Below are 288,358 nucleotides of genomic sequence, written 5' to 3' on the forward strand. Positions count from 1 at the left end.
CATATATCTTCCAATAAATTAAAGGGTTGCATTTTCTTATTTATTTTAAACTTTATTGTTATCTGTTGTAGTATAAATTAATGAAAGTTGGTATTATTAGAAGTAGTATTATAAAAATATGATTGTTAGTTAATAATTTGTTAAATAATAGTAAAATAAATTTTTAACAATGAACTATCAATTTTTTTTTCTTTTTTTATCATAAAAGGTTTATTGTCTATCCAGTTATTCTTTTATTTAGTTTATGCTTCTTCTTCTTCTTCTTCTTTGATCCCTAGCTGGCGACTGGAGGTGGTGGCTGGTCACACAACCAATACGCTGCTGTGGGTGCTGCAGGATTCCGAACTTTGCTTATAATGTTTTTCCATGCTTTATGATCTATATCCTGGTTTGGTTAATGTCAATTCGCTGATTCCTCAGGTCATCTGCAACTTGTTTTATCCAAGTTTTCTTTGGGACAGATCTTTGAAACTTCCACTGAGTAGGAAGTTGCCTACAGAGGAGTCAGGAGTCTGTTTGCAAAGCGATCTGGGTCAATCTGGCACACATGACCAAACCTCTCAGCCTCCGCATTTGGCTCTGCTCTTCAACTGCTGATTGTTGCCTGCATCTGGATCTTCATTTTGGATATGGTCATTAAGTGAGACCCATGTGATCTGGCACAGGCACCATTTGGAAAACCTCTAGCCACTTCAAGTCTGTTTGGAGGAGTATCCAAGTTCATGATCCTCAGAGGAGAATGGGATGATAAGTGTACGGAAGATACAAATTTTTGTCTGGATGGTAATGTTTGCCTGCTTCTATGGCACCATTTTAGTGAAGTGAAAGCTGTAGCTGTCTGCCCAATCCTGGCGTGGATTTCAGCTGTAGATGCCACTTTCTTTTCCTGGACCAGTGATCAGAGATATTTTAATTCTTGGACTTGTATGATCTTAGCTCCTCTGAGGTAAACAATGGATTATGAACCGTCAGTTGTTAGTATCTTTGTTTTGTCAACATTGGTCCTCTGTCTGAAAGACTCTGCTATACTAGAGATCCCATACAAAATATCTGTGTCCTCAGCATCACTGTTGGCAAATATTCTGTAAACATCAGATCAGTTAGGTAGTGATCCTTATCATATTATACTCCATGCCTTCCTGCAAATGCCCTCCTTATTATAGCATTAATTACAATGTTGACAGCAGTGGAGAGATGACATTCCCCTGGTGAACTCCTGTTTGAATGGAAAATGCATTGGATAATTCATTTTGAATTCACACACTGCTAGCTGACCCATTGTATGATGGCTGTAAAAGGCAAATGGTTTTCTGGGGTACATGTTCGGTTTTCACTGTATTCCACAGTGCAGGCCAGTGGATGTAGTTGAATGCTGACAAGTTGATGAATACAATAACTATTCATATTCCGCACTTGATTCTTTCTTCCATCAGCTGGCAGAGGGTGAAGATCTGATCACAGCAGCCATGATGTGATTGAAATCCAACTTGCTCTTCATGGCTTGTCTGTTCACAATGTTGTTGCAGTTGAATTATTCATTCAACTGCTCACTTTCATGAGCACTTTGCCAGTGATTGAAAGAAGGCTGATGCCGTGGTAGTTTTTGCAGTCTTGGTTGTTCCCCTTTTTATGGATTGGTATGTTGATGGCTTTCTTCCAGGTGCAGGTAAATACTCTGTGAGCCAGATCAACTGAAATAGTGTGTGGAGTCGGTGAAGCAGAATGTCTCCTCCAGCTGTGACCTCATTCACTCTAGGTGTTTTGCCGTTCTTCAATGACCTTATTGCTGCTTTAACTTCTTCAATCATTGATTGATCATGGTTTAATGGCATTGCTGGTGTATTAATTTGTGTCAGGGCTGCAGGAGATCCTTGTGGAGGATTGTGGTTGTAGAGTTCCTGAAAAAACTCCTTCCAGCACTGTAGTCATCCATTTGGTGATCACACAAAGGATCCACCCATCTTTTGGATTTTGTCTTCCCACTTAACTTTCTGAGTGTGTGGTACAGAGTATAGTATTCCTGCTTGGATGTAGCTTCTTCAAGGTCAGTTGCTATCTCATTCCAATATGTCTCCCTGTCTTCTTTCATTTTCCATTGGACATCTTTTTTTAATTGCCAATAGTGTTCACAGTTGGTCAGTTTTGCTTATTTCCATTTTTTCACCATGTCCAGGCACTGATCTGAAATCCATGGCTGCATTCTATGGCGGATGGCAGGGCACAGTCTGGCGCAACCCATGATGGCTTTAGATACCTGGTTCTCCTCATCTTCAACATCATCTGTGCTGCTAGTTGTTCAAATCAATTCAAAAGTGAAATCTGGAATTCCTGCCTCTGTATGGGATTAGCAGGTGTGACCAGTTCAGTCTGGTGGTTGGTGGTGACATTGTGCAACGAAGATGCAGATGTATTTTGGCCCGAACAAGGTAGTGATCAGATCCACAATCTAATCCTCGTGTGGCACACATATCCTGGAGTGATGACCAGAATCGGGAACTGATCAGAACATCCAGTCCAGTACTGACTGATCAGATCAATCCAATATTCCAGAGTCAATACCAGATGGATTTGGCCAAGTGAAGTGATGCTTGACTGGGTATTGGAAGATGCTGTTTCCCACAACCAGATTATTTGATGCAAAGGACAATAAGTGCAGGCCATTGTTGTTGATGACTCCATGCCCAAAGTTACCCATTGTTAGCTCCTATTCACACCAATGGGAGCATTGAAATCACCGGCCAGGATGATTATCTCCATTGTTCAGATTGAATCCGGTATGTGTTGGAGTTGGATATAGAATTCATCCTTGGCTGAATCGGAGCTTATTTCAGCTGGAGCATACTGACAGGACAGGATGTGGGTTCTGAAGATGCCGTCAATGCTCAGGACTGCTATCCAGCTTGATATTGACTAGAAGGTGATTATGCTTTTAGCGCTGTCCACCATGAATCCAACACCTGCTTCTTGTTTATTACCACCGGAGTTGAATAATTTCGTTGGCAACTGGAGATTATACTGTCATTGAACCAGATCCAGTGAACCGTAGTTCAGACAAAGCTGCAGTTTATATTTTGCATTTGGCTAGTTCCTGGGCTATGATCTCCTTTTGGCCAATATGATGTCCAGTTTGCACATTCCATGTGGCTAGTTGAATTTCTTCTTTCGGACTGATAACTAATTTCTTTTTTCTTTCTTTGTTTGGCCAATAGTCCATTTCTCACCAACACGGTTCCCAGTGCTGGTATATCAACTGCCCTGTATTTGGTAGCATTAGTGATTGAGTTTGATTAAATTTCCTTATGGTTTCTTGCCTAGTTTTCCCCCCATTTCCTGCGTTCTGGTCACTTCAGCGGAATCCTTTTGTAGCTTTAGACTGCCCTTGGCAGACTTATTCTTTTATTTAGTTCATTAAGATATTTATAATGCTACGTTATGGTCTAGTTGGTACTTTGTTGTCAGTTGATCTGGTTTCTGCTGAATATTAAAAGTAAAACATATTGTGCAACTATTTTCAAAAATTTGTTTTGGTATTTATAATTTCAGCTAAGTAAAAAGTGAATGTTGCTCTGGGCACTCGGTTTAGACAAGATTTCCCATTTATCAGCTAATATAGAAAACTGTTGCAAGTAAATCAAAATGTCACTGCGTTTTCATTGTTCTAAAAGATATTTTTGAATGACTTAAGACATGATGAATATGAATACAGTGAAGATATTTGTATTACCAGAAAAAAGATATGTTAAGATTGAATAAACATGTTCTCAATCTCTCAATGGTAGCTTTTGAGACAGTTTCATGTATGTCCTTATGACTTTTTTGAATGTAGTTCTCAAAGAATGGATCCAGAAGTGCAATGTAATGGGCATCTACGTGGGAGCTGATAAAGTTATCATTCTGTTTTCTGAAAATCAAGTAGAAGATGAAGATAATGTTGAATATATGATTCATAATTGATTCAAGAATTCAGCAAATGGAAACTGGATATCAAAAACTGTATATGTGTATATACAGTAATTGAAGCCAATGAACAAACAAAAGAATGATGAAATTGGTAGATAAAGTAATATTAAGGAATAAATTATGTAATCTTGACTTTTGATGGACCAGATGAATTTGATATTTTAAATAAAGCTAAGAAAGAAAAGGCATTTACCAAAATGTTGCACTTGACTCTGGAATAAAGATGTGTTTTTGAAAATGAAGGTTCTCTTGTTTGAAATATTGATAGAGCTACTGTCACATATACATAGTGATTCAAAGAAACGGGAAATTTTGAAAGTTGTGTTGGTAGCCGTGGGCGATTGGTACCACTTAATAAGTGGCGCCAGCCTCTCTAACCTAACCTGCCATTTAGTTGTCATGGATCCTTGGAGTGGTGCGCAACGTGCATTTGCTATCAAAGCGTTTTACAAAAACAATGACAGTGTGGAGGGAGTGCGTAGAGAATTTCGCCGTCATTTTAATCTGGGACGGCACGACCGTGTTCCATCAGCACATGCAATTAAAACATGGATATTTAATTTTGAGGAAACTGGTTTGGCAATGAAAAAGAAACCTCCAGGCCGTGAGCGAACCGTCCGTACACCACAGAATGTTCAAGCTTTACAAGATGCTGTCACACGAAGTCCACATCGGTCAATCCGTCGTCTCAGAATCTTTACAATTGCATAGTTCAAGTGTTCGAAGAATGTTAGTGAAGGACTTGCAATTCCATCCATACAAGTTGCAAATCATCCAGGAACTGAAACCGAACGATGCAGTTGTGCGAGCACAATTCTGTAATGTAATGCTTCAGAAGATAAATGATAACGAAGAGTTTGTTCACGAACTATGGATGTCAGACGAAGCGCATTTCCACCTCAGTGGATTTGTTAACAAGCAAAATTTCAGATACTGGGCACAAGAAAATCCTACGCAGCTACACCAGCGTCCGTTGCACAGCCAGAAAGTGACCGTGTGGTGTGCTATGTCATCTTACGGTGTTATAGGCCCTTATTTTTTTGAGGATGACAACGGTCTTGCGATTACAGTGACGTCGGCTCGTTACGTAGCCGTGCTTGAAACCTTTGTTGTGGAATAACAAAAGAGATTTCCACCAATTCTTCCACCAAAACACAGCCTGGTTTCAACAAGACGGAGCAACGTCACATACTGCACGAATATCGATGGCAGCTGTACGCCGATTGTTTGGACAAGTGTCATTTCACGAAATGGTGACATTAGATGGCCTCCCAGATCGCCTGATCTCTCAGCTTGCGATTACTTTTTGTGGGGTCACCTTAAAAGCAAAGTGTTCCACAGTAGACCTGCTACAATGGAAGAACTGAAGGCAAAGATCAGAGAAGCAATTGCGGAAATTCCAGTTGAGATGTTACGTCAAACCATGAAAACAATTTAACGAAGAGACTTCGTGAGTGTTTACGTAGAAGAGGAGGTCATCTGGAAGATGTCATCTTTAAAAAATGAACTATAATGTATGTATCCTAAAATGGCAACATTTGTACAATTACATGAAATAAAATTCATTTTCTAAAAAAAATTTTTCATTGACGTTATTTAATTTTTAAAATTTCTCGTTTCTTTGAATCACTCTGTAGTTTAAAAGTATGGGCTTTATTGCTTAAAAATGAAACTAAGGGTTGAGCCTGTGGATATTGCTTATTGGAGGTAAATAGAAGGGCCATTTGGAAAGTTCTCAGCCTGACAAAGTAAACACAGGATTTTTCGAAAAACATTTTTTGTCACCTTGTAATTTGATACATTTAGAATAATGACTTTTTAATACCCTCAATATAACTAATTTGTCTAACTTTCTAAATTGTTGTCTCAGCTTTGACCTCACTATTTGAAGGGAATCTTCCTTCATCCAGCAAGCCATTTCTTCAGGTTTGGGAAGAGGAAGTAATTGCTGGGAGCCAAATATGGTGCAAGTGGAAGCATTTCAAAGCATACGTCATGGAAGTTTGTAGTAACAACCTGAGACCTATTTGCTGATGCATTATGATGTGAAAGAGCACCTTCTTTTTGTCCAGATTTGGACATTAGTCTAAATAGCATCCTTCGGTTGTTACTGTAATGAAGCATAATACTCCTTGGAGATGGTCCTGCCTTTTCCCTGTTAGTTCATGATCACCACACTACAAGAATCCTAAAAAAACCTTAACCATAGCTTTTCCTGCAGATGGAATTGTTTTTGATTACTTTGCCACACTTTCACCTGCACCTTCTTACTATTTGATCTTTGGCGTTAATGATGAATGCATGTTTCATCTACTGCTATAAAACTGAGAAGAAACTTGAGGAACTGCATTTAAATAAGCCTAAACAACCTTGAGAAATATTCAGTCAAATGTGTTTTTGGTCAACTGTTGACAAATGTTTTACCCATCATGCAGGAAGCTTTTTCATACCCAAAACATGTTGTAAAACGTAGTGGATATGGTTTATCAAGATGTTTGCAACGTTAGTAAACTCGCATACCTTCAGTTGGAAATCATTTAATTCACCATGATGAATTTTTTTTGATGATTACATCTGTTGTAGTAGGTTGGGGTCCCAAGCATTCATCATCTTTAATGGATGTATCCATGCTTAAATTTAGCAACCCATTTTTTTTGTAATAAAAAACGATGGGATAAAAGAATCCTTTAAAATTGGATTTAACTCTTTTTGTATGTCAAATTAAATCTTTTAAAACAAAGTACTTTATAATAGCTTGAACTTTTATTTTTATCCATTTTTCCGAAAATTTCAAAACTTACTTTCTTTACTCAATCACCACAAACAAGCAACTAAATGCGCACATCTGAAACTTCAGCATGCCATCTAGAGGATCATACTTGACAAATTCCATGGTCATTTGGTCATACCTACACTATTCCTGTGTCAAGTTGAAAACTTTATCAGTGCCCGAGTATGTTATTTTAAATCATGGATCTCATCTGAAATTAGATCGTTCACAGTAGAATCATTACTGAAGTTAGCATTGCATAGAATTCAAGAGTGGCGATTAACATATTTTAGCAGGTACATGTTTGATGATAGAATTTCACTGAAGCCGTAAGCTAAGCTTGGATGACAGGCTTTTTATCTGAAGAGATTAACATTTTATTATATGGCACTATGTGCACAATTAAATGCACTGCTTGAAGGACTTTTAATTTGTGTCATATCACAATTCTTTTAGTCCAGACTGTTTGCCAGACTAGAAATAACACATTGTTAAACATGTCTACAAGTATCATGAACAAAAGTCTAATCTTACCAAATATTCAGGCAGTGAATATATCTAGTGTTTTTATACTTTGAGGTTGTTTTTTGAGACTAAAAAACAAATATTGTTTGTCACTATTATTATTTAAATAGTTAAATATGTAAATAATCAGTTATATATATTATATTCAGTATGTATATATTAAAGAGCCAGAAAAACCGATTAAAAACTCAGTTGCTCAGTTAATAGGCATCATTACAAGAGATGAATTTCCCAATCAGAGTTGGCCAGAATTGTTGCAGTGCTTCCAGGCGTGAACAAACAGTGAGAATACTAACAATAAGGAGGTCTGCCAATATTATGTGGTAGTAAATTTTATTGTTTATTTTATGTGTATATTGTTAAACTGGCATTTAATGATTTTAATCTAAGCAGTTTTTTTTATTAATTGTAATAATTTTCAAACCATTTTCAGTAAATTCTCATTATTATTAAACACAATATAATGCACTGAATTATATAAGTTACTTCTTAATGGTTTGATTAATCATTAACCTGACCAGTTTGTTGTAGGAAACTAGAATGTATTGGTATAAAAGTGTGTATAAACACTTAAAACCCAATTAAGCAATTTTGTAGTTATTATATCTGTTTATAGCAAACAAGAATGTGTGTGTGTATATATATATATTCATACTTTGTAAAACTGCCCGTTTAATAATTTTTTACCATATTACCAAATACGCCCAGTATTTTTTTTTTTTTTAATTTTCTCTTTATGAGTAATTTAAGTACAATGTACTTCATTCACATTCATATTTGAACTACTAAGTTAAGAGAAAGGTGACTTGTTTTACATCAACATACCTTTACTTCAACCCCCTTATGTGGACCAAAAAAAGTCTGATGAACATAAATACTTATGGGCAGAATATCTCATACCATTTACCTTAGGCATGAATTTCAATTTTACTGTGATACAGTCTGATCCATAAAAAGAAAATTACTATTTATTAAAAGAGTTTTCAAATGAAATTTCTGTGAAATAATAAATGGTTTAGTTATACCTGCACTTGGAAAATCCCAGTATCACAGATCAGATAAAAAAATATAATGTTAGTCGGTAATAAAAAAAAGTGTTCATATTTGTTTCTCTGACATTGGTGTTTGAGGTATTTTTCCAATAGTTGTGTATCTTGAAATTTGTACTTAGGTATACTTAGAAGATAATGTCTGGTCTTTCAATAATTTTTGTTCTTCATGGCTAGTTTAATTACAAAAAGTAATTAAATTAATTTTTATAAACTATAAAATTTATTAATTAACTTTTGTTTTGTAACATTTGTCATAAGAAAAACTTAGTAATCAGTTTTTTGGAGAGAGTTCACACCTGTTCTGTAAGAAGAGTGAATATGGTTCACCAGTTTCTCAGTTGAACACAATACAGATTTATTAAAAAAAAAAAAAAAAACTGTTTTTATTCAGAAATATAATAGTTTCATTAACTGAAGACTGTTTTGAAACGTTATAGATTAAAATGTTAGAATAAGCCATTTATTAGGTATTAATTAAACATAAAATTAAAATAGTAACAGAGTTTAATTTTAAAAATAAATTATGGGTGAATTATTTATTAATTGACAGAAGCACTAAAAATACAATAGTATTTTTTAATTTGTTATATACATCTAGGTGAACTGTTTCTTAAATTCAATTTATAAAAGTCGCATTTTGCAATGTTGATCAACGAATTTATATTATTAAAATTGATAATTTTATAATTTAATGGCTTTAATGATATCAGATAATCAATTTATCCTTAACAGAATAATTAGTTTTTAAGTATTTATCCAATTCTAGATGTAATTGAATACATATACGCTTCGGTCTAGTGGATTGAATATTACTTTGTGGAACCTTGAAAACAGCTGATATATAAAATAGATATAAATTATTCGTTTCAAATTCCGTTTTATATTTATTTTGTAGATGTTATAGAATGATTGTGTTTTTTGTAGATATTTCTTTTGTTATTAATTTCATTAGTAGATTATTTATTAATGTGTTAAATGATTACAGTTAAATGATTATTTTGGGAATTCTCTTTTGTGTGATGCAGCATTTATAGTTAATTCAGTGTAAAAACGTAGTATATTATTTAACAAAAAGTATACTTTAACCTCTTATCATTTATATATTTAAAAGGTATGATTTATAATCCGTAATATAGTTATTTTTAACCCATGTAATGACTGTTTATTATAATTTAGTTATTAACCTTGGTTTTTTGTTTGCTGATAACGTTTATCATTTTTTTTTTAATTATAAGAAATGTGACAGATCACTTTATTTACTATAAATTGTAATCTGTTGCTTCCTTTACTACATTTATTTAAATTAAATATGTTTATTTTGTTGAAATAACACTGTTCATTCTTAATTTACTATATACAAAAAGTATTCATTGTCTTTAAGTTTTTTAGTTTTAATTTTTAGCTGTATTTATCTCTTCAACAAATATTAGAATTCCAACAATTTGAGTAAAAATTCAGACATGACAGGTGGGATCATTGTGTGTTAGTTGATTTAATAGCAATTAAATAAATATGTATTTTTGCCTATGTATTACTTCTTAAAACTTATTAACTTACAAACTATTAACAACACACTTTTAAAATTACAGGGAAATTGCACAAAAATCTTTTTGGAAGTAATTATTAAACTCATTAATTTCATCAATTTTGCAGAAATCCACTTTCTATTATACTATTGTTTATTTGTCATTAAAAATTCAATTAAGTTTACAGCATGTTAGTTTACATCAGATGTTGAAATAAGGTAACATTTTAAATTGCTGATAACATTTGCGTTGAAATTGAAACTTCTTATTTTAAACATTTTATTATTATGCAATAAGAAATAGATTTCGGATAAAAGCAAAACACATTTAATTAAAGTAAATAATCTTTTTGTAGTAAAATGTAAAGCAGAATAAATTTTAAATCCTTCTTCTCCCTCTTTCTCATACACTCTCTCTCTCTCTCTCTCTCTCTCTTTCCCCATATATATATATATATATATATACTACTTTAAAAAATTTATTGTAATAAAAAAGTTTGTAAATGATCCATGTTGTACATCTTAAATATAAAGTATTATCATTGGAAATTTGCAAACAGCTAAGGTATAAAATAAGTGTTTTTGTTGGATATTATTTTTTTTTTTTAGTACTGTTGTGTTGTTAGTAATGCAATTAATTAAATAACAAAAATTTTATGGCTGATACAGAATAGGAGTTAAATATATTTCTACTGATTACTCACTTTATGTATGTTATATTGGTATTAGTTCGACACTATTCCAAAATGTTTTCCATTGAAATTCAAATTGGCTAGCTAGGCAATGAAAGGTAATTTGACAGTTTTACTTAGTTTATTTTTTATGGCCAGAAAGCTTTACACATAAACCCTGCATTAATTTCTTAATTCTTTTATGAAGATAAAATTTTTGCTTTTTTATAGCATGATTAAAAGAGGAAACATAATTGAACTTAATATCACAACCAGATATGATTTTGTTCTCTTGCCTGGAACTGCTAAATAACTTTATAGCCGGTTTATATTATAACGGTTTAACAAAAAACTGCTAAACCAGTGAAATTTTATTAAAATTGTTAATCACATTTGTTATGTCTGATGACTTGTTTTTGGTTTTTAAGAAAACATAATTAATATACTTATTAATATACATGCTTGAAAATTAAAAAAAAAGGGAAGTTTCTATAGAGAAAGGTAAAATTCTTTATAGAGAAAGGTAAAAAGAAAAGAGAAAGAGAGACCCTGGTACTGTACAAGTCACCAGCCAACGGTCCCATGTGCTTAAATGCAGATGCAGCTAATCATGTTGTAAGTGATGATCAGAAGTACTGTACTATAATTTATTAGAATATCCCATGTAACCATATCCTACTCACTTAAACATCATATTCACTACTCAGCCGTGGCATCTCTCTGTTTATCAGTTGTGACGGCATGCATAAAAATCGGAAATTAATAAATAAAAAGTTGTGGCATTATATGAATTGCCTCAGCAGTTAGACAAAAGTGTCAGATTGTTAGTGGTGTTGGAATAAAGAATGTTGGACTATTGAGGCCCGACTGTATATACCATTATCTTTTAATTTCATTAATCCATACAGTCAATTTTAATAATTTTTCAGTATTTATTTTAAAATCTTTAATCCTATTATTTTTGTTAATCTCCTTTGCTGTCGTCCCACCTTCCTTAGCATCCTACTCAAATAAACGAATCTGTTAACCTCTTCAATTCATTGTCCATCTGCTTGTACTGCTGTCTGAAGTTAATTATTGATTATCATTATGTTTGTCTTGTTGGAATTTATTTCTAGATGCATTTTATAAATCCGTTTTATTAAATCCATTATTATTTTTATCATTTTATCTTGAAATTTATATATATCATATGTAGAATTGTATCATGTGCAAACTTCATGGTAATTGTGCATTCTCCACTTTTATTTTTAAAACATTCTTCCCAACTGCACTTTTTGAGAGCTGATGCACAAACTAAATAATTTATTTGAGGGAACATCTTTAAGTACTTTCTCATTTGAAAAAACAAAATTACTTTGTTGCCCACTATTATTATATGTTTTATTTATAAAATACTAATTTTTTTCTTTATTTTTGTATTTGCCAAGTTACTTGCTTTATTTATATAACCGCTTCTCATATTTACCCTCTTCTCCCTTTTTTTTTTCAGATATTGCTATTCCATATTTGTTTCTTCAACTCGCCTTTAATATTCCTCTTCTTGCTCTCTTCTCATCATCCGTTGTGCTACTGTGAATAATGCAGTAGATAGGGTCTTTACATTCATTTCTTCTTGCCTCACTTTGCTTTTATCTCTACTATGTCCTTCCTTTAGATTCTAAATCATTATTAAATGTCTTTTGCATATTTTCTGTCATTGCTTCTAGTGAATCTAGCTATTCAATTTTTCTAGACTGTTGTTTAATTTTTGTTCTATTTTATACAATTTGAGTTAAATTATTAGTAAACAATAATTAAACTAACAATAGAATATTGTTATCATCTTTATTCAAAATAAATATTGTGGTTGATTTATCAACAAGAAACATAAGTATTATCAATAATATTTAATCAAAAGAAATCAATTGATCTCCTACTGATTAACTGGCTACTATTTTGGATTGGAGAATATAGCTTACTGTTAACCACATGAACCTTTTATAAATAAATAAAAGCCTTTACTTACAGAGCTACTTTGCCATGTACAAGATGATGATCAGAGCCGATATCTGATCCTCTAAATACTTTAACATCATGAAATAACTTTGACAGTCTTTCATTAGCCAAGAAATAATCAATAAGTGACTTGTATCCTCTACTAGTCCAAGTATATTTGTTAATTTCTTTGTATTTAAAACATGTGTTTTCAATACATAATCTGTTAAAACTGGCAAAATCTCGCAACCTCTTTCCATTTCTATTTAAGCAGGTTTCACCATGTGGACCTACAGTATCACTAATAGGCTGGTTCCCTACTCTTGCATTTAGATCACCTTCTATCAATAATTATCATTCTTATTCAGTGTATCTATTACTTGCTGAAATTCCCTATAGAACTCTTTTGAAACATCTCCTATCCTTCCTCTGGAACATAAACCATTACCACTGGTAGATATCCCCTATCAATCTTGAACCTACAACTCATGATTCTTTCATTGTGCCAAGCATACGACTTAAGTCTCCTGCTCCAGTGATCATTTACTAAAACTGCCACTCCCGCTATGGCTCTTCTCTCTTTCGGAACTCTACTATAAATAAGACTGTACTATGTTCATGCTCCCACAAAGCTTCTTGTTTGTCTCTGCTCTGATATCATCACTATATCAATCTTAGCCCTACCATTAAGGTTGATGGTAGGGCTTCTACCTTTCTGTCTTCAAGCTTACAGGATTATTTTTTGGGGTTTACTCCCCTAGGTTTTTTTGCCCGTATTACCGTTGGGAAATTCTTCTCTTCCGCCAATCAGGCCATTAACTAGTTTTCACCTTTATCCCTAGGCAGGAACCCTATTACTGGGTACTTCCATCTGAACCAGATAATCCCAAGTTTTTTAACAAGGCTAATACTCCTCTCATCCAGATTTCCCCATCCTCTTGTGAGATGGCACCAGCTTAGAGCAGTGTTGTATATATATATATATTATTTTTTTAAAAAGTGTATTCTATTAAAATGTTAATTTTATGTAAAATATGGGTAGGCCTTCAAAAAATGCTACCTGAATGAAAAAAATAGCTGTTTGTAAGAATTGTTTAAAAAACAAGAAGTCAGTGCTTGATAAAATAAGAAAGGCATTGTAGAGAAATGATATAAAAAAACTGTTACTTAGTGGAAGCTAAGAGTTAAGGGTGTATGGAATGTGGGTGCTATTGTTTATATTTAACTCTAGAAAGTTTCATTTATTTAAATTATAATGAATTTTTCAAAACTGATTTTCAAATCAATTTTAAGTTTCTTTTCTTACATTTAATTTTACTTTATTTTTGTACTAATTTTCTTGAATTTTTTTGTAAAAATAATTTGAATATTAGATTAACTTAGGTATATATCATTATGTTATATTTGTCATTAGTGTAGTAATTATTGATGAAAAAAAATTAAAAAAAAAAAAACAACCTTCTGATATGTAAATAAATATATGTAAGCTATGCTAATATTTGTTAAAATAATATTGCATAGTTATGGAGAATATAAATGCTTAAATTATATGTAAGAAATTTACTATGGGAACATTAAAGAACTTTAACTACAAAATAAAAGAAAGGTATATAAAAAAAAATCATGTATTTTTAAAAAATATGGTTTGAATACTTATAAATTTATATTTGGGTTGAATTGAGAATCCATTTTAGAAGTTGAACTGATTAAATTAGAGTTGAACTATTCTGATTAATCTTTACTACAATTTAATTATTAATTTTTTATAAAATTAATGCTGCTGTTACTTATGAAAATTTAAAAGGTTATCTTATCTAATTAATCCATTATGTTTTTATTTTCAGTTAACCAAGGATTTTAATTGTGATGTTGAGCAGATGTGATAGTACAGTTTTATTTACTTTTATTTTATCGATAATTGTATTTGTTATCACAAGCTGGGGTGCTGATGTTGATAGTCCCCAGTGTGTATTTTTTAGTGTTGAACAATGTCCAAATATTACTACTACTAATGTATGCAGATGCCATGTTGTTGGTGTGCAGTCGGTCATTTGTTGCCATATAAGAAGTGATTTTGAATTAAATGAAGGTCTTGCTTGTGCAGGTATTATATATGTTTTTATTTATTTGTTTATTTTCTGGTGTATTGTATTTTGTTAACATTATAGACTTATTTTATATACTTTAATTATTTATTATTTTTGTTATTTTTTTATTTAAGATAGCAATGTTTCTATGTATTTAAAAAAATACATTTTCCCTTTAGTAATGCATCAGTCTGTTATTTGGGAAGCAGCAAATTCAAATCTCAAATCACTTAGCAGTACCCTGCATTAGGTATTTGTAATTATATCTTATTAAGACAATGCAAGAACTTTTTCGTTTGATGCACTTGGTCATTCTTTTATATTTACTGTTAACAAAATGTAGTTTCATTTTATTTTATGTTTTCAAAACATTTATATTCAGTTATGATCAGACAGTTGTTGAATGCCTAGATCCGTTATCTAATCTCAACGATGAGCCGGCTCCCTTTCATTTATTTCTAATGAATTTAAACTATTATTATAGTTTCTATTAAATCATTTTTCATTTAAGTTGATGTTTTCCATTATCTAATAATTATACGAAATGTCTGAGTGCTATAAATGCTGAATAAAAATTACAAGCACAGATGCTTCAAAATGCAATGAATGTAAAAAATTATTTCTCGTGATTTGTTCAAGGTTGGGAACATATGAAAAGTTCAAGAAAAAAATACACAAACTCAAGCAGCATGGAAATATGACAACTGTGTGGGTTTTTCTGATTCTGATGGGAGTCATTTTGAAGACAAATTCATTAAATTAATGCAGATGCTGTGCAGGATGTGAGATGATCTTTCCTCTGTTATTGATGCAAAAATTAATGAACTAACTACTCAAATATAAGTGTTAAATAAAATTACCAAAGAAACTAATACTGTCTGGAACAATTATCAGTAGAAAACACCTATTATTGTCAAGAAATGTAATGAATTAAAAAAATAAATAAAAAAAATAAGAATTTAGAAATGCGATCTCTGTGGTAAAGTGGTAACGTCTCAGCCTTTCATCCAGAGGTCCCAGGTTCAAATCCCAGTCAGGCATAGCATTTTTTCATATGCTACAAAATTCCACTTCCATAAACCACCTGAAATCTTCAAGCTTCTTTGGAAAAAAACAATTAAATCAACTACAAAATGAGGTATATCTACTATAACAACAATTGAGAATGGAGAACATCAAAATAATCAGAATCTCTCAAAAATGGTGAAATAAAAAAAAGGGTTTGCACTACATTTTGGAGTTTGATAGCTTGCATTCTTCATGCAAATTTCAAACTGAATGACATTTTGGCATTACACAGGATTCTAAATGCCGGCCTCTGTGGCACAAGAGGTAGCATCTCGGCCTTTCACCCGGAGGTCCTGGGTTTGAATCCCGGTCAGGTATGGCATTTTTCACACACGCAACAAAACATTCATCTCATCCTCTGTGGAAAGAATTGTTTGACTGTGGACCCGTAGGTTAAACAAAACAAGCAAAAAAAAAGGATTCTAAATACCATAAATTCGACCTCAATTATAACCAAATTTACATCAAGGAAACCAAGATGATGTGGGTGACTGTGGCAAGAAAGAAACAAGGTCTGAATTCGACAGAAATCAACAGAATGTGAAAGAAACCACTGTATGTATAAATGAACACTTATCACCGTTTTATAGAAATACTTTTGGTTGGCTAGAAGTTTGAAAAAGGAGGGTAAACTGGCTTTTGCTTGGGTGAGGGATGGCAAGGTACTTATGTGTGTTACTGTGACATCTCCTGTGGAGGATCTTCAGCAAAGAAGATCTACAAAAATTGTCAGTAAGAACCCATAATTTTTTGTCGTGTGATAGAACTACAGATGAATATAATTAATTAATTAGAGAATTTGTAAAGGTTTTTGTTGCACATTTTCTTAAGTTTTCATTCATATTCACTCTTCATTATAAGTAATTAAATAAATAACGTCACTTTGTTTTGAATTCATTTGGTTCCGTTAATGGGAATTTATTTCTTATCGATAATGTTAGTACTAAATTATCAATGTTTAACTTGACTAAGCAGTTTTTTAATTTATTTACTTATAAATTAACTATTCTTTTGTGTATTCTGTTAATGAGAAGTAAAATTCATTCTCTTTATTAATTTAAATAGGTAATTAAAATTAAATGATGATAAATGTGGAGATAGCACGTAATACAGTTTTTTTTATACTTATAGATTTTATTTTACTTATATTTCTCTTTTCTCATTAATTGTTTTTCTTATTTGTCATTATTATGGTAAATAATTTTGTGGAAGAAATTTCTATGGAATGCTGTAGTATCATTTGAGGTGAACAATATTTTCGATTACATATGAATATATAAGTGTAAAAAGGAACTTTGATGAATGTACATGTACTATTCAAAATAGGAAATGGCAATTTCATCTTATAATATTAACGGACTTGGATAATAGATGAACAAACATTTAATTATAATTTAACTGATTTCAATGTATACAATGACCCTATCAAATTGAATAAGTGTGTTTGTTAGGGAAGATTGGAAGATTGATTGGTTAAATTATACCATGACTGATTGTGCTACAATAATTTTAAATGCACAAGTTCCAATTACAAATTAAAATATTCCTTTCATTTTTGTATATCAATCTCCTTCATCATCTGTTGATGTTTTCCATAGCAGCCTTAATGAATGCTTAAAAAATTCCAAAAATACTGAAAATATCACTGTAATTGGTGACATAAATATCAGTTTGAATCAAAATATCAATATCACAAATGAAAATCTTAATATAATGTTACCTCATGGTTTCTTTTCTTATATTAATAAACCTACTTATATTTATAATAACTCAAAAATGTGTATCAACCATACATTTATGAAAAGGTATATTTTATACTGAAATATAAATGGAACAATTGTAAACAGCCTTCACCTCCAGGATATATGGGTACATAATGAAACCCTCTCCTCACTCACCACTATATGGAAAAAATAAATTTTCAAAAATTAACATCTTTTCTTAAAAATTAAAATTGGGAGGACATAATTAATAATTCCAGTATTGATAACTTAGTACATTCTTTTATAAATAAACTTAAAGACGACATAAAAAATTTAACTGACAATAAAATGGTACCCACAAACTCTGACCCTTGAAAAATAGTGAACACCAATATTTATCCCACTTTATAAATCTGGTGTTCATAAAAGTCCTGTAAACTATAGACTGATAAGCTTACTTTTCCAAAATTACGACAACTAACACAATATCTTAAAAAGCACAGTATAATACAGAAAAATCAATTAGGATCCAAAGACAATAAAAATATACAAGATGCAATAACATATCTTGTCAGTATTATAGCTAAAAATGTCAGTAACAATTAAAAAACTAGCTATTTTTATAGATCTCACTAAAGCTTTTGATACAGTTTTGCATTCAAGATTTCTGGAAAAATTAGACAAACCAGAAATCTGTGGAACTCCTCTAAATCTATTGTTTTCAAATTATTTAAAAATAGATCACAACCTCTTAAACAGTAAGATTAGTGTAAAATCTTTAATTCTGGTTTGCTCCAAGGAACAGTGTTACCTTTTATTTTATTTTTAATGTACATAAATGACCTAAAAATAAACTTGTTAGGTGGGAAAATCCTTTACACCTGATACAATTTTAATTTTTATAGAATCCATTTGGTAATCGGTAGTCATTTCTGCTATTCGAGAACTTACTAATATCAAATCTTGGCTGAATGAACATTTATTAACTTTAAACTACAGAAAAAGTTAATACATGACTTTTTCACTGAACACCAGAAGTCAACTGGTGAAATTAATTCCTTTGCAAATTCATTTGCTTAGTTACAATTAAACGACTGCAATTTGCCAGTGGATTCTGGATAGAGTAAAAGAAGCAAGATGCAAGTCTCTGGATGTTTTGATTGACTCCCATTTGTGATGGGATCGTCACATTAAATAATATGTGTCAGAAAATAATACATTTAATTTTTAAATCGTACAAAATAAGTTAATTAAAAAACATAGAAATTGCTAGACTAGTATATTTTATGTGCTCACAATCTTTTCTCCAGTACGGGATAATTTTATGGAGTGGTGCACTCAACAATTTATAATCCAAAAACATATAAATAAGGGCAGCTTTGGGTAAACATAGGTTTTATCCCAGCAATGATGTTTTTAGTGAATTTAATTTATTAACAATAAAACAATTAATATACATTAATAGAAACAAAAACATTTTTGTTTGCTTGAACATCATCCTATAAAATTCATCAACCCAGCTTTGAAACTTAGCATGCAAATATAACAATATGCAGGAGATAATTCATATATATTTCCAGTAAATTAATAAATTTATTCCAAATGAATTTATTTATACTCCATTCACAACTAAGCTAAGAAATAAAGTAGATTAATGGATTATATTGAATAATTGTTAATTATGTAATTAACAATTGAGATTTGTAATTTCCCTACCCTCAAATTCCTGTAACAATTTAATTATAAATTTTGATTAACCTATACACTTTATTGTAGGGTCTCTACTTTAGTGATGGTCAGAGACTTATTACATTTTTGATTCTCAACTGTAATTTTCCCTTTTCAAATTACATTTATACATCTGGTTGGATAAACATAACTAGTACATATATAACTCTAGTACTCATAGATTATTCACTCACAGATTATTGCCATTGCCTTTAATGTTGTTTATAGAACTAAATTCACACTCCTGGTTGTGGAAGCTTAGTCCCTGAATGTCTGATGGATTTTTTCTTGCTATCATAGAGGTAGTGATGCTATTCTGATTATCTGATTTGTAAACTTCTTTATTCTTCAAAAATAAAATTATAAGTATTAAGAAAGATTGCTGCTATGAATGTTCAGTTGATTCTAAGGCAAAAGTATTGCAATCATGGTTACATAATGATTAATTCCTTTTATATTAAAATATGTGTTGAAGAAATTTGTATACATACACTGTTCCTCAGAATAAGGTGTCTGCTGAACACCTTGATTCTGAGAAGTGACATACTTAAGGGAAAATTACTTTTTTCTTCATCTTTTATGATTGCATTAAGTCACTTCAGTTCATTATCTAAGTCTCTTTGAAGGAACTGTTTGGGCCTTATGGTCCTCCCAGTACATTTCCATATGTTTCGATCTCCGTGCCCTTTTATTTTTCTGATCCATTTCTCTGCATCCTGTCTTGGTATTGTTTGAGTCAAGATAGTACTGTACCAGCTGTTTCAGAAGTCTCGAATCTTGTATCCTCATGATGGGCCCAAAGAATCCTGATTTCCTCTTTCACATGGTATCAGTGATGGGTTCTAAATCTTTGTATATTTTTTTGTTGGGCAAGATCCACTACTGCTCATCTTTCTGGTACTTTTTGTTGATACAGCAAGTTCTTCCAATTCTTCATTCAGTTTTCTAGAGTCTGTTTGTGTTTGATTGTTATTCAGGTGGAAGAGTGTTTCTGCTGCATATGTGACTTCTGGTTTTATAACTGTGTTGTAGTGTCTTATTTTTGCGTTTATGAATAGAAATTTTTTACTGCAAGCGTACAGGTTAATTTTTGTGCTTTAGCTAGTTTGTTTGCTCTTGTTTGGATTGAGGTTTTTTCGTTTAGTTTGTTTGTTATTATTGAGGATCAGTTTCATCATGTTTATTAATTTGGTATGTAGTCCAAGGTGTCAAAGAATTTTTAGTAGGGATTCTCTGTGTATGCAATTGCATGCTTTCTTGAAGACTACAAATGTTATCACAATGTCTCTGCTTCTTTTTCTGTTGTAATCAATTATTAGTTTTAGACTCATGATCTTGTCTGGACAACTCCTCCAGGGTCCGAAATCCTCCTGGTATTCCCCTAGTTCTTTCTCAAGCTGTAAATTAATCCTGTTGAGGTTGATTTTTGAAAAGATTTTGTATGTTTTGTATAGGAGTGAGATTTCCCTGTAGTTATTATGGTCTCTTTTGTTCGCTTTTTTGTATAGCAGGGGGATGAGGGCTGTCATCAAGTGTTGTGGTAGCTCTTCTTTAATCCAGACGTTGACAAGCTGTTGTTGATGGGTGATTTTCTTATGTTGGTCTTCCTGCATGTTTCCAGATCTCTACAAAGGTGTGATCTTCTCCAGCCACTTTTTTTTTCCTGTAGGAGGAGGAAAAAGCTCTAGCAGCCACCATCAGGCCCACTGATGGAAATGCTGAGCACTCGCCCACTAAAAAACCTCTCCCTCTATTCACATAGAGGCTGAACCTAATCCATATGGTATGTGGTGCATAGCTCCTACGAGATCACCCGGGCATTCTTATGACCAAATTAGGATAGCCCAAGCAGCGTCCCCAAGGACCATTAACAGACAACGACTCCGAAGAGTCCCCGCTGCCTGCCTCTAGAGGCTGGCTACCTGTCATCGGTTCCTCTGCCTCAGGTATGCTACCTTCTCCCAGCTTGCCCATTTCTTTCAACTGCCTTAGCTTTTATTATGGGAGTCGCCACTGCCATTATTCTTGTCCAAGTTTCCCTGTCTTTTTACATCATACCTATCACATTGTCTGCATTTACTGGACCATGATCCATCATATCAGACCTCAAGTCCCTCCACCTTCGGTACGAAAATACTGTATGATCAGCAGTATCCTGCTCCCCACAGTAGTAGCAGGCTCTAGCAATACTTCTATTCATCCCATACAGATAGTCCTGGAAGCACCCATGCCCAGAGAGGAACTGGGTGAGTTTATAGGTTATGTCACTTTGCCTCCTCTATACCCAGCTCCTTACGTCCCTAATGAGTTTATGGGTCCACCTCTTTGTCGTTGCCATATTCCATCTTTCACTCCAGGCACTGTACATTTCTTCAACAGCTGCTTCCTTTTCATCCCCCGTTGCTATTGAGCGTCTCATTTTTGTCTGTAAGTCAGAGGTATTCCTGTTATTACCGATGCCGCCTGTGCTCCTATGGTCCTGTACCCAGAAATCACTCTCACATTGAGCCTCCACTGTTGGCTTATCAGCTCTCTTCTTGCCACGGGCCTTGTACAATGCGCTCACCCAGACTGATGTCCCATAGAGCACTACTGACAAGTATACACTAGTTAGTAGCCTCCTCTTAGACATCCTGAGTCTGCCCCTGTTGTTCATCAGTCTTGCCAGCACTTGGACCACTCTGTCTCCCTTTCTTCCTGCTTCTTCTACATGAATGGAGAAGGATCTATATCTGTCCATCCAAATCCCCAAATTTTTCACTGCCGGGCTGGGATAGACAAACATTTTGCCCACCCGGAACCTAAGTGGCTTCAACCTCCAACGCCCAGTCATGACTGCCACTTTTACTTTTTCTTCTGCAAGCCTCAACTTGTTTGCAGTAAGCCACCTCCTTACCAGATTTACTGCCTTCTCTCCTGTAGATATCAGCTCCTCTTCCTGGCCACTAACACCAAAGCTAGATCATCCGTGAAGGCCACTGGTGTGGCCCCTCTGGATAATCCTGTCTCAGTATACTATCAAATGCAACATTCCACATTGTCAGCCCTAGAACTGATCCCTGAGGAACATCTCTTTCTACCGGAAACATGACCATCTTCCAGTGTCCCTATCACATATCTTTTATTAAAATATTCTTGGATTGTTCTTCTTATACATGCTGGAATTTTACTGTTTCAGAGCTCATTAAAGATTATTTCCCACGGTATTTCATTAAAAGCATTACAGATGTCAAGGAACATCATGGTACTTATCCTGCTCGTTCTCCACATTCCCTCTACCACTGACTTCACTATGCCCTTCTCGCACTCTATGGCATCAATTGCTGAACGTCTGAAACCATACTGATAGGGCTGGTTGTAACCTGTCAGATTTCTTCCCAGGTATACTTTTGTAGAATCTATATCCTTGAGATTCCATGGCGTCTTGGTCGATGTTTCTTATTTCCTGCAGTCCCATGATGAGAATTTTGTATTGGTCCATTAGGTCGGTTATTATTTTTAATTTACCAGTCTGCATGAGTGAGTTTACATTGGGTGTGGAAATTTAGGTGATTTTCTTCGGTTTGATTTTGGATTTTGTATTGTTTTTGTTCATGTGTGTGGTGTTAAGGCATTCCTGTACTTCCGATCGCATGTTGTCTTTTAAGTGGCAGCCCACCATATTCCATTTGTCACACTTTCACATTCCATATGTCACATTATTATATATGTCACACTTTCATGGTTGACTGTCAAGGGATCATCTGTGAATTTTGTTTAGATTCAGTTCACTGGACAAATTTCTCTTATTTGTTCCAAATATATTCAGGCGCACCTCATGGAGGCTCGATCTGACTTTTGTTAAAGTTATTATTTTGGAGAAAAGTAAAAGTCCAATCCTAAATATTATGTTTGAAAATTACATGTATAAATTTTTCTTGTTTTTATTGAAAGCCAAGGAATAGATTTATGCAAGTTAACAGATTGACTTAGGATTAAGAATTTAGCAGTCCTGCTCATCCTGATTGTTTTAGTATCAACTGATATAATTTGTTTGATTAGCAACAGGTGTAGGTGGCCTGGTTTTACTCAGTCAGCATTATCTCAGCTATTAGTTTGGCTTTTTCTGACACACTGAAGCTTGTTAATTCCTTATGTCTTCCATCCCAACCTTTGTTGTATTCTGAAAAAGAAGTGGTGTGTAGTATTCCATTTCTTGGCTACAAGTCAATGGCAATTTGTTTTTTGAAAATACTGCCATAGAAACCTCTATTAAGAGATTTTAATTCAGTTTAGATGTTTATGAGAGGGGGTTTTTGGTCCTAACAAGGTGGAACCACGTCATAATACTAAAGCGACAATGGAACTCAAAAGTTTTTTTTTAGTTTCCTTGAGAAAGGTAACTTAAAAACTTAAGTACCTAGCAAGTACTGATTTTTCTTTGGGAATGGATTTTTTCATAGAGACTGTGATGAGATTCAAAAGTATCCTTAACAATAGTCAGAAAATAAAAGAAAACATAATTTAATGATAGCAGGAATATGAAGAGGCATGGTTTAAAGGTTTTCTAAAAATATGAAAAAAGTAGTGAGCTTGTATTGTTGAAAGGTGTAAATACTTACTCTTTTGTAATTAACTGCGATAAACAAGTATAAGTAATTATATTTCCTGAAATTTTTTATCTAAATTAAATTACATGAAAAAAAAAACACTGGCAATACATAGAAATTTGTTCTTTATATCATACAAAGTCATTTATTATTGTGTCGATAAGAACCCAGTAATTTAAGTGACATTAATTTAAGAACTAATAGACTTAAATAACACCATAACATAAAAATAGAGTCTTTTTAATTGTGAATCAGCACAAAACAATAATATTTGTGTAATCAATATACAAGAAGTTTGACATTTCACTTCCAGTGCTTTAGAAGTGATGGTGGATGTAACATCATTTTTGTAAATCTTTCTATAAAATATGAAGTGAAAATAGGTTCTAAATTCTGAACCTAAAAGTATGGAGTTCTAACCTACAAGTAATGTGGTATTGATCATTATTTTATATTTTTATTTTTTTTTTTAATTTCAGCTGTTGGTCAACCTAATGTGACAGCACTTCATTTACGAAATGTTACGTTAGATAAATTTGATGCGAATAGTGATAGGTGGCGCCATCTTGTCTCATTATCAGTAACTGATAGTCATGTACCAAGACTTGTGAATGTATTTGGAAGTCGTTTTGAACTGACTTGCCTTAATTTATCAAATAATGGTTTGAATGAAGTTGATCCAAGAATTCTTACTTTGTTACCAAAGTTATCAAGACTTGATTTATCTCATAATAATTTGACAAGTTTGCCTGAATTACCTGAAGTTAGTGTTCATATAAGTCATTTTTTCATAGATATTTCAGGTAATCTACTTTTATAATTGTTTATTTTGTTGTGAAGTAGTATTTCTGTAAATACTAATATTTTAGTAATAACTGTATTTTTTTTACTGTTTCTTGTTATCAGAGTGACTGAACAAGAAGGTATATTTTTTGTAAGGATTGTATGCCAAGATAAAAATTAATCTAAATAATTACATTTTCTCTATGAACGTCAAATTATTTATATTATGTTACAAGTTATACAAACTCTTTCAAAGATCAAATTAATAGTACAGTTAAGAGATAAAGCAAAGTGAAAAACTTCAGTTTTCAGAAACTGATAATCAGTGGGCACTGATAAGAGTGGAGTGCTGATTATTTGGGTTGACTTGGATTATTTGGCATGCTTGAATTCAGATAATCAGAAACCAGATAATTGAAAATTTAAAAAAAGATTTATCATAACTTATTGGATATATGTTTAATGAGTATCAACCATATAGTGAAAAGATAGAAATTAAAAAAATAATTGTATTTTATTAAAAATAAAAAGATACTCAGAACATATGTTCAGTGTAATAAAACACAGATGTAGTAATATGTTACAAAAATCACAATGAGTTGAAATTTGCTAGTAAAAGAACCAGAATTTAGAAAACTTTACCGAATAAAATCAAAAATTTACTACCTTAATGTTTTATAAAATGTCATTTAAATAACTTAAAAATACAAAAAACATATTGAAGAGAAATTGAATTAAGTTATTGACTGTGCTGTAAAAAAATATAATTTCTTAGAAGTTACAAAAAATTAAAAAAATTACAGTATGTTTAATAGAATATAACTTGGTGATATTCAATAATCAAAACATAACTTTAAAAACACTCTTTCTTTAAAAAAATCCAATCTGTACTAGCTTTAATGTTCATCTTCATTTAATATCTATAGAATCATATTATTTTTGTTGCTCCAACCAGTCCATAACCATAGACAAACACTGATGAGCTTTTTTGTGTAATGGCCATGAATGCAACTTCTTCTTTAGCTTTTAGTTGATCATCTTCTCATATGGCCTCTATGATCTTGTTGTTGCTCAATATTTTTAATTTTTTTATCCTGGATCATTGGTGTCGCTGATGATCCATCTTATCTACGAACTTCCTTATATTTCTTACATCATCATGATGCGTTTCATTAATCCCACTGGGCATTGTTTTATTTAAAATATTTTCCATGTTCTTGTCAATGTCATGATTTTGAGAAAACTTCATTCATCAGTTCCATATAACAGCAGTCTTTCAAATTAATGTCTTTAATCATCTTAATCATGTCTTGCATCTCATTATTAGCCAAAAGAACTTTTTTCAGTAATTCTCTGCAGTAAAGGCATTTCAGAATAACTATAATCGCTTGATCTATTGGCTGTAAGATGGATGTAACATTTGGATGTAGAAACAGAATTTTGAATTTTCCATCCTTTCTTTCCAAGCAGCTAGCTGAAGGATGAGTAGATGCATTATATATTATCAAAGTAACTTTTCCACTTTTACCTATAATCTGCTTATATTTTTTATCTTTGGTATAAAATAATTATTGAACCAATATGAACCAAAATGTTGCAAGTCATCCATGCTTTTATTTGGTTTTTGTAAATAACTGAAAGATTTTAGTCACCTTTAAAAAAAGCATGTAGTCTTTTTGATTTTTCAATCAGCATAAGATTCAATTGGTGATCTCCAGTTCTGTTATCACCAAGCAACAATGTCATATGTTATTGAGACATTTTGTACCCTGGAGCTGATTATTCTTTTTGGAAAACTAAAGTTTTCGTAGGAAGAGCTTTCCATTCAAGGCCAGTTTCATTGATGTTATACACAAAGTGTTCATTATAAGCTTTAAAAAAAAATCATCAAATTCTTAAATAAATTCCCTTATTCCCAGCATAAATTTTACAAGCTGATAATTTTTCTCCCGAATTTAAAGTTGCTGAACTGTATAAGACTGTTTAAAATCTCAAAGCCACCATGTACTTGCTTAAAAATTTTCATCTCCATTTATTTCTCATTAAAAATAATTGCTTTCTCTACTAGAGTTGGTCCAGAAATTGGCTCAATAAGGGATCACTTTAGAACAAACTACCAGAAAAGAGCCTGATCCACCTCTTCATTTGATGCTTCTTCATTGTCTTCCAGGAAAACTTTGTTCTTGTTTTTTGAGTTGTGACATAATGGTGTCTGTTCTTAATGTATAAAATAGTTTATGTTCCTTTTCTGTATTCATCTGCTAATGGTTTACTCAATATGTAATATTTCAATTTCTAAAGATTTCTACGTATCTTGGTTTTTGTTTTGTTGCAGACAAGATATTAATGTACCCTAACAATATCAACACGTTTGTTAAACATCACTAGACTTTCTAATTTTTGATTAGGGCTTTTGAGATCAGTGAATTTATAGAAGTTTAATGATATAGCTTAAAATATCTCAGTGAGTAATTGCTGTGTGATTTCATCATGACATAATGAAAATTATGCAGCCTACCCTGCATAAAATTATGAACCAGATAAGGCAAAGAATAGTGATGCCATTTGTTTTGATCTACTGTGTATGCACAGTAGAATAAAATCAAACATAATCATAATCATCCTTGACCAATTAATTAAAAAAAAAAATTAAACAGTAGGCAAATAACTCAATATAACCTACAATATTAAGAACCACGAACCCACACAAAAAAATAAACAATAAAAGTAACCACCTTAAAAAAAACTCCATCAATATTTTCAGTAGTTAATTTTATAGTTTAACACAGGCTCAAATTTATGTATGTTTTGTACTACATGAATTGCAAAAAAACCAGTTGAAAACCTACTAAAAACAAAGACTGATAAAATACATTTCCTGTTAAAGCAAAGCTTTACTTGAATAGTGATTTAGATATTTTAAATGATGTATTAATGTAAGTAATGCGGATGTAAGCAGTCTGGATAATTGGAGATCTAGAAAGTAGTATTCAGATAATCAGCATCCCACTCTACTTTGTATTTCATCAACAGAATTTTCAAGAGAATATGAAACCATGGTTTATGCGAGTGGTTCCCAAACTCTTTTTCCCAGCGTACCACCTAACACTTTCAAGCTCCTTTGGCATACTACTGAATAATTAAAATAACAAAATTAGGGGTTTTGATTAAATAAAACACACATATTTAAAATATACCTTTGTAAAAACTTCTGATTAATAACAGCAGCTTATTAGAGTCCAAAATAAAGATAATCCGGAATCATAATAATAAGTGACAAATGTAACTAAATCTTTTGAAATAAAAAAAAAAATTAATGCTGAAACAAATGCTTAAAAATTTCAACTACGAACAGCTTATGTCAGTGACATTTTTCTTAAAATGTAATTAAAAGTTAAAGATTAACATAAAATACATGAGTTTTTAGACTTGAAAAGGCTAATAATAATAAAATAAAGAAAAGTAATTTAAATTGTGCAAAAATTTAAAGTAAAGGAAAAACCACACAGATAAATATTTGTTGTGCAAAGTTCTTGGAAATCATGAAAAACAGTCATAATTATAATGAAGTATAAAAAAGAGGATATGTTTTTATTTTCAATAAGATATTTTAATGTAAACAATTTCTAAAAACATGTTTACTATTCTACATCTTCAGATGTATTTTCAGTTAGTATGTTCTGATATTAATCATGCGAGACATATTGTTGCTTCTGATGAATAAGTAAGTCTAAGTCAGGTTGTTTGATACCAATTTTCATTTTTACATCATTTTCAGTATTGATTCTACTTCTGTATTATTTTTAATATAAATCAGTTCAGAGAATCCACTCACACAAATAGTAACAAAGGGAATCAAAAATTGCATTACTATGTTTAAAAGGGCAGGATATTCTTTCTTTGTTGCCATCTAAAAAGAACTTAAACTTTTTTCTTTGAAAGCATCTTTCATAGAGCTGTTGCTGGTCATGTCAGTAAAAGATTCTTTTACCTTCTTCATTTTCTGGAACTGAAATTCCTTTTGAAATTGACTATTCTAATCCAATTATATGGACTGTAGTCTTAAGAAAACTATTTGTGAAAGTTTTCGTTTAATCCTTTCAAGTGTTGTACAATTTCTGTAGTCAAAAGTTTCATAGGAATCAGTTTATCTTCTAGGAATGACTTGAGAGCTGTTAATGCCGAAATATTATTTTTCTGTATTTGAGAGATAAAAAGATTAAATTTTTTTTTTTAAGGTATTTATTTTATCATTAACAACAACACCAATGTGGTCATTCTTGGAGGCCCATGTGTAAACTGTTAAGCCTTTCAAAAATGTATTCCAAGTAGGCCACTTTTCATCATAGCAAATTTTTCAAGGTTTCATCTTTTTCAGTTAAAAATGAAAACACTTATGTCTTAGTTCAAACAGCCTATGTAAAATTTTTCCACAGGACAGCCATCTCATCTCAGTATGAAGAAGCACGTCTGGTATTTGCTTCCCATTTCTTTCCATAGCAGTGTGAACAGATGTGAATTAAGGGCTTTAATCAAATTTATAACCTTGACCACATCTTTTAAACCTGATGCTAGTTCTTTAGGCATGTTCTTTGAAGCCAGGGCTTCTCGATATATTATGCAGTGGATGCTCTTACAGTCTGGCACAACTTTACAGATTCTTGGTGCTTCCTTTAAACTTTCTGTACGTCAATTGGGCCCTCACACAGTACAAATGTAAACACATTTTGCCCATGATAAACTAATTTTTGATAGGTAAGTGTTGACCAAGTTAAAAATGTTTTCACCTGTGGCGTTTTTTAGCGGGTTACAAAATAAAAATTCCTCAATTATGTCTTCATTACAATCAGATCTTATGAAAATAAGTAACTGAGCTAAATCTTTTATGTTTATGCTTTCATCTTTTTGAAGAGAGAAATAAGTACATTTCTGCAATTGTGGGGTCAGAGTTTTTTTTATGTTAATGACATGTCATCAGTTCTCCTTTTTACAGTTTTATTGGATATAGGTATTTTTTTTTTTATTACTTTAGCAGCTTTCTCACCCAAAAATTATTGGCCATATCTTTGATGACAGCTGATTTTTTTTTATGTATAAGTGTTTCACCAACTTTGTGCATTTTCTCTTCTTTATCGATTCTAAGACTGGTCAGATAGGAGGCTTTTAATAGATTTCTGTCAGTTTATGTAAAAATAGTCTATGCATTTTTTAAAAAGAGTCAGAATGCATTGACTATTTTAGTGTATTTTAGACTATTATAGACTATGTGGTTAAACATTTGTATAGGTTTATTTTCTTGCTCAGGGTATTTGGTTTGCTGATGATATTTAATAATAATGATGGTTTCATACTTTGTTTTGAGGGTGTTTCTTTACATACAACACATTGAGGAATTGGACTTTCAATACTTTGGGTACCAGCTTTTACCATGAAATCAAATTTCAAATAATTTTGATCATACTTATGTATGATAATGTAGCCCAGCCTACGTTAGGCTGGGTTTTTGTTTTTTCCCAATGCTACTGGATGTAGATAGAGCATCATCAGTTACTAAAAATTTTCTCATCATCCATTTTCAACTAATTCACCACTCAAAAGTTAATCTAATTGGTGCACAAAATAGTTTATATATTACACAAAAATATTTACACTTAAAAAATACTTTCGCTGTGTGACATAAAAATAATACTGAACCATCTACATTATGTTAAAAAATTAAATCACTTTTTAAATAAAAAAAAATACATTAAAAATTAACACCCACTTAAAATATTCCTTTATACAATTAATTATACATGTAATTTGAATAAATATATATGGGAATTATTCAGATGACAACGTATAATTTTTATTTATAAAATAACCGTTGTAACATTCTTATTATAACTTACAACCCAAAAATTTATAACTTTTATCTGTTTTTGTGCATAGTCTACAACTGATTTGCAGCAATTTTTATAGCATTTCACTAGCTTTTGCATTTAATTTTTGTAAAAATTCTTCTATTTGTAATTTGATTAGCTCTTCCCCAGAGGATTGCAACTTGTGTTGTCAAAGTGCTGGTTGTTATTCCTCATGTTTATTTGTCATCCTCACAACTTTGGGCTGCAGGAGGATGATCAAACACTTCCTGTTTGAATTTTTGCAGCAAAGTACAAGTGCACTCAGCAGTATGCAGGTCATTGTCCTGCAAAAAAAATATGCTGGAGCTCAGCATTTCACAATGTTCATGAAATTAATCAAGAAGCCTTCTCTTCTATTCCAAAGGATAGTTTTCATGAATTTCCTTATAGAATAATTTTTCCAACACTTTTTTTTAGTAATGTTGCTGAGTGAGTAATGGTCCCACTCCATTGACTGATTTGTTGTAGCATGTTTACGTTATGAAACCCAAGGTTCTTGTTACCTTCACAGTCTTATCTAAAAATAAAAAAAAACATCACTTTCATTTTTGTAAGGTTTCTGACATCATCTAATGTGTCTTCTGTTTTGAAAGAGTTTTAGGAATCCACTGGGCACAAAATTTATGATACTGTATCATTAACCATGATAAGTGAAAGATCTGAGGAAACAAACTGGAATGCTCTGAAAAAGTGAATTGCCTGTTATCTTTAACAATATTTTCAATTTTCTTTACCAGTTACTGATTTACAGCAGTTGGCTTTCCACTTCTTCATTATGGTCATTATTCTGTTCATTTTTAAACATATCACGCTATTGTCTCATTTCACCATTACTTATTAAATTCTCTCCAAAAACGTTTTAGAGCTGATTGATTTCAACTGCTTTACAATTTCTAGCTAATAACATTATTACTGTTATTATAATTTCAGTAATAACATTATTTCTGAGAGAGTGACAAAATATTATTATTTTGCAGTGGAATTCTTAATTGTAGCATATGTTTTAAAAATTTATTAAATGAATAACATTAGCACAGATATTTATCTGACACTGCTTTATATGTTTATTGAGCATCACTATACTGCTAATATACTCCCATTGCTTATTCTCTTAAGTTATTAAGGTTAGGTTAGGTTAGGTTAGGTTAGGCTATGAAATAGCGGGCTACCGGAGAGCATTACAAAAAGCTAGAAGAAAAAACAAAGGCTTAGAGTTAGAGGTGGTCAGAAATATGACATGGCAGTCCACTCATATGTTCAAACGAGAAGATTGGTAAACAGGTCCATCAAAAAGTCGAAGAGGGATCATTGGATGAGATTGTTTGAGGACTTGAACAAGGATCCCTGGGGCCAAGCCTACAAAATAGTAATGAAGAAATTTGGCAGGCGTCTACCAACACTCAGTAAACGTCAACCAGAGGTTCAGTTTAAAGAACTTTTTCCATGTGAAGAAGAAATTGGAGTTATTTTACCAGAGTTTGAACCTAGACAATTTACGCCTGCCGAGTTGGCTTATGCAATTGGACAGCTAGGTAATAAGAAGAGCCCTGGCATCGATGGCATACCAGCAGCTATACTGAAAGGCTTAATAAAGAAGTTGCCTTGGGAAATGACGGACTTGGCCAGTTATGGACTTGAAAGGGATTCTTTTCCCAGATGTTGGAGGGAGGCCAGAGTGGTCTTCCTCCCAAAAAGTAATGATGAACAAGGTCAAGTGAAGTATAGACCACTTAGTCTATTGAACAATCTGGGAAAGGCGGTTGAAAAAATGTTGGCAGCCAGAATTACTAGAGAAGTTGAAGAAGGTGAGAGGATTAGCCCAAAACAATTTGGTTTTTGGAGGGGACACTCCACCGTATTAGCTGCCAACAAGGTAATAAATTGGACCCTTGAGGTAAAAAGTGGTACATGGAGAACTAGAAGAATTCCGCTTCTTGTCTCCTTAGATGTTAGAAATGCTTTCGGCACAGTAAAGTGGAGTCAGATTCATAGGGCATTACAGGCAAAATACATCAGCCCATACTTGAGGAGACAGGTGGCGAAATACCTTTCAGAAAGGACTTGTACAGTGAATTCACAAGAAGGAGAATTGATATTCAATATATACGGTGGAGTTCTCCAAGGTTCGGTTTTGGGTCTCCTCTTTTGTGGGTCCTCACCTTTGATGATGTTCTACAATTGGACTATCCGCCTGGTGTGGAAACAATAGCCTATGCGGATGATTTGGCAGTCCTTGTACACGGCAAGACGGGATTGGAGGTGCAGGAGAAGGCCAATATGGCGCTTGCAAAGATACAAGAATGGTTGCAAGAAAAGGGACTTATGTTATCAATTAATAAATAAATGTAAGTTCATCACGTTTACTGGTAGAAGAGTTATAGAACGTCTGAACATTGTTGTGAATGGACAGGAAATAATGGAGACAAGCTGCCTGAAATATCTGGGAATTCTCTTTCAGAGAAATTGTGACTTTTCTGAACATATTAAAAGTATATGCAATAAAGCGGACAACATGATAAAAGGGTTAAATATGATCATGTCAACAAAGAAGGCTCCTAGAGCGTCCAAAAGAAAGGTGACAGCATCGGCAGTTGTATCATCTTTATTGTATGCAGTGCCTGTATGGTGGACTTCATTACGAATCAAGAAAAACAAAAATAGACTTGTGAGAACGCATAGGAGGCTGTTGCTGGGAGTGGTTTCCGCTGACAGAACAGTCTCCTATGAGGCACTTTGCGTTTTGGCAGCAGTACCTCCAATCGACTTAATGGCCCATTACAGGGTAGAGATATCGCAAGGACTGGAAACTCAGGAGGCGAAGCATAGGCTGATAACTAGGTGGAAAGAAAGGTGGAGAGAGGTAGGACCTGCTAGCAGGACAAAACAGCTAATCTCTGACCTTGAGAGTTGGATCAATAGGAAACACGGGGAGGAGGACTTCTTTTTGTCCCAGTACTTTACGGGCCACGGTAATTTTAATTATTACCTTCACAGAGTTGGGAGAAGACAAACGCCGGCCTGTATGAACTGTATGTAGGCATTGAGGACGATGCAGACCATACCTTCAAGGAATGCATCAGATGGATACAAAATAGACGGGACACAAATTTATCAATGATGAGACCTGAGGAGATTACGAGTAACATGCTACATAGTGAGGACAATTGGAAAAGAATTGAAGGAACTGTCAGGAATATCTTAACAGTAAAAAACGAAGACGAGAGGAAACTGGGCTTCTGAGTGAATAGATTAGGGTAGGGTGGATAGCCCCAGTGGTGAGGGCTGGCATGCTTAGGTGTGTCAGTTCCAAGGATCCACTGGGGACTCCGAAGGAGAATAGGTCTATACAAGTGTAAAAGACCCATCGAAGCGTCACGACTTTCCAAGGTATGGCGTAGCGATACAGAAGGGCAAATGAGACTCAAAAGACCTGACTGGTGGGCCGACCTGCCTTGCCGGACATACAGCCGGTAGGTGGGGAGGCCCATTAGAGTATAACAGGCACTCCCCTGGGTGGCGTAATACCAACCAGTCGCCGACCGGCCCAGGGGAGCAGAGTCAAAAAAAAAGGTTAGGTAGCCTCCTCTATGAATCATGAGACCTTGCCGTTGGTCAGGGGGCTTGAGTGCTCAGGGATACAGAGTAGCTGGACCGAAGGTGCAACCATATCGGAGAGATATCTGTTGAGAGCCAGACTAAGGAATGATTCCTGAAAGAGGGCAGCAGCTCTTTCAGTAGTTGTTAGGAGCGTGAGTCAGAATGACTTAAACGGCCATATCAACATCACTCAGTCCTGTGAGTACTGCGCAGCTGAAAGCAATGGAAAACTACAGCTGCTTTTTTTCCAAGAAAATGTGGCTCTCTGCATTTTTATATAGCAATGATGGAGGCGCCTTCCTTGGTAAAATATTCCGGAGGTAAACTAGTCCCCCGTTCGGATCTCCGGGTGGGGACTACTAAGGAAGGGGTCACCAGAAAATTAAAAAATAACATTCTACGAGTCGGAGCGTGGAATGTTAGAAGTTTAAAAAAGTTGGTAGGCTAGAAAATTTAAAAAGGGAAATGGATAGGATAAATGTGGATGTAGTAGGAATTAGTGAGGTTCGGTGCGAAGAGGAAGGCGACTTTTGGTCAGGTGATTTTAGAATAATTAACTCAGCTTCAAATAATGGGCAGGCGGGAGTAGGTTTCATAATGAACAAGAAGATAGGGAAGAGAGTAGAGTATTTCAAAACGCATAGCGATAGAATCATTGTAATAAGGATAAAATCAAAACCTAAACCGACAATGATTGTTAACATCTATATGCCTACAAGCGCCCATGATGTTGATGAGGTAGAGTGTGTATACAAAGAGATTGATGAAGCAATTAAACACGTAAAAGGAGATGAAAATTTAATAATAGTTGGAGATTGGAACACCCAATTTAAAAATCATAATAGAAGAATATACACTTGGAAAAAGCCAGGCGATACTGCAAGGTATCAGATAGATTATATCATGGTTAAGCAAAGATTTAGAAATCAACTCGTTGACTGCAAAAATTACCCTGGAGGAGACATTGATAGCGACCATAATTTGGTGATAATGAAATGTAGATTGGGGTTTAAAAACCTGAAGAAAAGGTGTCAGATGAATCTGTGGAATTTAGAGAAGCTTGAGGAAGAGGAGGTAAAGAAGATTTTTGAGGAGGACATCGCAAGAGGTCTGAGTAAAAAAGATAAGGTAGAAAATGTAGAAGAAGAATGGGAGAATGTTAAAAAGGAAATTCTTAAATCAGCAGAAGCAAACTTAGGTGGAATAAAGAGAACTAGTAGAAAACCTTGGGTTTCAGACGACATATTGCAGCTGATGGATGAACGTAGAAAATATAAGAATGCTAGTGATGAAGAAAGTAAAAGGAACTATCGGCAATTAAGAAATGCTATAAACAGGAAGTGCAAACTGGTGAAAGAAGAGTGGATTAAAGAAAAGTGTTCAGAAGTGGAAAGATAAATGAACATTGGTAAAATAGACGGAGCATACACGAAAGTTAAGGAAAATTTTGGGGTACATAAATTAAAATCTAATAATGTGTTAAACAAAGATGGTACACCAATATATAATACGAAAGGTAAAGTCGATAGATGGGTGGAATATATTGAAGAGTTATACGGAGGAAATGAATTAGAAAATAGTGTTATAGAGGAAGAAGAGGAAGTTGAGGAGGATGAAATGGGAGAAACAATACTGAGATCTGAATTTAAGAGAGCATTAAAAGATTTAAATGGCAGAAAGGCTCCTGGAATAGACGCAATACCTGTAGAATTACTGCGCAGTGCAGGTGAGGAAGCGATTGATAGATTATACAAACTGGTGTGTAATATTTATGAAAAAGGGGAATTTCCGTCAGACTTCAAAAAAAGTGTTATAGTCATGATACCAAAGAAAGCAGGGGCAGATAATTGTGAAGAATACAGAACAATTAGTTTAACTAGTCATGCATCAAAAATCTTAAATAGAATTCTATACAGAAGAATTGAGAGGAGAGTGGAAGAAGTGTTAGGAGAAGACCAATTTGGTTTCAGGAAAAGTATAGGGACAAGGGAAGCAATTTTAGGCCTAAGATTAATAGTAGAAGGAAGATTAAAGAAAAACAAACCAACATACTTGGCGTTTATAGACCTAGAAAAGGCTTTCGATAACGTAGACTGGAATAAAATGTTCAGCATTTTAAAAAAATTAGGGTTCAAATACAGAGATAGAAGAACAATTGCTAGCATGTACAGGAACCAAACAGCAACAGTAATAATTGAAGAACATAAGAAAGAAGCCGTAACAAGAAAGGGAGTCTGACAAGGATGTTCCCTATCTCTGTTAATCTTTACATGGAACTAGCAGTTAATGATGTTAAAGAACAATTTAGATTCGGAGTAACAGTACAAGGTGAAAAGATAAAGATGCTACGATTTGCTGATGATATAGTAATTCTAGCCGAGAGTAAAAAGGATTTAGAAGAAACAATGAACGGCATAGATGAAGTCCTACGCAAGAACTATTGCATGAAAATAAACAAGAACAAAACAAAAGTAATGAAATGTAGTAGAAATAAAAAAGGTGGACTACTGAATGTGAAAATAGGAGGAGAAAAGATTATGGAGGTAGAATTTTGTTATTTGGGAAGTAGAATTACTAAAGATGGACGAAGTAGGAGCGATATAAAATGCCGAATAGCACAAGCGAAACAAGCCTTCAGTCAGAAATATAATTTGTTTACATCAAAAATTAATTTAAATGTCAGGAAAAGATTTTTGAAAGTATGTGTTTAGAGTGTCGCTTTATATGGAAGTGAAACTTGGACAATCGGAGTATCTGAGAAGAAAAGATTAGAAGCTTTTGAAATGTGGTGCTATCGGAGAATGTTAAAAATCAGGTGGGTGGATAAAGTGACAAATGAAGAGGTAAAGTCAAGTTATTTTTTAAGAAAAACACCATACACAGTTGTATAAACAGTTAATAAACTTTCAAGAGTTAACTTTCACGATTATCCCACATCGTCAGTTGGTGATTAATATTATAATTATATGAAAAACGATTAAATAAATAGATAAAAATTTTAAGTGAAGAAGCATAATGTCAGCGGGAATTATGTGAATGATGTCATGTAATTATGTTGTTGTGAGTGTTGTTACCAACTGATGTAACTTACTGTATCTTTAAGTAAATCATCATTTTCAAAAATTATTTGTTGTTTGGTCCCACGAAACCTCACATCACATCAGAAGCAATGTCATGCACAGTTGAGTGCGGAGAACTTGGAGTTGTGTGAAAGAAATCTTACAGATTTTTTCAGCAGGTTGGTGACTGGTAATGAAACATGGGTTCATTATTGGGATCTTGAGACCAAACAAGAGTCCATGTAGTAGAAACACAAGGATCCCAACACCCAAAAAATTCAAGACCCAGCCATCAGCTGAGAAGATCATGGCCACAATTTTTTAGGATAATGAGGGAATTTTGTTGATTGAATATATAGAAAACAAGGAGACTATCACTGGTAATATCTACGCTGAGTGTCTTCAGAAGGTACAGGCGGCAGTAAAGCAAAAACGGCAAGGGAAGTTAACCAAAGGTGTCTTGCTTTTGCATGACAATGCTCCAGTCCACTCATCACATCTTGTAAAGAAAACTTTGAAGGAGTGTGGATTTCAAGAACTTACTACCCTCCCTACAATCTGAACTTGGCCCCCATTGATTTTTCCCGTTCAGAAACCTCAAGAAAAACCTTTGGTGTAGACCTTTTCATGACGATGATGAATTGAAAGCAGCTATTTCAGGGTATTTTGAGGAGCAAGATAAACATTTTTTTACTCTGGCATAACCTCTGTGCAGGCTAAATGGAGCAAGTGTGTGGAAGTGCATAGGACCTATATTGAAAAATAAAAATGACGCTATCTCCCCACCACCACTCTTTCTAAGATAGATAGGTACATAACTTTTTGAGTGTCCCTCGTATATTATTACATACATTCATTACATTTAATTTTATATATTCTACTTAGATTTTTTCCATAATTTTTGTTTTTATTATTTCTTAAATATTTTAAAATGTAGTTAGGTTTGAAGACTTTTATATTTATTTTTATGGTAAACATCAGTAATTTTTTTTATTATTTTATTTGTATATGTGTATTGTATGAAATAATTGTGAGTAGGTTTTTTGTTGTCGTGTAATGTTGTAAAATTATTATGATATTTATTGGAGTTAGATATATTCATTATGGAGTTATTTAACAAATATATATATATATATATATATATATATATATATATAAATAAAATAATATATAACTATTATGTATATTATTGTATATATATATATATTGTTATTATTATTAAAAATAATAAGTTCTGTGTTGTTTTTTTTTTTTTTTTTTACTGTGTCATATTAAGACCAGTTAACACAGTGGTAACTGATAATAATGAAATATTTGAATTTTCAGAAAATATATATATATAAAGCAGAATGTCCATTTCTTCTTGTTTATATATATGTATTTATATTTATTGAAAAACCTAAAAAAATCTGGTAGAACCTGAATGACCCTTTTTCACTGTTTATACTACACTTAGTGAAAGTTGTAGACACAAATTTCTGAGGTAACTTCATAGTTGGAATGTAATTTTTCATGTCATGTGGTATTTTTTATTTTATTTTATGGTAGATTTTTATTTTACTTTGTTTCTTTTTATTTTAAAAATTGAGTTATTTCTTCTAGATATATTAGTGTAATATTATAATTTTTAATTTTTTTACATTTGTTTTAGGTTAGTGGGTGATATAATTTTTGTGATATTTTATTTAAATATTAAATGAAAAAGCTCCTGCTGAAATGTTTATCATTAGCTCCACTTCTAACATAGCTAGAAAATGGAAATTTAGAAAAGTTATTCTGTAGGGGTTCTTTAAGAAAAGTATGGAAAAATTAATTTGATAAGTATTCTCTAATGGGTATTATTAAATAGGGTTTAAAAAGTTTAATTAGACTAGAAGGTCTTTCTTTATTTTTCCTGTTTAACCTCAGGTAATTACCATTCAGATAATACTTCAGATGATGAATGTGGATATGTATGAGTGTAAATGAAGTGTAGTCTTGTACAGTCTCAGTTCGATCATTCCTGAGATGTGTGGTTAATTGAAACCCAACCACCAATGAACACCGGTATCCATAATCTAGTATTCAAATCTGTGTAAAAACAACTGACTTTACTAAGACTTGAATGCTGGAACTCTCGACTTCCAAATCAGCTGATTTGGGAAGACGCGTTCACCACTAGACCAACCCAGTGGGTTAGACTAGAAGGTCTAGAAATTTATAATGTGACAAGTATGTTTTCCGTAGTTTGTAAACTTCTGCTACAAAGAGATTTTTTTTCACTCATCTGATGAGTTGAAAATGGGTGTCAATTTTCAAAACTATTATCAGTCAATTTTAAAAACCACTGAATCTCACCCCAGTTACCTGCTTTACGCAGGTTTTTCAACCTTTCAGTATTTGCGACCCAATTTTCAGTCATAATTTTCATCGCATCCCCCTCTCATACAATAACAATGTATGCAATAATAATGTATTTTGACACTAAAGCTACACTACAACCTTAATTACAAACCTTAAAAAAGACAAGAATAAGTAAGTTTATTGAAATTTGGCAACACCAATCTGCTGCATTGACAAAACCAGAATCAACGCCTCTGTATTGCTCTCTGTCTTACGTCCACCATATCAGACATTCTCACAGCTTTGCAAGAAGTTCTGATTTGTCTCAAATATTCTGGAACATATATATTTATGGAATTTCCGGAATATTTATTTACTGCACCTTGTTCAATTCCAGCCAGTGTCAGTCAAGTCAATCGCTACGTCAATCGTCTATCGCTATCAAATCTATTGTAAATTTGTATGTAGTAATTTTCATGTTAATTACAATTCATGGTATTAAATATTCATGGCAGTAGATTTATACAGAATCATGGATAAATTTTTTAGTTATCGATCATCGATCGATAGTGAAGCATCAACAAGTGCACAGAAGAGTGTGGTTCTGAAAATAAAATCAAGAAACTATTCTTAAGAATACTTAAATTTTTGGTTTGCCAGTACTAAAGTAAATGAAGAAGAAAAGGCCCCTGTGTGCCATTTGCTTAAAAATTTTGGCAGCAGATAACATGAAATGTAGTAATAAACTTAAACGGCATTTGGAAACGCTTCATAGTGAGTATGTTAACAAACCCCGAGAATTGTTCAAATTAAAATTATATGAAAAGCAAACATAATTTTTAAAAATCACTTTGTCTGTGATTGAAAAAGCTTTACTGCCTCTTACAAAGTTTCATATAAATAACCAGATGTAAAAAACTTCATTGGTGAAGAGCTTATTTTGCCAGCATCAATTGAGATCGTAAACTATGTTTGGAGATAATTTTGCCAAACAGTTGCAGTCCATTCCTCTCAAATGATACTGTTGCCTGTCGAATTAGTGGTATAGCTGAAGATGTACAGCATCAGATTTTCAGCAAGTTGTGTGACAAATTGTTTTCAATTCAGCTTGATGAGGCTACAGATAGCAATAAAGATGCTCATTTCATTGCCTATGTTTGATTTTGTGATGGTATGTCAGCAGTAGAAGAACTACTTTTTTGCAAACCAATAGAACTGAAAGCAATAACAATCGCATTATTTGCTATCTTAAATGATTTTATAAACGAGGCAAACATAGAGGGGAAAAATTGTGTCAGAATATGCACCAATGGTGGTGTGGTGCTTATTCAATGTCTGGAAGATTCCACTGTATACAAGCACTTGTGAAACAAAAATCTCCACAGTGTGTCCGGACACATTGCATGATCTACAGAGAAGGCTTCCAAAGAAATGAGTCCTGGTCTGAATATTGTGCTAACGATTATAACCATAGTAAATTATATAAAAATGAGACCCTTATAATCAAGAATCTTTTCTGTACTTTGCAAAGACATGGGTACAGTACATTCAGTGTTAGTATTTTTATTGCAAGGCAAGTTGGTTACCACATGGGAAATTTTTGCGATGTATTTGTGTAGAGATAAAATCGGCATTTTTCTAGAAGAGGAACACCAACCGGAAGCTGAAAAGTTTCGAGATGGTTTATTTATGTGATGGAATTCAGCTACTTGGTCAACATATTCGAGAAATTAAATCTTTAAGGAGTAAATACACATATGTTGGATACAGGGGATAAAGTTAATGCTTTTTGTAGAAAATTGGAATTGTGTGGCAGAGATTTAAAGGAAGAAATCTAAAAATGTTTGCAAATGTGGATGAATGTGTTAAAACTTACAAGGCTGAAGAACAACTTGTGTAAGTTGCTTTTGTAGCCTTTGAAAATCATTTAGCCATGCTGGCAAAGAATTTTAAAAAGTATTTTCTTGCTGATGACAACTTGGTAGCAAGTTACAAGTGGGTTAGGGATCCATTTCAAAATACTCCCAAAGGGCTCTCAACTGCTGAAGAAGAAATCTACTTAGACATGTAGAAAAGTGGTGAAATCAGACAATTTAGTAATAAATCACTCTTTGAATTTTGGGCAGGGGCAGTTTTCTGCACTGAAAACTAGAGCATTTCATATGCTGTTACCATTTTCAACATCCTACCTTTGCGAAACTGGATTTTCTGTGGTGGCTGCTTTGAAGACAAAATTTAGATCTCAGCTAAATATAGAAAAAGAGCTCAGTGTCTATTTCTAATATTAAACCTTCGTTCAAAAAACTTTGCTTTGCAAGACAGGTCCAAGGGTATCACTAATAATTATTAAACTTGTTTTTAATTTAGCATTGATAAGTTAATTATTATTAAATACATTGTGCAGTACTGATACAATCCTATTTATAAGTGTAAATGTGTAGTTTGTTATTTATTATGCCAGAATGTATTTTGTTTTGCTTTCCTGTCAGTTAATTAATAAATCTCTTTAAAAATATTTTCTTTTTGATATGCTCGCATCTGCCATTTAGGGTTATCATGTTCTCCCAAGGGAGGGGAGGGGTTTACCCCACAGGTTGAGAAACACTCGCTTAACCCATTTATACTAAGTGTAATATTTACTCAACGTTTATGTTTTCCCTTAAAATAAAGGTGGAATGAGATTATAGTTGTGTTTCCTAAACTGTATGTATCTTCTGTGTCTATAGTGGTAGAAGATTGAAATTCAGTTGAAGTAATGATCTTATAGTATTCTATGAAACACATCTCTGGTTTAACCCATTTTCTTTTTAAACCATTCATAAAAGGATGAAGCTGGATTAAGAATCGATTTCATAATTCTCACACATTTTTTAGTTAAATTATAAAATAAAAATCTAGAATTTGTCTCTAAAATGAGTATGCGCAGTATCTGGAAAAAAATGTTAGTAACTCTTTTAACCATTCTTCAATGGGTTATTTGTTAATTCATGTTCAGAAAATTGTCGTAATATGTAGATGAATATTGTAGTAATCAGTGTATTTATTAATTTTGATTTCAAAAATGTGCTTAATTTATTATAGGGCGAGATCCTAAAAAAAATGTTAGTTATATAAGAATCCAGATTAAAGTGAGAATGCAACAGATCTGTATGAGTTGTAGGATATGCAGAAGATAGTTGAGTATCTTCTGACGACTTGAAATGGAATTTAAAAAAAAAAACAAACTCTAAAGCATTTAGAGACAAACTGTACAGTTTGATTTTCAATCACAGAAATTGTTTGTCCTAGCAAGTGAAGTTGCAAGAAGTCCTATGCAAGAACTACTGCATGAAAATAAACAAGAACAAAACGAAAATAATAAAAAAGTATTTATTTTACGAAAGTAAAATAAAGTAGACAAACCACTGAATATAAAACTAGAATGAAAAGAGGTTACAGAGGTAGAAGAATTTTGTTATTTGAGAAGTAGAATTACTAAAAATGGATGAAGCAAGAGCAATATAAAATGCCATATAACGAAACGAGCTTTCAGTCAGAAATATAATTTGCTTATAACAAAAATTAATATAAACATCAGGAAAACATTTTTAAAAGTATATGTTTGGAGCGTAGCTTTATATGGAAGTGAAACTTGGGAGTACCCGAGAAGAAAAGATGAGAAGCTTTTGAAATGTGGTGCTGAAGGACAATATTAAAAAATCAGGTGGGTGGATAAAGTGACAAATGAAGAGGTTTTGCGCAAATTGATGAAGAAACAAGCATTTCTAAAAATATAGCTAAAAGAAGAGACAGACTTATAGTCCACATCTTAAGGCATCCTGGAATAGTAGATTTGATACTGGAGGGACAGGTAGATGGGAAAAATTGTGCAGGCAGACAACATTTGGAATATGTAAAACAAATTGTTAGGAATGTAGGATGTAGGGGTACACCGAAATGAAATGACTGACACTAGATATAAAATCTTGGAGAGCTGCATCAAACCAGTCAAATGACTGAAGACAAAAAAAGTTTTCTAACCTACCAACCTTTTTTAAACTTTTAAAATTCTGTGCTCCTACTCATAGAATGTTATTTTTTAATTTTCTGGTGACCCTTTCCTTAGCAGTCCCTGGAGATCCGAACAGGGTATGGAATATTTAGTTTACCTCTGGAATATTTTACCAAGGAAGGCGCCTCCTTCTTTGTTACATGAAAATGCAGAGGAGAACTATACATTTTCTTGGAAAAAAAAAGCTGTGGTTTTCAATTGCTTTCAGCTTCACAGTACTCAGAAGATTGAGTGATATTGATATGGCCGTTTAGGACTTCCTGACCTACACCCTTAACAGCACTTGAAAGAGCTGCTGCCTTCTTTCAGGAATCACTTCTTAGTCTGGCTCTCAACAGATACCACTCCGACATGGTTGCAACTTCAGTCCAGCTACTCTGTTTCACTGAGCACTCAAGCCCCCTCACCATCGGCAAGATCTCATGATTCATAGAGGGGGAGAAAATAACAACGTTATAATGAAAAATAGGACTTTTTTTTTATGAAAGTGACTTATAGTATAAATTAACCAAAACTCATCACTTTTTTAAAAATTGTTTTTGTCTAAAAATAAGTACTTTAAATATTGATGGAAATTAAGTTATAAAATTAAGAAGATAAAAATTTATCTTAAAAAAGTACAAGTAGGCTAACTTGTTTTAAAAAAAATCATTAAAAAGTGTATTCAAATCCTAGAAAAGTTTATTTAAATACTCCCCAGAGAAAGGTAAAATGCACTGATCAACATTCTTAATTTATTCTATTTCTTTAAATAAAAATATGGTCACAAAATTTTAATTTAAACAAACATCTAAAATATTTATTTCAAATGTCACTACTTGCATGTAGTTGTAGTTTCTATGTACATATCTCAAAAAGGTTTTACTGCTTGGAAGTAATAAGATTCATACATGCAGTGTGTAGGACTATTTAGATCTTGTGCTTACTTAAAACATTGAGAATCAATATTTGGCATATGTTTTGGAAAAATATATTAATATAAACTACATAAGTAGTACATTTATAAACTTTAAACATAACAAGGACAACTGGATGCATTTACATCCAGTTAAGTACATCCCAGGATCCAGAATCACAGTTAGTATGTTAAATAATTGCAAGAAAATAGAATTAAAGAAGATACATTTTGAATATGTATGTGAAATTTTAATTGAGAGAGTTCTTTCCATGTAGATAAGAAATTTACCTGGAGGAATACAAGATGCTATTTATTTATGAATATGTGTAAATAAAAAAAATTATACTTTTTATGTTTTAAAATATCTTTTATATAAATCCATTTTCAGATAATCCATTGTTGTCTTGCCGAAGTCTTAGTGACATGCTTTCTAAATATCACGATTCTAAATCAGAAAATAGTGTTCATTTTCTTAATCAGAAGTCAACATTTTGTGTACATCCATCCTCATTTCACTGGTTTGATTCTATAGAACGGGTATCATTTGAAAAAATTACAGAAAAGGCTAAGGTAAGTTATTACTTTTTAAACTGCAATAGTGCATACAGTTATAAAGTAACAAGTATGTACAGTGCAGTAGCATTGAACCAAATTGTAAAATAAAAAAAAAACTTGATTAAAAATTTTTCAGTCATTTTTACAACCGTACTGGTTGACTGGTGCTGCTGTTTTGACAATGGCATCAGCTAATGTCAGTGCTGGAAGTTTTTTTTTAATTAGGCAGACATGTATTAAAAATGCATGTGTGAATTAAATTTTGTTTGTCATGTAGTATCACATTTGTATTTTTTATTTTTATGTTAATTTATTTTGTGATTTCAATTATGATCCTATTTAGTGTGAGATTTCAAGGTGTGGTCCTATTTTGTTTGTGTGTGTGCACGTGTAGAATATTTATTCATTGTCATTTATTTATTCATTGGTGAATTTTTAATTTGTATTTATGAAGTATTTAGTAAATGTGGATCTGTGTTATTGTGGAGGGTTAAGTGTTCGTTATATCTTTGTTTTAAACTACTTACCATTTGACAAATATAGAAAATATATGTTTATAAACAAGCACACACTAGAGCTGAAATAAGGATATTAAGAAAAATACTAGGACTCAGGAAAACTACAATGGTTGGAACTTAAGAAAGAATGAAGAACTTTACTGGGAGTTAGATAGAATCATGGAAGCAATAGTAAGCAAAAACTGGTGGCATTCTATGAAAATCTGACAAGAATAGATTCAACAGACTTTTTGACAAGTGTAATGGTGACAAGATGAACATTAAATGGCTCAAGCAAGTTAACGAGGACCTAAAAGTAGCAAACCTAAACATGATGGATTTAAAAGACAGAAAGGTGCTTAGGAATAAATCTTAGAATTTGAAGGGATCCAGAAGGAAAAGAAAGAATGTGCTAACCTAAAGTGGCCAGAAGAATGAAGGAAGTGGTGTAGTGAAAGAATAAAGGAGTATTGGAGAGCAAAAAACTAGCCAGAAATGAACTTTTCTATGTGGTCCTACAGTGACCAGTGTCGAAAAAAAAACAGTTATATATATATATCATATTTATAAATGTGATTTATTTTTTTTCTATGTTTTTGCCTGTAACAGTTGGTGATGATATTAATTTGAAATTTAATTTTTTTTAACAATAATGCATTAAATTGTATGATAAAACATTTGTTTATTGTTTTGATTTTTATTTATTTTGTACAGAGTGTGTCAATGAGAGTACTATGTCCATTTGAGTGTATTGTATTTCATAGTATTTAGTTCCATTTGGTTTCCAAGTGGACATGGGTTGATCATACTTCTAAAAGTAGGTAATTTATGTTGAAGTTGAGTGATTTTAAGATGTTCTGATTGAAAGTGTCTATTTTTATTGGTTTTTAGTGTATTTTGAAAGTATGATTTTTACTAGTTGCTTTTTGTAACTCTGACATCATGAAAATGTATATGTTTATTGTGCTTAGATTCAGCCTGAAAGTTTAATTTGTTGTGTTTGTTTAATTTAGTTCATGTGTGTGCCTTGTATTGCCTTAGTAGAATAAGGTATAATAACATTATACCTTGTACCTTGTAACATTATTATGTTGTACAGGGTAATAATGTTATCAACATATCAATGCCAGTATATTTTTTGAGTATGTTTGTTACTGGAGAGTTTGTGTGTTTGTTCTACGTATTATAGAAAGTTTTTAGCTAGGGTGCTGGAAATAGGGGAAAATAAATAATTTGAAAATTGTTATAAATAAATATTGATTATTGTATGATATTCTTCATAGACATAGTTAGAAAGTACAGCAATATCAGTAACCCACTAACTGATACCCATTATTCTAACAAAAAACAATATTTATCTATCATGATGGTATTTGTGGTCCAGCACAGAGACTAGAACAGCTGTTACATGAGTCCACATGATCTGACATCATAGTATACAAATGTAAGTCCCTAAGATACTTGTTTAGAATTTTGTACAGTGTTCAGATAAATACAAAATCTTTCAATTTGCTGGCACTGAAATTCTAGTATAAGGAATCTAAAAAATGGTTTAAACAACACTTTACCAGAAAGCGAATGTATCTAATGTATTTATTAAGTTACACTACTGATAATTGTTAAGAAAAAGTTATGAATGGGCATCATATCTCGGAGATGCACACCTGTTATGGAAACAGACTTACTTTTACAAGTTTTTTTTGTGTTTAAATGTAAGGTAGAAAATTGTGTATTTTTCCTGATCTCTGAACTTGAATAAAAGTTAGAAAAGCTTAAAATGGTGGTATATGGGTATGTAAAGATAAATTGTACATTAATGAATGAGTTTGTGTTGTGACATGCCACTTAGCAAGGAAAAATCTTACAGCAATACTTTTTGTATTGTGTAAAACTTATAATAAATTTGTTAGCATATTTCTAAAATTAAGTTATTATTGTTAAAGTTAGTAATTTTTAATTTGTTGTATTTTTTATTCTAACTAGGTTGATAAAGTATGCCCACGAGGTGATGGATACAATTGTTCATGTGACCCTTATCGGTTAGAAGGTAGTGCTGGTGGTGTCTACACAATTACAATTGCTGTTGATTGTTCTAGCAGAAATTTAACTGCTTTGCCAAAATCTTTACCGCCATTCACTGTGCATCTTAATGTTTCTTATAATAGTGTAAGTTGGTTTCAGATTTTTATTGTATATTTGTTGTTGTGATTTTTCAGAATCAGGAAGTGTGCCGGAGAAGCAAAGAATGATATAATCTAGAGAGGTAAAAGTAAAAAAAAAGTAGGAGGAAGGAGACATAACTGTTCGCTGATTGTGTGTTTTTTTAAGGTTAACTACCAGTTAAGACTGTAGTTACTTGAAAAAAACATGGGCAATACCAGGTGTGTAAATAGAAACTGGAATTTTTGTATAGAAAATACTCATTTATAGTATGAAACTGATAATAAATATTTTATTTGAAATGTTATCCATCGCTAGCTATAAATTTTTCCCATCTCTCTGATAATTTTTAAATGCCATGCCAAAAAAACTGTTGCTTTTTTGAGGCAAACCAGTCATCAAGCCATTTTTATACATTTTCATAAGAAGTAAAGCGCTGCTCAGCAAGTGTCCCATCAATGCAAATAAATAGTAGTCGAATAAATATAGTCTCAAGCCTGTTGAGTAAGTTGCGTGTGAAAGTATTTCCTAACTGAACGCCTCAATCATTTACTTGACCGGTTCTACTGTGTGTGATGGTGCATTATCATGAAGCAAAATCACTTTGTGTTGCCTTTATTGATATTCTGGTCATTTTTCACACAATGCTTGATTCAAATCGATCATTTGTTGTCGGTAGCATTCAGTATTAATAGTTACACCAGGTTTTAGAAACTCATTATAGATCACACCCTTCTGATCCCACCAAACACAGAGCATTGTCTTCTTTCCATAGTGATTTGGCCTTGAAATCAATGTCGATGGTTCACCTGGAGTTACCCTTGATCTTTGATGCTTAGGATTCTTCAAATATATCTACTTTTCATCACCTGTCACAATTCGATGGAGAAATGACTTTCTTTTGTACTTGGTGAGCAGCATTTTGCAAGTGGTTTTTCAGTTTTCTTGCTGTCTTTCATTCAGTTCATGTGGAACCCATTTTCCCAGCTTCTGGATCTTTCTCATGGCTTTCAAACATATGAAGACGGCTTCTTGTGTTACATTTAGTTGATCCGTGAGTTGTTGCATTTGAGTGTCATCCTCATCCAATAATGCTTGCAATTTGCTGTCTTCAAACTTTTTCAGTGGTCTTCCACGTTCTTCATTTCTCACGTCAAAATTGCCACTTTTGAATATTTTTTTAAACCATTCAAAGCACTGTGATTTACCAAGAGCATACTCACCATAAGCTTTGATAAGCATTCGATGCAATTCTACAGCAGTATTCTTTAAATGGTAGCAGAAAATCAATGCTGCTAGCAAATTGTAGTTTGTAGGTACAAAACTCGACATGTTCAACGCTAATTTAAACTATGCTGTTGCATGAAACTTGTATTATTGTGAGTTGAAAATCTTTGTCAGCTGTCAATGGTGCCAATGATGTGGTTTGACGGTAACTACATTGACAGCTAGGGCCATTTACGGGCAAATTCCAGTTTCATATTTATACACCTGGTAGATTACACACTTTTTTAAGTTATGAAAAACTATAAAAAAAATTTTGAGGAAAACCACAAGGACAAGCCAAACAAAATAAACTTTCAAAATGTGGTAAACAGATAGTATAATTTTAATCATATAAATAATAATGAATTAGATACAATTAAGAAACTTCACACTTGTAATACATAAACAACAAAATAAACAAATAACGTAAGACTTGTAAAGGGAACTACGTTGACCAAAAAAATTGAAAGTCAAATGAACGTGAAATCCTTCTCTCAGAAAGAAATTAATATGGTAGTACAGTTGTAAAAAATTAAGTAATAAAAATAAATAAATAATATTTTTTATGAACCACACTTAATTAGGCAAGTGAAATCGCTCTTTAAACTCTTGCATTTTAATGGATGTTGTTCATTTTTATTAATATTAATTAGGATAAATTTATCCTATTTTGTTGTTAAAGTAGTTATGATATTTCTTTTAAATCTATATTATATAAGTGATAATTACAGTTGTATTAATACGGCTGAAGTCTGTATGCCTTTGGTATAATGTAAGTCGGACAAAATAAAGAATATTATTATGATTATATTTGTAGTTATTTGTTTGTGGAATTTATGTTATATCTGTATTAAAAAGTTTTCTTTTAGAATTTAATCTAAGATTTTGTAAAATTTAGGTCATAGTATTTCAGATATATATTTTTTCATGACATGTTTTTAAATATTTCTGGTTTAATATCAGTAAATTTGATTGTTATGAATTTATATCTGTTTATCTAAGTGAATGAAATTCATTCAGTTTTCTTTAATAATTACTTTCTGTTTGCAGATAACACAGTTAGATGAAATTAGTATTGATGAAAGTTATGCAGATATACGGTACTTATATGCAGAATACAACCAGATTAAAACGCTAACAGTTTTAGAAGGTTCTCGATTCATGGATAAATTTACACATCTCGGTCTTAAACACAATAATATAAAAACTGTAAGAGATGAATTATTTACAATATTAATCTTAATTGTTGGCATTTGAGGGTTCAAGTCTCTATCTAAGAATGGTTTTTTGTTGATAGGAAATTTTAGTACAAAGAAATGTTTTAAATGGATGTATTTAAAACATAAAGTCTGGAAGATTATTACTTGTTGGAAAATATGTGAATTTAAATAGAAAAAAGTATTCCATTTTACAAACTCTGATGACATGGCATGGCGTAAAATGTGGATATTAAGTTATGAGTTAACAAAATTTTTTTAATTCGTGTGTCAGAAGTAGTATTTTAGATTGCAAATATATATATATATATATATATATATGATTATTACAAAAAAAATCAATAGGTTGTAGTGAACAAATTTTTATTACTGATATTCTGATGTTATGATTTGGTCAGATGTGTTTTGGTTTTGTTACTGTTCAGTTTTAAATATACTAAAGGATATATTTTGAGGGTCATTGAATAATTAAAGAGACAAATATTAACAGTGGAAAAATTATTTAATAGAATAAACTGAAACTGTCTGAGTTGAAGTTGGCACCCCAATGATGTAGAAAATATCATTTGGTTGAAAAGAATCTTATCTTCATTATTACTACCTCTATGTTTTTTTTTCAAAATGTCAGTTCTACTTAAACTCGCACTTATCACTATCATACTATGATAATATTTTTATTTTCTGAAGAAGTAAAATTGGCCGAAATTCACTCACGAATAATAAAACAGTAACATAAAAAGTTTGTTAATTATACTAATTTTTGTACAATTTATAACTGAACAAGTGTCATCATAGTAAAAGATATGAGGAAATTTCCAATGATGCTTTGCAAAATTGCATTGATGATGTCATTTGCAATGACAGATGCATAAATATTTGGGAAATTGCTGATATTTATATTGTTTCAGAATTGTCTAATCCATTGTCCATGATAACCTGAATTACCACAAAATTGGTTTCAGTTGGGTTCTGAAACTGTTCACTCAAAATCACAAAGACCACTTGAATATACATTTGAACAGACTTAAACAATGTTTTTTAATGGTTTTTTTAGATTGCTTAATAAATTTTGATGAAAGTCAGATTCATCATTAAGGAACAAGTTAATGGGATTATATAACATTATTTTGTTGAATAATCACTCTCACCAAACTAATATGACTACTTCTATATATAAGTATAGTACTTTTTCTATTCTTTCAATGTTAGTGTAATTCAGCTTGTAGAAGAAGTGCTAAAACTTACAACATCTATCAGCAACTTAATAAACCTTAATTTAGGTTTTCTAAAGTTGAAATTGAAAAAGCATTAATTTTGTTAATGCAAATAATTGAAATATTTTTTTAAATATTATTTTGTATATTTATTGCATTTCAAATACAAATTGGTTTAAAAGAATACTGTGTACATAAAAAAAGTCTACAAAGATGTGCAAAGGTGGGAAATTTGCGTCTTAATAACTGCAAGAAAATTAATGAAAAGAATGAAGTAAAACTAATGAAGAGAACATTAACCAGAAAATTACTTAAAATTAATGAAGATAATGGTGAGGGACTGAGCATGAGCTAAGGCAGTATGAAATGTGGGAAATTATATTATTCTTTACTATAATTTTTCAATTAATTTTTTTCACCTAAAAATACTTAAGTATCAGAATGACAGTCCAATGCATATACGAGGGCTGTTTTTTTTTCAACCTCTGATGGGCTATAAAAAGACACATTGACATAAAATGATTTTATTACTAAAAGTTGATTAGATTTAACTTATTTTTCTACATAATCGCCAAAACGATTGAAGCATTTGTCGTACCGTGACACCAGCTTTCCGATGCCCTCTTCAAAAAAGTTTGCCGCCAGTGAGGTAAGGTATGCCTTGACAGCCTCCTGAAATTCTACATTGGTAGTGAACTGTTGTCCACCCAACCATGTCTTCAGTTCTTGAAAGAGGTGAAAATCGCTAGGTGCTAGGTCTGTACTATACAGTGGATGGTCGAAAACTTCCCACTTGAATTGTATGAGAAGGTCTTGCATCATGTTGGCAGAGTGCGGTTGTGCGTGTTATGGATCAAAACCACGCCAGACGAGAGCATGCCTCTTCATTTGTTCTGGATCACTCTGCAGAGGCGATGTTAAGATTCACAATACACTTCCTTTGTTATTATTATCCTCTGTTCTATAAAGGCAACCAACAAGGTATAAAGGCATCCTTGTTTGGTTGTTCCCAAAAAAACTGTAACCATTGCTTTCCTGTTGCTGAGTGTCTGAACTTTTTGAGAAGTGTGCATCTACTGCTTAGGCTGTTCTTTGGTTTCTGGATTGATATACTAGATCCAAGTCTCATTGTCAGTAATGATAGACTTCAAAAACTATTTCCCCTGATTATTGTTACGCATGAGAAACATTAAGGCTGAGGCCATTCGCTGTGTTTTGTGATCATCACTCAACATTTTTGGGACTCAACATGCACACAGTCTCTAATGTCCTAGATCTTTAGTCACAATTGTGCACAGAGAAGACCTTGAAATTTCTGGGATTTCTGCAAAAAGTTCACTTTGTAAACCTTCTTTTGTCATGGACAAAATTGTCAAAACGCTCAACCAGGTGTACAGTAGCGACAGACTTGTGTCCTTGCCCACCTTCATCATGGACATCCATTCGTTCTTCTTTAAATTTTCTACACTATTCCTATACACTACCACCACTCATAAAGTTTTCACCATACACTAGGCTCATTCTGCGATGGGTTTCATCAGTGCTACATTATTGTGCTTGCAGAAAACACATCACACTTCGCAACTCACACTTGACAGGAGCATTGATTGTAGCAGCCATGTTCAATTGCTTGTAGCTTGGCTCAGACTGATGCAATGGAGCTGGCAGTGGCAGAGGTTGTGGGGGGGTGATGCAATCACATGACATACAGACTTGGCTTCCACCTATTTCTTGTTTACTTAGATGCATGATCAGAGGTTGAAAAAAAAGCAACCCTCTTATTATTCGTTACTTATAAAAATAATTTTTTTATTTACTTACCAATTACTTTTTCTGTAAGTTTAGTGCTTTTGTAGAGATCTCTGCTTTGTCAGGATGCATGAAAGTTAATGAGTAGTTTATTAAATGATATTTATTCATCTATTTCATATTTTATTTTATATCGGTAATTGAGATGATAAAAATTTCTTCTCCATATTAAAAAAAAATTGTTTGAATATGTTTTAATAATGTATTACCATGTGTATGTTCATACATTTGGATGAAACAGAGATCTTTGCAAAAGTGCTAAACATGTACAAGAAGAAAAAAGTAATAAAAAGCAATAAGTAAATGAAAAAAAAATATTTTTATAAGTAAACTTATTCTGTTTTAGGATTAAAACAGTGTTATAGTATTATACTTTCATAATGTTGCAAGTAGTAAACAATGGTGATAACAGTAAAATTGGAAAATATATCTTTATCTTTGGAGTGTAATTTTTCCTATTTAAAATCTCCTCAGTTCTCAAAAAAACGTTTACAATTACAGACTGTCACTAAACTACTCCTGTAATAAAAATAATAATAAAATGAAATGCTTGTAAGAAGTAAGGCTTTAACAGACATAAAAAGTTAACAGATTGAATCTAGAACTTCTTTTTTTTGAATCTATTTAAGATGATTAGTAAACATAGATTACTATACCGAGAGGTGTGATATAGAATTGTCAAGTTTATTATACAGATAACCTCCCCAAAACAGAATCGACCAAGTAAGAAAACTGTTTTGAAGAGGTTTCCGTTTTGCAGAGTTTCGTTAAAGATCAAGCTAATTTATAGCGAGGTCCTGTGGAATGAATATAAACTGAAGTTAGACAAAGATATGTGTTGGGAATATTCCAGAAACTTTTGTACTGTGTACAGACTTCATTATTTGCTAGTTTTTCATAATTGTAAAACTGAAATAGTTTATTTTTAGAGAATATATATTATAGTGTTTACTGCATAAAATTTGACTTACCAGAGATATTTCACAATTATAAAATGGTTATTTCTATGTTCATGTTAGTTACCTTTACCTTTAGTTCTTCTTAATGTACCTTTAAAAAAAAAGAATCACCCTTAGCTTAAACACAAGAGCTAACACTGATTCTAAAATAAAATAATTTTATAAATTATTTTAGTTAAGTACTGTTTTCTGCTTTAATAAATTAAACTTACTCTTGGAACTTTTATTTTCAATAATATTTTTAGCAGTTAATATATTCTGTTGCAAATCATCGCTCTGTACAAATCGTGAATTCTTCCAGCCATCTGAGCATAATTAATGCTTCTCCAAAACTCTTAATTCTATTTTCTGTATCTTCTTCTGCAATTTCATTAGTCTTGCTAGTTTCAAACAAAATAATTTCATCAATAGACTGAAATCCTTCGGTTACTAAATCATTTTCAGTAGCCACGTCTTCTTCAACATGGACGATGTTTACTTACCACTTTCTTGCCATAAAATTTTAACTTTGCGTAATACTACTGTACAACTATCAGAAACATTATCACAGTTTCTGTACAGAAACCAGCTCCTTTTAATGCTTTTTTACACAACTACTTGTAATTTGTATGAAGAAGAAAGCCACCTTAGTGCATCCAGAACAGTAATTTTATGTGTTAATTCTTGAATGGATACACACGAATCCATATTAGCAACTAGCGACTGCAAGGTGGTTTCTGATAATGAATTTTTTAGTTTTTAATAACTCCCTGATCCATTGGTTGAGTTACACTAGTTGTGTTTGACATGATACATTGTCTAAAAACAGTAGAATATTTCTATTTTCACTAACCATTTTTACTATTTAAATTAGATAGTCATTTTTCCATTAAGTTAGACATCATCCAAGCCTTCTTGTTTACGTGCCATTCCAGAGGTAAATGAACAACAGTTTGGAAATGGCGAGGCTTCTAAGATTTACCTATTACTAAAAATTTAAGTAATGTATCATCTGCAAAATCGCCAAACATAACAGGTCAGTCATTCTTTGTATTGTTTGTCTCTAATACGGTTTTAATTTTTGAAACAGATTGTTTTGCTAAGTAAAGGTAAAAAAGATAAACCAGTTTCATCACAACTGCCAATATCCTTCAGTCTGTAACTCACTTTTATTCCTTAATTTTATTTTTCCAGTTGCTGACTTGAACATATTATTTATTTTATTATAAGAAATAATGTTTTTTTTTATGTTTCATAAGAAATTTCTGTAGTCATCCAAAGCGCTGAATGTAGTAACTTTTTTATTTTATTTTTACATTGGAAGAGGGGAAATCTTTAGCCCATACTACTGGGTCTGTGGGGTTTCTTGCTGAAACAGGGACCCACTAAAAACCCTTTCCCTCTAACGATGCGGTGACAGAAAGAACCCTAAGGTATGGCATTGCCTCTGCAAGTACCATTAGGTACTTCTTGTGCTGCCCTTCCATGAGGATTTCCAGTGTCCCCCGGGGGCACCCAGCAATGGCAATCCTCTTACTCCCACCATTCACCCCCCCATCATGAAAGCTGGCCTTCCACTCAAACTTCCAGACCAAGCACCACCCTATGCTCTAGCTTATTCTTGAGCACCTGGTAATACCATCTCAAACATTTTCTCCAACCCTCTGCTGAGCTGATCATGACTCTTCTAACCTCTTCAGGTGAGCTATATCGATCAAACGGCCTTTCTGCTTCTCATCTTGGACAGCTCATGAAGGTGTGTACAACATCATCCACACCTTTGCAGTATTGACATCTAGCTGTTGTGCAGAGTCCTCTAGAGTGGAGGTAAACCCCAAATGAACCATGGTCTGTAAGCCACTGGACCATCCAGTGGTCTACCTCCCATTGCCAATCCAGGTCTTAATGCAAGGAACAAGACGGTACATCCATCTGCCGGTCTCCACATTATCCCACCTCTCTTGTCATTTACCTAGCCGGTCACTTCTGGCCTCTGTGGGGTCACTACCTCCATATCTAACAAAGCACTCTGCGGCTAGTAGATCAACTCATGGCATTCTGGCAATCACCAGTGCCGTTTCCAGGGAAACAGTCCTGTAAGCCTGCGACATACTAAGCACCAGTTGCCTGTAGATGCTATGCATCTTCTACCAGTTGCATTTTACACTAAGAACACCGTGCCATATTGGGGCCACATACATTAATATAGAGGTGACCATGGTAGCTATTATCTTCCTCTTCAAGTATCTAGGGCCCCCAATGTTTGCCATTAACTTGGTAACCGCTGAGGTGACCCTCACCACAAACTTCAGCCACATGCATCACGAACCCTCTTGACCCGTCGAGCCAGATGAAAACTTATCTGGCCCTCCTAGAGGGGACAATTTCTGCTCTATCTAGCACTACCATAAATCTAGGGATGCATCTCCGCCCCGCTATCAAGATCATCTTCGTCTTGTGGGGAGACCTCTAGCTGCCAACCAGAGAGCTAAAAGTCTCCTCAGCAACCTGCTTCACCTCCTGGGCACTATGAGCCCTAACCATAACCACAAGCTCATTGGCAAAAGCTGTCAATTCCACACCCAGTGGTACTTTTATTCTTAACAGGTTGTCAGAAGCCACATTCCAAAGCAGGTGGCCCAGTATTGATCCATGGAGTACCCTCCTCCATGGCCACAACAACCTCATCACCCTCTTTCGACACTGCCAGCATCTCCCTACCTGTAAGGTACTCTTGCACAATCTTGACAAGGTAAGAAGGAACCTTCCTATTAATCAGAGGGTCTAGAATCGCATTCCAAGAAACACTATTAAATGCGTTCTGGATATCTACCATTATTACAAGAGGTATTCCTCTTGTGTGTCGCCACATTCACCACCGCCATAACTCTGGATGTAGCATCTACAGTGGATCTTCGTTTTCGAAACCAAATTGGTTATCAGATAATCCTCTGTGCTTGTCTATTTCTATCTCCAGTTGTCTCATTATTAAAGCTTCAAAAAGCTTGCCCAGAGTATTGATTGGAGCCAAGGATTTAAATCCCTTATTTTCCTTTTGGATAAGGACCAATCTGGCCCTTTTCCAAGTTACAGGTATCAAAGCTCATCCATCGTGAACTGGGAGATCTCCCCACCCATGATTTCCCTCCACATCCAGTGCTGATCTTTAGGGAAGAGTTCCCTCACAACCTCCCTCAGCTGTGCGTTAGGCAACCTAAGTAGTGATTTGCCAAATTTCCTCGTAACCACTTGGTAAGCATTTCCAAAAGGGTCCTCATCCAGGCCATTACATATTATTTCCTTGCACTTAACTTCCTTAGATTTAACCGTCACTCTCTTGAGCTCCCAATGAGCTTGCCTCAGTAGGGTCAATATAAGTTTGTTGGCAGTTAGGTCATCCCTCCTTCCTCTAGTGAGTCTTCTCCTATGTTTAATACAGTCTCTTCTAGTGGCCTCTACCTCGGGGCACCACAGAGACTAATTTGTGGCTTCTTCTGGTGCTTCTTTCACTTAATGTTTCTCTGCGTACATCAACCATCATGCTATTCAGCTCTTCCAGCTCCACAGATCTGTGGTCAATCATTATCTGCACAAACGCATCTCAGATCCTGGAAGCCTGGGTTGATCTCATTCTTCAAGATTCCAATACACCAATTTTATGAGCTCATGGCCTCCCAGTGACCATCTTTATATAGCAATGGTCGCTGAGAGTCGTCTTCCATCATGCATCAACGCACATCTCTTGCTCCAGACTCCTCCACAAACAGAAGGTCTAGAGTGAAACCCATTTCCCATCTGTGTAATGTGTGTGCGCCAAAGATGTTTACACACACCATATTTACAGACCCATCATCTCGGCCAGTATACTGCCTCTTAGATTTGATGTTTCACTGCCCAATTCAGGGGACTTTGCATTGAAGTCCCCGCATACGAAGGGCAGGACATTCCGCCTCCGCAAATCTGCAGTTAAACTCTCTATCCTGTTAGTAAATTCCGCTATTGATATGTTAGGTGAGACATTAGCAACTATAGAAAATCCTGTCACCAACCTCAACCCAGACGAATCCCAGTCCTTTTCCACTACCACGGGCACCCTGTTTGGGAACTGTTGCAATGATGTAAGTACATTCATCATTTGCATACCATCCTGCCGTTTTCACTACATCAAGGTTTGGTTCAGCAACCAACAGTAACTCCGCTCCATGGTCCTTGGCCTTTTTTATTATAGAGGTGGAGGAACCCCATTTACAGGAGCCAAAGCAGTGATGGACTTGCTAAAAGGTTCCGCAAGATGTTATTAAGTGTGTATGTGTTCCTGTGCTCTACCGACTAAACCTTAACCCCTGGGTTTCCACCTCTCCTGGGAACAGCTTTTGTAACATTACTTCAGAAAGGGGGAAATACCCGCACACACAATCGGTCGCTGCAATCACAACTGAGACATCAAAACACACACTCATGCAATACCAAGGATAACACCTACACAAGGAATAACAAATCACTTGCACATCACAAGGGAAAAAACATGTAACGCAGAATTTTTTTTTCATACTGTGAACACTCATGGTAGCACACACTCACACATCATAACTCACGCAACCACAATAACCAACACCAAGAGTAAAAAATCACTACACATCATGGAAACTGACTCACAACAGAACTTAACCAGCCCAGAACTTACCAAATGGCAACTGTCTTTCTTAGTAACGAGAATGTCATCGGGAACCAGGAACAGAGTGCCCACAGCTTCTCCGGGAAAATGTATCACCCCAAATCTGGGGTCGGAATTAGGGGAGGGTAAAAAGTTGGGTGGTGCCAAGATCCAGCAAGAAACAGGAGGATTTCGGTTAATAAGGAAGGGATAGAGAGATTGGATGTAAGGACTTAATATTACAACTCAGAATGACAAAATATATTCTAAGTCCTTGTTTATTACAGTTAACAGTGACAATCACGTGTAAACAAGTCAAAGGGCTTAGAAAAATTTCTGTAGTTTTTGAGGTTAGAATAACTAATATACTATTATACTATTAACTATAATAGTAAAAAACCGAAAAATCAAAATAAAATTGCAATCGATTGTCCAAAACTCACCAAATTCACAAACACATTCAGTAAATATTCACCTACAAAATCAGTCCAACAAACTGAAAAAATATCACCAAAAACCAATCCAAAACTAAGAAAAACGACATACAACACGTGTTTCCACAGTGAAATCTCCAACTCAATTGAATGTAGTAACTTAGCTGAAATTTCTGTCTCCTGTTGTTGCAGGAAATTGAAAGATATTTTGATCTTGCATGCATGAACCATTTAAATAAAATTGAATTTATTTTTTCATTTTTGCTTATAGTTTGCTATCAACAATTAACTTTAACTTTTTGACTAAATACAGCATATAGATTGTTTATGTAAGCTGTTACCTACTACTTACTTTAAACGGCTGTTGGCTTACAGCTCAAAAATTGGAGCTATGACTGCATATCTTGTGCTAAACAACAATTTGTCAACTACTGAATTTATTATTTTACAGATTATTGTTTGTGTACGATCTGTTTTTTTAATCATTTTATTACAGGCTATTCTGCTTTTTTATTTTCTTTCTAACTTATGGGATAAATTTAATATGTGAAATTGAAAGTAAAATCCATGTTCCTTATAGAGATTAACTTCTATTAAAGTAAATCGGGATTTAGGAAACTGTACATCTTGAGGATGTTTCTGTTTTGTGGAGGTTTCACTGTATATACTTATCTGAAGAAATACATGTGTATCAAATAGTGTTTTATGAAAGTTAAGAACACTGTTTTTTTGAGTCACTGATGATCCTCTTTTGCGTTAATCAGTAATGATTCTCATATAATATTCCCAGTGAAATTTCACTAACCAAGAGGAATTTGTAAATAATTTCTTTTAAGATTAATTTTTAAATTTCAAATTTTTTTCCTGACTGCAATAAATGCTGTATTCTTCTTTCAGTAATTTTGGCAGGTAAAATACTGTGTAATATATATCATTTCTTTTTTTTTTTTTTGTTAAAAAGTAGTAGAGGATTTGGCAGTATAAAGACATTATAAGTATAAAGACACGCAGTTAAACAGGAAAAACTTTTTTTTTTATAAGATTTTAACTTGCATGATTTTTTTACATTTTGCATTTCTAAGAAATAAATTTAAATACTCAAAACTTGCTTTGTATTTAATGCAGTATTTAAAGTGATATTCACTACTTCATCTGATAATACTAGCGAAAACAAAATTGTCCACTATTATTTGTCTGAAACTATAGTGACTCCAAAAAGTAAGCTGTTATTGTGAAACTGTTCATATTAATTCTTTTTTGTTAAACACTGTTAAGTCTAGAGGTAGGATGGACTGCGTTGATCGTCAATTGAAATGAAATGAAATCATATTCTTCTAGGACAGTTCAATTTATTTTGTACAATATTAAATAACACTAGTCACATTAGACCAAGAAATACATGACCGCGCCAGACGGGATTCTTCACTTGAATTAATGTATAAAACTGACTTGTAGGCCAGCGCTAATAGAAACTACAGTGCAGCACTAGCTGGCTCAAACTAGGAACAGAACAAACACATTAATTTTTTTATGATTGTTCATGGTAAGTAGGAACAGGAAACTGTTCAGATTATTAACATGTTATTGCAGCAGTATGCTTGGAAATGCTTCTTGTTTGACTTGCTGTTAGCAAAAATAATGACAATCCAAATTACTGTATAGTTTAGGTTTTAATTTTTTTTAATGTTAATAAGTTTTGAGCATTTTTTATTTTTAAATTTATTTAATAACAACTTAGCATTTTCTTTGAGACAGTAACTTTAATAACTTTTTTTCAGTTACCGGTGTATATTCTATCTCATGCTGTTGATAGGATGAGTCAGTATGGTGATAATTCTATTATCTCCATTACTCTTGGCAAAAATCGTTTGCATTGTGACTGTACTACTTCACAAGTTGTTAAGGTATGCTGTAATTTATATCTTGTAATTTAATAAAAAAATTTTAGTCTTATTTGATTTACACCTTTTTAATTCATCAGTCATTTGATTGGTTCATTGCTGTTCTCAATAACTCAAATTAATTTTCAAGTTGCTAGAAGATAAGTTTTCCGTTCAAGTGTAAACAGTTTTTTTTTACCAATAATTATTGTTTAAAAATGCCTTATTCCTTAACTCGCATCATTCATTTTCCAGAGAGGATGTAAATATTTTCAAATACTATACCATTTGCTGGTACTGTATTAATGTTGCATTGAGATAAGACATGTATTATCTTAAGTTTACCATGAAAATACTTTCATGGGATCCTACATCCTCAGTTATGATTGAAAAATTTAATTTAATTTTACTGCATATTAAAAATTAAAAATAGTAAAATAATGAGAATTGTGTAATTAATTTATAATTTGCAATTATCTTATGCAGTGCTGTTACCTGTTGCAGTTTTTATAAGACTGTCTCCCTCAAATACTGATGCTTTATCAAATGACTGATGGTTTATCAAATTGAAGTTTTGTTTGTATTATGTATGTAATATTTTTCTTATATATTTAATTTTATGTCATCTTAATTTCTAATATGTCTAAATTTGTGTTTATATCAATTTTATATGTAATATCAATGTGAATCTTTAAAAGAATAATTTCAGTAAAATAATATATACATTCAATTCATAAATTTGAATAATTACTCATGTGCGTATGCTATATCAAGTTTTTAAATGTAATTTATATAATATGTATAATTTATTCATTAAAAAAGTTTTTTTTCTCTTATTAGAGCAAAATCCTATTTTAATCCCATGTTATGACACTGTTTTATTTGTGATATAGTTCAAACCAAATACATTTTCTAATTTTTATGAAATATTTGCAACATTTCGATTAGGTGAAACAATCTATTAGGTGCATAATAGAATTTAATTAAATTTTCAATTTTAAAATGGTGGTCAGTTCAGCAGTTTGGAAGAACAGTCTTAACTTAATTAGAAATACATATTTTTCTAATATCACATAGAAACTTATGTAGAATTTGGTTGAAAAAGTATTATTAAAAATTCAGAGGTCAAACTATTAGGAAGATCACTGTGTTATATTTTTATCAGAATCTTTTATAAAATTGTCAAAAACACTTTTTCTCCATATGTATTTTTTGGATTTATTTTGAAATTTGCATTAAAACCAATTTTTGGAAAATAAATGAATTTTTTTAAAGATGTAGAAGAAGTTTCTTGTTAGGTTAAATAAAGTTACAGATTTTGATTTTGTTGTGAAAGTATTAGGAAAGTTAAGGAAAAAGATTTATATATATATAAAATATTATATCAAAAAATGATAAAATGTTACTTATCTCTAGATTGGATTGACTGTTCCATAAAAGAAAAATGATGTACTATAATTTACTATTCCACAGAAAGATAAATTATTAACTATGGCAAAAAATGTTATCCATTGTATCAACAAAAAATGTCCAGTTTGTTAAAATTTTTAAAGTTATTTAAATCAATTAATGTTCATTATACATATAACATGTACATTTGTCAACGTGTAAATAACATTTTTATTTTGTTTCAGTATTGGCTTATAAGTAATCAAAAGGTTGTTACAGATTTTGATGAAGTAATGTGTGAAAATCTTGATGAAAAGGTAATTATTATAAGACATTTGTGTTAGAAATGATTTTTAAGGTAGGATGATTAAAAAAAAATGACTGTTATTGAAAAGCCTATATAGCTGTTGATTTTTAGATTGTATAAACACATTTACAGAAAGATTAGATTGCCAACTAATGTTGCCAAACTAAATAATAAATTGCCAACTAATGATTAGATTGCCAATTACTGTTTACATTATAGGGAGGACAGAATATCTCACATCCTTCCATATGCACTTATAATAATGTATATCTTCCCTATACATAAACCAGTAGTCAGGCAGTTAGTATTATTATTGTTTAATATTTCTTTCTTACTTAATCCAATTCTAATTATATTAATGGTGCTCAGTAAGAATAAATTGTTTATATTAATAGAGTTGAACTATGTAATGTGGAAAAGTTTGGTGCTCTCTGTATCTCTTATCATTCACTATTCATTAGTAGTGGGTTTAGATACTCTACAGTTATTTTCATGAGTATTTTATAAACTGGTCAGTACAGTCAGTGAATTAACTTTTGCATCAGTAACATCTCTAAGGGTCAGCGATTTGGAACCTAACCTATGACAATAAAGTTCCCAGATTCATTTTACTGTGAGTGCGTTGGAAACACTGAGAGATTGGCAGCAGTGGCACAGTGATTGTTAATATTTTATACAGTCGTGCAATTGTTTTTGATTTGAGCTTTTCTCAACTGCTTTAACCATGAGGAGACAAATGTTTTTCCCATATTGTCACTGGCGATGAAATGATTTTGTACATCAATGCTGAGACAAAACAATCCATTAAATGGTGTTATTCCAGTTCACCTAAACAAAAAAATTCTAACAAGCCCAGTCTTGAAGGAAAATCATGCTGACTACTCAAAGGGTGTGCTGTTGATTGATTTCATGGAACATGGAACCTCCAACACATCACAAGTATATTGTGAAATACTTTCTAAATTGTGTTATGGCATTCAAAACCGATGGCGGGGAATGCTGAGATTAGGAATTGTCCTTAGTGCGTTACACGATAATACACATCCACACATAGCTGCATGTACAACAGAAACAATTAAAAAATTCAGATGGGATGTTTTTGATCATCCCCTTACAGTTTTGATCTTGCATTCAGCGACTACCACCTCTTCCTACACATCAAAAACTGCCTTGTGTCTCAGCTAATTGAGGAAAGTGAAAATTTAAAAGTTGCAAAAGTGGAATAAACTGCATTAAACCCACTGCATTTAAACCCACTGAACATTAGTGGGTTTGAAGAAGCTTGTTTCACGATATCAGAAGTGTTTGGAACGAAATGGTGATTATTTTTAAAAAATTAAATAAATATGTAAGTATTTTAAACTAGTAATAAAGTTTTCATTTTTTCAACAGCTCTCATGTTATTACCAATTGGCCCACTTTTGAACTGTGCCTCATAATTGTAATAACATTTTCAAAACATCAACATATCTATAAAAACAAAGATATATTAATATTAGTTTGTTCAAGTGAGAGGAGAAAATAAAGAATATGCCATTGCATGTACTGATGTTCATCAGAACATCTAGACATAAAAAATAAACGATTGTTGACTTTTCAGTTGTACTAAAAAATTGAGGGATGTGCTGCTTTTAGGGTTAATTTTCAGAAATTCTACACCCTGAAACATTCCAGGTGTTGTGAAATATAGGAATATAGGTACTCTCTTATCCATGATCAATTAACTTTTACTGTCATATCAAAGAATTAAATTATCATGTCTCCCATGACTGTATTTTTTCTATATTACTTTTTTTACTGCATAGTTCTCATATAGTACCAAGTATGTAATTTTAAAGTTACCATTTCTATTGGCTTTTTTTTTATACAAGTTACTAAATTGCTTATCATTGTAGTTTGCATGCTTATTATTGATAAAGCTTCTGAATATTATTGCTATGGAGTTTGATGAATATGAAAAAAAAAATAATAAACTATATTTTATTTTAATAATTCTTTTCAGGTCATTGAACTGGATCAGAATAAGGTATGTATGGTACAAAAAGATTGGTCATATTATATAAATTATATTATTGCTCTTGAAATTATTCTTTTTATTCTTTTAATCAGTAAAGTCTCATATGATTATTGGGTTTTTAAATCTGCTGGTTATTTACCTTGGCCTGCCTCAAAAATGCCTAAATTGCCTTGTGACTGGGTATTTGAATAGTGCCTTAATATCAAATATTAAAAATCAAAATTGCTTATTTTTATGTTTGTTTACAACATATGCTATCTATTTTATTTATTAGGTCAAATAGTGTAAAAATTTACAGGCATTTAAAAAAGATATATATTTATATAAATTATTTTATTTATTGTATGGCATTAATATGATGAGGATCTTTGTAGTTATCGTTACAGTAGATTAAAGTAAAATATTATCACTTATAAAAATACGTCAATTTTACTGATTAATTTTAAAAAGCACCAATTTTTGATAATTATATGACATTTTATACATTACTTATTTTCTGTGATTATATATATATATATATATATATATATATATATATATATATATATATACTTTAGAAGTTGAATATACCTTTTCTGAATATTTAGTATTATTTGAAAGATTTTATTATTAATTATTTTTATATTTTATTACTCAGTAGCTTATCTTATTCCTACAGTAAATCATGTATATGTACAATTTTTACTTCAACTTATTTTCTTTACTCTATTTGGTAATTTTAATCAACTATATAAACTTAACGCTTAAAAAACAATTGTATTTAATTTTATATGCATTTTTATACTTCTTAGTCATATTTTGTACACAAAAATCATAATATTTTTGCAAGTTCTTTTTGGGTGTAATTACAGTTGGAGTCCATTGTAAAATGAGTGTTGAACATTTAATCATAAAATGTAATTACAAAATTCTTCTTACTATTTATAATGTGAAGAAATATTCATAACGTCATTATGAGTGCATTTATGTTGATTAATATAATATATGCAGTTTATTTTGTTATTGCAAAAAAAAAAAAAATTGGATCCAGTTAAATTAAGTTGCATTTATGCAATTTAATTTATGAAGCACACCTTTTTCATTTCTCACAACATGGGTGTGAGAAATGAAATATTGATATATTCAGCATTCCTTTCATCTTGAACTTAAAAATCAGCGTATGATGTTTTCCACGATCAAAAATAGTTACTACTTAAAGGTTAATGGTAATTCATAATTTTTAACTGAACATTTGTTATTTTCAATATAAAACCCTAAAGTTGTTTACTATAAACAGATTTTTTTATTTTTACAAGGGAAGGGTGAAATATAATGCACAGTTGCTCATTGTAATGCACAAATAAAAAGAAATAGTCAAATGAAATAAATATGACATAAAAGTACATTTTATGTATTAAAAACTTAAGTTTATTTTTCCATATAGTAACCATTTATGGCTACACTTTTTTTCCAATGGTGAATCAGTTTTCTGATTCCATCAATGAGGATGATCTTTCCTTTATCCATGATCTCACTATGTTCTTCAGGTCATCATCCTTGATGAAATAAATACCCTTAATATACCTCTTTAATTGTGGAGATAATTGAAAATAATGCTCCAAATTTACTGAATATGGAGATAAAATAGATTCAAATTTGAACTTCATAAGAGCCTTGGCAGTTGTTTGCAATGTATTTGGCCAAGCATTATCATTTTGCAAAATTATTGATTTTGTGGATTGTCAAATATGACATAGATGGCTCCTAAGGTGTTTTAATGACTGTGTATAGTTCAGAATTTACAGTCTATCCAACTTCCAAGTAGTCAGTCACTTATACGTTTGGACTCCCAGAACACTGTCAAGAGAATTTTGTTGCTCACTTACTCATATTCAATCATTCATTCGTAGTGTTCTACCATTAGGGCAGGTCCTGTTACAGCTGCTGCTCTCCACCTTGTTCTGTCCTTTACTAACCTCTTTGTTTCAGCATATTTTCCCTTTTCCTTAATCCTATCCATTATTTGAAATCTCTTCCATTCACCAAGCCTACCACATCCACAAATAAACACTTTCTTTTCATACAGTGTCCTAGCCAGTTTAAAAAAAATTTCATGCTGAACTAAACCCAAAAAAAGGAGTTTACTCATATGTAATTTCTTACAGAAATCACAATAGCTGTACCCTAACTAAAGGCCTAGATCTTGTGAAGTCTTTTGATCTTTTGAATTTTTTGTTTTTTAGTAATGTGCAAAGAAATTATATTTATTTCACATAATGTTGTAAAAATCTTTGTCTGATTGTAAAAATAGATAGCATTGGCAGAATAATAATTTTTCAAGAGAATATGATTTACTGTAACTTCTCACTGTGAAACACTGTTTTTAGTTTATATATTTCAGTCACTCCTCATAGCAGCATTTTCATTTGTTTTTTGATTTTGACATTTCTTACAAGCTCCTGGTAAACAGAAATGCTAGTGTCACTGTGGGAGATGACACTAGTGTTGCTGTTTTTATGAAAAAAACCTATTGCATGTTTGTACTGTCCGATTTGTGTGATGATAGAAGCATGATTAATATGCCATTATAATTTTTATCAAATTTGAAATAAATGAAAATTGATGGTATTCATTGATGGAATTGGTAATTATTATGATTAATCCTAGAACTGGCTGATTCTTAATTAGTACCCTGAACTCTTAAAGCTTTAGATTTAATTTTGTGTTTTACTATAATTTAAATTCTTTTATTATGTTATTGATCATTAATTTTTATTTTGTGCAGTCTTCTACCACCATTCTTGAGCGACTGATTGAACATTAACAACCAAATTTTTCTAATAATCCTAGCACTTAAATCTAGCTAAAATTAACTGCATTATTAAATAGTTGATTTTGATTACTTTTCTGTTAGTTAATGATATCCATGTATGTGCTGGATTTAAAAATATTGCTGTGAATTATTACTATTGAGAGAGAACTCTAGTATTGTCAGTTGTAGGGTTAAATCTGTCTAAATGTTTATAACACTTATAAACAAAGTGTTATATTAATATAAAATTTTGTATATTTAAAGTTTTATAGTAATTTTTATTTAAATTAGATTAAATATTCAGATAAGAGTACCTATTAATTTCTAAAGTAATATTTTCTATATGAATGATGATTTTTCTTTTAAATTAAATATGCTAGTCATGCTGTACTGATTGTTTTAATTTATTAAGGTTTTTGGCACTATGTTATGTTATTGGTGCCTTGACAATTATTATATAAATAGTTTTTAAAGAATGCATTTAAAAGATAAGGTTGTTTTTTTATTAGTGTACATAGTTAGGGATTCTGTTTATCTAGCTAATTAGCTGTTATTCATTGTTACTTTTCTTAAGATAGAACTTTTTTTTTTTTTTAAGTAAGTTTAAAGAGACTTAAAACTGATGAAATTGAAATATGTATTATTTCTTTTATTAAAAAAAGCCACTTGATGGTAACCACTACACATGTCGAAAGAACTAATAAATTTGGCACCATGAAAACCAGCTAAAATATCATCTATTGGAATTGGGGCTAAATCATTCTTTATAATCAGATTGTTCACCGATCTACAGTCTATACACAACCTAATCTCATCCGGCGAACCTGGCTTAGAAACGGCTACTAAAGGACTCGCATATTCAGAATCACCTAACTCAATTATATTATTTTTCATCAATTTATTCACTTCATTTCTTGCTGCCTCTATTTTTGCAAATAGGATAACATTTCCTAATAAATTTTTTGCTTTGATCGATTTTAAATTTACATTGATAGTCTTTTATTTTACCTGGTACATCAGAAAAAATAGTTTTATACTCATAAAAAATATCAATAAATTCCTCTAATTCAATTTCACTCACTATATGCGACAATTTTTCTTTGACATCACTTATTTGTTTATACCACAAATAATCACAATCATTGTTATCAACTTTTATATTACACACTAATTTATTTGTATTACTAGGCTTTACGAAAGGAATTTAAGGAATTTATAAAGAACGTTTAAATTTTGTAGTACAACCAAATCAATATCTTTTTCAAATAAACCAAAATTTACTTTAAGAGTTACCTGTTTATTTGTAATTTGTTTTTTGGTACTTGTCGCTGTTATTATATTTAATTTTTCAATATTTATTTTATGATATTTTACATTATTAGATCTTTCTAATAACTCTAAAAAACTCTTGTCAATAAAACACAATTGAGATCCAGAATCAACAAGACACTGAAAATTTTGAACTCCTACTATTACATTAATTTCAATTAAATCACACTCGGTTTCATTAGAAATTTTGTCCTCTTTGGTTTCCTTCAGAAGTACTTCAGGCATGTCAGAAAATATAGTGTTTAAAGTTTTAAAACCTGTTTCTTCACTCTTTACATCAGATTTTGCGGGCGGATCCTCATCTCTTGGCGAACTCTCTAATGGTTTTCCTGATGTATGTCTATTCTAATTGTATCAGGGTCATCATTTTTATTAGGATGGTTCGATTCTATTATCTTGTTTTCGTTATACTGTTGACAAGATTTTTTCTTAGCCATGCATATGTTTAAAGTTTTATTTTGACTATCAGTACCTTTTTTATCATCATGGTTTCGTTTACAGTTTGAGTAGTTAGTGTAATGTTTCCTACGAGAGTACTTGTCCCCTCTATTATTATCATAACCTTTATTTCTGTTTCTAAAATGTACATCATCATCTCTTCTATAAACATTAGACCTCTCAAAATTATATCTATCTATATACTCCCTATCTCTTGTATGTCCCTCACTATACTTAGGTTTATAGTCATTTTTACCCTTTATTCTCTTATGTTCATTGCAATAAGGATACGAATGTGGATTGTCATCCGACTTTCTTGAATTATAATATTCATGCTGATTAGTTTAAATACTGTAATTCTGGTTGTAAGCTGTCTAATAATTTGGTAAACTCTAGAGCGGTTTTTACTTGTTGTGCTATTCTAACTCTGTTTATGATCGGATCAAAATGATTTGAAATAAGAACAACCAACTCCTCCTCTCCTACAGATGGTTCCAAAAATTTTCCCATGTTATAATTTAAATGAAAATACTGACTCAAATTCATATGATTTCGTGATTTAAATTTTCCGAAGTGTAACTTACTCCTGACCTCATTCTCTTTAACTACCGACCAATATTTCTCTTTAAAACTGTCACAAAAATCCTGATAACTCCCTATTTGAGACTCTATGAACGAAAACCACAATCTTGTTTCTGAATTTGTTGAAAAGATGCTAGACAATATTGAACATATGTGACTCCACTCTTTAATATTTCTAGCCTTTAATTCATTTGAAAACTTATTTAAAAATTCAATTGGGTTCCTCAAGTCTAAGTGTGTCTTAATAGGTTCTGAAAAATTAGGTACTATTATATTTGAAATACTATCTTGTCTAGTATTAGTTTCTTCTATTTTTCCGCCAGTTTATTTTTTACATCAGTGATTTCACTGGAAAATCGTTCATTAGCTTTTATTTATTTGTTCTCTAATTGCTTTAACTTTGTTTCATTCAATTCTACCTTTTCCTGCGTCTCAACCAACTGGTCTTTCATATTATTTTGTTCTTCACTTAAATTCCCAACACATCCCACAATTTTATTATCTAAGTGACCCATTTCGGCCTGACAAATTGCTTTGTTTAAATCTAATCTCTCAGTCACCTTTTCCTCAAAGTTTGAATTTGTTTTGTTATTTCATCCCTAATCTCACCCTTGGCATTATTTATCACTTCTAAATTTTCCTTCCTAATCATTTCAATTTCCTTGGCTACATGTGCTTTAAACTCCTTTCCCATAAGTAATATTTTATTTTCCAACCTATTTATGTTTTGAACATTCTCTGTTCCCTGATCATCTAATTTATTATTCAATTCTTTTAATTCTTTTGCATTTTGATCAAATTTATTGTTCAGTTCTAGGGCATGCCTCTTATTTGTTTCTTCTATCTTGCTCCCTAACTCGTTCACTACTTTCTTATTTTCCCTCATCATTTCCGCAAACATAATTCTCAATCCCGAATAGTTATCCGGATCCTTACTACCTCCTTCTTCTAATTGTACGCTAATCTGATTTTCTGTTTCTACTAAAACAGTTTTCTCTGAATTATCACTCTCATTTTCATCATTTACTCCCTCTAAAAGAACTGTATTGGCAGAGTACACGCTTTCTCCTACATTACTCTCTTCTACATCCCTACCATTCTTCAAATCCCCCTGTTCTAAATTTTCAAAATTCTCCCCTATCTCTGTTTCCTCACTACTACCCTCACCTATCTGTCTGTTTTCACTGTCCATACTACCCCTACTCTTTTTGGCTTTAATTCTAGTTTCCATAATAATACAAAAAAAAATTTATCTTAACAACAGTACAAACACAAAAACAAAATTGTCTTACAACTATCTTATTATCTATATATTTTTTTTTTTAGTTTTATTCTAACATTCAAATTCCTTCCAGTAACCATAGAATCCTGGCAGGGTCGCCACTTTGCGCCGTTCTCGGCCGACCACGCTTCGCCCTGCATCGATGATGTGCCAAGAATGACACAAAAAAAAAAGAAAAATGAAAATGTTTTATAAAATTATTACTAAAATTCTGATTTTGTTTGGTTTTTTGAAGGATCTTTTTAAATGAACTGAAATAATGCTAAGAAATTTGAATGTTTGAATAAAGTTAAATTTTATTGACATAATTTATCTTAGAATTAATAATTTTTATGTTGGGATTCACCCTTTGATGCCGGCCGGACGCTCGCCACATCATGAAAGGTACACACATCTTCATACGCATTCGACTCTTCACTACGTTGTTCACCTTCCGCCGTTCACAGCATACCCGGTCGCCGATCTTAATGTCTTGATCTTGCTTCTTCCAAGTCCAGAGTGAGAGAGCCAGTGCCCTTTCCACACACTTACCAGCCGGCCAGAGAAAAAATATAATCACCTTCCCTTTCCAACAAAGTTTCTTACGTTACTGCTCGCATATGCGAGAACCTCAACATCTTAACACTAATACACATCTACTTAATACTAGTAAAAAACATGTTACTCATATTAAATCTAATACAATGTCACATAATTACATACAAATTACAATGTCAACTTTATTTTTTTATCCATGAGGTTTGACACCCCCATGCTTTAGTAAAAAAAGGATACACACATACACACACACACACACACACACACACACACACACACACTGTCTAATATTATTATTTAATTTAAAGTAGAGTTTATTTATTCCTAGCAACAGTTTATATTTTCCATTAATTTAAAGTAGGGTTATATCTGTATAGCATATCATTGTATATATTTTGCACAGATATATTATTTTTTGGATGGTGTTTGTAAGAGGTTATTAGGAAAATGATTATGGATACTCAATTGCATGTAAGAGCAAAGTGAATTGCAATTTACAGCTATGAAATATTATGAAGTACATGGCTTTTAATTGTCTGCACAGCTAACCAAATATTATGAATTAGATTTAAAATCTACCACCAACTACTGAATTTTAGATAAAGTATACTTCTTCTTCCTTGCTTTATTAATATACATAATGACTAATATTACATATATAATTCCTGTTGTGAGACAAAAGTCTCCAGGGTAAGCAGTAAAACTGTAAAATTTCAATTCAATTTGGTCTCATTGAACGGAGTGTCATTCTGGAGTTCATTCTATCGTCCCTCTCTTGCTGGGTCAACCCATGTTTCAATCGTCGATATTCCAACTGCCTACACCAACTGTTCTTTGGTCTTCCTAGTTTTTTGACTGGCGGGATATCAAGAGCCATTATCCTTTTTGTAACACTTGAAGGGTGCTGAGAATCAATCTTTTCGAACCAATCGTTTCGCTCTCGAGAGATTTTCTCCGCCACTGACTCTTTTATTTGAAGGATTCATTCGCTTCTGATGTGGTCCAACTTAGTCACACCAAGAGACATTCGACACATTTTCATCTCTGCGGTCGTGAGATCTCGATCAAACTGCTCGTATCGTGTCCAACACTTTGCTCCATTTGTAAGTGCGGGTCTAACCACTGTAGTATACATTCGGCCCTTAAGTTTTGTATTTTTTAGATAAAGTATAAATAAAAATAAAAATGAATTATTTATTAAATGTTTAAAAAAAAAAGGTTGAAAATGACCACCTTTGTATAGACTATTTGTTATATCAGATAATAATCTAGAAATATGAACTCATTCTGACAGTAATATTAATCTAATGAGGAAAATTACAAATTATAATGTATCACTTTTAAAACTCATCTTTTTCTGAATGAGGGCAAATTTAATGACAGTTGACTTGAAAATATCTCTTATATATGTGTTATTTTTCCCCTTTAACTTTACTACATGCAATTTCTTCTGACTCTTCTGGATTGATATTTAATTCTTTTAGTTTCTTAAACATTCTGTCAAGATAGAAATCAATCTGCTGCACCTCTGCTCCTCTCATAACAGCTCTTTCATATAAATCTACAACCAATTGCAGATCACCCATGTTTCTTCAAGTTGAGCCATACACTCCCAACACTATTTGTTTAACAAAAAAAAGTTTTATTATATAATTACATTTTTTTTCACTCATAATTTTATTCATTTTAGCACATTTTATAGTTTGACATAAAATTTTTGTGGTTTGAAACATGTACATTATCAGAATTGTTATTTCTAATTATATTATCTAGTTTTATTGTTTTAATGTTTTTTGCCTCGTGATATTCCTGAAAATGCGTTAGTTGTAATCTGTAACAAACGACTGTACTTTGAAGAAGTGAAATCATTGTTTTATTTATATTCCTTTTTTATTCTATCATCTTTCTTTGTTTTACCATACCTGTTGATTCTTTTAAAAGTCCATTTTTAAAATAAATTATTAACTTTAATAAATGCATAACTTTTAATTGTATAGTTATGTAAAAATTTGTTCAGTAGAATCCAGTTATTCTGTAATATTAATTTGGATATTCAAAATATCCTGATCTTTATTTGAAAAACAGAATTCACTCTGTAAAATAACTGCTTATTATTTTTTAGATAGCTAGTGATAATAAGAGAAATATATGATGATTGTCATCTTTTTATAAAGTAAAGGAGATGTAGTTATTTCAGATGGTTTTGGCTTGTAACAAGACAGTGTACTAGTATATGATTCCAAATACATCTAGTGTGCATGGATGTAATCATTTCTTAATTTTTATTTTATTTGAGTTTAAATAAATATTGATCAGTTAGCATACTAAATTTTCAGCTTACCCAGATTTCAGAAAATTTGGATAATCTAGAACAAAAATAATTCAGATCAGATAATCTTATTAAGAGTAGATTAATAAAATTCTAATATTTATTTTTACAATGTATCACTTTTAATATGTACTCTATCCAACACAGTTTGAACTTAGAAAATAGAATCCCTAAACATTATCTACTAATTAAGCAACAAAGTGCCTTAGTAGATTACAAATTAAACCAATTTTTTTAGTTACTAAAGCAGCAGAACTTAAAATAATGTAATTAAATAAATACTTTTTCTTAAAAAGACAGTGTAATTATATTAAAAAAAAATAAAATAATGGATATAAATTATATTACTGGTATTAATATAATGAAATGTAATAAAAACTCTATTAACAACTTATGATGCTGCCAATGGGGTGTTTTATTTTTCTTTTAATTCAAATTGAAGCTTTTTAAACATTAGGTTTGATTTTTATATATAATAAATTTTTTAAATGTTCACAAAATATAAAACGTTGTGCACATTCATAGAGGTACACTTAGTTGTATATCCTCTAGCATAACTCGCATCTACCGTACTTATATCGTGTATCATATTATCTTATTTAAAATATACTTCTACAGATATAAAAAAGGATGTTCTGTTTTGTGAATGTACAGATTTATACATTTTGGTGTAGTTTTGTATGCAGGTATATATAAAACTATTATATAGTTTAGAGTTTATATATATTAAAAGTTTAAAGTCCTGAAAATTAAAATTACAAAAAAAAAATGAAAAAATATAATTAATGGTAGCATCTTAAAGTTGTAGATTTGCATTGTGTTTAATATAAAATGCTGCAGGATTAAATTCTCAACTTTATTAAATCTTATAATTATAGGAATATCCATTTTATTTTTGTGTTATCATTGGAATATTGTATAGTTTTATTATTATCAAAATAATCCTCGCTTGTGTACTTAATTAATTTAATAATTTTAAATATAATTTGTTTTAGGTTAATAGGTTATATTAATTTATATTTTATTTTATATTTTCTGGTTTAATCTTGTGACATACACAGTGTAATCTCACAAACTTTGCAAAAGAAAATCTTAGGGGGAGCTTCCAAAAATGTCAGATTATGTGGACACTTCTTCCACATTTAATATACACTAACATTGTGGTAAATACTAGCTTTTAGCAGTAAACCACTAAATTGAGTTTATAAATCTTTAAAAGTATATAATATATTCTACTGATGTATGTCCAACAGATAACTTTTCCCCTGCTAGGTTAAAAGTGTTATATGCAATGGATTGTTTATCTACAGGCAACTACAGGAACTATCATTTTATTTTTGTAAAGTAATTTGCCATTTCTAAAATATTTTTGTTTTGCAAATTGGCATTAAAAAAAAGATCACTTTAAAAATTTAAATTTGTAATATAATTTAAACTTAAAGCTTCTTAAGATGTCTGCAGCTCATTCATGACTTAATACAACATTATCCTAACAAATTTACTTTTATATTTTAAAATAACAACAGAATTTTTAATAAATCCCCAATGTTTAATTTACCACGACAAAAATGAAAAATTACTTAAGTATATAAATGGATGTTAATAAGAATGCCTCGCATATTATATGAATGGGATGAGTAAATATTCTTTACATAGCAAAATTGCATTCAGATTGAAAGCAATGTTTTCATATAAACATGAAGAGTTTTGTTAGTAAAAACACTATATAGTATTTAGAATCAAAAGAAAGAATAGATTTTTAAGTAAATGCTATTAAAGAGATCAGAAAGATATCTGTGAATTAAAGCATCACTAGCTTGTGATGTCAAGTTATATGTTGAGTTAGTGGTGGGATTACATTGTATATGTGTAACTTTATGTATAGTTTAGTGTATAATTAACTATAAAAAAAGGTTGTGTACGATAATTGTTGTATTATAGTGTAAAATAATGAAAAATTTGTCCCACTTTTTATTCTTATATTAAATAATTAATTATAATTCTTTATTGTTATACATTTAGCATACTGTAATTTGATTTAGCTAATTGATAACTGTTTAAAGTCTAAACTTCAGCTTTAATTTAAAAGTAAGAATTTTTTTCTATGTTTAATATTTATATTATTGTCAATTATGCCTGAAATTAATCAGATACTTCTATAATTAAGGATATCATATTTTTATTGTCCATTACATTATATTTTTTCTTTATTTTTGCCTATTCTTGATATTGAAGTGTATTAACCCAATTACAAAAAGTTATAGTCTGGATTTGTGAATTTATTATTAATGAGCTATAAGTTTTCTTAAAATTATAATAAAAGTACAAAATGTTTTTTATTAAACATATCAAATTTGAAATTTTTATATAAATTATACTAATTAATTTATTTAAATTAATTTTTTTTTTTTGTAGTCCATATTTTCTTTGTACGTACAATCTTGCTAATTACAAAATATAAACTAACAAGTACAGTTGTACTTGTGGAGTAATAAGTTTATATTTTTTAATTAGCTAGATATACTTAATTCAAAAAGTTTTTAATTCTAGAATAAAATTATCTATAAAAGTTTTACTGTATAAAGTTGTGCTGTCTAAAGTCAGTTTTATATTAATATATTATAATATTTGTTCCTGTCAACTTTGTAGTTTTTCTATAAGATACAAATAGTTGACTTCCCATCTTCTCATTTTTTTAAAAGTGTGTAATACTTTTACTGTATTACATTGTATTAATACCAACAAATCAAATTAACCCAGTTTTAATATGAGGGCAATCCAGAAAGTAATTTACGTTTGTGTCTAGCATAGAGATGGATGGAATAGGGCTACCATCTTTGCATCGAAACGTTTCTACACTCAGTATGCATCAAGATGTCATTGCGTGTGGACTGTGATTTTTCTACTTTGTTCGTTGTGAAGTATTGAAATCTGCGCTTCAATAGAAAATTCTGCAAGTTGTGAGGTGCGTTCAGTGATTAGGTTTTTATTGGCAAAAAACCTCAAACCACTTGAAATTCATCAGCAACTTTGTGATGTATATGGAGGAATAAAAGGTGGAGTGAGGCAGTGGTGCTTTCAGTTTAAAAATGGCCACACCAATATTCATGTTGAGGATTGCAGCGGTTGATCTAGCCTTGTGACTGATGAACTGACAAAAATCAACGATAAAATTTGTGAAAATTGCTGCATTATGATTACAGAACTCTTGCTTCATTTCCCCCAAATTTCACAAAGTTTACTGCTTAAAATTGTATCAAGGAAGCTTAGTTATCACAAGTTTTGTGCAAGATGGGTGCCAAAAATCTAAGGCAGCAGATTTCTACAGAGAAGAAATAGAAAAGCTTGTGCATTGTTATGATAAGTGTCTCAGTTTAAATGGGGACTACATAAAAAAATAGTTTAAGATTGTCCCTTTCAAATGTACATAATAAAATTTCTTTTTTTTATTTGGTTGGTTTTTTTATTTCAAAATATAAGTAAGTTACTCTCTGGACAGCCCTCATAATTAACCCAGTATTAATTTGTTGAAACCTTTATTGTTGAAAATGTTCCCCAATATTTAGAATTTTTTTGTTTGGGAGAGGAAATAATTTGCATGTAAAATTAAAGATTAAGAATGTACAATACTTTTTTAAACTAAAAATTGATTAATCAAGGATTATAAAGACAATTAAATGTTAATTTTTTTAACTTATTAGTTATAAATAGATTTAGGCAATTAGTAATTGCTTATTTTAGTTTTAAAAAACTTTACTTTCTCAATCAGTTTTACTTTTATCTTTGGATATGTAGTTACTATCAGTATAGCCATTTTACAGCTTCTTTGTAAAAAATTCACTTTATAAACATTTTAAAAAAATGCCTAATTTTTTCTGGTGACAACTGTCTCCATATTGTTTTTTTGAGCAGGTGGTTATTACAAAACTATTGATTACGTTTACATTTTTTTCAATATGATCTATTAATGGTTTGTTTTCTTGGACATGAAGAAACCTGCAAAGGCTGGTTGTGTTCCCAGGAATTACTAATGAGTCACAATTTTAATTTTTCAGTCAACTCGGCATTGTCTGACAGACAGGGCACAAAATATGCCTATTACCAGCATACTGTTTCATGGTCTAAGTTCACCAGGTATTCATTTCCTTTTATTGTCAATTGTTTCTCACTAGTATCATTGTGATCGTATACTTTTATTTTAAATATACTCTAATATTCTACATAAGTAAAAATGTGGCTAGCTTTAAATATTCCATATTGACCTCAACTTAGGGTAAGTAATGCTTATGTATGTGTGAATGCTCACGTATCAGATCATGTAAAGATTCTTTAAACATCATTAAATATTTGATAAAACTCTAGTTCATCCAAATATAATGAGGTATTTGATATTACCTATGGAAAGGACAAATGATCAACACTGTTGTTAGCCACATTGTTCAATTATTTATAATTTGCTGAAAAAGAGACAACTTTTTATTTATTTCATGGTTAAAACCTTTCAAAAAGATTTATTTTTTGAAAGTTTTTTAAAAGTTAAAAATTTTTTGTTAATTTTATTGATAACATTGTAATGTATGGTTGATGTTTAGGTTTGTTCTTTCTCTAATACTGTTGAGATAAATATCTTAAAAGTGAAATTAACTGTTTTATAATTTTTAGTCCCCTAATTCTTAACCCCTATATAGGGGTTTATAAGATTTTATCCTTGCTGCAGTTATTTTATTAGTGCTGAATTTATACACTATAAGATTTAATATAAAAATAACAATAACATTATATCGGCAGCAGATCTAACAATATTATTGTTAATCCTGCGTGAATTGTGCATGATGGGTCTTTGTTTATTTTGAATGAATAATCTTTGCCATGTTTTAATGCTTGTTCATTTATTGAGAAGCACCAAGAAGTTTGTAACCAAATTTTGCACAATCAACAGTCTCTGGTAAAAGGTTGTGCATATTAAGCACTGTTTCTTTCACTATAAATTAACAATATTACTTAAAAAAGATAGATCATTTGATCTTCAACATAAATCCCTTAAATTCTGCACAACAGATTGGACCATTTGTGTTGGTGCTAAGCTTTTATATAATTACCCAAGTTTAATACAATGCCCATCATGCTCATACAATTCCATACATGCTGTGTTTTTTTTATGTATAAGGTATCACAGCTTACACTTTGCATGAAGAAAGAGGCCATTGAATTAACTGTAGTAATAACTACATGTAGAGGAGTATTAATTCATTCTGTCAATTGTTATGAGGTTTTAATGTAATAGTTACAAAGTTCTGAATTTCCCTGAAGCATAGTTCCTCCCATATATCTACTAGTCATACAGTTTTGTAATTATTTTTGTCAATGGTATTGGGAAGGGATTAAAAACAGTAGTCTGTTGTAGCACAAATATTTATTGAGTTTTGATGATTTTATTAATATATTAGACATTTTAATCATTGAAAGCGTAAAAATATAAATTTATTAAACATTATAAAAAATAAACTGAGGTGATATGTGGTGCCTTGAAGATTAGATCTAGCATTTTTGTTTTCCATGACTTTTAGTCTTTATTCTGTTTAACGTAGCTTAAACTAATTTTATATTTTACTGCCTCAAAAATAACACTACTATTTCTATAAGAAATGTTTGCTACTAGTGTATTATAACAAAAGGTATGTATTTATAATCTATGTCTTTATAATAATTTTAACTCATATTTATTGTAATATTATAAACAAGCGTAAGAAGTAAAAATAATATAAAATATGGAAAAATTATTGTAACATAGAAAAAGTAGTTTTTAAATAAGGTTTTATTAAATGAAGTGCATTATTAGTTTTTAATACTATTTTATTAATTAATTTGGATTTATAGTTTTTTCCTCTCTTAAATTTATTTTCCAAATAACATAACAGCAACCCGACTCTGTTCTTGTTGATGTTCAGAAAGCAGCTCTTAAGTGGGAGTGTTAGATATACTATTTAGATATACTATTTAGATATTACAGTACTGTCTGGTACCATTGAGTAGAATTTGCAAGTATTATTTGAATGAAAACAGGTTTTAGGGTATTTTTATGTTCTCAAAGAAAAACATTTATTCTAATAGAATGAATTTGAGATATTTTAAGCATAATAGTGGTAATAATTTTGCATTCAATAATGTATGGATACAAGCATCTGCTAGTATCTTTTTCATTGGTTGCTGTTATTAGTTTGGGTACATATAACCTATTAATAAGTTTTTAATTTGCCAATGATTTGGTATATAATACACTGATAGCTTTTAACAAAAAAAAAAAAAAGAATCAATTATTTAAAATGGTTTCGTAGGTTTGACTGATGCTGTTTTATTTAAGAGTTAATTAATATTGAAGTAAGTAATCATGATGTAACTATATTATATTGATAATGGAGGATTTAATTATCATATAACCAAATCTTATAAAATATTAAATAGCATAACCCAGCCTCAATTAGCAGTTAATGGGACTGTTACTTTTTTGTGCATTATCATCGGTGCATTTACCAAACATCAATTAAGGAAGGAAGGATATAGACAAACTTCTGTTTTCTTTACTTCCTTTTCCATTGTTTCAAAATGTTAACATTGTGTTATGTCTGTATTCATCTAATTTTTGTAGATTCTTTAAAACCCTTTTTTCTAATACAGTATAAATTAAGTTACTGATAGTTTATTTATAAAAAAGTGTATTTTCTTAGTGATTTTTTAATCATAATCAGTGCTGAAATGAGCAGTTATAATACCTTGGGCTACTTCCTATTTGGCAATTTCTACAAAAAAAAGTATTTAGAATCTATGAGCTTTCTTATAATCGGCATTTTAGAATCATCTGTTAGAAACGACCTTAGCAGACAATGTATTTGATATTCTTTTTTGTGTTATGTATGCTTATGGGTGTTATGTCTCTAAAAAAATATTGTTCATTATATATTTTATATTATAGTTGTTTAATGTGTCTTAATTAATGTGCCTTTATTATAAATTAGCTTATCATTTTATTTGTAAAATTATTCTACTACCATAAAAACTATTTGAATTTCTCTCTCATTTATGCTTTAAACTGATTATTTATAATTATCAGATATTTGTCTTAATTAGTTGAGAAACATTTAAAAAAATATTCATTTTATAAATACACAAACATTTGTAAAGATTCATCACTTATTAACTATATATGAGTATTTAGATACTCTGTAGGATATTTGTTAAAATGATCACCCATCTTCTGTTGCTTTTGTGCAAGTCACAAACATTGACAATTCGTTATAGCAGATGTTATGAGAAAAAGTATTCATAAGGTGCGAGGTAGATAAGGGACATAAGGAAGTGCCAAGAGGAAGGTGTTATATAAGAGTTTAGGGAACGGATACATTTGTGTAACTATCCCTCTACTATATATTTTGGAAGATCTTTGAATTATAGTATATGGAAAGTGAGCTTATGATAAAGTGATTAGTTGATATGATAAAGTGAAATACATTTAATTATTGACTATTTGCTGTAACTGTTGTGCTTTATTAAACTGCATTGTAAATTGTTAGCCGGTACTTCTTATGGAATATTTTGCCAGAAGAATTTTTTAAGTTGAAAAATAAGTTAGCTTAAACAGTGTACGATTTACTTTTTATTTTGTTTATTGTGTTCTTTGTGCCATAATGATATAATTAATGATTACTGGAATTATTGTGCTTAATTCATTTGTGCCAATTATTTTAAATTAGCATATTTTCTCATTGCTATGTATTGATATGAATGTTAAAATAACATTTTCTGTAGATGAAATAGGTCACGTTGTTCTAAATTTTCTAAATGTATAGAATATTAAAAAATATATAATCAAATATCGTTTATTTTATTAATAACTTTTGAATTAATTTTTATAGTTTTTATCTATTTTGATTTGTGCATACTGAAAATCCTTGTGTTTAAGTTTAGCTTTATTTTGAAAGAAGTTTTTGAGATTACATTGTGTATTGATAAATTTATTTAAGACTGTGGCAACAGTGAACTCAATACAATAGCACAAACACTTAAATATTCACTACAGAATGTATTTAAATCATTAACATCCTGCTTGTAGACTGATATTAAATATAAATACATTTATTCATCTGCCAACCTCTTATGACAGATGGTTGCTCTTAATCCTTTATCCAAAAGATCCCATGTTTGGTCATGCATGCCATTTTTCATATGAAAAAATTTCAATTTTATATTCGTATGTAAAGCTTTTAAGTTTATGTAGTGACTTACTCATAAAAAAGAGAGAAATAAAAATTTTTTATATACCATTTTACTTTTATATAGCTAATATGAGTGTATGTGATTTTTTTTAATGATGTGTAAAGTAAATTAATTACTATTATTCATGTAAACTATTAATTTAGATTTTGAAAAAAGGATGTAAATAGTGGTGAAGCAAGATTGTAATAGAATGTTATTTATTTAAAAACATAGACAAGATTAGAAAAATATTCAATTCTTAAAATCCTCATAAGATCAGTGAAAGTTTGTTGGTTTAATTAAATTACAGAATGATAATGAAAAATGTGTACATGTTATATACTAATAAACTAATTAAATGTTTAATTCATGTATTTTTCATTTTTATAAATGAAATTTATAAATTTTATATATGTATTCACACATAACGTTTATTATAATAAAGTAACTTAGGAAAATTTAAGGTGTTTAAATTACTGTGTGAATTATATTTAGGGTTTTTTAATTATGATTTATACATGGGGTTTTGGAGTATAAATGCACATTTGCTTTAATTATAAGTCCATATTAATTTTTGTTATTGTTTAAAATAAGTCGCTGAAAGTTACTGAAAAAAAATCTGTCAAAATTATAAAAAATTAAAGTTATCAAAAGATTATATTAGTATAATAAGATTGCTTTTAAATGACATTTGTCAATGAAAAGATTAATTAACATGAATAGATTATAATCAAATGTAATTGATAGTACATTCAGTATAAAAGTGTGTTCTTTATCAAATTTGTAACTGATAGAAACGCATGAAATCAGTTCTCTATGGTATATATTATTAATTTGGTTTTAGCATTATGGCATTATTGTACCAATTGTATGTTTCAAATTTCTAATTTTTTATTCAAAATAATTGTGCCCCTATCATAGTGTCTTGTCTGCTTGTGATGGCGGTAGTTGAAGTTTATAAAATGTACACCTTAAGTTAGGTTAGAGGTAAAATTATTTTTAATACAGATATAAAACCTGGATTTCAATTTACATTGTAACGAATGCTTATTTAATATAAAGAAATTATTTATTTCTTAAAATAAATGACAAATTAATCATTTTGCTCAAAGTTTAAGCTGATGTATTCTTTCATAAACAAACTGTGTGATTTTTTTTAACTCGGTTCTAAATCTCTAAAAATACTTGTGTGTTGATTTATCAAATTAGATCCTGCACCTAGAAGAAATGTTACAACAGAAATTAGTTTATTTTTATTTTGAAGTGTTTCATGCTGTAGAAAACCAAATATTGTTTCATTGAACTCTAGGCATGATCAGAATTAAGGATTCCTAAAAATTTCATTATTACATATATACTTAGAAAACTAATACCTTTCTAAGACTTTGCTTATGCAGTCCAAGATAATGTTACTAAAAGATTTTTAATAAGTTATTCTATAAGAATCCTGTTAATCTTTGTGAAATATTGAATTTTGTAATATTCCTTTGGTTCTTCAGACATCCATTGTTAAATGGGTTGATTTATGGTAATTCAGTGGGATTCATGGCCAACAATTTTTTTCTGGGAATGGTTTACTTAGCACTCTTTGTTGGCCAGAAAATACTTATTTTTTAATTATTTTCTATTTCTGAGAGGCATTACAGCTGGCCTCAAACTCCTGGTCAGAAAGTCAAGTATCAGAGTTAAACTTATGCTTAACTCTGATACTTGAGCAGAAGTTCAGTGCGTATGCTCTAAAATTTATAAGCTTAACTTATTTTAACAAAAAGAAGCATTTGTGTTGGGCATATTGATTTAATAGTAAATTAATTTTCATAGAATTGCTGCTGAAAACAATTTTTTTAATGCTATTTATTGACTACTATGATTATGAGTATCAACCAGTGACCTAATGTTAATCCCATGTATTAATTTATCCAAAGAAAAACAAAACTTCATTCACTTATACTTATATAAATAATTTGGGGAAAACTGGTAAATTAAACTTTACTTTAGCTTTGATGAATTATTTTCATTTCATTTTCCATCCCACCACGTTTTGAGATGTTGCATAATGAGACCAGTTTGTGAAATTGTAGTTTTCACAGAACCCGTTTTATCTTTTTTATATAATTTTATGTATATTTTTTGGGGTACTTAATTCAAGAATGAAATGGGATATTTCAAAGATTTTTTCTAATATTTGCTCGTTATAGCTTTGTATTGTATAATAAATACAGTGCTGTTTATACCTATGCTAGAAATTCATACTATATACATTTTTATGATATACAATCCATATTTAGTTATTACTTTAAATATTTTGGTTCAGTTGTAATTAAATATCATTTAATTTAAGCACATATGATGGAATACTTATAAAATTGACAATACTAATTGTTAGAACTGGGTTTTTTTAATTAAAATAACAAATTTCTTAACTGAGTGTAGACTTATTTTAAAATGAATCTCATTCCGTGTTGTTTGCACCTCTTAAATCTGTATTTCAGGTTCCATTATTATTAATTTAAGAAATTTTTATAACTGTTGACAAAATTTTCACTAACGTGTTAGGTATAAAACTTTAAACTGTTAATGTTTCTTTCATGATGTTCTTTATTAATCACTGTGAATCACAGCCTTCATTTTAATTATATGTAGAAAAATACATGTTTTAATTTTTTTATTAGTTTAATGTATTCTTATATAAGTAAATTTTTTATTTTTTGTATGTAAACTGCTCACGATCCTGTTTTTTAATTATATTATTGTGTAAACATTTTGTTTCATGTAGTACAATTTACTGTATGTTAATTGTAAATTTTCCCCAAGTACAACTTATATTTAAAAAAAGACATGTCTCTGCATTTATTTGTAAAATTTGTTGGTTAAATTTTTTTGTTAAATATTATTATTATTTTTAAATTGTTTAATGTTTATTGAGTTTGTGTTCTTATTTAAATATATGGATGGTTAATATTATGAGGTATTATTATTATTACTTTATACTTTACAATTACATTTCATTTAAGCTTTAAGTAGGGTGTGTGTGTGCATATATATATATATATATATACACACAGTAAATTACGGATAATCGGACCACTTCGGGACCGGGGCTAAATGGCCCTGCTCTATTAAACGGCTGGCCTTATTAAGCGATATTAACGAAAAATGAGGAGCTATGCACAAATACGGTATATGGGTGTATTCTAATTATTAAACTCGAATTGGCGATTTACTATTTTTAAATATTATAAAATTACAACATATACTCACCCGTAAACTACAATACTCTACCGTACAATACCTTTCTAATAAAATACCATACATTATTTACTGTCCGTTTACATTACGTAGTTACATACGAGGCTCGGCTGTTAAATTTTGTACATGTAGCATGGGAATGAAAAGAGATATTGGAATGAAATAAAAAATGATTGAAAGTACAATACCTTAGTTACAAAATGCAGTATTCATTTTTCAGTATAATCCTCGTTTAAACTGATACACTTTTCCCAACGTGTGTCAAGTTTTTGCATTCAGTCAGTGAAAACTTCTGGCGGTCTTTCTAGGATCCAAGTAGCCACGGCTTCCTTCACCTTATTGTCCGTCGGTGGTGTAATGGTTATCTTTGAGACCCCTCTTGAGATGAAGGATGAAGTAGCAATCTCACGGAGCCAAATCCGAAGCGAGTATTGCGGATGCGGAATAGGCTTAAACTTCAGCTTGCGGAGAGCCATCGGAGAGTGTGTACGGAGATTTTACGGTAACCCAATTGTTTGATAATATGGCCTACTCGTTCTTTAGATATGCAACTAAAAATACTAAATCGATGCGTAGCTGGCTGATACGCCGGTCACTTTGAAGCAAATCGCCCACCTCCTTTCGATATTTCTTGTCAGTCACAGAAACTGGTCGTCCGCTGCGAGGTGCGTCCTCACTTGTCGCTTTACCAGCTTCACATTCGCGAAATTTCAACGCCCATTTATTCACAGTACTTCTGTCAACAGTTTCACTACCGTAAACCGTTTTTAAACGATGAAAAATATTCGTAGAATTCACATTTTCTGCTGTTAGAATTTCGATCACTGCGCGCTGTTTTAACCATGTTGACATATTGGCTGTATTCGACTCCATTTTAACTGCTACTGAAAACAAACCGGTAAACTGATTTCAACGCATTATCGCAGGTTAGTAGAAGGGAATTTTAGCTATCATGTGCTGCTACACTCAACTCGATAGTACCTTTTTTCTCCGTGTAGCCTGCTAGTGTGCAAAATTTATCAGCCGATCCTCGTATAAATACAGACCTATTACATTTAAAAAGAACGACTGTTCTGGTAAAATGCATTAACGAGTAGTTTTTGTAATCTTAGATAATTAAAAAAATAAATGAAACAAAACGACTGATAAACAAAATAAAGGTACAAAGTGCAGTAATGATTGCTATTTATGAACAGTACAATAAAAAAATACTTTAATGTCTTACTTTAAAATTTTTGAAAAAATTATTTTATTTTGTCGTCTTCCTTTTAATACTTGGCGTTCTACAAATTTCGCACAGACTTGTAGTTTTTCTGGCAGGCTTCCTTCACGGCCTTCTTGTATAAAATACTGCTGAAGTCCGTCAATGAATTTTTTTGCATCTTGTGTAGATGCGCGTTTGACATCGGGTTCGTCTTCATCTTTTTCAATCTCGTCCAGTTGTTGATTACCAGTAATGTTTTTAATCATAGCGTTGTATTTTTTCGTCTATATTTGAAAACTTCAAAATTTTGAACCTGGGGCTGCAAAAAAATGTAAACATTGTTATCAGCATCGATTGTTTCAGTATTATCGTCGGCAGTGACTTTTAAACCACTTTTGACAAAGCAATTTCTGATAGTGCTACTTTTCAATTCATCCCAACTATCGGCCTGCAACATATTTACATGCACTAACATCTTTAGCTCTAGCCGAGGAAGTCAACGTATTGCTTTCAATTTCTTCTAAAATGTAACTTATTAGTTTACTTCGGTAAATAAATTAAACATTTTTTATTATTTCCACGTTAAGCGGTTGAATTAAACTCGTATTCGGTGGCAGAAACTCAATTTGAATGTTTCGTAAATGTACATTAGAATGAGCAGCACAGTTATCAATAAACAAGCAAATCTTTCTAGATTTTTTCTGTAACTCGTCCCAAGCACTCAGCCAGTCACGAAAAATTAGACTTGTCATCCTGGCTTTTTTATTAAAATAGTAATGCACAGGTAAACTCTCCATTCTAATCCACGTGAAACATCGTGGTTTACCTGCTTTATCAATAACAAGAAGTTTTAATTTGTCACTGCCAGACGTTCGTCCAACAAAGCACAATAAATCGATCCATTGGGTTTTTTGAGCCAGATAACGCGATGTGTTTGTATCAGAGACCCATGATTAAAAATGATTACGGAAAAATGAAAACAGCAGCATCATACACAATGACCAATGGGTTCGCAATGAAGAAAATAAATAAAAATATTTGCTTCGTCATAACTGCATGGTGTCATCTGTATCGCCACGCACCAGTGCGTACTGTGCAAACCAGTGATAGAAGGAAGTTACCTCCCTTAACACAACATTCAAAAACAGTCAAACGATTTAAATCACTAATAAAATTGTGATATTTTAGAAGTAAAAGAAGGAAACGAACGAGCTAGTGGGCCATATAAGTGGCATTTTGGACAGTTAAACCGGCATAATTTTACATGAATTATATCAATATGTTTCTGTTTTAACAAAAATGCCCCAATTAAACGGCTCCCCCGAATAACCGGTGGTCCTATTAACCGGAATTCAATTTTATAATTCTAAAATGTGTATTTAAGATAGACACAATTTAAATGGACCAATATTTATATGCTCAATATATTCATTCAGGTGGTCCATTTAAATTGTGTCTTTATCTCAAAAACTACACATTTTAGAAAAATGTTTTATTAGTTTTTCCATTTAAAGGGGGAAATACGTTCACAACCTACGTTGTCCTTGATAAGGTCAAATAAGGTAATTTAAAGATTAACTTAATTTTTAAAAAATAGGAACCTATATTTTTTATTGCAGAATCGAATTCTTTGCAAAAAAATAAAATAAATTTTTTTTCTAAAACTGATAGTTTAAAGTTATTCGTCTTCAAAAATGATGTAGGTCTATATTGGTGTTTTTAATTTCATAAGGTCTGACCCAGCTGACGAGTTACATCCAGCTGATGTTAAATTTTAAATAAAAAACAAGCAAAGGATTAACATAAAGTACATTTTTTAATCAAAATTAATGAATTTTTTTAACGATATTATTTGATTTTATTTTAAAAATATTTAATCAAATATTTTTTTAAATCAGTTTTTTAATCAAATAGTACGTACCGGTATTACTAAGCCTACGTGTGTAGCACGCTTTGGTCACTTAAGTTACGTCGACTCTATGAAAATATTTGATTTAATGAATTATTGATATTTTAATTTTTTTTAATGCTCTTTATTAAAAATAATTACAAACACTTACTCCACATAAATTACAGCTACAAATGTTCGAAGTGGTGTTCTACTACCATGCATTTTTCGATACGTTTTAAGAACGAGACTTTAACATTTAATAGAGTTTCTCTCTTAATATCTCTACAGACGTTTGTTATACGCTCTTTCATGTTTTCAGGGGTAGTTGGTACTTCTAGGTCTTTAAAGTAACCCCATAAAAAAAACGTCTACTGGAGTAATGTCGGGGGATCGAACAGGCCAATGAATTGGACCAGCTCGACCAATCCAACGATTATTATATTTCACCATCATGATGAAACCACGCCGTTTTTCTCTTCTCCAAGGGTAGTTCATCAAGCAGTAAAGGCAACTGATTTTCTAGAAAATTGTATATTTCTCTCCATTAAAATTTCCATCGAAAAAATACGGTCCGATTAATGTACAGCCTGTGATTGCGCACCAAACTTTGACAGTCCACGGACGTTGATGTTCTACTTCCCTTAGCTACTGTGGAGTTTGCACTGTCCAATAATGAATATTATGTCTGTTTACTGCTACATGATTAGTAAAACCTGATTCGTCGGAAAATAAAACATTAAGAAAAAATAATTTGATCTACCTGTACTTTTTCCAGCGCCCATCGACAAAATGCTACTCTCAATTTAAACTCGTTGCCATGCAGTGAAATATGGTGGGGATAGATGGAATGTCTGACGTTTTAATATTCTCAGAACACTGGTTTTTTTTATATCTCGGAGTCACGCGAAATCCTTGAACTACATTAGGATCTATAGTGATCGCCGCAGCCACTGTTATTTCATTGTTTTCTGCTGTCACATTATTTTGACGGTTCTTATTTTTGGTCCCCCCACACTTCCAGCATCACTAAACTGTTTCACAATTCTTTACTTAGAAAATGTCTGATCAACATTTCCGTGGCATTTTCCCGTAAAGCAAAATTACCTCAGTTTTTTCTCTAGTTGTAAATCGTTCCATAATTTCCAATAAATAAAAAGTAATTAATTTAATATTTATTAATAGTTGGCGAGTAACAAAGTAGTAAAAAAATTAATTGAAGACGCCGATAATATGTTCACTTTTTTTCTTGCTTGGGTTCTGCTAGATGTATAGATATAATTAAAGGCCTATGTGTTCCCGCACCCTACCGACTAAAACTCCTTTCTCAGCTTTACTTCACTACCGGGGCCTGACCCGCAGTCAAGCATCACTAGGTCCCGAGAGGTGTCTTTGAGTCCCCGTGCATCATCCCGTCTATGCAGCACAGACGGACGGCAACTACACAGAGGGCTGTCCCTCTCCCCCTCGCTCTCCGGTCAGTTTCTTCACCTCAATCTTAGAGGTCTTTTGACAAGCAAACAGTCATCATGACTCATATTATTCCATATTAGTCTGCACCCCACTCTCGGAGCTCGGCTTCCTTCTTTTTGATAATACAGTAGGCAAGCTGCTCAACCGCTGCCCAGACTTCTTTTCCCTGCAGCATGATGTTAATAGTATTATCCGATGTAATTCCTGTAAGCTTCAATTGTTGATTTATGCTCAACCACCGTGGGCACACATAGAATGTGTGTTTGCATGTATCCAAGTCACCACAATACACGCATAGGAGTAAATCCCTCCTAAATATATGGAAATATGAATTAAATTCTCCGTGACCCGATAACATCTGGGTCAGGAAGAACCCAATCTCACCGTGGTTCCTAGTATACCATGGCTGCAACCGTGGAATGAGTCGTCTTGTCCATAGTTCTTTGTTTGAATTTTACCAACTCGCTTGCCATTCACTAATCGTCAATGCAGTAGCCTCTTCTTTTCGCATTCCCCTATAAGTTATTTTTTGCAGAACTGCTCTGAGGTACACCGGAGGAACTCCTGCAATGACCTCAACTGCTGGGCCGGAGATTGTTTTATATGCAGACGCAATCTTGATAGCTCCTCTTCTGTGCTGCGAGGCCTCCTTTTTTTGGTTTCTCTTGACATACAGGGCATCAGCCCAGACCGGCACTGCATTTTAAAGCACCGAAGTAGTAGCCGTAAGGATAAGCTTTCTTTTACTGGGACTGGGTCCCCGTCTATTGCTCATAAGCTTTCCAAGAGTAAGTATAACCTTCTCAGCCTTTTTTGAAGCCTCCATTATGTATTTATTATGCATTGCCTAATTTATGTATGTATTGTAAAACTGCATGCCTTGACAATGTAAACTCCAAGGTATTTTACATACTTAGAGGTGTTCACCCTGAGTCCGTCAACAAATATGCTGATCTCTGATTTTGCTACGATACACCATCGCCAGGGCTGAAGTTTTGTGTGGGGCCAATTTCATGCCTCTTGCTTGTAACCAATTACTGATAATCCTTAATACTCCATTTGCAGAAACCGCAACCCCTGACTCGGTATGGCCAGCAGTGAGAAGAGCAAGATCATCCGCATAAGCAATCAAAGTATTGTCCCCCGGGAGCTCCTTTTGCAAAATATAATCAAATGCCAAGTTCCAGAGGATGGGGCCCAACACCGATTTCTGCGGGACCCCTCCACGATTCGAAACCCTACATCGCCCATAGCCACGCTAATGATCCTTCGAACAGATAGTTATTGATGGTAGCAAAATATTCACTAATGCCTCTCTTCCTGATTTTCTCCAAAACAAGCCACTATAGAAGACTTTCAGATGCATTTTGAACATCTAATAGGACGACCAGCGGGATTTGTCTGGTTCCTCCTACCTTCTGCCTTATTCTTAGCTGATTTAATCACTGCTTATTGGAGCAAGGGTGAATTTACCACGTATAAATCCAAATTGCTGTGAAGAAAGTCCCCCCGAGTCCTGTATCTCTTCTTTCAATCTTTCTGCTAGCATACTCTCGTAGACCTTACCCATGACATTGAGGAGGCAAATCGGTCTAAATGTGGACTCCTGACCCCTTTTATTTTTGGGAATTAGGACCAACCTAGCCTCTTTCCAGGCTCTAGGAAATGTACATTTTGTCAATGCTTTGTTAATCGCCTCAAGAATTTGCCATGGGTAGTTCTCTGCCAGTTTTTATAATAAAGATACCCAAGACATCGTCAGGCCCCAGGGCTTTCTTAATATTTATTCTCATGATTACCCACTTAAACTCATTTATGGAAAATCGTCTTTCTTGGGTACAGAAGATTTCAGTATATTCTGGGTCATCAGTCACTAACAGCTTCGATACAGTCCCTAAAGTTTGTAAAGTCCCTAGAGCAATAGCCTTGTGGTCACTATAAAATTCCTCAGCTACCACGTGTTAGTTAACTATTTTATGGGCACAACGTGTAGAGACAGCAGTAATGTCTAAAACTGAACCCTGTTCTCTACTGGTAAAAGTTGGGACAAAGGTGGTGTTCACAGTCACCAAGTTCAAAATTCCTAGCATTGTTGTTAACATATATCTTCCAGCCGTAGAACGAAGACCTTCAAGTTCTATGCACTCCGCGTTCATATCCCCAACCAGGATAACCAGCTTCGAAATGCCAATACTGATCTCAAGATCAGTAAGGAATTCCTGGAATCTGTCCATATCAGAGTTAGTGAGATACCATTCCCTGGCGTACGGACTGTGCAATCCGTAGATACAGACCGAGTGGTTTCACGAATGGCAATGAGAAAGGCACCGGGGATTGATCAACTTGACCCGGATATTTTCTATCATCTGCTGCCTGTCATAAGAGAGCCGCGTGGCAGGCTGTTCTCAGGGTGCCTAAGCTGGGGTTGCTTTCCGACTTGTTGGAAGGTGACTTTGGTGAGGGTGCTCTTAAAATCGGGAAAGGAACCGATTGAGGTCTGCAGTTATCGACCTATCAGCCTCTTGTCGGTAATCGGCAAGTTGCTTGAAAGGCTGGTAGTGGAACGGCTCTGGGAAAGCATCGATATGAACTCACTTGATAAGGTAAAATCGAGGACAGTATGGCTTCATGAAAGGGGTTGGCACCGAGGATTGCATCTTAAATGCTCTTGCTGAGGTGGAAAGCGCCGACTGTAAATATGTTTTAGCAATTTTTATTGGCAAGAGGCAGCATTTCCTTCCTTGTGTTAGAGTTCTGTCTTCTATGTGTTGGAACGCCGCAATGTTCCCGTAGCCCTACAGGCCTTAGTACGTGACTACTTGTCTGATCGCACGGTTCTGTTTAAGGATGCGTATGTAGTTGTGGAAAAGTCCATCACCAGGGGAAGCTTGCTGGGTTCCGTTCACGGTCCCTTGCTGTGGAACATAATATCCGACGGATTTTTGAGACTGACATTCCCGAAAGGGGTCACGGCCCAGACTTTCAGCGATGACTGTCTCCTGTTAGTTCATGGTAACTCACGACCACAGCTAGAAGACCGAGCGCAGGCGCTTTATCAGTCGCAGAGAGCTGGATGGAGATTCAAAATTTAAAGATTTCTGTGCCCAAGACTAAGTTTATGCTTCTCAAGGGTGCAGACAGTCGTATAATACAGTATATATAACAGTCGTATAATACAGGGTATAATACAGTCGTAACCCCCGTATTAAGTATAAAGGCTGTGTAAACAGTGGAGTTCGAGTTCATAAATACCTAGGTGTTTTGTTTGATGAGAAGTTGCTGCTTTGCAACCTTATTAGGCAAGTAGCGGCGGACGCTGTCTCAGTGATGCATAAGTTTAGGAGGATTGCTCGAAAGGATTACAAGCTGTCATTTGTACATGGTGTACCGAGGTGTCTTTGGAAGTATGACGTCTTACACGTCGTCCGTTTGGGCACATAGTTTGGAAAGAAATCGAGCACTTAATGCTCTATGCTGGGAGTGCCCAGCGCAGGGCCTTAATTGTATGCAGTGGTGTTTTTAAAACAACCTCCTACGAGGCTACCACTGTATTGGGAAAGACTCACCTAATCGATTTAGTGGTGAAAGTTCGAGCGGCCATATGGAGAGACAGGGAGGCCGAGGTATTTGGGATGCGATTTTGAGCCGGGCCTGTACCGGAGCGGAATGGTGATCTCAATGCACCGGTTTTAAATTTCTAACAGTGGCCCATCTCCCGCCTGCGGAGGAGGCTTTACAGCCTCACGATGGAAGGGTGGCAGCAAGAATGACACACCACGACTAAGGGAAGGTCCTTGTATAGATTTATACAGGTTCTGGGGTGATAGTATGCCTCTCCTTCGTTTTTAAGGGCAACGGGAGCCCGAGTCCTCTCCAACCCTGTAAATTAAAACTAATATTTTTTTCGGTTCTACCTGGCAGCTGATGAGCTGTGCGTCTGCGGGGAGGTCCAGTCGAATTTCATGTGTTCGTTCTTAAATTCATCAATAGAGATTATAAATCTTTACATGGAACTAGCAGTTAATGATGTTAAAGAACAATTTAGATTTGGAGTAATAGTACAAGGTGAAAAGATAAAGATGCTACGATTTGCTGATAATGTAATAATTCTAGCTGAGAGTAAAAAGGATTTAGAAGAAACAATGAATGGCATGGATGAAGTCCTACGCAAGAACTACCGCATGAAAATAAACAAGAACAAAACGAAAGTAATGAAATGTAGTAGAAAAAACGATGATGGACCACTGAATATGAAAATAGGAGGAGAAAAGATTATGGAGGTAGAAGAATTTGGTTATTTGGGAAGTAGAATTACTAAAGATGGATGAAGCAGGAGCGATATAAAATGCCGAATAGCACAGGTGAAACAAGCCTTCAGTCAGAAATATAATTTGTTTACATCAAAAATTAATTTAAATGTCAGGAAAAGATTTTTGAAAGTATATGTTTGGAGTGTCGCTTTATATGGAAGTGAAATTTAGACGATTGGAGTATCTGAGAAGAAAAGATTAGAAGCTTTTGAAATGTGGTGCTATAGGAGAATGTTAAAAATCAGATGGGTGGATAAAGTGACAAATGAAGTGGTGTTGCGGCAGATAGATGAAGAAAGAAGCATTTGGAAAAATATAGTTAAAAGAAGAGACAGACTTACAGGGCACATATTAAGGCATCCTGGAATAGTCGCTTTAATATTGGAGGGACAGGTAGAAGGAAAAAACTGTGTAGGCAGGCAACGTTTTGAATATGTAAAACAAATTGTTAGGGATGTAGGATGTAGGGGGTATACCGAAATGAAACAACTAGCACTAGATAGGGATTCTTGGAGGGCTGCATCAAACCAATCAAATGACTGAAGACAAAAAAAATCTCTGTACCTCTATGGTGGAGTGATAGCATATTTGGTTTGAATCCTTGTCAGCATGACATCATTTTATGCATTACTAATTTCTATAGTTTATTCCCTCTAGCAGGTTGGAAAAAGGGTGACAAAATAAAACCATTTATTTACAGAATCACAAACATTTAATAAATTTACAAAAAAAAGTAAAATTCTTTAAGTTTACATTAAAAAAGTAATAGTAGAAACATTATAGTATAAATAGTAACAGTGCAAGTATAAAAAGATAAAAATGGAAATGATTAATAATTACATTTTTAAATTATAGAAATAAAGTACAAAACATTAATAAATATAATTTGCTGCATATAAAAAATTAATCTCGCTTTTCAATTTTCAACCAGATTGGTTTTGGTGAAGGAACTCCAGTAATTCCTTTAACAAATTCAGCTGGTTCCTGTAAATAATAAAACATAAATGCTTTGAAAATACTGTCAATATTATTATTTTTCATGCAGGTTTGGTAAATTTAGCCATCAAATGTATTGTCAATTTATTTTTAAAAAGTAAGTGAAATAAATTTAATAGATAAATCCTTTATACTGAAGTGTGAAAAAATATTTGTTTCTCTGTGATAAATAATTCCATTTTTCCAGTTTGTTTTACATTTCCTCAGTTTTATTGATATAAAAAGATTAAATTGTACAGTTAGCAAAATTTAACATTAAATAAACATGTGGTTAACTTTCATGCTATCATCTTGCCATATCCATATCATACATTTTATATTACATAATGCATATTAACCAATAACTTTAGAGAAGTGTAATTTACCTGTTGAAGAGTTATTCACTTCACTGAAGATTATTATGTATAAATCATTGTTTTTCATGCTCTTTTATTATTATTATTATTATTATTGTTTTTTAAGTGACATCAATTTCAATGATTTAGTCATATATAAATGCCAGTAGTAAGCAGAAAACTGTTTTAAATTTGCTGGTAATCTAAGTGATCTGATTTGTTAAATGTATTTTGCAATTGAAATTGCATTTTTACACATTAATTTCCAGGATACTACTTCCTGAAATGTTCCAGGTGTTGTGGAACTATAAAATTATAAGAGGATGCAGTTTATTATCTTATGCTTTTTTCCTCTTTTCATAAAATTTCACTTCATTTTTTTTTCACTTGCTTACATACAGTAATTGGTGAATTTTACTTCAGAAAATTCAAATTTATTTATTAAAAGCAGTTCAAGAAATAATAACTTTAATAAAACATGAAAATTCACTTAATAGCTTAATAGCTTAAAATATCTCAGCCAATATGTTACAGACATAAGAAAATGGAAGCAATCATCCGTCATAATTACACAATTTTTTTTAAAAATTAGTTCTAGTCTTTTTGGGGCAAATTATGATTACTTTAATGATATTTATTTTTCCTTTGTTCCCAGTATTATCTCATTCTAAGAGCATTTACTTTCTTTTCTTCTTCACTCCATTATATATTTGGATTTGATGTTTTCTTTTCAACCTGATGAAGATTTTATTATATCTCTACAGTTATGCCTATTTTCTACATCTTTAATTTTGATACTTTCCTTTTTCAAATCCTCCTTAACTCATTTAAACCAGTTTGATATTTTGTGTTTTTCGAAATAATTAACTTCCTTCTTCGCTAATCCATCTTTATTCATTCTTTTAATGTTACTGTAGTACATTAACCTTCTTTTCTTAAATGTTATTAATATCTTTCATTTTTCTATAGATCTTTATTGCTTCTTAAATTATATTCTCCGTTTAGTCTAATTAGTCTTAAAATCTTCCTCAAAATTTTTCCTTCTTTCAGTCACCTCCATTGCAAACTTCTTTCTTGGTGATAAAAATTCTATAGTATTTAATGGTTCTGGTTTATCACAGTTTCAGAAAAATACCTTTCAATAAAATACATTTTTATTAGTAATGATATATAGTGCTTTCTTATTGTATGTATTTTCATCTTTTTACTTTACAATATTTCTTCTTAGGTTACAGGTTACTTTTTCATAATATGGTAACGTACATTAATATACTTCGTAATAGATACATTGGTTGTATTTTGAATATTGAATCTTTAATCACAATAATTTACTATATTCTTCTTCCTGGTCCTATTTATTTTACTTTTCTCAAATAAACCATGACATATTATAGGCAGTTTGTATTTTCAGGCCCTTATTTTCTTTATTGTCTGTAATTACTGTATTTTTATTACATTGCATAGGAGTTAATGTGTTACATTTATTATCATCCCAAGTGTTCCTTACACAACACTCATAAATTATTATACAACACTTAAGAACTAAGAGTTGTGTAATAATTAAATTGTGTTGTAGGGTGTAATTAGATAAATTACCTGTTTTATGAAAGGAAATAACTTTTAAAAAATACACATTCTTTGCATAGGTATGTGTGTTGATTGTGAGTTCATGCTTTTCTTCTATTGGTGCATGGGAGCGGCATGTGTTGGATGTACTGACGTGATCTATCAAGAATGGTTATTGAACTTTGTTAACACTGATGATTTCTACTTTATATAGTTTTATATTATATAATCTGTTTACTGATGTCATCTACATCCAGTATAAACTAAATGAGTAGTAGTAGTAGTAGTAGTAGTAGTAGTAGTAGAAGTAGTATACTTGAGTATAATTTGTAGTTATCAATTAAACTCAATGAATTTTAGAACAAATAAAATGAAAATCATAATTCAAAATATTTACCTTTGTTTCCTCAGTCTTTATAAATTTTAATGCATTAATGAGAGTTACAATTGCCAATTTTGTAAATAATACACCAAGCTCCACTCCAATATTAGTTGATGTAGCTCCTACTTGACCAAATGGAAGATATGTGTATAAATTACGTTTTTCAGAATTTTCAGCGGAGAATCTGTAATTAAGTTGTAATTTTTAAGTAAATAAATTATATTTCACAGTTAATTTTGCACAAAATATTATTATTACTAATATTTTCATTATTATTATTATTAATATTTCTTTTAATAATATACAAATATTATTAAAAGAAATATTACAATTACACAACTTCGTAAAGATCCATGAATGCAATCTGATAAAAATTGAGAATCTTTAATCTTTTGAAAGATTATTGAATATCTCTATGAGGAGGTGAACTCAAGGAAGTTGAACAACAAGTTAAACCTGGGTGGCAGGCATTTGGGAGACAACATTGTTTTCAAGAACAAACTCCTGTTTTGCCTTAAAAAGAAAGTTTTCGATAAATGTATTCTACCAGTCTTTACCTGTGGAAGTAAAACTTGGACATTAACTGTTTAATCACTACAGAAGCTGCAGATAGCATGAAGAAATATGAAACGATGTGTACTTGGATTTACCAGACGGGATAGAAAGACCTATAAATGGATCAGAGAACAGACAAAAGTTCACAATATCATCATGAAAGTTAAAGAATTAAAATGGTGGTGGGCAGGCCTTGTAGCAAAAAGAACTGGTGGCAGATGGACTAAGTTAGTACTTGAATGGATATCACTAGATATTAAACACCATGAAAAAGACCGAAGGGTTGTTGGATTGATGATATTATCAAGTACATTGGATTGAATTGGCAGAAGACCACACAAGACTGTATTAGTTGGAAATGTGCAAGAGGCCTTCATCCTGCAGTGGATTGATAACGGCTGAAATGATATATATATATATAATATATGTTGTTGAATTAGATTTAAACAAAAGACAGACAAACGACAAAATACAACGAAGAGGGTGTTTACGGATGAAGAAAAGAAAGCAAGATCTGAACGGATGAAGAAATACTGGGCAGCTCGGAAGAGTAAAATAACACGCTTTTCTCAGAAAAGATCCAACTAAAATTGACTTAAGTGGTCCCATGTTGGCCGTAAAAGCATAATAATAATAATAATAATATGTTGTTGAAATTATCCCAAGACATTGGTGTACAAATCTTTTATTATTTAATAAAGGAATTAAAAAGATTCTAATTCTTAAATGCATTATAATAAAATAATACTATCAGTAAATTTACAATAAAGATTATATATAAAAACTTGGAAGATTGCAGTTAAAAATGATGAACATCTGAGAAGCCTTTGTAGAATCTAGTAAGGAACAAATCAATATTGTTAAATAAAGCTGTTAAGAAACCACACCAGTCTGTAAACCTGAACAACCCGTATATCATTAAGAGTTGGCCGTCTACATTAAGAAGACTGTTTGTCTCACTTGTGAGACCACTGTATCAAACATGTTCATAAAGTTGTAAGATTTGACTGGTTTGTTCAGACAAACAGCATTACTTATTATTAAAAGAAAATTATAATTTTAAAAGTAAAGCAAATAATTTAATTACAAATTAATTATCTAACCACATATGCAAGTATCTACAATGATCTAAATCTAACTTATCTAAACTAACTGAATAATTTATAACAATCAGCACCTTTCAGGCTTAAATTTCTCAGGGTCAGAATAAAATTCAGCAGATTTATGGACTCCAAACAATGGTACTGAAACTAACACACCAGGAGTAATTTTTGTTTCGCCCCAAACCACTTCTTCAATACATTTACGTTCCAACCTGAAATCAACACAAAAAAAAACTATTTTATTTTGCTAATATGTATGTTGCAGTCTGTTGAACTAATGTACAATAAGCAACCCCTCCTATGGCCCAATGAGATGAGGATGTTGTAACAAGTGTTAATGAGATGTAGTCTTATACATTCAGGCTGACCATTCCTGAGACATGTGGTTAATTGAACCCCAACCACCAAAATACACCAGTATCCTCTGTCTAGTATTCAAATCCATATAAAAGCAACTAACTTTTACTAGGATTTGAACTTCACAAACTTTGTCATGGAAAGTCAGCTGTTAAACAACTGCTTTGTAATGGTGAGTTAACCGCTAGACCAGCCCTGTAGGCTTAAAAAAAATCTTATTATTTACATAAATAATTAATGGCTATCATGACTTATTACATTGTATAGGACATAATGTTATAAAAAATATCTAATTTATTAGACTTATAAACGTGTAAGAAAGTTAAAATAATGCAAAACTAATCATCTCTGGACATTAGGTAAAGAAAAAGGCTCAAACATTTGTCTTAAAGTAAAAACTGTAGTGCCACTATTTAAACTCACCCTGTTGCATTTCTAAGATTAGAATGTTTCTGATATCTGATCATCACCAGAAAATCTTTGATTTTAAGATCACTTTATCCTAATGCAATCTTATTTAAAATAAATGAACATTCATTATCAGTCAATAGAAAACATGTAAAACGTTTATATTTAATTTCATATAGATGTATATCAGCATACTGTAGCTTTTATGTTATTCAATATATTTGAATTGTTTAAATACAATTAAACTAATTATATTAGTAAACTATTTAATTTATATTCAATATTTGATTCACTACCATTTCAGTGTATTTTAGTTAGTTTTATTTAAGTTTCTGCATTACATTTTGTTCTTATTTTCTTTATTGCTTTTCTAATGAAAACATTGCTTGTCTGAAATTTAATTTTTACATAGTTTTTTGTAAAATATATGATAGTTTATAAAACCTATTATATGTAGTTACATAAGATAATTGTCATTTGCAGATAACTGTTTCAGAATAACGTCAAATTTATTTTCATAATTTTAGTATTTATAATTATGTAAACAATATAAATTGATATAAATAATAATTACACTGATATTCAAAAAAAAATTTCTAATGTTTCTCTAAGTGTGATGATACAATTTCTTGAATTACTTTTATCCATACATTACAGATCTGTAAATACAATTTTTCTGTCACCCTTAGTTTTAAATAAATTACGCTTAAAAAAAATTAAAGGAAAATATAGTTAAATTCTGTAAAATTTATAATTTTGCATGGCCATACCTGTGTTAGAATGAATTTGCTGATGATTTTCTTTTATAAATAGCCTCAGGCATATCTCGAAGTAATGTTCAACAGTAATTGGCTAGCTGTTAGTATTCCATTTTCCTTTATAACAGCTTTCCATCACCAAAATATCTTGGTGAAAACGTTCTCCATGTTCATCATTTACATCTACGAGGTTGTCCGGAAAAAAATCCAAAAATCCAGATGTGAATGGAGGAAATGTATTTTCAAAGACATATTACATCCTATAGCTTAGTATGAAGTAAGAAGTTGATTAACAACAACGTGGTATTGTTGAATTTTTTTGCCGAGAAAACTTTTGCAAACGTCTTTAAATGAAGCCCAAGCTGCACTTTCTACATTATTAACATTGATTTAAATACATCATCTTTGCCCAACTGTCTTATCTGAGGACCAACAAATATTCCTTCTTTAATTTTTCCATCACTTACATTCGGAAATTTTTCCCTGATGTAAAAAAATTTGGGACTATCCTTCTTCATTGCTTTTATAAAATTTTTCATTAGTCCTAGCTTGATAATATGGAGAGGAGGTAAAAATAAATTTTTGGGTTCGACTAAGGGCTCATCAATAATATTTTTCCATTTGGAATTAAGTTGTCTCGTTTCTTCCACTCTTTGGTAACATAATGTTTATCCCTAGCTCAGGGCTATCCCATTCGCAAAGAAAACACATGTACTTAATATAGCCTAACTGCATGCCTAACAAAATAGCTATAACTTTCAAATCACCACATATGTTCCAGCTATGTTTTTTATAATTTATTTTTTCAAGAACGTCTTTCATCACTTCGTATGTCTCTTTCAAATTAATACCATAAACGATTGAATCCAGTGCTTAATACAAACAACACTGCTGTGTTTTCAACTACATGTTTTCACCTGCACAGACATGATTAATCTTGCCCATGAAGGCTCACTCTTCAGTATTAAATATGATGTCATAATATGTGACTATGATATGATTTAATTCTTTGTCTAGTATTATTTATTTATAGCTTAAAAATTACGTTAATAAAGTTAAACAATAAAAAATGAGCTAACAACATACAATATAGGAGCTTAAAATGCTAACTATACGTTGAAAAATGAAAAAAATCCTTTAATTAAAATTAAAAATTTTTCCAAAAATGGTGGGTGATAGAAAGATTCTGAGTTTATATTCGTTTTCAGAATCAAAAAACAGATTAAAATCATGTATCACATGTTAGGAAATAACAATTATGTTTATCAGTATTATTATATAGTAAATAACACATTTATCTAACACTTAATCTGTAGGACTAAATAAAATTAGTTATAACATTTAAAGTAATAATAATAATTATTAATATTAAAGCTATAATCTGTTAAGAAAAATTGAATTTGCCCCACTATTAAACATTTCCAATATTTTATGCAAATTAATCAATGGATATTACTTTAAAATTTTTGTAATGGGATGGGGGTAGAATAGATTACAAGAGGTTATGCTTGAAGGATGGTGAGCTTTTAAATTTTGTGAATTAAATTCCAGTAATTATTATGGTTACTATTTGGCTTTAGGTGAATCCATTTATTTTGAACTGTTCTATCATATTCCAGTTTTTTTCTTTTATGTCTGATCCTTAATTTATGCTAGTGTTTTTTCCATCGTTAAATTAGTGATAATCCACTAACTGTTTGGGCATGTTTGTATGGTTTGTTGTCTATACGATCATCAAAACAATTCTACTCAAAATATCTTTATATAATATAAAACACAAACAAATTCAATCCAATAACAATTTATAATATAAAATCATTTTTATTGTCATTGTGTTATGATTAATATCCAATTCAGTGAAAAGAGTTGATGAGTAGAGTCTTTCACAGTACATTTAAATGTTTGAAAAATTAATAAAATTGCATTGTAATGAAGTCAATTAAAAATTTAATTTTTAAATAAATTAATTTTATTATAAATAGTTTATTTAAATAATAATTGTGAAATTAATATGAGAGATCTTTTTAAGTTCTATAAAATATATAATTTCTTTTTAAAGTTCAGCTTTGAAGATGTCATGATATATTGTAAAATAATAATTTATTATGATTACCAAACAACAGTGTGTACTACACAATGTAATTCATTACCACTAACATTGAGTAATCAATAATAATTAGTACATACCTTGAATTATCATTTTATAATTCAGAGTAAATATTTTATTACTAATGAAATGTTACCTATATTCTACAGGAAAAATTCGCAGAATTTCACCAAGGAACATATCCAGATAATCAAATTCTTGAATGAATTCATAGGATATTTCTTCCTGGAAAAAAAATTAAAATGAAATTAAAAAATAAAATTATGTATTTAACTGTTCTACAAAACAAGAAGACCAGATGATAGAAATAAGAAATTTAATAGATAAAATTTAAAATAAAATAAATACAATACTACATTGAAATGAAGAATGAATACTCACCAATTTGGAAAAGTGAATTTTTAGAAATATTGAAAAAGATTAAGAGTTTTTGTGATGATTATAAGTGATATTTTTTAAAATAAATTAATTAAGTAATAGTTATAAAATAAAGTCAATAAAAAGCCTGAATATTGAGGAAGAGTTAGAGAGAAAAATATAGGAAGTACTTATTAGAGAAAAATATATCATTAAATAATTTGAGCAGAAGACTGAAAAATAAATCACATTTTATTAATATAAATCTGAAAAAAAATGAACTGCAGAAACTAAAGATTTATTTTTATACTATACACTACACAACTTTGGGAAAAATTAGCAAAAAAGAATTCAACAGTGTACTTGACCTTACCATAAACTATATACCTACACCAAAAAAAAAAACTGTCTGTCAATCTTATATATGTGATCCAGGACAGTGCTAGTATTCCCCATCATACAGGTCCACTTATTCACATAATCTAGCAAAATCTTTTTAAGAAAATGAGTAAATAGTTGAGCTTCGTAGCTCAATCTTTTCAGATACTGGCTGATATACTGATTTTTCATAAATGATGAAATTTATTTAAAATAATAAGTTATCAAAATAAAATTATGAATTTATTTTTTAATAAATATTATTAATTTTATGGGTGTAATCTGGAGTTAAACCATGCAGCAAAGAGTAATGGGATTAAATTAAACTGTAGTTGAAAAGTACACACAAAGGGTTATTAAATGAGTGAAACAAAGTCTTATTTTAACTTGACTTTTGATATTTCATGTTTGTTTATATATTTATGCAGTATACATATATATTTGCAGTTAAGGCCAAACGCAATATCTGATTTTTACAAAATTTTTTAGTAAGGTCACTTGCTATAAAGTAGAGTGATATGTGTTAAACAATTTTTCATACTGTTCTGTTTCAAAATTGCTGCTGACAACGTTTTTGGATGATGGTTGAAGAGGTACTGTGGAGGGAAAGTTTCATTCACCAAGGCCATCACTTCTGATAGACTGAACATGTAACTCCTTCCTTTCATTCACGATTTTATGGACCATTTTTAGTTTTATCTCTTAGAAAATAGATGCTAGATACTTCAGAATTTTATATTCTACTCCATCATCCGAACATCTCTCTCTCTGAGATCATTCTCTCATAATTGTACAACATTATGCTTATTGTTTCCTCATTTCCTCTCTGATACTATATTAAAAAAAAGGAGTAGGGATATAGTGGAAGCATCTTTTCAATAACCATAAATCAGTAAAGTCTGGTGTCCTAACAAATTGTTGGTATTGCAAATAAAATATAATTAATTTTGGCATTGGCCAAATCTTCAACAATCAATTATTTCAATTTATATTCCAGGCTATTAAATACTAAATGACTATGATTTACTGCTCAAAGAACTGCTAATAGATTATTATAATTACTACTAACAATTAATTAAAATATATGTGTAAGAAATACAATAAGAATTAGTGTTTCATGAGCAATAAGTTTTAAAAAAACATTAATAGCTATAAATAATTATAGCATAGGTTAGTTGTACAAATGGTGCTGCTTACAAATTTTAATAATTGTTTTGTTATTTCCTTGTATAAATTCTCTTGAATGTCAGGATTAGAAGCTAGTGTGTGAATAGAAAGAGCTAATGATGATTTTGCCGCTCTTCCAACTGTAAGAATTACTTCCATGCACTAAAAAAAAAGAAAAAGATTTTTAACATCCAATGGAATTGCAATAAATAAAAATAAAAAAATTTAAGAAGTTTATCTTCTTCAAAGAAGGAAAACAAAGAAAATCTCTACAGATGTTAACATGCTTTCACAATTTTCATTGCCTTCATGGCTGCTGGAAGCTACATTGCGATCAAATACATGTTAATTCATCATTTTATATCTTCTTGTTAATGGTTTTTACCTATAATTTTTAATAAAATTTTCTACATCTGTTTTTTTCATTTGCAAATGAATTGTCTATATAATTGTGCAATGTTGCCTAAAAAATTATATTTTTAAAAATTATAATGAGTTGAATAGCATTTATATTTTATAATTACTAAAATATTGTGAAATATTTGTAAATGTGGTTATAGGTGATTATTGATCTTGTATTTAAAATATTTTGTTATAGTGTTTATTTAAGAAAAGTTATTTTTATTAAATAATTAGTTAATATGAAGACCAAAAATCAACAGATCACAGTCTGATGTTTAACATCAACAATTATGATTAAATAATACTCTGTAATTTTATCATGATTTGTTATCAATGATCTGAATTAGCATTTTATTTTACAGTGAAGTATGATAGTACAACTCCATTTTTCATGTTTACATAACAAGAATACCAAAAAAAAACATGTAAAATAATTAAATATTTTATTTGAGGTATATAATAATGTATTATATGCAAGCAATATATAAATATAATGAAATAATTATTTTTTTAAATATAGTATATAATTATAATGTATAAAATAATAGATTATAATTGTTCTTTTCCAGAGGTAGATTTGCTGTTCCATGGTTAATTAAAGGAACTGCTACATATTTCATGGAAATCTATGGGAAAGCCTTCATCACACCATCACAAAGGGCAGAGTTATAAATATTAAAAAAGTGGTACATTTAAATACATAAAAATAATAAATATATGAGATAATAATGATGAAAATATCTGATAATAATAAATAAATAAAATTAGTTCCCAGTAATAATTAATATATAACAAATTAATCCACTATTCGATGACCTGATACGGCACACCACACTCCCATTTTCTGACAGTGTAAGGGGTTTTCATGTAACACATGTGGATTTTCAGTTGACCAAATTCTAGTGTTTTGACTGTTCATGTGGCCACTGAGGTGAAACCTTACTTCATCAGTGAAGAAAACATGGTCAAGCTCTACAATTCCATAGTTTTCAACAAATGAAATGAATAGTAAGCTAGTGTTAAAGTATAATGATGAATCTGGTTGGAGGTTGAATTATATCTTGGGATATAATAATTATTATTTTTGTAAATAATTATTTTAATTTAATTTTAAATAAATTAGTCAAGTCATATTAATATTAGCATAATAAGGTTCTTCTCATTGATTGAAAAAGTATGTTACGTAACACATAATACAATAGTATTTTTATTTTTTTGTCTGGTTTGATGGAAGTGGATGTTTTTATTTTTAAGTAATTATTCTTTTCTTCATTAACAGTAAACATGCATTTCAAAATATAAATGCGTGGAAAAGTTAAAATTTTTATCCTGAAAACTTATTCTGACTTTGATAGTTATTCTGACTAGATATAGTACTATATTTTAGATTAATGTACAAGGGCGGTCCAGAAAGTAACTTACGTTTGTGCCTGGCGTGAAGATGGGTGGAGATAGAGCCGCCATGTTGGTATCAAAATGTTTCTACACTCAGTACGCATCAAGCTGTCATAGTGTGTGGATGCTAAGATTTTTCTCCTTTGTTTGTTGTGAATTATTAAAATGTGCACTTTAATAGAAAATCCTGCAAGCTGTGAGGTGCGTTCAGTGATTAGGTTTTTACTGGCAAAAAACCTTAAACCAATTGAAGTTCATCGGCAACTTTGTGAGGTATACAGAGATGGAATAATGAGTGAAGGTGGAGTAAGGCAGTGGTGCATTTAGTTTAAAAATGGCCACACCAGTGTTCATGATGAGGACTGTAGTGGTCGGCCTAGCCTTGTGACTGATGAACTGATGATGAAAATCAACGATAAAATTTATGAAAATCGCCACATTATGATTACGGAACTCTCGCTTCATTTCCCCCAAATTTCATGAAGTTTACTGCATGAACTTGTATTGGGAAAGCTTGGTTATCACAAGTTTTGTGCAAGATTGGTGCCAAAAATCTAAGGTGGCAGATTTATACAGAGAAGGAATTGAAAAGCTTGAGCATCGTTATGGTAAGTGCCTCAATTTATATGGCATCTATGTAGAAAAATAGTTTAAGACTGTCCCTTTCAAATATATATAATAACATTTCCTTTTTTTATTTGGTTGGTTTTTTATTTCAAAACATAAGTTAATTTCTGGACAGCTCTTGAATTAATCTAATATATTTAACAAATATATATTATTTTAAGAAGATAGATTAAGATTTCAACCTGTTACCATAGGAGAATACTATAATATATAATTTTGTTGCTATATAAAAAGGATAATAATTCTAACTTTAAAAATTAATTTTTTTAGTTTTCTTAATGTGTACATTGCAATCTGTTCAACAAGTGAACTATAAGCAATCCCCCATGGTTGAATGAGATTAGGATCATATGTATGACATGTAAATGAGGTGTAGTCTTGCACAGATTCTGGCTGACCATTCCTGAGACAGGTGGTTGATTGAATCCCAACACCACCCAAACTACACTGGTATCCGCTGTCTAGTATTCAAATCCACATAAAAGCAATTAAGTTTTACTAGGATTTGAACTTCAGAACGTTTGACTTCAAAAATCAGCTGTTAAACAACTGATTCGCATGAGTCTGGTGGGCTAAAAATTAAATGTTTATTTTTTTTCTTCAGTCATCTGACTGGTTATATGTAACTTTCCAAGATTCCCACTCTAGTGCCAGTCGTTTAATTTTGGTATACCCCTACATCCTACATCCTTAACAATTTGTTTTAGTTATTCCAAATGTTGCCTGCCTGCACAATTTTACCCATCTACCTGTCCTTCCAATATTAAAGCGACTATTCCAGGATGCATTAATATGTGGCCTATAAGTCTGTCTCTTCTTTTAGCTATACTTTTCCAAATGTTTCTTTCTTCATCAGTTTGCAGCAACACCTCTCCATTTGTCACTTTATCTACCCATCTGACTTTTAACATTCTCCTATAGCACCACATTTCAAAAGCTTCTAATCTTTTCTTCTCAGGTACTCTGATTGTCCAAGTTTCACTTCTATATAAAGCTATGCTTCAAACATATACTTTCAAAAATCTTTTCATGACATTTAAATTAATTTTTGATGTAAACAAATTATATTTCTGACTGAAGGCTTGTTTCACTTTTTATATCGCTTCTGCTTCATCCATCTTTAGTAATTCTACTTCCTAAACAACAAAATTCTTCCACCATCGTAATCTTTTCCTATTTTTATATTCAGTGTCCATCTACATTATTTCTACTACATTTCATCACTTTCATTTTATTCTTGTTTATTTTCATGCGGTACTTGTTGTGTAGGACTTCATCCATGCCGTTTATTGTTTCTTCTAAATCTATTTTACTCTCAGCTAGAATTACTATATATCATCAGCAAATTGTAGCATCTTTATCTTTTCACCTTGCACTGTTACTCCAGATCTAAATTGTTCTTTAACATCATTAACTGCTAGTTCTGTGTAAAGATTAAAAATTAACAGGGATAAGGAACATCCTTGTCAGATTCCCTTTTTTATTACTGCTTCTTTCTTATGTTCTTCAATTATTACTGTTGCTGCTTGGTTCCTGTAAATGTCAACAATTGTTTTTTTATATTTTCTAAAATTATCCATCGACTGTAATATATCCTCTGATATCCAAGGTTTTCTACCACTTCTATTTGTTCTGCCTAAGTTTGCTTCTGCTGATTTAAGAATTTCCTTTTTAATATTCTCCCATTCTTCTTCTATATTTTCTACCTTATCATTTTTACTCAGACCTCTTACGATGTCCTCATCAAAACCTTCTTTACCTCCTTTTTCTCAAGCTTCTCTAAACTCCACTGATTCATCTGACACTTTTTCTTCAGGTTTTTAAACCCCAATCTACATTTCATTATCACTAAATTATGGTCGCTATCAATGTCTGCTCAAGGGTAAGGTTTGCAGTCGAGTTGATTTCTAAATTTTTGCTTAACCATGATATAATCTATTTGATTCCTTGCAGTATCACTTATCTTTTTTCATGTGTATATTCTTCTATTATGATTTTTAAACTGTGTGTTGCACTTACTACATTATACTTCGTGGAAAACTCTTTAAGTCAGTCTCCTCTTTCATTCCTTTTGCCCAGCCTATATTCACCCACAATATTTCCTTCCTGGCCTTTTTCAATGCTTACATTCCAATCTCCAACTATTATTAAATTTTCATCCCCTTTTATGTGTTTAATTGCTTTGTCAATTTCTTCATATACACACTCTACCTCATCATCATCATGGCCACTTGTAAGCATATAGATGTTAACAATCGTTGTCAACATAGATTTTGATTTCATCCTTATTTCAATGATTCTATTGCTATGCATTTTGAAATACTATACTCTCTTTCGTATCTTCTTGTTTATTTGAAGCTGAGTTAATTATTCTAAAATCACCTGACCAAAAGTTGTTTTTCTCTTCCCACCAAACCTTGCTAATTCCTACTACATCTACATTTAACCTATCCATTTCCCTCTTTAAGTTTTCTAACCTACCAACCTTTTTTAGACTTTTAACATTCCACGCTTCGACTCGTAGAATGTATTAATATTATATATATATATAAACTCATATACCAATGTAATTAGTTGATCTTTGGTCAAAAGTGTTTGCAAATTTTCTTCTTGAACTCCTTTTTCTTTAGCAGCTAATTGTTTTTCTTCTTCAGCAGCTGCTAATAATAAATCAACAAAGTCGACAGCTCTTCCCTAGAAAAATAAAAAAGTAATTAAACTTATATTTGTACATTATTTAAAAATGCTTTTAGATCATGACTTTACAAATCTTGCTTTTAGCAATCATGACTTGACTAGAATAGCTGGTGAAGTCAAAATAAGACTAAACATCAAAATTCCCAATTTCTGAGTAATAATATTTTTGATTTTAGGGGCTTGATTAGGCTGCTTGTCCACTGGAAGAGACTAAGCGACTACTAGACCGTCTATAGCCGATTTTGGTGAGTACAATTATGAAAAACTGAGGTCGTCCATTTTATTGGCTAGATCATGCCGCTGTACTAACTTTTGTACTGACACGCCTTTGTACTAATGCCACTTGGCGTTAGTACAAAGATTAAAAACAGGCGAACGATTAAAAACAAGTTGAACGATTGAACTGTAGTGTACTAGCAATTACGAGTAGAGAGGCAAATCTTAATCCAAGGGGATCTGTTGCATGTTGTCTGTTGCAGCCAGTAAATCACATGTAGTCGGCCGCTCAAGGTTGCTTGCAATAAAGCAGTTCTGTTGCACTCTTTACAGTGGGTGTTACTGTGAATGTACTTGCATGATCTTGTAGTCACTCATAATAGTCTCTTTCAATGCACCTTATTCTGTGGGGAAAATTTATGAAAAATTTATTTGTAAAGAAGTGATCCCTAACAAAAAAATTAAAAAAAAATATTAAAATAGAATTGTTTAAAAATATTGAAAAAATTAAGTATAACTTTTGAAAGTAATGAAAAAAATTTCTTCTCATTTTGGGTTCTGAATATAATATAGGGTCCAAAGTAATTTTAGTAGACCTTTAAGAGATGAAGAAAAATAAAATTTTTTTTTAGTAGTAATTAAAAGAGTTAGGACCAAAAAACAGTTTCAGGGTCTATAATCTTTTTTTTTCTAACCTCTGGGACCACTGTTAGGTATTGGTTCAGAGGATGAGCTGAATGATTTTGTAGCATGTTTGAAAATGCCATGCCTGACCAGGATTCGAATCCAGGACCTCCAGATGAAAGGCTGAGATGCTACCACTCACACCATGGAGGCTGGCAGGGTCTATAATCTAAAAAATTGTAGCAATTCTTTATAACTCCATGTATAAAGTATAAACCTTCAAAACATTCTGACAACTATTTAGACCAAATGGAGATAGAGGAAATTTGAAGAAATCAGTTTGGTCAATCTTGAGATATAAGGCCAAAAGTAGCGCGACACACATATATATGCACATGCAGAATGGCACACAATAAGTTGACACATCTGAATTTTGGGTATTTATTTTTTAATTTAATATTATGATTACAACTTTAATACCAAATAAAGTTTAAATAAACTTTAAATACCAAATTTTGTGGAAAGTTCTTTTACTGCATGACAAGTTCAATATGGCCCCCGTTATGCTTAACAACCTCTTTAGGCGAGTGTGAATGTTTCTGATGACTCTGTGACAGAAGTCCTGTTTAACCTCTTTACACAACTGAACTATCCACACACGCATTTACATAAGATTTGCAGGTCTTAATTTGAAAAGTTTCTCTTTTAAATATCCCCATAAAAAAGTCTAAGGATTTAAATCCAGGCTCAAAGGTGTCCAAAAGAAACCTCCATTGTGGCAGCCTGGATAACGATTTGAAATTATGCGATTACCAAAATCTGAATTTAAAAAATCCAACACAACATTAGCGGTGTGAGGGGTTGCATCATCTTGCATACACCTCTATAGTCAACTCAGTCGCAAACAATTTGGATAGAAAATCATTCCTTAACACTGGCCCTATCTATCCATGGCTGCTTAAAGCTGCCCAAACAGTTACTTTAGGCCTGTGTTATTGTTTTTCATGCATGATTTGTGATGCTGCTATCACCCATAAGTGGACATTTTGTTTGTTAATGTTCCATCAATGTGAAAATAAGCCTCTTCTGAAAAACAGTTGAACAGAACATAATCTTTCCCCTTCTGACCACTGTTCAAATTTCAACCTTCTTTGCTTGTTAGGTTGTGTTAACTTATGCAGGACAGTCAGTCTGAGATCATTTTGTAACAATCTTTGTAATATATGATGATATATTACCATTTCTCGTGAAGCTCACCGTGTAGACTTTTCTGGGCTACATTGCATGGCAACTCAGAGTGCTTTGACATTTACCAGAGAACGAACGGGAGCTGCTTTAGGTCGTTTCGTTTCTTTTATGCTACCTTCTTCCTCAAATTTATGGTATAAACAGAGAATGTTATTTCTTGGTGGAGTCCATTGAGTGTTAAAATGAGCTCAAAATTGTCACAGAGTCATTATAACACTTTTTGATTCAGTATAAAGAAGCACAAGTTTAGTGGCTATGAATTAGAGAAATGTTCTTGATCAACCATAGCTCAACAGTAACTGATGTGTTGCAGAATCAGAAGTGACTACAAAGACTAGGCAACATCTACCGATATTTCCAAGAAATGGGGATTACACACACACAACATGAAACACCAGGTAAAAAACATTTATTTATAATTGATTTCATAAATGTGTCAACTTATTGTGCACCACTCTGTATATACATATTTTTTTGGTCTAGATGAACAAATTGGAGCCTAAAATTTAACAATTAGTAAAAAATCCTATACTTATTTTGAATATGATCATTGTACTTTCCCCTTTAATATAGCTATTTCAGCTGTATTCGCCTGAAGAGTAAAATCCTTGAAGATTAACTATTCTTCATGGTTTCATGTTTATAGTATGAAAATCTTAAAACTGATATTTTATGAATCATTCATAGCCTATGTTATGTCTATGAATATTCATAAATCTTAGAAACGTCTATCTAATAAATGTTAGTTAAATATTTTCCTCTGCAAATACTATACTTACAGTACATTATATTAGTTTTACAGACATGTGTACAATGAAGATAATAAAGTTGAATTTAATGAACTCATTATTAAAACAAAAGAGTTAATGAATTCTGTTTAATTTACTAACTCATTTATTATATGTTTCATACTTACTGACTGATTAGGATAAAATCTAAACCGTATTACAACACAGTAGTGTAAAATACAGAAATACGCTATGTATTTACAAATAAAAAATTATGTTACACAGCATAAAAACATATGGAAAAAAAGATTTATTAATTGTGAATAAAAGATAGGAAATAAAGTTTAGTTCTACTATTAAAAAATAATCGTGTTGGAGAGCAAGATTGATTTTTTTTTGTTTTTTTGGCTTGGAAATCATCCTTTATTGTTATTGAATAACCATATGCACAAAATTTAAACTAAAACAATATTTACATTTCTAATCTGCCTTTATTTTATTTTTAATATTTTGATAGGATTATATTATTTTATTTTCATACCTTAAATAAGGAGAAAAAAAACATAATATACCTCAGGTTTAACATCTGATGTCGTCTTTTTTTCTTCAATTACTAAATCACTTAATCCAGTAAGATATTTGGCTGCAGCGGGCCTTAATACAAAATTATCAAGCGAGCCAAGTGATTCAAATATAACTGAAATAAAATAATATTTTATTTTTAATATATTAGTATTAATTCATAATATAATGCATTTGAAAGTATAATGACATTTAAGTATATAATGGAAATCAGTGAGACAATGACTTTATCTACATAACAGGTAATTTACCTTCTCAATAAACTGGTATTAATTTTTTTTTCTATTTAGGTAGAGTAATTCTAAAAACAAAAGTTACGGACATTTTAGTTCATTTTGTGTTAAAGGATAATTTCCTTTTAGCATTCGATGTAAGTGTTAGTATTAATATTTCATTTCTCCAAATTTGATTTTCTTCTTGAACTGCTTTTTGTTTAGCAAGTACCTGTTTTACTTTTTCAGCAGCTGTTAATAATAAAGAAACAAAACTGACCATGTTTCCCAGAAAATGTAATAGTAATTAAATCATTTGTCTAAATATTTAAATCGAGCTGTTTTTATACCATTCCTGTTGGAGATATGCATTGAGAAAAAATCATGTTGTAAATTTGTTGTGTTTTGATATTTTTTCATGGTTTTTCATTTGATTTATATGTGTTTGTAATGGTAATAACTATGAGGAAGGTTGTTCTGTTAACTATGTTGATCGAGGACAATAAATTATGAACATCTAATCTGGCCAATTATTGAGAGATATTTATTCATAAAGATGATCCCATTCAAGTAAACGTTTTGTAGTAAGTGTTATTTTTTGTATACATTGACCAGATTTCATTTGTAATATGGTACTCATATTTGTCTAGAAGTTTCTAATAATAACATTATTTTTGTTACAGTTATATGTTATATGCCTATATAGATGAAAATTACATCTTTACACTTATTATTTAGCAACTTAGAAATGTGGTAATGAATTTTGAAAAAACACTTTTTTTTTTCTTGAGAAAAGTATCACATTCAAACTAAGATTCCTTCATCATATGCTGGAGTAACAACAGTTTTAGTGTATTTACAGCTGCTTTTATGCAGTTGAATAGTTTGTTTTTCACAACATATGTAATGATGTCAACAATAAAATAAAACAAACAGATAATATCACATACAATCTATCATAAAATACTACCTAAAACCTAGTGGTGTTTCTAAACATATCAAAACTGCTACCAATTATAAATAAAATGATATAATAAAGATTTAGTTATGGGGTGATCCACCCCATAACTAAATGAGATATATAGTACTAAAATAATTTTTTGAAGTTAAACAGATATTAAATAGTAAAATTATAATAATATTTATTTTATTAATAAATATTATAAAATTAATAAATATATTTATTTATGCTTAGTTATTACAAAATAAATAAACCATATTTTAAATCATAATTTTGAAATTTTTCAAATTGACAAAACAATTTATGATTGATTACTTACATGGAGTGACTGACAACAGTGAATCTGGATTATCAACAACAAAAACATTGTTAACAGCTTTATAAAATCTTTGGTGTACTGTCTCATCAGCATTAAGATCCAAACCAAATATTGAAAATGCTATAGTATCATTTATGTAATTTGAAACATACCTAGAATCAGAAAAAAATTGTGAAGTACTGTACTAAAATAATTTTAGGTTAAATTTTGAATTAAAAACCATTTAGATTTAGCATAACAGCAGAAGATATACTTGTGACCTAGCAAAAATATATTCAAACTATATTAACTATATATTTAAATTAGAAGCCTGTTAATATGAAAAATGTAAATCTAGATTTTTATACGATGCAGAGCAAACTTAAAAATAAATTTTAACTGGTAAGGGCTGTTAGATTTACATAATAATTTGAAAATCTACAGGATTTATTTAATTGTGATCCATAGGTATTGGGGGTGAGTAAGTAAAGTAATGAGTGACATGTTAGGGGCAGGACTTATTGAAAATTAGAACTCAACAATTATGGTTGCAAAAAGCTAAAAACCAAGGTGCAGTAAACATTTTTCTTTTTAAGATGGGTAAATTACCTAATCAGAGATAGCTGCTGTGTGAGCTGTTCATACCTCTTTACCCTTTCTTATCCTTTGTTCTTTTTTCCTTCGACAAAAAATTTAATTAACCTCTTTTTCATCTAGTTTGATTTTATATTTAGATATCTGTACATGTAATTTCCTGTTTAGCTACTAGATATCATGGTTGCGTAATGCAGATTCTTCCTTAGATTATTTCCTTTGATTTAATTTTGAGATGAAAAATTCTGATATAACCCATTTAATAATTGCCATTACAAATTAATTATTGTGAAATCTTAAATTCATAGTACATAATAATAAAGTTCATGTTTAAGAACTACTAAATAAAAACTCATCTTCAAAGCAATTTGTGAAATTTATCATATTTTACTACCATTCTTGGTTAAAACAGTAATGAAGAGATCAGTGTATTATATTCTTAGTGGAATTGGAGTTTTTTTTTTCTTTCATTTGTGGTAATTTTTTTTGTGTTGAATATGGTAACCCAAAAGTTTGCCTTTTGTGTATGTAGTTTATGATGTTAAATTTTTGCAACAGTTTACAAATACACATACTGGATAATATGAATGGATTTTTAAATATTTAAGTATACTTTTTATAGAACGGTTTATCTTTCTAATTTAAATTTAATCCCACAGGCCAAAAAGCTGTAATGATCTAAACAAGTACAATCCCATCAAGTCCAGTCTAAAATAATTCTGTTGCAGATCGGTGTTATGTTTATGATTATAAAAACATGATACTTGATAAACAGCTAGTAGTAAACAGTATTTCTCTGCATTCATTAGAGAATGACAAACTGGTTAAGTTATGTTGTTGGATACTTGTCGATTTTTAAAAAATGTTTTTTAATATCATCATAGAATTTTTTTCTGTTATGTTGTTTTATCAAAAATAAAATCATCCACTATCTCTGACTGGAAAGTATTACACAAGGGTTATTTTTTTCAAGGTCAAATCACCCACTACAGCCCGGACTTGGCTCCATCCGATTTTCACCTCTTTGATCACATGAAATGCTGGCTAGGAGGACAACATTTTGGCACAGACATCGAGCTGTAGACCAGCGTAGAAACATGGCTGAAAACACAGGCGGCTCCGTTCTATGACAAGGGTATTGGAAGGTTGGTACTACGCTACGACAAATGTCTAAATCAGAGTGGTGACTATGTAGAAAAATAGTGTAACTATGTAAGTGTTTTTACAAATAAAAATTTTGTTATTTTCACTGTGGTTTTAATTTTGTGACCGATAGGACCTTGAAAAAAAAATACCCTCGTAATAACTTTTTATGCTGGATTTCATTAAATAAGCTCATCTGGTAAAGCAACTGACTAATATATCTAGATCATGGATTTGATTCTGATAATTGTAAGAGAATTTTTCATAATAAAAGCACTACTGCGTTCAACATAAAAAACATAAATGACGCAATTTTAAGTATAAAATAAATCTTTCTACATAACATTGAAAGTACTTACTGTGATATATTTATAGAACTCTCTTGACCTACTGATTTTACAAGATGCTGAGTTAAAGTTGCTGAAGTTTGAGAAATCCTTGGAAATAGCTATAATAAAAGGAGAATACATATTTTCATTAAGAAATTCCTTAGTAATCAATGTTTCAGAAAAAATCTTATTTTTAATCATAATAAAAATGGATTATTCTGAGCAAAAAAAAATTATTTTATAAAATGAATTGTTGAACATAGTTTTATTTTATATTTGTCAATGCATTGGAATTGTGAAATCTGCAGGCTAAATGATATTACTCAATTCTTGACCATGTACTCCATTTTGTAATTTTTATTTTACTACATTTTAAAAAATATCCTACTAAGATTTTAATTTCTTGAAGTATGAAGTACTTCATGTGATTAAAATATTCTCAGTTCTTAATGATAATATTTTCAATATTATCTTTTTTTGACTCACCTTTTTTATTTTGCCACCAGAAAATGCAATGTTCAGTACTTTCCTTAATTCTTTACTTTCTTTTCCTTCAATATGAAGAAGACTGTTATGAAGAACAGACTGCTTGACTCTTGAAGCCTAAAATACAGATAAAAAAATCTAATTAATCCTTAAGAAAAAAATACATTATGTGTGAAATTTTATTTTTATTAATAAAAATTAATATTATAATAGTAAATTAATATTATAATCAATAGGAGCAGAAGATCCTGATGATGCTTGAGAACACATTTTTGTTAACGATTTATATGTTACTTCTGTTTTACAGGATTATTTTCTTACAAAGTTACATTCTTTTTTTCAGCTACAAATCAATATATTACCTAATCTCCATTTTTTATCTCTTCTATTTTGAATAATATAGAAAAGTGACCTTTCTCAATTGAAATAGTTCAATGGATGAATTTGTCTGGTAGGCACCAGTGTGATTATGTTGATGGTTCGTTATGTTCTTGGATGAATATTAATTAGAGGTATACCTCACTCAGTTTTATTTATATTAAGAATGCATCATGTGTACTTAAATGTAGATTACTTTCAAGAGGATAGCTACATCAATGTTTTGGATTTTTCAATGTCAAAGATAAATGATGATCTATGCTGCCCGGAAGCCTTTTAATCTGGAATTTTCAGCATAACTTCATTTTATTTTTTGTAGCAGATATCAGACAAAAGATTTTTCTAGCGATTACTTGAAAACAAAGCACTTCTGAACATTCGTTTATGGGAATTTTTAAATTTATATTAATATTCCCAAATCAGCTTGTGAACTGTTGCCATGCAATTTTGAATCACTGTGTTTAAATAACAATAATTAATAATATAGTACAGGTTACAGATCATATATCATTGTACATCTTCTCAAATGGATTTAAATGTTAATTTCATTTGATGGGAAGAATGTAATCAACATAGGGGAATTTAGATAATAATAGAAGATAAGAGAACCACTTTTAAATTTATAGTCAGTTTACCATTTTTTTATCTATGCTAAATTTTGATATAGAAATTACAGATTATTAACTAACTACATTATTATTAAAAAATTAGGGGTGGGGCCTATTTCATATAACTGAAATAATATTAAAAAATCAGGGTTCTACTTCATTATTGTTTACATTTTTTACAAAATATACAAATTTTAACTTAAATTAGTAATAACATTTCAGACAACATTGATTAAAGAATTACACCCATGTATACCATATGTACACTCAAATATACACCTACAACAAAAATAAAATGTATTATTAAATGAACAAGAAAATTAAGTTGACAATGCTACCAATTTAGGAAACAGATACTAATTAATACTACGCTTTTTAGAAAGTTTGTGTGTGTATATATATAACTGTGTGTAACAACTTGAACTTACTACTCCTACTGTTTGAAGTATAAATTTTGTTGTCTGAAGTATATGTGCCATCATAGTTATCACAATAATTTGAACTCTTATTTACACCATTCAAAATTCCTATCGAAGCAAATGTCAAATTATATGCCAAGATTTATAGTATTTATATTATGTAATTAAATGTTTCATTATACATTCTGTATGGTAGAATAGCAGCATCTTTGCCTTTCATCCAGAAAGTTATTAGTTCAAATTCCAATTAAGCTTGGCACCTTTTTATACACTACAAAATTAATTCACATATTTATAAAAAAAAAATACCATAACAAAGGAAACAACTGTAATTGGATAATTAATATATAGTTCTTAAGAAACAGAATTACTGTTTCTACTATTAATACATTAATTTATAAATTTACTATTAATACATCACATGAAATTTAGATGCTAATTAATCCCTAAAATACAGTTGAACATTATTGTTGAATAAATTAACGTACACTTGAAATAAATACGGTTGAAAATATAGTATAAATAGAATAAAATACAAGTGAAAAAATTAACATTCTTGCTAATGATCTGATTAAATCTTTCTGCGTTTCAGGCTGTTGCTACTTCTTAAACAACCTTCTTACACCCAGTCGGCTATAAAATAATGTTATGATGGAGGTATAAGTGTTTGTAAAATTTAATTTAAAAAATTTAAAAACATTTATATTATTACTAAATAAATAAAATGTAAATGTTTTTATTAAAAATGTTTATTAATAATAATTTTTATTTCTCAAAATTGTTAAATGAAACATTCTATAAGTTAAGCTAGAAAGGATGATAAAGTGCAATAGCAGTGGATGTGTTTAAATGTTGCTTTTTACAGTCAGACGTTTTATTTTAAGAGCGCAAAGACATTTCCAAAGCTTGAAACTAGCATCTGGAATTCCCAACACTTCTCTTCTAAAAATACCGTATTAACTAACAGAATATCTAATTTAAGCATGATGCTTTGTATAAATCATCGCTATACAATAGCATTTTAAAAGTTTAAATGAAATTATAACTTGATAAAAAAGTAAGTTGAAAAAATTATTCAGAGAAAATTAAATTTATAATAAGTTCATTATAGGATTTTTTTATTTTTATTTAAAATATATTAGTAGCAATAATTTATAATGAAAACAACTTTGTTTCTCAAAAAAATATATTTATTACACTCATAAAAAATTACCACTGTTAATTAAAATAAAATAAAAAATACATATTCATATAAAGTGTAAAAATAATTCTCAAGGATAATTTTGATAATTTCTAAAATTACAAGTTAATTTTAATGAAACAGTTTCTGAAGTGTAAAGCTGGATGCATTTGGTTGGTTCTCAAGAGGTGGTTACAATAGCAGATCAATTATTCTAAAGTAGATCATAAAATATTGTAATTTTTACTAATGTATTGTATTTGATTAAATAATGAATTTTGACAGTTTACAATTATCTGTGTCTCCTAAAAGGTTGGGTTTTAGAAGAAATATGTAAGAATTAAAGATTGATTTCATTATGTGTTTTAAATGATGAAAATTCCATAGAAGTCAGAATAACTTTTTTAAAATATAAACTTCTCCACTGTATTTGAGATTTAGAAGTAATTTCAGACATCTAAGTAGTATATATCTAATAACCTTATAAATGCAAGGAAAGTTCACTGTTTAAGTTTTTGTTGCTATTAAAATTACATAATTGGCACTGGTGGCACAGTTAAAACAATGTTTATTACTTAAATATAGAAATATTTAATTAAATACAATTATAGCATAAACTTTAAAAATATAATTAAACATCAGATAACAAAACAAGTTAAATCTTACCCTGTAACTTTGAAATTTATCTGCATCATCTTCTAAAAGTTTCTTTATTAATGATGGATCAGCAACAATTAAATTTGGTGTACGACCATCAAATGTTCTACAAAACGAAAAAAAAATTATTTTTGTATTTCATAATATATAAAATGAAACAAAATGTCTCATTTTCTAAATAGACATTCAGCCAAGTTAAATTCTGGTAATTCTATAAGGGATATATTTATAGGCTATTTCATTATTTTATAATAAATTTTCAGTTGTCTCTTGTACAAAAAATACATTTTCACATCTTCTTCAATTGTAATTTTTAAAATTTAAAAATGATTTAGCTGTTATCAGTGAGGTAAAACATGTACTTTCAGATGGTGGAATTGGTTTTACTAAAACTAATTTTTCAGTGAGTTTTATTAGCAAAATTTAAAATAATCTCTAAAAAAATGAAAATATAGGTATGATTAAATTGTTACGAAAAAGTAATGAAAATAAATTTTCATTTAAAATTTGTTAAAGTTATAGAATTCGTAGATAATAGCCTTAAGAATAGATTACAATAGTGATTATTTAGTTTTTCAAAATTTGTTTATAAGTAGTGGGTTTAAACCAACAAACTGGAAAACTTCACACTTAAAACAAAACCGGGATTTCAAACATTCGAAATCTTTCAAAATGTGAATAATTAATTGTCTTGACTATTATTTGTAAGTTTGAATTTCTCAAATATTTATAATGGATCAAAAGTTAAAGGCATTTGTTTTTGGAGTGCGTGACTCGTAACTACATATTGTTGCAGCAGTTGCGCGTCTACTTAGTGAGCAGTTTTTTTGTTTATTAAATACTTTCTTTTCATGTTTAGCCTCCGGTAACTACCGTTTAGATAATTCTTCAGAGGATGAATGAGGATGATATGTATGAGTGTAAATGAAGTGTAGTCTTGCATATTCTCAGTTCGACCGTTCCTGAGATGTGTGGTTAATTGAAACCCAGCCACCAAAGAACACCGGTATCCACGATCTAGTATTCAAATCGGTGTAAAAATAAATGGCTTTACTAGGACTTGAACGCTGGAACTCTCGACTTCCAAATCAGCTGATTTGGGAAGACGCGTTCACCAATAGACCAACCCGGTGGGTTGTTTATTAAATACTGCCGGTTCTAATGGTCATAGAAAATGTGCTCTTGGCAAAATTGTGTAGAATTTTCTTAGCTTACCGATGGTGCCAACGACGTTTTGTTATTTTAATAACTGTTATATTAGACAAACCAAAAGAAAACTGAAAAAAAAGATTTTTTTTACAATAAATAAAAAAAAATCAGCAACAAGATATTTTATAGTTTCATACGCTAATCCGTACACCTTCAGAAACCTTTTCCATTTGGTTTCGCGCTTGGAAAAATGTTTTCTACTATTTTATCCATTCAGATATAATATGCCTAGTCTATGATTAATTGCAGGTATTTTAATGTTCAACCACATTCAGCAAAGTTAAATTATGGGTATATAACCAAATAATCATCTTTTACCAACTAATCTTCGTGAAGAAATCAAACAAAACCTTTCAATGCATAACACTAGAATGTTAAATGACAAAAAATATATACATTTTTTAAAATAAATATTTAGAAAATAAATTTTTATTCGTTGGAAAAATTTCATAATTATTTAGTCTTGAGATAGAACAAGATGTTCATATTAATAATATTTATTTATCGTATTTTTTGAACGTTAACGTGTGATTTTTCTTTTCATGAATAAATGCTCTGAATATACAATAAAGTTTAAAAAAATGAAAAAGTATTCTTACCCGTAAACTTTTCCATGTTTCTGGATGTTTTCAAGATCATCCTCACCCAAATCCTAAAATGAAATATTGAAGTATTAACTCTAAAATTTACACTAGTAATGTAAACATAAATGACTTTTATTGTAATAAAGTGTTTTTTTGAAAGGAAAAATAAATCTTTATGTAAAATAATGATATTTTGTGAAAAATTTATTTACATACACGCATAATATATATATATATATATATATATATATCCATCACATCACTTTTCCTTCCACATACCAAATTCTCATCTACAGCACCAGCATCACCACAAACATTTTTATATGAAACTTTTTGTATAAATCAGAATTTATCTGACCAACCCCCAGATGCTTTAAACTCATCATAACCAAGTTCTTTACAATTTCTAGGGCTTTCTCGCATATCAAATCCCAGGGACCATAATGTTATTAGCACAAGCCCTGCAAAACCAGTCATAAGTCAAATGTCAACCACTAGGCCTGGTGTTTTAGGAAATGCACATTTTGTCATTTTCAGTCCCTGACTTTAGGATATCAAGTTTGCTTTTTAAGATATTGCTTATCTGAGTGTTCCCATTTTGCCATATCATGCACATTGAATTTTTCTTTTTCATAGATATTTATAAGTACACTTTTTCTTATAATGTCAAGTGTTTACAATTTTGAGATATTTGAAGAAACAATGATTGTAAAGATTTATATAAAATACACAAGCCTAAACATACAGGAAACGTATGTATAGAAAATTTACTACAAGAAAAAATACAGAATATTTTTGTACTGTAACAAAAATATTACACATGTTCAATGTACATTATAAACTTGCATAGCAACTGATAATCAATCACAGTGGTTGATGAATTGATTGAGATCATAACATCAACTCTAGGCATGAAGTGATGCGATTCACAACAGATAAACAAATTAGTCACACTGAGTATAAAATAAAACAAGGAAAATTACAATTTTTATTCCTGCTGTCTCTTTTTCAGAACTGATTGAACAGTAAATTCATTGTCCATTTCCAGTATTTAGAAGGTCCATTACTCAGAAGTAATGGAAGTAAAATCCATTAATATCACTCTAAAACTGCTGGGGAATCTGAAAGTGTCTGGTATTAAGAGGAGTCCTGTTATTTGGAAGTGTTCGTTAAGGGAAGTTTCACTGTTTGTATATATATATATATGTGTGTGTCTCAAGAGTTCTAAGTATAGGATAGGAGTTAGGGAGTAAAGAGTAAAAGAATGAGAGAGAGAAGTGAAAGAAGAAGTCTAAAGGTGCATATCCCTTGGATCCATTTTTAAACCACAGTTTATATTTGGTGTTACTAATTGATTACCACTTTAAATGAATACTATCCCTTACTTCAGCTAGTTATTCTTGGGCCTAGATTGTTGTTAAAACATTTTGCTCTTTTTGTAGTAATGTATTTCTATGTTCTGTTTTTTCTATATCATAATTTCTTTCTTTAGCATAAATCTAATTTTATTCTCTTTCTATTTTTCATTAATTTGGAAGTAAAAACATAATTATATATATTTTTTTTATGAAGTACTTGAAAGACTACCCTTATTTAGTGGAATTATATGATATAACTGAAGGATATACATAATACCAGACTGTATACAAGATTCCATTACCTTGAAGAAAATTAATTATAATAACCTAACTATTCTTGTATTTACAATACAGTATTTTAAATTAGAATTACTTTTATTATATAAAATTATTTCATACTAGATTAAGATTTAAGAATTGGGGTTTGTCCTATGAGTATTGTCATTAAACTTTTTGAAATTAACCTTTCAGTGTTTCTAGCCAGTTTTACCTTAAGAGGACTCAAAATCTGGCTTACCACATTAGAAGGTTTTTCTGGCAAACAGAATACTTCTTTTGGGCATCTCACATCCTTGGGAGTTAATTCTCCCATTCGTATTTGATCCTTAATATAATTTATATTTTGGTTGCACCGAAAAATGCACCACAGTTTTTAAATCATTCCTGAACATAATGTTTCTGGTTAGGAAACTAACCAGAAACATTACGATTATCATAGTCAAAGAGAATAGGAGAGGTCATTAAAGAGAGCTTATCAGTCATCGAATAAAATAAATTAGATATACGGAATACTTTAATATTCCTGTACCCACCGCCACTCCGCACTAAATCACCGCCAACTGGTCACTTGTTCAGATCTTCCTCGAAAGAGGAAAGATTCAGCCTCGCTCCTCGTAGTCGAGCACGCTCAATAATTATATTCCACTTCGTATATCACCTTCTTTAGACACTCTTCATGTAATATTACTCTTGTTAAACAAAATCTTTTCTATATATTTTGATAAGAAAATGGAGAAATTTTTTTTTGTGTTTGTACAAGTATGAAGCACATAATGCGATAAATTTCAGCATGATTGAAATTGCAGAGACATCTGACTGGTTGTTGAAAATAAAGTGGTTGTAACAGCAAATGGCACATGCACAATTGCAACTAGACCAATCTGTATTTTTGTTAAATGCTCATCTGCCATCAATTTTATTCAGTACTAGTAAAGTAGAGGTTGATGTGGTTGATGAAAGTTATTGTATGTAATTTTCATTTCCAACAACTGTGAATTGTGTGGTACAATAAATTTTATATAAAATAATTCAAAGGACACAGCACTGCCAAGATCTATCAATAAATGCACCTCATTTATAATAATAATATTATGAGTGACATCACTGTGAGAGATTGATGGAGAAAATGCAGAGCCAAAAAAATTTCAAATAGATATTATCAAATTAAAAAATGATGGTTACAGTGTTTAGAAATTTAACATGCATTGCTGATATAATTCATTACCTGGATCGCAATAACATCAGAAATTCTGAAGAAGATTCTAAGGTCAATTGAAAATAAAGTATATATAAATTATGTTGCTCTTCTGTATGGTAATGTGTACTGCCATTCTACAGGTTGCAAAAGGTTTTTTTATTTGATTAGTTTTTGTAAGAAATTTTCACTCATGCCCAATTATACTTAGGATTGAGTAACAACAATTGCTTCATAAACATGAAGTCTGGCTGGTTATTCTGCAGTTTAAAACTAATAACATCCAATACAGATTGGTAATTGGATGGGGTACCTAGCAGTGCAGTTGTTTGATGAGGATGGCAAAAGCTGGGTCTTGATACTTTCATATATGACGTGTGGAGAACTGATGTAAACATGCAGGTAGTTAATGTACGTATATTAATGTATATAATAAAATATGTTTTTTTTTATAACTAACCAATTGGCAATTAATTTTAGAATGGCCCTGGCTTTTGTTCATGTTTATTATAAAAAAATTAATTTTGAAAAAATTGAGAATTTTATCTTATTATCAAACTTTTATTGCAAAAATTGAGGGTATCTTATTATCTGAAACTTATCTGGTAAATTTTATTGTTTTTATAAAAACTGAGCATTTAAAGAATTATTTTACTAAAAAATTAATAAAAATTTGCCTATTTGTTTGATATGACTCATGTCAACAAAAATTTTATTTGTCAATGATGTTAATAACACCATAATTAAAAATATGTACTATATTTTTACAATCAAAATTTTTGAAAAATATCATTTCAGTTTTCTGCATAGTCTTTTGTTATAAAAGTATCGATTGAAGGACTTTATCTTGTGCAATGCAGAATTTTTATTTCAAGAATCCATTAAAAAAAAAGGAAGTATCAAATGTAACCTAAAGAAATTGTTGCATAAGGATATATAGACTTGAAATATCTGTGATATTTGTAAATGTAGAATTGGAAAGAACTACATAAAATTTTAAATTTCAGAGTTTTACATTTAGACATGAATTTTCTGATTTAGAATTAGAGAAGTCTTTGTTGTGACCTAACATAGAGTATTCAAGTTTAGGCTCTACCAGTTTGTCAGAAAATTTTGTGTAACATGTTACAATAAAATAAAAAAGTCACTGATCCAATTATGTTTTAAACATTTTCTCAGGGGTAGATTAATAAGACAGTTTGTATGAAATAAGTGTTACATTCAATGGTTTTGTTGTGCATATTCCGGCAGTTCTATTTAATTTAGTTTATTATGGTTGACAATTTAAGATCTTTGTGTAGTGTTCACTTAATGACATAAAAGGGTGCACTTCTGATACCTCTAAGCACAATGAACTGGTGTCTTTATTGAATAGTCAGAAAATCACTGGCTGCAGATGTTAATATTGAACTTAGGATTGAATCTTGTGGAACCTCTGCTGTAATTGGATAATATTCTGATTGAGAGAGACCCTGTTAAATGTAGAGAATTCTATCCTGTAAAAACGGTTTTATTTTTAAATAATATGTAAATGGTAAAAGACACAATTTTGAAAAGAAATCACCATACCAAACAGATGTAGTCAAATGTCTTGGACGAATCTAGAAAAATCAGAGTACTATTTTTTTATTTTCAAGAGCTGGTACGATAATGTCTACTAATCTGTGAACTTGATAAATGATGGAATGTGAAGCTCTAAAGCCCAATTGGTATTCAGGAACAATGTCTCTTAATGTTATTCATTAATTCTTTTAATAATAATTTTTCTCAAAAATTTTAACAGACTGGTAAAAGGCTGATCGATCTAAAAGATGTGATTTGATTGAATTGTTTAATTGTGATTTTAGAATCTTATGATTTTTTAAAGCTTCCATTGTATGAGAATAGTTGTTTTTAAAACTGGAATGAAAATCTTTGTTAAGAATGTTTACAAGGAAGTTCTTTTAAGGATTTCAGAGGTAATCGAGTCATACCTCTGAGATTTTTTTATTTTGTAAAAAAGTAATTATCTTTTGGGCTTCATGTGGATGAAAGAGATTTATAAGTAAACTGGCTAGAAGGAGAGAATTTATTATTTCTTCTTTAAACTTCTTGTGAACTAAGTCGGGTATATTGTTTAGTTTAAATCTAAAAGAAAGATAAGTTCAAACAAATTGTAAGTCTGATATCAGATTACAAGCTCGAAAATGAAAAAGTCTTTTCTTTGAAAAACATCAGGGATACACTTAGGATGAATAAGATAGCTGTCAACTCATCAACTGATTCCATAATAGATTAAAAACAGCAAGACTTCATAATAAAGTCAAGTAAGTTTGCTGTTTTGCATAGACCTCAAACGAATATATAAAGAATGGTGGCGAGTTGAACTGTAAATTTTCCCCATTAATTGAGTTAAGGACTCTGCACCTTTTTGAAATAGTAATTCTAGAACACTATACAGAAAGTTTTCTAATTAAAATCCTTACTGCTTATAAATTGAGAATTCAAAAATGATGAAGAAATATATTAATGTTTAAGTTTCTACAGCATGACGACATGGTGGACAGTAAACAAAAGAAACAGAAAAACCTCAGTCATACAGTTTTATAAAGAATTGGATTTACTCTGTAGTAAAATTTGAGATCGGATGAGAATTCCTCTACTGGATGAACTGTGCTATTGGGATGATCTGTTCCATAAAATTTACAGCCTTGAATTTGATGGAATTTGAGTTGGAATTAATTGAGTTTCAGACAGGGGAACAACATCTGTTTTTTTAGAATGTAATTTTATTAAATAAAACTTTTCTTTTCCAAAATTCATTAGAATTAAATAAAAGAACATTAAGAGATTGAGATTTTGGGGAATTAAGGGCTATACTGGTTGTTAAATTAGCATGTAAGTAATGTGATGTGAGCTTTTGCATTTCTGTAACAAAAGTGTTGAGTTGTGATGAAGCATACAAATAATTTGAGGATTTTAGTTTTGCTAGTATGTGTAATCATCTAAATTTTGGTTGAATATATATTCTGTATAAAGTAATGATTTAGTTTGTGTGTTTGTGAAATTGTTTGAATTATGAAAAGACAGAAGACTATTGCTGCACTGTGCACTATCATTGTTATTGTTATCTGATAATGTTTGTTTCAGCATGTGCATCAGATTGCTTATATTGTTGAATGCTTCTATATTTCCAAATCCTATTGGATTTGAATACGAAGAATCTGTTTCTGCACTTTGAAGACAGAGAATGTCATTTGGCTCAAACTGGAATTTTGGAATTTTAGAAAAAGTAATTTTTGAATTTGATAATTCTCATTTGTTGATAAATTTGAAGGTATTTGGTGATATTAAAGTCTATGTTGACTGTGAGATGGAATTTTTTCAAATGTACATTTCTGAATGGTTTCCTTAATATAGTACACATGTTGGTGAAGTTGAAGTGAGTGTCTTTGGTACCTTGGTGAGTAACAACAGTAGATCTTCGAATTATTAAAATTCAGGCATTTGGTATTCTATACCATAATATGTTTTTTCCTTGGTTCTTCTATTTGTACAGTACAATTTAATAATTTTATTGTAGTACATACTTCTCTGTTATTTGCAGATGGATCAAGATTAGTAAAAAACAGTGGAAGTGGAATATGTGGAAGAATGAAAGTTGTTTAGTTTTTCTTGGCAATATGCATACTGATCTTATAGAATTTTTTTTGTTACCTGCTTCTATAATTAATTCTAATGGGGTAGTTGGAAGTAGGCCTGAATAACAATTTTATTAGCTTTATGCTTGTAATTAATATGAATAAAATTCCCAATTTGAATTTTTGACATCTAATCAGTGCACAGTGTTTTTCAGATCTAGTACACATCAATTTTGTACCAGCAAGATTTGCAGGAAATGAGTAATTATCTGAGCCAATAGAGTTTACATTTTTAGTAATATTTACATAATTTAGGTCTGACGTAGAAATAGGAAGAATTTTTTCTTAAGTTTTTTCTGAGTTTAGCTATGCATTATGCTCATCCATTGTTTGCAATATTGAAATGTATTTACTTAATGGAGTTATTTTAATGATTAGATAGTAAACATCACTATTATTACATTTATTTATTATTTGCTCTGTTTATTACTGTTATCGCTGGTTATTTTTACTAATCAGTACTGTGAGTGCTTGAAGCATGTTATGACATTTCATCACTTACAAGTTTGTATTTTCTGCCATCTATATAAGATTCATTTATATCACTACCTGAAATTTTCTTAAAACAATTAAGTTAGCAAGTAGTTAATCTACTTGCTAACAAAAGTTAAAAACTCAGAAATAAATTTATGCTTATTACCCAAAACCAAAGGCCATACATGTGCGAAAATAGAAATAAGTTAGCACAGTTTTAAATTTACAAACTTTAGTAATAATAAGGAATGAATTTAAAAAAATAATTGTAGTTGAAAATAACTTCACTGTGTATAAAAACAGCATAGAATGCATTCTATTAAAAATTTCAAAATTTATTTCAACTTGCTCAATTTTGAATCATGTTGTGACTGATTCAATCAGTTAGTTCATTATCCTGCCAATCATGTCATTTTCTTTTTGTTATTTATTGTCGGATAAATGTGTGTACAGTTTTTTAATTAAACAAAATTCAAATAATAAAAAGTTATTTGTAATTAAAGAAAAAAATAATAAATGTCTATACATATTATATGTAACTAAAAGTAATTAATATTAAATATTGAGTCTATTTATTATTCAAGTAAACATGTAAATGAAGTAACAAACTTGAATAGTTCAAGGTTGTTTACCTTATAAGAGAGTATTTATTCTTTTAAAATATTCATGCAGTAGTTTACTAGCAGCTACTAATAATATATCCTAAAAACAATCTGCAGAATTTTTTCTCATAAAACAACAATAGAATAAATAAAATAACGTATTTTAACTTTAACGTCTTTAGAATGGATTCATAAATAAATGTATATTTTGATTTTTTTTACAAAAATTAATTATTTTGATATAATTTCTTATGAACATAACATACCTTTAGTCAATTATTACTGGTGGCAGCTGGTTTTTTCAAAATTTTCAAGATAACCATTTGTGTGATAGCATTAATTGAACATCTTGGCCAAAGTATACTTTTAATATGTTAGGTAGTAGTGCTCATTTTTCATACATTTTCATTTTTCAAACTATTTAAAGATAAAACTGCAGTAAATACTGTATGCTGTTTTTAACCATCATTTCACTTTGTGGGATTTGATTTGTGAACTACAGATAGGGTGAGATAAGAATGGCAATAATAAAGAAATAGACAGGATATTATAATTTTTAATATGGTACTAAAACAGAAGTGTCATGCTAAAATAACTATTTGAACTAAGTAATATATCAAATAGTGCATGGTTTTTATTTGCATACTAAGGCTTTATGTATCTATTTACAGTATATCTGAATAAGTATTTTTGTATTGAAAAAGCCAAGTTCTGAAATTTGTTAACTTTTAAAAATTACTTTATGCTGCTTAGGGATGTTATTTTGGAGTTCTGCTAACATAAGTTTATCTCTGATAGATAACTAAATTTCTATATAATAGTTCAAAAAAATAAAAAAAATAGAAAGAAATGTATATGGAATATATTATGAAGAAAAGAAAAAAAAAGAAAATGTGACAAGAGAGAGCTATGGTAATTAGAAATTGAGTTTAAAACAAGGATAAAATCATCAGCAAGACACAAGGAAAACAAGTACATGCCATATTAGTGTTAATTTTTCATATTATGATGAAATAAGGGGAAAAAATCTCCCAGGAATTTTGAATCAGCTGCAATATGTAAAAGATAAGAATGTTAGATCAGAACAAAAGTTACCATCTCAAGCTGTTTGCCTCTAGTTGAGAAAATTTTGATTTATATTCTTCTTAAAATTAGAATGCTATTGAACTCTGTTAAAAAGGAAGTATTTAATAAACCACGTAATATCATCTAATGTTAAAACCTAATAATCATTACATATCAGAAATTAATACCATTAACTTAATAAATTAATTCTAAGAAATCTATGGTGAGAAGCAGCTTTTTGTTTTTACTGAACATTTTTCTAAAGGACAAAACAAATGTTTAACTAGATAAATGATTACTAATATTAACAGAACTAAGTAAACAATAATAAAAAAAATCCTAAAAATAATCATAAAGTTTTAATGAAAACAGAAATATTACAAATTATTATTAAAATATTACAATAAATATTTTAAACAATTACAACTTTAGAATAAACATCCCACATTTATGTTTTCTTATGATAATGTAATCATCTTGGTACCATGTTTGTTATTATGAACGCAATATACGTTTAAAGATTATTACAAGTTTTTAGGAAGGCGTAGAAGATATATGATTAGTTATTCCACAATTGCAATATCATTCTAATTTTGATTCTATTGCAGTTTTTCAACTTAAATCTGCTACTTCATAAATATCTCATAAAAAATTGTTTGACTAATGCAAAATTTTATTTTCTATTACCTTTTTCCATGCTCCATTCCAAGTTCCAAAAGGAAAAGATGGTTTTGGTCCATTGATTCCTTGTTTAGCAAAATAATTGAATTTTGCAGTAATGAAACTGAAAATAAAAAAAATCCAAAATACAGTTATTGATTTGTTTATTCATTATTTTGTAAGATCACTTCAAAGTTCAAATGATATGCTAATATTCACATTACCATTTGATATTTTTTAATAAAATAACTAAAAATAATTAATCTATTATTTATATAGTCCATTATGTAGTAAATAATAAATACTAAAAGAACTTATTATAGTTATTATTTAATATTTATTCATCTGTTTAAGTATTTTCATTATTTTACTACAATAAATAATCTTACTACAATAAACAAATACTGGTAAAAAAATTCTAAAAAAAATATTAAATTAGTTATAATGTGCTGCTAAATTAAAATCATTTATTTTAATGATTAGGAGATAGTGAATTATGAATTTTAATGTTCATGGAATGAAAAATTGATTTTGAATTAATCTATGAAGAGAACTGAAATCTAGAACCACTGGGTATGGAATCACCAATATCATTAAAGGCAGTCAGTAGTACCTCATTCTTCTTTGGACTTTCCAAGTCAGTCTAATGAGGGATTGCAACTCCTTTGATAAAATGGAAAAGTTTGTTACTGAGGATCATAAATATAGGGATTGTTTTTGTTACAGGTGGGAATGTGATTGAGAGTGCCTTTTGAATTCATAGTTGTTAGGAGGTGACTTTTATTGATTTTTAAGCTTAGAACATACTGACAAACAGTTTTTCTCAAGTGATCTAATTTAACATAGATACATAACTGTGTATATGAAGATTTTGTCTGTTGTTTTTGATGCCAGAACAAATTAAGTTATGTCTATTGTCTATGTGATTAATAACAAATATTGGTGCTTGGATTTGTAATTTTTTTTTTTACTTATAATATTTTCAACAAAAAATTTACATAAAAAAATTATTTAAAACTATTAAAGCTTTTCATGAAATTAAATTCTCTTTGTTTGTGTTTGAACCATTATTATTCCTGAACAGCATATCTATTTTTGATGAAACTCATAAAATGCATTATGTTACGGATATTTCAATTAAAAAAATAATTTGGGTTGAGGAAAAAGTTTCTTCGTATTCTCCCAGTAGTTTATTCATGAATGCATAATTCTGGTAATTTCAATCATACTTTGTAACACTTGTGTGCTTTTGAAAGGTGACATACCACTGAGTATCTTTAGAAAGATTATGATTATATTAGTTTATTTATTTCAAAGTTTTGTAAGAATAAAAAAAATTTCTATATATTTTAAAATTTTATTATAAAAAAAGGGAAGAATGCGACTCAGGCTGCTAAAAACATTTGTAATACTTATAGACATGATATGGTATCAGTACTTGTGGAACAAAGTTGGTTCAAGCTGGAAATTATGTCAATATTCCTTGTTCTTGACTGAAAAAGCCAATGAAATCATGGAAAAAATTTAGGAAGACCGGCACATTAGCAGTTGTGATATCAGTAATGAACTAAATATTGACCACAAAACAGTTTTAAACTGTTTTGTGGTTGATAACTCAAAAAACTCAACATTTTTGTGTCATAAGATATAACAATGACATTTCTAACAGATCGAATTTCCATCTGCGAATTGTTAATAAAACAGAGCAAATCAAACCATGTTTGAAACTGATTGCTACGAGCAATGAAAAATGTATCAGGTACAATAGTAGTGTACTGAAAAGATTGTAGTTGGAACAAAGTAGAGCTCCGCAAACAGTAGCAAAGCCAGGATTAACATCAAGAAAAATGTTGCTGGATGTGTATATATGTGTGTGTGTGTGTGTGTGTGTGGGGGGGGAGGTATTGGAAATGAATTGTTCATTATGTGCTGCTGCTGCTGTTGCCGCCCACTCAAATGATTCATTCTAACCTCTAATTTCAAGAGAAGGAAAGATTAACTGAAATATATTATCTTCTATGTTAACACCAGACCCCCATACATCTTCAATACCCACCGCAAATTGAGAGAGCTTGGCCAGAAAATTTTGATGTATCAACCGTATAGTCCTGTCCTTGCGCCGTCAGACTACTATTTATTTTGATCACTACTTAATGCTATACGCTCTCTTAATGGTATAAAGTCAGCTTCAAAAGAGGCCATTGAAAATTACTTAACATAATTTTTCATCCAGAAAACATAAGTTCCACAGTATTGGGTAATGATTTCACCTAAAATATGGCAAAAGGCAGTCATCAAAACGGTACATTTTTTAAATATAAAAAAGACCTTGTTTTGCATTAAAATATGAATAAACTTTTTCCCCAAACCATATTAGTCTTTGTCTCATCACTTTAGTTGCTTTGCTTAAAATAACTGTCATTAAATGTTTTAACTAATGTAACTGTAAATCAGAAAAAGTACTGTGATTTATGATCTGCATCAATTTGATGTAATCTTACATTAAATTATTTCTATTGATGATATCTGCTGTAATATATAGTAAACTAAAAATGATAAAAAATTTATAGAAGTTATTATTTTGTTTACAAATTTACATTTGAATTTAAAATCATTTTACAATAAAAAAATAATTGGATTGTTTTGTATAAATCATGGTTTTGTAGAATTACTCTGTAATTCTAATAGTTATATAATGCCATTAAATATATCCTAAACATAAGTTAAATTAATTCATTTTATATTTATTACTTAATACAATAATCAATATTTTAATATTTATCAGAATTTATGACATAACCTGGAAAAGGATTAAAACTCTGGATAATTCCAACAGAAGTGTTAAATTTATTAACTAAGAGAAATATTTCTTTCTGTGTAACTAAATTAACAATGACAATGAGATGAGGAAGGGAATTAGGATGAGGAAGGGATGTGTAGACTATGTGTAGTCTACACATAGAATGCATGTTCATGAACTATTTTTGTCCTTCCTGTGTGCATACTTTCTTAGTTATTTTACTAAAATAAAATATCTACAAAATAAACATGAACAAAATAATTTTTTTTTTACAAACCAATTTTCAGAACATATTAACTTATACATCAGCAAACATTTTTAACAAAATATATGTGCTAAGTATTGAATAAGAATGTAAAAGTAAGATTTACAGTTGTAGTCAAATAAAATTTTATTATCATGATTTTGAATAAACAAAGATAATAAATTGATTATATTTAAACCGTGTTTCACTCTTTTCATTTTTTTATAACTAATTATCATTGTTTAAAAAATGTAATTGCTCTTAATCAATTTTCAGATTAATTAATCTCAAAATTGAATATTTAAGTGATAATTTCACTAAATAAAATTTTCATGATAATAAAATCAGTGTAATGATAACTAATAATTAAGATAAGCTCTATTGCAGGCAGAATACCTGTGGGATTTTTAAGTATATACATTAAAGATAAAACTATTCAATAAAAGTTATACTTTTCTTCTCTTTTTATTATTAGAATCCACATTAATATCAGTAAAGCAATTACTGAGATGTTCCCTACAATAAACTAAGAAAAACTTCAACCCACTGCTAGTTAATAGTTAAAGTGATAGTCAGAGTGTGCAAAGGGATATTACTTTCCTGCATAGAAGGTCAACAGTTAGAGAATCAAGTCACATATTTATGATTTAAAGCTGATAGAGCAAGGAGTGCCTCAAAGATCAGAAATAAAGAATAAAGTATCTTAAAATTTATTTATTATTTTTTAAGTGAAATTTATCTGTTTAGCCTAAAAAAAAGGCAAAAGAATGCAGTAAAATTGCATCCAACTTGACTTTATAGTTAAAATATAGTTTATCAGCTATATTTTACACATACTTTAATTCCTAGGATGCAATACCAAGAAACATTCTAGGTATTTTAATTCCTTTATAAACTGAAGTATCATCTTGAAAACAGATGCAATTTAGTGTCATTCCCAGGGCCCAAGTTCTATTAATTAATGTTTAAGTCATTTTAATTTATCACATCTATTAGATAGATTTCATAAGAAAGCTACCTATTGTAATGGGTACCATGATGATTTGACTTCTGGAAAATTTTGGCATATCTTCGCGTTTCACATCCCCCAGACCCCAAAGCCACTGTCAGTTCAAACATTTATATATATATATATTTCACTTTCCTGTGGAGATAATAACTGCCGTAATTTTGTGCCAATCACTTTCAAATTGACACATAAAATATAACGACCCAAAATCTCAGTCAAGTTTGTTAATGGGCAACCCCCATTAACACCCAGTCCACCCAGTTTCTATAATAATTTTTTCATAAATTATCAATAAAATAATATAGGAATCAAGAGCATCTTTACTGCCTCAGACATGTCCTGTGGATAAACTTTAAGATCTTGGATTTTCCATCAGGTTCAGTTATGGAAGAATTAAATTTGGGCAGAATGAAATTTCTTCTCCAAGACCTAATAAGAAGATTTATGATTTTGGATAAGTCAGTATTTAATAAAGAGTAAATTATATCTTTTTAAGGATATGACAGAATATGCAACTGTTCCATTACAATAAAAAAAATAATAATAACAGAAAGCATCATATTTTATGTCCTTTGAAGTATTGAAGCAAAGAGTAAAAAATAAATGAATGACATATAATAAAATGACCTTAATAGAATGAGACAGTGATAACAATATTTTTAAAAAGAGAAAAGATTAATTTTTTTACGAAAGAAGAAGAAAAATATATAAGAGAATTGTCTACAAGACAAAAAAAAATAGCAAGAGAGAATGACTAAGAGAATAAAAAAAAATTGTTGTCTACATTCTATACTTGGTTGTAAGGTGTGAATCAAGGCAACATTCATTCTCAGATTACTGTGGGTGTGGTGATACAATATACCTTACAGAGCCTCCTTTTCCTTTTTTATCTGTAGGTGCATTGTGGGCTATAAAAGAATTTCAAATGACAGTCGTGCAATTATTGTAATTATACTTATAATTTATGTGTCCTAAATCAATTAAATCAATTTACATAATAATGCACAACAAGTAAATTACTCTTATTTCCAGAAATATTTCAGTTTATTTTTATAATAATCTGGCATAAGTTATCTTGGTAATCTATTATTATTTGTTTCATATTACTGATCTTAATTCTACTGTAATTTTCCTAATATATTTATAAAAATGTAAACTATGTCTAGTTTTTATTAATGATTTTACGGTAGTGTAATGTAGACAATAAACTCAATTATTGGAATAAAATTTAATCTTAATGCTGATTTTTTAAATAGTGAATTTATCACAAAGCTACACATTTTTTCTTTAATATTAACTAAATTACTTGGCATTTCTTAATGTACCAGTTATAATTTATTAACTGAAAGGATATCATAAGTCAAAATTCAAAAAAAAATATCTTACACAAAAATAGTTTCAATTTTTATTTTTATTTCAACTGTTGCCCTCCTGAAATTTTTCACAGAAATGAAATGCCAGTGAGTAAATGACAAAAACATTTATACCAGAGGTAGATAATTTAAAAAAAATATATACCTCTCTTGAAAGTTGTTTAAAATTATATTTATTTTAATTTTAAAAAACTTGAAATTTTTTTAATATCTAATAAACACAAAACTGAACTGCATGGTGGAGCAATACATCTATATTTTCATCTTGAATATTCTGGTTATGTATAAATATATATATATATATTTATTTATTTATTCTTAAAGGGGACTTCCAGAAGAAGAAAAGATAAGAAGCCTTTGTTTAAAAAAAAATTATAGGAATGAAATTTAAAAATTTAATTAACAGACTTAAAGAAACAAGATCTCAACTGGAATCATGTATCTATGTTTTCACATAATGCATTTCTTCACAAAATGAACTGATTTTAATATTCTTTTTTTGTTTTGTAGAGGAAATTCTTCTAATAGTCTTGTTGAAGTTTTTCTCCTCTCTCTCTCTCTCTCTCTCTCTCTCTTTCTCTCTCTTTCTCTCTCTTGCAAGTTTTTATTTTCCCTACACTTTTAACACCTGTAATTCAGAATGTCTAAAATATAATGGAAGATAATTCCAAACTATTAAAAAAATATATTCATAAAAATAAATGTATAAAAAATAAGAGCAATTACAAAATGTTACTTCATAATGAATGATTCATTTCACTAACAAAACCTTAATTTATGCAGAGCACATGTTAGTAATGTCAACAACTGTAAATATACAGCAGTTAATTATGTTCTTTGTTCATGATATATTAGGTGTACAGTGTATGTTAATATCACATGTTAAGTACACAAATTGTTTGAAATTACAGTACTGTATCCTTTTTTCTTCATTTTGAAATTTCACAATCATTTTTAATTGACTGATAAAAGGAGTAAATGCTCATATGTATTTTTTTATCATCAAGTCTTGCTCTTAACAAAAAGGCGTAACATATATGATAATGTTTTAGTTGGTTGAGGAAGTTCATCCGGTCATTCCATATTAAGTTGTTTTTTCCAATTTTTAAAATAATAAATTTCATTTTTTTTTTTTAAATAAACAATGTAATTTAAATTTTTTATTAAAATTTTTTTTTTGCCATCACCATTTTTTAGTATTGGATTGCTGTAGTATAAAGATACAAAGCCTATAGTATTCTGATATGAAAGTACTTTCGCTGAAAAATTCAAGAAATTAGATAAAAAACTTATAACAAAAATATACATTCCTGCATTTCAAACAGATTGCATTAATCTGTAGACATCTTATGTTTTTTTCCATTTTCTTTTCTTTATTTTTATAAAAATGGTGTAAACAAATTTATGCATACCTACCCATTCCAGAGAGCCTTAGTCATGTTTTTGCTAGAAGTTTTTCTAAAAAGATAGAATTAAATAAAAAATTAGATAAAATTAAAAAACTAATAAAGCCAATCTCTTCGATATTGTAGCTAAAAAGTTAAAAATAATACTTTAGGTTTTTAAAAATAGTTCTTTAGATATGTCCTTTCTGTAGTAGGTGCCTAATTAAGTACATTTAAGTAAATAAATAGATAGTTGTCTGATTTTAATCTGGAAATGACTTCGCAAAGTCAACATTTAAAGAAGAATTGAAAAAATATAAATGTTTTTTAGACTTTAGAGCATTTTTGAAGTTAAATATTTTATATATATATATATATTTTGTTGATAAATTCATTACTTCACCACAGAAGTTTGAAGCTTATGCATGGGAATATGGGAATGGAATTTTGTAGTGTATGAAAAAAGGCCTGACCAAGATTTGAACCCAGGACCCCTGGATTTTGCCATAGAGATTGGCAAATATTTTTAAAGTATATAATATATTATACTTTAAGTTAAAATAATTATGTACTTTAAAGTAAGTGTAAAATAATGCACAATGTAGAGTAAATGAATAATATTTCAATAAAATCCTAATATGCTGTAATCGAGTAAGGAGTCAATGCTTTGGAGGATAAATCTGTAAATTTTCAGTGAAAATTTAAATAAAATGAAACTTAAAAAAAAATTATAATCTATTGGCTGGTAGACTTCTTTGGTTCTGTGCAGAGGGAGTGTATATATTGCAGTTTCTTAAAAATAGGGAAACACTGTTAGTAATTTATTATTTTACACTACTGGTCCAAGTTTTTCTAATGTGATATAGGTAAAACATTTTAAGTAAAAGTGACATTCAACTAAGTTATCTGAATTGCAAGTGGAATTTGATAAATTACTTTCTTTGAGGGTAATTATACTCATTATACAGCCAATCATTGTACAATGACTCAAACTGTTTACTTATAGGGTTAACATTCTGGGTATGTAATATTATATTTGATTCTACAAAGGCAATGGGAAAAAAGTCATTTTTCATATGCCATTAACCTGGCATGGTATGCTTCTTATGATGCCATGGTGTTAGTTACGCCAGTTTTTGTGAACGACTGCTACCCAACAGCTATTGGGTTATTGTGCCTAATAAATAAACAGGCCTATCCAAATATTGTTTGAAATTATATTATTTGAGTGTTACAGAACAATACAAATAACAGTTGTCTAGTACATACACGTCAATAAACAATGCAATATTAATCTCACAGATTTTTTACATAAATGGTAAATGATTTGCAGAGTTCTTTTCAATTTTTTTATATAATGTAATTATCAGATAAAATAATAATTTTTAATATTAGCTTGCAATGTAGAGGTAAATCAACACTGTACTTACAATTAATTCGTTAAAGCGTAATTAAATCAGAACAATATAATAAAAGAATGTTATCTATATTACATTGTTTATTATAAGTGCCTATGTAAATATGTATCATCATTGTTCATTCTATGTTATGGAAATATTCAAATAAAGTAAATTAATTTGTTGTAATTTACAAAGAGACAAATTTCTTTTAAAATATTTTTAAATGAATAATCATGAATAAAAATAAAAAATTATAGTGTATTAAAACAAATATTTTGTGTATGAATTCAGTAATCATTTTATTAATATCAAAATACTTCAGAATACCTAAATAATGCATTTGGATATATAAACATTGGCAAAAAAAAAGAATTATTCTGTTAGGTCATAAACTATCATCCGATGAAATTTATATCTAATATAAAAAATATTAATACGCAAATTACTAGTTCAGATATTTATACCATTTTTTTAAAAGTGAAAAAACTATGTAACGAAAGAATTATTTTATTAAAAAGTAACAGTATTAAAATTATTAATGTAGATAGAAGTGGTAACAATTAATTAGTAAGTTGAATAAAAAAGACTAGTAGTTAAAAAGCATCTTTTAATAGTGTAGTTTTAAAAACACCCACACTAAGTACAGTTACGTATTATATTTCCACTTTCATTTACACATTACATCTTTACTAATTGTGATATATCTTTGACAGTAATTTGAAGCTAAATAACTCATCTAAATATAACAATATCACGTTAGTCTGGATAAGATCCACGTGGGTCCAGATAACAAGAAAATAAAATATATGGTCATTGATGGTGAGAAGGAGTAGATTAGAACAGAGGAAGGAGTGATAAATATGGTTGAAGAACATAAGTATCACAATTTTTAAAAATGATGGGAGACCAGATAATGATATCTTGGGAAAGGTTGGTAAAGATAAATTGATTACAGAAATTTTGCATCCAGTTTTGTGGCACGATCAAACATCAAAAAATATCAAGAAGAGAATATTCAATTCCTATGTTGAAAGTACTCCACTAACATATCACAATTTAGACCCTTCAGTCGAGCCTGAAAAGCAGAGTGACAACAGTTGAGTTTTTGTCAGTTGATTATTCAGGATTGAATTTGAAGTGATACCTTGAAACAGATTAACAAGACAGTTTTGTTAGCGGATAAAATTAAAGAACAACAACTCATCTGGTACGGTCATACGAGACGAATAGAGGAAAGTAGAATACCTTGAAAAGTCTGGTCATGGATTCCAGCTAGGTGAAAGAAGAGGAGGCGTCTCAGACGAGAATAGATAATGAAATTTTGGAGGCTAGGGATAGGTGTTTGACAGAGGAAAATGGTGTTTTCATGTTACGGTAAATGGCCTTGTGCTGTAAACGAAAGCCGTTAAATAATAATAAATATAACAACTCAAAAGAAGGTCTTAATTTTCCTACCTTTTTCCGATTAATCTATCCAATTTCACTTCATAACATAAATTTTGCTTCAAAAAACCGAAAAAAGTATTCTTTTATTAATATTTTATTATTTTAATCTTACTCGAATTTTACGTCCATGTAAAAATTTGGAATAGAAAACCGTAAAAAATATCCTTTTAAACATTTTTTGAGCATAAAATTTGAGCTTCTTTGGATAAATGTTTTTCCATAAATTTTTTGGTTATTTTCTAATTAATACAGAATGTTTCACAAGAAACGGAAAGAATTTCAAGACATGTTCCACAGGTAAAAATAAAGAACAACGTTTATACTCGTATTATAGACATGCATATGGAAACACTTTATTTAGAGTAATAGTTGCCAAAATTTCTACCCGTTTTTGTGCCAAGAGTAAAATAAATCATATTAAAATTAATTGAGGTTTTATACTATCAAGTAATTTTAAATCGAGCAGAATATCGTGTAAACAGTGAAGAAATTGTTAAGCAATTATTGTAATGTTAAGTTTTAAATATGCTTTTATTTATTACGAGGGTTATTTTTTTTCAAGGTCCAATCGGTCGCGAAATAAAAACCCGCGCAAAAATCGGATGAACCTTTGCACATATGTGTTGCGCAGCGTCTCTAGTATGGCCTTCAATCACGCCGCGTCACTTAGAATCTCCCGCCAAGTGTGAAGTGCGTGCGGTATTCGATTTCTTCAGGCTGAGGGGTGTAATGCAGCTGAAATTCATCGACTAATAAGTAATTTGTACGGTGAAACTTCAATGAGTCACAGCAAAGTGCGACAGTGATGCAGGAACTTTAAAGCAGGACGTGCAGATGTTCATGATGCAGGCGGTCAGGGAAGGAAGCGAGTGTCAACAGATCTCGTTGAGCGAGTAGATGAGGCAATTCGAGAAAATCGTCGGTTCACAATTTCTGTATTGAGTGATTCGTTTCCTGAAATTTCAAGGTCAGCTCTCTACACAATTGTGAGTGAAAGACTTCAGTACCGCAAACTGTGTGCGAGATGGGTTCCCAAGATGCTGTCCGACCATGACAAAACAATGAGAATTGACGCCTCCCTAACGTTTCTCCAGCGCTACCATAATGAAGGAGAAGATTTTTTGAACAAAATTGTCATAGGGGACGAGACATGAAACTGAAGAAACAAAAGAACAATCCAAACAGCGGATGCATTCTCATTCTCCCAGTAAACCAAAGAAGTTCAAGCGAACCTTCTTCAACAGAAAGTGTATGGCTACTGTGTTCTGGGACCGGAATGAAGTTCTCTTGGTGGAATTCATGGAACGTGGCACGACCATCACTGCAGCCTCATACTGCGTGACTCTTCAACGTCTACGAAGGGCAATTCAGAATAAGCGGAGAGGAATGTTGTCATCAGGCATTGTCTTTCTCCATGACAATGCTCGGCCGCACACTGCAGCTGTAACAAAGAAGCTCCTGCAGCGTTTTCGTTGGGAAGTGTTTCATCATCCACCATACAGCGCGGACTTGGCTCCATCCGATTTTCACCTCTTTGCTCACATGAAACGCTGGCTAGGAGGACAACATTTTGGCACAGACATCGAGCTGCAGACCATCGTAGAAACATGGCTGAAAACACAGGTGGTTCCGTTCTATGATGAGGGTATTGGAAAGTTGGTACCACGTTACGGCAGATGTCTAAATCGAAGTGGCGACTATGTAGAGAAATAGCGTAACTATGTAAGTACTTGTTATAAATAAACATTTTTTTTTATTTTCACTGTGGTTTTAATTTCGTGACTGATCGGACCTTGAAAAAAAATAACCCTCGTATTATATATAATGACTTTGTTTCTAGATTTTTCCAGTACTGAAATAATCCCTGTTTTTATTTGAGATTAAAACACAGTATTTTTCTACATATTTTAGTCTGTTTTGATTTTAATAAAAATCAAATTCCTTAAATTATTCTTCATGTTTAGTTGATGTTACTTGCATAAATGTTCTTAGAAATAAAGTATTTTCAAATTTTTCGTTGTAAAACCTTTTCGTTTACTGGCAATTCAACAAGTTATTAAACCAACGTTTTTGTTTTACAATAACTTTCTAAATAATTATTGGATACTAGGTATACAATTAATTACTAAGCCGGTTTTATTCAATTTTTCAGGCCACAAATCTTGAGACCATCAAATTTACATCTTAATTTTAATTCCAAAAATCTCAGTATGGCTTCGTTTTACTCTTTTGCATCTAGTTTACAAAAAAATTCAGGGCGAATTTTTTTGCAAACTATGACGAGAACGAACGAAGTGTTTCCGGCCTCATGAATATATGAACTTTTAATTTCCTGGGTTTAACTCAATTTGATTGAAATCGTATAGCTATAAAGGGTATGTATACCAATCGTTCAAAATTTTAGGTATCAGTGTTTTTGAAATATTGACTTTTCATGAAATCGAAAGACACAAAAACGTTATAGAAATTTCCCAAAGTTGTATGAAAGTACGTGCTATGTTGCTCTGAATATTAATTAATATCCCAGGACTGGCTAAATATAAATTATTATCAGAGAATGATTCAAAAAATATCTATATACAGAAAATTGATAGAATTTAAATTTGGACAAAATTAAAAAAGAGGAATTGATAGTTTTAGCTATTTTGAATTTTTTACTTTTCTATAGAGGTCGAAGAAAATTGAATTTTAGGATGAAATTACTTATTAAGCTATTTAAAATTTCAAAGATTTAAGTCATTTAGATTTATGGTCGGGGATATTTAACGTAAACAGATTTTTCCTCATTGCTTGAAAACCCGTGGACCAAAAAAACTGAAATTTGACACAAATTTGTCTGTATGTATTCTATTTTTGGCCTGATTTTCGACCCATCGAACAAGGGTCATTACGATACCCATTGATTCCCTTTTTTAACTATAATTTTTTTAGCGTTGTTGAATAACGTTGCACCAAACTGGGGTAAGTTATGGAATTATCCACCAGGTTGGTCTAGTTGTAAACGCGTCTCTGCAAATCAGCTGATTTCGAAGTCGAGCAATTCCTAGTAAAGGCAATTACTTTTATACGAATTTGAATACTAGATTGCGGATATCGGTATTCTTTGGGGTTGAGTTTCAATTAACCTCACATCTCAGAAACGGCTGACCTGAGACTGTATATGACTACACTTTATTTACATTCATACATATCATCCACTGAAGTAATACCTGATGGTGATTCCCGGAGGCTAAACAGGAAAAAAACGTAATGGAACTAAATAATTACTTGATAAATGAATTTTTAATCCCAAAAACAAGATGAGGGCTGAATGGGACCCTCACTTAATTAAAATATCAGTTCTTTTATTTTAAACTTTAATTTTCAAGATTTAAAATTCAATTATATCTAATATTAATGTATATCACATGGGGACTTTAAAGAAGAGGGTCCTACGGGATCCACTTTAAGAATGTAATAAGTTTTAAAAATGTTATATTTCTGATATTTTATTTGTTTTTCAAGTTGTGGCTGTTAATAAAAATGTTTTATAAGAAATAGCTGTGAAACAAGGGATCAACAGAACCAAAAATTTATTTTACTACAAGATTTTTATTATTTTAGCAATTACAGTTTAAATTCATAGTATAATTTTGAGGATAAAAAGTAATTTGGTGAAGGGGGATCAACTGAGTAAAAATTGTTTAGGAAGAATTTTAATTTTTTTTCTGAAAAATTTTTAAGGAAAAGTCTTTTGATCTAGGAGCAAATCGAAACCAATTTTTTTTCACTGAACATTTTGATATTTTCATAATTAAGATTTAAATATTGCATATTTAAGTCATTAATAATTAAAAGAAAAGCCTTATAGCGTATATGAAATAAAAACCTGTCAAGAGCGAAGCCGGAAAGTTATGCAAACTTCTGCCTAATACCGAGTTAAACAAACCCAGGCCTTATATCTCAGGATCGGATCAAACCGTTTATCTTCTAGGTTGGCTCAAATATTTTTATGTATTGGGCATTGATCATACTATTTTTTTTTTCAAAATTCGTTAAGGGGGTGGGAGCTTATCGCAAAAAATCCAACCTCGACTTTCTTTAAAGGCATTTTAGAGAAAACTGTATTATAACAAATTAATTACCTACAATGTATATACATAGCGTTCGGAAAGTCGCTGTTCAGAATGCTTTAGAATTATGTGGTGCATTCTGTTCTTTCGGCGTTAGGTTGGTTGCTCTGTGGGTCCGTTCGACATTGCATAATAATAAACCAAGACGTCAGTTGTTGAGTTGTGATTGAACATGCTTCGTTTCGTTTATCGGAGTCAATCGTTGCGAGAAACGTAACGGTTCTTTCAGTAGAGGAATGCATGTTTCTCGTTGAACACGTCTTTCGTGAAAGTGACAAGTAGACTTAGTGAAGCACAAATTTTCTGAAAAGTTTCAAAATATTCCTGTTCTTCACCGCAATACAGTTCGAACCCTTATCGAAAAATTTCGGGTAACAGGCTCAGTTGAAGACGCTGGTCGAAGTGGAAGATCACCTAAACTAAACCAACAAAAACTGTTTGATATTTCGAATGCAACGGCCGAAAGTTCATCAAATTCAGTGCGTAAGTTAGGATAGAAGTAACATATCGGACTTGCTACCGCACATAAAGCTGTAAGAAAAGAACTGAAACTTTTCCCCTATAAACTAATATGTATTCAAGAATGTGCACATATGAAACCTACAGATCGAGCCAAAAGATTAAATTATTGCCAATGGTTTAACGTTTTATTGACCAGAATTCCGTAGGCATCCACGACATTACATTTTTTACAGATGAAGCGTATTTCATCTGGAAGATTATATTATTTCACAAAATACACGACTGTGGTCGACAACTAACCCCGATGAATTACACGACCAATTTTAACACGAAACGAAAATTAGAGTCTGGATCGGTGTGAGTAGAACGCAAATTGTGGGTCAAATCTTTTTTGAAAGTACCCTTAATAGCGATCGTTATTGTGCTGTTTTAACAAACTTCGTTAGTCAGTTAACAGAAGTGGAAATCAATCACGGTTGGTTTCAACAAAACGATGCCACACCGCACACATCTAATTAATCAATGACTTTTTTACGAAATGTCTTTGTTGATAGGATCATTTCGAGGGTTTTCTCCCGGATTACTTTCTATGGGGGCAGCGACAAGCAGTGTATCACAACAAACCACGAATATTAACGAACTAAAAACCGAAATAACGGCATACGTATGAGGTATTCCATTATTTCGGCTGGTTAAAGTGTTTGAAAACAAATTGAAAAGTGTGCAGTAATGTATTGATGTTGGAAGAGGTTATTTTCAACACCTTTTGTGAACTATTCCAGTTGTTGTAATATTAATTTCTATAAGATAATTAAATAAAAATACAAAGTAATAATTAAGAAAGTTTCATCATTACAATAACATAATTGCAGTGAACAGCACCTTTTCGAACGCTCTGAATAAATAATCCAAAAACATTTCTTTTAAAAAATCATTCCCCATCTCTTAAAATTATGCAGTCTTTTGCCAACTTTTTTTTATAATACACCTCCGGTAATAACTTGATGATTTACACCAAGTTCTAAACTCTGATTATGAAATAATTCCAGCTTGATAATATAATTTTTAAAATACCTATAAAATATTGTAATGATAGAAGGTTTATAATTTGTCAAACTAAAGATGTAATTAAAATTTATTTCGAATAAATAAACATGGATATGTATTATAATCATTATGTTGTTTTCTCAAATTAAAATCAACATAATATAATAAAAGTATAATAAAAGTTTGTTTTATTTTTAAAAAGCTTAAAAAGTAAATATCAACAGATTATATTTTATTTTGATAAATATAAAAAAAAAATTGTGATGTTTTAAATTTCATCCAGGAACTTATATCGACCATCTAAAACCTTTATATAAAACAATCAGATATGTCATTTTTAAAATATAAACGATATATATAGAAATAATCTATTAGATTATCACTCGATCAAAGTAAAAAATGAATACGTCATAAACATCCGTTTTAATTCTGACAAATAAAGTGATCTGGAATATTTTATATTGGTTTGTTGGACCTTCGAAAATTAATTTTTTAATAGTTTCCGCCAGATGTATAATTTTAATAATACCTACGATAAAGTAACGATAATTTACTACTTTTTTCAGTTTATTTAAATATCACATTGAATCTGCTACGATTTTAATAAAGAAGCTTTATTTTTTATTAATTTACATTAGTTTCTCGAACTTAAATTAACCAGTGAACAAAACATTTTTTACTTTCCCCGCAATTTATATAGAATATATACTAGCTATAGACTATATCATATAATATTAATTATAGTCTAGCTATATATAGTCTAGCTATATATAATATAGCTAGACTAATTATGTAAAAGGAGAAAGTAATGTAATCATCATATCAAAAATGGGGGTGGGTTTTTTGCAAATCTTTACATTATAGGATCCAGCTAGTTCATCGAGATAAAAAAACATACCGATGCTTTTGGCCTTATATCTCAGGATTGATCAAACCGAATTTCTTCAAATTTGACTCAAATATTTCTTTGTATGGGACATATATATATATATATATATATACATATATATTGGTGTTTTTGCTCCCATCAGCTTAAATATTTTTCCAAATTTTTTTAAAAGTTTATTCTTCGTATACAAAGCTATCAAGAAATGTCTACAATTTTTTTTTTAATTATAGTCCCCGGACGTAAAATGTAGAAACGTTTTTCAAAAATTTTATTTTAGCTTCTATTGAAGGTTGTGTTAAATTGAGAGATAAGTTTACTTAAGCAAATTTGTTAAGTTTAACTTCTACATGAATATTTTGTATAAATTTCTATACTATTTTGTATGAATATTTTAGAAAAAATTGTCTTAAAATTTATTCCCGACCCCTAAATAATATATATATATATATTTTTTTTTTTTTGGCTTTTAACTATTTTACTTTTTATTGTAATCGTTTGGAAAGTCATGTAATATTTTTCCAGCATTTTTGATAATTGGTTTCACTGAATGCGGAGTAGTAATAATATCCATATTGGAATAATGATTTATGCGGTTCTTATTAATCTTAAAAAATCATATCCAAAACCATATGGATAAATAAAGCAATATAATCCTTAGAAATTATTTTCCTGAACTGTGGTTTGGCATCCGAAACAAATCTTTTTCAAAAATCGTTTTTCCAATGTGTGAATAATGAAACTCAGATAATTAATTTGTCTTTTAGTAAAATTTAGAATGTATATACTTTGACCAATGAATATCAAAAATGCTATAATGATAATGGATGTATAGAATTCTTTAAAAAAAAGTGGAATTAATTTTTTGTTTTAAGGTACCAGGAAGGCATTATAAACACATTAATATTGTTTTACATTAACAAGATGAAAACGAATGTGAATGAAAGTATTATCATGAAAGTATATCATTTTTACTATGATTTCGTAATAATCTTATAAATTAGTACATTTCATGGAAATTTTGATAATAAATATGAATGTCAGCAGATAAAACTTCATCTATGTGTAACGTTTACTTAATGTAAATCGTAGCGTGTGGACAGTAAAACGGAGGTTTTACCAGAACTGAATTAAGTTGCCCCGTTCGGCTACAAAATTGATCGACTGCAGTATAATTTTCTTTAAAACTTCAATTAAATAGGACCGTATTAACAAAATTCCGCTTTGTCTTGCGTGTTCTGTCTTGATCTGTCATATTTCAAGTAGTGTGAGCAGTGTGAATTTTTTGTACTGTTAGGTCGTTTCTTTTTTCTTTTGTTTTTAATTTTATATTATGTATATACTTTAGCATTCTACATTTTATTTTTTCCCACTGTATGATTTAAAAGAGTGGTCATTAAATTTTTTAGTAAATTTATAGATTTACGCTGTCGTTATTATTGTCTATGAAAAATAAATTCAAAAGATTAGTGGTCGAAAAAAAAAACCCGCGGTTGTACATAACCAAGCTTGTACATTTTTAGCTGAGACCACGAAGAGATGGATTCTAATGTCACAAAGACATTATAGCTAAAAAATATTCCAACTCTTTTCATTCTGTGAACAGCAAAGAGCTTTTAAAATCAGTTCTGGTGCCGGTGCAAATGACGTGGTGTAGGGTTCATGATGTAACTCCGTAAAGCAAATTACTATGAGAGAACATGATCTTTTGTTAGTAACTACCATCTTCTTCACCTTATACGACTAATTTTTTTTCTTTAACGGGACAATAAAAAAATCCTTTCAACCAATGAGGTAAAACGTAGGATTAAACGTTACGTATAAATATTCTAACGAGCTTCGATATTCATTTTGTAGAAAGTTGGGTCGTTGATGTGTGAGAAGAGAAGGTTCTTTTTCCTTAGGAAGCTCCTAATACTGGCTTCTTAGCTATACATTTAATCAATTCGGAGACCGCGAAGCGATTCTAGATATTTAGGAGTTTTCCAACATATCAGTTAGCCTGTTTTGAAAATACAAGCAAAAATCTTATTTCTACATTACACTGTACCACTAATGCTAAAAGTATAATTTAAGATACTGGTGTAATCCAGTCCTAGACCGACCCTTTCTGAAACTGCCGTTAATTTTTTTTTTTAGCTTGTCCGAGATTCATAATGTCAAGCTAAACGCTGATTTTCATTCAAAGAGTAATTTGGGATAAAAGGCGAAACACAACTACTTTGCCACGAAGGTCGGAATAAATGAAAGGAGAAATCATAAAAAAAATAACGGTTTTAAATTAATTTTTTCACCAGAAAAAAACTACTCTTCTATTTCTTCTATCCTAAAAAATGACGTTAGTTATAAAGTATTAAATGGATAAATGATATATTACAGCTAAATAAAATACTGCAGAAAACCTTTAATGTTAGCAAGTGTTTGTTAAGTCGACATACGTGGTGAAGTTTGTATATGCACAACAATGAATTAATTAGTATTCAGTTCGGTTACAAAAAAAATAGTTAGTAATACTTTAATGACTCATTGCCTAGATATTTACTATCGATAATTATTATGTTTATTTTTTACCTTGTAACTGCTATGTAATCATACTTATTTACAGTAATTGTTAAACAAAATGTACATTAATTTTTAAAACTGAAGCTGAACGTAAATCACGATACTGGTTATGTAAGCAATAAAGTTTAAAGATGCCAACAAGAAAATTGTGAAATTTTTAATTAACATAATGTAAACATTGAATTTTATTTGGAAAAAAAAATCCGCTATCTATAAGCCTACGTCCAGTATTGGATACCCTGACGAATTTCATTTTAGTTATGAGAAATTTATATTTTAGCGCGTGAAAAAATAACGGTGTCTGACTGGGATTCAAAATCAGAACTTTTTATATAAAAGGCAGAAATATTACCACTTCACCACAATGATCGGTAAAATTAATTAATAAGTCCCTTTTCAATAAACATAAATTAAATAAAACAATAATTTCAAAAAGTGGACAAAATAGTAATATTTTTTTAAATTCGTATTTTTTGAAATTGGTAAAAAATTATTTTTAAAAACAAACTCTTAATTTGGTAACGATTTCAAAAAGGCGAAATTTAATGAAGAAATTATTAATATAAATATCTGCTTTTTAGTGCGTTTTTAACTTATCTCTTTTGTATTTTATTTTCCTTTCGTCATAGCTCTACTCCTACGATACAAGAAGTAAAACATGGTAATCAGTCAAAAAATGGGGGTATGAGTTTTTATCATTTTTCAATGTTTTATGCTAGAGGAACCCAAAAAAAAAAATGAGGTGGTAATGTTAATACATGTGTTGGCTAGTTGAAACTTAATTACTTTTGATTGTATAAAATAATTTTGTACCGAGACTTGTATATATGGGACAATTTGTGGGTAAAATTTTGGGGTCAATATCACCAGAGGATAAGGGGTTGGGGATCAATCTTCTCGAAATTTTGCAAATATAATCTCACTTTACATTAAGCTCAATACATGCACGCATGTTTATCTTACATTTAAAAACAAAATTGCCCCAAAATTTCCCTTTCCCAAAAAATCGAAAAAAACTATCTTTTTACTTATTGCACATTTTTTTTAATGTCTGAATTTTTTAAAAATCTTCTAGCCATAATATTAATGAAAGCAAATCCAAGAAAAGTTAAGGGGCAATATTGGCTGGGGAGCCGATCAAAGTTTAAAGATACGATTTTATTAAATTAAAATTTTTTTTTTTGGTTTATTTAAATTTTTAACAATATTGAAAGTTTAAATAATAAACTTTACGTAAGAACGTTACAATAAAATTTTATCCCAATTCATCTCCCACTACCAAAAAAGAAATCTTATGTAACTTTTCATTGGTTGTACATTTTTTAGTGGACTTTTCCTTTACTTTCTTCTCTTTAACATAGTAAACGTAGAAAAAAAATTGCAAAGTGATTTTGGATGTGGAGAAGCATAAAAATTAAACAAATACCGATTTTTTTTAATCTGTAAAACTTTTTTTAGTTTATTTAAACATATAATTAAAATTTTACAACAAAACATTATAGATTACCTCCATTCCAAAAAAAGAAATCATAGGAAACCTTTTTCATGTATAACTATTTTTTTTAGAATAAAAAACAATGCCAGAAAAGTATTACAACTTTGTTGTAAGTTTTTTTTTCAAATAATTAAAAATCTTTCTTATTATTTTTTATTTTTATATGGATAGGCTTACAGAATAGAATGCCACTTGTGTGATAGAGTCCGCTTGCAAAGAATCTCAAAAGGTGGGAAACCTGTGTCTTAATAAAAATAAGATAAGGGATACAAATAAAATAACGGTAATGCTTACGTTTGATGTACATACTACCGAGCGTAAGGAAAGGCTGTGTGGAATGTTGAAATATATCTCTTCTTTTTTACTTAGAGTTTTATGATTAATCTTTTCACATACTTGCGCTATAACAACTCGATACTAAGCTCAATACATTATTTAGTATCGAGTTGTTGAAGGCAAAAAATATCTTCAAATAATTTAAAAAAAAAAAATCAAAAAAGGATTGTCGAAATCGGGGCATTTGGTTGTCAGGTTTGAACATATATTAAATGTACACATTATGCAGGTTTTTAGTCAATTTGTGAACCTCATTCTGCATTTTGAAGCCAATTAAAGAAATAATTTATAATAAGTAAATGAAATGTATTAAATTTCAGCAGCGTTACGACATGACTACCCAAGAGAATAATATTCCGTTTTAGAACGAGTATGCAAGAAAACAACCCACATTATTTAGCTTTGAATGAGTGTTACAGCCGTAGAACAGAAGCGAGTACTGAATATGTTAGCCGTCTGTAATAAACTATGACGTAATAAAATACAGCCGTAAATTTAATTATTACGTCATACTTTTTACTTTGAGGCCACGAACAAATTCCTTCAACAATACATCACATTTATGTGATTAAATAAGTTGTTTATGTTTTATTAATCTTTACAATAACATTTATATTTTATAAAAATAATTTATTTTATTCACAAAGTATATAAAGTACACTTTAAAAAAATGATATCGAGTTAAAAATACTATATTAAAAATAATGATTTTCAAAATTTCGACTTTTCAAATCGCCACTACATTGAAAAAACCCTTTAATTTGCATTTGTTTCCATAAGTTAAAATTTAAAGAATCAAAAAAATAATAATTTTTTTATTGTTAATGGATTTTTTTTTAAAGTTAGTTCGTTTGTTCATTAAAAATTTGGAGATTTAAAATTAATTCTGTTTGTAAGAAAAAAAACTGACTTTTAGACTTTTTTTTTGTTTAACCTCCGAGTTTACCGTTAAGTATTATTTCAGAGGATGAAACGAATGATTTGTAGCGTGTGTGAAAATGCCATACCTGTCCAGGATTCGAACCCGGTGATGAAAAAAATCTGCCCGTAAGTAATTCAACATCGAGAAACCTCTTCTTCATAAACATAAAATCAATTTAGAGAAATAACGTAAAGCGATCATAATTGTGTGTTAGCTAAGGATACTGGAACTGGAGAATATATTTTCGTTACCTCATGAAAATAATTTTCTTAAAGTTTTGTGATCAAATATTTCAATATCAGAATGAAATTTGATTATATAAATACACTCTGATATCCGTGATACACTCTGTACATATAAATAATATACAGAGTGTTTTTAAAATGGTGGGCTGGCTATACTATTTCGGAATCAACTTGTAAAACTAAACAAAAAACACCCTTAGGAAAAATGGCGACTTCTCCTTCGTTCTTCACCGTCTGCCATTTTGTTATTTTTATATAAAAATTTATATCTCAAGTTCGGATAGACGAATCACATTAATATTTGGTAAGCGTCTTGGTAATAAAGGTTTAAAATTAGAAAAAAATCAGGAATTAAATACCTTCGCAAATTACAAAATAGCGGCCTTGCTTAATTTTCAATCCGTTATATCTCCGTAAATATTAGTTTTATCAAAATTGATGTTATTCGCTAAAATATTAAGCCTTTTATTTTGACCAAATTAATATTTTATTTTTTAAAATCGTTAACAAATAGCCAAATTATGGTAGAAAATTGATGTTGTAATTTTGTGTCTGTTTTCATGTCCTCCACTTTACGTTCAATTCGACTCAATTGTTTTTATTTATTATGAATTCTAGTATTGTAAATTAGTATCAAATTAAGTAATAAGTTTCTGTCAATAAGATTTAATATTAAATAATAATAAAACAATTGATATTAATTTTCCACTTTTGAATAATTTTACACAGCGACTATTACTGTTGATCATGTTAACAATGTAAAAATGAACCTTCCTTCAACAGGAATGATGTTCAAAACTATCACAATCAGTATATCTGTAGCGACAAGAATCCTCATGGTACCTTCCAAAGTAGCCATCAACAAAGATTTTCCATGTACTATGGGCAGGTATTTTTAATGAGTATCTTTTGGGTCCTGTCATTCTACCAAATCGTTTAAATGGAGAAAATTATCTTCCTCATTTAACCGAAAATCTTCCACATTTTTGAAAGACTTACCTCTACAATTAAAAGGAAATATGTGGTTTCCCCACGATGGCGCTCCAGCACATTTCAGTCAGTCGGTATCAGATTTCCTGCATGAAACTCCATGAAAAATGGATAGGCTGCGGAGGGGCCAGTGCCCTGGCCTGCCCGATCACCTGACTTAAACCCTCTTGACTTCTACCTGTGAGGCCATTTGAAACATACTCGTATTATTGTTTATTCAACTCAACATTGAGGATCTTCAACAAAGGATCCAAAATGAATTTCAAGAAATTTGGAATATTGCCAGAATTTTTGAACGGTTAAGACAATCTCTAAGAAAAAGACAGGAGACTTGCGTAATTTCTAATGGTGAACACTTTGAACATCTCTGATAACTTTCAACAATTGTTAACTGTTTTAATTACACTTAATGTTCTACAATAATTAACGTAAGATTATCACAGATAGTTGTTTTATTTTTTTAATTATTAGAACTATTATTGTGAAAAAAATTATTACTTAATTTGATACTAATTTACAATACTAGAATTAACAATAAAAATAATTAATATTTAATCGAATTGAACGTCAAGTGGAGGACATAAAAACATACACAAAATTACAACATCAATTTTCTGCCATAATTCGGCTATTTGTTAACGATTTAAAAAAATAAAATGTTAAATTGTTCAAAATAAAAGGCTTAATATTTTAGCGAATGACATAAACTTTGATAAAACTAATATTTACGGAGATATAACGGATTGAAAAATAAGCATGGCCGGCATTTTGTAATTTTCGAAGGTATTTAATTCCTGATTTTTTTCTAATTTTAAACCTTTATTACCGAGACGCTTACCAAATATTAATGTGATTCGTCTATCCGAACTTGAGATATAAATTTTTATATAAAAATAACAAAATGGCGGACGGCGGAGAACGAAGGAGAAGTCGCCATTTTTCCTAAGGGTATTTTTTGTTTAGTTTTACAAGTTGATTCCGAAATAGTATAGCGACCCTCCATATAAATTTAACAAAAAAATTATTAACATAAAAAAACAGAGTTTTTTACCCCGATTTATTGGTTTTCACCCCAGATTTCTCAAAAACTACTGGAGATACGGTTCGGGGACATATTTTATTCAATTTTTCAGATTAAAAACCATAAGAGATCACTAATTTTGTCCTGTAATTCATGCCCTAAAAATTTCAGTACGACCTCATTTCACTGGCGTAGCTGAAATTCGAGCGAAATCTTTCACTAGCCGTATCTTGCAATCGGAGCATTTTAGGACAATATATGAACTTTTTTCATTATTTTCACGAGTAGAACAGGTTAAGGAAGTTCCGGGAGAACTTCGTGATACACTCTATATATAATAATTGAATCTTTCTTATTCGTTTCTGATGAAACTCGAGGTTTACTCCTTATTCCTGATTCAAATTTAGGTTAAATACTTTATGTAATATTTAAAATTATAATTTTGAAGGTGCCACTACCCTCTATTTGAAAATGGTTATTTATTTTTTCTTGAATGCCAATTAATAATAAAAAAATAAATAAATAAAACAAAATCTCTAAAAACCTCTTAACAAATTTCGACCAAAAATGTGTTCGGTATCTTGATTTTTTCCTTATTAAGAAAACATATTTGAAAGAAGAATACATTTACAGAATGGAAGTATTTCTATCATACTGTTGGATTTGACCGTTAACTCGACCTGTAGCAGGCCAAATTAATGCTCAAAGCATCAAAGCATAGCGTATGATAGAAATACAGCACAACCTAAGTACTCAATTTCAAAATTATGAACTGATCATTAAACCTGAATAAATGTAATTAGTGAAAAATGCCTCTTGAAAAATTGGGTTAAGCTTCACTAGAAAATTTTTTATGAGGATAAAATCTCCTTTTAGAGGAAAAGGCTTTAAATAGGCAAAGTTGGATATATGGCAAATATAAATTACTTTTTAGGGTTCTGATAAATATCTTATATACCACGTATGAATTATAATAGCTTGTATCGTGACCTTCCTGTAGCGAGTGATGACATATAACCATTATAATTTGTTACAGAAGATGATACGGGCTGTATCATCCAGATTAATTTACAACTAAATGAATAGGAACGATATGGGTTTTTAAATATCTCAAATTCAACCCAATATCAAGACTTTTATCATCTGGAAGATTATAGATGTACATGGACTTTTATAGTGACATTCAAATATCTTTCTGTCTCAGAAAATTTGTAACGAACAGTTCAACCTAGAAATTCAAAATTTGGCATGTAAGACTACTAATCAGGATTTAAACATTTTCAGGTTTTAAGTAAACATTTACCAAAAAGCCAAATTAATTTTTAATACTTTTTTCCAAAATACTTCCTTTTTTAATATTAAAAAATAAAATAATACTGCCTTAAAATAACAAATTATCCACATATTATAAAAGTTATTTCTAACTTTTAGGCAGATAAATAAAAAAATAAGTTCAAGAAATTGTGCCCCTCCCAACTTCTACGTCGTTAAATATTTTGTGTTAATAAATACAGTGTGGTAAACACATCGCATATAGTAGACGTTTTTATTTTCTTTGAATACAAAAAAAAATACTGCAATTTTACTTTCCTGGAATCATAGCTCTAGAGGTATGTTGCAAGAAGGAGACTTTCGACTTCGAAATCAGCTGATTTGCGATGACGAGTTCACCACTATACCAACCCGGTGGTAAGAATGGTCGGCCTGAGTCTGTACAAGATTACATCTCATTTACATGTCACTATATCATCTTCATCTCTTGGGCCGTGGGGGGGGGGGGGTTGCTTATTGTTTACTAGTTGAACAGATTGCAACGTATACGTTAAGAAAATAAAAGAAATAGAACATGATATTCATACATGTTTGATAGATAGTTATTTTTATTTAATTTATGACTTATTGGTAAAAGATCTAAAGTATTTCAGGACGTGAAATCCAAACTCGTGACGGAAATCGAACCGGAATCATGACATTCACAAATTGTAACTATGCTATGAGTCTTTTCAGTTTTTATTTAATAAATTAAAACAAAGTTATATAAAACCGTTTAATTTTTAATCTAGTCTTAGTATAAATTGAAACAAAGATAATGTCGATTTAATCGTTAAAATAATACAGTTACATTTTAATTATAACAGGATGAAAATATTATCGTCCATTTACTTATTATAATTTAATTTATTTTATTATTGTATTTATTTAAAGAAAATTATTTTTACATTATATGATTTAAAAGAGATAGATAAAGTGAATTGATATAATAGATAAAGGGCGTATCCAGACATTTAATTTCCTGTAGAGTAGGTTAAGAAAATTATTTCTTTCATTAATCTATAAATATACTATTATCATTATTACTAACTGTTAATTTTCAAAAGAAATTAATTTCGCTTTTCTATTAAAAAAAAATGTTATTCGTAACTGCAGTTAGAGTGAGTTGTAATCTGGATTTACTAAAAATAGAATTTTCTTGAAAATAGTCGATAATAAAAAAAAAATTAAAAATGACCTTCATAAATCATACATATAGCATTCCATATGTAAATATAGTTTACTCCATAAAATAATAGAAAATTAACGTTCATAAAATTATAAGTCGATATCTTCTCTGGTTTTGTATTTTTACGAGTAAAGTTAATGAAAATATGTATATAAAACTCAAAATAAAAAATAGAAATTTATCATTAAAAAAATAATAATAGTTACTAGATAAATAGACAACACTTTTTATAAAATTACAAAAAGAAGTATTTTTAGCTACTGTATGTTTTTAAAATAAAAAAGATACTGTTGAAACAGTGTCGTTTTAGGCAGTCTAAGACGAAAGCGGATTAAGTTTAATAATAGTGTACTGTTTTTAATCAGTAAGTTTTTAACTTGATACGATGTTGAGTATTTTGTTTAAATAGTTTTAACCGAACTTTCTACTTTCAGCTTGAACTATCTAAAAAAATACTGCATAGTATTAAGTTAAAAGTTGTTTTTATTTTATAAACAGTAAAAATAATCATTGTGTAGCGTTTGTATATATTAACAATGTTTACGAAAGAGCACACACATATATATATATATATATATATATATATATAGACTTTACACTTTACCCCTGCATCTAATAATAGCGTTTGTTTAACATTCAAAATACATATCTAATATTTATTTATTATTTTTGTAGACTGTTTCGTTCACATTACATTTGCATTCTTTTTTACGAATCTATTTTATTTTGTTTCGCACTAGCATAGCTGCTTTCTGTATTAAAAAGATTTTCAGAGTTAAATGAACTTTACTTTGCTTGGATTTTAAAACCTAGTTATAATAAAATTAACTGTCTTAAAAACCCGATAGATTAAGTTTAATTATATTTTTACAATATATATACGTATAGTTACGTCATTTATTTTCATGAACTGGGTGATATATCAACCCCGGTTTGGAAATCATCATTGTTTTTTATTATATTCTTCTACTCCAAAATGATAAATAAATTTAAAAAAAATTCAATACGGAACTTTGTGTTGTTGGCTGTAATGTAATAAATCCGTTTTTTAAGGTAGAAAAAGTTTAAAAAAATATAAGGTTCCAATACTACCAGAAGCAAAAAGGTGATACTGAAGTGGGATAGGTTAAATAGCGATTAAATAATACGAACAGAATATAGAGAATATAACAGGCAATAGGTTTTTTAAAATTTCCTGATTTAAATTTTTTTTTTTAAATGTAAAAAATAAAAGAAAAACGAGGGATTTAGTCTTAGAATCGGGTTCAAGGTAATGCTAAAAACAAAAAAATAACCTCTATTTGGCTGAAGTTCTGTTATTCGGTTGGATGCTCATTACTAATTCCAGGGATGGGCTAAGATGTCCCCAGGATGAACTCAATGCCATCAGTAATGGGATGTTCTCATCCTCGAATAAAATTTCTCGAAATCGCTAGTTTTTGTGGGTGGATTAGGCACCCACTGGAGATAGCTTCGAAACTAACCTTTGAATGGAACTTTTCGTCTCGTTTCCCGGTCCATTTTTAGGTAGATATTCCTTTCTTCTAAAGGTTTTCCTAAGGAAACCTTTTCCTTAGCTTTGACCTTCTTTACTGGTTTGAATCAGAGCCTGCGGGGACGACCTCTGAGGAACTGACTGAGAAACTGTTTTTTGTCTGGTATTTATACGATAAGCCAAATTGGTTGCGGTCCTTATCGGGTGAAGGCGGGGCTTATCGTCTCATTATTATTCCTTACACAATGTAAGTACCGCACAACACTAACGAAACAAACGTATTCTTGCTTCATCCTTCGTATAGCAAGAACTTTTTATATCCTGAATCAGGATTTCACCATAACATTTCACAAATATTTGATCCAGACTGTAATCGCATTTTAATTTTTGTTTACCGCGTTTGTTTCTTTGCGCTTGCCGTTAGCTATTAACGGCACGATTGATTGATTCTTTTTGTTGCTCTTTTTGGATAATATATTTTTTTTTGAGAAGGAAAAAAGTAAACTTATCTTTTAATGCATAAAAATAACTGAAATGCTTTAATTATGAGTGAACTTAACTTTTATAATTAATTTTTTATATCAGTTTTATTAATTTCAACAATCTTTTCCATTAAAAAATAAAAAATATAGCAATATAAAAGGTAACTGAGTTTAAACAAATTATGTCCTATTTTTTAATTTTAAAATGTGTTATAGAAAATAAAATATAACAAATTTATTTATAATTATTATAGTTGCTTAAATATTTGAAAATATGAACGTATGTTCTTGAATACAATTTCAATAATGGTTCCGTTTTCCGAAGAATTGTAATTTAAAATTCAGCACTTAAATATATATGAAATAAAAACTTTTAAAAAAATCGTTAGGATTTTTTTAGATAAGAAATTAAATATTTTTGAGGTGTATTTGTTTTACATTCAATGATATTATTCAAATAATTGAATGAATCTCACGAAACATTTTTAGTTCAGAAATATACCTTTGTCGAAAACTAAAAAGTGTTTCTCTAAGTTTGACAAACTTATGAAATAAGTTATTCAACTTGTAGTTGCTATAAAAAATAAGCCGATATAATTTGCTTTACTATAAATCAATAATACTCGTATGGATGTACGGTTATAATAATATCGTATTAAATCAACAAAATATACTTTAAAGTAATATTACGTAATAGACTCTTAAAATTAATATGCCTATTAGATCAGCTAGCTTCAGCATAGATTCTCAAAAAGGATATAACTTTTTTCCAACTATAATTTTATTTTCATTAAAATATATATATATATATATATATATATATATATATATATCGTAAAGGAAAAATACTAAAATCGTATTTTATGTTCCTTGTATAATGCCTAATGTCCATTTTTCTATAAACTATAAAAATTAACGTTTAAAGTATAAAATTTTTGAATATTGAATTCTTAACAAAAATTTTATTTTGTTTTTAAAAAAAATAATATTGTTAATTCATGAAACAAAGGTTTTCGTTACTAAAATTAAGTTATTAAAGACGTAATACAAGTTCTATTGATATCAATTACTAAAAAGAAATTAATCTTACGTAAACCAACAAAACCGATGCTTTTATCTAAATTACAAATAAAATTAAATTAATTAATTAACAGATTTACCTGGAAGAGAAATAAATAATAAAAATATATATAAGTACGAAATAAATCTTACCGATAAATAAATGCAATGGACAAGGCCAAAGCAGTAAATATTACTGCAAGCAGCTGCACTTCCATATCGTTCAAACCGATGCGATGCGTGTCCGTAACAAATGCTAAGTAAAAACAAAATGATGATCGGCTCTCACACTAAACTTATGTTTCAGTTTATGATGAAAGCTTTTAGGTGGGTTGGGAGAGATACTGAGGCGCACGGGGGAAATATAACAACGCGCAGATGCGTGGTCGTTGATACTGAAAATAAACCCTCTTAGCGTGGGCCTCTTTCAACCTTATTTGTTTTACAGCTGTTCTCCAGTCCCTTGATAGAAACACTGGAATAAAATTTTATATTATAAAATGTAATTTAGTTTACTGATTATATTAAATATATATCTTTTATCATTATTGTAAACTTTACTTATCTGAAGTTTTACGTAACTATAAATTAAACCATTTCCGTGTTTATCATTAAAATAATTACATTATCTTAATTTTAAGTTTATTGGCTTATAATAAATAATATTATTTATATTAATATAATAATTATTCTAAATAAAACTTAAGTAATTACTTAATTTATTCCTTATAATCTTTTTTTTACTTATTGAATTAATTCATCACAGAAGCTCGAAGTTTGTATGCGAGGGAATATGAAATTGGAAATTTTTTTCTTTTTTCTCAAGACATATCAATTAATGATTTGTTACTGTGTAATTATTTGCAAGATTAATATTCTCCAAATGTTATGAATAATAAAGATATATCTGCCCTTTTTTTTGGCCAGACACATACTTCATATTATATATTATTTATAGACATTCACCAAACTATACTACATTTTCACATCACTGGGAACCAACTGGCTAAAACTGTTTAAAATTTTAGACACCATAAAAACCTGTAAAAATTGAATAAAGCTGATTACAACTTGTAAATTACTATAGTTATTGCATCCAGTAACAAACATTAAGTCTCTGAAATATATAAACTGAAATGATCTGATTGTACAGAGTTCTACTTTGGCCAAAGATGCAGTTTCACAAAAAATGAACACTTTAAAGCCCAGTCATCATCGCTGGGAAATAGAGGGTTAAAAATATATATTTTATTATATTTCTAAAAGGATAATTAGCTGACTCTTGGTGCTATTACATCCCAACTACTGTCTGAACTTTATCAATTCTTTCTTATGTATATTCATGCTGTTAAACCTCTTGAAACTGTATGAATTAATAGTAGAGACTGATTCAAAAGTAAATTTTGTGTGATCGAACAAAGTTGAAGTCTGTACAGTTTCATAAAATAAAAAATTGTCCTTTTTTTAAAAGAGTGCAGCAAAAATGTCAGTTTGGATAATTTATGTTATTTTAAAATAAATAAATATTAAAGAATCACAAAACATAAATTTTTATTAAAAAAAGAATGTAATAATAGTAACAGTAGCAGATAGTACTAATACTAACAGAAAATAAATTAGGTTATAATCTGACTTTCAAAAACTTATTACTTTTAACTATCCTTTTAGGATTTTATCCAGTAGAGCTTCAAACCAAAATTTTACCAACTTTGTTGTTAAATGTCTGCATAATTATGTTATGGCTTTCTTCATAATTCCCAGCCACCATCTAGGCAGGTGCACTCTTCTTCAACATGTCTTCTATTTGGTCAGCTAATACGTCAGTCCTTTATACAAGATCACACCATATATGTGTAATATATCACTGAATCACTCTTTCAAATTCTCAATTTAATTTTCTAATTTTTGGTTTAAATGTTAATCTAATATATATCCTTGTATACTTAATTCCCCACCCAACAGAACATCATTTATTTTGAAAAGTATAGTAAACAACAACCATTTCTTAAGCCCTTTTGTTACACTGAATTCAGCCAGTTTTAAGAATATCTCTTAGGTTACTCTTCTTAAAATATCTTCAAAGTCCTGAATTTTTTAGAATATTAATTATATTTTAAATATTTAATTTTGAGGAGTCCACTTATTGGCACAGTATTATAAAAACACAAGTTTTTTTATACAATAATAGTTTAATCTGTTTTTTATTGTATAATGTATTTAAGAAAAAAAAATTGTTTTGTTGGTTGACATAAAAATAAGTCTGTCATAAATCTACAGTTCATATCTTAAAAAGAACAAGAATGCAGTCTTTTTGAAAAAAAATTTAAACAATTCTAATTGCCTACAAATATTTATTACATAATCCAACAACTAGATATTGATTCTGTTGTGTATTGTCATGACAGAACTCTTAGATTGATAAGACATTGCTATTGTATAGTAATGGGTTCTTATATTGAAAAAAAAACAACACAAAAACTAATGTTATCCCTTAAATATCTCTTTTAAGTAGAGGGTTTATGTAAATACATTTTTCTGACTGAAAGGAGTACATTTATTCATTACTTTTTGCAATTTTAATTATTGAGTCATATCTCTCTGATTACTGTACAAATTTGAGGTAATTTAATTTACTACTTTATGTTACAATGGCAGTAATATTTTCAGTTTATAAAAAACTAAAGATACTTAAACAATACTGCTTAGGTTTTCAATCTGTTAAGCCGTAATTTGGGTTAAGTGAAGAAAACATTACTTTTGAGCACCATCTAATGTTGGTAAATATTCTATGTTGATAAATCTTTTAAAAATCCACCAGTTTTTATTGGTTGAAAATTTTAACTTCACTGTACATTTTTGAACACTATTTGACTTAATCATTCATTCTTGCAAAATATACTTTTACACAAATAGTTGAAAAAACTGTCTATATAAAGATAGTAACTAGGTAAGGGCCTGTTATCTCAAAAATAATTAATAAATGAGAATGAGTCTTCTTTTATGATGTCTCCCTATTTCAGAAGCAGCTGAAATGGACTATGAAAAAAAGTGTGATATGAACCTTAAAATAATTTTGTCAACTCTAACTATTTTCATATTGACTGCAATTTTTACTTGAACTCCAAAGCTATAATTTCATTCTCTTTGTAACACAAAAATAAGTTAAACGAAGTGTAAACCATACAATACTTACATTGTAAAAAGGAGCGTTTAACTGCCTCTTTCAAAATGTTAAATTCAACCTCTACTTTTAGTCATGCATATTAGTTTCTCTTTTATTTTTAGTTGTAAACAGCAACTTAATTTTTTTTTATTTTATATTTTAAATTTGAGAAAATAACATTAAAAAAATTAACATAAATGCCCCTTTGCAGTAGTTAGTTCCAATCTTTGTTACCCTTGTACGATACAGTTTGAGGTTTTTGGTTATAAGAAGGTTTTTGTGAAGTGTTAAGAACAACCGTAAGTAAGCTATTGTAAATTTGATAGCATTTAGCCTTCAAGGTGCCAGCTGCAACTTGCAATATGTTAATTAATTGCTGGTTTTATACTGGCTCTTAGAAGGCATTAGATGAAACTTTTTTTTTAATAAAATAATTTCTGTAATAGTTATGAAAATTTCTGTGTTCATGAAACTAAATTCTATAAATTAAAACAAACCCTATTACTTCCCAATCCTCCATGGCAGGCTCTGTTTTTGATCTGGAACATTCTAAACTTGAATACTAGTAAACCAACTGTAAATTACACTTGCTACAAAATTAAATTAATGTCATCTGTATAAAAACTATATATATATAACTAATTAGATACAGTAAAAGGTTTAATAACATACAACTATGTTTATATAATTACAGTGCGTAATTGAATCAACTGAAACATGTTGAAATCACTTTTATTTGTTGATCAATATTGTTATATTTTATCTGAGTGGACTTAAATCTCTGCGGGTCTCTGCGACAGAACCCACCGGGTTGGTCTAGTGGTTAGTCTTCCCAAATCAGCTGATTTGGAAGTCGAGAGTTACAGCGTTCAAGTCCTAGTAAAGCCAGTTATTTTTACATGGATTTGAATACTAGATCGTGGATACTGGTGTTCTTTGGTGGTTGGGTTTCAATTAACACATCTCAGGAATGGTCGAACTGAGAATGTACAAGACTACACTTCATTTACACTCATACATATCATCCTCTGTATTATCTGAACGGTAGTTACCGGAGGCTAAATAGGAAAAAGAAAGAAAGGGTCTCTGTGACAGAGCAGTGGCATCTCGGCCTTTCATCCAGAGGTCCCAAGTTCGAATTCTGATAAGGCAAGGCATTTTTCATATACTACAGAATTCCATTTCCATATCCCATGCACTAGCTTCAAGTTGATATGTGGTGATATCAAGCTAAAAAAAGAAAAAAATCTTGGACTATGAGCATTCTTCAAATTCTGTTTTTTTAATAAAACCATATAACTTGAATTACAATCATTATTCCTAACTAACAATTTTGCACAAGATAGTGTATTGTCGAAGAGTGCGATATAATCCACTTCTCAATTATTTTTTGGATTATCAACATTCTTTCCATGTAACCTTCATTTATGAAACTTTTTTAACAAGAACTTTTTCTTAATATATAAGTAATTTCTTATTAATGAGTAAACCATCCTAGTAGAACAATAATATTAAAATAAGTTCTTATAAATGTATAATTTTAACAAACTAAAATATCATACCAATTTGCTGTTCTGTTTCCATCCCAATTTCATGTTCAGCTGTTTTGTTTCAGTATAACTATTATATTTGACTGTGCTAATTGTATTATATATTGCTATTATTATTTCTTATGCATATGTTTGGAAGTTATTTTTAATGATATAGTGTTTGTTATTCGTTATATTCATACAACATGTCACCCAACCTATTAAGATTTTCTTACTTAGCTAAAGGTGTTATTTAAACATTATAAATTATTAGATAAACCCTTGTTCATCCAAATTTACTGAGGTATTTGATATTTGAGGACAAATGTCCATCATCTCTGTTGTTTTCCATATTCCTCAATTATTTATAATTTGCTAAGAAATGAGACAACTTTTTATCTGTTTCATGCTTAGAAACTTTAAGAAAAAGATGATTTTTTTTGAAGGAATGGTTTTTCAGAAAAAATTTATAAGTTAAAAAATTTGTTGTTTATTTTATTGATAATATTGTAACACATGGTTGATATTTTGGTTTGTTCTTTCTCTAATACTGCTCATATAAATATCTCAAAAAAGAAATTATTTTTACTTATTTACTAAATTTTAGCCACCTAATTCTTAACCCCTAGGTAGGGGTTTATAAGATTTTATTCTTTCTGTGGTTATTTTATTACACAAACAAATTAAAATAATATACATTGGTTACATATTAAGTGGTTTTGTGGGAAAAGGTTGCATGTATTAAATACAATTATTTCTTTCAGTATAAGTTATCAATAGTTCTTAAAATAAATAGATCAACTGATCTTTAACAGTCAACAAATTCCTTAATCTCTATATGCAGATATATTCCGCAAATGTAGTCTACAGATATAGTCTACAAATGCCAATTATGGCATTTGTGCCATACTTGACATTTATGTAGTTTAGTAGTGTCTATTATACAGTACTCAACATACTTGTACAATGCCATACTTGCTTATATATATTTTCTGTGTTTTTTCATATATGTCTTTATCATAAAGTATCACAGCTTATACTTTCCATGAAGAAACTGGCCATGAAAGAGGCAATAACTGTACTAATAACTACATGTAGAAGGCTACTCATTCTATTAATTGTTCTGAGGTTATTAACCTCATAGTTGCAAAGTTCTGAATTTCCTTGAAGCACAATTCCTCCCATATCTACTATAATCATAAAATTTTATAATTATTCTTGTCAACAGGATTTGAAAAATAATCTGCTTTAGCATAAAGTTTTATTTATCTTGTTTTTCAAAGTTCTCTTTTATATATTTATTTTAAATCTATTACTTGCTTTATATACAGGTGTGTGCAATGTTGCTAAGTACTGTCACTAAACAATATGCATGAGTAACCCTATGATCAATGTTAAAAGTTGAAACAGAATGCAATATTTAATCTGTGCAGATTTCTTTAACAGAAGGGCATTCATAGAGTATGAAGGTGTCTATAGGTTTCTTTATCATCTTACATTAAAAAAAGATGATGACAATAGTTTGCCATTTTTGTGAAGATATCACAATTAAAAGCTGTACAAATTGTCAGTCTACAAATAACAGATTGAAACAAGCCAAGAATATTTAAGTTGTTCCATGAACAAACATGGGTCTCCCATAAGGAAATGTCCTGGCAAATGTTATAAGTTTCTACATACTTAGGGTGCATAACTAATTCCATTTGAGTGGCATATAATTATGTTTAGAAAAAAAATGTTTTAATAGGACAAACAGGAAATGTATATCAGATATCAATACTTTTCAAAATGCTACCAGCAGTGATTAATTAACTGTCATGTTGACGTTTGTTAGCGGTAAAATTTTCTTCTACTTTTTGTTACACATTTACATTGCCATATCCGTAGTGGTTGCATTTGAAATAAATCATTCCTAAAAACAAGATAGCTAAAGAATAACAAGCAAACATGCTAAAATTACTAACAAAAGTGAGTAGTATAGCGATTTCTTGTTGCCTTCTTTTCTGAGTCAAATTTATTGTTGCATATCATCATTTAAAGCCTACTGAGATGTTAGTGATATTCAGCCAATAAGCAACACCTTATCTATGTACCTGACAGGGAGTCTTATTCTTTAAGACTTTGGGGGTCGGTGTCCCCATGAACCTAGCCTCTACAGCTTTTCTTCTCATTACACACAGAGCTACAGAACACTTTACACTACACCAAGAACATATACACTACACAAATTACAATATATACTCTTACACAACAACATTCTACACTATTTCTTCTTTCACTTACTGTTGGTGGTGTTGCAACACCTTACAAAATGCAACCATAATCCAAGATGGAAACTATCATGCCAATGGATGGATGGCTCTACATAGTGAGTCTTGAACAATGTCCTCTGGGCACCTGGGCGAACCCAGCTGTATTTACCTCTAGCTCCAGTATGCTTGTGCCCTGCTGGAGTGGTCTGTTATATCGTCAGTACTCGTGGAAACCATATGGCAGTCCCTAATAAAAAGTCTAATTCAACATCTTTTCCCAAAAAGATGTTGAAAAAGTGGTTGTTGGCCCACTTGAAAAACCAACAAAAATGGAAGTTTGAAACGACTTTGACCAACGTTATCAGCCAAAGATGTGTCCAGCAACAGTGTAATAAAGGCTAAGTTATTTATTGTCAGATTTTTAATAGTAAAATGCAAGGAATGAGGGTAAATCTTTCTCTATGTTTTACCCCTTTTTGATCAATAAATGCATAGCAACAGCTTGTGGCTCACCAAAATCAACAAAAAAGCTCAGGAGTGGCACCCTGTTGATTGAGGTGAATAATGATGAACAGAGCCAGAAACTTGTACCCTTAGGTACCTAGGGAATGAGGAAGTGATTGTGGAGCCACATAACATACTAACTCCAGCAAAGGAGTGATCTTTTGCCATGACTTGGCTGATATTGAAATATCAGAGATATGTGAAAAGCTGTCACTGCAATCTGTCACTTCTGTACAGAGGATCATGAAGAAGGAGAATGTTGTTGATGTGCCAACATCCTCACATATCCTAACCTTTTTTGCTCCAACTGTTCCTGAGAGAATAAAAATTGGCTACCTCTCTGGAATATATGAATAGGAATATAAACGTTCCAAAAACCTCTTTGGAAGCGATCATAGGCCAGTTATCATAGTCGGTAATTGTTTTTTGCCTCAGAGTCAGCCACAACGATGGGTAGTTTAGATTCGTAGAATTGTACGATTGGATTGCATACAAGTATTCCTTCGGCCAGTATAACAAGAGCGGTAACGTGATTCGCCAACTTGCCAAGTTTGCACATCATATACTCAATAGAGCGAATGAATTCATCCCTTTGACATCGAGAAAGCCCAGGTGGTTTGCAATTCCTTGGTGGGATGAAGACTGCAGATATGCGCTAAGAGATCGGCGTAGGGCTCTACGTAATTTTAACTGATCCTGACGAAGAATTACTCTACGCTTTCCGCAACACAGAGCTGTTTACTGTCGAGTGTTTCGGTGTTGCCAAGAAGTCAGGTAAGTTAACTTCTAAAAACATTCAGAGAATTGAACAATATGGCAATGTTTCGTGGCAGGCCAGATGGGATGAGGCAGAGGGTGGACGTTATACGCATGGTCTCTTTCCAGATGTTGTTACTTTGCAGGGCGCCTCTTGGGTAAACCAAAAGAAGTAGATGACGCAATATCTTAATGGGCACGGCGCTTTTAGGGACAGACTGCTGAGGTTTGGCCTGGTGAACTGAGGCATATGTTCGTAATGCGGACAATTGGATGACGTTCATCATGTTTTATATTAATGCTCCAAGTATGAGTTGATGCTTACGGAGATTATTTGTCGGTTCGATATTATCGGGTCGGCGTTAGATCTCCGTCTTAATTGGCGAAACCAGGCCAAATGGGCCATAATGGAGAACTTCATAAATTACTTGGCAAAAGAAAGGATTGCTGAGGAGGTCTAGACCTCCTCAGCAAGTGGCCCAAGTGGCACCCTAGGGTGCCAAAAGCACCCTACCGAAGCCAGCTTCCAAGTCGGAAAGCAACCCCAGTTTAGGCACCCCGAGAACAGTCTGCCATTTGGCTCTCTTATGACAGGCAGCAGATGATAGAAAATATCCGGGTCAAGTTCGTCGTCAATCCCCGGTGCCTTCTCAGTGCCATTCAAGAAACCATTCGGTCTATATCTACAGATTCCACAGCCCGTACGCGAAGGAATGGTGTCTCACCCGCCCTAACGCCAACTTCTGCTTCAACCTCCGGAGCATCTGGAAACAGAGTATCCAGGAACGCCTGGTAAGTCGTCACAGATGTTAAAGTGTGGTCACTACCACCTAACCCGCACGAACACTGAACAGCACGTGCAATGGCTTTGGCCGGTAACATGACTTTGCGAGCTGCCAGGGACTGCGCTGCAACTCACGCATGGAGTCTTGCCAAAACTTGAGATGGTATGAACGTACTCATTACGGGCGCGCCGGTAGATCCGCACCCTTAGCGCGCCCGTCATCAACGATAATCTCCGTTAGGACGCCTAACCTGGTACCTTCTCCTAGCGGACCTAGCTCTTGCGCGCAGCACGCTAAGGTCAGAGGAGCACCACTTTTTTGCGGGTTTCAGCCTTCGTTTAACAGACGGCTCCCCGGAAGCAGCGGTCATGACGGCTCCAGGCACTCTTCGATCAGCGGACTGACCACTACCTAAGGGTCCGTCCATTGGGCGAGGCCGCCGTAGGATTCTATCGCAGCCAGTCTTGATGGCCCGGCCGAATTGTTCAGTCGTCAATTCCACCTCCTTCCTGTGCTCCATGCGCCATTCCAACCCTTGTAAGGCAGCCGCACACTCGCGCCGCAGCCTGTACTGATCCAGGCCCGTTAGGTTATAGCGACCCGAATCTGGAGCTCTTGGACCACCACCGTAAGCGATCTCATAGGTTATAAGCCTATGATCACTCACACTGGCCTCGGGCCAGACAATCCAACTACTTGTACACCTAAGCAGATCGCCCGTCACCAAGGTGACGTCGATGTAACTTTCCCCTAGTTCGGAAGAGAAAGTCGACTGTTGTTCTGCCTCGTTCAGCAAGTAGAGTTTCCTGGCTTCAACGAACTGTGCGAGACCAGCGCCTCTGGGGTCAGTGAGTGGTGAACCCCAGGCGAAAGACTTGGCGTTAGCGTCTAGAGCAACCAGCACTCTGATTCCCGGGAGACCGTCCAGAATCCTCCCCAACTTCGTCAACAAGTCATCAATACTCCATCCAAGCAGGAAGTATCCCGACACTACTACAACATTGAGCGAACCCCTCGTGACTCGCAAACTGAGACATCCAGAAGACATCCAACGAGACCGAGCCGATCACGATCGCAGAGAGTGGCCGTTCCCCACGAGAATGATAAATATCAACCCCGTGTACTCCTGAAGAATCCTCATGGCTTCATTGGTGGCCGCCTGGGAACGATGCAGGTTTAACTGTTCCATGCGCAAGCGTTCGATATGGTGACGACTGTCTTCGAAACCTTCCCCCAATTCAGGTGTCGCCATACGCCGTATTGTTTACGACCTTCGCCCGGGCTATGTCATGCGATCTGCATTGTTTGCCCCCGACTCGGTGTCCGGCATCAAAGCCTTTCACCAAGGCACAGGGAGCGAACTTTGCAGGCGCGATCTTATTAGGACAGTTAACTGCCCTGTGCCCAGCAAGGGCGCAATGACCAAACATCTCCAACTGTACTCTACAGCGGAGAGTGCCCAAAGCCTTGACATTTGAAGCACCGGAGTACTTCTGTACGGTCGACAACCCTGCAAGAGGCCCATCCAAGGAACAGCCGACCACAGGCCACCAAGACTTGCCGCATCTTTGGTAAGGTCTCGATTATCCAGTGGCTCTTCTGGGCCTCTTTTCGCCCCAACTGCCGGACCATCCAGGTCTCCTTGGGGACGTCTTCGACAGCCATATCCAACACAGGATTTTGGCTATGGATAGCCTGAGGATTTCGGCCTCCTCTACCCTCGTTGCCCTTGGCAAATCTTAGACCAATATTTGCGGCCTCCGCTCGGCCAGCAACTGAACCTTCAGCCCGTTCTTCTTAAGGACGTCGCCCTCCAGCAGCCGTTTCGTCTGCTGCTCATTAACAACCTCTAAGACGACTCCATGGTCTTGTTTTTGTGACCCTGGAAATCTGGAACCTTTCCTTCCGCGAGTCCAGGATCTTCTTCAGAGTCAGCTCCGTCATCGCAGGCGAAGCCCCCGGACCAAGCGTCACAGAGACCACCTTGACAGTGGCCCGCTTAATTTTGATAGCCGGCGCCTGGACTGGTGATGGGGGACTAACCCACTTAGGCCCCGGCGCGGCTATTACCGCAGCGAAAGAGACAGGTTTTCTCCTCCACCCGTTTCAGAGAAGTGTGGATCTCGCCAAGGACCCTACCTGTTTCCGGTTTAAAGTCCTTAACTCCTTCCACCACCTAATCCACCTTGCCCGACAGTCGATAAACGACTGAATGAAGGGCTCGGTTTGTGCCCTAGAGGTTTACGTTTTTCAACGCAAATTCAGCAACCATCAAGGAACATTCAGAAAGGTACGAGTCGACCAGCTGTCTAAACTCGACTGAAACCCTTGACTCCTTTTTTTAGAATATTTTGGCCCATGCGGACAGCATATCCTCGACCCGCCCTATCCTTTCGGATCTCGAACTAGACCACAAGTGAGGCTTCGCCCCGGAGTCCTCCGGGACATAGCCGACCACCGCACCTCTGTACTCCACCATCCTCGACTTCGCAAGGAGCTGCCTCTCAGCCTTGGCTTGCCCTCCACTGCTTTGCTTTCCCTGCACGGTTCCAACCGAAGTCTTTCTCGCACAGCTCGACGCAGAGGTTTTGGCCGGATTTTTGTGCAATCCGCCGGTGCACAAGAGGGTAGCGGCTCCTCTCTCGTGGATACCTCCGTGACCTCCTTAGCAGAGGACCGTGGCCTCGGCGGAGACCTGCCTAGTAACCTTCTCGGCAGGAAGGGGTCACCGGTAACCAAGTCCTTGGCTAAACCACCCAAGTCCTCGAGGCAATCTCCCCCGGATTGCTCCATCGCAGCATATTAAAGTAATAAAACAACTGCACCGCCAGGCACTACAGCTGCAGTTCAGTTTGAATGAAACTAACACCTACCGCAAGACAGGTGAGCGTTCGGCTTAGTTATTCCGAATAAGGCCGCCTGCTCTCACGCAACCCCGCTCGAAAAAGTCAAAGCTTAAAAGCTCCTAATATAGACCACCGTCGAGGTCGGAGCGAAATCGCTTTCCGAACCTGCCAGAGGATCAGAAAAATTTACTGGCCTCACGAACCTATAAAAATGGGGACACGATTCAAACCAGGGAAACGTCCTTATTTAGCCGACAGTGGCACTTCTGCAACACACGCAGCAGCCGTTTGCCTAACCACCTCAGCAACGCAGGTTGACTGACAGCCACTGATCGTGCCCCCCGACGACGTGAACGTAGGCACGCTGTACTTGTTGAAGCAATATATCGTTACCGGTAGCAGTAAATACAAGTTTTACAGTACGGGACCAGAGACCGAGAAGCGATCCTTCTCGGTTAGCTACAGGTGAGAGACTGCTACAAAACACAAAAACCCGCTTAGAATCGTGGTGTAAATCTACTGAATTCACGTTTCCCCCGGAAAAAACCAAGTGCATTTGCTTTACCCGGTTGAGGGAACATACTGACCCTCAGCTGTAGTTACACGGTAACCCGTTGAAGCATGCACGCGTGTTAGATTTGTAGTTATGTCGCTTGACCAACGACTAACATGGCTAACACATTTGAAGATGTTAAAGGTAAAAGTCTAAAAATGTTAGACATGCTGAGAGTTCTGTCTAATACTTGTTGGGGAGCCGATCGTGTGTGCATGTTGCGGTTTTACCAAGTTCTGCTCCGTTCTTGCTTGGACAACGGCTGGGCATTCATGACAATGACAGTAGCTTATTCGTCGGCGCGGGCCACCGCAATAAAGATATTCGATGCAGTCCATCATTCGTTCATCCGTCTTGCCACGGGTGCTTTTTGTCCAAGCCCCGTGGTAAATCTACTGCTAGACAAAGAAGAGCATCTCTTTGGGATAGACAGAAGCAAATATTATGCTCCTATGTGGCTTGCATTAAAGCGCAACCAACTCACCCAACCTTTGTGTGGTATTCTCGAACCAGCATGATAATCAATACCAGGAACAGCCGAGATCTACTGCTTCGCTAGGCATCAGAGCTGAACGACTTTTCTCAGCTTTAAGTATACAATTACCTCCAGTCTTTACTGTTGCTTCATGTTATTTACCCTCCTTGGCACCCTTCTCATGCTAATTATTACTTTGATCTTTGTCAGTATAATAAACAATACAAATCCAGTAATCTTACAAAATGAATTTTAAAATATTAAAAATAGCATGAATCCTGATGTTATAGTTTACATGGTCGGTTTTAGAAACTTTAATTTTGTTGGCTGTAATTTTGTGATTGTCAACAGAACATACATGTTTGGCCTTCCCAGCATCGCCAGTATATTCCTTGCAGAACTGTATGCAATTAATAAGGCCTCACATATGGTTAGCCCAAAATTTTGACATGTTCTTCTTTGCTCAGATTCCATGAGTGCCTTACAGAAGTTAGTGACTTATACTGTACATACTGCATTATGCCTCGTGGCTACACTGGCCTGCCAAAGTGACTTATACTCCAGATACTCTGTTGTTTGTGAGATTCAGTGTTATTTCGCAAATGACTAGGCATAATACAACAGTGAGCTTCTACTGGATCCCCAGCCACACAGGAATTTCAGGCAATGAGCATGCAGACAGTGTGGCAAAAGAGGCTTGTTTTCAGTCTCCCTTTACCACTTGCATTGCTTCTAACAATCTTGTCTGTTTCCTGAAGAGGTAGGTTATGATGTGTGGCAAAGTGAGTGGGATGCTATCATGAATAATAAACTTCACCCAATTAAGAACAGCGTTTCACTGTGGAACTCCTCATGCAAAAATAACCATTGGGAGAAGAAGAGTACTATCTGCCATTTGCAAATAGGGCACACTAGGCTCACTCATGGATATCTGATAATTCTAACAGATGCACCAGTTTGTGCTCGGTGTGACTGCTGACTAACAGTGCACCACATACATTCCTTATGGAATGTATCAGTTATGTGCGGCAGTGCGTCGCAAGTTTAAACTAGGGACTAACATGCAAACTATTCTAGGCAATAATGAAATGTCTTTATCTCATCTCTTTTGGTTTCTTAGGGCTGTCCATTTATACTCAAATATTTAAATTACTGTAGTGTGTTACAGTATGTTACAGCTATTCATGTCAGTTGCTGTATAGCAGTTGAAAATTTTAATTTTTTAGTTGAGGTATATAATATGATATATCCTTTTTTATTACAACAAATAAATCATGTCTGAGCGATGATAACGTGGAAGCGTTTTTTTGCCAGAAAAAACCATCCAAAAAAAAAACTTTATCTGTGTTTACCACTGAGACTGCTTATGTAGTGGACATTTTTTCTTTGAGTAAGCAACTTTGTGACATGCTTTTTATACCTGAGGTGCTTTAAGTGCATTACAGTCATAAGAAATAGAGGAAGAGATAATGTAAACAAATAAATAATGAACTCTTTTCAGTTATGAAGCAGAACATTATACATACTGTATTAACTCAATCGAGGAGAATTTTATAATTAAAAAAAAACAACTTTTAATGGCTAAGATATTATTAAATGGTAAAATCATTGGATGCAACAAAAAACATGAATATATAATGCACATGTTATACTGATCAAAGTCTGATCCGGAGCTGTATGCTCCCACAGACTTTGAAAAATGTTCTAGTAAGCTAGAACATTTTTAAAATAAGGAAGCATGCTCATATTGGATAGTTTCTTGTAAATCAGTCTGACAATGTAAAAAACAGATTTCAAATAGTAAAGCAGACCAAGTTTATAAAGATACTAGCTCTACTCGCCACGGTTCGCTGTGGCACATTGTGGTTGCATAGATGAGAAATGAGAAACAAAACAAAGCATACGTTTCATAGAAGTTTAATTTTACAATACTTGTGGATATACAATATTTTTTTTTGTTTTTCCACTGTCTGCGTAGATATAAAGGCTATCTGGTTTGCCGACTTGGGAACACGCAACATACAGTTGCCCATGTGAGAAGCAATCCGCATCTAAATCTAAACCACACAATTCTAAAGATTGACCTTGCGTTTTATTGATTGTGATTGCAAATGCCAATCGAATTGGGAGTTGCAATCTTTTAAATTAAAATGGTGTATTGGTCGGGATCATGGGTATTCGAGGAATGAGGACATCTTCACCTTTGAAAGGCCCCGTTAAAATCGTTGCTTCCACTACGTTATTCATCAATTTCTTAACTGCAAGTAGCGTGCCGTTGCAGATTTTTGGCTGATTAATATTCCGCAACAGGATAATTGTCATTTTTTGATCGAACCGTTGCTAGAATCAATCTAATAAGGAATGTTTTCCCAGTTCCTCCTGGCGCATCCAAGAAGAAGATCCCCCCAACTCCGTCATTTATCATTTGCATTATGCGATCATAAATGCCTTTCTGTTCACGCGTTAATTTGGGAATGTTTGATTGGACATATGACTGAAGATCACCAATGTTGTAACTCTGTTCACGGCGTAAATCTACATCAAATGAAGCAATCGCAGCTCGGGTGGGTGCTGGCATTCCCAATTGACTAAGAACTTTATTTGCAATAGCTAAGCACTTGTCTTCAATATTTATCAATGCTTCGTTGTAAATGCCTTCTGTAAATTCCATGGTCATATTGGTATTTTCTAGGCGTACTCTATGCAAAATATCCTCAGCCATATCCAATCGATATCTTTCCCATAACTCTGTGGGAGATGAAGGGAAGCAAGCGGTCAATATAATTGCGAAAAATGCGCGAATTTGGTTTGGATGTGCAGTGTTGCAAGCGTCATTAACACATATATCCCACTGTTGGTCGTTTTCTAATAAATTCAGAGCTTGGTGAAAGGCGCAGCTCAATCACGACACGATCACACAAAAGTACCTCGATTAAAGTAAATATTTAATTCAGATTGCATAATAATCTGAATCAGATGCAAGTGGATACGTTTTTTTTTTTTTTGTTAATAAACAATGTAATTGGGAACAGGTATTGTTTCACATGTGACTGCGGTTGTCGTTAGCTAGTATGGCGAGTGTTCCCCTCGCTTCCAGCAAATGGCGCGGTCACTGGTACATAGCTGACCGTTAAAAAAACTGTTTTCTCGCGGTCGCGGGTATGTGACTGATGCGAAAAATAGATAAAAACAATCTTTGATGCGGGTTATATATCTTGCTAAAATTTGAGCTCAATCGGTGCAGAACATTTTGAGTTTTTGAAGCGAACTTAACATTTTTATATATAAAGATTTGTGGGCTGCGAAAAAAAAGGCCCTTAAGTCGTGCGAAAAACTCATCATTTTAAATGCTTACAAATTATAGAATAATCAAACGGCGTTGATTTCAGATGTTAATAAACTGCTAACGTAAGTAGAAGTTGTGCAGCTTCAGTGTACAACGTGATTCTCGAGTATGAATCTACTAATGAATTACGGTCTCCAAAGAAAATAAAACCCCGCAGGTCAATTGAGAAAAAGGTGAGATTTTGATAAAAACGCGATTCGTAAAAAAATTACACGAATTTGAATTATTTAGAAATAGTTTAGCGGTGTATTATGTCCTTTGGAAGAGAATTCGGTTATTGTCTTCGACAACGCTTCTTATCATTAACGAAAAGAATTCCAGCCGTATTATAGAAAAACAATGATATCAAAATGTGATATCATTTTGATATCAAAATGTGATATCATTTTGATATCAAAATGATATCAAAATTTTGATATCACAATGATATCAAAATTATTACTTACAAAAAGTAATAATTTTTGAAGAGGTTTAAGTTAATGTTCAATCATTGCAAAGGGTTTCCCGTATTAAAAGTAATTATAGTCCGTATAAAATTGGTTTGACACACAACGCCATATTGGTAAGTCGTGTTTTTATTCGGCTCCTAACGAATATGTTTGCCGGCCTCCGTGGCGTGAGTGGTAACGTCTCGGACTTTAATCCGGTGGTTCCGAGTTGGAATCCCGGTCAGGCATGGCATTTTCATACGCTGTATATCATTCATATCATCATTTGAAGCAATGCATAACGGTGGTTTCGGAGGTTAGAAAAAAAAAAACGAATACTTAGATGTGTGATTTTTTTTAGATGTGTTACTATTTGTGAATTTTGTTCTTTGCTTTTACATAGCAAAGAACGCTAAATGACCAAAAAATGATTGTTTGGTCATATATATGTAAAAAAATAACCTAACAAAGGATTTTTTGGTCATTATGTAGGGATATTATTTTGTATGTATTTGGTTATTTCGACTTTTTTTGTTTGCATAGTCTTAAGTCTATCTGGGCTATAAGAAAGTTGGGTGTTTTAATTTATTTACTGTAAGTCATCCTTCTTGGTGGCTTTCCTTTTTGTTTTGGTGTTTTTTTGTTTTTTTTTTTTTTAAATACAGATGTTTTAGCTGTTAAATATAATTCAAAGAAATTTGTTACTTAATCAGTTGTGATTTTGTTTACATTGGCAATTGCCATACGGGCTCTTTGTGATTGGTCGTTGTGTTTGACAGCGGCCATCTTACATTGATCTGATTGGTTTTCCTTTGTTTACATTTCAATCTGAATTATTAGCCTCTTATTTATTAAAAAACTGTACAAATTAAAAATAGATGAAAACAATCTTTGATGCGGGTTATATATCGTACTAAATTTTTTTTATCGTGTTTTAAAAAAATAAAATACAGATGTTTTAGCTGTTAAATATAATTCAAAGAAATTTGGTCGTTGTGTTTGACAGAGGCCATCTTGCATTGATCTGATTGGTTTTCCTCTGTTTACATTTCCAAATTAAAAATAGATGAAAACAATCCTTGATGCGGGTTATATATCGTGCTAAAATTTGAGCTCAATCGGTGCAGAACATTTTGAGTTTTTGAAGCGTACACAAACAAACTTAACATATTTATATATATAGATTTTTCATAGCTCCTCTAAAATATTTTTATAATTAATGGATGGAAACTGTACTACATGAGACACTCCAACAAAGTGACTGAAAAGCATAGTCTTAATTTCTTTGCTATATCATTGGTTCTGATTGGAACCACATTACATACAAATTTGTGATGAAAATTAAAAAACAAAACATTCTACTCCCTATAGTTCTGATTGACTTGCATGTTATTTCAGTTCTATATTAGATGAAACTAGTATTAGTAATGATTAAAATCATTAGACTTTTTCTTTCATTTTAAAGGTATAGAAGTTTACTGGAACTTTTAAAATTATTACATAAAAAGTGTTTTGCACATTAAATAAGCTTCAAAAAAATCTAAAAAATTTTAAAAAAGATGTATGTTTTTTCTAAAAAATGTCTACTTTTAATAACTTGGTTCAAAGGAGCATGTTGTATTTAAGACAATATAGTAATTAAAAAAATAATTGTTCAATTTATTTAATCTTATTTATTAATAAAACCAATATTGTATAGTATGGAAATGCATACTGTAAGGGAGTGACACTGTTGCTACAATTGTTTACATTTATTTATTTTCATTGTGATTGTTGTTTCTTAGGACTTTATAATAGGTATTCTGAAAAATATTGAGCCTTCTCCACAAGATAGTGTTAGCATAATCTGGCAAAAGTCAAAGAAGACTGGCATGTAAGCAGTCATGACTCTGTCAGTGACCTCAACATCCATCACCAAACAGTGTTAAACCATTTGGAGAAAGCTAGATAAAAAAAAAGCTCAACATTTGATTGCCACATAATCTGACTCAGAAAAATTTACTCAATTGAATGTCTACATGTGTACTTGTACTATCAACAATCAGTGTGATTGTACCTAGAAATTTAAAAGAAACAATCTAAACTGGTCAGCAGAAAGGGTTTCATATACCATACTGACAACACCAGACTGCATACATCTTTAATGACCTGTCAGAAATTGAGAGAATTGACTGGGAGGTTTTAATGCATCCACCTTATAGCCTGGACCTGGCATCGTTAAACTGTCATTTGTTTCCGTCTCTGCATAACTCCCTGAATGGTGTTAAATTTGTTTCAAGACACCTGTGAAAACCATGTGTCACAATTTTTTGACCAGAAATGACAGACATTCTATAGTGTTGGGATTATGGTGTTGCCAGAAGAATGGTAGAAGTTTAAGGAAAATAATGGTACATATGTGGTGTTCTTGTACTGTTATTTTCCAGTAATAATAAATTCAATTATAATAATAATATTATAGTAATAATATTCTCAATTTTGGCCTTCAAAGTATAATACTTTTTAGACAACCTAATTTATTTTTTTTGAGAATAACAATGATTAAGTTGAACTATCTGTTTATTCATCCGTTTGATTATTTTTGTAACCATTTTAATTTAACAAATGCAGAACAAAGGCAGAATTTTAATTTAACAAATGCCATCACTCCACCTCTTTGGTGTAGTAATGGCATCTTTGTCTTTTAATTGGAAGTTCTGTTTGAATCTTGGTCAGCATGACAGCATTTTATGCACTACTAATTTCCATAGTTTATTCCCTCTACCAAGTTGGTAAAAAGAGTAAAAACAAAAAAGAAAAAATACTTATATACAGAATCACAAACATTTAATAAATTACCAAAAAAAGTAAAATTCTTCTAAATTTACATTAATACAGGTAATAGTAGAAACAATATAGTATAAATGGCAACAAACATTGCAAGTAGAAGAAGATAAAAATGAAAATAATTAAACACTAATAAGTACATTTTTGAGTTATAAAAATAATTTACAAAATATTAATAAACACAATTTGCTGCTTATAAAAAATCAATGTTGCTTTTCAATTTTCCACTGAGATTTGGTGAAGAAACTCCAGCAATTCCTTTAACAAATACAGCTGGTTCCTGTAAATGATAAAACATGCATGTTTTGAAAATACTGTCAGGAATATTATTTCTAATATTGTTTTTTTTAAAGTTTGGTAAATTTAACAATCAAATACATTGCCAACTTAAAAAAAAAAATAATAATTGAAATGAATTATTTGATAAATACTTTATACCAAAGTGTGAAAAAAATATTTGGAACTAATTTCATCTTTTAAGGTTTATTTTACATTTTTCAATATATATTTTTTTACTGGTATAAAAAGATTAAGTTGTGCAGTTAGCAAAATTTTATATTAAATAAACATGTGGTTAATGGTTTTGTGCTTATTATCTTGACAATTCCATATTATATATTTTATGTTTATAACACATATCTACTAATAACCTGAAAGGTATGATTTGTTCAAAATTATTCATTTCACTTATGATTATTGTGTGTAAATAACTGTTTTTCGTGCGCTTTTGTTATTTTTACTTTTGTAGATAAATTGTTTTAAAGTTGCTGGTAATCTACATCACCTGGTTTATTAAATATATTTTGCTATCAAAATTTCATCCTTATCCATTTAATTTCCAGGATACTACTTCCTAAAATGTTTTAGGTGTTGTTGGACCATTAAGTTTACAAGATGCAATTTATTCTTCCATACTATTATTTTCATAAAATTTACTTCATTTTTTCAACAGTTGCCTATATATAGTAAATTGTGAATTTTACTTTAGGAAATTCAAATTTGAAAAAAAGTAAAATTATCAATGGCACATGTATAGAAATATTTGAACAAAATTGGTTTTTCAGTCCTAAAATACAAGACCAAAGGCGATGTGACACAGTTACATACATAGGTTTTTTTTATCTAGACTGAATAGTTTGTCTCTGAAACATAAGTTTTGCAGTAAAACCTGATACCCAACTTTTAAGAAACAAGTATATTTATTGGATTCAATAAAACAGGTGTATCACTGCATACGCCCAAATTCAAAGTCAAGGCGCTCAAACTTTATTATTTACATCAGAGAATGGTGGAATTTACAACTGCAATTCTTAATAACTTTATTGTGCATTAACATAACCTTAGAAATAAAAAATATATATATACATATACTGGCGACAAATAAAGTTACTACCATTGAAACAACATGGCGACAAACTTTTGCAGTAGATTGCTCTGTAACTATTCTGTTAATGGGATTGAAATTGTTCAAGGTCAATTTTATGTGTCGAGTTTTTTTCATTTCTGTGACAAATGGACGTATATCAACTAAAAATTGAAATTATGCAGCAGGAGGATTTACAATTTTTAACAGTATATTATATTCCTTTACGCAATTTTTAAACGTAAACGAAATGAACCATTCGCGTGATCAAAAAAACAGATAGTATATAAAGAATTCATGAAATAAGATCACACAAATTTAATGCTGAATAAAATATTCTTTGTTGGTTACATATCCTTACAAAAAATACTATTCTGTCATATCTTTAGTATACTGTTTTTGATCATTTACCAGATATTGTCTACCTCACAATTATAAATTACTGTCACAAATTAAATTACTATCACACAAATCAACACAATTATAAATAAGATATATACTTTTTTAAAGTATAAAATATATTAATCGATTAGTTTCCATAATATGATTTTGTGAACGATATCTAGTATTGCAATGTGTAACTAGATTGGAGTTACCAGCTGATTTCGGTATGTTCTGGTGTCAATCAATACTTTGTCGTTAGTAGGGCATATTGACTTCAGGGTTTGGAAATTTTTAGTGTCGTATTGTGCACTTCAGTTAAATTCTCTGTTAAAATGCACGATGATGAAAGGTAAACTCAATATATATTACTATTTTGCTTATATGGTTTTGTTGCTATTCCGTTAAAATAAACAAATCTTGAAGTTTGGTATGTTAAGTTTTTGTGTGAAAATTGTAATTATAATTTATGATTGAACAGTATTGATTTTAGATATTTTATTGCTGTAATGTATAATTGTTATTCTTATTAATGAAATGCAATAACGAAGGTCTTTTTCTTATCAAAACTTTGCTTTTTCACTTTTGTAAGGATGAACACGATTTCAAAAGTTCTTGTTTTAAATCTTACTTTTATTGTCGATTACAAAAATTAAAAAAAAAAAAAAATCTTAATAAAAACAGTTTTTTTGGTTTATCTAATATGACTTCATGAAAAATATTTATTGACTATAATATTGTATAAATTGTTATGTATTTTTTATTCACAATTGTGGTAACCGTACATGCTGTTGTCTTTAACCAAATTGATTTTATTATACCAGAAGAAACCTTCATTTAAGGTTTAGTGGTTAAATATTAATATATTACATTCTGTAATATCTTAGGTGACTGTTCAATTTAAGTTAAGTTTGTCTGCCTTTCATTGGACTTATGAACAGAATGTGTTTCTCTCATGTTATTTTAAGCATACAGTGTAGGTAATTTTGGGTAGACATTAGTATAGACTTAATAAATATAATTAAAAAAAAATTATTTATATGATTGCAAAATTATCAAACAAGCAACTGTTTTCAATGTTTCTGCAAATCTGTTTTGCCAGCAGCATGTTTCTTGTTAATTTTTCAGATTCAGTTGTTAATTATTTCGTGTAATTTATTTGGTATTTGTGATGTAACATGGACAGGTAAGCATATGAATGTAAACAGTAATTTAATACTACTAGTTTGGCAGTTGTAGTACTTTTCTTTTTTTGTTTAGCCTCCAGGAATTATCGTTGAGTTATTACTTCAGAGGATGAATGAGGATGATATGTATGAGTGTAAATGAAGTGTAGTCTTTACAGTCTCAGTTCGACCATTCCTGAGATGTGTGGTTAATTGAAACTCAACCACCAAAGAACACCAGTCTCCACAACCAATTCAAATCAGAATAAAAGGCAATTGCAGTACTGGTTTTCCTTTGTTCTACCTACTCGTATGTCTCTTAAGAGAGCTTGATACTTTTTATTTAAAGTGTACTTTTACAGTTTACTTTTTGAAGGAGGCTTTAATAGTTTTTTTCTATATTTATCTGTAAGCTTGGTTTAATTTTCTATAAATTAATATATTTATTCCATCAATTTTTACAGGGTTGTTGATGAACTTGAAGCTCTCAAGGCTATTTTAATGGATGAACTTACTGTCAAAACAGATGAAAGGTAACATAATTTTTTTCTTTACTGTTTTAGTATGAACAGTTTTAGTATGTTGATTTGAACTGTTTTACCATCCACAATGAAAAGATCAAAAGCTTATCATTAGAAGGGAATGATAACATGTGAAAAGTTAATTAAAATAATATTGATTTATTTGATGAAATTTGGTTTAAAAAAGATGTGAATTAAAAACATGAGTTTTTGAAACTTCACAAAATTTAAACTAGTCTATAAACATACTTTCAAAAAATTCTGAAAAACCATAACAAGTGTATCAGCTTATCTAAACATACACATAAGCTTTACATTTCCTGTTGCACAAAATCAAAATGATCTGTTAATTATGAATTTAATTTAATAATACATAGTATGTGTTTGTTAATATACATATACTTGAATGACCTATACCATGTATTACACGTATACTTAAAAACATGTTATATTAAGTAAAAAAAATCTAGTAGCAAATAATCATGCATCAAGCAACATTCATACATAACTGCCAGTGAAAGATAGTAGCTTGCCATTTTAAAATCTATAATAAAATCCACTAGATTATATAAACCAACAAACTACATATTGATAAACTTATGTTAATACTCCAGAAGTTTATAATCTAAATTGAATTTACTGCATTCTACATTATAAAAGCACATTTGAAAGCACATTTATCCTCAGAAATAATGAAAATATACAAGGACTACACAAAAAAAAATCTGTTAAAAATTGATGTTAAAAAATTGGAAATTATACAATTATAAAATAAATAAAAATTACGCAGATAATAATTTTCTTATTAATGTCAGAAATACAGTAAATTACTTGAAAAATTAATATTTCAAAGTTGGCAATAAAATTACAGAAGCTGATCAAAAATGTGCACAGTACTGTGTTTAAATTGTAAGTGTTTAAATCATTATGTAAAATACATTAAGTATAGTGGGTACTGTGAAACTGTGCTGTAGTTAATGAAGATTTTCTGTGAATTTTAGTTTGAACATGAGTGGTTTGCCATTAAAGTAATGCTGTACTTATTTACAACAGAGGAATATGCTGTTAAGGTATTCATTTTGGGTGCGTGTGATGGAAATGCTACAGCTGCTGCAGTAAATATGAAATATGTTTTCCGAATCACAGGATTCCAGATCCCAAAACAATTAGTGCTATTTTTCATAATCTTCAGGAAACAAGTTCACTATCTACTATTCGTACCAGCTACGTACGATCTACCCAACATGATGCTTTTATTCATGAAATTATTATTATCTATGCAGTTCAGCGCATTCCAGGCTTCAGTACAAGACATCTTTCTTAGCAGATCGGAGTTTCACATTCGATGGTTTGGAGAACACTTAAACAAAACAAGTTTTATCTTTATCGTAAACAGCCAGTTGACATCTACACCCAGGAGATGGTCTGCTTTGCTAGTTTTACAACTGGTGGAATACAAATTGACAACTTTACAAGTATCTTTTGTTTACTAATGAGGCAAATTTCACTTGAGATGGTGTCATCCCAACCCCGTAGGGGGATGACACTCACCTTGTGACATTAGCAGTCCGCCACACCACCCCCTTCATTCCAAGCCCTGAGAGGCTTTACCAGAGGTCATCTTTAGACCCTCTAACTGATTGAAACCACGGAAGCATGAACCCCGTGCCTAGTCTAGACTGTTCATGACTGTGAATGCCTCAGAAAACGAACGAGTTTAAAGTTAAATCAGTGCTACACTCATACCAATCAAAATGATGTCTTACGCAACATAGAAATTCAGACCTACACCCAAATAAGTTGACTAGTTTAGGTCACCTAACAAGGGGAACGCAACCTCCTGTATCACTATCTGGTCCCATCATGGTGTCTCGCATGGCATTACCAAGTCCTTTAATCTCCTGCTTTCATTCTGACATCAAAAGATTATTTACTCTAGAAATATAGTGTTCCTTATGCTCGTTAGCCAAGATATCTGTTCGTTTGACTCTGGCTATAACACAGACTGCCTCCTGCGAGACTGTTCTGAAACCACCTATAACAGCCAGCAAGAGGAGATGCTGGGCTCGCAGCAAAATTCCGTGCAATACCTAAAAGCCATGTGGTGAGCCCAGACAGCATAATAGCTTTGCTGACACCTTTGTTAAGGATACACATGGTATGCCCTAAATCAATAAATTGTGTGCCTGCAGATGTAAATTTTTGAAAGAGACCAGAATCTCAAAGACTCCATGATATTTCTGAGTATCATGCCTACCCGTTTTAAAGACCAACCTGCAGTCCCACCAGAAGGTGGCTTCATCCAAATCAGTGTTCTGCTCCCTAATGAGGGACAAAACATCTTCATCGGTAAGGTTGCAGTCAATATCGTAGACTATAATACGGGGCCTACACATTCTCTTTGGGTCTATTTTTACATTCAATCGCTTCACTGCCGTGTAATCTCTAATTGCCTGAATGGTCTCTGTATCATCTGCTACCACAACTAATCCTTTGCCGGTCTCTTTGATGTTCCTGATTTTAAAACCTTTCTGGTCACCCCGAAGGGCAACCTGGATATTTTTCTTCTGCTGACTGCCGGACACAGTTGAGCCCTCCATTCTGCTGACAAATGCAACCTTAGGTTTCTTGGGACTGGTTGGTTTCACGTTTGCCCCTAACCACCTCAGCATACCTACACGGCTGCATTGTGGCCGGGGCCGGTTTATGACTGCAGTTACTTCCTTAGGTTTTACCATTGGCGAGAGCTGTGAAAACCGCTGAGAAGAATTCGAGACGAGGCAATAATCTGCTCTTGGTAGCAGCACTAGTACAATTGGGGTTTGCTAGATAGGAAGACAAGCCATCTAGTTCCGCCAAAACATCAAGGGCCAATGGAGCAGAGGTGCCAGGCCTGCCTCTGGCTTGCAAAAACACTTCAATGAGTGGGTTCATGCCCTCCCGGGTGGTCATCCCTATATCTGCTTCTGAATCATTGTTGTCAGAACCAGTGTTCGAAGAAGTCAAAGGAAAAAGGTCTGGCTAAGCTTCTTACCTACCTCCCTAACATCTGTCATGGTCGGAGATGCCCTGACCTAACAGTATATGAACAAAATGCTCGCTGTATTCCTCCTCTTTAGAGATATTGGGCACAAGCCCACAAGCATGACGACTACCTGCAGCGAGCCACGGGCAGCTGGAAACCTTCTGTATTCTCGTATCACTCTTTGCACCTATTCACCACTACTGGATCAAATGCATGAAATCAACACACAGTTATGGGTTACAGCCCCCGATCTAAAAGAGCAGGAGTAAGGGTAAAGGCCTCTGCTGATAACAGGGACTTGCGACCAGAAGTCATTTCTACTCTTTTTGCCGCGATAAGGCAGATGCTTGAACAGATCGTGCGCCAAAACATTCTGAATCCCCATAAAACGGAAATGAATCATCTAAATGGTAAGGGCACAAAATCATTGCAACAGATCTCAGACAGCAAGATTGTGAAACTGGAGAAGGTACACACTCGACTACCAGGTCAAAAATAGCACTGAAAATGACTTTATACATTGCAAACCTCTGTTCGTGAAAAGAGACCAGAGGTTTTGAGATGGTGTCAATAACTTATGCAATGAGCATGTATGGGCAGAAGTAAATCCTCATGAAACAGTGGAAACACAGATTTAGCGTCAATGTATGGTGGTGGTCTTCTTCAAAGTCATCTGTTGGGACCAATCATATTACCTGGCTGTTTAAATGCTCAGGTCTACTTGCTACTTTATTCAAGAAGGATTGTCACAGCTCCTTGAAGATGTTCCCTCTAGTGCTGAGATGCAAAGTATACTTTCAGCATGAAGGCGCGCCTCCCCATTTCTCTTGTCATTTCCACTTACTTAAACCATCATTTCCCTGAGAAATGGATTGATCATGGAGGTCCACATTCCTGGCCACCAAGATCGTCTGATCTAACACCTTTAGGTTTTTGCATCTGGAGATGGATGAAATATATTCTATATAAAACAGAATTACATTCTCCTTAGGAATTAATTGTTTGCATTATGTATGATGCTGATCAACTTAAGGAGAGCTCTGAAGAACTAAAGAGAGCAACAAGAGCAGTATAGAAGTGTACCAAAAAATGTGTTGAAAATGGCGGGCATTTTTGAACATTTATTATAAACTGGTACATTTAATACATTTCAGTGTACATTTTTAAATAAAATTTGAATTATTTTCTAACTTTCTTTGTTTTATTCAACTTATCTTGTACTATTTTGTTCAGAATTAAATTTCCTGTAATTTTTGTTTAAAATTTTTTATGTGTGTTACCCATTTAACAAAGTTACTGTTTGTCAAACATGAAAAACAAGATTTTTACCTCAATTTATTGGTTTTCAGTTCAGATTTCTCAAAAAGTACTGCAGATATGATTCTCGGACTTATTTTATTTGATGTTTTAGGTCAAAAACCATAAGAAATAACTAATTCTGTCCCTTAATTAACACCCTAAAAAGTTCAGTATGACTTCATTTGACCAGTAGCTGAAATCTTTCATTAGTCATATCTCGCAAAAGAAGCATTTCAGGAAAAATGTTTATATTAACTTTTTGAATTATTTCCTTGAGTAGAATAGGTTATGAAAATCTCTGGAGAACTTGGTGATACACTCTGTATGTATTTATTGTAAATGGTGGGGTTTTGATTGCAGATTAAATGAAAACAAAAATATTACAGTTAATGTAGTTTATTTATTGAATTTGCCATCTCAATACAGTTTTTTTTATATAACTAATAAATTTCAGTATGGTGCACCATTAGTTGCTCGGCATATGTCCAGTCGATACTTAGTTTCTGCCCCCATATCTTCTGTTATGGTTACAACTGAATGGATTAATCATTTCCCTTAATTGATGTAGGTTGCATATTTTTTGCGAGTAAACAATGTTTTTTTATATACCCAGCCCACAAGAAAAAATTTCTAGATCTCAGGTCTGGACTCCTTGGGACCCAGGGTATTGATGTCCAAATTTTCTGTTCAAAGCCTGGCTGATGAATATATTGCAGTGCAGGGTGAGCCATCTTGTAAATGAATTCGTTATATGTATGCGAGCTCATGCAGTTGAGGAACGCGGTAATTATTTATCATATTGAGATAAACATTTCCTTTAATAGTCGTTTCAGTGAAGAGTAAAGGCTCGATTACACAATTTTTCATCACACCACACCAAACATTAACTTTAGGAATGTCGTATCAATTCTCAAAAATGACATATAGGTTTTCAGATCCCCATATTCGTAAATTGTGTCTCCATTAATATGAAATGTAGTGTCATCCAAAAAATTATATCGTTTTAAAATGATTTGTTTTCATTAATTTTGTGGAAAATTTCAGTAGCAAAATTAAAATGTTTTACTCCATCATCAATTTTCAATTCCTGCAGTAGCTGGATTTTATATGCGTGTAATTTCAGTCTTTTGTGTTAAACTTTGTGAATTGTTGTTTTCAGAATATCTAACTCTAGGCTTCAATGAGAGATGGATTTGTTAAGACTTCTGACTGCAGATTGTCTAATTCATTCAGCAGTTTTGTCTGATACTTGTGGTCTGCCAGTTGATTTTTCCTTGAGAACAGATCCAATTTCTTCAAATTGTTTGAACCAATGACATATATTATTTTCATGTAATGGCTCTTTTTCATATTCATGTCGAAGTGCACATTGAACTAAAATTATGGAAGTTAATTCTCAGCTTGCCACAAAACACAGTTCTCTTTCTTAAACAGTGAACACAGTAATGAACTAAACACACCTCAGCAACAATACAAAAACTGGTATGTTGTTTGAACTGCTGTTACTCAAACTTTGGGTTGGAGGCTATCAAGGCTACCAACATAACTTCTTAAAATTTCCCTACTGTCTTGATCTGAATTACAGAAATCCCCCCACCATTCTTTTTTATGAAAACACACACACATATATATAATAATCAAAATATTAAATGTGTATTAATTTATATTTATATTAACATGTATACTAATTTTAGTCATTTAACAAAGTTATTATATTGAAAACTTAAAGAAACTGTTTTCAGACAACAGATTATTCAGTTTTACTTTGGATGTAATGAAAACCACTGTAGATACAGTTGTGATACCTATTTATTTAATTTTTTAGGTAAAAAACCATTTTTTGGAAACCATTAATTTTGCCCCTCAATTAACATCCTAAAAATTTCAGTACAACCTCATTTCATTGTTGGAGCTGTATTCTGGGTAAAATCTTTCACTAGCTGTAACTTGCGCTAATAAAGTGTTTCCAGACCTATGTTTATGTGAACCTTTTTTCATTATTTTTATCAGAGGAATACACCTGTGAAGTATGCCGGTTTTGTTGTGGGACATCTATATATATATATATATATATATATTTATTTATTTATTTAACGCATAAGAAAAATGGTTGGACTACTTACATACCACATTTTTATATTAATGGAACTTTTATTTATTTATGAATGAAATTTATTTTATGAATGATACGGCTAAAATTAAATAAGAAAAACATAAAATGTAATTTAAATGTTGCATTTATTTACCTTATTGTTACAAAAGAGGTTCAAAATGACCACCCTGGGCATCGATGCACTTTTGTGCTCGACTGATCATATTGAGAGTCATCTCCCACAAAACGTTGTTGTCAATTGCTTTGATTCCTCGTTGAATGTTCACCTTTAGTTAATTAATATTGTGGGGATTAGATGCATAAACTCTTTTATTTAGTAGCCCCAAAGGAAAAAATTACTAGTAGACAACTCTTGGGAATATGGAGGAGGCCACCATCCTCTGCTGGCAGCTCGTTGTCTGTCTTCTTCAGTTGTAATGTGTATGCTTTCAATTTTCATTCATGAAGAATTTTATGACAAGATGTGTATTTAACATCAGTTAGTTGGGATAACTTGTGTAGTGATTTTTTTGGAGTGGCAGTAATTCTCCTTTCAATATTGGCAATGGTTTGTGGAGTCCTAATGGAAGGTTGCCTATTTTGTTTTGGATTTGAAACTGAACCTGTTGTTCGCCATTTTTTAACTAAATTGTGTATGCTACTCTTTGCTGGGATACAGGTATTCAGAAATATTTCTACGAATACTTGATGTAATTCTCAAATGATTCAGAACAAATATAGGCCTCAACTATAGCTATCCTCTCCTGGATTGAATAAGGCATTTTACACAAACACAACTGCACTGCAACAAAACATGTACTGCGCTGATACATAATCACCTGATAAACAGCAGCAACAATCAGTAGTTACATATACATCCACTAGTCGCGCTAGTTGTATAAAAGTCTTTCATAAATGGTGTTGGGTAGTGGTTTCATTAAGGGTTTGGTTTTATGTTGCTCACTCTGTATTTGTATTTTAATTTTTTCTAATTTTTCCCTCTTTTAATAGAAATTAGAATTTTCAAGAGTAATCATAGTTTCTAGATTAAAATTGGATTCTGATCAGATAATTCCTTAGTCATTATGATGTCACAGGCTGGGTTTTTTCTCAGAATTTTCATATCATTGTCTGTATGTCCTCCCAGCTGTGATGCTACAGTGACATCTCAGGAGATGCAATAGACAGGGGTTGGATAAAAGGCTTTTGACAAAATAACAAGCAAGTAAGCTTATTGTTTTCTCTCTAACCCCTTTGATGTAGTTCAAAGGGTTTGATGGAAGATTTCTTTATGTTCACAACAATATGTATCTCCGGTCTATGTACCAAAACATTGTTGCATCAAAATGATGAAAGGAATTGTATAGTAGGTGGCTCATCCAAGACTGCATTAAGTTTTTTGTGCATTTACCTGACTATTGAAAAAATTCAACATTAAGTATAAAAATGTGTAAAAAAGATAAATTAAAATTCATTTAGCAGACACCACGCACAGATCAGAGGTTGTCTTGCTATAGACTTTTAAAAATAAAAAAGTCTATTTTAAAAATAAAGATATTTGAAAACGATTCTGTGTATGAATTTATTGTTGTAAGGAATTGTCTATATTGTATATATTTAAAATTATTTTTTAGAACTTTCTTTATTGTACATATAATAAAATGATATTTAGGGTCATCCCTGTGTGTGCATCATGCAAAAACTACTGGACAAATTTTAATAGAATGTTAAAAATTTATGCCTTAGAGGCTAGGTCATTAATCCCAATTAAAATTACCATGGTATTCCTGATGGGGATTAAGATATTAAAGATATTCATTAAAGAAATAAAATTAATCATTTTATTTTATTACATTTCTGTTATCATGGTAAAAGAAAAAGATGTTTGAGTTCTGATCTATATACTAATCTTCTAACCTAATCTGTAAAATATTTAATATTTTATTAGTGTATTATTATTAAATAATGATGATTGTTATTATTATTGTAATTGGCTTAAATTAGCACATTTAGTGAACTTTTATACAATTTGATTGTTTATTTTTGCTGTAGATATTGGATTGTTAGAAGTTAAAAAAAATATGCCTTCAGGAAAGAGAAGTACCCTTTCTTATTATTCAAAGTTTGCTAAAAGAAGTATCTTGGTCATCTAAAATAGCTGAAGTGAGTGATTCTTGGTTAGCTGCTGACCAATAGCACTTTGCCCAGACTCAAGCAGCAATAAATTTGCAACACAAGTTGCAGTTAAATTCCTCGCGAGTTCATATTGGTGTCATTGTATATCTATTGTGGTTACATAAGGATAAAAGTGGCTTTATAATGTGCAGATTAAGTTCGCCGAATATTAAGTTGGTACCAACACAGATTAAGTTGGCACCATGACAGAAGTGTGTTCGTATTCATGCTCGGAAATGGAAAGGGAAATCAAAAGGGATATGTTGTGCATCAGAAAATGTTCATTTACCTCCAATTCAAGCACTGTTGATTGGAGACTAGGGGGTTCAGTGGCAGAGCCCTCTTGCTAGTAAGCGGGTCAAGTAAAGCAAGTCAAGACCAGCTAGTTATAATATGAATAAACTATTTTCTTTTGTTTATCTGCTTTCCTTTTCTTTTTATCTATTATCTTCTGTCACATGTTCTGTACAACATTGTACAGTTAATAAATGTATTCACTACATTTTAATTATTTCAAGAATATAATTTATTTTTTAAAACAACTTGTTATAATTTCTTATCAGATGATATATTTTTACATTTAGTGTAACATAAGCAAGTTTTTATTTATTGCATTAGCTGAACCTGCAAAATACATCACTATTTTTCACCTTTTAACTTGCTAAAAGAAATTTTGCTTTCTTTTGAATCATTAGTTTTTTAAAAAAATTATAGTTTTTGAATGGAAAAATAACATTATTCATAAGTTTAGAATGAAAAATCCAAGGGATTTAAAGTAAAATATGTAAAGAATAGATTGAAAAAAGGTTGTAAATAACAGGTGCTAAGATTTTAGATATATGTATCCATTTGTTCACATCTTTCATAAGAAAAAATTAAATGACTTAAAAAATTAAGCAGCATTCTACTTTGAATGCTGTTTTTTCTTGTTCTAGAACATCATCCCACATAAACAGGAATATTGTAAATAAAATATTTGGGAACAATTTTTAACTTAAGTGGGAAGGATTAAGTGCATAAACCACTTAGTTCATTTTATCTTTATCCATAAAATAGTATGTTTGCTTATGATTTTTATATTTTTTGTTGAATACATTATTAGTTTTTTTTAATGCAGGGGTATAGCAATTGGTTTAGAGACTGAAGTATTCCCATGGACTGCATTAGATACCCAACAACAATTTGTCAGAGTTATGCTTGACATTGAACTTCCACCTGGTTATCCTGATAAGCCTCCTCGTGTTTGTCTTCGCAATCCACGAGGACTTGACGATTCAGTTCTTGACACTATAGACCAGCAGATACGGGAAAAATGTGAGGAATATCTTGGACAGCCAGTAATATTTGAAATTATTGAGGTTAGTTGGTTACGTTACAATAATTTGAGATATATTTTATTTAGAAAATATTTAGGTTAATATTATTTTTTTTAGCTATAATGGAATATGAAATATGTCTTGCAACATGCCTCTCTGGATGTCTTTCCCTTTAAGAGTTATGCTCAAAACATATATGGAAGAGTTTTCTTGAAAATAAAATAAAAGGTTGATGTTATTGGTCACATATTTTTACAAGTTATTCTTTTTACAGTGTCATAGTCTTTCCTTCCTATATCCATTTCAGAGTTAAATATGCATCAATAAAAAACAAACAAGTGACTGATGATTTTCAGGATATCTCATTGAAATTATTTATTGGAATGCATTATTTGATTTGACAGTATAAGATTATACTTTTCTGTATGGTAGTAAAATGTTCTTTTAGAATACTTTATTTCAAGTTGCAGTCTTTAGATATTGATTATTTAATTGCTCAATGAAGAATTAATTTATTGTCCTCATTACAACTGGATAGCAATAAATATCATGGCTACTTATTTTCATGACAACTCTTTAGCTGCGAATATATTTGTTTAGTAATATCACTTATGGAACATTTATTAAAAACCATGAAACAATACTAAAATCATTTTATTAAAATATAAAATCTTTAGTTTTTTCCAAAAACAAAACAATTGTACATTAAAATCCAACGCTTTACATATTACATTGCCATGTAAGTAAAAATTTAACAGTTTTGATTTTGCCAGATGGTTCACTTTACATTTTCTTTCTACTTTTATAAAAACATAAAATAATATGTAGAGGAAAATATAAGGTATAAAATAGGAATTGGGTATAATTTTTTTTTTAAATTCACCCTAGTTTGGTTTATCTTCTTCAACTGTGTCAGCTGTTCAATTTTTTTTTGTACTTTGTACAAACAGTTTTTGTACTGTGTTTGTAACAGTGTCTGTAATTAGATGTTCACAAATTCATTCAAAATTTTTTACATTAAAACTGAATATAAAAATATAATTATTGTGCCTCAGGAAAGGTACATGTTCTTTTTATCAATCTCATCTAAATAATTTCTGAAAGCTCGTTAAATTCACATTATATTTTTCCAAAAAAAATGAATTTATATGTTTAATTTAGGATTATCCAAACTAAAAAAATGCAAAAATACTTTTCAGCCCAGAGAATGAAGCATGATTGTGTTAATCAGTCCCAAGTTCAATTCTAAATAATTTGTGGTTCTGATTTTATTTTTGCCTTGTAAAAAAAGTAACTTTGTTCTATTGGTTATTGTAGCTGCTGAAGAGATAGTAAATAATTGTATATAGTTCAAAGATATAATTTGAGAAAAAATAAATAATTATTTTTATTTAATAATTTTGTTTGTTAGGTAGTGAAAGAGAATTTGACAGCTAGTAACGTGCCATGTTGTCAGTGTTGTATCTGCCTTTATGGATTTCGAGAAGGGGACCATTTTACAAAGACTCATTGTTATCATTATTTTCACTCGCATTGTCTTGCAGGACATCTTACTGCATCTGAAAGAATTTTCCGTGAAGAACAAGATAAATTACCTGCTTGGCAGCAGACTGAAAAATTTCAAGTATGTAATTAATTTTATTTAGTTATTATTTTTACTGGGAAGTTTTAAATTGTACCTGCACATCTATTCCATTGCATTTCTTATAGTGCTGTTATTTTTGAATTTTTGTGTATTTTTTCTTTACAGCAGTTGTAAAATTCTGTTTTTAGGCAGTTTGCCCGGTATGCAGAGCTCCAATTAAATATGATGTGACAGAACTGTCAACAGCACCTCCACCAATTGATGTTACTGAGGCACCACGGAGTTTCGAACCAAGTGAAGAGTTGCGTGTATTGCAACAACAAATGGCTGCTTTGTTTTTGCATCAAAAGAGACGTGGTGGTATAATTCAAGAGGAAAATCATTTGCTCCTGTTGACGGTAATAATAGTAATTAAAAAGATTTTATTTTAGTTTTAAATGGTACTGTAACTGTTGTTTTGGTCATTATTTACTGAGAGAATCCCACAACATGCAATGGAATTGCATCCAGGATTGCTTGACTAATTTGATGTATGGAAAATAATTTATTAAACAGGGCATTGGTTGTTGGAATTTTATCCTTTACTTCACTCAGTTGAATTTCTAGGCAGTTACTGTCTGAGATATGCTCATGAAAACCTACATTGATTCTCTGCATTACTTCTCTTATTTTTAACAAAACAGCTTTCTAACCTTTGTGTTTCTTGAATAGGATTTTTAAAATATACATTTTCATTATTGCTTACCTTTAGAAAATTGTGTTATTTTTTTATTACATTTTAAATTTTATTTTGTTTTTCATGTCCCGTATAATCTCTTTTCAAAATTCTATCAAAGTTTTTCAAGTAATAACTTGTCTGATTTTTAAATGCATATATTTTACATATAAAAAGAGAGAAGTGTGATAAATGGTTACTTAAGTAAATTCATCAACTAAACAAACATTTTGTTGTTGTCTTTTTTAAATATATATATTTTTTTTTATTAAAAATATTTATATTTTATTATAAATGGCCTTTAAACATTTTTTATGTATGAATTTATTTTAAATTTACATAATTTGGTCTTTTATCATATTTTGTTATGCCATGAGATAGTCATCAATTCACCTAGTATTGATAATGAGCTGTATGAGAATATAGAACTGTCTGAGTAACATCTGTATTGTTGAAATTTAGTTGGTAATTGCTACTATAAGATGTTGACTGACTGCTCAGAAAGATAAAATTTTAATTTCAATACAATCTCAGCACACTTCTCAGGTTAATAACCATGTTTTATGTTATTATTGTATACATTTTTAATACTTAATAATTTAAACTTACTACTTTATACTTTAAACTTAATGTATTGAGTTTTTTTTTAGTATACATATATTTTGTTTGCAGCTGTCTTTGAGAGAGTAAGTATGTAATTATACACAACATATTTACATTTGTGTTTCTGTTGGCAACATTGCTGTTTTCACACACAGACACTATTTGTTATTTATTACTTCTGTATAAATTTGAAGTTGATAGATATGTTGATAGGTATGATATGTTTGAAGTTGATAGGTATGTTGTATTGTTACAACCATAACATTAACCATGGCCATTCCACTTTCTGATTGAACTAAAGAAGAGCAGTAGTCCAGTGATGACTGAACCTAACCATCGAGAGAATTGAAATAAATCTCAACTGCTCTCGTGTAGCATCCACACTCCTTGCTATTTACTGAGTGCCCATGACTCTTGCGCAACTTTTGACAGTTGACTCAAATCGTAGCTTCCTTTTTCTGCAGACAATCGTCATGCTTGTGGCCCTCCTTATCATAATGCACATAGACTGACACATACTTGCAGAATTTGGCCCTGTGGTGACAACACTTAAAGCATCGCTGCATGTCAAGGTACTCCTTGATGCGACAGGATGCAAAGTCAGCGAAGATCCTACCCTCAGGCACGAATTTCTGGTGGAGACCAGCTCCTAGTTCAAAGATCGTGGTGCATCACACTTCCCAGTTTTGAAGATTAGCCCGCACTCCTTAGTGAATGCAGCCTCATCCAAGTCGGTGTTCTGCTCTTTAAAGAGAGACAGAACATCTGCATCAGAGAGGCTCCGATCTATGTCATCATACACTATGACACAGGGCCTATGTTTTTGCTTCAGGTCGACTTTGACCTCAAGCTTTTGGACCACGGGAGACTCTGATAACCCAGACAGTGTCCTTATTCTCAGCTACCAGCACCAGCCCTTTGCTGGTCTCCTTAGTCCCTGATTTTTAGGTTCTTTTGGTTGTCACGAAGGGCAACCTGGAAGTCTCATTTCAAGTCCTTGTTGGTCTTGGTCAAAATCCCTCTGCTTTGTTCATGAACAGAACCGCTTTTTTTGGCAGTCAGACTGGCTTCTCGCATATGCTTCAGGACGTCAGCATAGCACCTAGGCTGTGCTGGGGCTTGTAACACTTTTGGAAGGACCTTGACGTCCTTGGGCTTGGAGGCCAGGGTGTCAAAGCCTTCTGCTGCAGCAGAAAAGGCCTCTTGCAACTTCGACAAATGAGGAAGGACAGTCTTCCTCATACCAAAGACACCACTGCAGGGTACCTCCAAGAAATTAATCAAGTAGTCCAAGTTGTCCTGGACTGCTTTGACCAGTGGGGAAGAACTGCCAGGTCTGCCCTTTGCTTTTTGAAAATTCTCTACCAGCAGGTTTGGTGTTGCCCGGGTGGGTGGCCCTACATCCATCGCTGAACCTTCATCCTCAGAAGTCGAGGAGGTTGAAGGTAAAGGCTCCGACCTCTTTCCACCTGGACTTTCCTACCATCTTGAATTCCTATTCCATGGCAGGAATCTCAACACGACAAGGTGGCAACGACCAGAAGTTGTTGCCACCTTGTCGTGTTGAGGCGGGTGCCCAAACATATTTTACGCTTTATACCGCACGTAAAAAATTCAGACAGAATAATGAGTCTTAGGTTAAATTGATGTAACCGTTGCTGCAGTTCTGAATCAGAAAACACTCAGAACTGGGGAAGGTACTCACTTGACCACCAGCTCAAAATACACTGAAAAAGACTCATCACATCATAAACTCTGTCTGCATCAAAGGGCCAGAGTTAAATTATACGGACAACTAGACTACAAAACAATGCAATGGAAACATGTTAATGCTGTGGAGGTCAGAAGCAGAAGGAGGCAAGAGCACGATCCAGTGAGGATATCTAAAATTACACTGCCAGTCACAAAAGGCCGGTGTTTTTGAAGCCATATTTTTGAGTTTTTACATTACATATTGATACACTGTACTTTTAACAATAAAAAAGTTAAAACAGAATGACAAAATTTTAATTAGCTGACCATGGCAATTTTTGAATAAAATCGTAAAAACAACCGGGGGTCAATGTGTTAAGTAAGCAGACTGGATTGACCATTATATTGTATTATGCCTTAAACCGATCAACTAATAGCATTGTGTGTCTATGTTTGTCAGTTATCTTTTGGTTTTTTCCTCTAAGTGTAGGTCTGTTTTGATAAGAATCTTGTGTAAGTTTTAAAAATATTTAGTGATTAATTAACCACATGAATAATTAACAGTGACTCCCCTGAGTTATGTTCTAATTTTATCAGTTTTTGATTTGATGTTGATTGTCATTCTGATCGAAAATGAAATCATCATTAAAGTTCAGCAACCATTGAAATGTTTCCATCACATGTGCCTTGAAGTCCTGTTTCTCATTCTCAATTGTTGTGATTAAAATGCAAGATTTCTCTGTTAATAGTTTTACTGATTTAGTAACAAAAATCTACTTACTAGTTGAAATTGACATTGAACAATTTATTAATGTTTGCTAAACTATTTTCCAATGTTATCACTGTGTTTGCATAATATGTATACAATATTAATATTATATTATTATTAGTAATATTATATATTAATAATATTTATTAGTTGTGCTTATTAGTGCACTCATTTAGGGATTTATTGGAAAAACGTTTTATTTCAAGTTCATAACTGCAGTTACATTTGTAAATTTTTAAAAGCAGAGAATTCTGCAAGCTTTTTGTAGTCTTACATGAGAAGGAACATTATTTACATTGAATAAAGTTTTGTTTGGGGACCTTTTATCCTGCTGCATATGAGTCAAAAGAAAAAGAAAGTACTGTTTTACATCACAACTAATAGTTTACTACACTTTAATTTATCCTATCTAAGCATTTTGTTATATTTGATGGTAGTATTCTTCTTATCTTTGTTTACAGTCCTTATTAACCTCAACTTCAGGCACTATGTTTTTGAGTTAATATGCCCTTCTTTAAACCACTCCAGCCACCCATTCCCATAATCACCAAATCCTCTTTGCATCTCATTCATCGGTTTCTCTTTTTGTTGAACTTGTCTCCTTTAATAAATTTTTCCTTTCCATATCTTTTTTGGCATTCTTGATTCTCTTGTTATTACTACATACTCTTTCATAATATGATTACCTTCATAAACCAGATGAAGATTTTCTTCAACATCTTTCTTTCAAAAATTTTAGATGATTTCATCCATTCTGGGAGTCCATACCTCACAACTGTGTGCAATGCAAGGATAAACTTAACTCATGTTTACCATTATTGTAATCAGAAGATTTTAATGAACTTTTAATTTGGCAAAAATGTACAATTTTAATATTGCAGTGTGATTTTTGTTACAAGTTCATTTTTTTTATTTTTATTTATTTTTTTTTTTTTTAAGAGGTAATGATGGAAAATTCACTTGTAGCTTTATGCAAAATTGGTGATAATTAAATCTATATTTGCTAAAAACTGTACAAAAATAAATATTTTATGATATGGAATATACATTTACTACGCTGGTGAACCTTTTTGAAAATTCTGTGTAATTTTAATATGCTATTATTTATTTTCCTATATTTTACAGGATGAGCCAGCAACTGCCGGTGGAAACAGATGACACTGGTGGCCAACAAATTATAATCAATATTGCTTAGAACTAATTGATGTCTCATGATGTACGTTTATTTATGAAACCTGGAATACAGGGTCCTCTGGAGTTGCTACCAGGGTCCTAATATTACTATTATTACTGTTACTGTCATCGTTATCATTGTCATTATTAACAGTAATTAAGGAAAGCAGCTTAAACGTTTTTAATCACAATTATTATAATTACTACATATATATAAATTGTCCATGTAATGTCAGTTGTTACCCCAATATTTGTGTTATTAAATTTATTGTATTCATTTTATTACCACTATTTTCATTTTTGTTACTATTTTCAAGATTATTATTATTATTTTTATCAGATAATTGTGTTGTTAAGCATGTACTGATAAAAAGTCTTGTCGTAAGTAGATGTAGAAATTGTTTGTCATTATGCTCAATGTCTCTAATTATTAATTTTAAACAATGTTACTGTAATTATTATTATATACTATATGAAAAGTATACTTATTGTTAGGTAGATTAAATGTTAGGTATTTTTTCATTATATTGGAGCTATACTGTATTTTTTTTCTAATTATTGAAATTTGTTTATAATTATGATACACGTTGCCGTTAAACAAATTTACTTCAGTATGTGTTAGATGCTGTATGTGGGCTACCTCAGAAGTTGTCATCTTAAGATAAAAAAAAATTAACTCTAAAAAAAGAGGCACATTTTTAAAAAAAGTTAAATAAATTTCTGTCTAGAAATTACCAAAAAAAACAAACAATAATTAATCTTTACTGTCCCTGTTTAATATTGGTACTTTCAAAAATATTTCAAATACTTCTCCCTCCTGATTATCTGTAATAACGGCATAAAAGAGAATTGTGGTTAAATTAATATTTATCAAAATCATGGTTAATATATAAATTGATATATAATGATGATAACAATATTAATTGATAAATTAATTCTATATTATAAACAAGTACTGTAGTATAATAATAAAACTTACAAAAACTGTTATTACCTAATTAAGGTAGAATTCAGTTTCATAAAATTTTCAATGTTACATAAATAATAATAAAAAAAACCCATGTGTTTACGCCTTTCAATCTATATCATTTTAATAATGCGTGATTGTTTGCTCTCTTTTAGTTGCAGAACACTTTCTTTTAATCAAAACTTCTTAAGTTTGTATAAAATCATAATATCAGTCATTGAAGTTTTTGACCTTCCAGAGTGCTGTCCTGTACTTGATCGCTCATTTTTGACTCCATCATCATTGATATAATTTTCTTGCCCTGCCATCATGATTTTGTTGATTTAATCATCATCAGTCACCTTCCTGGTCATGTTTATCGTAGTCCACCTATTCATTATGTGACTTCACAAATTGGAACTTATTCCATTCTAACCAGCATAACCAAATAAATCTCTTTTAGATGTAGACATCTGTTTGTTTATTAATATTTTCTTGGATTTTGTAAGAATATGTTTAAATTTACTTCTGTATTATTCAATATTCAGTACATATGTAGAATATAACATTTAAATTAATATATAGAGAAATTAAGTACTTATACTGCATTCCAATATAGATAATCTATATTCCAATATAGATAATCAGGAATCAGTTGTAGGGACAAGGTAATTAAAAAAATATTATTATTATTTATAGAACATAATAAGAGTAATGATTTGTTTTAAAGTTTGATGACATAAGGTAATGAAGTTAATGAACAAAAATCTGAATATCTTATTTTGCTCAAAATGCAGTTATAAATAACTCTTAAAAACACTAGTAACATTACTATGCAAAATATGCAGTTAAGACAATATCTCATTCCACTTATAACTCCGTTTTATATATAATTATGGCCTTTGAATATTATTAAAGTGGCATGGTGTTAATGTAAATCACTAAAGATAGGATTGTCTTATTGTTATAATGACATTATTAATTAATTGCATATAATAAAAATGGTAAGTAACCACTGCTGGACCTTAAATTGTGACCATAAAGAGATTTTATTTAACTTTTCTTTTTATGTTTATGTTTTGAACTATAATATTTTACCAGACATGTTTGTAGCAACTGGTCTGCTTCTTTTCCATTACTTGCAATATTTCTTGTAGGTGCTAGTTTTGCACTTTGGATAAGAGTTCGTTATATGATCAGAACAAGTTTATGATTTGTATGTAGATTAAATCTTAATAACTTTGTTGGAAAAATTGTAGTTTATTGTTCAGTAAAATAATTTATTCTAATCATCACAAAGTTATCTGAAAAAAAAATGATTGCTTAAACAAGTAATATATTTACAGAATCTCTGTGATTTTACAAGCAATAGAGAGTACACATACCCAGCTTTCACTTTTAATGAAGTTAATTAAAGGAAAAAAATATATTTACAGTACAGTACCAATGTAATGGAGATACACCTGTAATTATTTATTTATAATTATTTTTAAAATTATTTTTTTTATCCGTATTATTATACAAATAACTGTTTTATTAAATTCAATTTATGATTCTGTTACTAATTTTATAGATTATAAATTTAGACTTCTTATGTAGAATGCTATCTAATTAATATTTTATTCTCTAATTATGTTCATTTCATAAAATTTTTAAATTTGTAAGAACCTATAAAATAAATTCTCTATCTGATATACGTGAGTAGTATGTAACCGCTTGGTCTGTGAGGAAAGTTTATAAGTAAGGTACATAGAAATAAAACTTACCAATTGAGTCCAGTTGTGAACAAATGTTTTCATAGAGAAGTTAATCTGTTGCTTATTAATGAGTGATAGAACCATCAGATCTGATAAAACATTTTTTTTCAACTTTTGTGTACAATAGATTCTTGTTAAAATTTTCTTCTACATCTTTTCAACCAACTTGTTATTTTGTAAGTACAACAACAACAACAACAACGTGTGTATGTACCCTTAAAGTTGGATGGGTTTTTAAGTTTTTTTTTTCAAATGAATAATTTAAAAAAATAAATAAATAATATATTCTTTTGGGATGATTAATTTTTAAAAGTTATTTTGTGAACATCTTCTACCACATTGATCTGATTTGATATATATATATATATATGATCAATGTGTGTAATAACATAGTTTCACGCAATTTCTAGAAATGTTTTCCGATAGTTATTATCATGTTTAACATACAAGAATATGCAATTAAAATAATTAACACTAAAATATTTCAAATATATTAAGGCCTATATGTTATGCCTGTTTTATGTTTTCAGTTAACACTATTGTCATCCAATGGCAATTTACCATGTAGTTTATAGAAGCATTAGGCTGAGTTAATACTTTTTACTCATAATGAAATTTACACCATTAAACATAATAATATAGTCCAATGACTGAATGATAGAATTGCATGCATAATACAGACTTAAATTTATCATCCGTTTTTCCTTCTCTGTGTCTCATTCACCATGTGCAAATTTGTAATTAAACGTGTACTTTTTTGTTTTAACGTGCATTTCCATGGGTTTTATTGCAGCTATGTGACATCAAAACTCAATATCACTCATACTTTTCAGCCTATTATTTATTTTTAAGGCAGATCACAGTTATAGAGCTTAATAAAAATGTTTTGAAAGTTACAATTTAGAGGTTGACTATACTTTATATGGTGCATTTTAAATTCTCAAACACATGGAAATTAATCTATAATAAAAATTAACTTTAATATTAAATTATTCATGTTGCACCTTACTTTTAAAACTTACCTTTAACCTGAATCGTAAATTAATAAAACTTGATACAATTTTTAGTTATTTACAGAAAAACAAAACATAAATTGTGTACTCAAGATTTGATCTTTATGTTATGTTTTATTAGCACAAATATAATGAATGACATGTAAATATTAATTTATACTGTATTTCAATAAAATTCAACTAGCTTTTTCTCTTATCACTTGTAATTAAAAATATTTAAGTATCCTTATTTGTGCGTGTAAAAATAAATTACTTTTATATTTATTATATTACTAATTTAGTTAATCATTACTTTTTTCTTACGTTCTTTCTTATGAAACATCTTGATGTTTCATAAGAAGCAGTTAATTAGCAATTTCAGTTTTCTAATTAACTTTAATGCCAATCTTGTAATATTGGGAGTCCTTGTTAATATCATTACAGTAACATTGTTCTTACTGTTTTGATTTTGTAGATTAATTTAATATCAACTGGAACTTCCCATGACATTTCACCGCATGTAATCTGTTAAACTTATGGTCATAAGTATTATATTGGTCTAAAATTCAGTGCATTAGAACCTAAATTGACTTATAATTTATTCTGAAATATTTTGAAGTTTAGAGAATACAATTTATAATATAATCTCTAATTTCAATCTTAATAATTTATATAAACAAAGAGTTGAATAAAAGCTTAGTCAACCGTTAAATATCAGATTTATTGCTAGACCTGTACATATGATCATTATTTATTTATTTTTTATGTGTATCGGGTTACAAGTAACAGCACAGTGACATGATAAACAGTGCTCTGCAGAGATACCAAGGCATGTATATGTATTTGTAAATGTGTAGTCTTGAGCAGACTCAGGCTGACCACTCCTGAGACATGTAGTTCATTGAAACTCAACCACCAAAGAACACTGGTATCCATAATCTAGCATTCAATTCCATATAAAAGCAATTGCCTTTACTAGGACTCAAACCTTAGAACTCTTGACTTCGAAAATCAGTTGCTTTTGCGATGAAAAGTTTAAACACTAGACTCAATTTAATTTCACAGTGTAATAAGGAAAAATGACTGTACACATTTTTATATCTTTTCTTTTTTAATCTTTGTATTTATTAAATGAACTTCTTTATATTTATTATTTCATAAATATTTTTCTGATTACTTTGAGTAAATTATGCTATTTCTTGAAAATGTAAAACTGTTCTGCTTGAATAATTTTACAGAAATTTGTATATTTTTTAAATGCTTTTTTTAAGAATTTTAATTTTATATGCCACATCTATCTACCATCAGGTTTTTTTTCAAAATATTGTCATGAATTCGTTGTTTATGCAGTTGAAATGAGTAATTTGATTTCTTATCCATATAGCTTCTTCATGCTACGATGTATATACATCCGAGATTAAACATTTGATCCTTCTATACATTAATACCAAGGACTTTCAGTATATATGTACATTTTTTCTTCTTTTTAGTAATATGACATATTTTAATATAACATGTGATTAATTAATTTTATCTAGTTTGCCCATGAATTACTCAGAGTTCTTTTTAAATGTTGTATGCACGGTTGTATAGTTATTGAATAGTAAGAATTTTCTTTTATGTTCTCTTGTGGTTATATACTGTAATGTACAATTTAAGTTTTTTGACTATAAGTTAATATTTATGTTGTATAAAACTTTGTTGTTGTCTGTGATAAGTTAATTAAATAATACAAATCTAATTGTTGTAAAATTATTACTTTATATTATTAAGTATTAACATGTAAGCTGGTATTATTTTATGCTAATTTTAATTATGTTAATATTATTTTTAATTAAGATATATTGCTGTAACATAATTTTATTCTCTTGTGTTTAGTTTAGTGAATGGTGAAAAATAAACCTAAAACATAATAAGTAATTTTTAAAATAAAATTTTGTGGTTAAACTTTTTAAATAAATGCCAAGAATTAATATCATAATTTTTAAAATAATTATTTTCTTTTTATATTAAATAACACCATGAATTACCACAGTGCTATGAAATATGGTTTTATGCACTGGAAATAATGCTATTTAAAAAAATGGTTTGATTGATGCTGAAATTAATCTGAAAGCGTAAGGATCCATTCTTAGTTTTAGTATCAGTGCAGCAAATTATTAATTTATAAATATATTACATCTCAAAGAAAGCCAACTCTTGGAATATTTAGGACCATATACGAGTATTATGGTGTTGCTTTACATCTAGTTACATCATAATCATGGTAGTGTGAAGTAATTTTAAGTATTAACAATAATTGATTCTCAATTTGTTAAATGCCGTTTACTAAATTATTTGTTTATGACCATTAAATCAAATTAAATTTATAAGATGGAAAATGTTGAGTATAACTGATCTGAAATAAAAAAATGTAACAATGAAAAATATAGACAGCATACTTCTAAATTTATCTTAAAATGATAATACTAATTTTAAAAAATATACATATTTGTATATTTTTTAAACTGTGTTTTACTTATTGACATCAGTTTTGTGCTCTTGTCAGTATGCAGAATGGATGTTAATAACAATTTCATAATTGTAAGTCCTGATATAAAAAACTGTTAAGGTTTAGGCAGTTCAAGTAATATAAAATATGAATTAACGATTGACTCCCATGAGGGTCATAACTATTCCTCCCTGCATGCTGCCCATAATCTTTTGAGAAACTTATATGTTCCTCACATACTATCGAACTGACGACTACAATTTACTAGGAATCATAAATCCATTTTATGATTATTTTCTCTATAATTTTGTTACATTTCTGTTTCATCTAAACCTATAAATACTACATAAGTGTTAATTTGCTCTAGTCAAGGGAGGGATGAATCTGGCTCTCAAGAGTTCAAACAGCAAATTTATTTTAAAGCTTTACACATTGAACTCTTGAGTAACTAATGTGTGTCTCACTGACAACAAAAAACCACTTTACAGTTTTTTATTTTACTTTTTTTTTATTACATTTATTATAGGTATTGCTAAAAAGAAATAAATAGAAATTCTGATCATTTTCTTAATGCATTATAACAACTCGTACAAATAAAAATTAAAGTAAAAACAACAATATAAAACATTACAAAATAAACTATTACAATTCCTAAAATAATATAACTCCTGTAATTTCAACAAAAAAAATATAATAAAAATTAATAGGAAATTAATTAACACACAAAAAGATGTTTCTTCAGTTTTATCCAATGTACTTATGTATAGTTACAGTATAAGGAAAACACAATAAAAATGATAATAAAAAAAACCCACAAAAAACTCTCTTCTATTAAAGTTATTTAATACTATAATATTTTTATTTCTATTAATATAAACCACCTAGTACAAATTATTGAGATAAAGACATATATTACCTTAATTTTTTCATGAAAGAACTTTCATGGGATCCCACATCCTCAATCATGATTGAAATATTTAATTAAAATGTATAATAAAATTAAAAATATTAAAACAAATGATGTTCGTGGTATAATATTTGTTACAATACTGTAATATTATAATGAAAATTGCATATTAATTTATTGCACAAGTGCTGCTGCAGTTTTTATAAAATTGTTTCCTTTAAACACTCTTTGATGGTTTATCAAATTGAAATCTTGTTTGTATTTATATGTGTAATGTTTTACCTAATATATTTATTTTTTTTTATGTTTATTAACTTCTAATATTTCTATATTTGTGTTAATATCAAAAATAAAATCTTTGCTCTTTATTAGATGGTATGCCGTACTAGATAAATCTAATTTATTATTTAAATAATGATAAAGCACTTGCAACAGAGGTGCTTACAAAAGTATATTAAATGAAACTGTTCTATATAGAAAATGACTTAGCAGGTTAGTATAGGAGCTCATTTGATCGCTACAGTCAATGTAATCATTACCATTATTGTAATCTATTACAACATTCACAAGAAGACATGCCCTCTTGTTTTTACTTTGGTAGTACTGCCATCATGTTTTGTAGAAATCATGAGCAAATCCCTCTTGTCCTTCCATTTTAAATTCATTTCAATTTCCAGCTGTCTACAACAAGACACAGACTGAAATACAAATATGGATCCATTAATTCAATAACAATTTTCGTAGATACGAAGTCTCAGATTTATTGTACATTTGTTTCTTGAATATGTCTTATAGTGAATAGTATATAAAAATCTATAGTACGCAACTTTAACACTATTGTAAAGCAGTGTTTTTTTACTACTTCAGCAGCTCGATAATTGAAAAATTGTTATCCATGTTTCACTCTAGTAATTATGTAAGTCAAGCTGCTGAAGGTAGTAACAGATTGTACAAAGTTCAACATTTAGCCAAATTAATTGTAAACAATTTTAAAAAAATGGTATAACCAGAATCCACTCTGCATAGATATTTGTACTATAGATTTTTATAATATTCACTATGACATACTCAAGAAACAAATGTATAATAAATCTTGAGACAACATATCTATGAAAATTGTTATTGAATTATTGAATCCATATTTGTATTTCATTTTCAATACAATTTCTTGGCATTACTGCAGCTATTCTGGTTTTAAAGAATTCATCTTTCTTCCAGTAATGCTTACCAAGCCATTTAAACTAACCCCCATATAAATAACAATATCCAAAAAACATTTCATCTCTTGTGGATCAGTATGATCTCAGTTTTTAAGACTAAAATTAAAGAAACCTCAATTAATATTCTGATTTGCATATCGGTTTGTCTCTAAAACTATGAAAATAATTACTGCTTCATTTACAATTAAATTTAAAAAAAATCATACAGGGTGCCAACACGTGTTTTTTAATAAATCTGATTTTATACCAGTTACTTAATTAAACTGAGTGTTTTAATTAATATCTGCTGGAACCCAAACTTCAGTCTATTCTGTCTATTTTGCAAATTTGTGTCATGATGATGAGACAAATTATAATTTATACAGATAAATTGTAATTATAATTTATAACTTACAGATAATTATCTGTACCAAGTAACATATTTTCAGAACTTATACTGATGTGTTACCATCCACTGACCTTGCAGATAATATATCTTTGTCAGGATCATCTTCAAAAATATTTGACAGACAAGTCTTGAATTAGAAGTTTCATCAAACATGTTTCAAATTCTTTTTGTATTTGGCAAAGACTACACCTGCTATAATTTTACACTGTATGCACCTCTGCATAAGCAATAAAACAGTATTAAGTTCACTAAGAACAGACTCACGCTATACTTCCACACTTAACATCAATCACAAGCTTGATTTGTATGCAACTCTTCTCTGAATTGTATCAAAAGAACTGATGTACTATTTAGAAGTAAGGCTATAGAGAAATATTCAGTGAACAATCTTTTCAACAGTGTATGAAGTACAAAAATGTCTTCAAATACATGAGAGCTGTTTACTGGCAAGATACATTAGAACTATTATGACCTTCATGGATCATATACAAAAACTATTATTTACTGTCAGTAGGTGAAATAAATATGGAGAATCAAAATTTCAGTTAAAAAAGTGTGTTTGCTTTATTTTGTTAATCATAGTATGGTCAGGAAGATTTTTTCATAAAAATAATAAATGCAAATAGGTGTGGTAACTACAGACACAGAATGCATAAACATATTTTCAGCCATTGATCTGTATCTACTACAATAAATATTTTTTTTTTAATGTTATGAGGTTGAGGTTGTAAGGAGCATAGGTAACTGTTGTCATTAGTACTCTTTATTAGTTCTAATGAAACAGAGTGAAATAGTTGCTTATATTTTCTACAATGAATGTTAGTCATATCATTTTGATTTACCACATATGTACAATTCTTAGTTTATTATTACTTGAATCATTAGGAATTCTTACTGAGTGGTAACCATAGACAGTCACATTTTAAGTTATTGGTTTCATTTTGTTAACTAAACTTATAATCATTATTTATGCATGTAAAACAGACTTAAATCTTTTGAATATTGTACAAGAAAATGCAGTTAAAGTTAATATTCTATTAAAAAAATTCTATTCACATAGTTAAAAGCACTAATATGCATAAAATATTATTTAACGTAATGTTAGTAATAGTTTAATTAGTAGGTTAACATTAAAAAAAAAATCTGTATATTTTTCTTTTATTTTAACTCTGTCAATTAAAATAATTATATAAAGTTAATTACAAATTAGAAGTTTTTCATATCAATCTTTCTAAAGTGACAAATATTTTTTATCTAGTCACCGATTTAAATTTAATCTTTAAAAAATTTTATATAAATTTTCTAATTCTTCTTACTTGCTATTATAAAGTAATTAAAATAGTGATCTTTGTATTATTTTTGTTGTATTTACTGTATATAATTTATATTGTATATCATTATTGGTTTTGTAATTTTTTTTTATTTTTGGTAATTTTTAAGATTATTTAAATAAATTTTATCATTGCACCATATTGAGTTTTTTTCAGGCACTCTAATGTCATGCATCTTTTAACTGCTATAGAAGTAGCAGTGCATGGGTAAATTACAATTCACCTGTTTGTTGAGAGATTGCTGCCCTTCATAAGCTAAATTAATCTTTCAAATGCTACAAAACTAGAACTTGGGGTAAAATATCTTTTGTTGATTGTGAGACCTACTTTTAACTATCACTGAAAAAAATTTTCATTACCTATTTGATGCCATTGTGGCAGTGTTTAGTATCTTCTGTTATGCAAGGAAATATTGTCATTTATTTTGAGACTGTGGTAATACTATTTTGTTAATATCAACAAATGTTGAAGGCCTGTTCTGTTATGTACAAGTGAAAATGCACCCTTTATTTTAAAAATAAGAAAATACAACTAATTTATTTATATAGAAATAATACAATCAATAATAAACTTAAATATTATTTTATAAAATAGTCTGTACATATTAAATGTTTTGTCTTTTTTTTATACAAACTAATATTTTTATTTAATGAGAAAGAAATTTTTTAGTAGTTTTATTGTTAAATAAATTATGTTTACCTGTACTACTTCTTCAAGAATAAATTAATAACTCTTAATTGTTAAAATTAATCATTAACAAAACCCCTATTTTTGAAGTTAGATGTTTCTGAAACATCTTTGTGAATAGAACCGTCAGCCAAAGCATCAAGTCAATCTTGGCCTTTGTTATTTCCTGAAAAATGTTTTGATCTTCATTATACTAAAACATCTCTCTGCTTAGTTTTAAGTGATCTGGAAACCCTTATAAATGTGTCAGGAAATGAGTCTAGATGTGTGTGTACACCAAAGTAACAACAAAGTAGCTCAACAAGACATAGTCTTAATTTGTTATCATCTAAAGTTTCAAAGATTCAAGAATTTTCTGTTACATTTTGATGTCCCACAGTTCATAAACATGGCAAAACTTTATGATCCTAAGAATATATCAATTTTGAATTGTTATAAACAGCAGAATTAATTTGTCTTCTAGTATTACTTATCAAATGAATGGTAATTTTTTCTCTTGCTTACAATAAGATAACCTGCTTTAATTCAAATTCACACTTTCTCATTATCAAGTAACAGTAAATAATAAATTTTGCTTTACTTTACCGACAGTTAGCCAAGATTTATTAGAAAATTTACAGCAAATGGTCTTTTTTTATATATCATTTGCAAAATAAAGTATTTGGGCTGATGTGGCCCTAATCTTTTAATTTTTCTTCCAACTTTAATTCATAAAATATCAATTTTAGTAAACTGTATATTTCATTCATCTTGATTTTACTGACGCACTGAAACAAGTTATTATTACAAAAAAAATATAAACACTACTTGTTGCACAATATGTGATTAGCATTTTAATGCATTACCTTTTCACAATTACAGTAGGCAATGCAAGTAAAAAAAAAAAATTCTTGAATTTTTATATCTCAGAAATTGTTACAGGAGGTATGCTTACCTAAACCTTAATGACACGCTGCCTGTTGTTTATGATAAACTGATTCATTTTCACATTTGATATGTTTTTTTTTTAGAAAATGTCGATAGCAGTTCACTAGAAACTGAGGGGCCTGGTTTCTTTTTTTATTGGTTTTTATGAGTTTTAACTGACATGCACTATATATTAAAATTATCTATATAACAATTTATTGTACTGGAATGTAAAAAGGTTTAAAGTTTTCAGATAATTTGGATAATTAATGGATCATAATCTGGAAATTTTTCTAGTTATCAAAACTCACATAAAAAATGGTATAATTAAGTCAAAATAGAATATTTCAGATACAAACATGTAAATTTATTAAATTAGCAAATTTTGGAGAATATTTCTTCAACCTGCTTTCCAAAATTATAATCAAAACAAGATTATCATTTCTTATTCTTTAATTTTCTTAAAGTTTTTCAAATTTTTTCTTTCTTCAAAAATTGTGTCTTGTCACTTTGTAAGTGTTAATTAGGCTTTACAGTTATTTACACTATATAGAATGTTAAATAAAAAATTAACATTCTGTACCATAGCCATAATGAACATTATCTTGCTTAGGTATGGTCAAACTAACAATAATAATAATAGCAGCTATATTTTATACTGTGAAGGAATAATAATAATAAGAAAAAACATACAGGATATCTTTCAGTATTAATTTTTGTTTTGTTTTTGTCTTAAGTCAGTTGACTGGTTTTGATGCAGCTCTCCAAGATTCCCTATCTAGTGCCAGTTGTTTAATTTCGGTACCCTACATTCCTAACAATTTGTTTTACATATTCCAAACATAACCTGCCTGCACAATTTTTCCCATTACATCTACCTGTCCCTCCAATATAATAATAATGTGGCGTATAAGTCTGTCTCTTTTAGCTATATTTTTCCAAATTCTTCATTCATCATTGATTGCTGCAACACCTCTCTATTTGTCACTTTATCCACCCACCTGATTTTTAACATTTTCCTACAGCACCACATTTCATAAGCTTCTAATCTTTTCTTCTCAGGTACTCTGATCATTCAAGTTTCACTTCCATATAAAGATAATTCCAAACATATACTTTCAAAAATGGTTTCCTGATGTTTAAACTAATTTTTAATATAAGAAAATTATATTTCTGACTGAAAGCTGGTTTTGCCTGTGCTATTTGGCATTTTATATCGTTCATGCTTCATCCATCTTTAGTAATTCTACTTCCCAAATAACAAAATTCTTCTACCTCCACAGTTATTTCTCATCCTGTTTTTTTGTTTAGTGGTCCATCTACTTTATTTCTACTACATTTCATTACTTTGATTCATTCGTGTTTATTTTCATGTGGTAATTCTTCAAGGACTTCATCCATGCCATTCATTGTTTCTTCATTTTCTTTACTCTTGGCTAGAATTACTAAATCATCAGCAAATTGTAGCATCTTTTATCTTTTCACCTTGCACTGTTACTCCAGATCTAAACTGTTCTTTAACATGATTAACTGCTAATTCTTTGTAAAAAGTAACGGGGATAGGGAACATCCTTGTCAGACTCCCTTTTTTATTACTGCTTCTTTCTTATGCTCTTTGATTATTACTGTTGCAGTTTGGTTCCTGTAAATGTTAGCAATTGTTCTTCTATCTCAATACTTGAACCCAACTTTTTAAAATCCTGGACATTTTATTCCAGTCTACATTACAAATACCTTTTCTAAGTGTATAAATGCCATGTATGTTGGTTTGTTTTTCTTTAATCTTCCTTAGTATTAATCTGGATACTAAAATTGCTTCTCTTATTCCTATACTTTTCCTGAAACCAAATTGGTCTTCTCCTAACACTTCTTCCATTCTCCTCTCAATTCTTCTGTATAGAATTCTAGTTAAGATTTTTGATGCACGACTAGTTAAGCTAATTCTCTTCACATTTATCTACTTCTGCTTTCTTTGGTATCATGACAATAACACTTTTTGAAGTCTGACGGAACTTCCCCTTTTTCTTAAATATTATACACCAGTTTGTATAATCTATCTATCGCTTCCTCACCTGCACTGTGCAGTAATTCTGCAGGTATCCCATCTATCCCAGAAGCCTTTCTACCATTCAAATCTTTTAATGCATTAATCCATTAAAATTTAATCTCCCTTACTTTTTCTCTATAGCACTAGTTTCTAATTCATTTCCTCCACATAACTCTTCAGTATATTCCACCCACTTATCAACCTTTTTCTTCATACACCAATACTTTTTTTTGTATTACCAATGATCATTTCTCTTTCCACTTCTGAACACTTTTGTTTTGCTAATTTGCACTTGCTGTTTATAGTATTTATTACTTGTCGATAGTTCCTTTTACCTTTTTCATCACTAGCATTCTTATACTTTATATGTTCATCCATCAGCTGCAATATATCCTTTGATATCCAAGGTTTTCTACCAGTTCTCTTTGTTCTGCCTAAGAATGTTTCTGCTAATGTAAGAATTTCTTTTTTAACATTCTCCCATTCTTCTTCTATATTTTCTATCGTATCTTTTTTACTCAGACCTCTTGCAATGTCCTCAAAAATCTTGTTTACCTCCTCTTCCTCAAGCTTCTTATTAAATTATACTTTGTGCAAAACTCAATAAGTTAGTCCCCTCTTTCATTCCTTTTGCCCAGATATATTCATCCACAATATTTCCTTCCTTGCCTTTTCCAGTGCTTGCATTCCAACCTCCAACTACTATTAAATTTTCATCGCCTTTTATATGTTTAATTGCTTTGCCAATTTCTTTGTATATACACTCTACCTCATCATCATCATGGGCAATTGTAAACATACAGACATTAACAATCGTTGTCAGCTTAGATTTTATCCTGATTACAATGATTCTATCGCTAAGATTTTTTAAATACTCTATTCTCTTTCTTATCTTGTTCATTATGAAACCTACTCTTACCTGCCCTTTATTTGATGCCAAGTTAATTATTCTAAAATCTGACCAAAAGTAGTTTTCTTCTTACCACCGACCTCGCTAATTCCTACTACATCTACATTTAACCTACTCATTTCCCTCTTCAAATTTTCTAACCTAACAACCTGTTTTAGACTTCTAATCTTCCACACTCAGATTCGTAGAATGTTATTTTTTAATTTCCTTGTAACACCATCCTTAGTAGTCCCCATCTGGAGATCCAAATGGGGGACTAGTTTACCTTCAGAATACTTTACCAAGGAAGGTGCGTCCATCTTTGTTACATGAAAATGCAGAGCTACATTTTTTGGAAAAAGTAGCTGTAGTTTTCCATTGCTTTCATCTGCGCATTACTCAGAAGATTGAGTGATATTGATATGCAAGTCCTCCTAACCTATACCCTTAACAACAAAGAGCTGCTGCCCTCTTTCAGGAATCATTCCTTAGTCTGGCTCTTAACAGATACCTCCGATTATGGTTGCACCTTCGGTCCAGCTACTCTGTATCATTGTGCACTCAAGCCCCTTCACCATCGGCAAGGTCTCATGATTCATAGAGGGAGTATTAAATAAAAGAAAAAAGTAATAATTACTTGAAAAGTAATTATATTAATATACAATTATATTAATTGTACAACTAGCAAAATAAATAATCTGAAGTATTAAGTAGATACTTAATAATAATGCGAAACAATTCTAGATTATACCATTTATAACTATTTGGTAGGCAGTTGTGCTGAATTATACCTGAAAATAATCAGAACTTTCTTTACACAGATTCATATATGGCAATTAACATCTTCCATTTTATAATGCGTTATGAAACTGGATTATAACGTACTTAGTAAAAACATCCACTGAACTGAAATTTGGTTAAATTTTTCAATTTTGTGAGAAAAATAAACATTTGCATATTTCTATCTAATTTGTTGAAATGTTTGGTCATGAATAGGATGGTTTACCATCTGAAATTCACTTTTTTTCTTTTGCTATAAATGATTCTAAGGGGCAATTTTGTAGTATCTGATTAAATTTTATAACAACATTAATGCTTCAAAATACAATACATCTTTTCCTCTCAAAAGAAAATTAATATCAGTAAATTGCTGTAGTTATTCAAACCATCATAATATACAAGAAATCTTTATTAATATGTTAAAAGAAAAAAATATTTTATAATTTTCATAATTTGTCTTTATGATTTAAAATGTTTATAAACCACTGTACTGAAAGAAATTGATAAAAAGTTTGGCTATTGCGTCAAGTAATTGACATAAGTCAATGATTTAAGTAGTTAACATTAGCTTTTACTAAAATAATATTATGTTATAAGGTAATTGATTACATTGGTTTAAGGTAATATGTTTCATATTGTTGGCAATCCAAGAATAAATGATTTTTGGAGTAACATGAAATATTTATTAATTTTATGTTACTATATGACAGATACAGTAAATTATATATTTTTTTTATTTATAATTAAATTTCATGTATTCCCTTACTGACTGGAGACAATTTAAAAAAAAGGATTACTTACAAACATAGAGGATACATTAACACTTTCTGCTGCCAAAAAAATAAAAATTTTACTGGTCAACTAATTTCCTTTTTTTCCATAAAGGGATACTTAAATTAAAATATAAACCCACTTTTATTGTTGTTTTTAATTTTTTTATATTTTATTATAGTGTACTATGATGGTTGTCCATAGTCACTGCTATTTGTAACTTACTCAACGACTGATGGACAACTATTGTAGTCGATGTAAACCAATTTATTCACAATGTTTTGTGAATGCAACAGCTAATAAACAATTATTTTTCTATGTAATTTTAAAACTATTTTTCAATGTTGAATGTCTAACTGGAAATTATATATTGATGTTCATAAAAAATGTAGGTTATATATTGATTTCACCCACGAGTTATTCAATGTGCAAATGTCATTGGCCTGAAAGTGCTCGATATATGTATTTTGTTTTTTTTTTACTTTTTATATAAAATTATTGACTTTTCTATTACATATGCTATTTAAATAAATGTAATATGTTTGTATTTGAATCAAGGGTTAACAATAATTAACAGTGAACAGTTTGGTACATATTTTCATTTATTTAATTTTTTTATAAATATGAGGCTCGGCTGATAAATTTTGCACACTAGTGTACTACACAGAGACAAAAGGTATTATTGAGTTGGGTGTGGCAGCACACGATAGCTAAAATACCCCTCTACAAACCTGCGATAATGTGTTGAATTCTGTTTACCCATTTGTTTCAGTAGCAGTTAAAATAGAGTCGGAGTATGACCAATATGTCAACACTGTTAAAGCAGCGAGTAGTGATCAAATTTTTAACAGCAGAAAAATGTGAAAGAGATTGTTGTAGGTTGTCGACAGCTTCCTCATCATCATCACCACTTTCTAAGAAGTCAGATTCTCCAGACCATTCATCTAATGAGAGAAAAATATAATTGTCACTTTCTTCAAGAAGAGGTCGCAGTTCTTTGGTGCTTCGAATTATATTTCTCTCTATCCAATCTCCTTTTTCAGTTGTTGAGGTTGAAGTTGTACCTCCTCATATCAATGATAGTGGCTCAGATTTAGATGAATTTTGGAATGCAATCTCTTTTAACCCTCCTCATGTTCGGGGCGTCCTAAAAAAAGTAGAAAATAATTATTTATAAATATATTACTTTTCATGTTATACAATAACATAAATTTTTGTACTCAGCAAGCATGAAACAAACTTGACAAATTTTTATATTTCTGTACATTTTTGAATATAATAAATAAATGTCATTTTATATTATAAGTAATAAACAGTACCATAATTAAATATTTTGATTAAAGTATATCAAAAATATTTGAAAATATAACGTAATTAGAAATAAGCCATAAAAAAGTTGACTGATGGGGATTTTTTTTTTGAGATTTAAAAGGTTTATTGCATTTCAATTTTATAAATTATATATAAATGCATTTATGCAAATAATAATAATCAACAATAAATAAAAATAATCAAATAATATAATATAATAAACAAATTCATTGAATTTAAAAGTAATGAAAGTGTTTTCTTTGAAAAATGATAGTAAACTGAAAAAAATTGTAGTTTTTCAAAAGAAAAAAGTAAGGAAATACACTGTAAAGAAAAATTAAGAATAAAATACAGTGTAGCAATACAGTCTGATCTTTAAATATAAAATTAACAAAAAGATGAGAAATAATGTTAAAAAGTAATACAGAAATAATAAGAATACTACGTATTGTAAAAAAAAAAAAAAAAAAAAATTATAATTGACTTACCTGATAAGTTAACTTGTATTTAAATATTGTCGTATCTTAAAATTAGATTGGATTAAAATATTCTTGAATAGTTTTCACTTCACTTAAAAAAAAAAAGATTTGTAAAGACATGATAAAACTGTTGTGGTCTATGTGTAAAGGAAACCTTAATGAATGATTGTGCAAGCAAATGAAAATAAATATAATATGCACATAAAAAAGGACAATGATGTTAGTCCACAGCGTGAAATGTGTTAATTTTTTGCTTTTTACCATCTCAGAATTTCTTTCATGCAGAGCAATGATGCTTTGTAAATATTTTGTTTATAAGTTTGTTGTTTGATAGAGCTGAAATGAGTCATATTTAAGTGGGCTAAGCATGCCAATGTATAACACCATAACAATTATAGTGAAAAAGGCAACAGAATGAATATCATTTCACTTCTCAGTTTTCCTGGAAAATCTAGCTTGGGATGCTAATCATTCTTGGGAATGGCTGTGCTATTTATGAATTGTGCATCTTATTAGGTTTTTAGGCATACAGCATATATACATACATTTGAAATTATATTTTTGAATATCAGTAAAAAAGATTCTAGAAGAGATTATATACAGTTAGCAAACTGATCACCTTTTTAAATAATTCTTTTTTTTCACATCTGTAAATGTTTATAAGCTTCTGAGCATTTTTGAAGTACTAAAATTATATTAATGTAAACAGGCTAGACTTCTGAGATTGCTCAGTATTATATATGCTTCATTAACAAATTGTAAATGATATTACATGCATCTAAAGATTAAGAGAATAAAGGATAGAAAGAAAAAAATGATGCAGATATTTGATGTGTCTTGAATCAAGAAGTCAGGGTGGAACTGTTACACCAACTAATTGGCTAGTTATATCTTAGTGTTATTTTAAGTATGACACCTTACAACATACTTCAAAAGCCAAAAGTCTCCTCCTCATGACTTGCTCCCATATAATGCAATACTCCATACAAATTTTCTCAACACAAGGCTTATATTATTTGCTAGAAAAATGTTTTTCTTTATCTAAGGCATTCTTTGTTTGGTGTATTCTACTCATTATTTTTTTGTTGCTTCTTCCATTACCTGTTATTTAACAGGGAAAAGGAACAATAAACATTTTAATAATTTTCATTTCTCCTAGCAATCACATCTGGTAAAGTTATTTTTACTTAAATGACCAGAAAAAAAATTTATGTAGATTTTTACTTAAAAATTGGTTTCAAGTTTTCTGACTTCTTTTTTTAATTAATAAGAAATACAAAAAACTATGAAGTTTTTTTTATTCATTTTTATACACTAATGCACATCATTTTTTTATTATATAGTATATAATACAATATTTATAAGAATCTGGAAAAAGAATAACTGAATTTCGTGTTTGCTGATTATTTTATTTGAATACCTTAAAAATTTATGATTATGTGGTCACATGGCCAGGAATATGGTCTACAGCCATAGGTGGCTGACTACATAACAGTGTTATGAAAAATGCACATTCATTTTGATTTTTACATTGATGAGAAGCAAAATTTATTTTTTTTCATTTCAAATGTTTAATTTTTTTTTCATGAATTAAATTTTTGGCAACTTATTTTGTCACCGTTTGCTTGCAGATATCTAAAAGCAATGACCATTTTCATGAGGTCTGATTTTTAGAATTTAGGGTATATTTTTTATCAGCTCATCATTTTTTATTAACATATCATAAAAATAAAAGTGAAGTGAGGGTTAGAAATCAAACAACACAATTTTAATATTCATAAAAACTCTTAATACATGAATATTCGTTACACAAATTCGTAACATACTATTTAAGGAAATGATCACATTTAAGAATAAGATCACATTTCTAGTGACCTTTCACACTAGAAGTATTATAACAATAAATACTTAATGTTAAAATAAAACATAGGCCAGACTTTAAGTTAAAACAAATTTTATGTTAAAGGGCAATTTTTTATTTCTCTCAAAAAGGTGTACCGGAATGGCACCCATGCACATGGGAAATGAACAATTAACAAAACAAGCAGATTTTGTTTTATAAAAACAGAAAAAATTAAAATAAATAAATTTATTTTAATTATCAATATTCCTATTATAATCTGTAGAAATATAATTATTACAAAAAATAATTTTGGATTATAACAGGCAAGTTGAATAAGAAATAAATTTATTTATTTTTCACCTTTTTTTCCACATGCTTACCAATACTACTAATACTGTGCCATCAAAAACTCATCTGCAAATAATAAAATTGACAAAAGAAAAACAGATGCATTCCAAGAAAATAAAGTAAATATCTAAACAATAAAAAATGATATTGGCCAAAATTAAAAAAAAAAAAATATTTGTTCAAGTACCGTATATATGTAATTTTATAAAATAAAGTGCCACAGAGGATTCTGAGACTTCTCAGTTATGTGACTGAACACTTTCTACTCAGCTGCTGTGACTATAGATATACAAATAAGCTACTTAACCACTAAAAAAACTCTATCTTTCAATAGAGTTTACTCCAATATGGAAGCTGTCATTTTTTATTTAAATAGAATACTCCCTCTCATACACCTGAATGGGTGAGCGGGAAGTTCTTTTATACTAATTATGAGATTATTAGAATAGATACAGCTTAACTTCTATGAATCTAAAATGTCTGTGTGATTTACAGCATGTTCAAAGCACAGGTGTATGTCCATATCTGGTTGTTCATCCACAACAGTATATCAGGGGCAATATCATTGCAAATGCTGACTAAACAGCATCTTGGAGCTGCTCACTGTTGACATATCTGCGTTTTTGGATCTCTTCTTTTACAAAACTACAGTCATCAGGTGTGAGGTCAGGGCTTCTTGCTGGCCAAGGCATTGGAGCCAGTTACTCTTCTGACCCCTGTTCGATCCAGTGATTTGGAATTCATTGAGGCATCTGTGAACATTCAAAGTAAGATGTACTGGAGTACAGCATTACTGAAATGTAATATCTGCAATCACTTTTGCCATTAATTCTGGAAGCAAGTACTTGTCGATCATTCTCAGAAAACTGTGCCATCAAAAAAATAAGGACGAAGGAGATGTTCAGCTGTCATCCCAGCCCAAATCAAAACATGAAGTGGATGGTGTTCGATTTCCTCAAAAAAGTGAGGATTGTCTTTCAGAAAAAAAATTTTGGTTATGAGAGCTTCAATAAATTGCACACTCGTTTGAGATTGAGAGCATGATGTTTTATCATTTGCTCTTGAAAAGCAATAATTGACATGCAAAAACGCATTGATCAAGGTCACTGTCACTCAACTCATAAACTGTGGCTGGATGTAAACATTAAACTTTCAAGTCCTGCATATGGTCTCACACTTGTTTTTATGGGCAATGGGAGCCTGAGTGCTCTCCAACCATGTAAATTTAAACCAATATTTTTTTCGGTTCTACGTGGCAGCTGATGACCTGTGCGTCTGCATGGAGGTCCAGTCGAACAAACACATGATGTTCGACTGCCTAGCTCGAACACGGCCACCTTGAAACTTAGAGGTCAAGGGGAAAATTGGCCACTCACAAGCGACGAGTCAATGTAGAAAGAGCTGCACTGTTGGACTGTGTGGGAGTTCCTGGATGCGGTTGCTTTGTTCAACCGACATCAGTAGTTTACCTAAGGGAAGACTCCTACCGCAGTGCTGTAGGAAGCTAACCGAGAGCTATGGCTGGCTACCAGCCAGATTACGGCTCCAAGCGCTTTAATGGTGGACAGGTACTTGCTGGCATTCAGCGGCCTAGGCATGGCAGTGAATTGCTGTCTTTGATGAGATAAATTAATTATTGATAGTCATATGTTTTAGTAGTTGACAGGGTGCGCCTACCCATTTTAGTAATATGACAAGTGGGCGGTGGGACATCTGAGTGGTGTATGGTAACCACGCTTAATCTGCTCACGCTTTTAGGTTAGCTGTACGAGCTGGTCGCTAAACTGTTTCGTGGTTCAGTAGCCGTTTATGGGACAGACATTTGGTCTTATGCTTTAAAGCGAATGGGGTGGTGGTGGGAGAAATGCCAAGCAAACCAATGGTCTTGCTCTTTTGACAATTTGCACTTTTACCATTTCATTGGTGATCATTGAATCAATGTCTCCATAGCAGCACACATCTCAGCTCAAGTGTTCGGCCTCCCTCTGTTTGGCGCATCAAGAGCACTTCCCATTGAAAAACCCTTCTTCTCCCATGACAGTAACATTTGCTGTGATGATCGTAATTTCCCAAAACACAAAAAGAAATCATTCATTTTGTTCTCCAAAGTTTTACCAGTGTCTGGATATTCATGGACCCACACACAAGCTAAGAAATGTTCTTTACAGTGAACACACTCTTATCCGCCACCACTCCAGATGACTAAGACTAAAATCATTCTACCATGTATGAACACTTCAGAAGATCCTCACCATGGCTTATCCTTCCCACCTTTTTCAGCAGCAGTGAGCAATATCAGTGGTGAGAGTTGACAGCAATAAACCCCAATTTAGCTGGATTTATTATGGTGTAAAGGGACTTACCGCCTACCCCGTACAAAAGCAAACAAATTCTTTTGTAAGTTAATTGCCTGCCCTTGTAAGTAAACTACATTAGAGATATTATGTAAAATCCTTTAGCTAAAGATCTAATTTATTTTATGTTTTATATTTAATATCAAACATGGATCTGAACACAGAGGAAAGATAATTTTTGACAGATTTTTAAAATTAGAAATAATTTTTATTAATAAAGTGTAAATAATATATTTTTCTAATAAATTATAAAAAAGCTAAATACATATAATTAATAAATTTATTAGAAAAAATAATATAAAAATGCAATATAAAATAGTGGGTACTGAATTTAAGAATTATTGAATATAATAGGCCATCCCATTATAAAGTACATTATAATGTTCTATACTTAAATAGAACCACTTTCACAGTTTTTTAAACTTCATGAAATGCTTTAATTTTAATTAATAAACATTTGAGTATAATTTATTGTATGTAGAAAAGTAAGCTAAAAGAACAGAGCTCAAAATATTTAAAACCAGAAATTTGAACTAATAAACAGATATAGATATTCATATCATGAAGTTATTTGCACTAATCTTTATTATCATTTAAACAATTTTCATCAGAGTCCCTTCATGGTGTAATATCTGTTTTTATAATATGTTAATATAATTGTTTTTTTTTTAATAATTTACTATACTGCATTGCATAACAAAATAAGCCCAGTTGACTTCCTGAAAGGCATAGGACAACAATGAACTAGTGAAAAAAATACATCTTGTACAACGCAACTGAACACAAAATGATTTAGAAGCTAATATACCAATAACCTCTAACTACATCTTGTGAAGAAACTGGGAAAGCAAGACTTTGTCAGTTCCTGATAAAAAAATTATTACAAACTTAATGACATTCATAAATCAATTATTCTTTGAAAAATTCAGATTACTAATCTACTGTGAGTTAAAAAAAAAAAAAAATTGGTGTGAAAAGCTGACAAATATGCTTTATAAATTAAAAACTATATCAAAGGAGCTGGTACAAAATGCTGATAATAACTTCGAGTAAAATCCACCATTATATCTTGCGTAACTTCAGGAAGTTCATCGACACATAAACCAGGTGAACCACTATACATTGTAAAAGGTGGCACAACAGTCTCTGGAGGAAGAATTGTATTATCTGCGATCCGGCAACAATCTTTTAAAATACAACGACGACCCTGTAAAAAATTAATATAAAATAAATAAAAGCAATAATAAAATTCTATTCAACTGCAGTACTTTAATATGACAATATATTTATTTATTTTTAACTAACTGCAGTAACCAACCAACAATGACAGATGAACTCTGTGGCATGTGAAAAATGCCAAGCCAGACCATAGGCACAATCATGGCGAGGCAGGGTGGGGTGCTTGCCCCCCTGGCTCATTAGTCAAACGAAATATTACAGGTCAATATCAATAGGTTATAATAGTATTGTATGGCAAGAAAGCACGTTTGAATCGTGTCAGGAGCACTCTCAGGTGAATAAGTGGGGAACTGGCAGGGTTCAAGGTTTAGATGGTATGTGGTAAAACTCGAAGATTATAGAATGTTCAAGGTTGGACTTAGCAGGAAAGTTCTAATATCTTCTGTTCTCTATTTAAATGCTGCAATCAGTGCAAGTGAGTAAGTTGATGCATTTGAGCAAGTTCAGACTGCAATCCTGTAACAATAGCAACCTAAAATGGATATTACAAACTTTTTTAGTACAAAAGGTATGCATCTGTATTATTTTTATTTTGCAAAACCATCTAATTACAGCAACCTAAAATGTTCAGGAAATGCAGACTTTTTTTATTTGTAATAATAGTGATTTTGATGTTGTCTTTATTACTGAAATTTTAAGAAAAATCAAACAATACTAAATAAGGAAATAATAAGTATACCATACTCAATAATTTTAAATAATGATTGAAGATTATAATTAGCTACTTTTACAAGCAGTTTTGCTTAATTAGATGGTTCTGAATTTTGAAATTGTTGATTTTGTAACTAGCTACTTCTGCTAATTGCAAATAATAAAACAAATTTGTACAAAACATTATAGGTTTATTAAAAAATATCATCATTCAATAATAAAAAAACATTAAAAGTTTGGTAGCTAATACACAATGAATGGTTCAAAATTAAGAATAGCCCAATTTTTGTTGTGATCAAGTTTAATCACTTCAAACGTTATGTTAATCACAACACAATCTTGACACAAAAATTTCTAACCTCAAATCAGAACCATGTTAGTTCACACTAATTTCATTCTGTACACAGCCACAGCCTGTTAGGTTTGATCATTCCACCAGTTTCTATGTGTTTTTTCTACTTATTCCACTAGTACACTTTTGTAGAAATGAAAAGAATTTACTTATGTACATTTGAAAATGACAATTAGATGGTTTTGAAACTCCTCAATTCATATTTAGGTTAAGAACATTTTTCATGAACAAAAAAAAATTTATTACTAATTTTCAAAATGCTGTAACTTTGTGAAAAATTATTGTATGGAGACAATAAAAAAAAACATTATTAAGCTTGAAGTTTCTAGTAGAGTGTCCATTCAGAAGCTTAAATTCTTAGTTGCTTTAATTTTTTTGGGAAATGTAATAGTAATTATTTATTTTCTTTTAGGGAGACAAAAGAGGAAGTAACTAGATAAAAGTAGTAGTGAAAATGATATTGGCAGAAAAGAGAAATTGAAGCAGAATATAGGTGAAAAATTAAGTAGTGGATCTTCGCTATTATCTGGTTCTGGTGTACACGATCAAACATATTTTGATAATGATGTGGGTCACTGTCTTGGATGTTCGTTTAGTATGACCCCATTTCAAAAAATGGAAGTTTTAAAAAACTGTTGGTCACCAACTCCAAGTTATAACTTTGCTAAGGATGTGTGCAATTAAAAAGAAAATTATTCAAATACAGCTGGTTGGCAGATCATGCTCTTTGGCTGGTGTATTCCAAGAAATTAAAAGGCAAGTTGTGCATTTACTGTGTTTTATTTCCATCAACTAATGTGGGTGGTGTATTGGGTTCTTTCATAGGAGGCCCTTTACCTGCTATAAAGGCATGAATGAATTTGTGAAATCTCACACGTCATCTCAGTGGCACAAATCAGTAGCCACAGCAGCAAAATGTTTTGTTGAAAATATACCTATTGATGTACAGCTGATTTCTATCCACCAACTAGAAAATTGTTGCACCAATAATTTTGACTGTGATGTTTTGTGGTACACACGACCTACCTTAGAGGGGCAAAAAAAATGATGAAGTTTTTGAAGAGTTCATCAAACTCAAAACTGATGCTGGTGACCAAATTTAAAAGAGCACATAGAAAAGGGCGCAAAAAATGCCACTTACTTATCACCAGGGATTCAAAATGAAATAATTGGCCTATGTGGTGGTGTCATTAGAGACAATATCACTACTGACATTAAGAAAGCATTTGCTTTCAGTATCCTGGCAGAAGACAGCAATGACATATCAAGGAAAAAGCAATTTTCCATTAAGGTTAGATGTTTTGACGAAGAAAAGATAATGGTTTGTGAGGAATTTCTAGGTTTTGTAAGCTGACCAACATGAAAGCAAAATCTGTAATTAACAAGTTTGTAGAAAAGATAGGCCTTGATCCAGAAAAGTGCATCGGACAAGAATATCATGAGTGGTCCAGTATGGCGGGAAAGGATGGATGGTGGTATCCAGAAAATTATTCGAGAAAAGTATATGTGCTAGTCACAAACTGAACTTAGTTGTAAACAACAAACGAAATAGCAGTGATATGAAATACGGTCTCTACAGTAAAAGAAATAATAAAATTCTTCCAAGAATCAGCCCTTTGTCAAAAATGCATACCGAATATAATAATGCTGTGTGAAATCCATTGGTCTCAAAAATATAAATGTATTGCCATATTCAAGAAACGTTATGTGCAAATTGTTATAGTGCTTGAAAAACTATCAACAGATGGTAACAATGCAACAAGTAAAGCTGCTTTTCAAATGCATTGCGCTGCTACAAAATCAGAATTCATTGTCAGTGTTTGTCTCATAGCAAAATATTCAGCACTCCTGCAACTGGTAGTAAATGCTTATCAGTCAACAAGTGTAGACTTACTTCAATGTGCAATCACAGACATCATAAGAAAACACTGTGGAAATGCAGTTATTAAAAGTAAAACTGTTATAGCAGAGGCTGAAACAATTGCCGAGCATCTTGGAACAAATTTCAATATTCCACTAGTCATAAATCAGCAGAAACATCGTGCAAATCTACCAGCACAGACTCCTAGCGAGTTTCGGAGAAGATCATTAATTAATCTCTGAACAGCAGTTTTCTGAGAACTTGCTTGTATTCTCATTGCTTATGTTGCACCCTCATGTAATGCTTGATATGACGTATTTAAAAAAACAAGTTTTTGTAGTTACTACAATTTGAATGACTTCCTCTCAGAAGCTGAACTTTGGTACAACCAATGGAAAGGAAAATGTGCCAAATACTGAACTGAAGGAGATAGAACTAGCTACACTAGTTAAAGAAACCCAACTGTTCTACCCATCCATAAAACGGATGCTACTTATCTCACTTGCACAACAAGCACTATCAAAAGATCCTTCAGCACCTTATGCAGGATATAAACTAGATTACAGTAAAAAATGACAGAAAATTGGCTTTTCGGTCTTTGTATGATGAGTGTGCATAAAAAAAGCGTCCTGAATGCTAAAAATAAATTTGAGAAAGAAATTTTGTCAAGAATTAGCTAGAATTCTTGTCGGCTAATGCTGAAATAAGATTTAGATAAGGTTTGAATAGCATAGCAACTAATTACTTTTAGCGTTTTCAAATGTTCAAATAAAACCATTTTTTAACAAAAAAACATTATCTTATTTTTGCCCTCCTGGAGGAAATCCTGGCTACACCTATAAACCAGACCAGGATCTAGTATAGCTAACTTTGCTGAAATTTTAGTGTGAAGAAATCAAACATTTAAAATAGTATGGTTTAGTTACTGGTTTTCCCCTATAAAATAATGCCTATGTTAAAAAAAATGTGTTAAACATTTTTATTTTGGTATTGTACAAGTACATTTAACTAAATTACATTAATGAAAAAGTAATATTAGAAGGTAACAAACACACTTATAGTATCTAGTAATGTCTTTTGATGATTATGCCATATATCATACGTTTTTAAAAATTCTGATCTTATTTTGCATATAGTTGGGAATGCAAACTACCTTTTACTGAAAATAAGTACAGCATAGTCTTGCAGTTTATCTAATTCTCAATAATAATACTCATTTACTATAATAAAAATAGTTTTTAATAAGTTTCATAACTAAAAATATTTTGATTTTTTTTTTCATCAGTTAATCCAAATGAAGTGCTATTTTTCTTTTGGTATTGATAGTCATTATCTAAATTTAATATTGTCTGACTATCTTAATATAATTATTTTTATTATTGTAATACTAATCTTTTTCAATAAATGAAACATCATTGGTTAAAAATTTATTGAAATATACTAGTATATGCAAATTGTAAGTGATGGATATTATGAAGTTGTAATTGAATAACTCATAAATTTGTTTACAATTCATTACTTACCTTACAACTATTGAAAAGGATTAAATAGAGAATATGGTAGAATATTTTGAATCTGACTGATAGTAAGAAAATGGTAGGCTTCCATATTCATGACAACGTGGTACAGGCTGGCTACTTGATATTGATATGAAAAATGCACATCTGTTTCAATGTTTACAATAATAAGAAGCAAAATTTGATCCTTTTCATGTCAAATGTTAACTTTTGTTATCATTAGAAGAAGCAAGGACAATTTTTCATCTGATTTTTACAATTTAGGTTATATTTTTTATTACATCTAGTTTGCTAATAATATATCAATAAAAATAAAAATGATGTGAGGGTTAGGAATCAAACCTAGCAATTTTAATATCCACAAAAACATTAATACATGAACATTTCAACTTGACAATTAATAGTAGCAACATTAGTGTATAAAATGTTTTATTCATTACAAAAGTTCAGTTTTGATCCATAGAATTACAAAAACTTAGCATCTTCCAAAATGGTTGGTTTTACTTGTCTTGTTTGGGTATCATACGCTGTCCAGTGTTTTCAAAGCCATGTTTTTAGATATGGCTTTCCGGCTGATAGATGTAAACAAATGGGTCACTGACTCACACCATTGGCTCAGTACTGTAGGATTTGTGTAAGCAACAGCAGTGTCCTTCATCACACACCATTTAAGGAAGTGATAATATCTTTCATTGAGAAATATGATAATAATGAATGAATACTTAACGTTAAAAATAAAACAAATGTCAGACAAAAAATTTTTATTTAAAACAACAATTTTTTCTTTCTCCCAAAAAGCAATACAACCCTGTTCAAAATTATTTCAAAAGGTCTTTTGAAGAAACAGTTCCATTTCCATTGGAATTAACATTTGAATAATTCCATTGGAGGAAACAACTTGTTTTCAGTTTACAACTATTAGTAACTACAAATATAAAATATAATTAACATTATCAAGGTGCATATAAATAATTTTATCTCTACTATAATTTAAAATGTACAGATTATATAAATATGATGGATAAATCTACACTTCTAATCATCTTACATTGTAAAATTTATAATATTCAGTCATTTTTTTGAGTATATATTCTGATGGAACATATTCACTTCAATTATACTATTAAATTTTAGCCTACAAATCGTTTACTTACTTATCATTGTTATTCATTATTGCTTTAAGTTGTACATTTACAAATTATTTTAATAATTCAAACCCTCAAAAATTCCAAATGAATGATTATTTGAAATAAAAGACTTAGAAATGAATAAAAGATTATGTACTTACAATCACAACATTATTTCCTATGTAAACATATGATCCTACAGCTGCAGCATTAATGACAGAATTTTCGCCAACAAAAACATGATCACCCATGTGAAGTGGAAAAAAGGCAACACTGTAAAAAGAATTATAGCACAACAATAAATTATTATTAGAACAATTCCATTCAGGCAAATCTTAAAACCATTACTCTTTAACAAAGTATTATTCACAAAAATTTTATCTCTTGTTGAAATTAGGGATTTCTTTCAAAAACTCAATATCTTGCATAATGTAGACTGACTATAGCAAGATATTCTTTTAAGAAAGTGAAAGTGACCATTAAAATAAAGAATCTAAACATAAGTGAAAGTTTCCCTAACTTCAACTATACTATCTAACTATAATTTAGAAATAAAACAATCAAAGTGGGAAAAAAATTAACTGATATGAATTTACTTACCCTTTACTAAATTTTTTAAATGGTGGTCTTATTACAGAATTTTTGCTAATAATACAATAACGTCCAGTTCTAACATTAGCTAAATCTCCTCGAATTATAGCATCAGACTGTACAATAACTTTACCATTTAAAACAATATTTTGTGAACCACATAAAACTGTTTGACGACTGACTTTATTACCAGAGGCCTAAAAAAACAAACAAATATGTTTATTGTAACATACTTATTTCCATTAAATAATAACAATCAAAATACAAAGAAATAATGGTTACAACCTGACAAAACAAAATTTAAAGTAGAATTAATTACTATTCATTTCTGTTACAGAAAAATTTGGCAACATAGAAGATTACCAAAATAAACTGCAATAAATTATTGACATGTGAGTCTTTAAATCCAATCTAAAATTCTGATTATTACTCTATTCTCATCATTTGTGGATTTACTATTTATTCTGTTAATTGTGAGCAATTACTTGATCAACTTTATACTTTATAAGTATACTTATACTTAATATACCATAGTAGTTATAATGCTTAGGATCAGGTAAACAAAATATCTAAATGTCAGACAGCAAGTAACCTGTGCAAGGTTGAAGTCCATGCCAAGCCATCAGTACTCTAGTCAAGTAGCTATCAGTTTTGGATTATAAAGTCTTTTTCAGTTGCTAATCTGTTCTGTGGAGAGAATTCAGAGTTAAGTTAGGGTTAAACTTAAGACTTAAGAGGTTAGACTTAAATTACCAAGGTATTGCAATACTTAACACCATCTCATGGGGGACTTGGGCTAATCTATATTTAAATGGAAATATAACCACTACAGATAAAGACTACACCACATGTTCCATGCTATTAATCATATGTATGACAGAAAATCACCTTATGAACAGCGCTGTCAGTCACTTATAACAGCTGACTCTTGATAACTATTAAGGTTAGTTTATGGTATATTCCTCTCTCCATGAAACTCTAAACTCTCTTCACAGAACAGATTAGCATCTGAACAGATCGCCATAACTCACAAAATTGACTGATTATGCATGCAAACTTTGATCGTGCACGGACCACCTAATGTCCAAACCTGCTTTCTGACATTTTGATCTTGTGTTTTCCTGATCCTAAGCATATCTATTATGGTAAAGTACATAAAGAATTGAAAGTGATCAAGTTATTGCTCAGAATTACTTTTATTTCAAAAAAGGCAAAATAATACAGGAATATTTTTTGAGTGATTTTAAAGTAAACAATGCCTTATAAATCTCAAACCCTGCCAGTAATGGTCTTGGCTGCTGAATAAACTGTTTGTTAAAAAAATGGTAATGTTGAATCATAGCAAATAAACTTTTACTTTATAAGAAATGGTAAATTTTGTTAGAAGGTGAGTATTCAGAAATCCATCTCGCACAAATTCCTTTTATGATCTCATGAACAGTATTTTCTAATGCTAATTTATGTAACAGATAACAAATAAATTGATAATAAGGTCATAAAAACGTTATCTGGAGCTTATAGTCACACTTGACTAGTTTTACAACATTTTATGATAATTCTTACTCAAACACCAAAAGAGTGACTAATTGATGAAGTGAGAGATTTGGATCAGTATGATTATAAAGATTGCAAACATCTTACCACAAGAGCATTATAGTAAGTAGGAAAATAAAATTCTGTATTTCAATTTGGATTTTTTTTGTCAAAGAGATTTTAGAAATTCTTTAATTAACATAAGGTTAGATAAGAAACTTTCAAATCACATGAAGGCTACATAGTGTAATAATGTGATTTTAGTTAATAATGTTAGTACTGGTAAATTTTGTCCATTTTAAAAATCCTTAGCGTATCTCTATTTAACAATAATTAAAAAGAAAAAAATTAAGAAACAAAATTTACTACTTTGAGGTTAATTTACCTGTAATAACAAGAGAATGATTCCTAACCTATAACACCATACATACTTACTGTTTCCACATATTCGGATTTGTTGTAATAAATATCTTTCAGTTCCATTATTTAAATAAAATATTTTAACATTTACTATATATTGATTAATATTAAATATAGTTACTAACACTACTATCAATGATAAACAACCACTGTCATAATAATCTTACACATCGCACATCTTAGTACGCAAGTCGTTAATTGTAAAAAGAAATAATTTTATATTAATATTGACATTTTCCTCAAAGGAATCATTTAAATGCAAATTTATAATTTAAAAATCTTTCGAATAATACAATAATTGTGAATATCTTCTGAAACAATTAGTTTGTTTTAAGGAATAAAATTGTTTCGTTATTTTTTAATTTAAATTTCTTCTATGCAAGAAATTAAAGCTATAAAACTAGGGACATTATTTTTTTGTTATGTGATTTTTTCTATTTGATATGAAAATTGTTTGTCCAAACAAGAAGAATAAGAAGTGTATTGACCTAAATGATTCGAATGTATATACTAAAGGCAGTGGTCCCGCCACTAGCGTCTGCTAGTGTCAATGCTATTCATTTGCAGTCATGGCGGACGACGATTCTAACGTCAACGACGATACTCCCGGTACTAATGATTTAAACACTAAGTTCGGTTTGAGACTTCGCGGTCGGAAAGGAGCGTTGAAAAAGAAAAATGTTTACAATGTTAAGGATCATAAATTCATTCCTCGATTCTTCAAACAACCTACATTTTGCAGCCACTGCAAGGATTTCATTTGGTGAGTTTTTGCACCTGAGCGTAGACTGCACCCCCCCTCATCACATTTAACTACAAAATTTGTATATTTGCATAGTTATGAATTAAACATTCTTTAGTTTTCCTTATAAGTTCTAATATTTATTAACCACATGTGTATTTTTTAATAACTGTGAAAATTATAGATAAGTTATGTTTTGTTTATTATAAATTAGCTTTCTTAAGGTATATTATTTGATAAACCACCTGTTGAGAGATTTATTTTATTTCTTAAATTAAAATTGTTGTATTAAAACTTTTATTTTTGAATCAGGATTTTGAGAATTTTCTTAATTTGTATGTTATTGTTATTTATTATCTAAAGAAATAGCGTAGTATAATTTTTTTTAAATTTGATGCTTTAGAAACTACTAGAAGTAGACGTGAATAAGGTGGGTGTTTTTTAAACTGTCTTGGAATGATTGTAATCGTTTTGTATTATAAGACATGCTTTCCTTATCCAGTCTTGTGGTTTCCGTCTCTATTAACCGTGCTTGCGTAACTGATTAATTGGAATTAAATTGGTTAACACTTTTCACCACCGATTAATAGTTAAATGAAAACATTTTATTGTAATAAACACCAGTTAATTTTGCTTGCTAACTTTATTCGTAATCTATTTGGTTTTGTTTGTAGTTTTAGTATATTATAATTTTAAAATAAGTTGTTATTATGTAGTTATCCATAATAATAAATATAAAGTAAAGCATCTGTATTTATTAAGGTTGTAAAAATTGGTTGTATTGCGTACGGACAGGTTTACGTCACTGGTGGTGAATTCGTTTTAAAACTATCTATACTGCCTGTCGCTTCAATATCAAACCAATTTTGTGTTCTGCTAACAAAAGTAAATGTAGCACTATATACCAACAATTCCGTTTAATCAGTAGGTATTCTTACTAAACGTCAAGCGTTAACGTAACGCTGTCCTCTATTATTCGTATATAGAACACTTTGCGCTTTATTCATATTTATTTTATCGTTGATTTATTTATGTATTATTTTACTTATTTATTCTTGATAATTTATTTAATCTCTCTAGCCTTCCGTTGACAAATCCTGAATAAAAAATATTATTTATCTTTATGAAAAATAAAATTAAAAAAAAAGAATCACATTTCTAAAATCGTAAAAATGTAACAGTTATGCTTATTAGATAAAAATGGAGTTGCTTTTACATATAATTGAATCTCGTTAATAAAGTATTTATTTAATAATAATAAAAACAGATTGATTCGTTTGAAGTTTTTTCAATAACTTTTCGGTGAACAAGAACTTCAGTCGTTTTAATCTTTTTAAAACGAAAAATTAAAAAAATTTAAAATCGTTTACTGTCGCGTAAACGATTTGAGGATATTTTTATTTATCTATTATCATTATTTGGTGTTGCCATAGCTCGAAGTCGTTCTGATATTATAAATAATTTTTAATCGAAACTTCAAAAAAATTTGACTAAAATATTTATTCATAACCCACATTGTAGAGACTTTTCTCGTGTTCGATAATAGATGATTAAAGACGTTTTTCTTAATTTTATCACCTTTCTCATGCTTTATTTCTTGCAAACGATTTTTTAGGCCTATTTATATTTTTGATAAAAATAAAGACAATTGATATAAAATAAAAATAATTAATAAAAAATTCTAAAAAGATAAAAAACGTTGTTCATTCTGTTTAAACTGTTATTTTTTGAAATCAGGGTTTAGAATGTGTCGGTCATTGTTTAATTTTAAAGTAGCCCCGACTTAAAGGCGTCGAAATTAAAAAGAGGAATTTAACTTTTTTTAACTGGGTTATTTAATTTATATAAAAAAGATTTGCTGATATTTTCATACGTGTTTTATCTGAATTATTTTTTGACGTGATTTTTCCAAAAATTAGTTGTTTATTTATTATTTAAATAGAAAAAACTGCAGATCTCTATTTTGGGGAGATCCGCAGTTAAAAAAATTTGGCCCAATCCGAAAATATTATCTTTCTATGCAGTTACTTTTTCGTTTCTTCATAAACCTTCACATATTTTTCACTTGGAATTTCTTTTAATATTGTGAAACAATGTGTAATAACGTCCCTTTAAAAACGGTACCTTTTTAACACTATTTCGTTCCAATAACGAATAGGGTTCTCTTTTTTTATATAGAGATGGAGGAACCCCATTTACGGGCGCCTAGGCAGTGTCGGGCTCACTAACAGGTTCCGCAAGATATTAGGTGCGTATGTGTTCCTGCGCACTACCGACTAAACCGCCACCCCTGGCTATCCGCCCCTCAGGGAAACCGCTTATGCAGCATTACTTCAGGAAGGGGGAAACACCCGCTTACACAATCGGATACCGCAATCAAGGAACACAAATACAATCACATACTCAAAACACAAGAAAATACTAAGACACAGCAAAGCACAATTACGCCCACTCACGCAGTCCGCGCTCACAGGCAAACAGTCAAACAAATTGCGGTACACATACACACGCACACACACACCCCCAACATCATGCACACTCCCAGGTATTTACCACATACTTACACAGAACTTACCAGGACGTCCGCAGTCTAAGCTTCAGAATAGGGGAACTTACCTACGGGTCCGTGCCAGCGGAGTTAGGCCTAAACCGTAGCCCTAAACGCCGCACAGCAACCCTTTGGCTGGTAGCCCCCCTTGGCCTTCAGCGACACGCAGTTTGTCTACAACTACTTTGACAAATCTCGCTACTACGTTCCAGTTCTCTTCTTTCGCTAATATAATCTGCTCGAAGTCTTCAGGTAAAAACATATCCCTCCTGCCCAACGTGTCCAAAACTTCGCAACGCTCTAGTTCAAAACGGGGACACCGTAAAAAGACATGATAAGACGTCTCTTCAGTTACACAAACAGAGCAATTATCGTATAATCGAGCCCAAATCTAAACAAATAGGCTCTAAAGCCCCCATAGTCCGACAGAAGCTGCGTTAAATTGAAATCCATGGAGCCGTGGGTTCTTCGGACCCATCCACCAACGTCCCCTATCAATCTATATATCCACCTGCCTTTCGCACTGTGGATCCACCTCTCCTGCCATACCTCTATCAACTCCTCCATAATATCCAAATTGATACGTTCTTTTCGGCAGCAATCAGTGGTCCGCGTTGGCGTAACCTTCTCAGTTTAGTTTTCTCTAGGTCAATCGGGAGCAATCCAGCTATCACTTCGACCGCCTCCCGGGATACGGTCCTGTAAGCAGCCGCCACCCGTAGACAGCATTTCCTATGAAAGGACTCGAATGCTCTCCTATATTTTCCGTATACAACATCTGCCCAGACTTTAGCACCATATAAGAGCGTGGCATGGTCCAAACCTGTCAGTAGTTTCCTCTGTTGTTGACCTGGTCTTTTGGCACAATTTGGCAGAATCCCGGCTATGTATCACATTACCCTCTCCGCCTTTTCAGTGGCTTCGAGGGCATGCCTCCCGAACCTTCGACGAGCGTCAAACCAGATCCCTTGATATTTAATGGCAGGTTTCGACAGTATTTTCCTTCCCTGAATCTCAACCGCCAATGTGGGTCTTCTTTTTGCTGAAGAAATCACCACAATTTCGGTCTTTTCCGGCGCCATGGACAGACCAACACCCTCCATCCACAGCTCACTGTGGAAAAGGAGGCTCTTATCTTCTCGGATGCATCCCTCCGAGTATTTCCTTCTACGACCAACGCAATATCGTCGGCATAACCGACGACTGTCACACCGGTAGGAAGGGAAACACAGAACATCCGATCATGCATTATGTTCCAGAGGGTCGGCCCGAGAACCGACCCCTGGGGAACGCCCCTATTATAATCTCTGGAAGAATCTGACGTAATTGTGTTTTAAATTATTGGGTGAAATTGAAATAATGTGATTTGGTAAACAATACTGCTGGGACGGATTATTATAGCCCCGAAGTTCATTTATACTTTTTGTTTGGTTGTAAAATCTTGTTAGATAAATCATTTTCATAGCATTGTTGTTATTTTGGGTCTTAAAGGAAACTTATTTATTACACGACTGCCCAAAAAAGGGTGTAATGTATTTAGGGTGTATTTTTGTTCCACCGTAAAAGCTCAACGACTGAACCGATTTAGATGTGTGACCCCGCGTTGGAATCCTTAAAGTAACTGATTAATACGAGAGGTAACTCTTCTCACGGGACAAACATTTGTCCCGTTAAGAGTTATCGGACTAAGGTTTGGAATTTCATGAGAAAATATGAGGGCGGTCGATCATTCTAACGGTTCGAGTTGGGTTCGGTCCGGCAGGTAAAGAGGATAGGAGTATAAATACTCTGGGAAAGACCAGTTAAAAATCAGTTCTGCTAATCAGTCCAATACAAGCGAGACGTTATGACATCAGTCTGCAAGAGCTAGTTCTGCGAAATTTGTCTAAGCGAGACGTTAGGACGTCTGTCTGCGAGGTGAGAGTCGCGAGTGTGCTACAATAGAGGAGTTATTATGCGACTTCGACGCGATTAAGGTGATGTCACAAGTAATTACACTGTGGACAGTACACGAAAATAAGAAATGGTTCGGTGAGTTACTGTAAGACTATAAGTGAAAGAGATAATATACTAAGTTTCATTCATAAACTGTTAAGGTAGTTTTATTTGTGAACAGCAAAGGTATTTCGAGTGAAGGAACTTTATACTTGTCTCATCTGTTGTACTATTGTTATTAGTACAAGACTAGTGGTTAAGTGTTAAGATTAGCGGTTGTGCAAATATTTTTTGTCAGTGGGACTGAATTCTGGTTTTCATTATTAACCTACCGGTGAATAAATCCTGACGATTACTTTAAATTTTGTTTTGTATGTAATCACTGCTTATTATTGTTGACATTTATTGTTATTATTATTGTTGTGGTTGTGATTATTACGATCACTATTTGTTTATTTATTATTGCCATTCTAATTATTATTGTGAGTTTATTATTGTCGCTTATTATTATTACTATTATTTATTGCTATTATTATTACTATTGTCATTATTATTGATTTGTGTTGTTTTATTTATGTTCTTTAACTAATAAACTGTAATTATATAAACATTTTCAACTGTCAATCTCTCAATTTCGAGCCGCGAACATGCGACTGTATATATGTTTAAATAAATTTAAAAAAATTTGAAAGCAAAATTATACTAAATTTTTATACAAAAGTGTCAGCCGCACGCTCTTTAATTATCCTATATTAATAATTATGCTTTATTAAAGAGCAATGATTTTTTTTGGCAGTCGGGTTTTTTTATTTTTTATATTTATCTCTTGCTGGTTATCACACATCCATCCAACTCTGGAACTAAATTCTTCGGAATCAGAAAGATATTTATAAAGGAGTTTCCGAAAAGATTTTAAATTCTCGTAATCATCCTTAGACTCATCCCACCCACCCCCTTCCGACTGCATGGAAAAAATGAAATACTGCTATATTTGAAATTCTATTTTTCCAAATATTTAATATCATCAGAAAAAAAAATAATTTGTCCAAGAGGTTCAGGCTCCTTGCCACAGCAGCCTCCACCCCTCTACCACCTTAAAATAATAAAAATTGTATTACTGTGGTATTCGAATCGTCCTTTTTCAAAGATTGTTTTATCTTCGTAAAATATTAAATGAAATATAGGTGTAAAAAAGGATCTTTGTTTCCCAAAATGAATTTCTACATTAGTCAACATTCACAAAGTACAGTATGGAGGACATTACATATTCACGGACTGCAGCCTTATCATCTTTAACAACTTCATGCCAGACGACTGCAATTTTGTCATCGGGTTAACAATAATTACCACTTAATTCCATTCATACTGTTTTGTAACAAAGCTGCGTTTAGCCGTAATGAAAGATTAGAATAAAAAAAAAATATATATATACATAACCACATTTCAGAAGAATCTAATCTTAAGTTTGGTAGTACTCTGGTTGTCGTTTTTATTAAAAAAATTCTTTTTTTATCATTATGCAGGTATTTTGTCTTTACGTTTCTTACGAAAGAAATTTTTTTATTCACTGAGTGAATAAAAAACTCATAAAAAAATCCGATTTAATTTAAAAAAAAAATTCAATTCTTCATTAAATTTCAAAATTTTGAAGATGGAGCTAAATTAAAGCAAACTTAAGTTTAAATTTAAAAAATTGAAAATTATTGGTTTTTATTGCAGATTTTAAGTCTGTTTTTTAAGTTTATTTAATGGTAAGATTTGTAAAATTCTCAAAAAAGTAGTGATAGACTAGTTTTGTTTTAATTTTCATAATGTGACAAATTTTCGTTATAGAACTGTTTGAATACATCAATTTTTTGTTGATTAATTACGATTTTTTTTTTTGCAGTAGATTTCCAAAGAATTTGGAAATCCCTGATATGCCCGGTCATGTTTATATAAATTTGTATGTACAAGATTTTTTCGCTTCTTCTACCGAACGCAAATCTTCACCGATTTTGACGAAACTTGGTGGGGTAAAACTATTGGGAATAGAGCCCCATTGATTTTTAAGCGAATCAGTTCACAGGAACCGGAGTTATAACAAAGAAATTGTGTTTTAGGTACATTTTCAATTGGTTTTTTTTTTCATTCTCCTGGGCGCAATCTTTAGAACACTTCATTTTCTTAAGAATAAATTATTTTAAGAGAAAATACTGGTTTGATGCTTATCAAGTGATCTATACAAATCCTATGTAGCACTGTTGAAGCACACGAAATACGCGTACTCTTATTTTTAAGACAATATATACAAAATTAAATGTTTAATTATATGCCACTAGAAATTTTTTTTTTAAGTTTGGATATCTTAACCGAGAATCTTAAATACTCAATAAATAATACAGTTAATATAATTTTTTTAGTGAATTTCCAAAGTATTTGTAGGAATCACTACTATTCCCGGTCAGATTTTATAAGGGGGTGACTGGGGAACGGGGGACCAACTTTTCATTACATTTTGGAGTCTCCTGAACACTATTCTGCAATCTGTAATATATGTAAATCTATATATATGTATATATTATTTATATATATTATAAAACAGCTTTCATATACAATTTATGCTTTACAGTTTTCACCTACTTTGTGTTTTAAACATCGTGTATATATATATATATATATATATATATATATATATACACGACGTTAATCTGTGTACAGACGAAAATATTTTCGATTGATTTTGATGAAACTCGGTGGAGTGCTGTAAACCTATTGGAAATAGAGCCCTATTGACTTTCAAGCGAATCGGTTCACAGGAATCGGGGATAAGAGGCAAAAGGCTGGATTTTTAGGTACGTTATCAAGGTTTTCTTAAAGCGGAAATCCACCCTTCTGATGCACTTACTGTAATAGAGTTTTTACAAGAGTTTATACTAGTTATCGGCTTTTGTAAAAACAATAATCGAGTTTACATTACTCAACTGTCAATACAGTATACTCTCTTCTACCCCTCCTTGTTTATTATTTACTACTTAAGAGTCCATTTTAGTATTCGTTGATTATGTTTACTTCATTACTTTTATTATAGAAGTGTTTGAATACATCAGTTGTAGATTTTTGATTAGTTTATTGCATAAAAGTTGTCGTGTAATGTATATTGTTTTATGATAATTATTGGTGTTTAATAAATTCCTTAAAGGGTTCCTAAGACTTACTCTATAGAAAAAAATTATTTTCTACAACGACTGTTTGGGAAAGTACTGCGGTGTATAAATGAATGAGTGCTTAGAGTGTAGTATTTATAGATTGCAAAAAGAAAAAAAAATATAATGTTACAAAAATAGTTGAAAGAGAATTATTGAGTTGGCATGTTGACGTTACAGTGAACAACTTATTCCATGTAATTACGTTATTCACCCTCTGCCTAAAGTTTGAAATTAATGTAATAGAAAAGAAAATCCCCATTTCTAAATGAAGTTTAATTTGTGATCCTCATTTATTTTTGTGACAGTATTAAGTTTATTAAGACTCTTTTCCTATTTTTTAAGTATCTGCGATGTAATTGTTTAATTAATCTTGTCCTAAAAACAGTCATTTAATGTTGTATTTTTTCCATTCCTTTATTTTATTTTTGTATTGTAATCTATGACAAAGGAAAATAACTACCTATGTTTGAAGATTTTTTTTCTCAAAACACTTCGTGGTTAAAATAGTATCATATCATGTATCATATTATTTTTTTGTTTTATTGTTACGAGTTGTAATTTTTTTGAATAATAATAATGTTGTGCATGGGGATATGAAATGGAAATTCTGTAGTGTATGAAAAACGGCATGCCTGACCGGTATTCGACTTGGGACCTCGGGATCAAAGGCCGAGATGCTACCACTCCGCCTCGGAGATCGACATTTATTTTAAAAAATTCGGAAACTTAAGTATTTAATAGTAAGATTTGTAAAATTCTTTTAAAAAACAGTGATAGACTAGATTCTTTAGAATTTAATTTTGTTTTTATTTTCGTAATGTGAAAAATATTTCGTTATAGAGCTGTTTGAATACATCAATTGTATTCAAAGGGCTTCCCGTTTTTTACCCGTTTTCCCGGTAATGCGGTTTCAATGTACCATAATTTCGTTTAGAAATTACATAAAAAATCAAGTATTTAAGTATAGGATTATTATACATACATATGTTTACTCATTTTCTAGTTTATAAAAAAATTATACTTTTATATAACAATGTTATAATTATTAACACAATAATTAATTTGGTGTTTTAAGTTTGCGAATTTCTAGGGGTTCGATGTATTAAATCTGTGTCATATGATAGACATCTATGGAGATGTTAAATTTATCCAAAACATAATCCAGTCGGCACTAGCAAGAGTTATGATGCTTTGTTTTAAGTCGTCTTCATTTATTTTAAATGGAAATACCAAAAGTCTTGTCTTAGCTCACAAAAAATAGTCACAGGTGTTAAATTTGGGTAACATTTTTGGAGGTCGACGTTCCAGTGCCATGTTTTCGTGTGTTGAACGGCCAGTCCAACTTCTTGGAAGGTGTTTGTACAGGTAATTTCGAATCTCTATGTGCCAGTGAGGCGGAGCTCCATCTTCTACACGAATAATGGTCTCATTATCTACTTAGACCTGCATTAGCCAGTCTGTATGTCCTGATAAATTACTCTAATATATTGTTTAATGAAAAAGTATGTTTCTTATAATTTGTAATATATATGTGTGTATCTTATTTATAAATGTGGAAGTTTGTCTGTTTGTTTGCAACAGCAACACGAGAACCAACCTATCGATTGCTTTCAAATTTTCAGGAGACAGTCGTGTTGTCCCAGGGAAGGTAAAAAGCCATGGATCGAGGCCATCGTTCCCTTAGCGGTGAAGTTGTGAATTAAGGATATTCATTAAAGAAACAAAAATTAATCCTTTTACTCTATATACTTCTGTCACCATGGCAACAGAAATATAATGAAGTAAAATTACTAATTCATTTTTCTGTAATGAATATCTGTAAAATATTTAACAGATTGAGTGCTACACCATACTTTGGTTAAATTTATCTCTCAACTTTTTTTTGGTTATAAATAGTACAAAAAACACAATAATAATACTTTAAATATTTCTGATTAATTGTTACTTTAAAATAAATTCAAATATTAAAAAAAAACATTCAGCAAAAATGACCCCAAATTTTTTTTTTTTAATACTAAGTCTTGGATTTGTTACCCGAGAGATAAATATGTTTCTCATAGCACTCAACCTGTTAATGTTCACACTACTATTGGTACTGCTGTTCTGTCTTTTGCAATATAGTTTTTTCAGATACTTGTAAAGTCTATATAATTCCTTCTTCGTCGTTTCTGCGCTCTTGTATTTTTTTGTATTTAACGTCTTCTCTCCTTCATTTTTCTTCTTCTTCCTTCCTTGCAAGTAATTTTCTCAGTCTTTTCCATTTGCCTTCTAAGAAGACATCGAATCTAGAACGATCAAGTACCGCTAAGCGTAGGCGGTGTTCACGAGAACAAGAATCAAAAAGAGGAAAGAGAAAGCTCAACCTCTTATAGATGAGAAAGCTTATAGATGAGAGAGCTTATAGATGAGAAAGTTTCTCATTATCATAAGCATAAAGAACGCGTCGAGGGTCCAGGGGCTCAGCCCCTGGCTAATATTTATTTATAGTCCACAACATTTTCATTTTACATATATTGACTTTTCCACTATGGCAGGCATACTCCTTATCGGAGATAAACGACGAAAAAACTATTTTCCTAGACACGTTTCTACGTTTCCTCAAGTAAGCATTAAATTGGATTTTGTCGTCGGTGAAGGTTTTTAATAACTGCAATTTATATGTGGACATTTCCTACCGTTTTCATTGAAGTCGGTTGAATGTAAAATTGTAAATTCGTCTTTTTGGTTGATTTACGTAGGGTTATGTCTTTAGGTGTCGCAAACACTATCAGATTTTTCTTCTGTCACATGCGGTCTTTCACAATCTTTCCGTTACATAAGTATTTCATTTTTAAAAATCGTTTATTCTAGTCATAGATGGATTGCCCAGATGTTGAACCGTACTTAGTTCTGAAATATTACTGTACCACTGTAACAGAGTTTATCTTTTCAAATTAAAGCAAGCAAAAAACTTTTACATGGGACCAGCGGGCATCTTGCTAAACTGATAATATGATATCAAAATTAATATACAGATAGTTGATGAGAATTGTACAATGAGGGGCGTCTTTTTAGTTTATACAATAACAATGAAAGAAACGATTTTTTGGTGCAAATTGTTTTATTGTGTCTCAAAATATTCGCCTTTAATATTTATACATTTTTCCATGCGTTTGAACCAATTCTCGAAACATTTTTTCCACTTTGAAGTTGGTACCTCAAAAACATGGTTTTGGAAAGATTAAACAGCTTCTTGATGTGATGAAAATCGCTTTCCACGCATTTTTATTTGACATTCGGAAACAAAAAGAAATCATTAGGCGATAAATCAAGTGAATATCGGCAATGGGACATTAATTCACCGTTTTTCTCCGTCAAATAATCAATTGTTTGACACGCTGTGTGAGAGCTGGCATTGTCGTGATGAAGAATGATGCGACGTTTTCGGTCGTTTTTCATGATTTCATTGATGACCTCTGGCAAACAAATTGTTGTATACCATTCAGCATTAACTGCTCTTCGATCGTCTAAATCAAAGGTTGCTATATGTCCAGTATAACCGAAGAGACAAGCGATCGTTTTCTTGGATGTGCTTGTTGAACGAACCACTTTTGTTGGATTCGGTTCATCTTGGAACACCCAAACAGTTCATTGTCGCTTAGTTTCCGGTTCGTACAAATATATGAAAGTTTCAACTCCTATTACGATATAGTATACGGATTTTACACTTCCTCGGTCGAATTTTTTTGGGTATTTCCTTACGCTAATTGACACGGGCCTATTTTTGAGCTTCGGTCAAATTATGCGGAATCCATCGGGAACAGATCTGACTCAATATGAGTTTTATTTTTTATGAACTAGCAAAAGTGTTTATTTTATTTATATTAACCCAGTTCATATCTGACAGCTGTTTCTTATTCTAATCCTGAACTTTATCTGGCATTTAAGTAATTTAAAAAAAGTATCAAATAATCGGTTTCAATATGGTGGTAATATTTTTTTATTAGTTTTGGGGCTGATTTTAAATAAAGGAACATTTTTTTTTGCGGAAATATATATTTTTAATATTATTATTATTATTATTAACTATGTAGATAGTTCAATAATTTCACCATAGACGGGTTGGAAAGAAGTAAAAGAAAAAAACATTTTTATCATCTGTTGTAAAATATTATACTCGCATCATAGTTATACACAACATAATAATTGTACAGATAAGTACGAGGTTTGTACTTAAAACAAATCACTTCTGGAAATGGAGTCTAAATTCTCATAGGAAACACATCTACGAATATGTTTGGACAAATGAGAAGTGGACTGGTTTTCCGTAATTTGTTTGTGATCCGAATGTACTATTACATTTAAAAATGGCAGCTCTAAACTGTAGGTGATTTATTGCACGTTTATTTGCACTGAACGTGCAAAGAAAATCAGAAAATATTTCTGCTGGTATCGCTTGTGTAACTTGAATTTCTAGCGTTTCTGTTACAAGAAAATTTGGAACAAAAAATATATTTTCTTTAGTGAGCAGAAACAGTGAGCGTAACGCCCTTTTTCTGCTTACCAGAGAAATGGGATTTTTCCCCATAGTTCAGGATAATTTTAATTATGTCAGTATATTATGAACCTAACTGGTTTTTAGTATTATAAATTTCGTAATTTATATTTCATTTTTTATTGTAGGCGTATTTTATTACTTTCGTACTCGTCTTACTTTTTCTTTTAACAATTTTTGCTCTTAAATTTCATCGCTCCAAGCGATGTTACAATATGATCTATATCTCAAACCAAGTCTGTTATTAGTTGGTATCAAATATCTGAAATAAGGAATGACTTCAGGCGTCTTCTGTTATGAATAACCACAATTTTAACATATGCTAGGTTAAACGTAATTCACCGCAAGCCTCTTTTTTGCTATTCATTTATCATCATAATGACAAGTTGCGTACTATTATGAAACTAATAATTGGCATAGAAATTTTTAAGTTAAACCTTTTAAAGGTGTTAGAAATTACACTTATTTAATTTTGTTTATCTAGAAGTTTGATTTTAATTTTTATAATTTAACGTAATCACTTTGTTTTATTATTAGTGTGGTTTATGTATTACAGTGTGTTTTTATATACTGTCAGTTATTCAACGGTAAGTTTTTAAGTAAGTTAGTTCCTTAATTATAATTTTTTAAAGTTGTAATAGTTCCTAATTCTATATCTAACTTTGATTTACCGGATCGTCCGTCGTTCTTTACTACAGCGCCTTATATCTTACGGCTTATATTAATTTAACCTCAATTTTTAATACAATAAACCTTAATTTACGTTAATAGATTAGTCTTTAATTGTTTTACGTATTATATAGTTACATATAGATGATTATTTACATATAATAGAAAATCTATTATATTATTCAAAAGAATTAAAGTATTTTCATTACATTAATTATTATTTCACAAATAAATAAATCTATTTTAACTGGTTTATATACGATACTGTTTTTTTCATGTCGTATTTTTCTATCTACAGTACTTAATTATTAACATGTTTTTGTTTCGTTAATTCAAAGCTGTGCGCGTCATTTGTTACTTTTCTCTATCCTACATCTCTTTTGTTTATGCGTAATAAACTAAAAAAAGAGAAACTTTTTTTGTTGTTTTTGCTTTGGAAAGAAGTTAGTTGAAAGGAAGGTGGATGTAAAAATGGGTTGCTACCACGCAGTGTTTTATAAATTTTTAAAAGCTTTTTTCTTCGTAATTATACAAAGACTTTCTTTCTTCTCTTTTTTCTTACTTTTTTTATCTTAAAATATCAGATTACTTCCACGAACGTGTAACGTGTTCTTATTTTCTAAAGTTTTTTTTTTATTAATTTTATACGAGAGTGGAAAGTTCTCGGCTTGACAAAGAAAAACAAGATTTTTCAAATTTTTTAAAAATATTTTGCAACCTTGCAATCCTATACATTAGGACCAACAAATTAAAAATTTCCAACTTTTTATTACCGTTAATATAATTCGATTTGTCTAACTTTGGAAAGTAAGCGGTTGTCTCAGCGTTAACTTCATCGTAATCTTCATCCAGCTAGCTATTTCTTCAGGTTGGAGAAGAGTAAGTAATCGTTGGAAGCTAAATACAGCGCATTTGGAAGTGCTTCGAAGAGTAGGTTAGGGTTTTACAGTAACAATCCGAGACGCGTGTGCAGGCGCATTATCTTTCATTTTGACCAGATGTGGAAGTTTAGCCTAAAAAACACCCCTTCAAACGATCCAGTAGTGAAGTGATAATACTTCCCGGTGATGTTCCTGTCTTTTCCCAGGTAATCTATGAATACTACACCACGAGAGTCCCAAAAAACCGTAGCCGTGACTTTTCCTAGATATAGAGAACCGTTTTCGCTTTCTTCGGCGCATTTTCATCTCCTTTCACTCGCTGTTTGATCTCTGTCGTGTAGTGGTGAATCCATGTTTCATATACTGTTATAAAACATCAAAAAAACTCAGTGAAATCGCTTTTAAATAAGTTTAAACATCCTCGAGAAGTAGTCAGTTGAATGCGTTTTTGATTGTTACAAACGCGACTTCCGTGGAGCGGAAAGCTTTTTCAACCCAAAACATAGAGTAAAATGTAGTGGACACCGTCTGTCGAGATATTTTCGATGTTAGCAAGGTCGAGTAACTTCGATCGGCGTCATTTTAATACGGTATTGCGGATTTTTGTGACGAATTCGTCGATCGTAGCGGTTTTTGTGGGTCTTTGGTGTTCATTAACTGGAATAGATGTACAACCACGGTTAAATGCAGCAGCCCATTTTTTACCGTTGAAGGGGAACAGTCCTTTAAAGTGGAATCTAACTCTTTTTGTATGTCTTGTAGATAAAACCTTTAAAACAAAGTCCTTAATAACAGATCGAACTTCATTTATATGTGTTTTTTTTTAGAAAATGTCAAAGCTTGTTTGGCTTACTCGTTCATCATGCAACTAAACGTGCACATCTGAAACTTCGTACCACACTATCTAAAAGATCACATTTTTCAATTATCTTAGTCATTTGGTCTTAGTTGCGCCATCTCTGTCATGCTGAGAACTTTCCGAACGACCGTGGTAGATTTTAATGATGCTGAAATGATATAAAGGTTGTATCATCGTTGCTATATGATTTTAAATCGCATAAAAACGTGGAAACTAATTTTTTTTAATACGCTGCATTATTTTTACGACGATTGTTTTTCGTTTTGTTGGGCAAACTGACCCCTTTTACCTGTGGGTTAACAGTCATACCTGTCGTGATTTATATACGAAGGTTATATTTTTTTAAAGTTCCGATCGGTCGCGAAATGAAAACCCGCACAAAATTCGGATGAACCTTTGCGCAGAGTCTTTAATATGGCCTTCAATCACGCCGCGTCACTTCGTTTAGTTCTGAACACGCAGCTAGCACGTAAACATGTCTACAACATAGCATCTCCCGCCAACTGTGAAGTGCGTGCGGTAATTCGATTTCTTCAGTCTGAGGTTTGTAATGCAGCTGAAATTCATCGACGAATAAGTAATGTGTACGGTGAAACTTCAATGACTGACAGCAGAGTGTGACAATGGTGCAGGAACTTTAAAGCAGGACTTACAGATGTTCATGATGCAGGCGGTCAGGGAAAGAAGCGAGTGTCAACCGATGATCTCGTTGAGCGAGTGGATGAGGCGATTCGAGAAAATCGTCGGTTCACAATTTTTGTATTGAGTGATTCGTTTCCTGTAATTTCAAGGTCAGCTCTCTACACCATTGTGAGTGAGAGACTTCAGTACCAGGAACTGGGTGCGAAATGGGTTCCCAAGATGCTGTCCAACCATCACAAAACAGTGAGAATGGACGCCTCCCTAACGTTTCTCCAGAGCTACCTCAATGAAGGAGAAGATTTTTTGAACAAAATTGTCACAGGGGACAATTTCGAAACTGAAGAAACAAAAGAACCATCCAAACAGCGGATGTATTCTCATTCTCTCAATAAACCAAAGAAGTTCAAGCGAACGTTCTCCAACAGAAAGTGTATGGCTACTGTGTTCTGGCACCGGAATGGAGTTTTCTTGGTGGAATTCATGGAACGTAGCACGACCATCACTGCAGTCTCATCCTTTTTTTTTTTTTAACTTCTCTACTCCCCTGGGCCGGATCGACTTGATGGTATTACGCCACCCAGGGGAGTGTCCGTTACTCTAATAGGCCCTCCTCACCTACCGGCTATATACCGGCATGGCAGGTCAGGCCTACCGGTTGGCTCTTTTGAGATTTTTTTTTCTCCTTTTCTAACTTAATTAAGAAAACCTAACAGTCAACCCAAGAAGTCCTCAGCGGCTCATCGAAATCAGCACACCTCAGCATGCTGGCTCTCACCGCTGAGGCTGTCCACCCAAACTACAATCTAAAAACCCATATTCCTTTCATCTATAATTTTTTGTTTAAGGACTGACCTTATGAACTCTACAACCTTTTTCCAATTCTCTACCCTACTGAGCATATGATCTATTATCTCTCTCGGAGTCTTTCCGTCAATACCAGCATTGTATCTTACCATTTGCCATTTTTGCCAACTTTGTGGAGGTATTCATTAAAGCACCCATGGCCAGTTAAAAACTGTGTGACGTCGTAATCTATTTCTCCGTGGCGTCTCCCTGTCCATCTAACTATATCAAGGATCTGGTCCATCTGGCTACCCCAGCCTGCAGCCATCTTTTCTGCCATATATTATTAATATCTTGCCTGAATTCATTATCCACACGTCCTAAAAACCTCTCAACCCTGTGTCTAGCAATGAGATCAATAGCGGGCACACCAGAAAGTACACAGATGGCCTCATACGAGACCGTTCTGTAAGCGGATGCTACTCCAAGCAATACCCTCCTGTGTATCTTTTTTAATCTGTCCTTGTTCCTGTTAATAGTCATAGCGGGCCACCGTGCAGGAACCGCATACAAAATCGATGAGACTACGGTTGTCGCAAGTAGTCTCCTTTTCGATACCCTAGGAGCTCTGTGCTTTGACATAATAACTAATCCTGCGTGACTCTTTCGACGTCCACGAAAGGCAATTCAGAATTAGCGGAGAGGAATGTTGTCATCAGGCATTGTTTTTCTCCATGAAAATGCTCGGCCGCACACTGCAGCTGTAAAAAAGTAGCTCCTGCAGCGTTTTCATTAGGAAGTGTTTCATCACCCACCATACAGCGCGGACTTGGCTCCTTCCGATTTTCATCTCTTTGCTCACATGAAACACTGGCTAGGAGGACAACATTTTGGCACATACATCGAGCTGCAGACCAGCGTATAAATATCGCTGAAAACACAGGCGGCTCCGTTCTATGTCGAGGGTATTGGAAAGTTGGTACCATACTACAAAGTTTAAATCGGAGGGGCGACTATGTAGAGAAATAGCGTAACTATGTAAGTACTTGTTACAAATTTAAAAAAAATTATTTTTACTGTGGTTTCAATTTCGTGACCGATCGGACCTTAAAAAAATAACCTTCGTAAATAAAATGAAGTATAAAGTTAAATATCATTTATATTTCAAAGGGCTTGAGCTGGTGTAATGCGCTTTGTATTTGGCTAAATTTGACTGGCAACGGGAAAATATTTTATTCCACACTTCTTTTATCAAGCGTGAGTAGGTCGCTTTTTTTGGAAGGGGGAATGGTTGTGTCATTTTCCTAAGTAATTTTTGTCTCGTGTTAGTTCATCAGTAATCGTTTGAGTATAGCATTTAATAGAGACCGGTTAGGAACATGTATTGGAGAAAGTGAAATTTTGGCAATTGCATTGGAAGGGTCAATAGAAGTAGGAAGGAAGTGAGGAAGAAGAAGAATGACGTTTATAGATAAGTTGAGGATTGGAAACGAAGGAGAAGGCTCGGGACTGAAATGGATAGAGACAGCGGTGGTGTAAGGGACTTGCCTCCAGGCAGAACGGTAGTTGATGATTTCTTTCACTAATTTATTATGAAGAGACCTCCAAATTCTCTAAAATTTCGTCCAGTTTTTCTTTACTCACTTATTAAAACATGTTTTTGACCAATACGCAAAGTACTTAATGGGTTAGAAATAACGATTTAAAGAAATTTTTAAACTCCGGTACCCCTTGCACAGTAGGGCTGGAAAAATTGATAATATACAGCAAAAAATATATATACATGTTATCAAGGAAACTTTGTTTGGTCTTTTTAAAATGTATGCGAGTTAAATTATTTTTATGTCTATAAAATCACAAAAAACATGAAATTAAATAAAAATCGGGCACTTTTGCGTCATTATTAACCTCTGAAAAAGTTCGTTAATATTTCATTAAAAGACTTAAAGGTGTTTTTCTTTTGTATATTAATTTATTAAGAAAATAATAAGGTTTAAAGCTAGGCTTACATCTTTGATTTTACATATTGTCGTCTATTATTCAATAATAGTACTTACATACGATATTCTCTATTTATGTGAATGTATTAATTTAATTTAAACATAGATTTTGTATTTATTATATGAACTTATTGTTTTGTTTTATTAAAATATTTTTTTTTCAATTCAGATTATATAGTAATGCATTATGATACGAGATTTATTTAATACAGTTTATATACTTTAATAAAAATAGTTCAGTTTCCAAAAATGGTTATCAAATCATTTCTTATAGGCTTAATGAATATTTAACTATGACAATTTTGTGCTTGTGTGTTGGTTTATTTTATGTTGGTTGCAAAGGTGTGCCTGCTAGGTACACGATATATGTATAAGCATGCTGTTTGTTAACACAAGCAAACACATAGATTGCTCACTCGGCCGTGAAAGTTACTTATTTTAGTCCATAACTGTTGAGTTAGGTTTGTTTAGAGTTATGTACATATTTTGTGCGACTGTATGTAGGCTATAAGCGTGTTCTATTTTCCTTTTCTCTTTCTCATTGACACAAGACACACACACACACACACACACACTCTCTCTCTCTCTCTCATATATATATATATATATATATATATATATATGAGAGAGAGAGTGCATATATATAACATTCTGTTTCTTTTTTTATTATTTTTTTCTGATCGGTCAAAGAACTTCTTAGATAAAGTAATTGCATTTTTTCTTTTTTATATATTTTGTAATAGATTAAATGATTTATAAACTGGTTATTAATTATTATTTTTCTTTGAGAAGATTATTTGGGTTATTGTAATCATTCTTTTATTGTATTTTATACGACATAATTTATCGATAGAGTTAGTTGTTGACGTAGTTTACGATTAGTCACCATTTTGTAAGTTATTATATATAGTGATTCAGGAAGAACGGGAAATAATCTGGGAACCGATTCTAGAGCTTGAAATAAGGAAAAACGTTCATACAAACATATTTCCGAAAACGCTTTATTATCGAGTTAACTAGCGAAAAATTTCGTCTGGATTTCAGTTCCCCCAATGAAATGAGGTCGTACTGAAATTTTTAAGGCGTTATATAAGGGGTAAACTTGATGGTTTCTTATGTTTTTTGAACTGAAAAATTGATTAAAATAGGTCCCAGAACTGTATCTACCGTAGTTTTCACGATATAAAACGTAAAAAGGAAAAATTCAGTGACGAAAACCTTTTTATTAGGTTTAAAGACAATAACATTGTTAAATGACTAATAAATGGTTACATTTTGTTATCAAAACTTGTAGATTATTTAATTCTGAGAAATTGATGTAACAGAGTTTATGAAAAACACAAAAGTCAACAATCTTTATTAAAAAAAAAAACTAACGTAATGATGTGATTAATTATTTTTTATTAGGAATCATTTTTTTTATAAACAAAATTTTCCCCCAGAATCCAAAAGCTCCTAAAATAAAAAAAAACTTATTCAAAATTTAGGAATTTCGATGCTTATTTTGGTAATAATGACTTGACAGGCGTAGCTGGGAATACTGTGCCAGCTTTTTTCTTCTTGTAAGAGTTATATATATATCTTTTTATTTCTACTTGATATCGCCAAGTAAGCTTGAAGCTTGTGCGTGGGATATGAAAATGGAATTTTGTAGCGTATGAAAAATTAAAAATATGCCATGCCTGACCGGGATTCGAGCCCGGGACCTCCGAATGAAAGGACGAAACGCTACCACTCCGCCACGGAGATCAGCCAATTCTTTCTGTTCCTTTCAATTCCATTATGAGAAGGAACTCTTTGATATCACAATTACTTTTTATTCTGTTGCATATCATTTACTTCAAATTTTATTCGAGGAACTACAGGTGGATGGAAGCTATTATTATATGGTTATTGTTTTTATTACACATGAATTGTGTTTTACAGCAGTTTTTTTAAATTCATTATATCTGTCAGTAGTTGTTAAATGGGAAATATGTGATTCACTCTGATAGATATCGGTTAAAGGATTTATATTTTATACACGGATTGTTTTTCTATCTTCGTCTGTTAGTATGTAAATGAAACCTCTCCGTAGTACCATTATTATACTTTAAACTTCTCGGAATTGTCCACAGTTTTCTTCAGGTTACTACTTAAATTTACCTGTAATTCTCATAAAAAGCATCTAAAAAATGTTCCCGCCTTCTTCATTAATGTTTTATGTGTAATGTTAATTGCTCTCTGTCCCTCCATAAAACAGAGTCTCATTATTGGATTTGGAACGAGTTTCAGTTGGTGAAATTCTCAGTTAATGAAAAAGATTTTCCACATTAAAAATTATGAAGTTGTTTTTGTAAATTTTAATTACAGTATTCAATAATGGTTAAGAGAAATTTTATATTTTGATTTGAATTTTTTTTAGAAATTTATTATTACAAAAATTGAACTTTTCCAACGATTAATACGCCAATTTTTTCCTTATGTATTCCATATATTGTACAGGTATATACCGATCTGAATAATATATTTATTGATATAAAAACCATTTTATTAGATCTCACTTAATACGTATATTTGGGGGGGGGGAGTTTTATTTTAAAATATCACACTCCGCACATAATGAAATGCATAGTTACATCATAGGACGAAGAGTTAACCTGTTTGGAAAATTGAATTAATTTTTCTATTTAATCTATAAGTTCAATATATTAAGAATTAGCTAAGTGATGCAATGTTTATCGGAATTTTATTTTTTATTATTTTTATTTGTTAGCACTAACTGGAAACGCCCCTGGACCGAGTTTTATCGATTATTTTTTTTAAATATAAAAAAATGTTTATATAATAATTGTAAATAAAGATTACTTATTATTTTATTGCAATATCAAAAATAAAAGGATGTAAGATAAGGAAATCTGTTATCTTAAAAAAATGTTTTTTATAGACATTTATCCTACTCGATATTATGCGGCTAAATAAACTTGTATTTATATATAAGTATATATTATTTAGAATCTTCGACTTTTAATTTTCTAAAAATGGTTGAACTGATAAAGGTACTGGAAACTAATTAATATTATAAAAATACAAACCTTAGTAGCACGCATGTTTGAAAGTTGTACTTAAATGTTTGGTTTGAGAATCAAATTTGGCCCGTTAAAAAATACGAGGGTTATTTTTTTTCAAGGTTCGATCGGTCACGAAATTAAAACCACAGTGAAAATAACAAAAAAAATTATTTGTAACAAGTACTTACACAGTTACGCTATTTCTCTAAATAGTCGCCCCTCCGATTTAGACATTTGTCGTAGCGTGGTACCAACCTTCAAATACCCTCGTCATAGAACGGAGCCGCCTGTGATTCAGCCATGTTTCTACGATGGTCTGCAGCTCGATGTCTTTGCCAAAATGTTGTCCTCCTAGCCAGCGTTTCATGTGAGCAAAGAGGTGAAAACCGGATGGAGCCAAGTCCGGGCTGTATAGTGGGTGATCAAACACTTCCCAATGAAAAAACGCTGCAGGAGCTTCTTTGTTACAGCTGCAGTGTGCGGCCGAGCATTGTCATGGAGAAAGACACTGCCTGATGACAACATTCCTCTCCGCTTATTCTGAATTGGCCTTCGTAGATGTTGAAGAGTCATGCAGTATGAGGCTGCAGTGATGGTTGCTACGTTCCATGAATTCCACCAAGAGAACTCCATTCCGGTCCTAGAACACAGTAGCCATACACTTTCTGTTGGAGAAGGTTCGCTTGAACTTGTTTGGTTTACTGGAAGAATGAGAATGCATCCACTGTTTGCATTGTTCTTTTGTTTCTTCAGTTTCGAAATGGACCCATGTCCCCTGTGACAATTTTGTTAAAAAAACTTCTCTTCATTGTGGTAGCTCTGGAGAAACGTTAGGGAGGCGTCCATTCTCATTGTTTTGTGATGGTCGGACAGCATCTTGGGAACCCATTTCGCACCCAGTTCGTGGTACTGAAGTCTCTCACTCACAATGGTGTAGAGAGCTGACCTTGAAATTTCAGGAAACGAATCACTCAATACTAAAATTGTGAACCGACGATTTTCTCGAATCGCCTCATCCACTCGCTCAACGAGATCATCGGTTGACACTCGCTTCTTTCCCTGACCGCCTGCATCATGAACATCTGTAAGTCCTGCTTTAAAGTTCCTGCACCATTGTCACACTCTGCTGTCAGTCATTGAAGTTTCACCGTACACATTACTTATTCGTCGATGAATTTCAGCTGCATTACAAACCTCAGACTGAAGAAATCGAATTACCGCACGCACTTCACAGTTGGCGGGAGATGCTATGTTGTAGACATGTTTACGTGCTAGCTGCGTGTTCAGAACTAAACGAAGTGACGCGGCGTGATTGAAGGCCATATTAGAGACTGCGCAAAGGTTCATCCGAATTTTGTGCGGGGTTTTATTTCGCGACCGATCGGACCTTGGAAAAAAATAACCCTCGTATATTCAGTGTTAATAATATTTTTACGTTTATGTAAATAAAAATTAAAATATTGTAGAGAGAATATAAAAAACGTTTAGTATTACTGTTGCTAACAATAAAAGTAATATAATAACATTATCTAGAGATATAAAGATATTCAGAAATATTATTTAATAGGAATAATTATCGTGAAATTATTAATAAAAATAACTAAAATTGATTTTATGATCAATAAAAAACTAATGTAATCAATTTATTTGGTTAACCACTTTACAGAAATGCCCATTTTTAAAAAAAATGTCATTATTTTTATTAAAAAAAACAACTAAAAAATACTAATTAAATCGACTTAAAAATGAATAAAACGTCAAAATAGCAATATGTAATTGTACAAGTTATGGAATTCTCTAAATTTTGAGTTATTGAAGTCTATACTAATTTAAAAAGAAAATATTATTGGATTGTTCTTGAATTTTTTAAATCAATATGCTAGTTAATAGAAAAAAATGAAGTCATTAGTACGGATTTTACAAAAGATCTAATAAACAAAGTTTGAAACAATTTTTATAGACATATATTTTGGTATTTTTGCCGGTTTTAAATAACATTCCATAATAAATAATTAATCATCATTTCTCGATCAATTTTATTTCTCCCTTCGGTTTTAATATTTTTCAAAAATATTTTGCCGGTCTAAATTTCATATATAGAGCTATCAAGAAATGCCTACATTTTTTTTTAAATTATAGACTCCGGACCTTTTCTTTGTTTCTTCTTTCTTTTTCCTGTTTAGCCTCCGGTAACTACCGTTTAGATAATACTTCAGAGGATGATATGTATGAGTGCAAATGAAGTGTAGTCTTGTACATTCTCAGTTCGACCAATCCTGAGATGTGTGGTTAATTGAAACCCAACCACCAAAGAGCACTGGTATCCACGATCTAGCATTCAAATCCATGTAAAAATAACTGGCTTTACTAGGACTTGAACGCTGGAACTCTCGGCTTCCAAATCAGCTGATTTGGGAAGACGCATTCACCACTAGACCAACCCGGTGGGTTATAGACCCCGGACCTAAAATGCAGAGAAGTGTTTTTTTTTTTTTTTTAAGAAAATCGAAATTGGTTTTTTCTTGATATCCCTCCACCTTCTGAACTAATTTTGAACAAAAACGTATAAGGTCAAAAGCAGTGCGAGACACATTTTTTTTGTTTCGATGAACTAGTTGGACCCTGAAACGTAAAGAATTGCAAAAATCCCGATACCTCATTTTTGATGTGATCATCATACTTCTCTCTTTAATGTATCTATAAGTAAAAAAAAAAATACACGTAGCATGTTTTTCTTACTGAAATTTTATTATCTTATCAAAATGTGTGTGCGCGCGCGCGCGTGTGTGTGTGTGTGTGTGTGTGTTTCCTTTTCTAAAATATATCTGAAGAGCAAACAAAATTCCAGTTAAAATATAACTGGATAACATTTGTTATTCTCTTTTTTAGGAAATTAATAATAAACTTTTTTTTATTATACGTATATAATTTACTATAAGGCAAGGAGCCGGCTAATCATTTTCCAACAGTGTTTGTTGTTTATCGCCCATTCTGGCACGGAATATTTTATCACATTTTTATTTTTAAATGTCACTTCATCCGTCGTAAAAACGGTTGATTTTAATTTCTTTTCTTAATTTTAATTTCCTTGCTTACCAAAACGAATATATCTGTTCTTTATACGGGTGTAAAATCTATTTAGAAAGTAGTTAAAACCGATCCTTTTTTATTTTTTTACAGTTTTTTAAAGTAAAAATTTCAGTATTAAAATAAAAAGAAAAGCCTGATTGAGGAATAAAAGAGTTGTTTTTATGCAAGCTTCAAATTGAACGATAAATATATTTTGTGATAAATGTTTATTGGTTAAATTAATTATAGGTTGACTTATAACATTTTTCGTATATTTTATATATAATTTAAAGTTTGTTTTCTTTATAATAGCCTTTAATAATTTTAACAACCAGATGACTGGTTTATTATATTTTAAAACAGTAATATAATTTAAGTAAGGTTAAATGGTATTTCGTCTTAAAAAATGTATATTCTGTATAAACAAACAAATCTGCTATTCAAAGAATTAAAATAAAAGGTAACCGTATTTTCTTTTTGTAATTTGTCTTTTATGAAATAATATTTTTACTTTTAAAAAGGACAGTGTGAAAATATTTTTTTAGACCACTGTTTAAGTTAGTTCTTTTTTTTTAATACATTTTTGAAATAAATAAAACAAAATTCACCAATTTTTAAAACTACTGAGAACTTTCAATTTATCTTATTAAAAAGTAAACACAATTTTTACACTGATTGTCTTTTACTTTCCTGGCATCACAGCTCTAGAGCTGTGTTACGAAGAGAAAAATGTGGCAATCAATATAAAAATGGGTTATGGGTTTTTTTTTGTTACATTTTTTGACGTTTCGTTACTCAGGGACCCCAAAAAGTAAAATCATTGGGGGTAATGTACGTACGTACGTATGAACGTGTGTTGGCGTGGTTGAAGCTTAATAACTTTTGACTGGATAAAGTGATTTTGATAAAATTTTGTACAGACTCGTATATATAGGGAAATTTCTTGGTAAAGTTTTTGGGGTCAATATCTGCTGGTGGTGAGGGGGTCAGTTTTCTCAGAATTTTTCGAACGTAACCTATTCTATATTAAGCTTAGTAAAGCTTAATTTTTTTATTAAAAAAAAAATTGCTCAAAAAGTTCCCCCCCTTCCCCATAAATCAAAAAACACAATTTGTTTTTAATTATTGCATATTTTTAAATGAAATTTTTAAAAATGTCTTTCTAGGGATAGTAATAATGTAAGCTATCCCAAAAAAATACTTTGGAGGCAATATTGGGTGTGAGGGTACTGATCAAAGTTTAAAAATATCGATTTTTCTTTTTAATTATTCAAAACCTTTTTGGTTTTATTTAAAATTTTAATATTAATAAACTTATTGTATTGTTACAATACAATTTCATCATAATTCACCCTTCTACCATCAAAAAAAAAAAAAAAAAAATCGTAGGTAACTTTTTATTGGTTGTGCAATGTCAATGAAATTTTTAGAATTTTTTTCCATTTATCATAGTAAACGCAGAGAAAGTAAAAAATGTTTCTTGAAAAGTGGTTTTGGAGGTGGGGGGGGGGGGGCGGAAAATATCATTTTTTTGGTTTATTTAAACACACTGATATTTTATAATAAAATTTAATCATAAATTACTCCCACCCCAAGAAAGAGATCTTAGGTATTTTTTTTTCATGTATTAATATTCTTCTAGTATATAAGAATAATAAATAATCATTGCCAGTAAAGCATTAAAACTTTGCTGTCAGATTTTTGTAACTTAGAATGAACTTCAAAATTCATCTTTAATAAAAAAAAGAAACAAAATATTATAATAGTTGGGAAGGATAACTATAATTAAGCGGCCGGACTGAAGTTGGAGTAATTAATTAACTATAAAAAAGAAATGATAAATGTAGAAGTAAAATCTGGGTTTTTTAAAAAAATATTTATTTGTTTGAAAGTACAAAATAATCTTCAAAATTTTATTTTAGAAAAGATATAGATATGTTTTTTAAGGAAACAAAAATTATAATCGCTGATTTAATCATTTTAAAGTAGAAAAAAAACTAATATTAGTCGAAACAATAATAAAATTTTAAAGGATGATAGATTTATTTTATAAATTATATACTTAGTATATATTACATAAAAATAAAACTTCACGTTATTCCAAGCAGGTGTGTTAAAAACTGGTCAGGGGAATATCAGTATTGTATTGTACCAATATATGACTTCCACTCGCCGATTATTTTCCAACAGATTAATTATAGTTTGTATGATGGATACGAACGATCACTAACCGTTTACTTAATATGTTTGATATTAGCAATCTCGATTACAATAATTAATATTAGAACCGGTCTATTAACATCTCTTAGGCCTATGATAGATTTAATTAAGGTAATTAAACTGCTGATAATTACTGATTACTTATTTATGTAAATAATAATTGGTAAATAATAATTATTGTTCATCCTTTATTGATATTTAAGAATTAACAATGAATTTACCTGTGATCTATTAATTGAATATTATATCTGTGAATTAATTGGATAAAATAATTGAAATTGGAATTAAAGTTACTATTATAAAAAGGTTTTTCTTTTCTTTTTTTTTAATGTGATTTACAGGTCTTATTATGTGTGATCATAATTCACATTCAGTCGAGTGAAGACGAGCTCTGATGCTCGTCTTCAGTCAACTTAATTGTCATCACTACAGTATTTTTTCTCTCCCGTTGCAACATATCTTGAAGTATAGCATGAAAGTGGATTCCTGTAAAATATATATATATAGAATAAATTACCTTTTAGCGAATTTCCGAAGAATATATAAAATCGCTACTGTATCCGGTCGGATTTTCTAAGGTGGTGTGGGTGGAGGGGGAACTAACTTTTCTTTACGTTTTGGAGTCTCCAGAACACGATTCTGCAATGTTTATCTACGTATGTATGTATAAAATTATTTGTCCGCTCTACAGGACGCAAATATTAACCGATTTTTACGAAACTAGATGGGGTGATGTAAACCTATTGGGAATAGAGCCCTGTTTATTTTCAAGCGAATCGGTCTTCAGTAACCGAATTTAGAGCCAAAAGTGGGATTTTCGGTTAGATTTAAGATTTTTTTTTCGTTCTACTGGACGCAATTTTTAACTGATTTTGATGAAACTCTGTAGAATAATGTAAACCAATTAAATATAGAACACTATTGATTTTCAAGCGAATCGGTTGGCAGGAACTGGAGCTGAAGACAAACAACTGGGTTTTTATGGTTTTCAAGCTTTTATGTTGTAACTTGAAGGGTGACATCTTAGAAAGCCAAAATTAGATTTTTGCGAGCACCACAAGATGCAAGCAAGCTGGTTTTTTTAATGGTCCCAAAATATCAGGTTTGTAGCCCAAATCAAATTTTTGCGAGCACCGCCAGGTTTTTACTAGTTTTGCTATAGTACTTTAGTTTTGCAATAATCCAAAATTTAGAATTTGGTGTCAAAAAAAATCAGTTTGATGTTTTAATCGTCTTGGATTAATTTGACCCTTTCCTTTTTTGTGAGCAGTGCTCAAAAACCACACAAATTATGGGTAACAATATCAAAATTGATTGTTGGCAAATTGAAGTATTAAGCAATCGATGCTGTCACAACTCAAAAACTATGTGAAAAGGATGAAGAAAAAACCCATATACAAGTATAGTGTATTTGTTGGATCAATACACAGTTCCTTGGCAGTATTATAAAAGAAAACATGATAGTAACACCGAAAACTAGCTAAAACACCGAATCTGTGCTCAGAAAATCATTACAGCAGTACATAATCCTATTTTGCGTAACTAAAACCGGAAATCCACCCTTCTCACGCTTTTTCTGCGACAGAGCTTTTTATAGATCTAGGGGGTACACTCATAAATTTTCCAGTAACAGAACGTTTAATTTTGTATTATAACAGTCGCAAAAATGAGGTCCACTGCCGCAGGCGGCTACTGTATATCAATGTTATGAGAAATGTACATTAATTTCTATGTTTACATTGATAAAAAACTAAACTTATCTCTTTCACGTCAGATGTTTAACTTTTTTCGTGAATTAGATTTCTACCAACTTATTTTGTCGCCATTTACCTACGGATATCCAAAAGCAAGGACCATTTTCGTTCGGTCTGATTTTTATAATTTAGGTTATACCTTTTATCGGCTTTTAAGTTAAAAAAAATTTATGTGAAAGGATGATTTTTTATTTCTCCCTAAAAGCAGTACCGAAACCGCGTTCCAGCACCAGTACAGTCCTTTGTGAATATGAACATTCTTATTGTTTTTACTAGATTGATATATTTCTTAAAACTTTTAAATACGTAACGAATAAAAAGCGTAGTTTACGGATCGATTGTTATAAATTTGAAATTATAAGTGATCTTAATCTTTGATAATAGGTATTTACATTCACTTTTTTAACCGGTGTAGTAATAAATAAGTTTAAACTGTAAACATGTATACAGTAAATAATATTTTAAAAATATCATTGCAAATTATTTCTTCACATTTTCTGTTATGTTATTTCAATTTTTGACAATAAAAGTATTGTCTTATTAAATATAATACTCTGAACAAAAACAATGAGATTATATTTTGTTCTATATAACTTAAACAAAGCTATTTATAAAGAATCTCACGTTTTTAAAATTGTAAATATCAAGCGAAGAAAATGACTTAAATAAAGAATATGATAGATACTTTCTTAAATATTACTCTGAATTGTAGATCATTTGTTTGTATGTTATCAACAGAATTTTTAAATGTAAAAAAAAAATCAGAAACAAATCATAATACAGAGCTGTTTATTATCAACAGTAAACAGCCTGGAGAGGGGAATAACCACACTTTGGTGGGGACAGACGAGGTGAGGAAGTGGTGCGTCTTCAACCACTGATTAATTTCATAAGTATTGTAATGGTATTCTTTATTATTACATTGAAATAAGAATGTAAATGCTCTAGTGAATGCTATAAAGAGTTACATATAGTTCTCAGTAATACTGGGAAATGTATTCCTTAAGATTTCCAAATAATTTTCTTGACATTACCTGTGAAAAACACTATAAATATGAAAAAACTATATATCATTATTTAGAAATCCTATGTTAAGATCACACGTTAGGATGACGAAAATGACCTTCAAATCGTTTATGCAAACAATATAATTTTTCATTAAAAACATTTCATCTAATTTTTCTGGTAAAACTTAAAACAGGAACATCTGAGAAAATTTCCTTACACAAAAAAAAGAAAAAATAATATGCGCAGGTCTGCTCAGGAAGATCGACTTTTTTTAATTTGTTTTTTTTTTTATGTGGTTTAATACTGCTAACAATAGATACCGCAGATAAAGAAACGTCAACGTTCCAACTTCATTGTAACGAACCACCCTTCTAATTTGCCCCCTCGAATTTTTTCGACCTTAAATTGAGCGTTACTCAAGAACGACTAAACCAATCTTTATCAAATTTTCAGATACACTACTACAGCATATCTAAATTGTAATAAAATTTATCTGGTAGTTTTGGAGGTTTTCGAGCCAAAATTTTTCATATATAGGCCTATAAATAGGCAAGAGATTTTAAGTGAATGGTATTTTCATACTCCTCATACATTTCATTCTTCAAAAAGTAAAGTTCATTGTCACCCCTCAATCCTACCATGCGATCGAAAGTAATACCGTACTTTTATTCGAAAAGTCAATACAGTTTATTATTTTGTGATATTTATTACAAAAATTAGCGATTTTTAATCTAAATTGATCTTTTAAACAATTTTTATGGAAATATTTGACTTTGAATTGAAAGCCACCACCACTTAAAACTAATTTTATTTACTACAAGTTCAGAAGTAATTTTAATAAAAATATATTTTATATTTTCGGAGATAGTATATTTGTATATATATTTGTTAGATAGGAGTTATATTTTGTTAGCTTTGATTTAATTTTTTAGATACAGGCAACGATTTCCGTGGCGGAGTGGTAGTGTCTATACTTTTCATCCAGAAGGTTTTGGATTCTAGTCTAGATCAGGCAGAAATTTTTTTCACATGCTACAAAAAATTAATTTCATTATTATATCAATCGGTAGCTGTTACAAATTGTTACCAGCCAGAATAAAAAGGAATATAGTAGAGTTAATTTCTGTAAGGTTTTCTTTCCTTGTAGTTAAGTTAGAACTCTTACACGGTGTGGATGTGCTGTCAGTTTGCTCTTCAACTTTTGTTATTTTGGAAGGTTTTTTCTGTATTTTTTGATTTGTGCGATTTAACTTGTGGATTGAATATTGATGGACGTGTTTAAGTGATTAGTGAGTTTTTGGATTACGAACATACTTTTTATTGTGATTTTTATAGACTCGACCTTATTGCTATAGGTAATAAGGTCTATAATTGATCGATATCTTGCTCTACAAGTCTAGACAAGAAGGTAGTACTAGTAAACAAGGACTTAGGAAAATTTTCGCATTCTACCCTAGATTTTTTTTACCCTAGAATTTTCACATTCTTCTAGGTTAGTGTAAAATATTCTAAGTCCTCAGACGGAATTATAAGAGGAAACACCTTTCCCTTAATATTTCCTTCCCCTTTTATTCCAGCCCCAAACCTCCCGGGATATATCAGATCCGGGTCCTTTCCTAACCTCTGACCACCAAATTTTTTTTCGATTTTTGGGAGACGTATTTCCCCAACCCCCCTTAATTTTTATTCCATTTTCAGCTCTATACATTTTACCTCCCCCTCCAAAAAAACCCTGTCCCTCTTTTTTAATTCTCCGTACCCCGTATACGTGTGGGGTATCAGAGAACATGGAATTGAGCACTGAACACCTTGGTGATAAGTAGAATTTTTTGTTTTCAACCTCACTGGAAGCAACGAAGAGAAAAAGTCGTAATGGAAGAAGACGAAACAACTTCTGCAGCTGCGGCTGGGCCAGATGTATCTAAAACAAGTAGGAATGACAAAAGACGGAACAGGCTGAAGCAGTGGTCGACTGAGGAGGAGGATACGCCACCTGGAAACCTCAAGGATTCGACTAATTGATTGGAACTTACACTAAACGTCCTAAGACAGAAACACTGTACTGGATTAACTGATTTATTAATACCTACGAAATAGAACTGCAGGCTATTCTTAGCGGGTATTTGGTGAGTTTTGGACGACGTACTGATTAGATATTTAGATTTTCTGTTTTTCCTATGTTATAACATAGGAGTTGGACGTATTTAACTAATTAATTTAGTTAGAATTATTCTAAGTTAAGCTACAAGACTGTGAAAGTGTACTACATCACGTAATTAAAGTAAACAAGGACTTTGAAAATTTTTCATCTTCGAGACGAAAAATATTCTGTCCTCACAGAGACAATTACAAGGGACATCACTTTTCTCTTTTTTCTGACTTCCTGTTCGTCCCAGACCAACCCCCCCCCCCGGATCACCACCGATCCGGGTCTCCGCTATCTCCTGACTCCCTAACTCAAAAAGCCTAAAAAATACTCACCCAAAAATATCCTCGCCAAATCCAAAACCAAATCCTTCCGCTTCTAGGCGTTTTACGCCATTTCTGATCTATCCAATCCCTGACCCAAAATAGCCCCCTCTAAAAAATTTTCGACTCTTTTTTTGACAACATACAAATCACCTCACCCAAAAAAACTCATCCACGGATGGGTGCAGAGCGGGCACCGCTCTGCACCCATCTGCCTCTGCCTTCATTGATGACTGATTGGGGACCCCTTGCGTTCGGAGAAAAATAAAAGACCAACACCCGGCTGGAGCCCACCTTCACAGAAGAGCACCGATTAGACGCATGGCACAAAAAAGTACCAAGTCCCGGCCTATTACCGTGCCGCAGGGCACGTCATAACCGGATCTTGACGGGTCTCGGGAGGTTAGAGGCTAAGGCACCCACTGAAGATGCGCAGTGCGTAACTGCTGGTCCAGTCTCAGTAGTAGTGGATAAAAAAAAAAGAAAAGTTTTCTTTCCTTATAAATCTATTAATAGACATTTAACACATCTATTCATTGTTGGTATGGAACAGATATGTAATTGTGTCAAAAAAGTAAAGAAGATTAGGCATCTGATGAAAAAATATTTTTTAAGTGTTTTTAGTAATTTATTACTAGAAAAAAATCTAAAAATTTTAGATTATTCATTATTAAGGAAGTTCAAAGTAGTGAAGAGACAAGTAATTATTTATAAAATATTCTTACTGTTCTGTAGCTTTGTGTGTGTGTGTGTGTATATATATATATATATATATATATATATATATATATATATATAAAACAATCTTTTTGTCTATTTGCTTACATTAATAATTCTGGACTTTTTAACATGTATGCATTTTACATGAAAAAATGTATTGTTCTCGTCAAGGTTTGTGCAGCAGCATATGATTTTACTACGTTGTTATAATGATAAACCCTCCCTCATTATAAACAGAAAAACCCTTAAAACAAAACAGAATTCACGGTTTGTTCTGGCAAGTAGCCAAAATGTTCTTCTGTCTTAATGCATGCAAATGTTATTAATCATTTTAAAGAAAGTGATTTATTATAATAAATGATTCTTACTCCTCTAGACTATTACAGTTAGGAGACTTTATTTATTGATTGTTTCATAGTTTTGTAAAATAATAATATCTTCAAAATTTGAATAAGTTTCCTGTTATATTTCATGTTTGCGTCATAAAAAATTGCTTTATGAAAAACCTTTTTTGTTGCTGTTAATTTTATTTTTCATGACATTCTTCAAAATGTTTTAATCCATTTTTCGGTGTATTCGTATTTCTTAAAGGTGATTCACAAATATGCCATTTGTTTATTTCTATTTAATATAATTCCAATTAGCGATTTAAAAACATTATTTATTATAATGTTATTCAGTATCTACTATTTGACTAGGCGGGGTGCATATTCGGAGAGTTTACGAACTACTGCTGTGTACAGTCATGTTCCGGTGGTAGTAGTAATGTAATTGCGACTTCTGCTGTGAGATTAGATTCCTGTTTTAAACATTACTGTCTGTGTGTATGGACGCAAACGCATATCATGATAGTGTTATATAACATTATATTATTTATTAAACTTTATTCATATTAATGAATTAATTGATGTTATTTTAATTTCAGTGTTTAATAGTAAAACATCAATCTTTCTTGCGCTTAATTACGGCTACTTTTGTATAAACAATGAATTTTATCTTTTTCTCTGCTATGTTTTTATGATATCAATTGTTTTCTTAGTCAATATACTTTAAAATACAAGATGATGAAAATATATCGTACTGAAAAAAGTATGTATAAGTAAATAAAGTATAAATTTCTTAACTCAATCGTTTTGGTTTAAGTAATGATATAGTGACTATGAGAGACACGTGAATCATAGAATTATGGGTTAAAGGTTTACAATAGGCGTGTAGTTATAAGCATTACGTAATTTGTAGACGTTATTACTAATAAAAACTAATATTATCTTTTGTTTGTATCGGAAATTGCAACAATTGTTACTTAAAAGTTGTCGTGTTGAGATTTCAAGTGAACCCGGAAAATCTCTTCGCAGTCTAGCGCGTCGTCTCGCGTTTAACTTTATTAAGTTCATAGACAAAGAAAAAATGGAGTATTGGTGCCTTTTGTGAGACGGAACGTGCTTGTAAAATGCTAAACTTAAACTAGTCTACAGTAATTGACATCAGGAAAAGCGGATACGAAGCAGAGGCTAGTGGTTCTCAGATTCAAATGCCAAAGAAGAAAGAAAAATTTACTCTTCATAATAAATATGAAATAGATGATTTCGACAGGTGTGTTACTACAAGAGAATTTCTTAATTATTTCGAATTCTATTTAGAAATACCTACTATACGAAAATTACACAATTTTTGTCGCGAGGAACTGAATTTTACCGCTAGAAGGGAAACACCAAGGAAAATTACAAAATCTATGGGTTTTCAGTTCAGGAAGAGTAAAATCAATAGACTGATTTTGTGTGAACGAGATGATGTAATCGCGATACGTGAATTTTTTCTTAGGTATCTGAGAAAAAATGTATCTGAGCAAACGAGACCGGTCGTATACTAAGATGAAACTTGGGTGCACACGCATTATATGGTATAATAGTGCTGGTAAAGTGACGATGTACCAACTGTTTCTGTTAATAGTAGTGCCGGTGTCCTTTTTTTAATTGTGGCTCATGCGGGTGGGGACACGGGATTCATAGATAGTGCTTTTTTTAATATACGATTCCAAGAAATGAACAATGAAACTTTTTTGAAGTATATTGAAAAGCAAGTTATCCTAGGAATACCGATAATTGTGTTTTAGTCATAGATAACGCATTTTACGATAATAAATAAAAAAAAAATAAACCTCCGACATTCAATTAATTGAAAAATATTCAAAAATTGCTCCAAAAGAATAAAATTAACTACGACCCAGATCTAACAAAAAATAACTTTTAGAACTTCTAGAAATCAAACTACACCGCCCAGAACCACAGTATGAATTGTAATAAATACTAAATTATAAAGGAATTACAGTGATTAGATTGCCACCTAACCACCGAGATTTTAATCCAATTGAATGCGTTTGGAATCTTGTTAAAAAAATTCGAGATCGCAAAATGTTTTACATGTCATTATCAGAACTGCGAGCCGTTACATTAGATGCAATTTCATCAATTACTGTAGAAGACTGGAAAAAATATATGTGTCGAAAGTACAGGAGATAATGGATACTTGCTGGAAAACAGATGCGTTAATGGAAGATGCCATTGAAAGCATAATTATAAATATAGGGATGATGATGAGGAGACATCAGCTAGTGAAGACGAATCGGAAATTAATTTCGGTGGAAGTGAGTCTGAGTCAAGCTCAGAAATCGAGGGTTGTTAGCCTATTACAGAAGAAAGTTTTACGGAAACTGGTTAAGGACTGTATTAGGGTAGTATTGACCATATAATTAATATAAATTTGACCATATAAATTATTTTTTATTGACCATATAAATTAATATAAAAATATTTTATATTTTATTCCGCAGCTATATCCCAACTTGTTGCGATTCCATAGGCCTGTCCAAATTATTATTATCATCTTTGAATATAATGCTGTGAACTATGAAACCATTTTAGTGAAAACGTTTACGTAATTAGATTATTGTAATTCATTTCAGGTTAAAACGTTACTAAACACGAAAAAAAAATTTTTCCACTTCTTTTTTAAATTTCGACTTTTTGAATTCCGTGGAAAATTTAGGGTTAGTAAGTTCTTGAGTTTTTGAATTTTGCACCAACTTTTACGTCATTTTAAAAAAGAATTAAAAATTATTATTTTTTTTTTAATGCTTCGTGCGAATCTTTTTTAAAAACCGGTTTTATTAACTAATTTTTGTCCGTTTAGGTTGCAAATTAATTAAAACGGTTACTGTAGTTTTTCTTCTGTTTTTTCCGAAAAAATTACAAAAATAAATGTAATTGCATTAACAAACGAATTAGTGACAATACAATAAGTCTATTAAAATTTTTTTACAATTTTATGAAGCGAGTTATTAAGTTTTTAGTTTATCGGCAAAGATATAATGCTATTAATTTGGGTTCAAAGTGCCCATTTAATTTTGTAATTGTTAAATGGACAGTATATGTATCAAGTATTTATTATTATTTAAGACAATTAGCCGTTTTTATATAAATAAATAAAATTCGGAGTTCATTAAATGTGTTTAAGCTTGGTTACACTAAAATCGGTTTTGTTAAACAGGCTATAATTCCCACTTAAATTATCTAGACGATGCGTAGGCTACTTATAAGTACTATATGTACATTATAGATAAGTGCACGTGTGTGTATGCTTGCGCGCGCGCGAGTAGACTTGTAGCATGCGATTAGTAGTCATTTACTGTTAACTTCAGTTGTTAATATGCTCTTAGTGTTTCTCAAGAGACGATTGAATCCTCTCTTGGTAAACAAGAAATGAACTGTCGTACTACTTGTATCATTTAGTTTCGAGTACTCTATTCAAACCCCGTATAATTTCATATAAAACGCTTTTACATCGGCTTAATAATTTATTTCAAATTAACATTTTCAGCGACATCCATAAAAATCGGCTTTATAATATTTCATTAAAGGAAAAGCTTGTTATAACATGCTTTAAATAAAGAATTCTATTGGATTTCAGATTCTGTATTTTTCCGTCAAGAAATTGAAAGGTGGTAGAATAGCACCTAAATATTATGATTATAGTAAAAAATTATTTATTCAAATTGCATCGGGATGTAATTGGGCGAACAAGAATTCAGATAATCGGAAAAATTAAAAAAATATTGTAGTATATAAATTTACTATTTAAGTTTTGTTTTTTTAATAAATAAATGATTTTATTGATTAAAATTACAAATAATTCTTGTTTTTAGGAGATATTTTCCCGTTTTTAAAATAATAATTATAAATAATGAGAACCAACTTTGTAGAAGATTATCTTTGTAGATTCTACTTTGTAGAAGAAAGGACATCGATACGACACCATGGAAGACCTCCAAAGGGGCTTAACGAAGGTGATTAACGAGATTTCAAAAAAGGAATTGCAAGTTCTACAAACAGTGAGAACGCTGGGCTTGCTGTGTCGATGTCCAAGGTTCTTATTTTGAAGAATACTGGGTGAATTGAAAGATTTTTTAAATAAAGTGTGTTTTCTATACTCAGAATCCTTACAATCAGGACAGTTCCTATAAACGAGTATACTAATTTTCAATATATACTCATATATTTGTGTGTGTGTGTTCGTGCGTGCGTGCGCGCTTGCGTACTGAAATAATTTTTATTAACATCGTGAATTGTAAATTGTTTTGTAGGTATTTTACTTTCCCGTCTGTGTAACAGCTGTAGAAAATCTGTAGCTGTACCGAGCGGAAAGTATGGTGATCGGTCAAAATTGGGAATATCCGGTTTTCACCGAATCTTGACGAATTGACCCCTAAGAACACCAGAAAACCTAAAAATGGCATCGAAATTTCCGCGAAAAAATGTGCGTACGTATATATTTTGACGTGTAATCGCCTTATATCTTCAGAACTATTTGGCCGATATTCATAAAACTTTGCTATAATATTTGTATAGTAAGGGCATTGATGCTATTAAATTTTTAATTCAAAAAGTCAGTTGGTGGGGAATGGAGGGGGAAAAACGAAATCGTCTCCAGATTTTACATAATTATGGTTATATATTTTTTTTATAATTTTGTGAATATTAATAAACAAATTTTGCAAAAACATTTTTTTGCTAAATTTCATCCCAACCCCTAAAATGGTTTTAATTTTGAAGAGTTTAGAAGGCAGTATAAGGGGTGATTTTCGTTTCATTTTTAAAAAAAATATTTTTGTGAAAAATTGTAAAAAAATCATCTTTTGCCTAAAAGTTTGTTTTTGATAAATTGCACCCCCACTCCAAAAAATGTTAATAATTTTGAAACGTTGTAGGAGCCAGTAGTGGGTCTTTTTCGTTGGAGTTTTTTTTCTATTAGCATCTCGTCGGATCCACAAATTTGTTCCCCATCAAAGTGGGGTCTTTACCCAGCCACCCTCCGCTTACACACCCCACATTCCACTTAGCGGCCGGACTATTATTGTAGTTGTCTGCTATGTTGTGACGTCACAGGTGAGCGGTAGGATTAAATAAATGAATAATATTTAAAGTGTAAAAATTTATTTGAAGTAGCTGCTAGTACTGCCACATTCGCGCGAATGAAATACGGTATACTAATACGAAATAAATGCTAATACGGCGCGCGCTTTAGTTAGAATCATTGAATTAAATAATGTATATTAAATCACCGAAACATATTGTATTTAAATAAAATGATAAATATTTTAAATTAAGTTATGTGTGTAAGTCGTGCATCAGAATAAAGCCGCGTGACGGGAAAGTCCTACAACTGTTTTATCAGCTTTTTTTATATTTAGTGTCTTCATGTATTTATCTTAAGATTATTTTCTGCGGTTATATTTAAACGATTAATTCGGATCTTAATTAAATTTACTTTTATTTTATAATTAACTGTGGAATATATAATAATGCTCTGAATAAGTTTTTATCATGGTTTCCCTTTATCTACCCAGTTAAATATACGGGCAGTTGTGTTTTTATCCGTTTAATAGCACACCTATCCTATCCGTAATGTGTTATGTACGATCACTAAAATTAAAAATTATTAACAGCTTGGTGGCCGAATGGAAAAAAGCATTTTTATCAAATACCTGGAGTTCGAGTCTTACCAGGGATGTTTTCTTTTTATCCTGTTATACATTAAGTTGACAAATTGTTAATCATGTAAGGTTTTTAATTAATTTTGTTTTACATTTCTCATTTTATAGTAAATACTTGAATTTATTTCTACTTTCGCGTTTAGTTACATTCTATTTCTTGTTTCATGTTATATTTTGTTGTGTCCTTTTTACCGATTTTTCGAAGAAAAGTATTATACTTTGGTAATACTACCGTATTACTTTGGTAATATGGTGCTAGTGGATGATGAAAATTATTTTCTTTATGTTTTAAGGTATGAGGAAAATACAATTCACTTAAATTGTGCTTTCCTTGAGAATTTAGTAACATATATGTATGTTTAAAACTGTGAATAAAGTTTTGTGCTCGAAAATGACCAAAACTACCAAATCAGTTACATTGAAATTTATATATTCTATAGTAGTGAATCTGAAGTGGATATGAAAATTAGTAGTGTCGTTATTAAATTACGCTCAATTTAATGTCGAAAAAAATTTAACGGGGCAGGTTAGAAGCGTGTTTCGTTATGATACGGCAAGTTGGAATGTTGACGTTTCGCGGTAGCTTTTATTAACTATTAAAACAAATTAAAAAAAATAATATGGAAATATTAAAGCTAAATTAAATTAACGACGAAAATTCGATCTTTTACGCAGAACTGTGAGAGTCTTTTTTTCTTCAAAACGTTTTTTTTTTGTCTGAAGTTTGTAATGCATTTTTCGGCGTGTTTAGAGGTACAGAAATATATACAATATCATCTTCCGAGAAAAACGGTACTTTAAATTTTTTGGAAAAGTGAGCCAAAGAAAAGGTTTCTAACAATACAAATATTGTTAAAATCGGCCTGTTGGAACTCTAAAAATAGACATATTTTTATTAAAAACAAAAAAAAAAATTATGTAATTACATTATTAAATTTAAATATCATTTATAAAAAAAAGTAACTGAAAAATTGTTTCATGAAATTTATAGTAAACATAAATAAAGGTTTGTCTGTCGGTGGGTAAAGAAGTATATAAAGTGAAAGTGCTTGATTGATAAACGGTGATAGTTTGACTGATAGATTAGATTAATTAATTGCTGTCGGTGTATTATTTTATATTCCGTACATTTTGAAATGCATAATCAGTCGCTATCTAACTATCTATCTTTCAGCATCAATGAATGACTACTCTATCAATTAACAATATATCAGCATTACACTATTGGATAAATCAATTTATAAGTCTTTTTATTTGTTCGGTTTGAGTCGTTTTATATTGAATTTTTTTATTAATGAACAGAATTTTACATACTCAATGATTTGTTTTCATCAATCACTCGATTGGTTTGATGAAGCAGTTTTTTATTCCTTTAAATTGTGTACTTTACAACCTTTATTTAAACTTATAATGTCGAATGTTTTCTCTTCTTTTCAGACACTTTATTTATTCCTTCCGTTCTTAAATTAATTAAACCTGATGTTTCTAACGAGAATTTTCCAATATTATACGAGGTGTGGCTAAAAAAAAACACAATGCTATAAAAACCTTTTTTTTATTTTTAACAATTTTAACATTATTTCTTCAATATATTCCCCTCCACGATCACTACATCGTTCCATACGAATTTTCCATAGGTCAGAGCAGTGTTGGAAGTCATTTTTAGGAAGCATATTCATGGTTTCCGTCGGTTTGCTTTTCAGAGCTTCGACTGTCTCAAATCTGGTTCCTTTCAGTACTGATTTCACCTTGGGGAATAGAAAAAGGTTACACGGTGATAGATCCGGTGAATAGGCGAATGTTCTAACACAGGGATCCCTGCTTGGCCAAAAACGTCTTGACAGACAATGCAGTATGGGCGGAGCGTTGTCCTGATGAAGAATCCATGACTTGTTTTTTCACAATTCAGGTCGCTTTCTTAATCCTTCACAGAGAGTAGTTAGGACCTCAAGGTAGTTCTTTGATTCACAATTTGATATTCGGGTACCCAATATACGCACACAACCCCATGGATGTCGAAAAACATGTTCGATCTGAACGTGTGTCATCTTCAATCTCTTCTCATTCCTCTGAACCGTTTAAACCACGCAAAAACCTGATTGCATGATAAACATTCATCATCGCATACTTCTTTTAATAAAGAATGAGTTTCTGTGGTGGATTTTCCAAGTTTAACAAGATGTTTCACATTAGCGCATTCTCTTTTAAAACACGTATAACGAACGTTTTTCCGGCGGGCTGTAGATGCAAGGTCCGATTCGAACCAAGACCACGGCCCGATTAAGGGGTCTGCAGTCAACTTGGCGCCAGGAATGGTGAAAGGGGATGTCACGTGACTCGGCCGTGTGCCGTTTGAACTTCTGCTCACTACTCAAATAATTGGCTCTATGTCATGAAGAGGAAATTGATTTTCTGCATCCTCCTTCTGCTTATTAACCAGGTTGTGGTTGCTTGATTGTACCGTGTGTTTCAAAATGGATATCAGGGTTTGAAAGTTATGTAATATTTATTAAATTTTATTTAAATTTATAAATTATACATGAAATCAAAGAGCGCCTCAAGCAGGTTTTCCTGTAAGTATTCAATGTGGGCACATTCGTCACCAGGCACACATCCGGCCGATAGGAGAGTTCATTCCATACTTCAATCTGCAAGTATAGAGTAATTGATGCGACAGCTGCTGTAATCCCGTGTCTGAAGTCGGGTAGGTCAGCCGGTAACGGTGGCACATAAACTTGATCCTTTATGAACGCTCAAAGAAAAAAATTTCACGGGATCAGATCGGGCAAATGTGGAGGCCACGGCAAACATGCCCTGTCATCTGGTCCCCGGCGACCGATTCGGCTGTTGGGGAGAATTTCACTCTACCGATCATGTACAGCGTTATGCCAGTGAGAAGGCTTGTTGCCAAATAAAGTTCTGTGGTTCGTATTACAGTTGAAAGAGCCACATAGTTGTAGCATATCAAAATAAATCATTCCAGACACACTTGCTTTCGGGAAAAAGAACGGCCCATAAACGTGCCGTTGGGATACGGCAAAAAAACATTCAGTTTTGGGGAATCTCGTTTGCACTTCAATATTTCGTGAGGATTTTATGACCCCCAGATATGCACTATGAGATTTTACTTTTCCATTTACATGAAATGTTGATTCGTCACTGAATACGATATGATAAAGAAATTCTTCATCGTCACGGTGCATCATTTCATTGCGAAGCCAGCACGCAAGCCATAATCTGCTTGTAACAGCTTTAGAGCTTTAACAGCTGTAAACGATGTGGAAGCCGTGTAAGCGTTTTCTTAAAATCCTCCACACAGACGTCACTGAAATTGTTAATTCGCGGCTAGCCTTCCAAAAGGATTTTCTAGGACTAAGCACAAAACATTCTTACATATTCAACATTGTCTTCGGACACTCTCCTTTGTTCTGTACTCTTCCCTTTACAAATTTAGCCAATGGTTTCAAATTGTTTACACCATCTATGAATGTTATTGTTACTCGGGAAACCACAGCGGAACTTCAAACGGAACGCACGTTAGACGGTAATTACAGATTCACACTTTACAAACTGCAAAATACAGAATGCTTTCTGTTGAGAGGGGTCACCATTTTTGTTACTAGCGCTTCCAGGCGGAAGATATAGGAAACAGTATATGCGCTTGCATACAGCTAAAACTGTTTGAGTTTCTCTTTTATTTCATGTATAATTAATTGATGTACGTAAAACTTGAGAAATATTATAGCTTTAAAACCCCGATACTCATTTTAAAACACGCTGTATAATAAACGATATAAAGAAGATAGAACATTTTTTTTAATACTTTCTAGCTCTGAATTAAGTAATCAAGGATTTTGCAAGATGTGATCAAACCGGTTCTTTTAACAAGTTTCAGGTATTACTTCTCTCTTCTGCATTTCGGTCAAAACCTTTTAATTATCTGTTTTTAAAAAAAAAATATTATGATTTGCAAAGTTCCTTTTTGATTTTTTTTTTCTTTTAATTTAACTATGAAGAACTTATTAAACCATGATTTGGCACCAATTTAAAAAAGAATTGAAAATTTAAAGAATTAAATTCTTTTAAATACGTGTTTAAAAATAAGTTTTTAATGAATATATTTTAGACTTTCAAACGTGTTATTTTTTCTAAAATGTAGTTAAGTCTAAACAAAGATGTCAGTCAAACTAGAAGAAGCCTAAATTTTTAAAATTATACCAAATACACAGTTAGTTTAAAATTATACAGTTATTAGTGATTGGTTATAGTCTAGTATCGACTTCAAAATATTAACATTTAAAGAACTGATAAAATACTAAAATTATTTTACTTTTATACGTTTCGTTTCGTTTTTTAACACCCTAATTGGTTTTAAGATTTAGAATCTCAAGTGCACAATGTAGGGGGCGCGCACAAACACACACACACACATACAGGTTTCACAAAGATGTAACAAACTGTCAGGACATGTTTAACTAATGAATATACATAAGAAAGTTCATATAAACATAAAAAAGTTTCGCTTTGAAATTTTTCACTAGCCGTAACAATTTTTTTTTCTAATCGCAACAACAATTAGTCATCAATATCTTCAATGCACCGGTGAACGTTTTGAACAAACTCAGCCTGACCATTCCTGAGACGTATGGTTAAGTGAAACCCAACCACTAAAGAACACCCACCGGGTTGGTCTAGTGGTGAACCCGTCTTCCCAAATCAACTGATTTGGAAGTCGAGAGTTCTAGCATTCAAGTCCTAGTAAAGTCAGTTATTTTTACACGGATTTGAATACTAGATCGTGGATACCGGTGTTCGTGGTGGTTGGGTTTCAATTAATTACACATCTCAGGAATGGTCGAACTGAGACTGTACAAGACTATAAAGTTAATTTCCGAAGACTAAATAGAAGAAAAAAAACCACTAAAGAACACCGGTATCCACGAACTAGTATTCAAATCCGAATGAAAGCAACTACTTTTATTAGAATTTAAACTTCCAAAGCTTAGAATTCTCGACTTTGAAATCAGCTGATTTACGAAGACGAGCTTTACCTTTGCTTTAATGAATTTCAAGATTCTTTGATTTGGACTTAGTTTTTGTGGACTTTATTCATATCATTTTACTCAGAATAAAATGCTCTATAACGTTTATTTAAAACTTATACGTATTTATTATCTATTTAACAAAGTTACTTTATGCAAAACATGAGATAATGTCTTTTTGGGCCCAATCTTCTTGTTTTTACTTCAAGATTTCTCGAAAACTACCAAAAATACAGTTCTGGGACCTACTTTTTTTTCTATTTTTTCCGGGTTAGATTTCACATAAAAGCCACTAAATTTATCCTATAATTTGGGTCCCAAGAATTACATTCTGGGTTAATTTTACCAAAGGGACAGAGATTAGGGTGAAATCTTTCGCCAGACGACACTGATTAACGAAGCGTTTCCAAAGTTATATTTATATGTACTTTCTTCTTTATTTTTAGGAGTAGAATATGTTCCGAAAGTTTGTTACATTTTCGTGAATCACATTATATATTTAGTTTATTTAGTGAACTGAATAATTTCAAGGGATAATATAATAATTCAAAATTAAAAAAAAAATTGCTTAGAAAAATATTTTGTTATTTTATACTATAGCTGAGGTTTAATTGACGATAATCCGTGTTAATTAATAAACTTGTAACTAAAGAAATTACGGATAATTGAGGTAAATTATATTTTTGATCATATATCTCATTTACTCGTAATTAATACTCGTAAATGCAGTGCTTAAATAAAAATTAAGCGGTTTTTTTTTTACCTGGAAATGATTATTACTTTTACATTTCAATACAGTTATAGATTTTCCTTTTTATTTAATTATATTTATTTGTTACATCATTAATGTTAATATTGGTTTGTGTTAATTTATAATTAACCTAGTTTTATTTTCCATGAGATAGTTGCAAGAAAAAAGTATATATTATTTAAGTTATGTGTGTATGTGTGCATTGATTTCCTTTTTTAATATTTGCTTTATGAAGTTGCTGTGCGGGTTTCTAGTTTGTAAGTTGTTACTATTAGTTGTCATACTATAAATTATATTATTTTATTTAAGTTATTTTGTTTACTTATTATTTATTCATTATCTTGTCCTTATTAGTGTGACATTTATTTATTTATTTTTTACATTTTATTTCTCTTAACCATTTCATTGTATTCATACATAAATTAAAATATCATATATTACTTTAAGAAATAGTACTATCTGAAATTTATTATACTCACTAGAAAAAAGATATTTATAAAATAAAAAAAAAACTCATTAAGTAAGGGATCTTCCAGGTTTAAAGAATTTTTTTATTATTTTAAGTGTTACCGTAACAGAAGTGGAATAAAATGATTAATAGAGAAATGATAATTATATTCGGAGTCAGATTCAAGGTTTGTTCTCGTACATCAGTTAGTATAATTATCTGTTAACTATACATTACTCATTGCATTTTAATAAATTTGAAACTTGCCTCATAATAAAGATGAAAATTGAGGATATTCCTATTTTAATTCCTAAATATCAATACTATTGAAAGTTTTATACAAAAAACTGAAGAAAAGTGCCCTTTTTACTTCCTTGTACGAAGTAAAGGAAGTATTGTGATCGCGGAAGATTTCAGTTTTCAGATTTCAACGGAAATATCCATTTTGACCATCCCTGAATCCATTTTGACTAGTTTCGGCGTGACGTCTGTACGTACGTATGTATCTGGTGGCATAACTCAAAAATGATTAGCCGTAGGATGTTGACATTTTGGATTTAGGACTGTTGTAACATCTAATTGTGCACCTCTCCTTTTGATTGCTATAGACTGAACCAAAAGTCCAAAAAAGCCCAAAATCTAAAACAATTTGGATTTTGGACTTTTTCTTAACTGCAGTAATAAGCTCTCATTGAGAGCTTTTCAACGATATCATAAGTAGTACTTATTGACTAATTAACAGGAGTGATTTGATTATTTAAATAATAATTGCAATAATTACTGAATTTATTAAATAAATACTCAAAAAATTACGGTGTTAATTATTCAAGGTTAGCGATATAAGCGAGCGTAGGTTAAGTTTGGTTAAATTATATTTATAAAATAAATAAATATAAATAACCATTTATTAAAATTAATAAAGAGACTGTTCATTTTCCACCGAAATATGATTGACTACTTTGTTTTTAAATAAAGCTGTAGCTGCAGTGGCGTTAATACGTAAGTACCGATTTTTTGACTACGTTTTAACCTAGTTCGATTTTTATACCCAAAAAAATGTGAAATTTTTTATTTTATTTAATGAATTAACTGCGTAATAATTCATTTTTTCTTACTGCCCCCACCCCGTTATTCCTATTTGGACCAAAGTTTTTCGAGTTATAAAAATTATAACGGCAGTTGCAAAATTTATTATTATTTTTTTTAATATTAACTGCTGCTGTTAATACAGTAGCGTAACAACCCCATTATTACATACTCCACAGCTTCTTTGCTGGCGGTCGTAAGACAAGACGCCAGGAAATAATTATTTTATATCGCTCGTTCTTCCTCGAAATGCTTATATTTTTATTGAAATTTTTATGAAATTCCTATTTTACCCACGTCAATGTAAGTTGTTTTTAATTACGAATACAATTTTCTAACTCAGTTTATTACAACTAGCTTTCTGGTTTTTTAAATTAAAAATATTATCATTCATGAGAGAAAGCTATTTCTTGAAGAGTGATCGATAACTGGAAAACCACGGGTCTAAAAACATCAAAATTGGACGTAGATCATGAGAAAAGTAAAAAAAGTTACAGTGAAACAGAATTTAACATTTTAAGTAATTAAAATCTGAATTTATGTAATTTACGTCTGTGTAAATATTATTTGACTGTAAATGGAGATGTAGTCTTGTACAGACTCAGGCTGACTATTCCTCAGATGTATGGGTAATTGAACTCCAACCATCAAAGTACTTCGGTATTCACTGTTTAATATTCATATAAATCAAAGTTCAATCCATATAAACGTAACTAATCTTTTTTAAGATTTGAACCTCGGACCTTTGACTTCGAAAATCAGCTCTTAAACAAGTGATTTGCGACGACGAGTTTACCATTAGGCCAGCCCGGTGGGTTATTATTTTTACTTGAAATTAATAATAATAATAATATTATTTTATTGTGATATATATAATAGATTACAGGAGTACTTCAGTAAAACAGGCAAAATCAAAATACAAAGAACAAAACGCACAATGTGACTAAACGAAAACATAATAATTTCCTAACTAGACGGTTTTGTTCCAGCGTAATTTGTAATAATAAACAGACATTATTCATTTCTGATGAATTTTTAAATATAAGTAATTTCCAGGCTCTAGTAATAATTTTTTCAGTAGTTTTTCTTACATGTGATAAATCGTAATTTTTATTTTTATTTTACAAACTCGGGTTTCAGTTTATACGGGTTTCATTCCCATTTTTATACTCTTTCAAGTATAAAAATAGGAATAGAATTATATGTGTTTAATTAGTTAATATGTTTGTATAAGATAACCTCAAAAAAAAGTATATATATTATATGTAGCCATTAAAAAATGAAATTAGCATTAAAATAGAGTTAAAAGATGGTAATTAAGTAAATTGTATAAAAATACGACAGCAATAAAAAAAAAAGTGTGATTAGCAAAAGATTTATATTAAGGACAAAGGGCTTAAGTCCAAAGTTTGTGTCTAAACACTGCAACACTCGTCCGGCTCATGGACATTTTGATGTTAAATGTTAACTATTTTAAAACAATGTAAATTTCGTTCAACTATTAATTCAGGAGGAGTGATTATTGCAAGAAAGAAATATTGTGAGGACTTACTTATTTAAAGTAAATATACCGTATGAATGGAATGTAATTATCATAGGATTAAACTTGTTTCAAATTTTTTTTGCGCCGGCGTAAAATTTATTGTCTCGGATATTCTTGTTAATTAGTACTTTTTTCCCTGCTCTCCTGGCTTGGTCCTGCAATCAAACATGTGCATACTAACTCAACCCAGAGGAGTGACTTTAATGGGCCTTCCCACCCGCCGACAACATGTCCGGCACGGCAGGTCGGCCCACCGGTTCTGGATCTTTTACCATTATTAGCCTGCCTGTAACTTACGGGACGGGTGAACCCAGGCCCGGCAATGTCGTTCCCGGGGTCCCCGCCCCGCTAGCCGGGACTCTGTCTTTAATTAACTTTGTTTACCTACCTCAAGCTTTGAGGTAGTGCTGTGTAAGGTTATGCTGTTCGTCAGCATTAACTTCTTTTCCATTATTCCATTAATCTCACCCATTATTTATTCTTGTTTATTATTATTTTTTTTAATCTCGTTTTTACCGACTTTTCGGAGAAAAGTAAGGTATTTATTTCGGTCGCACGGTGGGATTTGGGGGTGAAATTACATTTTCTTTACGTTTTGAGGTATGAGGAATACTAAAATAGCACTCACTTAAAATGTAATTTCCTTCTATATGTATACGTGTTTTCTTGAAGTTTTTCTAACAGTTTATTTTTTAACTTTCCCGAGACACTACTTATATGAGGTCATATATTAATAAGTTATAATAATCCTATAGCAAGTTGGAATGATTACGACAATCAAATGAAACATATTTTCTTAATATCTTATTACATACGATCACATTGAAAAAAAAAGAAATTGTTTCCATATCACCTAAAATTAAAAATTTTTAATTTCCCGAGATAACTGTAAACTTTCAGACATTGACAATAATTCAATCCAAAAACATCTTGTTTTTCCTTTAATATATACACATTTCTGTTTTGTAAATTTCTAGCATGACTTATGTATATCGAGACTTGTGAGCTTTTTGATATACATTTTATTTTTTTTATATTGCATTTCTTTATTACTTTTTGCTTCGTTTACAGTACAGTAGTGTGCTTTGTGTTACTGAAATAAATAGTCTGTCATTCTGAATTTTAATTCATCGTATGATCTAATGTTTGTTTAATTTTATATCTGATTTCTTAATTTGTTAAATAATTCTACCACATAATCTTCTGGGAACGATTGTTCATAGTATTTGTTTTGATGGTGTATCATTTCAGCTGCTTTCTCGTGTATTGTACTCGTGTTCAATTCTTTGCCTGAAATTTGGATTGTAATAAATATTTATTCTGTAGTGTATGTACGCTTAGTTAGTTGGTTAAAACTTAATATTCTATTGTTTTTAGGTCGACATCTTTGAATATGTATTTTTAAATTTTATCGCTTAGTCTTACGATTAGCAGTCTTATGTATAATGGTGCTCTAGTTTATATCGTTAGTCCACACGATTCAATATGTGCTGCGTACATAATTTTCTTTTTACATACTGGCATATTTGGTATTGCGTGTTTTATACTATACGAAATTTGTCTTAATCTTGTTGTCAAATTGTTAATGTGCGTGTCCCTTTTAAGTATTTGTTTAAATATATTCCTAGTTATTTGACATTCTTGGGAAATCCAAGGTGCTGCAATTTGAATATTGATTGTCTGTTAAGCATTTTACTTATGTTATGGCATTTTATTTTATTTGTATTATTTATAGGGTTGCATAGTACTCTATTGTTTTGTAGAAGCACTGCTTGTCATCTTTTTCTTGGTTTACAGAGATTTTGTTATTGTTTATTGATCTGGTTATTTATTATTTGGTTTATTGTACATATATCCGAACATTTATATTTTTAACATCTTGTATTATTTGTATTACATTTTATAGTTTTTTTGTGAGCAAATAGTATCGCCATATAATCAGCAAAATAGAATTCTTCTGAGTTTAGTTCTAATTCATTAATGTCTATTAAATATAAATATACTGAATAACATTGGTGATAATACTGAACCTTGGATTACACCACATGTTTGTTCAACAGGTGTGGACATCACATCATCAATCTTAACAATAGTCGATCTTTCGATCAGATAACTTTTGAATCAACTCAACAGCCTTCATCCACTTTCTGTTTTTTTTTTTCAAATACGTAATTAATAATTCATGATTTATGGCATCAAATGGTGCTGCTTGATTCAAGAATACAGCAACTATACAATTATTTTCTCTGAATACGTATTGTTTGTCGTTCATAATGTTATTTCAGCTATAAATAGAAATATAGTCTGGTTATTGTATATATTTCTGTAATATTAATAATAATATCAATAAGGACTTCTGTTAAAATTTAATCGGTGTTGTGAGATTTTTGTTATTTCTATTACGAAAATCCAAATCGCGTGATACGAAGTAGTTTACGAGGCTTTTTTTTATCAGGATCAACTTTGGGAGACGTAAATTACACCCAACACTACCCTGATTGCTCATTTTCGTAATTTAAGAATACGGCTAATTTGAAAAGGATTTTCGCTAAATACTACACCTTTCATAAGGGCACAGCGAGTGAATTTAAGCGAAATTCTAATGCGTTTCAAATAACATATAGGGTCTTAATCGCGTAATAATATGATAAAACTCTACCATACATTATATCTATTTGGGAATCCCAACTCAGAATAAAATACAACTCAATTATTTTGGAAAATCTAGGGTTATTTTAATAGAAGTAGATATTTAAATTTACAAAATGGAAAAATAATAATAAATTATTAAAAATTATAATATTAAAATATATTTTCTGTTTATAAGAGAATTAAATTGTTATAACCGTAATTTGTTGAAATAATTAAAAATAACTCGTAGACCCTTCACGCAAGTACCAAATTTAGATTAACTCACCACTGTGACTCACTGTATAAGCGCGTATGAAAAATACACAAAGTCGGCATAACCTCAATTTGAGGTTATGTTGTCTGTTGTCGATCTGTCTGTTATGACCGGGTTGGTCTAGTGGTGAACGCGTCTTCCCAAATCAGCTGATTTGGTAGTCGAGAGTTCCAGCGTTCAAGTCCTAGTAAAGCCAGTTATTTTTACACGGATTTTAATACTAGATCGTGGATACCGGTGTTCTTTGGTGGTTGGTAAATTGAGCGTAACTAAAGAACGACTTAACCAATCTGCATCAAATTTTCACATGCATAACTACAGATACATTATTACAGCATAGTTAAATTTCAATGAAATTGATCAATTAGTTTTGGAGATTTTCAAGCCAAAAGTTTTATACATAAGCCTTTAAATATATATATATGATACTAAATACATACGGAAACCACAATTTAAGTGAATGGTATTTACGAACTCTTCATACCTCAAAGTGTAAAGATAATCTATTTTTACCCCTCCACCCGCCCCCCCCCCGAAACCGAAAGTAATGCGGTACTTCTCTTCGAAAAGTCGGTAAAAAGAATACAGCGAAGTATAACAAGAAATAGAATGTAACTAAACACGAAAGTTGAAATAAATGCAAGTAGTTAATGTAAAATGAGAAACGTAACAAAAAAAAAGTGAAAAAATCTTATATGATTAAAAATGTTTCATGTTAATATTTTACAGCATAAAAAGAAAATACTCCTGGTAAGACTCAAACTCACAATTTCCTGTGCATGAGACGAAGACCTTATCCATTCTGCCACAGGTGCTGAAATTTGTCGGTTAATAATATTGAAGCGAACAACTTTTGTTAAAATCGTGACAAAATAATAATCTACTTTACTTTACTCTTCATACACTTAAAGCTCATGTGGTAGGGAATTAAATGTTTAGTGTGTCACCTCATATTAAGCAAATTTTACGATTAAACCTTGAAATTCTTAGCTTATTTTATGGCACTCGTTATAGCTGTTATGTTTAAGTAGTGTTGATATCGTAAATATTTATATTATACTTGATAAAAAATCTGCGTGTTCGTATGTAATATATTTTGTTAAATAATGCATCTGTATTTTTATCTGACAATAAAATACGAGTTTTAAAATTTTCGCTTTTTATACTTTTTTTTATTTTTACTCTCATTTAAACAAATTCAACTCATGGAAACATAGACAGCCTCGTCATATTGAATATGACTCATTCCTATTAACGCACAGCACACATTTTTACGTTCGTTGTTAATAGTACATTTATTAACTGGTTTGACGGCACTATTTCTAGCTCCACAACGAGAGCGTACTGCACGCTGTGAGTCTGTTACTTTTTCACGCAAAAACTACTTAACTGATGATTGAGCTGAAATTTTGCATGAAGGTAATTTTTTACATACAAAAAACATGGATATTGCCGTTACGAAATATTAGACCATTTCAAAATGGTGGCCGTTTTAATGGATTAGGTTATTTTCCTAGCCGATATTCAACTTTACTATTGTCAAATCAAATTAAGAAACCACTTGCAGTATTTGAAATTAAATTTTCTATCGAGATAAGTAGCTTTAAAGGTCGACGGTGTACGGTGTTTATTCCTTTAGACTTGCTCTTCACTTTTAAGCGTCTTCAGTATTTACTTAAAAATGCTTCTTCGATGACGATAAATAAGTCACAAGGGCAGACGCTTCAAATAGCTGGTCTCCATTTGGAGAAACAATGCTTCTCGCGTGGTATACGTGGCTTGCTTCAGAGTCTCCTCTGGGAACTATCTGTATATATAGACTCCAGATAGAAAAGCTGTAAATATTTAATACAAGTCCATTTTTAGATAATGTTATTAACAAATAATTTCACAAAAAAAAAAAACACAATAAAAGTTAAAAAATCAAAAATCCAGTTATCAATGAAAAGTCTAGTAAGATTTTCCCGAACGAACATTCTTGTTATTATTATTACTATTATTATTATTATTACAGCTCTCAATTATTAATTCATATCTAATAAAGTTATTATCTTCAACTTCTACTTAACTTAAGATTACAACATATTACATGTCTGTATAATACATATGAGTATTATTGTTTGATTTAATGAATCTATAATTTTATAGGTATGAATATTTATGTTTTAAAGTTCCCGTAGGTCACGTGACCATTATTTGCTGGCCGATCAAATCAGCAGTCACATAATATGTTTATCATAATTTATGATCTTGTATGACGTTGGTCCTTTTTCAGTATCTGTTATAATTAAAACGTTACACATTTTTTTAATTTTCAATTGAAAAATGTTTAAAAACTACAGGGGGCGCAAATGAGTATGTTATGGTTTTAATAAATCTCTGTTGGGGTCCTACTTACGCTAAGATAATATACCTAATCTATTTATCTCGTGCTTTAGCGGTTTTATAGTATAATTCCTTTTTTTTCTTCAGTTATTAAAAAGTTTACTTTTCTGCCATTTGAGGGTCACGCTTGATTTACAAAATTGATATTTATATATCTTAGTAAACGTTACATTTGTGCGTTTGAGTCAACTTGACAGCTTACACCATTATTGCGTAATGATTATTACAAAAGTTTAATTTAGGTGGCCATTTTGACGTAAACCCGACGGCAATTCGTGTATTTTTGTAATCCTGTAACGATGCTGAATCCGAATCCGAAATTCAAAATCAAGAGACAAAATGTGTTCATATATACACATATTGAATTCAATAACACGAACAGTTTGTTTGTTGAAAATAAATAAAGAAAAAAAATGAGAAACGAAATACGGTCACCTCGGTGATTGTCGGGTTAGCTAAGAACTGTGAAAATACTTTTTTACCTGTACGAAGGACGGGTAATCATCTATAACTGCTATTTTTCAGATTAAGCCGACTATTCTGATTTAATTTTAATTCCTAGTTATCGCTATGATAATTCTCATAAGCATGTGGATAATGAACGTAGTGGGAATCCTGACGGCTAGACGGAAAGAGCGAGCGAAGACCCTGATTGGTTATTATTACATATTTTTCTGATATCAGAGTTCAATTTTTTTGGTATTTAAAAAGTGGGATTATACAAATAGATTATATGCAATGCAGGGAATTAGTACATTCTGACTATTTTTGTTATTTATTTTCTAGCTGCGGTGTAGTCAAATAGTACGGTCTAAAGAAGGGTGGAATGTAATGGATAAAAAATAATGTAAAAAAATACGATTACGAATTCATATAGCGTATTAGTATAAACTATTCATCGTTAACGGATTAAATGTAAAAGTAGACTAACCATGATCTATTTTTTATTCACTGATCTGTACAAATTTAAATATAAATGGTTTAAGAATTTAATTCGTGAGTTTCTAAATACTGTTCCATTTTTTAAAAGCTGTTTAATTCTTTCAGTGCTTTACGTTCATTAAAAAGTCGTTCGTATTCATGAAATTCATTTATAATGGACCTGGATAAATATATATTTATTTTACTCATTTGAAATTTGTCAAGGGATATTATTATTATTATTCCAATTGTACCTACATTCAAAACAAAATGAAAAAAGTTGTTCGTGTCTGTTTGTATGAAAAATGAAAACCATTACACATGATACAAGAAAATATAATATTTTCTTTATCTTTTATTGTTGTCCTAAGTATGCAGGTAATAAAAGTTCTCTGTACAACATATGTGTCCTTTTCAGGCTAATACCTTTGAGTAAAAATAAATGCTCTATTAAAAAGATATTATAAAAAATGTAAATTATATTTATTATTTAGTTAAATTGAAATATATTAAACATAAAATATATATATAAAAAAAAAAAAAACTAGGATCAATTTTGAATAATCATTTATATTCCAATAATAAGATTGTTTAGCTGTTGGTCATTAAATCTTGGGTTTTCTTAATATTATTTTTAATTTCCTGGCGAATATATCTAGAATAGAATTAAAGAAGAAATTACAGTCTTTATTATGCCAAAAATGGGGTAATCGGGTTTATTAAAAATCTTCACGTTTTGGGGTCCAACTAGTTCATCTAGGCAAAAACAAAAAAACAACATATGTATTTATGTACGTAAGTGGTGTGTCACACATGTCTTGACCTTATATTTTTTTTTTAATTTTCCTAACCGAATTCTTCAAATATTTTTATATACAAGGCATTAATTATATTAATTTTTTTCAAAATTAATTTAGGGTGTGGGGGAACTCGCGAAAAAAGAACAATTTCGATTTATTTCAGAGAAACTTCAGAAAAATTTTACTTTGGGGAAATTTGTTACCTACGTATATATTTGTTACCTATTGCATATATAAATAATAAAAAAAAAATGTTTTTCAGAAAATCAATCCGCACCTCTTAAAACTGAAATATATGTTTTTTGTGTGTTTTGTTCTATCTCCCTTCGGTTTTAATTTTTTGAAATATGTTTTATTATTTTATACATCATATATAGCGCTATCGAAAAATGCCTGTAATTGTCGAAAATTATAAACCCCGGACCTTAAACACAGAAATGTTTTTTTGAAAATTTTACGCTCTTGTTTTAGCCTTTATTTAAGGGGATGTAAAATACATCCATTCATTCATAGTGTTCTGCCATTAGGGCAGGTCCTGTTACGGCTGCTTCTCTCCACCTTGTTCCATCTTTTGCTAATTTCTTTGTTTCATCATATTTTTCCGTTTCCATAATTTGAAATATCTTCCTTTCCTTCCATTTACCAAGCCTTCCATCGCATCCACTAACACCTTCTCGTACAATGACCTAGCCGGTTTCTTTTCCTATGTTCAATCGCATTTAGCGTTTACTTGTTCTATTCGATTCTCCTTAAAACTTCAGCATTTATTAAGTGGTCTTGCCATCTGATATTTATCATTCTGTGCCATACCAGCACCTCAAAAGTCTCAATTCGTTTTCCGTCTGCCTTTCGTAATCCACGTTTCAGCTCCACACAGCATCACGGTCCGAAAAAACATTTCATTAATCTCTTTCTTAACGCTAAGTTTAACTTTCCACACAGCAACGTTCCGTTCGTATTAAATGCTTGCTTAATTGTTGATATTCTTGTTTTAATTTTTACTGTGCAAGTCAGGTCATCAGTTTTAAAGCTCCCTAAGTAAATTTCTTCTTTTGTAAAAGACAAAAGTCCGTAAAATCGCTTGTAACTCCAAGAACAAAGAGAAAATAAAAGAAAAATTCAGCTAGTTGCTTATAATAAATTGTGAAATTGGAATGTTTTTAATTGCGGGCCGTATGTGTGATTACAAAAACGGATAATTGTTGTATATTATGGATAAAATGTTTTTGTTAGTAGCTGATCTGAAATAAAACAGGTAAGAGTTGTGTCATCTTTTTCAAGAATATTAAATCCAGTGCCAAGTAAATAGAAATAAAATATGTCTGTGGCATATATTATTTATGTCCATGTTTGATGTCACAAGGGTTGTGGCAGTCTTAGATGA

The 288,358-nt window shown here is 31.1% G+C and overlaps 5 protein-coding genes across 10 annotated transcripts in view; 3 read left to right on the forward strand and 2 right to left on the reverse strand.

Moving 5' to 3' along the window:
* Nucleotides 1–9,147: 9,147 nt before the first annotated feature.
* On the forward strand, nt 9,148–116,569 carry hfw (leucine-rich repeat domain-containing protein hfw). 6 transcript variants are annotated; one of them, XM_075363958.1, is made up of 14 exons: nt 9,152–9,418; nt 14,325–14,584; nt 24,135–24,458; nt 44,657–44,838; nt 47,304–47,486; nt 49,797–49,955; nt 60,791–60,916; nt 62,527–62,598; nt 64,591–64,614; nt 77,949–78,027; nt 105,708–105,824; nt 110,034–110,102; nt 112,259–112,343; nt 116,294–116,569. In XM_075363958.1, exons 2-11 carry the CDS (start codon nt 14,347–14,349, stop codon nt 105,731–105,733), a joined length of 1,413 nt encoding a protein of 470 aa, XP_075220073.1. In that variant the 5' UTR covers nt 9,152–9,418; nt 14,325–14,346; the 3' UTR covers nt 105,734–105,824; nt 110,034–110,102; nt 112,259–112,343; nt 116,294–116,569. The 6 variants fall into 6 exon arrangements, with proteins under 6 accessions (XP_075220075.1, XP_075220069.1, XP_075220073.1 ...); XM_075363957.1 differs by lacking the exon at nt 112,259–112,343; XM_075363959.1 differs by lacking the exons at nt 77,949–78,027; nt 112,259–112,343 and having other exon boundaries at nt 9,154–9,418.
* Nucleotides 94,957–161,209, reverse strand: LOC142323766 (cytochrome P450 3A24-like). Its single transcript, XM_075363953.1, has 14 exons — nt 161,051–161,209; nt 131,654–131,750; nt 122,329–122,381; nt 120,530–120,626; nt 117,279–117,395; nt 116,823–116,911; nt 114,748–114,899; nt 113,246–113,370; nt 109,723–109,854; nt 104,767–104,898; nt 102,971–103,059; nt 99,279–99,416; nt 97,562–97,730; nt 94,957–95,251 (listed from the first exon to the last, which is right to left on the reverse strand). The coding sequence occupies exons 1-14, from the start codon at nt 161,113–161,115 to the stop codon at nt 95,171–95,173; spliced, it is 1,536 nt and encodes a 511-aa protein (XP_075220068.1). The 5' UTR covers nt 161,116–161,209; the 3' UTR covers nt 94,957–95,170.
* A 21,110-nt stretch (nt 161,210–182,319) lies between these two features.
* LOC142323768 (E3 ubiquitin-protein ligase RNF25) lies at nt 182,320–210,192 on the forward strand. The gene is made up of 6 exons (XM_075363961.1): nt 182,320–182,456; nt 183,735–183,803; nt 193,500–193,740; nt 195,110–195,322; nt 195,472–195,681; nt 200,188–210,192. Exons 1-6 carry the CDS (start codon nt 182,440–182,442, stop codon nt 200,218–200,220), a joined length of 783 nt encoding a protein of 260 aa, XP_075220076.1. The 5' UTR covers nt 182,320–182,439; the 3' UTR covers nt 200,221–210,192.
* Nucleotides 210,193–223,357: 13,165 nt separating this feature from the next.
* Nucleotides 223,358–232,164, reverse strand: DCTN5-p25 (Dynactin 5, p25 subunit). Its single transcript, XM_075363962.1, has 4 exons — nt 231,989–232,164; nt 230,030–230,217; nt 229,591–229,702; nt 223,358–223,889 (listed from the first exon to the last, which is right to left on the reverse strand). The coding sequence occupies exons 1-4, from the start codon at nt 232,034–232,036 to the stop codon at nt 223,689–223,691; spliced, it is 549 nt and encodes a 182-aa protein (XP_075220077.1). The 5' UTR covers nt 232,037–232,164; the 3' UTR covers nt 223,358–223,688.
* A 378-nt stretch (nt 232,165–232,542) lies between these two features.
* The window catches only part of LOC142323771 (protein kinase C, brain isozyme-like), an 883,957-nt gene continuing 828,141 nt past the window's right edge, over nt 232,543–288,358 (forward strand). Inside the window, exon 1 of the mRNA XM_075363963.1 lies at nt 232,543–232,736. Coding sequence (XP_075220078.1) covers nt 232,543–232,736 — 194 coding nt within the window. The remainder of the gene's footprint in view (nt 232,737–288,358) is intronic.

The sequence above is a fragment of the Lycorma delicatula genome, chromosome 4 (genome assembly GCF_047948215.1).
Source record: "Lycorma delicatula isolate Av1 chromosome 4, ASM4794821v1, whole genome shotgun sequence".
Classification (NCBI taxonomy): domain Eukaryota; kingdom Metazoa; phylum Arthropoda; class Insecta; order Hemiptera; family Fulgoridae; genus Lycorma; species Lycorma delicatula.

Bases quoted from the DNA above. Each gene is read 5' to 3' on its own strand.
- hfw (XM_075363954.1), top strand. From the start codon at position 14,347: ATGTTGAGCAGATGTGATAGTACAGTTTTATTTACTTTTATTTTATCG. The intron at 47,487-49,796 runs GTAAGTTGGTTT...TTCTGTTTGCAG, and splicing joins TTAATGTTTCTTATAATAGT to ATAACACAGTTAGATGAAAT. The intron at 60,917-62,526 runs GTATGCTGTAAT...ATTTTGTTTCAG, and splicing joins CTACTTCACAAGTTGTTAAG to TATTGGCTTATAAGTAATCA.
- LOC142323766 (XM_075363953.1), bottom strand. From the start codon at position 161,115: ATGGAAGTGCAGCTGCTTGCAGTAATATTTACTGCTTTGGCCTTGTCC. The intron at 131,751-161,050 runs GTAAGATTTATT...TTTTATTTTCAG, and splicing joins TCCATTGCATTTATTTATCG to TTTCATTACTGCAAAATTCA. The intron at 109,855-113,245 runs GTATATTATGTT...TTATTTTTCTAG, and splicing joins CATCAGATGTTAAACCTGAG to GGAAGAGCTGTCGACTTTGT.
- LOC142323768 (XM_075363961.1), top strand. The intron at 195,323-195,471 runs GTATGTAATTAA...TTCTGTTTTTAG, and splicing joins AGCAGACTGAAAAATTTCAA to GCAGTTTGCCCGGTATGCAG. The intron at 195,682-200,187 runs GTAATAATAGTA...TATATTTTACAG, and splicing joins ATCATTTGCTCCTGTTGACG to GATGAGCCAGCAACTGCCGG.
- DCTN5-p25 (XM_075363962.1), bottom strand. From the start codon at position 232,036: ATGGAACTGAAAGATATTTATTACAACAAATCCGAATATGTGGAAACA. The intron at 229,703-230,029 runs GTAAGTAAATTC...TTCTTTTTACAG, and splicing joins TTTAAAAAATTTAGTAAAGG to TGTTGCCTTTTTTCCACTTC. The intron at 223,890-229,590 runs GTAAGTACATAA...AATTTTTTACAG, and splicing joins TAGGAAATAATGTTGTGATT to GGTCGTCGTTGTATTTTAAA.